At 44.9% G+C, this 262,614-nt stretch overlaps 5 protein-coding genes, 2 long non-coding RNA genes and 1 pseudogene across 18 annotated transcripts; 4 read left to right on the top strand and 4 right to left on the bottom strand.

The window, feature by feature from the left end:
* Positions 1-20,806: 20,806 nt before the first annotated feature.
* LOC139075231 (uncharacterized) lies at positions 20,807-24,905 on the bottom strand. The gene is made up of 2 exons (XR_011525394.1): positions 24,581-24,905; positions 20,807-21,052 (listed from the first exon to the last, which is right to left on the bottom strand). It is a non-coding gene; the product is annotated as an uncharacterized lncRNA (long non-coding RNA).
* Positions 24,906-60,259: 35,354 nt separating this feature from the next.
* On the top strand, positions 60,260-114,367 carry RUFY1 (RUN and FYVE domain containing 1). 2 transcript variants are annotated; one of them, XM_070570080.1, is made up of 18 exons: positions 60,260-60,807; positions 68,281-68,454; positions 69,771-69,888; positions 74,720-74,821; positions 76,212-76,335; positions 86,141-86,202; positions 88,321-88,386; positions 90,491-90,560; positions 92,957-93,058; positions 94,487-94,603; positions 95,398-95,565; positions 102,714-102,811; positions 104,423-104,542; positions 105,170-105,299; positions 107,552-107,646; positions 110,675-110,723; positions 112,431-112,508; positions 113,758-114,367. In XM_070570080.1, the coding sequence occupies exons 1-18, from the start codon at positions 60,516-60,518 to the stop codon at positions 113,899-113,901; spliced, it is 2,109 nt and encodes a 702-aa protein (XP_070426181.1). In that variant the 5' UTR covers positions 60,260-60,515; the 3' UTR covers positions 113,902-114,367. The 2 variants fall into 2 exon arrangements, with proteins under 2 accessions (XP_070426181.1, XP_008527760.1); XM_008529538.2 differs by having other exon boundaries at positions 60,749-60,975.
* A 3,460-nt stretch (positions 114,368-117,827) lies between these two features.
* On the bottom strand, positions 117,828-127,410 carry HNRNPH1 (heterogeneous nuclear ribonucleoprotein H1). 9 transcript variants are annotated; one of them, XM_070570084.1, is made up of 14 exons: positions 126,775-127,410; positions 126,179-126,307; positions 124,657-124,812; positions 124,302-124,445; positions 122,654-122,792; positions 121,525-121,703; positions 121,369-121,440; positions 121,179-121,312; positions 120,878-121,013; positions 120,406-120,465; positions 120,224-120,313; positions 119,456-119,548; positions 118,936-118,985; positions 117,828-118,338 (listed from the first exon to the last, which is right to left on the bottom strand). In XM_070570084.1, the coding sequence occupies exons 2-13, from the start codon at positions 126,273-126,275 to the stop codon at positions 118,936-118,938; spliced, it is 1,350 nt and encodes a 449-aa protein (XP_070426185.1). In that variant the 5' UTR covers positions 126,276-126,307; positions 126,775-127,410; the 3' UTR covers positions 117,828-118,338. The 9 variants fall into 9 exon arrangements, with proteins under 9 accessions (XP_070426185.1, XP_070426186.1, XP_070426187.1 ...); XM_070570085.1 differs by having other exon boundaries at positions 120,254-120,313; XM_070570086.1 differs by lacking the exon at positions 120,224-120,313 and having other exon boundaries at positions 120,376-120,465.
* Positions 127,411-137,875: 10,465 nt separating this feature from the next.
* Positions 137,876-140,144, bottom strand: LOC139075232 (uncharacterized). The gene is made up of 3 exons (XR_011525395.1): positions 139,755-140,144; positions 139,461-139,651; positions 137,876-138,515 (listed from the first exon to the last, which is right to left on the bottom strand). It is a non-coding gene; the product is annotated as an uncharacterized lncRNA (long non-coding RNA).
* A 12,471-nt stretch (positions 140,145-152,615) lies between these two features.
* Positions 152,616-154,704, bottom strand: CBY3 (chibby family member 3). The gene is made up of 2 exons (XM_008529549.2): positions 154,628-154,704; positions 152,616-153,330 (listed from the first exon to the last, which is right to left on the bottom strand). The coding sequence occupies exons 1-2, from the start codon at positions 154,675-154,677 to the stop codon at positions 152,652-152,654; spliced, it is 729 nt and encodes a 242-aa protein (XP_008527771.2). The 5' UTR covers positions 154,678-154,704; the 3' UTR covers positions 152,616-152,651.
* Positions 154,705-157,610: 2,906 nt separating this feature from the next.
* LOC103557171 (large ribosomal subunit protein uL30-like) lies at positions 157,611-158,342 on the top strand (annotated as a pseudogene).
* Positions 158,343-162,498: 4,156 nt separating this feature from the next.
* On the top strand, positions 162,499-194,574 carry CANX (calnexin). Its single transcript, XM_008529547.2, has 15 exons — positions 162,499-162,772; positions 178,035-178,211; positions 178,497-178,570; positions 179,009-179,067; positions 179,542-179,683; positions 180,149-180,230; positions 180,712-180,904; positions 182,845-183,034; positions 185,834-185,947; positions 186,255-186,411; positions 187,702-187,917; positions 188,565-188,684; positions 189,913-190,042; positions 190,152-190,231; positions 192,211-194,574. Exons 2-15 carry the CDS (start codon positions 178,038-178,040, stop codon positions 192,262-192,264), a joined length of 1,785 nt encoding a protein of 594 aa, XP_008527769.1. The 5' UTR covers positions 162,499-162,772; positions 178,035-178,037; the 3' UTR covers positions 192,265-194,574.
* Positions 194,575-196,527: 1,953 nt separating this feature from the next.
* Positions 196,528-234,309, top strand: MAML1 (mastermind like transcriptional coactivator 1). Of its 3 annotated transcripts, XM_070570078.1 has the most exons (6): positions 196,836-196,973; positions 207,644-208,343; positions 222,347-223,762; positions 226,188-226,427; positions 228,390-228,486; positions 230,802-234,309. In XM_070570078.1, the coding sequence occupies exons 2-6, from the start codon at positions 208,263-208,265 to the stop codon at positions 231,779-231,781; spliced, it is 2,814 nt and encodes a 937-aa protein (XP_070426179.1). In that variant the 5' UTR covers positions 196,836-196,973; positions 207,644-208,262; the 3' UTR covers positions 231,782-234,309. The 3 variants fall into 3 exon arrangements, with proteins under 3 accessions (XP_070426178.1, XP_070426180.1, XP_070426179.1); XM_070570077.1 differs by lacking the exon at positions 207,644-208,343 and having other exon boundaries at positions 196,528-196,973; XM_070570079.1 differs by lacking the exons at positions 207,644-208,343; positions 226,188-226,427 and having other exon boundaries at positions 196,528-196,973.
* Positions 234,310-262,614: the final 28,305 nt, after the last annotated feature.

The following is a 262,614-nucleotide window of genomic DNA, read 5'->3' as shown; positions in this document are numbered from 1 at the left end:
CGTTTTGTTAGACTTACACCTAAGTATTTCTTTTTTCTTTAAGTGGTTATAAATGATGCTGAATTTTAATTTCAGTGTCCATGTGTTCACTGCTAGTATATAGAAATACAATTGACTTTGTATTCTGTAACTTTGCTGAACTCACTTATTAATTACAGGAGGTTTTTGTAGATTACTTGAGATTTTTCTGTGCAGACTCTACAAGTCATCCACAAATGGAAACAGTTTTCTTTCTTTCTTTCCAGTGGTATACCTTTTCTTGACTTATTGCGCTAGCTAGAACTTCTGGTCCTGTGTTGCATAGCAATGGTGAGAGCAGACTTCCTTGCCTTGTTTATGATCTTACAGGAAAAGTATCCAATCTTTCACCACTAAGTATGATGTTAGCTACAGATTTTTTTGTAGATGCTCTTTATCAAGTTGAAGAAGTTCTCCTCCATTCCGAGTTACCTGGGAGTTTTTATCATGAATAGATGTTGAAATTTATCGAGTTCAACTAAACATATACTTATGAAGTGCAACTAAACATACTTACTACACGATCTAGTAAGCTTTTCCTATATCAATTAATATGATCATGTGATTTTCTCTTCTTTAGCTATCAATACGGCAGGTTACATTGATTGATTTTTGAATGTTGAACCAGCCTTGCATCCCTGGAACAAACCCCACATGGTCATAGCATATAATGGTTTTTTATATATTGCTGAATTCTATTTGCTAATATTTTAAGAATTTTTTCAAATATCTTACAATTTTACAAGTCAGTTTTACTTAAATTAAGCTGAAAAAATGAAATTAGCAGGAAAAAATTTTTTTCATCTACATGCATGGGAGAGGTATCCATTACACCAATACACACGAAGGAGACATATATTAACCTGCAGTTGGGGGGCCGGATATCACTTGTTTTGCACTGTCTTTGTCTGGTTTTTGTACCAGGGTGATACTGGCTTCATTAAATGAGTTGGAAAGTGTTCTCTCTTCTTTTTTCTGGAAGAAATTGTGTAAAATTGGTATTAATTCTTCTTTAAATGTTTGATGGGATTCACCAGTAAAATCATCCGGCCCTGGAGATTCCTTTTGGGGGCGTTTTTAAATTCTGAATTCATAGTGAATGGGGCTATTTAAATTAACTATTTAATACTGGATGAGTTTTGGAATTTGTGTTTTTAAGGAATTGGCCTGTTTCATCTGCGTTATCAAATTTATAAATGTAGAGTTGTTCAGAGTATTCCCTTTTTATCCTTTTGATGTCTGTAGGATCTGTTTATTCCTGATATTAGTAATCTGTTTCTTCTCCCTTTTTTCTTTGTCAGCATTGCCATTCCTTTGTCAATTTTATTGATTATTTATTCATCAAAGAACTAGCTTTTTGTTTCATAGATTTTTCTCTATTGTTTCCATTTTCAATTTCATTAATTTCAGATCTTACCTTTATTATTTCCTTCCTTCTGCTTGCTTTAGATTTGTTTTTCTCTTGTTTCTCTCAATTGTTGAATAAGAACTTAAATTACTGATTTGAGACTTTCTCTTTTTTCAGATGTAAGCATTTCATGCTATAAATTTCCATTTCAGCACTGCTTTAACTACATCCCACAAACTTTGACGTTATATTTCATTTTCAGTGTATTTTTTTATTTCCCTTAAGATTTTCTCTTTGACCCATGGATTATTTAGAAGTATGTTGTTTGGTTTCTAAGTGTTCGGAGATCCTCATGTTATTTTTCTGGTTTGATTCCAGTATAGTTGGAGAACACAGTCTGTACGATTTCAGTTATTTCACATTTGTTGAAGTTTGTGTTGTGGCACAGGATGCAATCTGTCTCGGTATGTGATCTGTGGGTGCTTGAGAAAAATGCGTGTTGGGCTATTGTGGGTGGAATGTTGTATAAATGTCAATTAGGTCTTGTTGGTTGATGATGGTGCTGAATTTGTCTGTATCTTTGATGATTTTCTGTCTAATTATTCTATTAATTGTTGAAGAAGGGTGCTGAAGTCTCCAACTATAATTGTGGAGTTGTCTATTTCTTCCTTCATCTGTTTTCCTTTTTTTTTGAGGGAAAGTTCTTTTTACAGTAAACTGCCAACTATATTTATTTATTTATTTATTTTTCTTCTCCCCAAAGTCCCCCAGTACATAGTTGTATATTCTAGTTGTAGGTGCTTCTAGTTCTGCTATGTGGGACGCCGCCTCAGCATGGCCTGATGAGTGGTACTAGGTCTGCACCCAGGATCCAAACCCGTGAAACCCTGGGCTGCTGAAGTGAAGCACGCAAACTTAACCACTCGGCCACAGGGCCAGCCCCTGTTTTTCGATTTTTCTTACGCATATGTGCCAATTCTGTTGCTCTGTGCAGGCATATTTAGGATTGATATGTCTTCTTGACAGACTTGTCCTTTCATTTGGTGGATCAGCTCTTTTTATCATTATGTAATTTTCTTCTCTGTCCCTGGTAGTTTTCTTTTCTCTGAAGTCTACTTCATCTAATATAAATATAGCCACTCCTGCTTTCTTTTAATTAATGTTTGCATGGCATATCTTTTCCCATCATTGTATTTTGACCTACCTATATCTTTATAGTTTTGTAGTGAGTTTCTTGTAAACAGCATTTGGTTGGGTCGTGTTTTTAAATCTACTTTGCCAGTCTCCGTCTTGTAACTGGTGTATTTAGACCATTTATATTTAATGTAATTATTTACATATTAGGGCTGAAGTCTGCCGCTTTATTATTTTCTGTTTGTTCTCTTCATTATTCATTTCTCTATTTTCTTTTTCCTGCCTTACTGTGGGTTACTTGAACACTTTTTTAGAATTCTATTTTGATATATCTCTTGTGTTTTTGAATGTATGTCTTTGTATGGTCTTGCTAGTGGTTGCTGTAGATATTATATTACGCAGGCAAAACTTATCACAACCTAATGGTTTTGTCATTTTACCAGTTTGAGTGAAGTATAGAAAACTTACCTCCTTTAATGTCCCTTTACCCTTACTATTTATAATTGTTTTAAATATCATCTCTGGATACATTGAGAGACACATTAGACGTGTTATAATTTTTACTTCAACCATCAAATTTGGAAAACTCAAGAAGAGAAGGAAAATCTATTGTATTTATCTACGTTTTTGTTCTTTCCATTGTTCTTCTTTCCTGATGTTCCAGGATTCCATCTTTTGTCATTAACTTTCTGTTTAGGGAAATTCCTTTATCCATTCTATTAGAGTAGGTCTGCTGGCAACAAATTCTCCTAGTTTTCCTTCATCTGAGAATGTCTTGACTTTTCCTTCATTCCTGAAGCATATTTTCACTGGATATGGAATTCTGGGTTGACAATTATTTTCTTTCAGCTCTTGAAAAATATTGTTTCACTTTCTTCTAATCTCCCTGGTTTCTGGTAAGAAATATGCTATAATTGGAATCGTTTTTCCCCATAGGTAATACATTGTTTCTCTCCAGCTGCTCTCAAGATTTTGTTCTGTGTCTTTAGTTTTCAGATGTTTGACTATGATGTGTCTCAGCATGGATTTCTTTGGATTTATCCTGTTGAGAGTTCACTAAGTTTTTGAATCTAAGTTTATGGGGTTTTGGGCCAAATTTGGAGATTTTTCAGCCATTGTTTCTTCAAATACTTTTCAGTCTCACCTGCTTTCTCCTCTCCTTCTGGGACTCTGATGACACAAATGTTAGATCTTTTTTGGTAGTCCCACATGTCCCTGAAGCTCTGTTCTTTTTTTCTTTTCCAGTCTTGTTTCTCTCTGTTGTTTAAATTAGGTAATGTATATATCACTCTATCTTTAAGTTAACTGATTCTTTCCCCTGTCCTCTCCACTCTGCTGTTACACCCATCCATTGAGATTTTATTTTGTTATTGCATATTTTAGTCATAAATTTTCCACATAGTGCTTCTTTATATCTTCTACTTTTTTGCAGAGGCTTCCTATTTTTCATTTGTTTCAAGATATTCATAAATTACACATTGCAGCATTGTCATGAAGGCTGCTTTAAAATCCTTGTCAGATAGTTCTAACATAGGTGTCCTATAGGTGTTGGTGCCTGTTGATTGCCCTTCTCATTCACGTTGAGATCTTTCTGTTTCTTGGTATGATGCATGAGTTTCGATTGAAACCTGGACACTTTGGTGATTGTGCTATAAGACTCTGGATCTTATTTAAATCTTGTATTTTAGCAGGTCTCCTCTAACATCACTCCAGCAGGGGAGGGAGGTGCTGGAACATTAATGCCAGGTAGGGTAGAAGTGCAAATTCTCCACTCAGCCTCCACTGACACTCAGGTCAGGGAAAGAGGATCCCTGTTACTGCTGGGCAGGGATGGGAGTTCAGGCTCCTCACTAAGCCTCCATTGATACCACCTTGCCTGGTTGGGGAGGAGTGCCTCATTACTGCTCCCCATGTGGCCTCCACTGACAGCTTGAGGAGGTGGCCCAATGACCTCTGAGCAGTGGTTAAATTCCTGTCTCTCTCTTAGGCCTCCTCTGACTCCACCTGAACAGGGAGGCAAAAGGGTCCCTGTTACTGCTGAGCGGAGGTGGAAGTCCGTAGATTGGGGTACCTCATTACTGCCTGGCAAGAATGGAACTCTAGTCTCCCCACATGGCCTGTTCTGTATGGGAGTCAGGGTAGGGCCGCCATTTTTTCTGTGGTGTTTGGCTGGAGTAGAGTAGTTACTGTCTAAAAGCCTCTTTCTGTGGGCTTTAGGAGAGAATGCTTTTCCTTACCTTCTCCAGCTCCTAGGGGCTGCCCTCATTCCTTGGCTCTTAACTGTGCATCACTATGACCTCTGCTTCCATTGTCACATCTCCTTCTCTAACTCTCACCCTACTGCCTCCTTCTTATAAGGACCTTTGTGATTACATTGGGCCCTCCTGGATAATTCAGGATAATTTCATCTCAAGATCCTTATCCTAATCATATCTGCACAGTCCCTTTTGCCATGTAAAGTAACATATTCATAAGATACAGGGATTAAGATGTGGACCTTTTGGGAGGCCATTATTCTGCCTACCACAATGGGGGATCAATTACTCCTCCCATGAGAAAGAATTAATTTGCATGTTTACAGATAGAAATCATTTGCATTGCTATTTGTTACCTATAATTTACAAAATCATAAAATAGCACAAAGACAATGAAAGGAACAGCCCAGAAGGGAGTAATTCAGAGGTGGTGCTTAGTTTTCCATTACACTCCAAAGCAGTTTTCCATTGAAGACACCCAATAATCCTTTTGGTCCATGTCAAAGTCTTTCACAATTTTTCCTGATATCTCATGCTCTTTCTTCATTTCTAACCTCTATATGCCTTATTGTGCTTTCTGCTCTATTCTCTCTTCAGCTCCTTTTAATTTAGTGTTCATTTCTGAAATTATTTTATCTTTTCTTCTGTTTCTTTCCTTTCTTCTACCAGTCCCCAATATCCACCAACTATCTGCCCATCTCTTCCTCTCATCTGGCTATTTCTACCCTGAGGTCTTCAATTTCTGCTTTGTGATCTTTCTTCATAGCTGTAACTACTTCATCGAGGAGGGTTTATTTATTTATTTATTTATTTATTTATTTATTTATTTATTTATTTTTGAGGAAGATTAGCCCTGAGCTAACTACTGCCAATCCTCCTCTTTTTTTGCTGAGGAAGACTGGCCCTGAGCTAACATCCATGCCCATCTTCCTCTACTTTATACGTGGGATGCCTACCACAGCATGGCTTGCCAAGCGGTGCCATGTCCACACCCAGGATCCGAACCAGCGAACCCCGGGCCGCTGAGAAGTGGAACATGCGAACTTAACAGCTGCACCACCGGGCTGGCCCCTTTTATTATTATTAATACATGTTGGAAGGTTCATGTACAATTTTCCCCCACTTTTGGCAACATTTTTCTGATGTGTTTTCCTCACTTGCAGAAAAATTTTGTTGTTCCTTTTCAGGATTTTTCTTATGGAATTCCGTATGAATTTTCAGCTATATCTGTTATATTACTGATATTTGAGAGAGTTTTATTTTCTTGGACCAGCTATTAGTAAGGGAATCATGGGTGTTGGTGGTGTTGGGGGACATGCCTCCAGGGCTCCCTCCTCTAAGACTATGAAGAACAGTTTCTTTCCCCTATACCTCTGCAGAGCCAAGACATCAGTCTAGAAGGGCTCCTCCTACACTCACAAATATGTGGAAATTAAACAACACATTCCTATTTGACCAATGAGTCAAAGAAGGAATCGAACAGGAAATCAAAAAATACTTTGAGATGAATGAAAATGAAGATGCAACATACCAAAACTTATGGTATGCAGCTAAGGCAGGGCTTAGAGTGAAATTTATAGCTGTAAATGCCTATATTAAGAAAGAAGAAAGATCTCAAATCAATAACCTACCTAAGACACTGGAAAAAGAAGACAAACTAAACCCAAAGGAAGGTTCCTTTCCAAGCCCTGAGCCCCTCCAGTTCCCTCACCAGCAGCTAATACCCCCAAAGGATACTGCACTTGCCTTCCAAGGGATCCACTCTCTTCCCAAAGAGGGTCTTCCTGGGTTAACCACTTCTGGGCCCCCTCCGGGCCCATCCAAACTTCTCTCCATCCCCTGATTTTCAGTTTTGCTCACAGCAGCTCCTCCTCAGCATGGGGTCTTCTCTTTCTAGAACCTACCCATTTGACTCCTTCCCATGCCCCCTTCTCTGCCAGTCTTGCTGCCCCACTGTGACTTCCTGTGCAGATTCCACTGGCTTTAAGAGCTTTTGGCTACAGTTAAACGTAATTTGAGACTTGGAGCTTTCCTCGTCTCCTTGATTCACTGAAGGTGGAGTTTTCTTTTATTAATTGGGGATAGGAGTAGATTCAGGATCTTTGTTTCTCCATGTAGTTCTTAGGACCAGAAGTGGGAAGATCGAGAACTAAGCTGCTGCCAAGCCCCTGCTTGAGCCCCTCCAGGTGCCCCACAGAGCTTTATCACCAAGTAACTCAGTCTTGGCCATAATTTGTGTGAGTGGGTGCTGAGGGCTATCCAAGGCTACGGTGCTAATGGCACCTGGCCTGCACTAGTGGTGGCTTCCTCACCAAGAAGCAGAGGTCACTACCCTCTTGCATACTCAGTACCACATTGTTCCTGGGGTTGCTGATCCAGGGGGCAATGCTGCAGTTCAGTTCTGTTGCTAACCACCGGGGTTACACCAGGTCCACAGGTTAAAATACAGACCCCGACAAGCCTTCTCTCACTTCAGACACCAGCTGCAAGTTCAGGAGTCCCTAGGCCACCTGCACTTCTGACCATCTGGTGACAAATTTGGGGGCTCCCTTGGCCCCCTTGGGATCAGTAATTCACTAGAATAACTCACAGAACTCAAGAAAGTACTAGACTTCCAGTTTTATTATAAAGGATACAATTCAGGACTAGCCAAATGAGGAGACACTTAGGGCAAGGTCTGGGAGAGACCCAAATGCAGAGCTTCTCTGCCCTTGCCCTTGGAATCAGGACACATCGCCCTCCTGGCACACCAAGGTGTGCACTAACTAGGGAGCCCCCTTGAGCCTCAGTGTCCAGAGTTTTCCTTAGGGCCTCGTTACGTAGGCATGATTGATTGAACCATCAGCCATGTGATTAAACTCATTCTCCAGCCCCTCTCCGTCCCCAGAGGTCAGGAGGTGGGGCTGATATCCCACGACTCCAAGTCCCAACCCTCTATACATGTGGTTGGTCTTCCTGGTACAATCAGTGCCCATCTCAAGTCACCTCATTAGCATAAACTCTGGTGTGATCCAAAGGCTGCCATGAGCAACAAAGGCACTCTGTCACTCGAAAAATTCTAAGGGTCTAGAAGCTTCATCTCAGGAAGCCAAGATAAAAACCAGACAAATGCCTTATTACAGAACATAAGCACTTTTGAATTAGTGTACCCAAGACAGTGGGAGGTTGAAACCTGTCATCAGAGCAGCCGAGGGGACCAAGAAAGAAGGCCTGGGAAAGAGAGCACAGCAGACAGGAGGACCATCTCCATGAGGAGCTACATAAAGAGCTGCCCGAGGGCTTGTTCCCCTGGCCTCAGAAGACAAGCCAGAAATATGCAATTCCAGGTCCAGGAGACAGGCTGCTCATAAGGGGAAATATTCTTGCCATTTGAAGTGCTCTGGCAGAGCGGTGAAGGTCATCCCTGCAAGTGCCCTGGGCTCCCATGTGATGGGGGCTCTGAAAGAAAGACCCTGCTCCAAGGAAGGGACCAGGGGACCTCGAAGGGTCACTGCAACTCCCAGGAGCCCAACACAGTGCCCAGACTTCAACATGCCCGCAGGAGACATTTAGTCCTGCTGTGCTGACTGTCCTTCCAGGGTCTGGAGTGATGGGGAGCCCACCGTTGTGTACAACAGGATCAGCACAGAATTGAGTAGTAGACACTGTCTGCAGAAGCCCCTCTGGGAAGGTCTCACTAGCCGTCTTTGCTCCTCACACCTCCTCTCAGCCTGGGCTGGATCTCCTCCTCTCTTCTCCCACAATGCCAGCCCCTTATTCTCAGATTCCCGTACACAATCCCATGTGAGACTCCAGAACAACCTCCGCTCCCCCAGAGACTCACTGAGGTGAACCCTAAGCAAAGCGCAAGGACCTCGGCCTCTACTCGCGGCAGCACAGAATAGAAGCTTTGGCCCTTCCGTCCTCAACACCCCCTGGGTCTGCTCTCAGCAGGGCCCCTACTTCACAGCAGGGAGGGGTGGCGAGGTGTTTTCTCCCCTTTACCAGCCAGAACAGGGGCAGAGAACGCCGTCCTCCCAGCAGCCCCACAGTCTGTCCCTCTGCTGCTCACTCAGCCTGGCTTCTTGCTCTCTCCCAGTCCCCTGGCTCTGCCTCCTACCCAAAAGCTAAAGACCCCGAGAGCCCGTTTCCTGTCCAGGTCCCTCTCCCATCTGTGGGTGGAGACACAGAAACTCTTCACTGTGGTTTCCTCTGGGGGGAAGTTCCAGGAGTTTGGGATAACAAGAACACACTCTTTACTCATCTTTTATTTCTGGAATATTTCATGATCCCATGGTTTGCTATCTGTGATAGCTAGGGTTTGTTGTTGGGTTTTTTTTTGTTTGTTTGTTTTTTTGGTGAGGAAGATTAGCCCTGAGCTAACATCTGTGCCAGTCTTCCTCTACTTTGTATGTGAGATGCCGCCACAGCAGGGCTGATGAGTGGAGTAAGTCCACACCCAGGATCCGAACCCGCGAACCCCAGGCCACTGAAACAGGACTTTAACCATTTGGCCACAGGGCCAGCCCATGTGACGGCTAGGTTTATGTGTCAGCACGGCTAGGCCACAGTCCCCAGTTATTCAGTCTGACACTGATCTGGATGTCACTGTGAAGTCACCTTGCAGATGCAATTCACCACGACAATCAGTTGACTTTAAGTAAAGGAGGTTACCCTCGATAATCTGAGTGGGCCTCAGCCAATTGGATGAAAGGCCTTACAGCAAAACTGAGGCTCTCTGAGGAAGAAGGAATCCTGCCTGCAGACTGTGTCAGCTCCTCCTAAGGGTTCCAGCCTGTCCTTCCTCACAGCACGCCCTTCAGACCTCAGACTTGCCCAGGCAGACCTACACTCACATATGCCCTGCAGTAAAGAACTCTCTCTGTCTCTTTCTCTGTATAACATAGACGCTTGTTCTGTTTCTCTGGTAGAGCCTTGACTAATACACTATCTAACACAATTAACTAAACTCAAGCTCACCATCTCCCTCCCTCTGCCACCACCATTGCATCTACGCAGGTGCTCACCCCCGCCCCGCCCCGGTCCTCACCCTGGGGCCTGCACTGCCTGCCTTGCCACTGCCCGAGCCAGCAGCCCAGAGCTCTGACCTGGCTCCTCCCTCTCTCTCCTCCTACACCCAGGCAGCCAGCCCATCCCAGGGGTCTGTCGAATCTGCTCCCAGGCCTCCACCTTGCACCCCCGCCTCTTCTCCCTCTAGCTTCAGCAGTAACCAGTCCAGCGGACTCCTTGTCCCCATTGCAGCCTCGTCCTCCCCATTCCACCCCCAGCCCTGTGATCCCTGAGAAACCCATCTGCTCTGTTTCAAGGCCTCTCCCCTGCAAAGCATGGAGCCCACATCCCCAGGCTAGCGGGCTCTATCCATCTCTCACCAACCTCTCACTCCAGCCACTGTCCCCCTCAGCTTTGTGCCTGGAATGGGCCTCCCTCTCTCACCTCTGCAACTCTTCTTCAACTTTCCTCCCCTCAACCACTTCATCTGTGAAGCCCCGGTCGTCAGGCCTCCAGCTGTCGCCTCGCTGGCAGCTTGCTTCCTGGAATCGCCAGCTAACCCAGCCCCTGGGGGTGAAGGTTCAGTCTGTCTTCAACCTGTTCCTACTTCAGAGCTGAAAAATGTCCTAAGTGCTCAAAAAGTAATTGCTGAAGGAGTCATCGAATGGACTGCTTTATCCGCTCTTCCCTTCTCTCCTCCTTTTTCTGGTCATAACATGGAATCAAAGAAATGCATGTAATTAGTCTGCAGGTTTACCAAAGGGAATTTCATTGTCTCTCTTCATGGCTTAACTGCAGATGGTTAGGACAAAGAATATTTTGCCCCTTAATAAAAGTAAATAAATCTGCTTTGACTCATATATGGGCTTAAACTGAGTTTTATTTTTTGTTGCCCAGTGGCTCTTGATACTAAAATATGTTCTACTCTGTTTGTTGAGCCTTCACTGTGTCCAAGAACACGTGGCTTCAGGGCCACTGCCTCAGGGTCTTAAGCCATTGGGAAGAGCTATTTCGGCCCCATGTCCCTGCCATCCGCACCGTCATGACTACTGGATGGAATCCACCGGAGCACCTCCATCTCCGGAGCCAGAGTCCTTGTCCCTGACCCCGAGCCTCTGTCTCCGCCCTGCTGGGGATTCTTCTCAGCATTAACTCCTTAGATAAGGCCCTGGTCCATCAGAACTCATCCCAAGGGCAGAGCCCAAGCCTGGCAGCCTTGCTGGGCAGAGCCCACAGGGTCCCACACCTGCCGCGTGGGCCGGTCCTGACACCACTGGGCTGCAAGCACAGCAGCCACAGCCTGCTGACACGGACGCCGGGAGCACCTGCTGAGAAAGCGCGGGTAAACTTGGCCCTGACTGCCATCCTTCTCCATTTGAGATCCTTCGCTTCCCTCACATGACGGGACTCCTATAATCCTGTGATAATGCATCCTCACTGGAGAACGATGGACAATTATTAAACTGACATGACTGTGCTGTGGCAAGTAACTACAACGAGCACAGTCTTCTGGAGTTAATTAAATGAAGAGATCAGATGTAACAAAGTTGGGCAGACCCTGAATTCTCACAGCCGGGCGCCAATGACATCCGTGAAGAGATCTTGTGGCCCTCGCCCAGCCTCTTCCGCGGCGGTGGAGGCGTCCTGCAGGGCCCGTGCAGGGGGCTCGGCCACCAGAACGGCCTCCCCTCCCAGGGCTGGCCTGCTTCAGAGACCCGCCCTGCTGCCCCCGGTGGTTTCCAGCCCTGCATTTTGAATGCCTCCCTTCAATGGCTTAGAGATGAAGTCGCAGTTTACATAAGCTCAGAACGTTAAGGTTCTCTCACACAGAGACCAGACTTATAAAGGGAGTAGCAAAAGTCATTCTAAGCCTCCAGGAATGAAGAGGAGCGAAGGGGACAGCTGCCAACAACAAAGCAGGTGAGCCAGTGCCCAGCAAGCGAGCGAGCTATCAAGCCACCTGGCTGCCTGCTCCGCCGGCCTCCGCGCGCACTGCCATGGAAACCGCACACAGCATCACGGCTCCTCACACCCGCAAGGAGCCAGGCGACAGGGTTTGGCAGGGCCACTTGGTGGATAGAAAACAGCTGAGCGAAACCTCAAGAGGCTGGCCTTCTGTTCTCGGGTCTGACACCCACTCTTCACGGTGTCTGGGGCAAGACATTGCCCCATAAGGACTGCCTGTCCGTCGAAGGTGGGAAATAAAATCACAAGATTAGAAAATAAGAACCTTGCTTCAAAGGCTCTCTGAACTTGAAGTGGCTCATGGTGTTCCATTGCTGTGCATCAAATGACAATGATGAGGACCGCCCTTGGGGAGCCAAGAGGGAAAGTGGCCTCTCACTCCTTCCAATCAGAAAGCATGATAGAGAAACTACCCCTGCTGGCTAAGGAGTTCTCCCCTGCAACCCCTCTATGTGATATATCAGACAACTGCTAAATAGCAATATTACACACTTACTACCATGGCAAGCCACAGCAGGTACATGTAAGAATTAAAAGTGACGATCTCTAGTCTCTTTCCCATCCTGAGGTCACTGGAAGTAAAATCTGCCCTAACGTGGCTCCAACCATCTCCCCCTCGGCTCTGAAGGCTTCAGTGGCTGTCCACTGCCTGCAGGAAACTCCACAGCTCTTGGCGTACAGCAGCCCAAACCCTCCACAGCCTGCCCCTGATCTTTCCTCCTACTGCTCAGCAGCTTGAACCGGCCCCCCCGCCACTGTGTGCTCCACATCACCCCTTAAACATGCTGGGTTCCCTTCAATGATTCCTCATCTGGCGCTGACAAAGCAAGAACTAGATAACATATGGTCTGCTGATGGTCAGCCGCACTCGTTCTGATAGAATCGGGGATAACCCCTGAGAACAAATACAGCCCTGCGAGGAAGGGTGAAGCATTATTGGTACCAGAAGACAAGAAAGGATTAGAAATCCTCTCACCCAGGAGAAAGAGGAGCTTAAGATGTGGCTGGGAGAGGGCTAGACTCTTTAACCCCTGTAAAGGGACAGCTGGCAAAACCCAGACAGTACCCTTTGCTGCACTGATCTCACTTCTGGAAGTCAATTCCACAAACAGCCCTGCATGCATACAAGTAGCAGACATATAAGATTATTCATTGGGACATTCCTTGTCATGGCAAAAGCTTGGGAACATCCCAAGTGGCCCTCAGTAGGGGGCCAGTTAATGTATTGTGATACATCTGCATAGGGGACCACTAAGAGCCGTGAAAGGCAATGAGGGAGATCGCTATGGATGGTGTGAAAAGATCTCCAGGATATATCGGTAAGGATATTGCAATGCCATCCTTTCTAGGAAGGGAAAATTAAAATGCATATCCATATATAATTGTATAAGGAAACACTAGAAGTATAAAGAAGAATCTAATAGAAATGGTTATCTAGAGGGTGATAGAAGAGGAAGAGAGAGTGGATGGGGACAATTTTTCATGTCGTTTTGATCTTTGAACCCTGTAATGTATCTCCCATTTGAAAATTAAACATAATTTTTTTTAAAGGATTATATCTACACAAACATAAAATATTTTTACATTCAGTAACCACAAAAACATGCAAAGCTGGGCTCCACATGCTGGATGACCCATGGAATCTACATATTTTGGCTTTTCTTCCTTGAGGGAAAGCATTTGTCTTTTGTCTCTAGGACCAAGCACATAGTAGGCACTCGACAAATATCTATTGATTAGATGGCTGCTGTTTTGTGGAAACTGACAGTCGCAGATAAAATGCCAAATCAGGCGCCAGTGCCCAAGGTCGGGACTGCTCACTCTATTTAATGAGAATCACCATAGTGATGAGAGACAAGTGAGAGAAACGGCCCCGCGCTTGCTACCAGCAGCAGCCTGAGGCCGCCGGGCCCTCTGAGGCAGAGCCAGGACCATGTCCGAACGAGGGGCTCACCACTGTCTACAACTTTATATTTTGGGGGGATCTTATTGCAAAGTTTTATTCATTTTAACAGCAATGCTGAAAATGTTTAAATATGCATTATCTCTTAAAATGTGTAGCTAAAATATAGGAGATTTGGTTTTCTTGCCATTTTTCCTTTGCCGATTAAAAAAAACAGGAAATGAAATCTGGTTTATATATAATTTGTCACACATGTAATATATCCAACTTTGTAAGCACTCCAAGTTTTCATTAACTCTGCTGAAATATATTTACATTAAGCAATCTCTCAGCCCTAATGTCGTTAGTTTTAAACTTCCAAACTTAGTCGTTTTGCTAAAAATGCAGAGCAGAGCCAGATGGAGGACCAAGCACCCCCATTTGACCTCCCTCCTAACCAAAATTCCATAAATGACAGAAAAGTCTTGTTTAATTAGAAGAAGCAAAAAGGGGAAAGAAAAGGAAAGGAAAACGAAATCCATAATAGTACAAGAAAATGAGAAAGATCACCATCATTTGACCACATCATTTGCCCCCAAGCTAAATCTGAGAGTGTGAATACTTGCTCCAAAGAAGCAAGACAGTACACCCAGTGACTACTGACCCCCCCAGGAAGGAACGCCTAACCCTCTGAATAATACAGCCTGCCCCACCCCAAGAATCATCAAAGGCAGGTATGATAAATAGAAGAAGCGAGCTAAAAGGAATTCTTAGGTACAAAGATGGGCAGATGACCTAGAATCTCTAAACATTTGAGAAAAACCAACAGCATGATGAAAAGACGCCAAACGTAACACAGGAGACCTACAACCAAAGGAAATCAATAGAGAAAAATAAGGACATTACAACAATTATAATTTCTGTCTTCAGAGAGATAATAGAGGCTATTTCATCCATAAAAATTAATTGCAAATGGCAAAAACTGAAGGTTAACTTCAAAAATTCAATAGATGGGGTGAATACCAAACTAAACACAGCTAAGGGGAAATTAGTGACATGGAAGCTCAAACCAAGGAATTATCCTAAAGCTTAGTGTAAAAGGACGAGGAAATAGAAAACGTGGGTTAGAAGTCATGAGATGTGAAAGGTAGACCTAGAAATTCTGATATCTGCCTAATAGGAGTTCCAAAAGAAGAGAAAGATAAAATGGGAGTGAAGAAGTACTCAAAAAAATCCTGGGACGGTGGGGGAGGATTCTGGAGCTGAAGAAAGACACCAGCCTGCAGACTGAAAGTGTTCATTGAATACTAATGGGAGTGAATGAAAAGTAAAATAGAATTTCAAAGATCTAGACATATTGTGGTAAAATGTTGGAATACCAAGGATGAAAGGAAAATCCCACTAGCTTTCAAAGAGAGAAAACCAGTTATGACAGTAGAACGAAAATCAGCTTGACACCCAACATCTCCATCACCAGCACTGCATGCTGGGAGAGAGAACAATTTCTCTAATGCTCGGAAGGAAAAGTCACTTTACCTGGAATCCAACACCCAGCCAAACTGGCCTGCACGTGGGATGCAAAATAAAGACATTTTCAAGCATGTGCAGGTTCATACCACCTATAAGCTTCCCCCAAAAGAATCCAAGAAAGTGGAAGATAGAACAATAAGTGATGGAGGGGGAAATGAAGTAAAAACTTAGAGTTGATGCATTAGGTTAAAAAAAAGTTAAATTTCAATCTGGAATGAAAATCTCAAATGAACCTAGTGTGGTGGGGGAATGGTTGCAGGGTTAATGGAGCAGCAGCGAGGGAAAGAGGAGAGATCACACTCGAAATGCACACATTATTGTCCAACTGCAAGAGCAGATCTTTTTCATGAAGAATCCGGTTAGAACTGCCACACTTCCGAAAATAACTTAATTTGGAATTTTAAAAAAAATGTACTGATTCACTAAATAATTGGACTAGTTAATCAGTTTTTCTTTTTTAGATTAATGAAAGTATTTATAAATTTTGTGTTTTGAACTCACTCAAGGACAGAGGTAAGGTGGGGAGCACATCTAAGAGATCCGTTTAAATTATTACGTATGGTTTTCAGCGCTCTTTCTGCTGCAGAAAATCAGATCATGCTCCAGGGGAGTTTCCTGGGGTGGGAGAGAGATCACATATAATCGGGAACTGTACAGGAAGAGCTGTATCCTGACAGGTTCTCTTAAAAAGAGAGCTGAGTTGCTCAAATATGAAAGACAAGAATTTCTTAAAGATTGGCACCTGAGCTAACAACTGTCACCAGTCTTTTTTTCCTGTTTTTTCTCCCCAAATCCCCCCAATACATAGTTGTATATCTTAGTTTCAGGTCCTTCTAGTTGTGGCATGTGGGACGCCGCCTCAATGTGGCCTGACGAGCGGTGCCATGTCCGCGCCCAGGATCCAAACGCAAAACCCTGGGCCGCCGCAGCGGAGCGCACAAACTTAACCACTCCTCCACAGGGCTGGCCCCTGACAAGAATTGCTAATATATCAACATATTAAGTTAAACAGAAATCTCTTTTTCATCCTCTCAAATTCAACAAAGAAACTTCTTTTACACAAGAAATAATAAACGCTGGTGAGAGTGTGAAGAAAAGGGAACCCTTGTGCACTGTTGGTGGGAATGTGAATTGGTGCAGCCACTGTGGAAATCAGTTTGGAGCTTCCTCAAAAAATTAAAAATAGAACTACCATATGATCCAGCAATCCCACTTCTGGGTATTTATCCAAAGAAAACGAAAACACTAACTTGAAAAGACATCTGCAGCCCACGTTCACTGCAGCGTTATTCACAGTAGCCAAGACGTGGAAGCAACCCAAGTGCCCACCGATGGAGGAAAAGACAAAGAAGTGTGGAGTGTGTGTGTGTATACAATGGAGTATTATTCGGTCATAAAAAAGGAATGAAATATTGCCATTTGTGACAACATGGATGGACCTTGAGGACATTATGCTAAGTGAAATGAGTCAGACAGAGAAAGACAAATAACATACCATCTCATTTATATGTAGAATCTAAAAAATAATTTTTAAAAAACAAGCTCATAGAAACAACAAAGAACAGATTGGTGGTTTCCAGAAGTGGGGAGTCGGGGTAGGGGGGCGAGAGAAATGCGAGAAGGGGGTCAAAAAGTAGAAACTTCCAGTTATAAAACAAATAAGTCCTGTTGATGTTGTGTACAGCATAGTGACTACGGTTAATAATACCATATTGTGTATTTGAAAGTTGCTAAGAGAGTAAATCTTAAAAGTTCTCATCACAAGAAAAAAAATTTGTAACTATGTCTGGTGATGGATGTTAGCTAGACTTATTGTGGTGATCATTTCACAATATATACAAATACTGAATCATTATGTTGTACACCTGGAACTAATATAATGCTATATGTCAATTGTGTCTCAATTTAAGAGAAAGAAGAAACATCTTTTAAGTTACAACAATAGAAAGCAAAAGGAGCAAAACAAAAGGAGTGGTAGACTGAATTACCGGCCCCAATCTTCCCCCTTCCCTGACCTCACACGCTTGCCAAAGCCTCATGGTGGGTAGGATGCACTTCTCGCCCCTGGACTCGGCCAATGGGCTGTTAGCAGATACGACACAGGCAAAAACTTGAAACGGGTTATAGTCAGCTGTGCCGTCTCCCCAGCCCCTGCCCTCACCCAGAGACAAGCATGTCCCCGCCAGTCCCCAGAAGAGGACAAGAGACACACGAAGCACAGCTGCCTGGCCCACCTGCAGGATGAAGCAGAGCCACACCAGCCAACCCGCAAAATCAAGAGTAGGAAATAAATGATTGTGAGTGCATGCCGTTGACCCCCGGGGCTGGTTTGTTACACAGCATAACTGTGGCAGTAGCTAACTGATCCCAGGTGGGCGGCCCGGGTCCCTGCAGCAGCTGCGAGGAGCAATTGCTGAGTCACCACCCAGCAGTGCGGCTTCTCTCACTGTAGATGGGAGGCTTTGCTCTGGTAAAAAGTCACTGCTTTCCAGGAACGATGTGGTGGCGTGGGCACTCTCGTGGGCTGCTGGTAGGAGAGTGAATGGGTGCATTTCGGAGAGCAAGATTCTTCAAAATGCTCGCATCTGCAGACCCAGTCATTTCACTTGGGAATATTGATCCTAAAGGAGTAATCCTAAATAGAGAAAAAAGCTCTATGCACAGTGGTAACGTGGTTTACAGCAGGAAGCAGCACGCCCTGTTCACTCTCTCCTCTAACGTTTTCACACGCATTTTTCTTATTCAACACTGGCAGCACCTGGCAAGGTTTTGCAGAGGCCCAGAGAGAGTAAATCACCTTCTCTTCAAGCCCTGACCTCTGGTTCCAGGGCCCAGGGTCCTAACCTGAGTGCTATATTGCCTGAAACAGCCAAAAGAAGGGATGTGATGCCCTCACATGCTGGAAAGCTATGCAGCCATTGAAAAACAAAGTACACAAACATTTTTTAAATACTTTGAAAGCAGATTGTGATATAAGGCTGCACAGAAAAAAGAAGAACACAAATTAACCGCCTAAAATCCTTCTCAGAATAGGGCAGAGTATAAACACACTAATAAGTAAAAATAAAATACGTGCATATGAAATCAAACACGTGCAAATTAAAACTACGAGCTATTACTACACACCCAGTAAGATGCTCACATTAAAAGACTGACGACAAGTGTTTGCTCGGGTCAGAGCAGCTGGAGCTCTCGTACAGTGACAGTGGGAAGGTAAACTGATACAAGGTTGTAAAAGTTGTCTGGCAGTTTCTTACAAGGTTAACATTCTCCTGCCTTATGATCCAACAATTCTACCCCCAGGTATTGACCCAAGAGAAATGAAAACACGTGTCCACACAAATCCTTGCACAAGAACCTTGATTGCAATTTTATTTGTAACAGAAAAAATTGAAAACAACAAATGCTCAACAAGAAAATGGATAAAGTGTGGTGTACTCATACAACGGAATACTACTCAACAATTAAAACCGAATGTGGGGCCAGCCCAGTGGTGCAGTGGTTAAGTTCATATGTTCTGCTTCGGTGGCCCGGGAGTCGCAGGTTCAGATCCCAGTGCGGACATGGCACTGCTTGTCAAGTCATGTTGTGGCAGGGGCCCCACATATAAAGTGGAGGAAGACAGGCACAGGTGTTAGCTCAGGGCCAGTCTTCCTCAGCAAAAAGAGGAGGATTGGCAGCAGACGTTAGCTCAAGGCTAATCTTCCTCAAAAAAAAAAGAAAAAAAGAATGGTTTGGGCGCTGGCCCGGTGGTGCAGCACTTGGGTTCGAGCACTCCACTTCGGTGGCCCAGGGTTCGCCTGTTGGGATCCCAGGCACAGCCTTGCCCAGTGCTTATCAAGCCATGCTGTGGCAGGCATCCCACATATAACGTTGAGGAAGATGGGCACAGATGTTAGCTCAGGGCCAGTCTTCCTCAGCAAAAAAGATTGGCTGTGGATATTAGTTCAGGGTTAATCTTCCTCCAAAAAAAAAGAAAAAAAAAGGAATGATTTACTGATATATGCAAAAACAAGGAAGAATCTCAAAATCAGTGTTTTGAACTAAAAGAGTCAGATCCAAAAGAGTACATACTTCATGATATGTTAATATGAAATTCAAAACGAGAAAGGAAAAAAGCCTAATCTTTTGGAATAGAAATCAGAATAGTGGTCACTTGGAGAGCAGAGGTGGGGGGAGGTGGATAGACTGGAAAAAGACAGAAGAGAATTTTCTAGGGTAATGACAATGTTCTATACTTTGATCGTGGTGTTGGCTACACAGATACATAAATATTTGTCAAAAATCACTGATGTGTACATTTAAGATCTGTGCGCTTGCCGAACTACACCTCAATCTTTTAAATATGTATGCGCTGAGCCGGATATGGTGCTCAGCTGAAGCCGAGGGGCAGAGAGGCCCATCTGTGGAGTTGGACAGCCCCCAAGACCCAGCAGGCTCTGGGCAGACCAAGCTCAGTGCTCTCGTGGAGAGTCTGGAACGCTTTTCATGGGGCTCGGGGTCTAGCCACATCTCTAGATGTTCTGAGGGCCCAGCCAGACCATGGGAAAGGACTTCAATGGGGCTCACAATCCCACTGAAAGCTGTCTGCCGGATGGCAGGCATGGCAGGGAAGGAGGCAGAGGAAGACAGATGAGCAGAGGGGACAGAGCCTGTGCGGTGAACAGAAGCGGCAGGAGGCTGGCCCTGAACCCACCTGGGCAGCCCGCCTAGGCCACCGGGCCCTGGGGAGGCAGGTTAGTGCTTCCTTCCCTGGCCACTCTGCTCAAGGACCCCCACATCCACCCTTGCTCACCAGGGGTCTTCTGTAACTCCGCAGTCCCTCTGAGAGTTGCACATGGACCAGGCAGGCGTTTCTCAGCTCTCCCATAGGATAGAGACCCACTGGGAGGTCTGGGTCACAGAGACAGAGGTGTCTCATCCTGCCCCAGCTGCTAAGGAAGTGGACACCACAGGGACCCACCTAGAGGGCAGAGCGAACAGAGGTCAGGGGAGCCGGAACAGGGCGCCGCAAGGCCATGGCCGCCTGGCAGGGGATGGAGGCGCCCTCCACACCCCAGGGGGACAAGGAGAGACCGAGACTGGAGGGCTGAGGGCTGCTTCACGGCAGGAGGGAGCACCTGTGGACGCAGCTTAGCCAGACCTCACAAGGTGACAACCTAAAAGTGACTGGGGTCACGCAAGTAAGACCCCTTGAAGGCCCTAGAAATACGGAAGGAGACAGGTGGCCCCAGGGGCTGCAGCGTGGGCAGGTGGAGGCACGAGCCCCAGAGCCACCAAGCTCACATGTCCACATCAGTCAGCCAGCCTTCGCACCACTGGCAGGTGCAACCTGGGACACTGAGCTTCCATTCCAAACACATGAACTGGGGAGAAATACGTACAGAAACACAACGGGGAGAAAAACACGGCAAATGTCAGTAGCGATTGTTTCTAGTCTCTGGGCAGGCACATTATAAGTGATTTTCCTCTTCTCTGTACATGTTGGTTCTTTATAAACTTATAATAAAAGAAAAACCTTGAAATGCGTCTATGGACAGGTAATTACATGTACAACAGTGGTTGTCAAACATTTTTGCCTCAGAATAACTTTATACTGTTAAAAAATTATTGCAGCCTCTCTAAAGAACTTTTGTTTGTGAAAGTTCTATCTATCGATTTTAACTGTTAGAAATTAAAACTGACTTTTAAATATATAAATTTATTTATTTAAAAATAGCAATAATAAATCCATTCCATGTTAATATAAATAACATTTTTATGAAAAACAATGATGTCTTCTAAATACTTAGGAGAGTGGTTTTGTTTCTTCATTTGCAAATGTCTTTAACGTCTGACTTAGCAGAAGACCCCATGATTCTCAGATCTGCTGTGGCTTCAGTCTGTTGCAATGTCACACATCGTGTCATCTCTGGAAAATTCCACTGTATACTGAGAGTGAAAAAAGGCAAATGAAATCTTAGTATTATTATGAAAATAGTTTTGGCCACACTTTGAGAACTATAATACAGAATATAATCACAGCTATATAAAAATAGAGGAGTAAAAATTTCTGAAAAAAAGTGTCATGATGCCACTTAGTGGTACCTCTAATTATTGCAATTCCTGGTCATCAAATGTGTGTGTCTGTGTGTCTGTGTGTCTCTGTGAGTGCACAGGCATAGGTAGAGTGTGTGTGCAAGTATGTGCGGTGTGTGCGAACATGGTGTGTGTGGTGTGGTATGTGCGTATGTGTGTGTTCACATGGGTCGTGTGTGATGTGGTGTGTGTACATGTGATGCATTGTGTCTGTGGCCGGGATGGGTGTGGCATGTGTGCCTGTGTTGCTTGTATGTGGTGTTGTTTGCATGTGGTATGTGTGATGCGTGTGTGTGCATGTGTTGCGTTGTAGGTAGTGTGTGTGCATGTGTTGTATGTCTGAGTGTGTATATGTGTGTGGTATGTGTGTACATACAGTGTGTTGTGTATGTGTTACGTGTGTATGTGTCTGGGTGTGTGCATGCCCATATGTGGGGTGTGTTTAGGACTTGTACACAGAGAATGGAATTATCTCACCACCTTCTGCGTGTGCCTGGCCCCATGCTAGGGGCTTGACTGTCAAGAAAACGTCTGTTAAACTGCCCAGCCCAGCGCCAGTTGGCGAAAGTCCTCAAGAGCCATGAATTTCTCTCCGCCAGCCTCGTGAGTCAGGCGCAACCTCCACTTGACAAGGCCGACTCTTGGAGGTGAAGTGTCTTGTTCAAGGTTTCACAACTAGTAAGTGGTGGATCTAGGATTCAGACCTCGGTCTTCTCATCGATGAGGAATTTAATCACCTCGTTCTAATGATTACCTCTAAGATATAAAAATCATCTAAATGGTATGATCAAAAATGTGCAAAAAAGCAAATAAATTTCTGAATAAAAATAATATGACAGCATCATCTGTGCATTCTCTCTCTCCGCCAGCCTGTCCGTCAGCATGTGTGCACGTATTTCAGCTACGTGCATAGTTGGGAAGACACTAACGGGCACCTGCAGGCACCGGCTCCATGGCAGGCACTGGGCGAGATACTCTCACATTCAGTTATAGAATTAACAATTTATAAAATTAACAAGTACAAATTCTCAGACTCAAAAGTCACGTGTGCAAAATGTAACTATTTTTTCTAATTTGATTTTAATTTCTGATTCCAGTTTCTGTAAACATAATCTAGGCCAAGGAAAACTCAGACACTTTGGTCCTCGTCTGTGGTCACTCAGACATTTCAGGCAGGTTCATCCCACCCTCTCCTCTCCCCTTTTCCTCAGGGGCAGCCCCAGCCTCAGGGAGATTGACGCCCAGTCCCAGTTCCCCAGCATCCTCCCAGCCAGAATGATGGGCTGGCACCTGTGCCCACCAGCATCCTCTGAAGCCATCACCCCCAGCCATGACCACCTCCCGGGAAGGGAGGCACTCTGCATGCTTTTGCCACAGCTGTGGGTGCCCCTGAGTTTCGCCACTTCTCTCTCAAGAGACCCAGGGTGTGCAGTTGTGTTCCTTGCCCCCCGGCCCCTACGACCAGCCTGCTTTCCAGCCCACAGCCCTTCTCAGACACGCACACAGCCTAGCCCAGGGTGCCTCCCCCACCAGTGGACTCATCTCCCGGTTCCCATCAACCTGCATCTTCCCCCTCTCAGTTCTTCATGTGAAAAAATGTTTAGATGAAGTCCTTCAGGATTTGTCTCTTGACAGCCAAAGCAAATCAAAAATATCTTGATTTTCCAATGATTCTTTCCTCCTCTGTGAGTTCCTAAAATCCACTTAAAAACTTAGCTGGCGTTTGTGTTCTCTCTGAGTCTGAGATCTGAGAGTCTGCCCTTCGCTGGGCCTGGGGGGAGCCCTGAGAAAGTCCACAGTGAGGTAAGAACAGGAACTAACAGGCACAGCCCTGTCTGGGTACCAATTCAACCCAAAAGGTATACATGGAGAACCCTGGCGAACAGAGAGCCAGGGCCCACCATTGTCTTCCCCCTGCCAGAGAGAAGGAATGACTCACTTCAGTGCCTAGTGCCAGCTTCCCAGGACAGCCAGCATGGGTCTAGAGGGGCCCCAGTCTCTACCATGAGAAGGAAAGGAAAGGCCACAGGTGATATAAGCAGCATCCCTCAACAGAATCCCTGGGTAGCCAGTAAGTATGCACATTCCTGGGCCCCATCCCCAGAGACTTGATTGGAGGATGTGTCTGCGTGAAGCCTGAGAATGTGCATTCCCAGCAAGCTCCCAGGTGATGCCAATGCCACTGGTCCAGGACCACACTAAGCAGCGCTGGTGTGAGGACCCAGTGGCTTGAGGGAGGGGGACTGAGGCCAGTCATCAGAGCAGGTGGCTCCTGGAGAGGCAGACTTCCCAGAGAGAAGAAAAGATAGCACTGAGAGAAACAACTATAATAAGAACCCTTAAGGAGACAGACATAGAGATAGAGATGGAGATAGAGAGAGATTTGGAATATATTCCAAAATCTTTTTTGTTTTTTCTTATCATTTCTTTGCAATATCTTCCTAACTCTCCTTAAGTGTTCTCATTACAGTTGTTTTTAAATTTTTATTATAGTTTTTAACTTATTTTTTACTTATTTGTATTTTTATATATTTGATAGTTATATTGTTTTCAATTATTTTTATTACAGTTATTTATTTTATACACACATACATTATATATATACACAGATATTCAGATTATAAAATTCAGTAGAAGCAGTGAAAAACAAAATGAATACTGTTGGCAACACAATTCATGATCCAAAAGATCAAAAGGAGGGCTAACATTTTCAGAATTTTCATCACCCGCTTGCACACACTCTGAACTGCTGCCGCTCTCACTGCCTTGTGCTCTCTTGATGAAACCACATCGGACTCAGTCCAACTCTCCAGCAGAAGGTGGCTGGGAAAGTCACAAGCCACAGGGTCTCAATTCAGTCCCTGAGTGAGAACCTCGAGAGGCAATTTGTCCTGCCCAGGCCATACGGCACTTCCCTCGTCGTCCACTCCCCAGCTCTCCTGAAGACTGTTTCACACTTTCGCCTCTGTCCCCCAGCCCCACCGAATCTGCCCCACCTTCTCCCCCTCCCACTTGCTCCCTGAGCTGGGCCGTCCAGGCTGCCATCCGCAGCCAGTCCCCCCTCTTCTGTTCAGGGCAGTGCTCCAACAGCACTCCTCCTCTCCTGCATTACCAGTTTTCCCTCTGCTAGGTCAACTTCAACAGCATGCAAAAATGCCCTCTCTCCCAGCTGAAAAACCAAGCAGAAACACCCATGTCTTGAACGTATCTCTCCTGCCAGCATCTGCCTCATTTCTTGTCTATACTTGTCTCTAATTCCTCTCCATCCATGGTCTCTTTAACTCACTTCAACCAGGCTTTTGCACACGGTTCTTGTCAAGGTTACAGATCATTTCCACCTAAATCCCATGGCCAGTCTTCCATCATCATCTTACTGCCCACCTTGATTACTCCCTTCGCATAACATTTTCCTCCCGGGGCTCCAGGATACCAGCTCCTGGTCCTTCTTCTTCTCCCTAAACATTTCTTTTCGGTCTCCTTTGCGGGCTCCGCCTCTTCTCCATGACCTTCTTTTCCCCTTTATCTACCCTGGCTTTCTTGGTGACTTCACTCATCTCTATCTCCTCCCAACCCTTCCCGGCAAGTGGAGACTGTTGATGACTGGCTCTAATCCATAGGCTCCGAGCAGCAGAGATGGGTCACTTCCCAGCACAGCCCAGCACATGACTCTCCAGCTGTCTCTTCTCCTGCTGCAGCTATTTGAAGAAATCCTCATGTTGACATGTGGGAACAAAAAACCAAAGCAGCCCGATTGCTGAGTCACGCTGTGAAAGACAGATGTCCTGGAAATGAGCCCAGACCTGCATCAGGCTTCACATGATTGAGCAACAAACTTCTGTGTGTCTAGCCACTGGGGTTCGGGAGCTCTCTGTTACCGAGGCAGGAGCCTAGCATAGCCTAACCAATACAGTTACCTCATCCAGTCTCATAGCTTTAAATACTGTCTGTATGCCCATAACTCCCAAACTTAAAGATCCAGCCAAATTTTCTCCTGGACTCCAGACTCAAATATCCAACTGCCTACATTACCACTTGGGACATTAGACATCTCAATCTTAACATATCCAAAACTGAATTCTTGATTTTACCTCCATAGCACTTCTCATTTGAGCTGGTGGCAGCTCCAGATCCAGATAGTCACCATTTCTCACCAGCCTCCACTGTACTGCCCCAATCCCCGCCACTGTCCCCTATTACCCAGTGTTCCGCCAGAGGCCCAGCTGGGCTAGGGGGCAGGACATGGTGCCGAGAGACCAAGGAAATGACCCAGAGACTGTGAACAAGACATACAGGTTTACTGGGCCTTACTTACAGGGAGAGTGTCCAGCAGCAGCCGGCTGGACGCAAGTGTGCACACCCCTGCCCCCTAAGAGAAGCTTGCTTAAGCAGGCAGAGGAACAAAGGCTGCATGCTTGCCAAAGGGCTGTCCTTGGTACGACCAGCGTTTCCAGGAACAGTAGCTCCCATGGAGGGGCTCTGTGTCCCTGTAAGACACGATGTTCTTCTCATGGGATAGGGGAGGGTCCCGGCTGGCCAGGCCCAGATCTTTACAAACCCCAGAAGGGAGCCCAAGGACCCAGGGGTGCAATGGGCCTAGTGGTTTCTGCCGGTCAAGCAAGGCCAGGCCCTACAGCCAGATTGCTGCAGCACCTCCTGTCAGGTCTCCTGCTCCTCCCTTTACATCTATTCCCATACGGTCTATTCCTAACAGGTTTGCCTCCGAGACCCTTGTACAACCTAAGTCAGATCACATCGCTCTTCTGTCTCAAAACCCTACAATGGCTTCCCATTTTAGGCAGAGTAAAGCTGAAGTGTTCACTGTGGCCTACAAGATCCTACAGATCTTGTACAGACCCTAGATCTGTTACCCCTCAGAACCCCCAAACCCACTCTGCACCAGTCTCACCAGCTTCCTTGCTCTTCACCCAACATGCCAGGCATACGCCCTTCACACGGCCTTTGTACCAGCTGCTTCCTGCAGTGTTCCTCCCCCGGTTCCACAGGGCTCGCTCCTCACCTTGTTTCCTTTTTTGTTGTTGTTTTCTAACGGAGGGAAGCTTTGTTATTCATGGGCGTGGATTTCTTGGGTTTTTTTTAAAGATTGGCACCTCAGTTAACATCTGTTGCCAATCTTCTTTTTTTTTTCCTCTTCTTCTTCTTCCTAAAGCCCCCCAGGACGTAGTTGTATATTCCAGTCGTAGATCTTTCTGGCTATGCTATGTGGGACGCCACCTCAGTGTGGCCTGACAAGCAGTGCTAGGTCCGCGCCCAGGATCCGAACCGGCAAAATCCTGGACCACCAAAGCAGAGCTCGAGAACTTAACCACTGGCCATGGGGCCGGCCCCTCACCTTGTTTTCTTAAACCTCACCTTCTCAAGAGGCCTACCCTGAACACTTGCAGACAGTCCCATCTCCCTACTCCCGATCGCCGTGGCCCTATCCTACCTGCCGCCTTCTTCCTTAGTACACATCATCTTCAAATACATTACAAAATCTACTTCTTTTCTTTCTTTTCTTTTTTATTGTGGCCCAGGAGAAAGTCTATTTTTGTGAATGTTCCATGTATGCTATAAAAGAGTGTGTATTATAAAGTTTTTGGTTAATGAAGTTCTCTATAAGTCGATTAGGTAGTTTGTTAATCTTCTGTTGAAATCTGTTTCTTTACTGATTTTTCCCCTTGTTTGTTCCTATCAGGTATTTGATAGTGATGTCTTAAAATTTTTCACTTTTTTTATAGACATTACTACTACTTGTCATTCTGTCCATTTTTGCTTTATTACTGCCATCTCATGCTATTAGGTTGTATCTTCCTGATGAATTGAACCACCTTAATTCTATTTTGAATTTACTCTATTTCCGATTGTACTTTCTTTCTTTAAAGTCTCCTTTGAGGGCCGGCCCAGTGGCACAGCAGTTAAGTGCGCACGTCCCACTTCTCGGCGGCCTGGGGTTCACCCCTTTGGATCCCGGGTGTGGACATGGCACCGCTTGGCACGCCATGCTGTGGTAGGCATCCCACATATAAAGTAGAGAAAGATGAGCATGGATGTTAGCTCAGAGCCAGCCTTCCTCAGCAAAAAAGAGGAGGACTGGTAGTAGTTAGCTCAGGGCTAATCTTCCTCAAAAAAAATAAAGTCTCCTTTGATATTAATATATTTCCTCAATTTTCTTTGGATTAGGGTTTGCATGCACTATCGTTTTAATCCTTTTACTCTCAGCCTTTCTGAATCCATGTGTTTTAGTTAAGACTCTTGTAATTACATAGATTTTTAAACTCCAATTAGAAAGTGTTTATCTTTTAATTAGAACATTTAATGTACTTATAGTTAATGTAAATATTGATACATTTGCATTTCACTATTTCTAAAACTTAGAACTCTTTTTTTTTTTTTGGTAAGGAAGATTCACTCTGAGCTAACATCTGTTGCCAATCCTCCTCTTTTTTTGCTTGAGGAAGATTAGCCCTGAGCTAACATCTGTGCCAATCTTCCTTTATTTTGTACGAGGGTCACCGCCACAGCACGGCTGATGAGTGGTATAGGTCTGCGCCTGGGATCCAAACCCACAAAAGCAGGCTACTGAAGCAGAATATATCAGACTTAACCACTATGCCATGAGGTCTGCCCCTAAAACTCTTTTTTTTTAACTGAAAAAGGGATTTATCTTTAAAGAAAGCACCAGAAGGACCAATCAGCATGCAGTGAATTATTAAACGTTGCCTAGTTTGTTCATCAGAATCTGCTTCTTTGTTTATCGTCTCCCCCACTAAGAGGGGAGTTCCATGAAGGAGGGTTCTTCATGTTGTTCACTGATGTAACCCAAGTGCCCAAATTGGGGCACAGAAGAAGTGTTCAAAAATGTTTGCTGAATAAAAACATAAATAAATAGCTCCCCAAATACAATAAAAGATAAAGATACCATTCATGAAAAGAAAGGCAACGTGGAGAACAAACAACAAAGAACAGGAGCCCCACAACTAAAGAAAGGAACGGTAGAGAAAAGTAACGATACGAGATGCAATGCACGAAAACTTCCCACATCTGAAAAAAGACGCGAATCTTCTGATTGAAAACGCCGGGTTAAGTACAGGCAGAGCTAGTTTTAAAGTCATAAATATACACATTGCCTGTGAAATTTTGAACTACGATGATCAAAAGAAAATCTTATGAGCTTCCAGAAAGAAAGAACAGGATGACGAACAAGAGCCAGGAAGAGGACACTTGCAACATATTTCTCAGAAAGTCCAGCAAAAATATACCCGTTCCAGGGAAATTATTCAACGATATTCTCATCAACATGAAAATTAGATCAGAACAATGACCTCAGGAGAGGAGAAGAGAAAGTGTATGAGAAACACTGGTGAAGGGTGGATCTAATAACAATGTAATCTGCTTTGTGAAATTGTCATACCAAATTTCCTATTAGCAACTGGGTACCGTCTGGGAGGAGGAAGGGGGAGTCAATGTTAAATGGGTATAGGTTTATGTTGAGGAAGATAACAAAGTCTGGGGTATAGACAGTGGTGATGAGTACACAACATTGTGACTGTATTTAATACCACTGAATTCTACACTTAAAAATGGTTCAAATGATCAATATTTTATTAGGTATATTTTACCACAATAAAAGCACATTGCTAGAAAAAGAGTTGATGAAGACAGGTGCACACTCACCAGAATTAGGGCATCATTCCCCACCCATCCCTCCATCGCCAGGGCTGGAGGATTTCAACCTACCGAAACTGCCTCTTCCTGTTGCTACTGTTCAGTGCAGGGGTTTGAAGGTACAGCGAGCTGAGGAGGAGCCTGGGGATGGCAGCAAACAGGGATGACCACTAGTGGTTCTGTGGCGCCGTGAGCGCCATCCTCAGGCCCAACCCCTCTCACTCCTTCCTCACCAGGGGAGGACCTCATCTTCGGCCAGCCCTTCCCCAATGCACAAGGTCAGCTTAAGCATCCGATACCCTCGAAGCAGCTAGACATCCAAGGAGTACAGCCACCTCAAAAGAAAGATACCTTTCCACAGAGAGAGATGGCTAACATATCTCATCTCAGCAGGGTGTTAGAGCGGACAGACAGAGACTCTAAAGCAGCATGCATCGTATGCTTAAGGAGATCAGGGACTATATTAGCAACAGGAAGTGAGGACAAAAAGGTAATTTAAAAGTGGAAATATTAGGTATCAAAAACATAATAGCAGAAATTAAGATCACAATAGATGATGTAAATAATAGGAGAGGTAGAACTGATGAGAGAAACAAAGAGAGAGAATAGCAGATTGAGGAACTCTCCCAAAGGAATCAGGAAAGGGTAACGAGTTAGGAAATATTAAAAGGAACAGAAAGACATTTAGAGGATAGAAGTGGAAGTGTCAATATTGAGATGATAACAGTCCCATGAAGAAAAATGAAAAAGGAGCAGAAGAAATTCCAGAAGACAGAAATGGAGATAAATTTCCCAGAAACAAAGTAGGATAGAAGGTCTTGGATTGAGAAACTAACCAGGTGCCACAGAGGAGACATAAAGAAAACACCACATGTAGATACAGTACAGTGAAATTTAAGCAGATCAAAGACAGAGAGAAAATTCTAAGAGCTTCCCCTCAAAAAAGAGCAGTTCACCGTGGGGGCCTCTGCAGTGTGGCAGTGGGGTACGCTCCAGGGGGTTGAGAAGAGTGCACGGACCAGGACTGTGCTGACAGTGTATGTGGTCCAGAGGGGGGTGAGGCTTATCAGCGGCAGAAGACTTGTGTTTTACAAATAGCCATAAAAAGGATCAGCCCCACCTTCCAAAGCCTGAAACAACTGAGTGCCTCCATGCCAAGGGCTAGCCCCACTCAGCTTCACTCCTAAGAGAACTGACATCAGCCTTGTTGGCCTCAGGCCTATCACAACTGTACGCCCCTGAGCCTAGCAACCAGCTACACTGGGTACCAACCCAATTAAGAGGACAATTGCAATAAGACTGTGCTAATAGGTGGGACCAAGATGGTGGAGTGAGTGGTCTTCTTTGTCGCTCCCCCATCGAATCTACAACTAATTGGACATTTACCAATTAACAAAGGGTATCCAGATAGCATCTCAAGACACCTAAGAGTTTCATGCTACTATACATCAGAAGGCAGACAGACTTCCCCCTGGGAGGAGGTGGAAATAGGTGAAAACTCTCCTACCCCCAACCCCCGACCCCCGGACAGCCTAGCTCCTGCAGGAGGCTCTCTTCCAGCAGATTCCCCCATAGCATAGCCACTCACCAAGGGCGGAAGTGTGCACTCACCAGCGGAGCAACGGTGAAAACAGGTGACAACAGCCCTACTCAAGCCCCCCACGATTACACCTAAGCCCAGGGGGAATCCCCAGGGTCCCGCACCCACCGGCAGGGAAGGCCTCTGCTCGCCATTAGCAGGGAGGCCTCGCCCAGAATCCAGAACAAAGGGAAGCTCCCAGCGGGTGGATTCCCCAGCACGGCACCAGACCACAAGCTGCTGCTGGGCCCACGGTCTCCGGCGCAGGGGGTGCCCAGACTTCCAGTGGACGTGCTTCAGGACTGGGTGGAGCTCCAACACCCGGCTCTGCAGCCCGGGGGGATGCTCCAGGGTCCCACAACCCCCAGCATGGAGGGCCTCTGTTCGCCATTGGCAGGGAGGCCCTGCCCAGCATTCGGAACACCAGGAAGCTCCCTAGAGCAGAATTCCCCACAAGGCAGCAGCTTACAAGCCACCACCAGGCCCACAGACTCTGGCCGTGTCCCAGATGAGGCAAGGGGCTCCCAGAGATTCTGTAAGAGTGGAGTGGGGCAGAGTGGAGCTCCAGTGAAATGGCTACGTAGCCCAGGGGGGAACTCCAGGTTCCTACAGCAGCCTCAGCGAAAGCCTCTGCACGGCACTAGTGGAGAGGTCCCAACTGGCAATCGCAGGGTGGGAAGGCCCTGGGGCAAAAGCAGCACAGCTAGGTGAGCTAACAACAGACTGCAGAAGATACCCATAGCTCTGCTGGGACCTATAGTGGACAAGTGTGATCTTGTGGGCTCTGTTAGGGATAAAGCGGCGATTATAGGTGATCCTGCTCCTGGCTGCTGGGAAAGCCCACAACACGACTGCAGACCACAAGGAGGGAGCGTGTCTAAGTGGGCTGCAACAGTAGGCACCAGCAGCCTGAGGCCCCCTTGCGATTGCCCCCACAACTGACGAGGGACCCCACAGGACCACTGTGACTACGAGGAGGGGTCCAGGTCCAGTCAGTAACAGCTGACAGGGTTCCTGGTTGGTGCAGTCTAAACAGCTGCCCCCCACCCACACCAGTCACAACAAGTGGAAGCAGCGACTAAACTCTATCTCTATGCAGAGGCACAAATCCACATCATCAAGCAGTATGAAAAAATATATTAAATCTCCAGAACAGAAGGAAAATGATAAGCACCCAGAAAACAATCCCAAAGACAATGAAGTCTATAACCTAAATGACAATGATTTCAAAACTGCCATTATTAAAAAACTCAACGAGCTAAAAGAGAATTCAGAAGACAACTCAATGAGTTCAGGAGCTATGTCACAAAAGAGCTTGACACTATAAAGAAGAGTCAATTGGAAATGCTGGAGATGAAGAACACAATGGAGGAGATTAAGAAAAATCTGGACTCTCTGAACAGTAGGATCGATAATATGGAGGGCAGAATTAGCAATTTGGAGGATAGGAATATAGAAATGCTGCAGACAGAGGAGGAGAGAGAACTAAGACTAAAAAGAAATGAAGAAACTCTCTGAGAATTATCTGACTCAATTAGGAGATGCAACATGAGGATTATAGGTATACCAGAGGGAGAAGAGAAGGAGAAGGGGGCAGAAGGCCTGTTCAAAGAAATAATAGCTGAGAACTTTCCAAACTTGGGAAGAGAGATGGAACTTCATGTGACAGAAGACAATAGATCTCCAAACTTTATTAATGCAAGAAGACCAACCCCAAGGCATATAGTAGTGAAACTAGCAAAAGTCAACAACAAAGAGAAAATACTAAGGGCAGCCAGGCAGAAGAAAATAACTTACAAAGGAAACCCCATAAGGCTATCAGCAGATTTCTCAGGAGAGACCTTACAGGCTAGAAGAGATTGGAATGAAATATTCAAAACTCTGAAGGACAAAAACCTGCAGCCAAGAATACTCTACCCAGCGAAAATATCTTTCAAATATGATAGAGAAATAAAAACTTTCCCAGATAAACAAAAGTTAAGGGAGTTCATCGCCACAAAACCTCCTCTTCAAGAAATGCTCAGGAAGAACCTCATTCCTGAAAAATCAAAAAAAGGAAAGGGGTTACAAAATCCAGAACAAAGGAGATAAGCAGAAGGACAATAACACAAAGTAACAGCTCTCCATCAGGACAAAATGCAAAAGAACCAGAAAACAAGTGATAAAATGGCAACAGTAGGCCCCCAGGTTTCAATAATCACTCTAAACGTGAATGGATTGAACTCTCCAATCAAAAGGCACAGAGTGGCAGGATGGATCAAAGAACAAGATCCAACAATATGCTGCCTCCAGGAAACACACCTCAGCCCCAAAGACAAACACAGACTCAAAGTGAAGGGATTTAAGACAATACTCCAAGCCAATAATGAACAAAAGAAAGCAGGTGTTGCCATACTTATATCAGACAAAGTAGACTTCAAAGCAAAACAGATAAAGAAAGACAAAGAGGGGCAGTATATAGTGATAAAAGGGATGCTCCACCAAGATGACATAACAGTTATAAATATATACGCATCTAACACAGGAGCACCAAAATTCGTAAAGAAACTATTAACAAAACTAAAAGGAGACATCAACAGCAATACAATAATAGTAGGGGACCACAACACCCCATTGACACCAATGGACAGATCATCCAGACAGAAAATCAGCAAGAAAATTACAGAATTAAATGAAAAATTAGATCAGATGGACCTAATAGATATATATAGGACACTTCATCCAAAAACAGCAGGTTACACATTCTTTTCAAGCATGCATGGAACATTCTCAAGGATAGACCATATCTTGGGAAACAAAGCAAGCATCAATAAGTTCAAGAGGGTTGAAATAATATCAAGCATCTTTTCTGATCACAATGCTATGAAACTAGAAATCAACTACAAGAATAAAGCTGGGAAAGGGCCAAAAATGTGGAGACTAAACAACATGCTACTGAACAAACAATGGATTATTGAAGAAATTAAAGAAGAAATCAAATATTATCTGGAGACAAATGAAAATGAAAACACGTCATACCAAATGATTTGGGACGCAGCAAAGGCAGTCCTAAGAGGGAAATTCATTGCAATACAGGCTCACCTCAATAAGCAAGAAAAATCTTACATAAACAACCTCAAACAACACCTAATGGAATTAGAAAAAGAAGAAAAAGCAAAGCCCAAAGTCAGTAGAAGGAGGGAAATAATAAAAATTAGAGCAGAAATAAATGATATTGAAACAAAAAAGACAGCAGAAAGGATCAATGAAACAAAGAGTTGGTTCTTGAAAAAAATTAACAAAATCGACAAACTCTTAGCCAGACTCACTGAAAAAAAAAGAGAGAAGTCTCAAATAAATAAAATTAGAAACGAGAGAGGAGAAATCACAACAGATACCAAAGAAATACAAAGGATCATAAGAGAATACTATGAAAAACTATATGCCAACAAATTGAACAACCTAGAAGAAATGGATAAATTCCTAGACTCATACAACCTACCCAAACTGAGTCAGGAAGAAATAGAGAATCTGAATAGACCAATCACAAGTAAAGAAATAGAAACAGTAATCAAAAACCTCCCCAAAAATAAGAGTCCAGGACCAGACAGCTTCTTTGGAGAATTCTACCAAACATTCAAAGAAGATTTAATACCTATCCTTCTCAAACTATTCCAGAAAATAGAGGAAGATGGAGCACTCCCTAATATATTCTATGAAGCCAACATCACCTTGATCCCCAAACCTGACAAGGACAACACAAAGAAGGAAAACTACAGGCCAATATCACTGATGAACATAGATGCAAAAAACCTCAACAAAATTTTGGCAAACCGAATACAGCAATATATCAAAAAGATTATACACCATGATCAAGTGGGATTTATACCAGGGACACAGGGATGGTTCAACATCCGCAAGTCAATCAACGTGATTCACTACATTAACAAAATGAGAAACAAAAACCACATGATCATCTCAATAGATGCAGAGAAAGCATTCGACAAGATCCAACATCCATTTATGATAAAAACCCTCAATAAAATAGGTATAGAAGGAAAGTACCTCAACATAATAAAGGCCATATATGACAAACCCACAGCCAACATCATACTCAATGGACAAAAACTGAAACCCATCCCTCTCAGAACAGGAACAAGACAAGGGTGCCCACTTTCACCACTCTTATTCAACATGGTACTGGAGGTTTTGGCCAGAGCAATTCCGCAGGAAAAAGAAATAAAAGGAATCCAAATAGGCAACAAAGAAGTAAAACTCTCGCTGTTTGCAGATGACATGATCTTATATATAGAAAACCCCAAAGAATCCATAGAAAAACTATGAGAAACAATCAACAACTACAGCAAAGTTGCAGGGTATAAAATCAACATACATAAATCAGTAGCATTTCTATATGCTAACAATGAACTAACAGAAAGAGAACTCAAGAACTCAATCCATTCACGATCGCAACAAAAAGAATAGAATACCTTGGGATAAATTTAACCAAGTAAGTGAAAGATCTATACAACGAAAACTACAAGACCTTCTTGAAAGAAATCAACGATGACATAAAGAGATGGAAAGACATTCATGCACATGGATTGGAGAATAAACATAGTTAAAATGTCCACACTACCTAAAGCAATCTACAGATTCAATGCTATCCCAATCAGAATTCCAATGTCATTCTTTACAGAAATCGAACAAAGAATCCTAAAATTCATATGGGGCAACAAAAGACCCCAAATTGCTAAAGCAAGCCTGAGAAAGAAGAACAAAGCTGGTGGCATCACAATCCCTGACTTCAAAACATACTACAAAGCTACAGTAATCAAAACAGCATGGTACTGGTACAAAAACAGGTGCACGGATCAATGGAACAGAATTGAAAGCCCAGAAATAAAACCACACATCTATGGACACCTAATCTTTGACAAAGGAGCTGAGGGCCTACAATGGAGGAAAGAAAGTCTCTTCAACAAATGGTGCTGGGAAAACTGGACAGCCACATGTAAAAGAATGAAAATCAACTATTCTTTTTCACCATTTACTAAAATAAACTCAAAATGGATCAAAGACCTACAGATTAGGCCTGAACAATAAGTTTTCTACAAGAGAATATCGGCAGTACACTCTTTGACATCAGCTTCAAAAGCATCTTTTCGGACACCATAACCCCTCACATGAGGGAAACAATAGAAAGAATAAACAAATGGGACTTCATCAGACTAAAGAGCTTCTTCAAGGCAAGGGAAAACAGGATTGAAACAAAAAAACAGCCCACTAATTGGGAAAAAATATTCACAAGTTATTTATCTGACAAAGGGTTAATCTCCATAATATACAAAGAACTCACACAACTCAACAATAAAAAATCAAACAACCTAATTACAAAATGGGCAGGGGACATGAACAGACATTTCTCCAAAGAAGATATACGGATGGCCAATAGACACATGAAAAGATGCTCGTCATCACTAATCATCAGGGAAATGCAAATCAAAACTACACTAAGATATCACCTTACACCTGTTAGAATGGCAAAAATATCCAAAACCAAGAGTGACAAATGTTGGAGAGGTTGTGGAGAAAAGGGAACCCTCATACACTGTTGGTGGGAATGCAAACTGGTGCAGCCACTATGGAAAACAGTATGGAGATTCCTCAAAAAGTTAAGAATAGAAATACCTTATGACCCAGCCATCCCACTACTGGGTATCTATCCCAAGAACCTGAAATCAGCAATTCCAAAAGTTCCATGCACCCCTATGTTCATCGCAGCATTATTCACAGTAGCCAAGTCATGGAACCAACCTAAGTGCCCAGCAACTGATGATTGGATAAAGAAGATGTGGTATATATATACAATGGAATACTACTCAGCCATAAAAAAGGACAAAGTCGTCCCATTGACAACAACATGGATAGACCTTGAGGATATTATGTTGAGTGAAATAAGCCAGACAGAGAAAGACAAACTCTGTATGACTCCACTCATAGGTGGTAGTTAACATATGGACAAAGAGAACTGATTGGTGGTTGCCAGGGGAAAGGGAGGTGGGGGGAGGGCACTAGGGGTGAAGTGGTGCACCTACAACATGACTAATAATGATGTACAACTGTAATTTCACAAGGATGTTAACTTTCATAACCTTAATTAAAAAAAAAAGAGCAGTTCACCTACTACTGAATAGGAATCAGATTGACATCAGACTTTTCAGTGGCAACGCTGAACAACATAGAACAAGCAAGTAAAATTTGCAATGTGGGGCCGGCCCAGTGGTGCAGCAGTTAAGTGCGCACATTCCACTTCGGCAGCCCGGGGTTTGCCGGTTCAGATCCCAGGTGCGGACATGGCACTTCCTGGCACGCCATGCTGTGGTAGGCATCCTACATATAAAGTAGAGGAAGATGGGCACGGATGTTAGCTCAGGGCCAGTCTTCCTCAGCAAAAAGAGTAGGATTGGCGGCAGATGTTAGCTCAGGGCTAATCTTCCTCAAAAAAAGAAAAAGAAAATTTTTTTCAATGTACTGAAATAAGAGAAGCTTAAACCTAGGCTTTCATATCCACCCAAGTTTTCATTTAAATATGAGAAGCTAATTTTTAAAAAATCATCCCAGGCACACAGCTCCTCAGATTTTTCTCACACAATGACTCCCATAGAAAACAATTTTGATTTCCTAACTATGACTCAAAACCCGGCAGCAATAAAGGCTAAGATTTATATTTGATTACATGAAAAGTACAAATTGTACGACAAAACCACCACAAAGTTAAAAGATAATTGAGAAAAATATTAGTAATTTATAATACAAAGGATTATTCTGCTTAATATATGAAGAACTTCTAAATATTGAAAAGAAAAAATATCAGCAACCCAATAGAGAAATGGACAAAAGAAATAAAGAAACATCACAGAAAAAGAAATGGAAATGTCATTCCAATCTATGAAAACGCTCAACATAGCTTATAATAAGAGGACTGAAAGTTAAAACTACATCAAAATATAATTTCTCACCCATTATAGTAACAAAAATCTAAAATCTTGACCATACACCCTATTGGCAAGGTTATGGGGAAAGTGTCACTCTCATGTACTATGGGCAGGAATGCAACCTGGCACAACCCAATGGAGCAGAAATTGACAATATCCAGCAAAGTCACATACACATTTACCCTAAAGCAAAACAATACATCCACATATACATATATGCTCTGAAACTTAGATTCTCGAATTATGGAAAGACACAACTGGAAGAATTTCTAGGAGAAATAATAAGTTTATAAGGCTGTCATACCTTCTCAGAAACTGGTAGAATTGTAAGAAGTAATAGCTAAATCAATAATTTTAACACACCTCTCTCAGAAACCAATAAACCAAGCAAATAAAGAATAAGCAGAGATGTGAAAGCCCTGCAAAATACGAAATATATGCATATGTCTATATATATATATATATATGTGTGTGTGTGTATATATCCACAATAAACAGAGAATCATATTATTTCCAGGCACACTCAGAACACTTACAGGAATTAAACATATATTTCACCTTAAAGGAAGCTTTAATAATTCCGAAAAATCGATATCATATTGACCATGTTCTCCAGTCATAATGGATATGGGAAGAGACAAAGGGAGGGAAGAAGAGAGGGAAAAAAAGAAAGGGAAAAAGAAAGTAAGATTAGAAAGTAAATAATGTATTACTAAATGACTCTTCGTAGAAAGCAAATTAAGATGTATTGAAAACTGAACCATAGAGATATAAAATGCATGGGACTCAACTAACACGAGCTTGAAGGAAAAGTGTACCTCTAAATACATTTATTGGGAAGCAAGAAATGTCCAAAATAAATGAGAGAAGCATTCAACTCAAAAAGCTGGAACAGGAACAGCAGACCAAATCCAAAGAAATGAGAAGGGGGCTATAATAAAGATAATTGTAGATAAAAAGATAACAGAAAAGATTAGTAAAGGTGACAGATACTTATAAATTACAAAATGCTAATAATTTTTAAACCTAAACAAAATGGATAAATTCACAGACAAAATTTTAAATACCAAAATTGCCCAAGAGGGAAAGATCACTTGAACGGCTTAACAATTATTTTCTTAATTGAAATGGTAATCAAAGACCTCCGCCACCCAAGACTAGACCAAAAATACCCGCTGGCTTGGGCCCAGATAGTTCACGGGCGAGCCTTTCCAAACTTGCAAGGAAGAACTGGTTCTTCTCCACACTAGTTGCACAATCCAATCCAGTAGACACCCGCCACTTGTGGCTCTGAGGCCTTAAAACGTGGCTAGCATGACTGGGGAACGGAATATTTTATTTTATTTCATTTTAATTAATTTTCAGTTTAATTGAACAACTGATAATTCCATTATCAGAAAACTTTTTTAAAGTTGTTAAGTTCAGCATTTATTAAACTTATCAAGTTGTGGAATCTTTTTAATTTTTTTTTTTTTTAGGAAGATTAGCCCTGAGCTAACATCTGCCGCCAATCCTCCTCTTTTTGCTGAGGAAGACTGGTCCTGAGCTAACATCCATGCCCATCTTCCTCTACTTTATATGTGGGACGCCTACCACAGCATGGCTTGCCAAACGGTGCCATGTCCACACCCGGGATCCGAACCAGCGAACCCCGGGCTGCCGAAGCAGAATGTGCGCACTTAACTGCTGCACCACTGGGCCGGCCCCTCTTTTTAATTTTTTTTAAAATGTAGATGAAGTAAATTAAAATCCATTGCTTTTGATGCACAGTTCTGTGAGTTCTGATAAATGCAGAGAGCCGCGTAACCAACACCACAGTTGGGATACAAAACAGTTCTTTCGCCCCAAAAGTGTCCCTCGTACTTCTCCTTTTTAGGTAAACTCTTCCTCCATCCCTCACTCCTGGCAAACACTGATCTATTCTCTGTCCTCACAGTTTTGCCTTTTCCAGGATGTCCTATAAGTAGAATTATGGTATGTATCCTATGTATGCACCTATGATGAGGTCTCGGTGAGTCGAGAGTCGAAAGAAAGATTTCTTGGACTCTCAAGGTCTGGTGGTAGTACTCCTTTATTCAGAGACTAGCATGGAGTAGCATGGGGACAGGACCCATGGGCAGTGAAGAGCTGCAATGTGTTGAGGGTTAGAGCTAAATTTATAAGGCATAGGTATGTGAGTTATTCCTTTACAAAGGAAAGATCATGAAAAAAATCGTTAAAACGGTATTAGTGCAGGTGGGGTCTGGTTATCAGGTGGTCCTATAACTTTGGATAGGAATCAGGTCAGATCAGGTCAGGACGCCCTCTGCTTCCCAGAGGGTGATACAGATCGGCATGCAGGGCAGGACGCCTTGGGCTTCTCTCCCTGGGGCAGCCTAGATACTCATCACCTATTTGAAAACTTACAAATGTTTGAAACAATTCAGGTATGTGAATCTACTTTTTTAACTGTACATTTATAAAATCTAAACACAGATCATATATTTCTTATTAAATATACAAATTAATTACATTTATTCACACTAGCATAAACCAACACAAAATTACCTTAAATAAGATACCATTCACAATGGCAAATATATACGTATACATAAAAGTTCTTTATAAATTAACTTAACCAATATGTACAAGATGCCTATGAAGAAAATTTAAACACTTTTAAAGGACATAAAAGGTCATCTGAAGAAACAGAGAAACACTCCAACCTCTCCCTCATGTTAATCTACAAATTTAATGCAATTCCATTATAATGCCAACTGAATTTATTATGGACCTTGATAAACTCACTCTGAAATATTCCGATCCTAGTAATGGCAGACTAGTTTATTCAAACAGAGCTTCTCACCAGGAAAAACTAAAATGCAGTTCCAAATGTCTCTTAGGTCTTCTTAAAAACAATTAGCAGATCCTGGTTCCAAGTCAAATGGAGCCACCTTAGTCCACTCTGTCTCTCCCACCGAATGCAGCTAAAAACTCTGGACACGATCCTTGGAGCAGTTCTCTGAGGGTTTGAGAAAGACGTGATAGTAGAGGGATCGGGGAAGAAACCAGAACTCAAAGTACACACTATCTGTTGGTTGAGTTGCCTGGGGTCTTTTCCTCCCTTATCTCCTGGTCTGGATTCAAAGGTAGCACAAATCCAGGAACTGCCTACTGGGCACCAACAAAAATTGCTCCAAGAGAAGCCCTCCCTTTCTTGTCTGAGAAGCAAGAGGGAAGTCCCTAAGGGACAGAGAGAATGGGGAAGATCCCCTGGGTTTGTCTGCTTGTTTGTTTTGCTCTCATGACCCTGGCCCCAGCCAAGCTCAGTCCTGAAGCTGCAGCCCTGTGCGTTTTTATTCCTCTCTCTCCTCCCACCGCTTCATCACAAAGGCAGACCTCTTCAGAGAAAGTGTGCAGAGAAGGGAGACCACAGTCCTGGCTTTCCAGCCAGAGGACAAGAAAGGCGGTTCCCGGGACGTTGAGAGTGTGGAAGAGATTGTGAAGAGGGAGGAGCTTAGAAAGAGATCCCACAACGTTGTGATGAATTCCTGGGCTCACCTCCAAGGTGCACGTGTGTGGATCTGACCCTAAACAGAATACCAAGCGCTTTGAGAACTGAATGACATGTTAGCCCACTGACCAGGACTCAGCTCAGCTCTGAAAACTGAAACTCTGTTGGACCCAGAGCCCACAAAGGGCGAGTTGGAACTTATAGCCTAAACCTAACCAAAGGAATTGCCTGCTAAGAAAAGAAATTTCTCCATAAGATTTAAACAGTATCCAGAGTCTCATAAAATATTATATTCAAAATATCCAGAATACAATCCAAAATTGTTTAATATACAAAGAACAAGGAAATTGTGAGCAATTTTCAAATGAAAAGGCAATTAACACACCAACCTCATGATGACACAGATGTTGGAATTATCACATTTTAAAGCAGTTATTATAACCATGCTCTAAGAAGCAAGGGCAAGCATTCTTGAAACAAACAGTAGATAGACGATCTCAGCAAATAAACAGAAGTTTTTAGAAAAGAAAGCAAGCGAAAATTTTAGAAGTGAAAAATACAATCACTGAAATGAAAGTTTACTGGATGAGCTCAAGAGCAGACTGTGGATGAATGTGGAAAGAGCCAGTAAACTTAAAAATAGACGAGCAGACATTATCCAATCTGAAGAGCAGAAACTTAAAAAGATTGATAAAGACTACCAGAGCCTCAGAGACACTACTGTGAGACAATAGGTAACCATCTGACGCCCATGCCATTGGAATGGAAGGAGGAGAGGAGAGGGGTGCGCTGTTAAAGAGTATTTGAAGAGATAATGGCTGAAAACTTCCCAAAGTTGGTCAAAGACATAAATCTACTGATTCAAGAACCTCAGTGAACCCTAAGCAGGATAAACTCAAAGAAATCCATGCCTAGAATGTCATAATCAAACTGCTGAAAAGCAAAGATGAAGAAAACACTTTAAAGTGGCCACAAAAAAAGACACATTACCTAAAGAGGAACAATTATCCAAATGACTGGAATTTCTCACAGCAAGTTTATTTGCAAAAACTAGAAACAACCCAAGTGTCCATCAGCAAGGTGAATGGATGAACAAATTTTGGTGCCTCCATACAATGGAACACTGCTCAGCGATAAAAAGGAAGCAACTATTGATGCGTGCAGTAACATAGATAAATCTCAAAATTGCTGTGCTGACTGAAAAAGCCAGACATAAAAAAGTATGTAGTGCATGATTTCCACTTATATAAAATTCTAGAAAATGCAAACTATCTGTAGTGACAGAAAACAGATCAGGCATTGCCTGGGGAGGGAGGAGGTGCAGGAGGGGCTGGGGGGAGGGGTTATAATGAGGCATGGGGAAACTTTAGGGGGTGATGGATACATTCACTATCTTGATCACAGTGACAATTTCACACATATTTGCATATTTCAAAGCTTTTATTGTACAATGAAACATAAACAGTCTATTATATGTCAATTATACCTCAATAAAGCTGCTGTTTTAGACATATGGATGAATCTCAAAAATATGCTGAGTGAAAGAAGCCAGACATTAAAGAATACATGCTGTATGGTTTCATTTACATAAACTTTTAGAACACAAAAAACTAATCTATACTAAGAAGCAGCGGGAGGAGGAGCAGGAAGAGGAGGAAGGGGAGGAGGAGGGGAGAATGGCTGCTGCTCCTGGAGTGTGGGGCCAGGGATGGACCGGGAAGGGGCCTGAAAGTGGTGATAAACCCTTAGGAGGGGTTTGGGTTATGTGAGCATATTCACTTGTTAAAACTTATAGAATGAAACTCTATATTGGTGCAATTCACTATATGCTAAAGTGTTTACAGGTGAAGTGTGCTGACGTCAACAACTTACTTTAAAATACACTTTTAGGGGCCAGCCAGTGGTTAAATTCCCATGCTCCCCTTAGGCGGCCCGGTGTTCACAGGTTCAGACGCCAGGCACAGACCTACACACTGCTTATCAAGCCATGCTGTAGCATGCATCCCATATATAAAATAGAGGAAGGTGGGCACAGATGTTAGCTCAGGGCCAATCTTCCTCAGCAAAAAGAGGATTGGCGGCAGATGTTAGCTCTGGGCTAATCTTCCTCACCAAAAAGAAACCTTTTAAACAGATGAATCAATGGATCAATAAAGGGAAGTATGGATAAATGTACAGACATGTGATAAAGCAATACAGCCAAATGTGAATTCTATTGGCGATGATTTTTTGGATCTGACATCAAAAGCAAAAATAAACAAGCGAGACTACATCAAACTAAAAACCTTCTGGATAGCAAAGGAAACCATCAACAAAACGAAAAGACAACCCAAATATTGGGAGAGGATATTTGCAAATTATATACCTAATAAGGGGTTAATATCCAAACTACGTAAGGAACTCATACAACTCAGTAGCAAAAAAAGAAAAAAAATCTGATTTAAAAATGAACAGAGGATCTGAATAGACATTTTTCCAAAGAAGACATACAGATGGACAATAGGCACATAAAAAGATGCTCAACATCACTAATCATCAGGGAGATGCAAACCAAAACCACAATGAGATATTGCCTCACACCAATTAGAACGGCTATTATCAAAAAGACAAGAAATAACAAGTGTTGGCAAGGATGTGGAGAAAAGGGAACCCTCAAACACTGCTGGTGGGAGTGCAAATCGAAAACTGTGAACCCCAGGCCCCCGAAGCAGAGCACGTGAACTTAACCACTACACCACTGGATCAGCCTCTCTCATCACTTTTTTTAAATTTCACGAAAATTTTGTAACTATGTGTGGTGATAGATGTTAACTAGATTTATTGTGGTGATCATTTCGTAATATATACAAATATCTAATCATTACATTGTACACTTGAAACTAATATAATGTGATATGTCAACTGTATCTCAACAAAAAATAAATAAAAATACACAAAATAAAAATAATTTTTAAAAATATGAATTCTGAGGGCTAGCCAGGTGGCATAGTGGTTGACTTGGCGCATTCCACTTTGGTGTCCTGGGCTTGATAGATTCCGATCCTGGGCACAGACCAAGCACCGCTCATCAAGCCATGCTGTGGCAGCATCCCGAGTAAAATAGAGGAAGATTGGCACAGGTGTTAGCTCAGGGCCAATCTTCCTCACACACACACACACAAAAAGAATTCTAGAATCTAGGTGGTTATAAGGGTGTTCACTCTTAAATTCTTTCAACTTTTCTGTATGCTTGAAATTTTTCATTAAAAAAATGTTGGAGGGATGCACTCTAAACAAACTATTTGTGCATCTCATGCCACACGTCTATAAGTAAATGTAAAGGAACCGTAAATGGGGAAGGGATGAATCGGGGTGGGGGGGACAGACAAAAAGTGGAACTTTTGCTTTTCCATGTTTTGTCTTTTTACAGTGAGAATATATACATGTAACCATGTGTAATTCCTTTAAGAAAAAATTAATCACATGAGCCTCCCACAAACTCACGCTCCAGACATTCTTCTTCCTCAGAAGAGCAAACCCAGGGCCAGAGGGAGGCAGTGTCCCTCCAAGGTTCCCGTGACGCATTGGGAGATCAGGAAGAAGAGCCCATTTCTGTGCGCCTGCAGGTGAAGAGGCCTTGATGGAAAGGCCTCGGTGAGTTCATTTCATCTTCCCCGGCCCAGCTCCTTCACAGGACACTGGAGTTAACATTTAACACCAGCATTCCTTCACTCCCACTCACGTGCAGGAGATATACTCGGCCAGGCTCTCCTCTCTGGGTCCACACATCCCACCACCTCCTGGCCCGCTCCATCTGGATGTCCACACTGAGTACTCCTCTCCCCACTCCTCACCACACATCCACTCACCCAGTCAGAAAGCTGAGCATGTCCTTCATTTCTCCCTCCCCCTCACCCCCATGTCTCACCAACAACCAAGTCCTCTCAACTCTCCTTCTCAAACATCTCTGACATTAGGCCTCTTTTTGTAATCCCCACTGTTTCTGCCTCAATTCAGGCCTTTTCATATCTCACCTGGGTGACTTCAAGTGGTTTCCCCAGTGGCCTATCTGTCTTTGAGCTCACACGGCCTTGAACCACACCACCAGCCACCATGTTTTCATTTCTAGAGCACCATTCTGAACAGATCACTCCCTACTTTACGAGCTTCATTGTCCCTGCTGTGTACAGGATAAAGCCCAGACTTCTCAGAGTCTCACTTGACACCCTTCACGGTCTGCACTCAGGGCTCCAGATCCACCTTTCCATCAGGCAAAGCCTACACCCCATTTTTCACAAGAGCTGAGAGCTCTTTCAGGCTTCTGTGCTTAGTTCTGGCTGCTTCCTCTGCCCACTGTGCCCTCTGCCCACACCCAGCTCCACCACACAGGTGAGCAACTGCTCCTCTTTCAAGGCTCAGGCTGTGTTAACTTCTCTGTGAACCCTTCTCAGCACCTCCCCACCACCACCTGAGAGGATTGACCATGGGCTCCTTTGCGTGTGAGGAGATACTGTGCTCTGCCACCCCTTCCAGCTGAGCCCCTCATGGCACTCCTCGTTTGTGTCTGCCCCACAGAGATGCCCCATCAGTCCTGGTCACCTCCAGTTCTGGTTCTTCTAGGCACCCGGTGGGCTTGCATTTCCCACCTCCCAACCCCACCTTGAAGTTAGGCATGGCCATGTATCCACTCTGGTGGATGAAATGTGAACAGAAGAGCATGGGCCACTTCTGTGAGGAAACCTTTAGGAGGAGGTCACTTTCCTCTCTGTTCTCTTCCTCTACAGCAGTGATAAAGGAAGTTCCAGAGGATGGATGCTTGGCCAGCTGGGACTCTAAGGGAAAGAAATGGGGAGCAACTCTGCCAGCCAAGGTGGCTGTGCAGTGTGAGCATGAAATAAACTTTGTTGTTTCAAGTCACCAACATATGGGGGTAGTTTGTTCTGAGCACCGGGGATACAGCAGTGAACTAGAGGACCAGCTTCCCTCTGAGCTACATTCCAGTGAGGGGAGGCAACAATACCCAATAAAACCCCAAGAGGAAAACATCAGGAAATGATAAGAACCATGAAGGAAGTAAAACTGAGTGAAGTGACAGAGAGGTACTGAAGCTGGGAGAGGTGTGTATTTCAGAGTGGTTAGGGATGGTCTCTCTGAAAGTTGAATTGAGCTTGGATATGAAGGACAATGATAAAAAGTCGGTCAGGCTAAGACTGGGAGAAAATCATTCCAAGCAGAGAGGAAAAAGCATATGCAAAGAATAATCTTGGTGTGTTTAAGGAACAGAAAAAAATCTTGTGGGACTTAACAAACCCACATATAATGATGTGAAATGGGGTCAGAAAGATTGGCAGGGATTGGATCAATAGGGCCTTGCAGGCTGTGATGGCTCCATGGATGGGAGAATGGATATGGATAGATGGAAAGATGGATGGATGGGAGGATGGACAGATGGATGGATGGATGGATGGATGGATGACTAGATGGGAGGATGGATGGACAGAAGAATGGATATGGATGAACTGAAAGATGAATAAGGATAAATATATGCATAGGGGTGGTTGGGAGAATGGATGGGTGATTGGATGGGTGGGTGGATGGGAGCATGATGGATGGACAAGAGAATGGATATGGATGAATTGTAAGATTGATAAAGATAAATAGAGGGATAGGGATGGATGGGGGAATGGATATGGATGGACTGAAGGATGGATGAATGTGGGGGGGATAGGTGGCTGGCTGGCTGGCTCGCTGGCTGGCTAGATAGATGGAAACTATGAAATCTTGGATGGTTAGAGACCTAAATCCATTTCAGACCACTAGATGGAGCCAAACATTGATATTTGTTAGATAGTTATGTCTGTCTTTTGGCAAAAATTTATAAGTCTTCATGATATTCCTCAATGAGAAGTAGACAAGCCTTCAACTCAAAGAAGAGAGGAGATTCTCAACTAGTGAGGCTATTGGGCTGTTAGCTGTGTAGAGATACTGATGCTCTTGGCCCAGGGGTGACCCCATAAAGTGTGGGAAAGTCAGACTCTCCAAGTGTTACCTCTGTCCATTTACAATGTGTGTTATACAACAGTGTGTTATATATATGGTGTGTTATACAACAAACATTATCAAGTGCTAGGTAGGTCATAATGTGAAAACAAGTAGGAGACACAGCCTTAGAGAATGAGAATCTCTGGTTCTCATAAAGGAATAAAAAGAACAAAAAGTTTGAGAATACTGGGTCAGGAAACGACCTGGAGGAGCCACCACCCTGGAAAAGTAAACATCCATCCTGGACTTTCCATTTTAAACATAATTTGCATATGGAATTAAATTTTATCATTCATTCCTTTAAAACATTTAATGAGCACCCAACCTGTGTCTGCTCTCCCATACAGAAGTGGGTAATATTGTCAGGTTGTCCATTTTCTCAAGGAGCTCTCAAAATAGAGAGGAGCCAGACAGGCAAACCAAGGACTATCATACAGCAGGATACACATTGTGGCCAAATGGCACACAAAATGAAGCTCAGCCTCATAGGGACATCATTTAGGAATACTTGCTGTAAGTAAGAGATTTACAGTGGCTTAAACAGTTATTTGTCTTCAGTATTCCCTCATGCTTGTCACATTATGATGGCAAAATGGCTGCCCTAGTTCCAGGCGTCACATCTACATTCAAGGCAGGAAGAAAGGGTAAGGAATATGACTCATTTATTAGAAAAGCCTCCCCAGAAGCTCCAACACCCTCTAAAAAATTAAAATTAATACCTCACCAAAGAGATTGAAACCATAAAAAAATAAATTCTGGATATGGAGAACACAATTAATGAGATAAAAAATAATCTAGAGGGGCCAGCCCCATGGCCTGGTGGTTAAGTTTGGCAGCCTGGGTTCAGTTCCCAGGAGCAGAACCACACCACTGATGGCAGCCATGCTGTGGTAGCAACCCACATACAAAGAAGAGAAATATTAACACAGGCGTTCACTCAGGGCGAACTTCCTCAGCAAAATACTACTAATAATAATCTATAAACCATAAAAAATAGAGCTGATGTCATGGAGGACAGAATTAGTGAGTTACAGGATAGAAATATAGAAATGCTTCAGGTAGAGGAGGAAAGAGAATGAAGTTTTTTTAAATGAAGAAATTCTTCCAGAAACATCTGACTCAATTAGGAAAAGCAGCATAAGGATAATAGGTATTCCAGAGGGAGAGGAGAGGGATAAAGGAACAGAGAGCTTGTTCAAAGAAATAATAGCTGAAAATTTCCCAAACCTGGGGGAAGAACTGGACTTACAATAGCCAAATGGACAACTGGAAGCTGATAGAACTCCTAATTATATCAATGCAAAAAAGACCTTCTCCAAGACACATAATATTAAAACTGGCAAAAGTTAATGACAAAGAAAAAATATTAAAGGTAGCAAGGCAGAAGAAAGTAACCTACAAAGGAACTCCTATCAGGCTTTCAGCAAATTTCTCAGGAGAAACATTACAGGCAAGGAGAGAATGGAATGATATATTCAAAATATGGAAATATAAAAAATTTCAGCAACGAATAATCTATCCAGCAAAACTATCCTTCAGATATGATGGAGAAATAAATGCTTTCTGAGATAAACAAAATCTGAGGGAGTTCATTGCCAGTAGACTTCCTTTACAAGAAATGATGAAGGAAGCCCTCCTACCTATAACAAAAAGACAAAGGTTTACAAAATTTTGAGCAAGGAGATAAATAGACAGAAAAAATCAGAAAATTGCAGCTCTCTATCAGAACAGGTTAGTAAACAATTATAACATAAAAGATTAAGAGAAGGAAAGCATCAGAAATAATTATAAACACTTCAAGTTAGTCACAAACTTACAACACAAAAAAGAATAATTTGTGACAACAACAATTCAGAAGGGGAAGAGGAAAGAGATGGAACCTGCTCAGGCTAATGGAGTTAAAAGGCTATCAGAAAATGGACTATCTCATCTATGAGATCTTTTATACAAACTTCATGGTAAACACTAAGCAAAAAAATCACAGCAGAGTCACAAATCAGAAATAAAGAGAAAACTGAGAAAATCATACAGAAAACCACCAAAGTGGAATGGCAGTTAGAAATACAAGGGAAAAGAAACAATGGAAATACAGAACAACTGGAAAACAAGAGATAAAGTGGCAGTATTAATCTTTCATATCTCAATAATCATTCTAAATGTAAATGGATTAAATTCTCCAGTCAAAAGACACAGAGTGGGGGCTGGCCCTGTGGCCTAGCAGTTAAATTTGGCATGCTCTCCATCAGTTTCCTAGGTTCACAGGTTTGGATCCCAAACAGAGACCTACACCACTCATCAGGCAAACTGTGGCAGTGACTCACATACAAAATAGAGGAAGATTGGCACAGATGTTAGCTCAGGGAGAATCTTCCTCAGCAGAAAAAAATAGAAAGACACAGAGTGGCTGGATGGATTAAAAAACAAGACCCAACAATATGCTACCTCCAGGAAACACACCTCAGCTCTAAAGACAAACATAGGCTCAGAGTGAAGGGATGGAAGACAATACTCCAAGAAAATGGCAAGCAAAAGAAATCAGGCGTTGCCATACTTACATCAGACAAAGCAGACTTCAAGATAAAAAAGAAAAACAGGGGCAGTAGAAAATGATAAAACGGACATAACACTTATGAATATATATGCACCCAACATAGGAGCACCAAAGTATATAAATCAACTACTAACAGACCTAAAGGGAGAAACTGACAGCAACACAATAATAGTAGGGGACCTCAACATTCCACTTACACCATGGATAGATCATCCAGACAGAAAGTCAACAAGGAAACAGTGGCCTTAAATGAAATGCTAGACCAGATGGACTTAATAGATATATATATAGAAATTCCATCCAAAAAGAGCAGAATACACATTCTTCTCAAGTGCACATGGTACACTATCAAAGTTAGACCATATGTTGGGAAACAAGGCAAGCCTCAGTAAATTTAAGATTGAAATCATATCAACTATTTTTTCCAACCACAATGCTATGAAACTAGAAATTAACTACAAGAAAAAAGCTGGGAAATGCACAAATATGTGGAGATTAAACAACATGCAAGTGAACAACCATTGGATCAATGAAGAAATCAAAGGAGAAATCAAAAAATACCTGGAGACAAATGAAAAGGAAAACACAACATACCAATTCTTATGGGATGCAGCAAAAGCAGTCATAAGAGGGAAAGGTATAGCAATACACGTCTACCTCAACAAACAAGAGAAACCTCAAATATAGAATCTTAATTTATACCTAACAGAAGTAGAAAAAGAAGAAGAAACGAAGTCCAAAGTCAGCAGAAAGAGGGAAATAATAAAAATTAGAGCAGAAGTAAATGAAATAGAGAGTTAAAAAAAAATAATAGAAAGGATCAATGAAACTAAGTGCTGGTTCTTTGAGAAGATAAACAAAATTGACAAACCCTTAGCCAGACTCACTAGGAAAAAAAGAAAGAAGGCTCAAATGAATGAAATTAGAAATTAAAGAGGAGAAATTACAATGGATACCACAGAAATACAAAAGATTATAAAAACTATATGCCAATAAATTGGATAAACTAGAAGAAATGGATAAATTCTTAGACTCGTACAACCTCCCAAAACTGAATCAAAAAGAAACAGAGAATCTAAATGGATCAAACACAAGTAAAGAGATAGAAACAGCAATCAAAAACCTTCCAAAAAACAAAAGTTCAGGACCAGATGGCTTCTCTTGAGAATTCTACCAAACATTCAAAGAAGAGTTAATACCCATCCTTCTCAAACTATTCCAAAAAATTGAAAATAACAGAAAGCTTCCTAACTCATTCTATGAGGCCAACTTTACCCGGACACCAAAACCTGACAAGGACAACACAAAGAAGGAAAATTACAGGCCCATATCACTGATGAACATAGATGCAAAAGTCCTCAAGAAAATACTGGCAAATCAAATATAGCAATACATTAAAAGGATCATACATCATGACCAAGTTGAGTTTACACCAGGAATGCAGGGATGGTTCAACATCCCCAAATCAATGTGATACACCACATTAACAAAATGAGGAATAAAAATGACATGATCATCTCAATAGATCCAGAGAAAGTATTTGACAAGATCCAACACCCATTTATGATAAAAACCCTCAATAAAACAGGCATAGAAGGGAAGCACCTCAACATAGTAGGCCATATATGACAAACCCACAGCTAACATCATACTCAATGGGGAAAAACTGAAAGTCATTCCTCTGACAACAGGAACAAGACCACTACTATTCAACGTAGTACTGGAGGTTTTGGCCAGAGCAATTAGGCAAAAAAAAGGAATAAAAGGAATCCAAATAGGCAATGAAGAAGTAAAACTCTCACTGTTTGCAGACGACATGATTCTGTACATAGAAAACCCTAAAGAACCCACCAGAAAACTATTAGAAATAATCAACTACTACAGCAAAGTTGCAGGATACAAAATCAACCTACAAAAATCATTTGCATTTCTATACACTAATAACGAAGTAGCAGAAAGAGAAATCAAGAATACAATCCCATTTATAATAGCAACAAAAAGAATAAAATATCTAGGAATGAATTTAGCCAAGAAGGTGAAAGACCTATACACTGAAAACTATAAGACATTATTGAAAGAAATCAAAGAAGATGTAAAGAAATGGAAAGATATTCCATGCTCATGGATTGGAAGAATAAACATAGTTAAAATGTTATATTACCTAAAGCAATCTACAGATTCAATGCAATCCCAGTCAGAATCCCAATGACATTTTTCATGGAAATAGAACAAAGAATCCTAAAATTTATATGGAACAAAAGACCCCGAATAGCCAAAGCCATCCTGAGAAAAAAAGAACAAAGCTGGAGGCATCACAATCTCTGACTTCAAAATATACTTCAAAGCTATAGTAATCAAAACAGCATGGTACTGGCACAAAAACAAGACATACAGATCAATGGAACAGAACTGAAAGCCCAGAAATAAAACCACACATCTATGGACAGCCAATCTTTGACAAAGGAGCTAAGAACAAACAATGGAGAAGGGAAAAGTGTCTTTAATAAATGATGTTGGGAAAACTGGACAGCCACATGCAAAAGAATAAAAATTCTTACACAAAAATCACCATACACAATAATTAATTCAAAATGGATTAAAGACTTGAATGTAAGACTTGAAACTATAAAACTCCTAGAAGAAAATATAGGCAGTACACTCTTCAACAATGGTCTTAGCACCATCTTAGCACCATGTCTGTTCAGGCAAGGGAAACAAAAGAAAAAATAAACAAATGGGACTACATCAGACTAAAGAGCTTCTGCAAGGCAAAGGAAACCAGGAACAAAACGAAAGACAACCTACCAACTGGGAGAAAATATTTGCAAATCATATATCCCACAAGTGGTTAATTTCCAAAATATATAAAGAACTCATATAACTTAACAACAAAAAAACAAACAACCTGATCGAAAAATGGGCAGAGGATATGAACAGATGTTTTTCCAAAGAAGATATACAGATGGCCAACAGACGCATGAAAAGATGTTCAACACCACTAATTATTAGGGAAATATAAATCAAAACTACCATGAGATATCACCTTACACCTGTCAGAATGGCTATAATTAACAAGACAAAAAATAACAAATGCTGGAGAGGATGGGAGAAAAGGGAACCCGCCTACACTGCCGGTGGGATTGCAAACCGGTGCAGCCACTATGGACAACAGTATGGAGATTCCTCAAAACATTAAAAATAGAAATACCATACAATCCAGCTATCCCACTAAGTATTTATCCAAAGAACATGAAAGAGATTTATGCACTCCCATGTTCATTGCAGCATTATTCACAATAGCCAAGATGTGGAAGTGACCCGAGTGCCTATCAACAGATGAATGGATAAAGAAGATGTGGTATATACATACAATGGAATACTACTCAGCCATAAAAAAAGACACAATCATCCCATTCGCAACAACATGGATGGACCTTAAAGGTATTATGTTAAGTGAAATAAGCCAGACAGAGAAAGACAAACACCGTACGATTTCACTCATATGTGGAAGATAAACAAACACAAGGATGAAGAGAACAGATCAGTGGTTACCAGAGGAGAAGGGGGTCGGGAAGTGGGTGAAAGGGGTAAAGGAGCAAATATGTGTGGTGACGGGTAAAAACTAGACTATTGGTGGTGAGCACGATGTAGTCTATACAGAAATTGATATATGATAATGTACAGCTGAAATTACACAATGTTATAAACCATTATGACCTCAATAAAAATTTTTAAGCATCTTAATAAAAGTATGTTTCAATGTTCAGTGTACTGAAGTTGGTAACATTACCATGGTGATGTAAAAAAAAATCCCAATTCTCAAGAAATATATCCTAAAGTATGTAAAGGTAAAGAGTCATGATTTGTGTAATTTAGCCTCAAAAAGTCCAGGGGGAAAATGTATATATATATAAATACAGATATAGAGCCAACACATACAAATGATAAAGCACACAGAGTGAAACGTTAACTACAAGCAAATCTGGGTCAAGGGTACACAGTCGTACTTTGTGTTGTTTTTATTCTTTGCAACTTTTCTGTAAGATTAAAATTCTTTCTAAATAAAAGGTTTTTTAAAATATTAGGGTCTGGAATTTCCTTTGAAATACGTCAAAAAATAAGATGGATTAATGGATGGATACAGGGATGAATACATAGAATAGACACAGTAAATGTTATACTCTATGTTTGAAATTTTTTTATAATAAAATGTTAAGGACAGGGGGAAAACTAGGCCCATTTGTATGACCTGTTATGGAAAAATGTTACCAAATCAGAAAGCCCTTTGTTTGAGAAGCCACTGGCAGGGGCTGTAAAGCCCACCTTCCCGGCCCTGCTGTCTTGCGGTATTTCCCCAAAAGCATGAGTTGGGCTGCTCTCAAGATTATCTCCTCCAACCCATGGCCACTGTGAGGTCGCTAGCAGGGAAAGGACAGGTCACTCAGCTGACATATGAGGGTTTACATCTGTAAATCAATTACGCAAATTATCAGGTTAACGTTTTTGCAAGTGAGCTATTTTTGAATTAATACAAGATTGTTTTCATAAAATTACTGTGTGACATAATAATAAAGATATATTTGGTCTCTGCTCCTGGTTCCCAGTAGAGAGCTTCTAAAACCTTTGTAATTTCCTGAGTGATAGGGGAGATCCAGCATCTTGTGTTATTTCCAATAAGCCCCTTTCAACAGAGGGGAGAGGAGCTGGAGATTGAGTTCAATTACCAACGGCCAGTGATGGAATCAGTCGTGCCCACACACTGGAAGCTCCATAAAACCCTAAACAACAGGGTTCAGAGAGCTTCTTGGCTGGTGAACACTGAGGTGCTGGGACGGCAGTGCACCCGCGGAGGACACGGAAGCTCTGCGCCCCTCCCCACAGACGTTGCCCTGTGCGTGTCTTTCATTTGGCAGTTCCCGAGTTGTGTCCTTTATAATAAACAGTAATAGTAAGTAACGAGCTTTCCTAAGTTTTGTAAGCCCCCCTTGCAAATTACCTAATGAGAGGAGAGGGCTGTGGGAACCCCCAACTGATATAGCCACTTGATCAGAAGTACCAGAGGCCCAGACTAGCGACTGGCCTCTGAAGAGGAGGGGACGGTCTCGGGGGACTGAGCCCTTATCCTGTGGGGTGTGCACTACCTCTGGGCAGTTAGTGTCAGAAGTGTTGTGAGTAGGGAAACTGAGTTCTCCTTTTGGCTAGTTACCGTTTAAACTGCCATACATTGTTGCCACGTCAGCAATAGCACCTACATCCCGTTCAGTTATAGCAAGGACAACCAACTCTAAAGTTCTAAGCTCAAAATAGAGGGCATCTTCATTATCGGAGGATATTTCACCCAAGTCCTTGCAGTTACAAGGCTTGTTAGAGAGCTACAGTCTTCATAATGTGAAAAGGTTCGCTAATGAATTAACCATTTACTCAAAGCTCACTGCCTGCTGGACTCTGAAGCACCTTGCACATGTCCTGCGCCACTGGCTGGCCAGGCTCTGGCCGGTTGTCAGCTGTCTGCAGTGCAAATCAATTGTACAGGGAAACTGTGAATCTTGCACACGATGCAAAATTTCACGGAGTAAACAAAAGTCTTGCTCAAGTCCCACCCAGTTCCCACACACAGCCACTGACACATGAGGTCAGCAGAAAAGAAAATCAATGTTGGTGATCCAATAGGAGCTTCAAAATAGAATGGTTGAAAAAAAATAAATTTAAAACTTGCATTGAATGTGAAGAGTGAGCTTAGATAGGCTCAAAATATAGAGTAAAAGTACCATAAAATGGCTCGGTTTTTCCTATGTTACATCCCATGAAGTTATCCAGAAGGATGGAGGGCATGGTGAATGCGCTAATTCCTCCACCACTTTGGGCCAATTAACTGCAATACTAGCTACATGCAAAGAGACACAAATAAAATGAAAATGCAGGCACAGAAAAAAGGATATGATTTTGTCTATCAAAGATTTAAAGAAGCCTTGAGAAAAAAGATGAAGCCTAAATATTTTTGAACACTCTTTCTGACTTAACCATGAGTCAGGTGTGAAATGAATGATGCTATATCTCGATATCATGTAACCTTTCAGAAAAATTGTGTAAAAATCAGCACTTGTTCATTCTTTATTCATTCTAAAAACTAGCATGTGGCTACAAAGACATTCTAAATTTTGTTAAATAGAAGATAAAATAAATTTATGTTCATAATTTTTGTTATTATTCAAAATAAAATTTCAATCAAGTGTTTCATGGAGATTTTTCCCTCTTTATGAAACATTAGCTCCTGTTTCACACAGATGCACTTTTTTATATATCTTTTTAATGATTGTGAAAAATCAGACATTCAGAAAAGTAGGGAGAATATATAACAACTCTCCTATATTCATCACCTAGATTTCAAAACTGTCAAGCTCTTGCCATATTTGCATCAAATATCTTCTTGTGCTGAAGTATTTTAAAGTACCTTACAGACATCATGCCATGTTACCACTTATCATTCCAACACAGCCCCAAAAAACAAAGGCATTTTTCTACATACCCACAAACCATTATCACACTGAACAAAATTAATAATTCCATAATATTATCTAACATCCAGTCCCAGCAGGCAGTTCTGGCCTCCCTAGGGTGGCCTCTCGGGCCAGGTGCCAGGGGTGCTGCCCCTCTGGGAGGGTCTCAGTGTTTCCTGCAGGAGCTGCTTCACTTCCTCCTTTCTTTCCTGTATTTCCTGTAACCTCGAAGTTAGATCTAAAGCTGTGTTGTCCAATGCAGTTGTTACTGGCCACAGAGAGCTATTTTAATTTGAATTAATTTAATTAAAGTAAAAATTTCATTTCTCAGTCACATGAGCTATGTTGCAAGTGCTCAGAGGCCACCTGTGGCTCATGGTCACCTTATAGGACAACGCATGTCTAGAACATTTCCGTCACCTCGGAGGGTTCTATTGGACAATGCTGCTCTAAAGTCTTGATTTGTTTGTAGGCAAACATTTTTGGCAGAAGACTTCATAGCCAATGATGGTGCTTCATACTGCATCGTTCAGAAAAGTGATTTGACTTCAATTAGCTGTTCCTGGCACCAGGGTACCAATGATGTCCAGATAGTGAGGATCTCCTAGATTATAAAATGCCAACCGAGATGAAAAATGTGTACACGTGAGATAAAATTAGTTCAGCCCCAGGTGCTCTCAGCTGATGGGCCAACTCAGAATCCAGTGAAGCCATGAGGATCCATCTCTGGACACTGGCTCAGGCAAGTCATTGAACCTGGGGTGCTGCATTAGTCAGTTTCTAGTCCACACCAAGGAGAAAATGAGCAATCTGCAACTGCAGCACGTGGGCAAGACAAATCCTCCTGCGATGGGGAAGCCATGGGAAATCTGTAAGCAGGAAGGTGAAGGGACCAGCCCTGGGTCTTGGGAAGCGCTCGGGCTGAGCTGTCTAGAACAGAACGGAGGAAGCAAAGCCCCAGCATGCACGGAGACATCCTGGAGAGTGACTACAAAACCCAGTGAGAGTCCATGCGGGCGGCGGCACGGGGAATAGAAGGAAAGGGCCAGATTTGAGAGACGGGGTCTAAGAAATGTTATGAGAATCTTCCAAAAGGCTAGAAAGAAAAGTGGGAGAGACAAAAAATGGGCAGAGGGCAGAATCATACTCAGGAGGCAGCAGACAGGTGAAACTCCAGGCATAAGAAACAGGTCTGAGCAGAGAGGAGAAAAGGTCAGGGACAAACCACACAGAGGGCAGGGGTGAGGAATGGCCACACGTTGGGGGGGGAGGGACTTTTTAATTACTATAGAACATTTCAAGCATGTGGAAAATTATAGAAAACAACATAACAAATACGTTAGTGTGTCTTCTAAATGTTTCTATTTGTACTTCAAATAATCACACACATCCTGTTCACCAAAACCTCTCTTACCAAGATTTCTCCAGAGTTGATCTCATATAAAGTAACAACCGAAAGAACTTAGAATTGCCATGTTTGCTGCTAGGAGAACTAAGATAATTATGCGCAAACTCAATTGCCTACCCTGTCAGGAATACATATTTTATTTATTTATTTATTTAATTTATTTAGAATGGTTATATAGGTCTCATTGATTTTTTTTTTCTGGGGAAGGTTCACCCTGAGCTAACATCTGTTGCCAATCTCCTTCTCTTTTTTTCCCCTCCCCAAAGCCCCAGTACATAGTTGTGTATTCTAGTTAGAAGTCCTTCTAGTTCTTCTGTGTGAGCCATCACCACAGCACAACTACTGACAGACGAGTGGTGTGGTTCTGTGCCTGGAAACCGAATCTGGGCCGCCCAAGCAGAGCATGCCGAACTTTAACCACTAGGCCATCAGGGCTGGCTCAGTAATGCATGTTTTACAATGCCCCGTTTACTACTCTGAAATGAAATTCATAGATAATAAATCTACCAACACGCAAAACTTCAAAAAGTTAATATAACGTCCTAACTGTAATATAAAAATGAGAAATAAATCTATAACAAGTATTCCAATACAACTAGCAGGCAGTGTCTTAATGTCTTAAATACCAAAAGCAGCCTTGCTGTGGGTGATGTGATTTTTTGAAATGGTTACTAGCTCTTAGGTTCTGAACAAATCAATTCAATTGTATTCTGGGAAAACTCAGGGTTCACTTATGTAGTCATAATACTGCTCACCAATATCCCCAGTTCTCCTTTTCCCAGACAGTAGTAGGATTGGACTTGCTAAGTCCCTTGAAGTTGGAGGTGGCATGTGACTTGCTTTGGCCAATGAAAATGTGTGTAAGTGAAATTTGTCACTTCAGGGTTGAGGCTTTTAGTGTTGATGCAAAACTCTGCTGGCAGTGATGGCACCTCCCTTAGCGCAGCGTGACGAGAAACAAACTTTTGTTGCGTTAAGCCACTGAGATTTGAGGGTTACTGCAGCAGATGACACAAAAAAAGGAGTTAGTGTTTTCATGCCAAACGGAATTAGGTTCCAGGCTCTGATCATTATAACCAGGCTTTTCACCTACACGAACAGCCGGTGGCATTGGGAAGTCCTGAAGGATACTGGACAATTGTTTGTTATGCCAGATTACCTAACACCCCTGTCCACCCCACTCCGTAAAGACAACTAGCACCCTTTCAATCATTGTGACACACAAATTCCCCAGGCACTCCCCACCCTACTCTCCCCACAGAAAATAAGTGGGGGGCATAGTGGTTAAGTTTGTGTGCTTTGTTTTGGCAGCCCAGGGTTCACAAGTTCGGAACCCAGGTATGGACCTACACAGTGCTTATCAAACCATGCTGTGGCAGGCATCCCACATATAAAATAGAGGAATATGGGTACAGATATTAGCTCAGAGCCACTTTTCCTCAGCAAAAAGAGGAGGATTAGCGGTGGATGTTAGCTCAGAGCTAATCTTCCTCAAAAAAAAAGAAAAGAAAAGAAAACAACTGACCTTTAGTTAAGACGGGTTAGGGGCTGGCCTGGTGGCACAGCAGTTAAGTTCCCACGTTCCGCTTCTCAGCCGCCTGGGGTTCGGCGGTTCAGATCCCAGGTGCGGACATGGCACCACTTGGCACGCCATGCTGTGGTAGGCGTCCCACATATAGAGGAAGATGGGCACGGATGTTAGCTCAGGGCCAGGCTTCCTCAGCAAAAAAGAGGACTGGCAGTAGTTAGCTCAGGGCTAATCTTCCTCAAAAAAAAAAAAAAAAAGAGGGGTTAGTCCACCCCTCTCCTAAGATGCCAGAAGTCAGGCTTCTAAAGGGGCAGCCATCAGGAAATATACTCTGACTTGCCAAAGCTTCCAATGTTTCAAGAGAGGGCCAAAATCCAGATTTTTGTGTGACATCTGTTGATGTCTAAATATTTGCAACAACTTAAAAATCTTTTTAATTTAAATGCTCTGAGAGTCACACAAAATAGTTCTCCTAGTATGATGAGGCCCACATCCGGCACTTTGCAAACAAAGTGTCAAATTGTCACTAAGTGTCCCAAGGAACTCAAGACTGGGTTCTCGAATATTTAACTGTTTAAGAGATGCAATCACCAACCACCTTCAACCAGACCAACCCTAACAAAGGGAGCTAGGCCTATGACCTTTGCCTCATTTTTAATGCTAAGATCTCTCCAGGAGGAGCTTAGGCCTTATTGCCATCACCTGCAGTGGGTGTGGAAGCATGTTTTCCAACTGAGCCTGCACAAGAGGAACTCCGGGTGCCATCACTTGGAAAAGAGTCCGTGTGCCCTCCTATTTGCTGCAAATAAGCTCTACTTTGTGGGACAACTACTTCTGGTCCAGAGTCTGAGTTTAACTCACCAGGAGGCGAACCCACTTTGGGTTGGGAAACAAAAAGTTAGCGAAATGTGAGTTTCCATTTGGCCAAAGTCCCTTCTTTTCCAAGTGAGGAAACGGACTGAATGATTTTGTACAAGTGGATGGCGTCTTGCCCAAGCTGTGCAGTTGGATAACAGAGAGTCATCACAATTGCTAAAGGCTGCACGTACTACTGAGAGCAAGATCCCATCTCACACTGGGCCTTGGAATCCCAGTCCACCAGTGTGCTCTTTCCTGCCAAGCCATCGCATTTCCTTATTTAATTTTAAAAAGTCCTTCTTTCCTGACTCGCCTGTCCCAGACTTTCCTTACGGGCCCTTTTAGGGCTTGCTCTGAAGCCTACTGCAGAAAAATGACGAAGTAGAAAAAGTAAAATATGAAATGAAAGTTAAAAAGAGGAAACAGGGTCAAAACGACGGCTGTGGCCCGGGGCTGTGCTCCCGGCGGCCCGCGCGCGACTCCAAGGGAGAACGCCCAAGAGTAACTCCGCGCAAACCGGTCCTCCCGCCTGCTGGAAGCTTGGGTGCCTCTCATGTTAGGACCGTACTTTCCTGAACCTCTTTAAGTTGAAAGAAAGGCAAGCAGGGCTGGGAAGAGGAAGAACGTTGCCAACGGGGCAAAAAAAGAGCGACAAAGGAGCCAAAGCACCCTCCCGCGTGCCGCCCGCGCCCGCCCGCGCCGAGTCCGCCGCCTGCCGGAGCCACGTGACGCGGCCAAGATGGCCGACGGGGAAGACGGCTGCCCGGCGGGGCGGGAGCGGGGGCCGGAGCCGGGGCCGGGGCCGGAGCCGGGAGAAGAGTTCGAGATCGTAGACCGGAGCCAGCTGCCCGGCCCGGGAGAGCTGCGGAGCGCGGCGAGGCCGCGAGCGGCGGCGGACGGCTGGTCCGCGCCCATCCTGACCCTGGCGCGCAGGGCCACCGGCACCCTGTCGGCGAGCTGCGGGAGCGCGCTGCGCGCGGCCGCGGGGCTGGGCGGTGCGGACGGCGGCGCCGACGGCGCGGCGCGCGCAGGTAGGCTCGCCGGGCGCGCGCGTGCTACCCGCGGGACCGCGGCCGTTCGCGGCGGCCGGGGCTGGCCACGGCGGTTAGCCGGCTCGGCCTGTTAGACGAGCTGTTGACCAGCCTGTCGCCTGGCCCGACGACTCGCCTGTTTTCTTCATGCTGTGCAGTCAGGCCGAGGTACAGACGCGGGGGCGGGGGGCCTGAGATCGGGGCGGCGCCGTACCTACCCCTCCCTTCTGTGTTCCCCAGACAGCGTCCTCACTCCCATTGGTGGGCTGTAGACTAAGGAAATTTACTAGTGTAAGCTTCGGTAGTCAGTGTTCATTTTAAAAGTACATAGGAAATGATCCAGTATTGGTTGCTTTAAGGGTCAAAATGCCAGCCCAGCTCACACCCCCGGGTGTTAGCGCCTCCCGACCCCCCGCGGAGTCGAAGCGCCAAGGCGGCAGTCGGCAGGTGCGGGTTCCAGGCGAGCTGTACCAGCAACTCGCTCTGTGATGTAGACAAGTCAACCACATTTCCCAGCCTGTAAAATAGGATTCTTTCACCCGGTTTTCACCCGATGACCTCTTACAGTCCTTTTCAAGAATAGAGTTTCAGCCTGTCAGTAAGGAGAATGGTAACATTAACTGATTATGATATTGAATGTTGCTTAGAAAGCCCTATAAAGCCAGATATTTAGAGCTGTGCTAACCAATACAGTAGCACTACCCATATGTGATGCTTAAATGTTAAAATTAAATTAAAAATTCAGTTGTATCTTCATAGTGCTGTGGGGTAGAGCTGACTAAAGACTAGCGCTAAGAAGCATGATTATGTGCCTTTGAGGTTTCTTGATTCCCTCCTATCCACTGGTAAATTTGCTGTAGAAGTCATCACTGAGGCCAGAATAGTGAATTGTGAGAATTACAGTGGTTAAGAAAGATTAATGAGTAGAGAAGTTTAAAAGCTGACTTGTGAGATTCTGGAAATGGAAAGTAGGACTAGGAGGTAATGAGGAATCCTGTTCAACCCAGGAATCTGGTTCCAACCAGCTCACCACCTTTGCACATGTCAGTGGGTGTTAGACGGTAGACCCAACCAACGGAAGTCAGTCTGAGAGGGAAGGCATGGGGTCTTCTGGAGGCCTCTTAGATACTTCATGGCACACAGCAAGCAAATTATAAATGTTAGCTGTTGACTGATAAATAAAATGTGCCAGTGCCTAGAAAAGTGCCTAACACAGAATAACATTTGTTGAACAAATGCACAGTTGAAAATCACTTGTTTTCCATTTATAGTAGTGCTATAAGTAATAGCCAACACTGATATTGCACTTACTAGGTGCCAGGTATTAGTCTTAGATCTGTACATACATTGATTCACTTCATCCTCCTAATAATCCTAGATGACAGCAAGGCTGGCTTCATGGTATGCAATTCATGCAGGCTTTGAGCAGTGTGGTCACCCAGGGCCAGGCACTCAGAAGTGGTCCACACTTGAAATTCTTACTAATTTTATCTTTGAATTTATGTTTTGTAAGTGAAGTTCAGTGGAACAAAGGAGCATGCGTGAGGGCCTTGGAGCTGGGCTCATGTGTGGTTCCACCTTCCGCTACCCCCCTGGGACAAGTTCTCAGGCAGCATGGCCCACTCAGACTGCCCTGGGGCTTCTTCCCACCCCTCCCTGACCCTACTCCATGACTACTCCTGGTCCTGGGAGAGTTGAGGTCACGCCCTCTGAATCTCAGGGCAGGGCAAGGTGTCTGCCATCTTACCCCAGGGCTGGCACTGCCACAGCACGTTAGGCAGGCAGCTGGGCAGGGGCCTCTTGTCCACCCAGCCAGATACTACCTCCTTGCAGGAAGTTGTAACCCCTTAGGACTGTGGGAAGAGGAGATTGACTTGTGAGCCGGCCCCATGTGATAGGTTTTGTTATTATCCCCATCTTATAAAGACGGAAACTGAATTAAAGAGAAGTAACTTGACCAAGTTACTTAGAAGTAACTGAGCTAGGACTTGAACCAAGACAGTATTCCCCTCGAGCCCACGCAGTTAGTCACAACACTTCAACGCCTCGATGCCTTTAAATAACTTTATAAGCAAAATGCCGTAATATATACCATATGGATTTTTTAATTAGTCAATTTAAAGAAAATATTAAGTAAGTCACTGCCACTCAGATCTGGCAAAAATTGTGAACATGGCTTACTAAGGGCTGAAATGTCGAGAACTGCTGGGATGAGCTGTGTGGCTAGTCCCCAAAGGTAACCAGAATTTGAAGCCAGCAGGTGGGACAGGAGTGGGGGTGGGGGTGGGAAAGGTTCTGCAGAAGCTTCAGAAAAGCAGGTTAGGAGAAGGAGCAGCCACCACTTCAGCCAGGGCCAGGCCCAGGCTGCCTCATTTCGTCTCTCTTCCATTATGTGCTTACACAAGCAGTGAGGAGGGAGACTTTTCAGAGGGAGCACTGAGAGGCAGAGATGGAAGGTGAGCAGCACTCTCGCCAGGTAAAATGTGTTTGGTAACAGAGGTTTAAGGAAAATGCTGTGGAAGGTTGTGTAATGCTTTGATACTTATTTTCGTTATCCTGTGTGGGGTCTGGTAGCACAGCATGCCACAGTGTTTGCGTTCTCTGTGGTTGTCTGGTTTGGTTTGTTGTTGTTTTAGATTGGCACCTGGGCTAACATCTGTTGCCAATCTGCTGTTGTTGTTGTTGTTTCTTCTCCCCAAAGCCCTCAGTACCTAGTTGTAGGTCTTTCTAGCTCTGCTGTGTGGGACGCTGCCTCAGCATGGCCTGATGAGCGGTGCTAGGTCCGCGCCCAGGATCCAAACTGGTGAAACCCTGGGCCACTGAAGCGGAGCGTGGGACCGTAACCACTCGGCCATGGGGCCGGCCCCTTATTGTTGTTTTAAGAAATAAATGCACATGGTAAACAAAGAAATCAAAGCCATACAAAAGGACATTCAATGTAGAGGAAGTCCTCCTTCCCAGAACCTGTCCCCAGTCCTACTGGATCTCTCAGACTGTCTGGGCATGGAGCACGTGCTCACATGTCACCAGTTTCACACAAACCACAGGACAGACACTCGGTTCTCCATCCTGCTTTCTAGAGTGAGGCCTCCTCCTGAAGGATGGATAACGTGTTCAGAATGAACATCTCGCATGTCGGGACTCCCTCACTGCAATTTTCTAACTATTGAGCTATCTATTTGCCATGGGGTAGGTGGTGTATGTATTACGCCGTTCTCTGTTCTCTTCCATGGCAAATTTTATTTTCCATGTGTCAAAACGCTCCTGCACAAGTGGTGCAGCACCTTCCAAAATGAAGCACAATAACTTTTCCACTCCACATTGCTGAGCTCCTTAAGTCAGCCATTGAGATGATAAGTGAAAATTCCTGAAAATTAGCAAAGTGTCAGAATGGTTTTCTTCCTTGTCAGTACAGGATAACACCACACTATATGATAAGATCTTTCAAGATACCAGAGGGCTACTCAAAACTAAAACTCAAGTTTATAAAGAGTCTAGTCACTTCTGTATAATTCAGAACCTAACAAGAAAATCTGTGCGGCCCCCTGCCCCTCCTCAGTACTTATTCTCTGTACCGAAGGTTACAACAAACTGGCAGCCCTTTGAGCTGTTGGTGGCTGGTGGTTGCATTTTTTTAATCCTGTACATTATAAAAGCATTTTTTTTTAATTTTTTAGCCAATTAGCAGTTTTTACATAAAAATGCAGAGCTCCGGCTTCTCCTGAAAACCCCGACCTGGCAGTGTTGACCAGATTCCCCCACAAGAGGGTTTCACTCAGCAGGGTTCCTCCCGTGCAGTCGCTGCGTACTCCCTCCAGCTCATCCCGTACAGCCTCACTCATTCATGTTCCAGGTCCGGCACTGTGTGACAGTCAAGGTCAAGATCTCTGATCAGACCATTTATTTGGCAACTCGATAAGAGTACAACTTTGTGCCATTCTGTGTGTTGAACTATTATTAATGAAGGTGAGAGATGTGAATAGCTTGCCCAAGGCCGTAAAGCTAGTAAAATTGAGATGGACTGGCATAAAGATCCTCCCAGCTCGAATTTTCCATAACTCTCTAAATTGAGCATGCATGGGAATAGGTGACTAATGGAGCAAGGGTGTGGCCGCAGGACACTGCCACAAACAGTGGTGGGAGCCACTGCCACCCAGCTCTGATCTCCTAAAAACTAGTTTTCACAGTTTTGCTCATATGACACCCTAAAAGAATCTTCAACTTTTAAAATTGACATATAAAATTCTTCATCATAATTTTAAAGTTGAGAATACATTTTCTGGTCTATTGTAAATATTGACTTGTTAAAATAAAACGTACATCATTCTTTTAAGTGTAGCAAGTGGTATATAAATACCTTAATGATTTGATAAGCACTACTATCCATCTTAAAAATAAATAACGTTATTTAATATTTGAAAATTTTACATTTTTCCCTTTTATTCCTTGAACTTGAATTTCCATTCCACCCCATATGTTTTAAAATTTCTTATTGGTCATCCTATCATGTCTCAGCAAAAAGTATGTAAATAAATTAAAATTTAATAAATTTTTCTTTTTTTTTTAAAGATTGGCACCTGAGCTAACAACCGTTGCCAATCTTTTTTTTTTCTGCTTTATCTCCCCAAACCCCCCCATACGTAGTTGTATATCTTAGTTGTGGGTCCTTTCCAGCTGTGGCATGTGGGACACCGCCTCAACGTGACCTGACGAGCAGTGCCATGTCCGCGCCCAGGATCAGGATCCGAACCCTGGGCCGCCCCCGCGGAGAGCACAAACTTAACCACTCGGCCCCGGGGCCGGCCCCTAATAAATTTTTCTTGTGACTAAAGCTCTAAGTGTATAGAAATTTTTTCTTTTGAAATGAATTACCATTAAAATCATTAGTAGTGCTAAGTTGATAAAAGGAATATAATTTTTATAAATAATTATACATAAATTTTTCTTGGAGTTGCTTCTCTTAATGAGCTGAATCGTAGGTGAATATATATGATTTATGATAAAATGTGATAGGACTCAGCATCAATTTTATTCCTATTTTTTGGTTTTTTATAGATGGGATCCCTGAGAAACCTGGTTCATATAAATAAATAGAAATGGACAGTTTTGTTATAGTAATATTGCTGAAGTCTTTGAACTCCAAGTTATATGCCCCAAATCACACCGATCTAATATCAAAAATTATATTTTTGTTCAAAGCAGATGAAAATCACCTGACTAGCAAAAGGATGCAACCTAGTCCTATTAATTCCTCAACCTCTGGGAAGCTCCCCAAAAAGGCTTGACCAAGACTTATCAAATGATAATAATACTTGTAATTATTTCAGTTAGTCATCTTGTTTAACCCAGAACACTCAAAATGGTTGGAGACATCTAAATATTGCTTGTTTCATTACTCCTTTGCCAATACAATCTTTTTTGACAAAAAGACTTAGTTTACATGTACTTCAAATCCATTTCCATCAAAAACTTGGACTACAGTCTTGGCTCATTTAATTTACGGAAGCTCCATCAAGTTAATGGCACATCCTAGGGAGGAGTGTTGAGACTAGCTGAAAATAATTGCATATATGTATATTGCGGGGGCTGGGGGGAGTTTAACTTTCTAAATTCAGGATACCCAGCAGAGGGCTAGAAACCGCCCCCTCCCCAGGCCAGTCTCCTTAACTAAGCGCAGTAAAGCGGCGGGAGACGGGAGCGCTTCCTAGCTTTGGCGACTTGATCATCGTCTAAGGAGGCTCTGTCCCCCCGCGTGGCCTTGCTGCACCCCAGGCCCGTGCGTCCGGACGAAGGTCCGAGGGAGTTGTGAACTGCCCGTCCTCTGTGGAGCGGAGAGAGTGTCCGTGAAACTTGCGGATCTGGAAATCGATTTTCTGAAAACATCTGGGCCTGCCTCGCCCTGGGCAAGGCTTCCTGGGTGTGTATTCCGATTCACAGACCTCTAGCTGATAGACCTGGGCTCCGTGTCTTCTTTAAAGGTGAATTTACAAATTGCTTCTGTTGTTACTGAGACCAGTAACCAGAAACCCTGTTCAGGCTTTCTCCCTCTTGATGAGGTTTTGCAATTTTTATTTCCAATGCCAATCATCGATTTCATTCGAGTTTGCAAATTTATAAATATAATACATAGGGTTCTCTCCAAATTTAAAAATAATTATATCACCCCCATTCAAATGCTTTAATTAACCCATTTTTCTCTCTCCACAACCAAGATGAAATGTTTAGGCCGGTCTTTCTTTCCCAGCTGCACTCTTCTTGGGTTTTGCTGACAGAATTTAGAAGTTTTAGTCCCAGATAGTCTCAAATCTCAATAATATTTACTTAATACCTTTTATAATTTATAATAATAAATTCATAGTCAAGATATCATTATTTTCTATTTCGCTATGTCTGTGTGTGTACATGTATGTGCTGTCGGCCCTCCGTATCCGCCGGTTTCCCAAGATCCGGGCTTGGTTCAATCCCCGGATGTGAAACCCGCGGACGTGGGGGCTGGGGGGCCGCCTGTGTTCAGTGAACCACAGCGGTTCAAAGGAGGGGCTTGAGCATCTGCGGATTTTGTGTCCGCGGGGGTTCTGGAAGCAATCCCCCACGGACACTGCGGGATGACTGTATGCTCTTTTAATATTTGTACGTCCATATTAATTAATGCCCAGGAAATAAAACGGGTAAACAAAGGATTCATATTCCAGAATATACATGTCAAGACAAAGGCAAACAATCCAACATGAAAGTTCCAAGACTTAGCAGGCAGTTCGCAGAAGAACTCCTAGGGCACGACAGCTCGGACAGCCGCTCTCCTGGGCGGCCGCGCCCGGCCCTGCACCGCTCGTCTCCGGGGCGCCGGCTTCGTCTCAGGCCTCCGGCGCTGACCGCGGACGGACGTGCTTATTCTCCAGGCGACAAGACCAGTGGAACTGACGCGGAAGGCGGCCGAGGTCACGTATCCTAACGGCCTTCCGTACCAGGTGTGCAACTCGTACCTGCCCGCCACCTGTGGCCGAAGGACAGGCAGCGGCGAGGCCCGCCGGGGCCGCGCTGCACGCAAGAGCGGGCTCCGGCCGCCTGCCGCCCCGACGTGGGCGTGGCCTCGAGCGCGGCTCGCCCAATAGGGATGGCGGGGGCGGGGCGCTCCTCCGCGCCCTCTAGTCTGGGCGGAGCTTCCCGGCGTTTGCCCCCTTCCATTGGCCGAAAACAGAACACGAGGGCCGTCGCCCTAGCAACGCGCGCAGCTGCCCGAGAGGGGCCTCTCGAGCCTGACCACAGGCCCCGCCGTCCAGGTGTGGCCGAGACCTCAGGGGATTGGGGGCCGGGCGACTGCGAACGTCAGCGGTCCGGCCGCCGGCAAGTCCGCGCTGCGAGCGGCCCGCCTGGCTCTGCCGGCGCGGCCTCCCTCCCTTGCCCGGCGTCCACCTCCTCACCCCGGACTACGCTGAGTCCACTCACGCGGCTGTTCCTGCCTCTGCCCCGCAGCTTCCAAGTGCCAGATGATGGAGGAGCGGGCCAACCTGGTGCACATGATGAAGCTCAGCATCAAGGTCTTGCTGCAGTCGGCCCTGAGTCTGGGCCGCAGCCTGGACGCGGACCATGCCCCCTTGCAGCAGTTCTTTGTGGTGATGGAGCACTGTCTCAAACACGGGCTGAAAGGTGAGCCTGCGGGGCGCTCGGGCGCGCAAATGGGGCTGGCTGTTTGCTCGCCTTTATTCCTCAGTGCCAGACATTGTTCCGAGCGCTAGATAACAGCTGTACACAAACAAACGAGGGACCTGCCCACAACTGGCGACCCTCCAGGGCGGCGCCGTCCAACGGACTTGCCGTCTAAGCCACATGTGCGATGTTTAACGTGTCGGTAGCCACATTAGAAAAAGTAATAAACAGGTGAAATAATTTAATAATATATTTTATCGAACCCAGTATATCCAAAATAGTATTTTGACACATAATTAGTATTAAAAGCCTTATTAATGAGATATTTTACATTCTTTTTATACTGAGGCTTAAAAATTCACTGTGTTTTACACTCCCCATCTCAGTTGCACTAGCTACCTTTCAAGTGCTCAGTAGCACGTGTGGCTAGTGAGTGCCTCGGACAGCACAGTTCTAGAGGAGAAGGCAGACAGTAAACTCAGAAACAAACAAACATAATTACACAGTGCTACAAATTCCAGGAAGCAAAATGCGTTAAATGATAGAGAATCAAGGAAGAAGCTTTTCAGCTAGCGTGAGAGGGGAAGGTCTTTCTGGGGAGGTGAAATATGGGCTGAGACCTAAAGGAGAAGAAAGAGTCAGGCAGGCAAAGATCTGAGGCAAGAGCATTCCTAGCAAAAAAAAAAAAACAGGTGCAAAGGTCCTGAGTGGGACCAACCTTGGTTTGAGGAAAACACCAGGTACCTGAAAGGGAGGCGCTGAGGTCAGGGAAGTGGGGCAGCTGGACGGTGTAGGCCTTTATAGGTCAGGTGAGGAGCTGGATTTGATTCTGAGTGTATTTGGAGGATATTAAGCAAGGGAATAACGTGACCTGACTTACACTTTTAACAAAACTTCCAGTTGTGGAAAACAGATTGTAAAGTTGGGGCGGTGACAATATTAGGAGCAGGGAGACCCATCAGGAGATTATTGCAGCAGTTCAGATGAGGGGTGGTGGCTATGATTTGAAATCAAGCCTTGATTTGGGCATCAGGTAGGAGGGGAAAAGGGGAAGGATTTCATAGGTGATTATTAGAGGCACGTTTTTTATTTTATGGGTGATAATTACTTGGAGAAAGAGCATAGTAGGTATATCAGAGAAACCCTGTCACCAGAGGAAGGGAGAGCTAACCTGTGACTTGGCTTCTCCCGGTCCCAAGACTAAATCAAGAGGATTAAGCGGTGGAGCTCTGCTTTTGGCTTTTGGGGGAGACTGTGGGCCCCGAACACATTCTGCAACCTGTTCTTATGAATAACACTTCTGTTTTCCCTTTTAGTTAAGAAGAGTTTTATTGGCCAAAACAAATCTTTCTTTGGTCCTTTGGAGCTGGTGGAGAAACTCTGTCCAGAAGCAACAGATATAGCCACTAGTGTCAGAAATCTGCCAGAATTAAAGTGAGTGAGTAGTAGTTATATTGATTTGATGTTTAAAAAAACTCCTTTGTGGGGCCGGCCCAGTGGAGCAGTGGTTAAGTTTGCACGTTCCGCTTCTCAGCGGCCTGGGGTTCACCGGTTCGGATCCCGGGTGCGGACATGGCACCGCTTGGCAAGCCATGCTGTGGTAGGCATTCCACATATAAATTAGAGGAAGATGGGCACAGATGTTAGCTCAGGGCCAGGCTTCCTTGGCAAAAAGAGGAGGACTGGCAGTAGTTAGCTCAGGGCTAGTCTTCCTCAAAAAAAAACACAAAACTCCTTTGTACTTACCAATTTCTCAATTCCTTGCTGATAAAACATTTTCTAATTTAGAACAAACTGTAGCGTGAGCCACACTCAGACTTTCGTCCCAGCTCTGCTGCTCATAATTCACATGATCTGGAGCAAGATGTGCCCCTCTCTGAGCCTCAGTTTTCTTTAAAATGGGGCCAGTGATTCCTGCTTGCCACACAAGATCACCTAGTTTGAAAAGGTGTTGTCGTCACCCAAGGAGCATTTCTAGGAGGAAAAGGAGTCATTGTCCTGGAATCACTGCTTTGCCTAATCTGGACAGTTTTCTGCATACAGTGTGGACCAGATTTTAGATTCCTGGACAAGGGGCATTTGTGAATAGGCTGAGACTAACGAATCCTTTGTCATGTCTGGGTTCACCCTTGGGATCCCTGTGCATAGGCTCAGAATCAAAAACTGAACAAAACACAAACAAGGCGTCCTTATAGAATCTGGTATTTAGAAGGGGCCCTAGAGATCCCTGGGCTGATGAGAAAGAGCCACCTCAGTCTCCCACAGCGGGCTCAGCTATGCAGCTTCTGTTTCATGCATTTTCAGAACATAATAGTCACCACCATTTACGAAGGGCCTGCCTCATGCTAGACACAGTGCTAAGGACATTTCATCATCTCCCTTAATCCTCCACAACAAGCCTGTAAGAGAGCTGTAGGTGCCTCCACCTGCAGGTGTGGGAACTGAGACTTGAGGGTGGGGAAGTGATTTACCTCAGCAAGGAGGGCTGGAGCCAGGAACAGGGCACAGGTCTCTTGGACTCTGAGACCCTCCAAATCCTACTCCACTCCATTGCTGCCGAGCCCCATGCATTCCTCTCAAGATGGGACTGAAGTCTCTGTCCCTGCCCCTAGGCTCCCAGCCCTCTGGGCCTCTTCTGCTCGTGACAACCTTTCAGATCTTCACTTGGTGGCTCTCAGTAGCTGGTGCCACCCCCCGCCCCACCACATTTCTACAGTTTGTTCTCTGGGGGAGGGATGCCCATCCCCTTTGACTAGCTCACGCCCGCAAGAGTACAGCTCCTAGACCAAGTGTCCTAGTGTGTTCTTTTTTTTTTTAAGATTTTATTTTTCCTTTTTCTCCCCAAAGTCCCCCAGTACATAGTTGTATATTTTTAGTTGTGGGTCCTTCTAGTTGTGGCATGCAGGATGCCGCCGCAGCATGGCCTGATGAGCGGTGCCATGTCCGTGCCCAGGATCCAAACGAGCAAAACCCTGGGCCGCCGAAGCAGAGCGTGAGAACTTAGCCACTCGGCACGGGGCCGGCCCCCTCCCAGTGTGTTCTGACTGGAGTGGAGCAGGGCTGTCCCTCCCCCTTTCCGATGATGCACGGGAGGCATTTTTGAAGTCTTGTTATGCTAACTCAGAGCTCACTGTCTCCTATGCCCACTACCTCTGTTTCCTCATTACCCCTGTGGATACTTAACAAGTGACAAGCTTAAACGGCAAAACCCTCCCTGTCCGCAGGAAGGGAAGTACCTGTGGCTCCCTCTCTGGGCGCCTTGCGAGGAGCGGCTTCACCAGCCAGCTGGGAGAAGACTGCTGCTTTGCTCCATAAAGAGCTGCAGTATTTTTACTGTTTCATTAAATAGTAACCAAGGTTCTAAAATGTCGACAGTATTTTGGAAGTTATGACCCGTGTTTTTTGGGGGAAGAGAATGGTTTACTCTAAGGTATTTTGAAAGTCACAGGATGAATTTTGCATCCTGAGAATCTCGCTAGAGTTTAATTCTCTTGTCTAAGTGAGATAAAAAATATCTTTTACAATATGGCCTATCACCCAAAATTTCTCATTGTTTTCATGTCCTGGTTTGTCATTGAACATACCTCTTCAACGAGGTATACCCATCCTACATATTAGCACTTAGAGATGAGGCTTCTCTCTCTTCTTTGAAAATTAAAAATAATCTTTAATTCTTATTACCTAATTTTTAATTAGAAAATAAAAAACAAGCAAAAAAATGCTTCCATTAGTCCACTACTCAGGAAGAATCCCTACAATTAATATCTTGGTCAGTATCCTTCCAGATCTTTCGATGCTACCCCAGACTCCTCGGCTCTCCGTAACAGAAATCAAGGAGCGGCCCCACCACAGCCTCAGGCTCTCTGGGGCTCACGCTGAGCACAGGGACACTGCACAGGACACGCGTCTCTCTGGCTGCTCCCCAAAGGGGTCGTCCTGCGCCTTTGACGGGGGAGGGGAGCTGCCCGGCGTCTCCAGTCCCCTCGGAGGCGTTGCGCTTCCCTCCCCCTGGTGGTGTCCCCCTCGCAGGTCCCCACCGGGCGGTGGTCCCTGCACCTGCCCAGCAGGTCCAGCGGGGCGGGGTTGCGCGCTCACTGCGCCGCCCCAGGAAGGCCGGAGAGGGGTCCCCCGAGGCTTGTGCGCATGCGGGAGTCGGCTGCTCCTGGCGGGAGCTGTGCTGTTGGAAGGCTGTTTGTCTGGGCTGCAGGAGTGGCAGGGCGGGGAGGTGCCGGCCTGGTGGTCAAGGGGCGGGGGCTGAGTCCCGTGCCTGTTCTGGCTCCCTTTCAATGCATAGACAAATAGGTAAGATTCTATTTTTGTTCTCACTCCCCCATGGCATCATATTGCACTCACCTTGTGAAGGGCGGTTTGACAGATGCACCAAAATCACCAATGCTTCTACCCTCTGACCCAGCAATCCCACTTCTAGTCCTTTTGCCCTAGAGTACTAACGCGTGAAAATGACACATGTACAGAATTATCTATTGCAGCATTATTTGTAACAGCAGAAGATTAGAAACAGCCTGGGTAGCAGCCAGCTAAATAAAATATGATGCAGTCCAATAATGAAACACTTTAAAGCTGTAAAAAACAAATGAGAAATACCCTGTATATAGAAAGATAATCAAGAATACGTACTCGGTGAAATAAACAAGTTGGAGAACAGCATGTATAACTTGTTAATTTTTTTGTAAAAGGGGCAGAAAAATAAGAATTTATATTTGTACTTGTTTTCACATGCATAAAAATGTTTTGGAAGTGAACCTAAACTATGAACAGTGTATTAATGTATGGGGAGAGGGAACAGGGAAAAGATTATTAAACCATACATAATGTTTTGTAGGCTTTTTTCCATTTAATATTAGATTTTAAGCCTCTTTCCATATCAAATATTCATCCGTGACATCATTTTTTTTTTTTTTTTTTTTTTTTTTTATTAATGTTATGATAGATTACAACCTTGTGAGATTTCCGTGACATCATTTTTGAAGTGGTCACATAGGTTTTGTGGTTGTCTGCAAATTCTCATTATCCAGACAGTGCAGTGGTGACCGCCCCCAAACATGCATCCTAAAATTATTTCCTTAGGAATATTACTAGACGTAAAATTGCCTGCTGGAGAGTTCTTCCAGTTTACACTCCCACCGAGTTGCACGTGTCAGTGTCCTTGTTTCACCTCATTGCCAACATTAAATATCTTTTTCCTACTTTATTTCGTGTCCTTTTTACTCTGTAACATCATTTATTGGGGGGAGGGGGCATGTTCCAAAGCCTTGGTGAAGTGCGGTTAACCCTCCTGGACCCAGCCCTGGAACCCCCAGGGCCCAGCGAGGCCTGCAGCCCTGGGCTCCCTCTGAGGCCGATGAGGCGGCAGTGCCTCCGGGCTGTCCGGGAGGGTGCAGGTGACTGCTCTGCCTAGAACCGTCTTTTTCCGTAAACAGTGTTGGGTCTACAGCTGGGAGGCTTTTTTCCCCTCCCCAAAGCTCCACTACCTAGCTGTATATTCTAGTTGTAAGCCCTTCCAGTTCTTCTCTGAGCTGCGGCTCCAGCAGGCTGCCCACAGACGAGGGTGAGGTTGGGCGACTGGAGCGGCCCCGGCCGCCGCAGCGCAGCGCGCCTGACTTTACCTACTAGGCTGTCAGGATTGGCTCTTTTATTCACTTCTGATTTTCACAGCAGGCCTTTTCAAAATTGACCTGTGAGATCGGTTGCACGACAATGTAAATGTACTTAACACTACTGACCTGTACGCTTAAAAAGGTAAATTTTATGTGCATTTTACCACAATTAAAAATAAAATTACACTTTTGAGCTAATGCCTTAGAAATCTTGTGAGACTTCAACACTTTAACAAGCACTATGTTCTGTATATTAGTCTTTTGAAAGAATGTGTATCCATTATACAAATCTAATCTGATATATACTGGCTCCCTGTGAAATTTTATGAGTATATGCAAAGTTTTGTCTAATTGTATTTGTTCCAGAAATCAGATTTTTGTGGCTTAAGATTTTTTTCCTTTTTTTGTGGGGAAAAGAAACTCATGCGCATGATACAGAATTGAAACAACCCAAAGGAAGGCAGTGAGCTGTTTTCTCAGCCTTCCCAGGCGGGGGCACCCCTCCCACTCCGAAAGCAGCTGTTCTTAGCGCACTCTGCAGTCACAAGCATGCGTGTGTGTGAGCCTGTGTATCTCTTTGGCTAAATCGAGTTTTTTTCTTTGTTATTTGTTGTTACACCATCAGTTTGCTTCTGTTTGAATTCTAGGACGGCTGCAGGAAGAGGCCGAGCTTGGCTTTATCTTGCTCTTATGCAAAAGAAACTGGCAGACTATCTGAAGGTGCTGATAGACAGTAAACATCTCTTAAGGTATTTTGTCACTTGTCTTTGCTTGTCTTTTGCTTTGTAAATAGTTAGAACACACTTCTGTAGATGATTTTGAGTTAAAACAAGAGTGTGTGATGTACACAGCTGTTAGTCAAATTATTACTAATCGTAAATATTCTGTGGCTTGGTTTTAAAACAGCAGCATTTCATTTTTTGAGAATTGATATCTGCAAGTCATTTATGAATGAAGAGTCATATTACTTTTCATTTTGAAAAGTCGTCTTGAAGATAATTCTTCAAAAATGCCTATGATTAGGGACCTGACTGGCTACTCCATTAAGTTTCAGCACACTGGTGTTATTAGCTCGGATAATAACCAAAAAAATGACTTTAGAACTAGATACAGTGGCAATTTTAAAGTATAAAACCCTGCTTTGGACAAGAGAATATATGTGTGTTATCTATTTTAGGATTCCATATCCAGTTTGTAAAATTTTATATCTCTTAATAAAAACTAACTGGCCATCTCTGAAATTTATGACTGGTTCATTTTTGATATTTATAACAATATAGGCAAAAATAATCATTATAAAAGGCATTTTCTCTAGAATATGACAATTTATAAGGGAAGAATCTCTCTAGAGCCAGTTCTCTTGTCTAATAGAGAGAAAATGTCTTTTACGGTATGGCCTGTCATCCAGAATTTTTCATGTTTTCAAGTCATGGCTTATTGTTAAACATCTTTACATGATAAATGCTGATTTCAAATATTTCATGTACTCTGTACTTTGAATGCAGTTATACTGAGTAACTTTACAATACAGATTTTGTTCTAATGAGCTAATTCTTTAATAAGTTCTCGTGCACTCACACGCACATAATGGTAAATTAGCAAATCGTTGGTGATCAGAAGCAGTGATAGACAGAGGATGGAACCCTGCTGCAAACGGCTGAGGTGACTGGGAGACAAGGAAGTAACAGCAGCCAGGGTTATGTGGTTTATTCTTGGATGTGGAGGCTGTGCGGTTCCGCTTCCTATTGATATGAGTGTACTTCTACACAGCAGTAGTTCGCAGCAACACAGAAGGAGCCAGGGGACGGGAGGGGCCGAGTGATGGTCAGGAACACAGGAGCCAAGAGGAGATGAGAAAGACTAGGGTCCAGGGTCCAAACGGAAGAGTTCGCCTTAGACAGGAGTTGGGAGGAGCCCATACTAAGCCACAGGGAGAGAGGAGAGGCCAGAGAAGAAATAGCAGCACTTGAAGCAAGAGAGGGAAATGAAAGACAGGAGATTCACACGAGGGAGCTTCTGGCTCCTGGTGAGGTTGGAAGCCAGGCCATCAGCTGAGAGGTGAAAAGGCAGGGCAGGTGGGGGCGAAGGGGTGATAAAGGTATTTCTGAGCAGCTCCCCTGGCCTGTCAATCTCTTTCAGTGAGTTTTATGAGCCAGACGCATTAATGATGGAGGAAGAAGGGATGGTGATCGTTGGTCTGCTGGTGGGACTCAATGTTCTTGATGCCAATCTCTGCTTAAAAGGAGAAGACTTGGATTCTCAGGTAAAATGGGAATTTTGGCCCTAGATGGAATGCCTTCCTTAGGCCAGGGGTTTTACGTAAGATCTACAGACATGTGCTGAACCTAAGAAAGGGACAAATGGCAACGGGCCCTCTGATAGGGGGCTGTGCAAGGTGCCATGCTAGGCCAGAGGGAGAAGCAACCAGGGAAGGTCGCAAGGAAGGGTGAAGAAATAGCTTGGTCAAAAGGCACAGAGGCACACACAAAAAGCACAGTATGTTTGGGAACAGGAAACAGATCTCTGTGGCTGCAACACAGGGTCCTCGATGAGTAAGGTGAAAATAGAGGCTGGGCCCGGGTGTTAGGCCATCAATGCCATGCTAAAGGGTTCAGCTTTCGTCCCTGGAGCTTTGGGAAGCAATTGGAAGTTTTTCAGCAGTACACTGAGATGATCAGGCCTGGGTTTGAGAAAGATCAATCTAGCAACCATCCAGTAGCAACTCATCTACTTCTAACCATGAGTTGGAAATGGGCAAGAACTGAGACAGCAAAAACATTGAGCAGACAAGTCTAGAAGTCCCCAAAGGCTGGATGGGGTTGGGAAGATAGAGTTAGGACACATTTGGGAAGTCAGGTTGATAAAAGGAGATACAAACGAAAGTTGTCAGTAAGGCGCAAAGCGTCCTGTGGAGTGAGACAGCCCTCTAGGGGTAGCCTTTCCCCCTGCATGGGAGCCGGTGACCAGGGCTGAGGTCTAAACTCCTGGTGGCAGGATTGTAAATGTCTGAGGAGGACAGACCCCCTGACCCATCCTCACTTCCACCCCTCTCCATGGCACCTGTGGCTGTGGCTAGGCCGCTGCCAGGCCTTCTTCCCGCCATGTTTGGATCTGAAGAATCTAAAGCTTCCTCAATACTTCTGTGCCCAGGTCACCTTTTTTTTTTTTTTTTTTTTTGGTAACCTCTCCTCCCATTTTTTTTCAAAGTTTTGTTGTTTTTGCATGTTGAAAAATTTTCAAAAAGTACAGAGAAGGATTTTTAAAAAGAAACAAAATATCACACACAATCCCATTACTCAGAGACAGAGAATTCAGTGTCATGATTGGGTATGTATTCTTCCAGCACACGAATAAGGGGGGGCGGGGAGTGTATTTATTTTAGAGAGCAAGAGATTTGCAGATTTCTTTTTTATTTAACCAAAATATGATTATTCCAAGCACAGCATTTTGTAATTTTTTTAATTTAACAATATGTCCCATATAGCTCTCAATGTCAATAGAGATGTAAACCGCTTCAAATGCATACTGTTCCATGTGATGAATGATGAATGATGAACTTTATTTAATCAACACTTATGAACTTAGGTTGTTTCTCTCTGATAAGAGCAATATTATAGACGTCCTCATACCTCTTTGTACTCTTGTCTGTTCATTTCCCTAGGATAAATTTGGGGCTAGCAGTGTCAAAGTATACACATTCTACATGAGTGTTGTGATGATATGATGAGCGTTCTTGGCCTTTTTCAATCTGATAAACAAAACAGCTCTTCATCTCAAATGTACATTCTCAGGAACTTAAGAGGGGGCAAGGATTTTTTTCATGTTTTAATTTGCCATTGGTCGTTCAGCTTTTGTGATTATCTGTTCACATCCTTTGCCCATTTTTCTGAGTTTTCCATCTTTTTCCACTCCTTTATTATAAATTAAGGTTATTAACCATTTGTCAGAATATTTTGTTATTTTCTTTTCTACTTCCTCAGAGCTAGTTTTCCCTGTAGATTTTTTCTTTTTTTTTTGAGTCAAATTTAATGGACTTTTTCCTTAGGCCTTCTAAGGTGGTATGCTTAGAAGGTCCTTCCCTATCTAAAAATTGACGTCATTTTTAAAATTAAATGTGTATTCTTTACATTTAAATAATCTACCTGTCATTTGTTTTGACATAGTGTGAAGTGGAAATCTAGGTTTCTTTTATAAGTAGTAAACCGGTTTTTTCAATATCACATATTAAATATATTATTTTCCTACTAATTTGAAGCTCCACCTTCATCCTGTGTGCAGTATCCATAGCGCACCGAGGCTCAGACCTGGACTCTGGCTAGTGCCTGGGTCTCTGTGCTCCTTCACCAGCAGCACGGGCCTTTAGTTACTGGAGCCTCAGGGTGTGCTTTTACGCTCTGGTGCTTCACCTCCTACCTGCCTACTTTAGTACACGCCTTTTTCAAATATGGTTAAGGCCGTCCATTCTGCCAGGTGAACTTGAACATCGTTTTGTCAAATTCCAAAATAATAGCTCGATTGGGATTTTTATTAAACAATAGAGGTGGTTGAGCCCTGGTCTCTTTCATCTTCAACACGATGCCTCTCGTACGTCTCCATGAAGTGTGAGTGCTTGCTGTTGATGTCTCGGGGATCCTCTTTCTCTTGTGTTGCAAGTGCTGTTCTAATCTACTTTACTTTGCGTTTTCATTAAAAATGAATGTTGAATGCTATCAAATACCTTTTTTGGCATCTGTTGAAATGTTGTACCCATTCTTAATACATAACTATTATTGAATTAATGCATGGGTTTCCTATAGGGATATTATACCTGCATTCCTAAATAAGCCCCACTTGATCATCGTGCATTATTCCTCTAGTTGACTCCTAGGTTTAATGTATCTGTGGGTTATTTGGAATTTTCGTGTTTCATTTATTAGTGACACTCTTCTGAATTTTCCTTTTGTACACTGTCTGTCACTTTTCAGTGGGAGGATTGTATTAACCTCATAAAATAAGCTGGGTGATGTTCTTCCTTTTCCTGTTTTCTATAGCAGTTTATTAGAACAAAAATTATTTTTTCTCTGAAGGTTTCTTAGAACTCACTGGTATGAAGGCTTCAGCTTTATGGGGTTTTTTGTTTTTTAATTTTTTACTGAGGTCATAATAGTTTAGAACATGGTGAAATTTCCGTTGTACGTTATTATTTGTCAGTCACCATATCAATGTTCCCCTTTACCCCTTTAGCCCACCCCCTACCCCCCTTCCCCTCTGGTAACCACTAAACAGTTCTCTTTGTCCATTTGTTAGTTTATCTTCCACATATGAGTGAAATCATACAGTGTTTGTCTTTCTCTGTCTGGCTTATTTCTCTTAACATAATACTCTCAAGGTCCATCCATATTGTTGCAAATGGGACGATTTTGTCTGTTTTTATGGCTGAGTAGTATTCCCTTGTATATATACATACCACATCTTCTGTATCCATTCATCAATCAGTGGGCACTTGGGTTGCTTCCAGGTCTTGGCTATTGTGACTAGTGCTGCAATGAACATAGGGGTGCGTAAGTCTCTTTGAATTGTTGATTTCAAGCTCTTTGGGTAGATACCCCGTAATAGGATAGCTGGGTCATATAACATTTCTATTTTTAATTTTTTGAGAAATCTCCCTACTGTTTTCCATAGTGGCTGTACCAGTTTGCGTTCCCACCAGCAGGGTATGGGTGGTCCCTTTTCTCCACATCCTCTCCAACATTTGTTATTTTTTGTCTTGGTGATTATAGCCGTTCTAACAGGTGTAAGGTGGTATCTTAGTGTAGTTTTGATTTGCATTTCCCTGATGATGAGTGATGTTGAACATCCTTCCATGTGCGTGTTGGCCATCTGTATATCTTCTTTGTAAAAATGTCTGTTCATATCCTCTGCCCATGTTTTGATCAGGTTGTTTGGTTTTTTGTTATTCAGTTGTGTGAGTTCCTTATATATATGGAGATTAACGCCTTGTCAGATATATGATTTGCAAATACTTTCTCCCAGCTGGTGGGTTGTCTTTTTGTTTTGATCCTAGGTTCTTATGCCTTGCAGAAGCTCTTTAGTCTGATGAAGCACCACTTGTTTCTTTTTTCTTTTGTTTCCCTTACCTAAGTAGACATGGTCTTTGAAAAGATCCTTCTAAGACCAATGTCAAAGAGTGTACTGCCTATATTTTATTCTAGGAGTTTTATGGTTTCAGGTCTTACCATCAAGTCTTTGATCCACTTTGAGTTAGTTTTTGTGTATGGCGAAAGATAATGTTTTAATTTCATTCTTTTGTGTGTGGCTATCCAGTTTTCTTAACACCGTTTTTTTTCTTTTTTCTTTTGGTGAGGAAGATTGGCCCCGAGCTAACATCTTTTGCCAATCTTCTGCTTTTTGCTTGAGGAACATTATCACTGAGCTAACATCTGTGCCAATCTTCATCTATTTTATATGGGATTCCACCACAGCATGGCTTGACAAGTGATGCTAGTTCCACGCCTGGGATCCAAACCTGCAAACCCCAGGCCTCCGAAGCAGAGTGCATGAACTTATCCACTATGCCACCAGGCTGGCCCCCCAACACCATTTATTGAAGAGACTTCCCTTTCTCCATTGTATGTTCTTTGCTCCTTTGTCGAAGATGAGCTCTCCGTAGATGTGTGGTTTTATTTCTGGGCTTTCAGTTGTGTTCCATTGACCTGTGTGCCTATTTTTGTACCAGAACCATGCTATTTTGATCGCTATGGCTTTGTAGTATGTTGTGAAGTCAGGGATTGTGATGCCTCCAGCTTTGTTCTTTTTTCTCAGGATTGCTTTAGCTATTCGGGGTCTTTTTTGGCCCCATGTGAATTGTAGGATTCTTTTTTTTTTTTTTAAACAAGTTCTTTTTTTTTTTTTAATTTTATTTTTTTCCTTTTTCTCCCCAAAGCCCCTGGGTACATAGTTGTATATTCTTAGTTGTGAGTCCTTCCGGTTGTGGCATGTGGGATGCTGCCTCAGTGTAGCTCGATGAGCAGTGCCATGTCCACGCCCAGGATTCGAACTGACGAAACACTGAGCCGCCTGCAGGGGAGCACGCGAACTTAACCACTCGGCCACGGGGCCAGCCCCTGAGTTGTAGGATTCTTTATTCTATTTCTGTGAGGAATGTCGTTGGGATTCTGATTGGGATTGCTTTGAATCTGTAGATTGCTTTGGGTAGTATGGACATTTTAACTGTTTGTTCTTCCAATTCATGTGCATGGAATCTCTTTCCATCTCTTTATGTCGTCATCAATTTCTTTCAATAATGTCTTATAGTTTTCATTGTATAGGTCTTTCACCTCTTTGGTTAAATTTATTCCTAGATATTTTATTCTTTTCGTTGTGATTGTAAATGGGATTGTGTTCTTGAGTTCTCTTTCTGTTAGTTCGTTATTAGAGTATAGAAATGCAACTGATTTTTGTAAGATGACTTTATACCCTGCAACTTTGTCATAGTTATTAATTATTTCTAATAGTTTTCCAATGGATTCTTTAGGGTTTTCCATATATAAAATCATATTGTCTGCAAACAGCAAGAATTTCACTACTTCCTTTCCAATCTGGATTCCTTTTATTCCTTTCCCTTGCCCAACTGCTGTGGCCAAAACCTCCAGTACTATGTTAAGTAAGAATGGTGATAATGGGCATCCTTGTCTTGTTCCTGTTCTCAGAGGGATGGCTTTCAGTTTTCCCCCATAGATTATGATGTTGGCTGTGAGTTTGTCATATATGGCCTTTATTATGTTGAGGCACTTTTATTCTACACCCATTTTATTGAGAGTTTTTATCATAAATGGCTGTTGGGTCTTGTCAAATGCTTTCTCTGTGTCTATTGAGATGATCATGTGGTTTTTATTCCTCATTTTGTTAATGTGGTGTATCATGTTGATTGATTTGTGGATGTTGAACCATCCTTGTCTCTGGAATGAATCCCTCTTGATCATGGTTTATGATCTTTTTAATGTGTTGCTGTATTTGATTTACCAATATTCTGTTGAGGATTTTGGCATCTTTGCTCATCAGCGATATTAGCCTGTAATTTTCCTTCTTTGTGTTGTCCTTCTCAGGCTTTGGTATCAGGGTAATTTGGCCTCATAGAATGTGTTAGGAATTGTTAGATCTTCCTCAACGTTTTGCAATAGTTTGAGAAGGATAGGTATTAAATCTTTGGAGGTTTGGTAGAATTCTCAAGAGAAGCCATCTGGTCCTGGACTTTTAGTTTTTGGGAGGTTTTTCATTACTGTTTCAATCTCTTTATTTGTGATTCATCTATTCAGATTCTCTATTTCTTCTTGATTCAGTCTTGGGAGGTTGTATGAGTCTAAGAATTTATCCATTTCTTCTAGGTTGTCCAATTTGTTGACATACAGTTGTGGTATCTGTTGTAACTTCTCCTTTTTCATTTCTAATTTTATTCATTTGAGCCTTCTCTCTTTTTTTCTTAGTGAGTCTGGCTGAGGGTGTGTCAATTTTGCTTATCTTCTCAAAGAACCAGCTCGGTTTCATTGATCCTTTCTACTGTCTTTTTTATTTCAATTTCATTTATTTCTGCTCTAATTTTTATTGTTTCCCTCCTTCTGCTGACTTTGGGCTTTGTTTGTTCTTCTTTTTCGAATTGTTAGATGTCATTTAAGATTGCTTATTTGAGATTTTTCTTGTTTGTTAAGATGAGCCTGTGTTGCGATGAATTTCCCTCTTAGGACCGCTTTTGCTGCATCCCATATGAGTTGGTATGGTGTATTTTTGTTTTCATTTATTTCACAGGTATTTTTTTATCTCTCCTTTAATTTCTTCAGTGATCCATTGTTTGTTCAGTAGGATGTTATTTAGTCTCCACATCTTTGTCCTTTTCCCAGCTTTTTTCTTGTGGTTGATGTCTAGTTTCATCGCATTATGGTCAGAAAAGATGCTTGATATGATTTCAATCTTCTTAAATTTATTGAGGCTTGCCTTGTTTCCCAACATATGGTCTATCCTTGAGAATGTTCCATGCTCACTTGAGTAGAATATGTATCCTGCTGATTTTGGGTGGAGTGTTCCATATATGTCTGTAGTCCATCTGGTCTAGGTTTAAGGGCACTATTTCCTTGTTGACTTTCTGTCTGGATGATCTATCCATTGATGAAAGTGGGGTGTTGAGGTCCCATACTGTTATTGTGTTGTTGTTAATATCTCCCTTTAGGTTTGTTAATAGTTGCTTTATGTACTTTGGTGCTCCTGTGTTAGGTGCATATATATTTATGAGTGTTATGTCTTCTTGGTGGAGCATCCCTTTTATCATTATATACTGCCCCTCTTTGTCTCTCGTTACCTGTTTTGTCTCGAAGTCTACTTTGATATAAATATGGCAATACCTGCTTTCTTTTGTTTGCTGTTAGCTTGGAGATCATCTTCCATCCCTTCACTCTGAGCCTGTGTTTGTCTCTGGAGCTGAGCTGTGTTTCCTGGAGGCAGCATATTCTTGGGTCTTGTTTTTTAATCCATCCAGCCACTGTGTGTCTTTTGACTGAAGAATTCAATCCGTTTAGGTTTGGGGTGATTATTGATATATGAGAACTTAATGCTTAATGTTCTTTTGCATTCCCTTTGTTTCTCATCCCATGTATTTCGGACTGCCAATTCAGTTAGGTAGTTTGCTGTGATGGTTTTCTTAGTTTTCTCTTTATTTATCATTTGTGTCTCTCTTCTGATTATTTGTTTAGTGGTTACCATTAGGTTTGTATAAAAAATCTTGTAGGTGAGATAGTCCATTTTCTGATGGCCTTTTATTCCCTTAGACTAAGCTGATTCCATCCCTTTCCTCTTCCCTAAGTTGTTATTGTCACAACTTATTTCATCTTGTGTTGTGAGTTTGTGGTTAAAATGACAAGATTATATTTATCTTTGGTGTTTTCCTTCCCTTTATCTTTAATGTTATAATTGTTTGCTAACCTGTTTTGTTAGCTGAAATTTTCTGATTTTGTTTACCTATTTATCTCCTTGTTCAAGGCTTTGTAGCCCCTTTCTTTTTCTTTTCAGGTATGAGGACCTTCTTGAGCATTTCTTGTGGGGGGGCAGTTCTTGTGGCAGTGAACCCCCTTAGCTTTTGTTTATCTGAGAAAAGTTTTATTTCTCCATCATATCTGAAGAATATTTGAGGATATCTGAAGGATATTTTTGCTGGATAGAGTATCCTTGGTTGAAAGTTTTTGAATTTCAGAATTTTGAATATATCATTCCATTCACTCCTAGCCTGTAAGGTTTCTGCTGAGAAATTTACTGAAAGCCTGATAGGGTTTCCTTTGTATGTTATTTTCTTTTGCCTTGCCGCCCTTAGTATTTTTTCTTTGTCATTGACTTTTGCCAGCTTTACTCATATATGCCTTGGAGAAGGTCTTTTTCATTGATATAGCTAGGATATCTGTTGGCTTCTTTCACTTGTATTTCCAGCTTCTTCCCCAGGTTTGGGAAGTTCTCAGCTATTATTTCTTTGAACAAACTTTCTGCTCCATTCTCCTTTCTTCTCCCTCTGGAATACCTGTAATCGTTATGTTGCGTTTTCTAAGTCAGTTGGATGTTTCTCAGAGAATTTCTTTCTTTTTTCTTCTTCTTCTTAGTTCCCTCTCCTCCATCAGAAGCCTTTCTGTATTTCTGTCCTCCAGACTGCTGATTTGCTCCTCCATGATATCAGCTCTATTGTTCAAATAGTCCAGATTCTTTATCTCATCTGTTGTGTTTTTCATCTCCAGCATTTCTGATTAGTTCTTCTTTATAGTTTCAATGTCTTTGGTGAAGGAGTTCTTGATTTCATTGAACTGTCTGTCTTGTAACTCATTGAGGTTTGTTATGATACCTATTTTGAATTCTCTGTCATTTATATTATAACTTTTCATGCCTTCAGGATTGATATCTGGGTGCTTATCATTTTCCTTCTGATCTGGAGAATTAATATATTTTTTCATACTGCTTGATGGTGTGAATTTGTGCCTCCACATAGTGATAGTATCTGTCACAGCTTCTACCTGCTGCCGCTGGGTGGGTGTCAGGACCTATGTATTCTGAGCCTGCCGTGATCTGCAGCTCACTCACACCTGCTGCTTTTCTAACGTATGTGTGGGCACTCTGACTGACCAGCTGGGCTGGAGCATCAGGTGGAGGAGGGGTGCTTTCTTTCACCTGTGCCATCCCAGGGGTCTTCTCGCTCTGCCCTCACTAGCTGCTCTCCTGGGGTGCTAGCTTGATGAAGACACCCTTGCAATAGCTTAGTCACCTCTGTTTGGGGCTTTACCACTGGCTGTGACGGAACTCGGAGAGCAAAGGTGTTCCCCGGAGGGCTGCCCCTACCCCCTTTCCTCTCAGAGCTGCCCACAGTCCAGGGGTTGCTGCCATTCAGGAGGGTGAGGAGATCTCCTTACCTCCTTCCACTCCCTCCATGGGGCCCAGCACCTCCACCTTCAGACATATGGCTGTGTGGGTCTCTCAGACATCTTTTGTGTCATGTGAATGTCCTCTCTTGGTGTAGGAATGTCCTCTTCATTATATCTTTATATTATATATTATATCGGGAGGCATGGAAAGACGCCAGCTGGAGATCAGGCACCCTCCAGATGCTTGCCCGCCCCCCTCCTTAGGGAACAGCAGAGAAAGCCATCAGCACACAAGGGGGAAACACCATCAGCCAGGTGCCAATACCCCCGAGGTGGCAGATGAAGCACTGCAGTCAAGAGACCCAGGTCTCCTTTTTCTTTATTACTTTGTCCCTGAGGAACTTTGCTGCTCTTTGTCAACAACTTGATTATTGAATATATACAGAAAACTAATCTTAACTGGGTGGTAAAATTTCAGAGTGTTCCCTTAAATTCTGATTTTAAGTAAGTTTTTCTTCTAGAAAGTGGTAGGGTTATTTTTCTCTTGGTTGGTTTGTTCAATTTTGCAGAGCTGGTTAGCCTGACTAAATGTTTGTAGGAAAGAGACAGGAATGTAATAAATACCCTGAATTTTAAAGATTGTAAGGCTGTGGAAAGCAGGAAAAGTTATTTTTTATTTAAACCTGTGCGTTTTATGTCCATCAGGTTGGAGTGATCGATTTTTCCCTCTACCTTAAGGATGTGCAAGATCTTGATGGTGGCAAAGAGTAAGTACGCTGCTGTTCTTCATGCTTTTAATGAAATTCTGGCAAAGAATGCTACTTTTGTTTTTTCTTTGTTTGAAATTTCAGTTTTTATTTAGCTGTTATTAATTACAAATGTAACACATTAATATTCCCATTGCTTCGTGAATTAAGCTCTACAGAGCACAGAGTTCAAGTGAAATCCCCCACTTACACTGTCCCCTCATCCCCGTCTTGGTCCTACTCCCACCCCTCCCTCAGAGGAAGCTATTCATGCCTCCACCCAGCCTTTTTTAATGCCTGGCAGGTATGTATTTGCTAGGAGTGTAACTGGCTTTACGGTCTGTTTGAACGTAAGTGGGATGGTATCGTTATACACAGAAGCTGCCCTTGGACTTGATCTTTGATTGTAGTGTGTCTTGGATGTCCTTTCATGCCACGTGTAGCACTCCCTCATCCTTGTGAACGAGAGCAATTTTTTAAAAGAAGTTGTCCTAGAAATAAAAAAGAAAAGAAAAAAAGCAAACAGTGTGTTTTACATGCTACTGTTTGTGTTATGATAAAAAAGACTATACATCCCTATTTAGCTGTTGTTCTTGCATACGCAGGGCCCACTTCTAGAGCAGCACGGAGACCGGAACAGTGGCTGTCTGGGGGAAGAGGACAGAAGGCAGGCTCAGGGGGACGTGTTATGTAAACCCTTGGGTCGTGTTTGAATATTTTACAGCATGCGTCTGTTACCTGCCTTTGAAATGTCTTCCGGACAGGAACTCCTCTGGTCTCAGTGTCCTGGCAGTGCACTTTACCAAGGAGGGGATCAGCAGAACCCCATTAATGCTTCATGTGCCCTAAGTACAAGGATTACACCCACTTGAAACTTAAACAAAAAATATATACGTATATATTTTTTTTAATAGCTTCCCTTTTCTTTTTATTCTCTTTTTTTTCTTTTTTTATTTCCTGGGAAAGATTCAGCCTGAGCTATCATCTGTTGCCAATCTTCCTCTCTTTTTTTTTCTCCCCAAAGCCCCAGTACATAGTTGTATATTGTAGTTGTAGGTCCTTCTAATTCTTGTGTATGAGCCATCACCACAGCACATCTGCTGACAGGTAGTGTGTTCTGTGACTGGGAACTGAACCCAGGCTGCTGAAGTGCGGCATGCCTGACTTTAACCACTAGGCCATAAGGGCTCGCTCCAAAATAGATTTTTAATGTCAAGAAAAACTGGAAATCAACCGATTATCCACCATTCAGGGAATAAGTGAATGAATTATGGAATATCCAAGGTATTCCACACTGTGGCATATTATGCAGACACAAAAAAGAACAAATTTGACCTTCTGGTATGGTAGACTTGGAGGATTCCCACAAGGTGTTGAGTGAGAAAAGTATGGTACTGAGGAGTATACATATCCCGTTTTCTAAACCAGAACAATCCCTGACAGATATCTTACATTGTAACTGTATGTACCACATATACTGTAGACAGATAGATACTGTGACTATATGCACAGAGGCTGCTCAACAGGCCGTCAGTATGGCTTCCTGGGAGGGCCGTGGAAAGGGCAGAACAGGTCAGAGAACATGACTGCAGTGAAGAACAGATCCAGCCTCTGCGGCAGGAACCCGTGTGGAGTGACCCACTTAGGTACAGATGTTCCTCGATGTGTAAAGAAATGGGCGCCTAAGTTTAAAATGTTAAAGACTTTTTTTCACCCAGACTGATCAGCTTTGTGTTCTGAAAAGTCTCGGCTCTCGTTATCTGAGCCAGCCTCCTTACCTTCAGTGTAACAACGGCTGCTTCATCTGCTGCCTGGAGGCTATTGGCACCTGGCTGTTGGTGTTTCCCCCTTGTGTGCTGATGGCTTTCTCTCCCTTCCCTCAGGAGGGGGCCGGGGGCAGACATCTGGAGGGAGCCTGCTCTCCAGCTGGCGTCTTTCCATGCCTCCTGCGGCCCTGGCTGCTCTCTCCCCAACCAGCCTTGCTCCTCTGTTCACTCAGGGCCATGCAGACCTAAGGTCGTCTCTTGGTTTCCTAATCACATTGGTTCTCATCCAAGGTGATTGGAAGGTTAGGGGACAGTGACGAAGTGTTAACCCTGAGTAAAAAGAATTTCTCTCTTTTTGTGTTCTTTTTAAAAGGCACGAGAGAATTACTGATGTCCTTGATCAAAAAAATTACGTGGAAGAACTTAACCGGCACTTGAGGTAGGACCCCCTCCTTTTTCCAGTGTCACAGTTCATTCTCAGCATCCCCAATATTTGTTTCATGGAACTTTTTTGAGTTGCCGTATATTTATGATTAACTTTTTTCCAAACCAAGAAAAAAAATTATCATGCAATGCTCATGTGTACAGACTGGAGAAGTATGATTTCTTGATAAAGAGCTTTCGGAGTCTTCGGCTCTTTGTTTTGTGCAGTTATACAGTTCCGAGAGCCAATAGACGACTCTCCAGCCCTCGCTCCTCGGCCTCATGGGTGGAAATCACTGCCACGGAGGGGCACCATTGCTGCTGGGAGTCAGCACACGCCCCTGAAGGGTGTTGGGGCAGGAGAAAAGGGCTGAAAACCACTGGCTAGACCTTCGAGAGCAGGTCACTAGCATAGCAGCGTCTTTGTCTTGTTTTCCATCTCAGTTGGAAGGCTGCTGCGTGTTCATGACTCGCTAGTCGGTGAGGTGTGGGTGGGGAGTGGGCGGAGATGCTCAGTCTGGTGTGCTTGGGAGACGTTATTCTCTGCCGGAACCCCTTTTAGAGAGGGGTGGGGCACATCAGCAGTGCTGGCCCCAAAAGCCAGTGACAGAGGCGCAGGGCTGGCACGTTCCTCAGAGCGGGCCTGGAGCACGCTGCTCAGAGCTCTGCCCGGGAGCGGTGCTGGCTCTTGCCAGGGGAGAGGGTTTCTTAATTGATTCCTAGTTTGTTGAGACTTTTTATAAGGAGTAGATGTTGAATTTTATCAAATGCCTTTTAGCAGCTGTTAAAGTAGTCATTACTTTTATCTCTTAATCTGTTAATGTGATGTATTTTATTAATGGATTTCTTCATACTGAACCATTCCTATGGCACAGGAATAAACGTAGTTTTAATAATTTAATCGTTCTCTTAACATGTAACCTGACCTGTAATTGCTCTGCAGTTTTTCCCTCTGGCATCACATGCGCGTTGTACAGCTTCACAGAATGAATTAGGGAGCTTTACCTTGTTTCTGTGCCTGGGAACACCCAGTTCGTGAGCATTATTCGCTCCTGGAAAATTTGAAGCTCAAAGCCTGTGTGGAGGCAATACTTCATCAGCTTTCAGTTTTTTCTTGGTGGTTAGTTCATCTAGGTCTTCTCCTATGAGTATATGTCTTTTTTGGAATTTCATTGATATTTTCTAAGTTAGATGGTTGGTATAGAATTGAAAATTGTATACTCTTAAAACTCTTCATTCCCTCCCTCTCTTTTGTTTGGTTCTCTTTTTCATTTTGTGTCATTGTATTTTATTTTCTCCCACCCAGTGCTTGCACCTTGACTCATTAGCCTTGCCGGGTTTGTTTCTTTGTCCTCCTCACTGGCAAAGGCACCAGCTTTTGGCAATAGGGCCCACTGCCCAGAGGGACAGGCCCTGGAGCTGGACCACCTGGCTCGGATCCTGGCTCCTCCTCTAGGGCTGTGACCTTGAGTGAGTCTTTTAGAGCAAAGTTATGGTTCCCTCGTCTGTGACACGGGTTAACAGTAAGATTTACCTCCCAGAATTGCGGGATTACGTGAGTTGATGCGTTTAAAATGCTTGAACAAATCGGGCCTGGCACGTCGCCCAAAAAGAGAGTTCCTACGGTTACTGTTGTGGTGGTTATTATTTTTCATCATCTTCATTAGCTTTTTACATATTTTTCAGTATGAAAGTAGTACATATTTCTTAAAAAATATTTGAAAAATGAGGCAAAGTATTAAAAAGATTTTAAAATCATCTTTGATCCTACTACCCCAAAGTTCCAATATCTTGCTCTGAATATTACTTTAGATGCATGACTCCCAACACGTTTTGCTTCCCATCTATTGTGTTGTGCAAAAAACTATTTTCTTTCCAGTTGGCTAAAAAAGAAGTGGGTAGCATATTTTGGAGAGAAAACGTTGAAAACTTTCTATAAATGACACACACACACGCGCACACGCACCCATGTTTAGAATCCTCATCTCTGAGTTTATTGGAGTCCCTTTGACCCTCCATGTCATACAGGAAATCTAGGAATCTCTATTCTCATTGTTTGTAGGTAGGAAAAACAGTCAGCTTTTATAAGTTCACGTTTATTTAATATTTATTTTCTATAGCTGCACAGTTGGGGATCTTCAAACCAAGATAGATGGCTTGGAAAAGACTAATTCAAAGCTTCAAGAAGAGGTTTGTAACTTACTGAAATTCTTAACATAGAGTGAGCCAAGGTTCCGAGCGGTGGTGTGGTCGGCGTGTCCGACCGGAGCTGCTCGCTGGTAGGAATGGGAATTGCTAACTTGGGTGGAGCTGCAGGCGAGCCGGGTGCTCTCGGAGCTCTGCATCCTCGGCGTGTCTGTGTTCCGCCCTGTCCGGGTCTGCCGTGAGCCAGTGCAGCTGATCTGGAGCCAGTCCTAGGCAACTTAGTTTTTATCTCCTCGCAGTAATCCAGTAGAAGACGAGCCCTCCCTAGAGCCCCAGCCCCTGTGGGAAGGTGCTGCTCTCCTCTTTCCCACCTCCCCTATGGTGTAGTGTGTCCCCCCTGCCGGGAAGGCACAAGCTCTGTGACGAGGTAAAAGTCCCCTAGCCTACCCCTTCTGTGTTTCAGCCTCTCAGGAGTGTGGAACAGTCTCCCCACAGTGTGGTCTTTCTCTGCTTTCTCACTAGGAAGAGAGAGGATGAAAGGACAGGAAGAAGGAGGGCTGAGGCTGAGGAAGACAGCTTGCTGCCAGCTGCCCGGCAGTCTCCTTGGTGGACACATCTTGTCTCCTGTTAGCAGGAGGGGGGTTTCTCAGCCCTTCTGAGGCTTTCCACAGGTAGTGGTCCCTGGCTGCTCTCACTGGGAAGGAAGAGGGCTGTGAGTGGGGCGGAGAGTGCACCCCCTCATGGTGTGCAGGCAGGTTACAGCCGAAAGGAGAGTCACAGAGCACGCCTTTGTAATGAAGGACCCACTTTAAGGCTCACTTTACACCGACTGCTGTCTCCTAAGGGGCCAGCCCTTAACAGCGTTCAGGAGAGGAGCTCAGATTTGTGTGAGGAGCAGGAGATCCAGAGGCGGCATTCGTAGGTGGCATCACAGGGAGCTCGCGTTCACCTGGGGTGGGTGGGCCTTTGGCCTCAGTTTAGGGAAGTAGGTCTTTGAGCCTCACTGTTCTCCTCTCCAAATTGGATGATAATCCATGCTTGACAGTATTGTTGTAAAGATGAAATTAGGTTAATGTCATAGCAGCGTGCCTAACAGCACATGGTGTGTGAAGGCGTTGAGGCATCAGTTGGCTTTACAACAAGCAGGCTCAGTCTGTTCTCCCAGATGAGGCGGGATGCTTTGAGTGAAGGTCTAAGTTAGCTGTTGAAACTGAACAGCTGGGTTATTTTTTCTTCAAAGGCCAATGATTGTAATAGAAATGAGCTATGGAGAAAAGTATCTCTGTCCCCAGAGCGTGCCCTCCACGTCTTCAGAGAGTGGAATGGGGTTAGCTGGTGGCTTTCGCCTGCTGCTTCCCTTGTAGCTCCTAGCAACACCTTTAGAGCCTTGAAGTTTCTTATCTGGGCACAGGAGTTATGTGTAGAAACCCCAGTCCTGCTTCTGAGTCTGAATGGACTTAGATGCTGTTGACCAAGAGGAGGTGAGGAGGTCAGTGTTCAAGGCCCCCCACGAGTGAAGGATGCCAAGAGCACAGCCACGTGCCAAACACACGTCTCCTTCTTTCTCCTCTCTCTGCGGGCTGTGTGCAGAGGCGGCATCCGGAGGGCCGGGTGCTGGGTGTACCCTGCCTTGCTTCTCCCACAGCCTCTCCTTGGAGGTCCATGACGGCATCCTGCTTCTGTACACTTTTCCCTAAACTACAGTAACTCGTTCAAGGAGAGGAAATGTCTTCCTCAGACATGTTGTTAATGACATGGTTGTGATTCCTCCTCAAAAATTCTTTAACTCTCCCTCTCATGATAAAATATCCTTTTGCTCATTGGCTATAAAACCTGAAAAGAATGAAGAACCAGGAAAAAAGCCCATAATCCCTTGGCTAAGTCACAGCTATTTTTATCATTTGGTATATGTAGTCCCCATCTTTTCTTAAACATTTTTAACATAGTTGAGTTTTTTTTAATTAGAGGTGAGAACGTACTATATAACCTGCTTTATTTCCCTATTGGTATTATATCATAATTGTGTTCTCGAGTCATTGAAAGCTTTTGTAAACATTGTAATAACTAAATATTTATGTTTTATGCTTCCTCTGTAATTTATTAAACCATTTCTCTAATATTGGAGATTCAGGCTGTTTCTAGTATTTTGTGTCCAAAAATCTTTGCCCACATTATGTATCATGCTATCATTTTTTTAAAAGAAGAACATTTGGGGAGGGCAGAAATGGCTAGGGATGGGCAGGAGAGAGATTTTACTATATACATTTTTATATCTCTGGAATTTTGAACCATGTGAATATATTACCTATTCAAAACAAGGACATAAAATATCAAATATGTGAAAATACGTTATCAATTGTGAAGATGCCAAATGTTAGATTTTAGTTTGAACAGTAAGATTCATTTTGAAGTTAAGAAATATAAAAATCTTTCTTAATCAGCTTTCAGCTGCAACAGACCGGATTTGTTCACTTCAAGAAGAGCAGCAGCAGTTAAGAGAGCAAAATGAATTGATTCGTCAAAGAAGTGAAAAGAGCGTAGAGGTGAGAAACTGACTTCGCAGCTGCACGGCCTGGTTCTGACTCACACATGTCCATCACAAGTCTCAAGCTCGTGGTTTAATAGTGACCCAGTCCTCAGAAGGTGCCTCCAGCCACCGTGCCCTCCCGTGTCACTCGCAGGCCTGCTGGACCCCTTTGGGGGTTCCCGGGCCCACTGCTCCCTCGCCTGTGAGCCTTCGCACATGAAAGTTCCTATTCGTTCTTCGACCTCTGCTCATATGCCACGTCCTCTGTGATGCCTCCCTGACACCATCGGTGGGCCTGGGCCCTCCTTCTCCCACATTCCCATAGCTCTTTGCACCTCCCTCCTTTGTAGAATCCGCTTGCTGTTTCGTAGAATTGATGGCTTGCAGCTTTCTTACCTGACGACTTGAGGGGAGAGACCATGGCTGATTCATCTGGAGATTCACCTCGTGCTAAAAGTGTGCTTGATAAATGCTGAATCATGGATTGAGTGGGGGCCTATCCCACTAAGGACAATTGTTCTGTTTTAAAGAAAATTGAATATACATTATTGGGTTTTTTTCTTCTTCTTCTGTCTGAAGCCCCCCAGTACATAGTTGTATATTGTAGTTGTGGGTCCTTCTGGTTGTGCTGTGTTGGATACCACCTCAGCACGGCTTAGATGAGCAGTGCCATGTCCATGCCCAGGATTCAAATCAGCGAAGCCCTGGGCTGCTGAAGCAGAGCCTGCGAACCTAACCACTCGGCCACGGGGCTGGCCCCTAAATTATTTTCTGAAGCTAACTTTTCTTTTAAAAAATGTATTGGCGGGCCGGCCCGGTGGCACAGCGGTTAAGTTTGCACGTTCTGCTTCTCAGCGGCCTTGGGTTCGCCAGTTCAGATCCCGGGTGCGGACATGGCACTGCTTGGCATGCCATGCTGTGGGAGGCGTCCCACATATAAAGTAGAGGAAGATGGGCATGATGTTAGCTCAGGGCCAGGCTTCCTCAGCAAAAAGAGGAGGACTGGCAGTAGTTAGCTCAGGGCTAATCTTCCTCAAAAAAAAAAAAAATATTGGCTTGCTCTCATCCTTCAAGTTCAAAGATAGTTCAGAATATCTTTAAAAATTTTTTTTTTCCTGCTTTATCGCCCCAAACCCTCTCTGTACATAGTTGTATATCTTAGTTGCAGGTCCTTCTAGTTGTGGGATGCCGCCTCAACGTGGCCTGACGAGCGGTGCCATGTCCGCGCCCAGGATCCAAACCCTGGGCCGCCGCAGCGGAGCATGCGAACTTAACCACTCGGCCATGGAGCTGGCCCCCTATCTTTAAAATTTTAACCTTTCTCTATTCTTAAAAAATAGAAATTATGCTACATTTTTAAAAAACTATGGTATATTTTAAAATCATTTCAGTTAGCTTACTTTCATAAGCAAACCATTCCTCTTTGCATTCTTGTTTGATACAGATAACAAAACAGGATACCAAAGTCGAGCTGGAAACTTACAAGCAAACCCGGCAGGGTCTGGATGAAATGTACAGCGACGTGTGGAAGCAGCTGAAGGAGGAGAGGAGAGTCCGTGCGGTGAGCGCGCCTCAGTGTCCTTAGAAGGATTCTCGTAGCCCTCCACGTTATTTCTGTTAGCACTTTTCACACGCATGCTGAAACTAGGAAACTGCTGACACTCATGGAAAGTTAGAAATTGTCCCTTTTTTAAAAAAAAAAGGCTGTTTTTACCATGCAGTTCTGCATTGTCACTTATATTTTTTTCCAGTTTTATAAACCTCTCCCAGGGGTTGCTGTGAGCCTAGACTCATGGTTTCTTTGACAATACAGCTCCGTCAGTCACAGCCTCTGGTTGGTTTATTTCTGCCCAAGCCACACATCAGTGACTGGTGTTTTTATTAAGGACAGTCCTGTGCCTGCCTCATCTCTTTGCATGAATGTGGGGACGTGTGTCCTGAGTTATCCAGCACAGAACCATTTCAGAATGGTTGCACCTTTGTTGCCGTAAACTAGCAAGTCATTCTAGCAATTCTGACGTTGGAAAACATTACATCTCCTCTAGCATTCGAGACAGACTTTCTTTCAGACCATGCGTTCTGATCTTAGGGTTTGAGGAACGTGGTTGCCAGCACTGTAGGCTCACATTGTCACCTATCAGCTTTCTGTTGACTTGATGCAGAGCCACTTTTCGTTGTAAAATAAGGAAAGGAGAAAAATTTAATCTAGTTATGCCCCAGACAGACTTCTCTCAATCTCCCTAATGTATTCTGACCTTCAGTTTATATTTTAGGCATTGCCCAAGACAGAACCGCAGCTAACTACGTTTCTGTGATCTACTTTAATAATATTTTCCTTGTTAATATCTTTTTAAGGAACTAGAAAAAGAACTGGAGTTACAAGTTGGTATGAAAACCGAAATGGAAATTGCAATGAAGTTACTAGAAAAGGACACCCACGAGAAGCAGGACACTCTAGTCGCCCTCCGCCAGCAGCTGGAAGAAGTCAAAGCGATTAATTTACAGATGTTTCACAAAGTTCAGGTGGGCATTGGCTTTGTGTTCAGATCACAGCCTGGTTTTCTGCAGCTTGGCTACAGAGGTAGAGCTTGTCACATGCTGCGTTTTGGTCCAGTCCTTCTTCTGCAGAAGGGGCGAAGAGACACCTCTGTGTAGTCCTAGTATGTGTCAGACCTGGTCCTTGGCCCTAGTATGTGTCCTTGCATTTATTTTCTTTGAGACTCTCAGCAATCCCTGAGGAAAGTTTTTTAAATGGGGGGAAATGTAAGTGACAAGGTAGAACCGAGTGGCTAAATCACACATCCCTGGTGGCACAGCTAACACACAGAGCAGGGAGCCGAACCTTGTCCTTCGACTCCAAACCCCAGCTTGGTCTGCCGTGCCTCCACTGCTTCCTTGCTGTCTCTGTCCTTCTACTTCGGTGACTCGTTGTTTGCCCAGAGAAATGGAGACGTGGGTGAAGGGTATAAGCTGGTGCAGTGCTGTCTTTGCAGGCTTTGCCGTTACATTAATCTTGCTGAGTCTCAAGGCCACACAGCCTGCTGCCCGCCTCTCCTGTCACTTCGGAGTGGTCAAGGGGAGCTAGCCCAGAAAGAATCCATCATGCCAGAGTCTGAAAGATAGCGTCTAAAATTATAAAGCTTCCTTGCCCAGAAGGACGCCATTCTGTGTCCTCAAAACTTTTCTTTTTTTGAAGTTCTGTTTCCTATTTTATTGCCAAAACAGTCCCACTTCATTTTCCATAGATGCGGAAAATGCAGTAATATCTGTGTCAAGGATAATGTGAGGGCTAACAGTACTAATAAACTGCTATTTTCTCCCTTTTTAAATTGTTGTATAGTCACTATTATTATAATAGCAGCAATGAAGATCAAGTAAAGCAAAGAGAAAAGGAGGAAAATAGCTTCACTCTCCTAAAAAATTGTCTATTTTAATTTTTTCATAGTTTCTTCTGGTCTTGGTCAGTATAGACATAATATTAATGCATGTTAGGGAAACCTGCGGTAATAACTTAGCAGACCCTGAGATAGAGTGGCTTAAAAATGTGGAAGTTGTATTTCCGTTACACCATAGTCCCAAGGAGAGCCTTCAGACCAGCAGTTTTGCCCCCCACATTCATTCAGGGACCCTGGCTATGGCAAATCCAACTCTCAAGGCCACTCGACTTGTCACATTCTTGCCAGCGAAAGAAGGGAGAAAAGCAAAAGCCCAGAGCCAGGAGCAGCCAGACCTGGCCCTTGGCCCTGGTAGGTGTCCTGGCGTTTATTTCCTCTGAGCCTCCAAGCTGTCCTCTCAAGCAGCGAGAGAGAAGTTGTGCACATCGTTCCATTCACTTACACAGAAAGGGCTGGTCAGCATGGCCACGACTGGCTGCAAGGGGAGCCTGAGGCTGTCGTTTCTGGGCTACAACCAGCTGAAGGGGAGAAGGGTGTGGGTCAACGTAGTTGTCTCTACCACAGTAAGCCCCACAGAGCTACCCGGAAGTCCCATCCAGTCCCTGCATCCTCTCAGTCCGAAACCCCTGGGTGATGGGCAGCGCTCTCCATCGAGCCCACGTGGCCCTTGTTCAAACCAGATGACCTGCTGTCTTTCTCACCTTAACCCATCCCACCAGCATGAAATTGTAGAGCGGAAGCCAGATGGCCGCGGGGAAAACGCCTGCTTGGAAAGGGGGAACCAGGGCACCGGCCCGTGGCGGTCACTGCATCCTCGGGGCGGGAAGTGTGGAGGCTGCCCAGTGTGCAGGGGCTCCAGCTCTCAGCATGTCTGGCTGCCTTGCTTCTGCCTTCCGAAGAACTTCTCTGTCTGCTGACCTCTGTGGCCCGGGAAGGGTCCACCATCACCCATGGCGCTTTAGAGTGGGCTCTCAGGGTGGTGTGGGCACAGCCTTTGTGGCGAGCCTCTTGCTGTTATCGGTTTGCCTGCCTGGAGGTTGTGTTAGGAATCAGACAGTCACAGATATTTTTCAGGCCTGAGTTGTGGTTCCTTTGACAAGACAGTTCCCTCAGTCACAGCCTCTGGACTGTTCTTTTCCACTCACTGTGTGTGTCACTGACCAGTGAGTTTATTTACTAAACATCGTTCTTAATGCCTGCTTCATTTCTTTGCTCTATCAGTCTCTCTCATATTAATGGCCAGCCGTCTGAGACAGCGGTCACCATGTGAGGGAAGCACCCTAATGTGATCTTCGCTGCAGAATGTCCCGTGGCGTTCAGTGCCCACTCTTCCGTCTTCTCTCACTTATCTCAGGGTCCAGAACCAGTTGGGTTTTCTACCCCACAAGGCCCTACCTTTGGACTGTCATCCTGCCCACCTCACTGCAGGCCCCTTGCTTACAGCGCCCGTTCAGACAGCAGGCCCCACCGTGTGTACCGGCATGCTGGGGCCCTGGCACAGCTGGCGTGGATTTTGTTTTACGAGTTGGGCAAGTAACACTTTTACTAACTGATGGCCATAACTGACAAGGGTCACCAGCTTTCCAGCTTGTAACGTCTGCTTTGACAGTGCCAACCCCCTGACTGCTGAGTCAGTGCTGCACACGCTAGCTTTCCTGGGGCGGCTCCTTTCTGCATGGCCTTCCCTGGTCCTGCTGGAATTCTGCCAGCCTGTTGTCCCTTCATAGCCTTCTCCCCTCTGGGCTGCAGAGGCCGGAGGTAGAGTCCGCACCGTCCCTCAGGCAGGGGCCCATCGTGATAAGACGCCTCTCTGGTTCTGTTTCCTTTTCTCCTTGTATCCTCCATCCCGACTCTCATCCTCTCTCCTCTAGGCCAACATTCTACAGTGTTCCTCTTTGCATTTATATTTGTCACTCTAAGACACGTTGTATAGTATTGAGTACCTGAATTTTAGCTTCCGGAAGCGACGTGTACAGTGGGTCTCAGCGTGCTCCTCACTGCCCCCTTGGCACTGCGTTCCTCTGTGTACCTGTCTGGTTTTGGCTTCTGAGTGCAGTTGAGTGTTCTAGCCCGTCCGCCCCTCATTTTCCTGCCCATTCGCCCCATGATGGACCAGCAGTTTCCCTCCACTCCGCTAGTGCAAGCAGCACCAGCAGCGCGTGTCCACATCTCCCTCCGGGACCAGGGAGAGTCCCTCCCGCAGGCATGGTTGGCGTTCCCTGCAGTCAGACACTTCCTCTGTGTCCTTGGTTTGCACAAACCCAGCCGCGTTCCTTCCAGAAGGGCTGCACCAGCGCGCACCTCCAGCCGGTCTGGTGCTGCCTGTGCCCTTGGAGTGTGGGGTTGTTTCTCGGTCCGGCGAGTCTGAGCACCCTTTCATGTGTTGGTTAGCCATTACGTTTCCTCTTTGTGACTTGGCCGTTCGCCTTTTTTGTCCTTTTCTCTTTGACTTTCCTATCTTTTCCTTGTTGATTAGTAGTAATTCCATGTATAATCTAAATATTAGTCCCTTATTGGTTTACGTGTTGTAACTGTCTCCTCCCAGTCTATCATCTAGTATCCTTACGTCCTTATTTTTGATGTAATCAAGTGTGCTGACTTTTCACATTATGGTTTGCAGTTTGGGGGTTTGTTTAAGAAGTCCTTTCTCAAGCCTGGGTGTCAAAGATATTCTACACTACTTTTATAAAGCTTTCCATTTAGGTTGTTTACATATAGAGAGTTAATCTTTGTATGTGGCCTTACCAGGAATCGAGCTTTATTTTTCCCCATGTAGTAAGCCATTTAACAGCTAATCCATTCTTAGTTCGTTGACGTGCAGCCACCTTTATCACAGGCCAAGTTCTTGTATAAAATGGAGCTGTCTCTAGGTCTCTCTCTTTGATTGTCTGTTCGTTTTCATGGCCATAGCTCTGTGGTGCGTTTGAATGCCTGCTTGGTCGTGTGTTTGCTAGGGCTGCTGTGACAGAGTAGCACAGGCCGAGTGGCTGAGCAGGAATTTGCAGTTGCGCGGTTCTGGGGCCAGGAGTCCCAGATGAAGGTGTCTGCGAGGTCGGTTCTTTCTGAAGGCCGTGAGGGAGACCCCGTCCCTTCCTGCCCCCTAGCTTCGGTGGTTGCTGCCCGTCGTTGGGACTCCTTCACTTGGAGAAGTTATTACCCTGTCTCTGCCGTCATCTCCCCACGGCGTTCTCCCCGTGTGCGCGTCTGGTGCAAGTTCTCCCTTTTATAAGTCACCAGTTGTAGTGGATAGAGCCTGCTCCACTGTGACCTCGTCGTAATTGAGTAGGTCTGCAATGACCCTTGTTCCAAATAAGGTCACATTGTGTGGTCCTGGGAGTTAGGGCTCCAACTTACAGATTTGGGAGGGACATAACCCATGACGTAGGCCAAGCCTGCCTCCTTGCCCCTTTTTCCCCCTCTTCCTTTTTAAGATTGACTTATCTATTTATAAACTTATATTCTTGATAAAAATTTTATAATGTTTATAAATTTCTGTTTTAAAAATCCTGCTGAATTTCATAAATGGGGATTACATTGAATTTATAGATTAATTTGAGAAAAAATTGACCTCTGTAGTCTCTGAGGTCCTTGTATGTCGTCATTCTGTTCAAGAGCGTGGGGTAGCTCCTCGTTTATTTAGATACTCTTTTTTCTCTTTGTTGGTCCCTTTTACACCGTAAGGGTCTTGCCTCTTCTCTCAGCGAGTCCCTGGGTCTGTGCGGTTCTTGTGCGGCATGCCTGGCGCCCCATGGCCTGCCTGCTGGGGTGGGCACTGCTGCTGGAGACGCGTGGCTTTGCTTGCACGCTGCCCTGGTCTAACAGCCTCTCCCCACCCGCTCTCGTGGTTTGTCTCTTCCTCCTGGTGGGTCCAGATGTCGCTGACCACGCAGGCAGAGGAGGACAGTCAGTGTCTTCCCTCTCAGTTTTGGGCTTATTTCTTTTTGTTTCTTTGGCCAGAGCCTCCGAGACTGCATTAAACAATAGGAGAAATGGTGAGCAAACTTTGGTCCTGGTCTTAAAAGGAGCGCATCAAAAGTCTCTGCGTGAAGTGTAATGCTTGCTAGATGTCTGGTGCGTCATCTTTACTGGGTTCAGAAAGTTCCCTTCTGTTTCTTTTTGCTGAGAGGTTTGATCGTAAATGAGTGTTGAGCTTTTTATTAAATGCTTTTTTTTGTATTTTTGTCTATTGTGCTAATCGTGTTCTTTTTCTCCCTTATTTCTGTTGTGGTTTATATTGATAGATTTACATTCCTAGAATCCACTTGATTGGGATGTATTTATATTTAAAAATACTCCTGATTCAGTTAGCTAATATTTTATATCATATGTGTTTATATGTGAGATGGACCTCTAATTTTCTTTCCTTTTATTCACTTTATCTGGCTTCAGAATCAAGGTTGGACTGGCATTCTAAAAGAAGCTTTCCTGCTCTCTTTCTCTGGAATAACTCATGGGTGGCAAGTGTCTGCTCTCAGAAAGTTCTAAGAGCCCAGCCATGTCGTGTGGTCTGGCTGGGCTCTGGGGCAGGGTCACTTGGATGCCATTTCAGTGTGTTGAATGCTTACTGGCCTGTGTGTGTTTTCTATGTCTTCTCAGGCCAATTTTGGTATATTTTTATAGTATTTCCAAAAATGTATCTTAAAGTGTTTTAGCTCATAGTTGTTTATAATATTCCTTTACGCAATTTTTTAATCTTTTTCACTCAGCATTTTCTTTTTTGCATTTTCTGTCCTTTTTCCTTATTCAGTCTTGCCAGAGGTGTGTCTGTTTCAATAATCTTTTCAAAGAACCAGCTTTTTGTCTAATATTCTGTATTATTTATTGTTGTTGTTCCTTATTTCATTGATTTCTACCCTCCTTTTTTATTATGTTCTTTTTTATTTTTTGAGGTTTACTCTGTAGCTCATTTTCAGCTTTTGACATGCGTACTTAGCTCATCTGGTTTATCCTTTTTTATTTCATAAAAAATGTTATTTAAAGTTAAAAATTACCCACAAGTACTGCCTTAGCTGTGTCCCACCAATTTTGATAAAAGTATTTCATCTAAATAGCACATTTTTCACAGTTTAGCATCTCTGAAATTGAGATGCATCTTATAGTCAATGGCATGCCATATTTCAAGTAGCAGTTTCTTCTTTCTTAGTGGTATGTAAATTAGGGTGTGTGTTACACTTAGGGCCATCTTCAGTACAGTGAAATATTGCATAGTTTTTCATTGTTTTTTAGCTCTAAGTATTTCATAATTTCTCTTCTGGTTTATTTTGTGTAGCTCAGTAGTTTTTTAGTAAATGCGTTTGCAGATAGGAGATGTTTTAGATATTCTTTTCTTGTTAATGTCTCATTTTGTTACGTTAAGGTCAGAGCATACAGTCTGTATGTTATTTCTTAGGAATTTATTAAGACTTCCTTCCATCTTCAACCTCTCTGTGTCCCTTTTTTTTAAGAGTGTCTCTCTTAAACACACAGGAACATAGTGCTTTTTTGCTCCCTCCTGGTCGCTCGGCATCTGTCTTGATTAAAAGCTCGCCCTCAGGGGGCCAGCCCGGTGGCACAGCAGTTAAGTGCGCACGTTCTGCTTCAGCAGCCTGGGGTTCGCAGGTTCGCATCCCGGGTGCAGACATGGCACCGCTTGGCAAGCCATGCTGTGGTAGGCGTCCCACATATAAAGTAGAGGAAGATGGATGTTAGCTCAGGACCAGGCCTCCTCAGCAAAAAGAGGAGGATTGGCAGCAGATGTTAGCTCAGGGCTAATCTTCCTCAAAAAAAAAACCCAAAAAGCTTGGCCTCAGAAAGTCACCCAGGTGTGTGACCCCAGCTCCATCCCGCATTTGCCCGCTAACCTTCCCCCTGGGGCTTCCTCGGTCTGAGCCTCCCTCTCTTGCTCGGAGAAGTAGAGGCTAACCACACCCACCGTGAGAACCTGAGAACGCTGCAGGGTCTGATGAACTCCTGGATGTGGCTGGCACGTGAGACCAGCTCAGTCACATTGAGTCAGATCTGACTTTGACGTTCCTTTTCAGAAAGGAGCGTGGACCATTTGTGGAGGAAAACAAAAGCCTACCTTACCTCCCTCTTTGCCTTTCTTTCTGTGGGTGGAGCTGGGAGCCCTGGCCCCGTTTGTCCTCCAGGGCTCTGGGGAGGAGCAGCAACTGATGAAACGCTCTTGAAAGTGTTATAAAAGTACACGGTGAGCAAATAAACCCACTTGTAATCCAGGCCAGGCCCTGGGGCGAGGGAGAGGCCGAGTGTGACGACCCCTTTTCCTTGCTTTCGTAGAATGCAGAGAGCAGCTTACAGCAGAAGAGTGAAGCCATCATGTCTTTTGAAGAAAAAACCAATCAAGTAATGTCTAGCATGAAACAAATGGAAGAAAGGTAATCAGTTACCCCTGGCAGATATTCCTAGAAGGTGCTGGGCATTCTCTGGACCTGGGGACCTACTCAGAGTCTCTCTCAAAAGCACATATGACTTGGGATGACTGTCCTTCAGGTCCATAGTCTTGCCCAGCGAGGGGGCTGGATTCTCCAGCCTTGCCCAAACATGTAGTCACTTAGTGAGCCTTTGGGCTACTGCATCAGATTGTCCTCTCGGGGTCAGAACTAGCCAGTGAGATCCTTGTCACTGTCACATTTAAATGTCAGGTCAGTGAGTGAATCAGAATGGAGTCTAAAAGCAGACCCACACAAATACGGACAACCGATTTTCACAAAGGTGCAAAGGCAGGTCACCGGAGAAGGACAATCTCTTCAACAATGGTGCTGGGACAACTGGACGTCCGTGAGCAAATCTGTACTTCACATCTTCTACAGAAATCGACTCAAGATGGATCATAAATCTAAATGTAAAACTTAAAACTATAACACTTTTAGAAGAAAATGTAGGAGAAAATTTTCGTGACCTTGGGTTAGGCAAAGAGATTTTAGACATGACGTCAAAGCACTATCCATGGGAGAAAAACTTAATAAATTGGACTTTACCAAAATTTAAGACTTTTGTTGTGTGAAAGACACAGTTAAGAGAATAGAAAGACAATTTATAGATTGGGAGAAAATTTGCAAATCACATATCTGACGAAAGGGCCTGTGTCTAGACTGTGAGAACTCTCAAAACTCAACAAACGAAAAATCTAGTTTAAAGATAGGCAAAGCACTTGAAGAGACACTTCACCAGAGAGGACACGTGGATGGCAAACAAGCACATGACAAGATCTTCAGCATCGTTAGCCACTAGGGAAGTGTACATTAGAGTCCTGCTGAGATGCCGCTGCAGGCCTGTTAGAACAGCTCAGTCCTTCTTCAGTGACAGCAGCACGTGCTGGCGAGGCTACAGAGCCCCTGCAACTCCCGTGCAGCACCAGTGGGAATGCAAAAGGGTACAATCACTTTGGAAAACAGTTTCTTAAAAAGCTAAACAAACTCTTACCATGTGACCCAACAGTCCCACTCCTAGCTGTTTGCCCAAGAGAAATGAAAATAGGTTCACACACAAGTTGAGAGTGGCTCTGTTCGTAATTGCCGGAAACTGGAAGCGGTTCAGATGCCATTCACGGGGTGGATGGGTAAACGGGTAGCGATACAATGACCGTTGTACACAAAGAAACTGGGATTGACCTCAAAGATATACTGAGAGAAAGCGGCTGGTCTCAAAAGGTTCTGCGCAGTATACTTGCATTTGTATGACATTCGGGGTGGGGAGAGGGGGTGGCTGCCGAGGGCGGCACTGGAGTTTGCAGCATGGTGGAGTTGTTCTGTATCCTGAGAGCAGTGGCAGTTACACAGATGTATACATGTGCTAAACTCATGGAACTATACACACAAAGGAGTCAGTTGTACTATGTATTAATGTTAAAATGTTTTAAAAATAGAAATACATTTTTTAAATTTTAAAAAAAAGAAAAAATCCAAGCCAAGAAGAATATGAAAAACTCACAGCATAGATTGTGAGCATGGATCCTTTCCTTACAAAGACTTGGTTCGTTGGTCTAGGTTGCAGCTCGCAGAAAGGGCGAGGCAGCGGGCAGAGGAGCGGAGCCGTACGCTGCAGCAGGAGCTGGGTGCGAGATCGGGCGCGCTGCAGCAGCAGCTCTGCCGGCTGCAGGAGCAGTGGTAGGGAGCCTGCGGGCAGGCTGTGTGCTTGGGAAGGACTGGAAAGCCATCTCTGCACTGGGGGCAGATAGTGTCCCACTTCAGAGTGTCCCCCTGCAATGCTAGAATTAAGATGAGAGAAGAGATGTCTGTCTTCCTCTCTTCACAAATGAGAAAACTGGCTTCCGGGAGTTCCATAGTGTGCCCAGGGCCACTCAGCTGGGGAGGGGGATCAGGGTTCTGGCTGAGGCTCACGGCCTTCTCCCACCCCTAACCCCCCAGCATCCTCCATTGTCAGCTGGCCCTGGGTTGGAAAAAGCAGATGAATGTGGCACCCTCTTTGCCCTCGGGTCTCCATCTTAGTAGAGGAGTCTGCTGTGCGGCCCTAGGGGTTTATAGCTCTTCTCCTTTCTCTCTATGTGCACGACTGTCCAGCGTGCCTGCTTTCTCTTACACGGTCCTGGGCTTTCTTATGGAGGCGCAGGTGGCCCTGGGGGAGAGAAAGCCTTGTTTCCGGGCTTTGTTGAAGATGCTCACGTGGCAATTTTGAGTTCCTCATTACTTGTGCAGTGATTTTGGGTTGTGCTTGATGGATTTTCCATGAAAATCTCCCACTGAGACTAACTCAAGTTCATTTTGGGAAAACAGCTCGAGTCTAGAGAAGGAGTTGAAATCAGAAAAAGAGCAAAGACAAGCTCTTCAGCAAGAATTACAGCATGAGAAAGATACGTCCTCTCTACTGCGAGCGGAGCTTCAACAAGTAGAAGGATTAGAAAAGGTAAGGTGGACCGTCCTTGGAACAGAAAGAGCTTCTAGCATCTCCAGAAACTCCTGCTAAAATGCCTTCCAGCGGGCGAGTGGACTCCACACAGACTCACTTCCTCAGAGCGAGGCCCCGCGCGCTGGTCCGCTCCAGGGTCTGGGCTGCTGTTCCCACGCCTCGGAGCTGCTGCTCTAGAAGGAAAAGGCCAAGAGAAGGCGTAAGCCAGTGAGCAAACAGACTCAGTGATGAGGGCTGCGAAGAAAGTAAGACAGGAAGCTGTCCCTGCAGTGGGGCGGGGGTGGTCTTAGAAGAGGGTGACGGTGAAGCAGAGACTTGAATGACAAGCAAGGGAGAGCCAGGCAGAGATTCGGGTGAAGCACCTCTCAGGCAGAGACAGCAGGAGGCGTGAGTGGCTATCGTCATGAACGGGCAGAGAGAAGGGCGGCGTGACTAAGGTGTGGCCAGCAGAGGAAGGAGGGTCTGAGCTGAGGCCTCAGGTGGGCGGAGAGCCCACCTCAAGCCCACCAAGGTGTGCGAAGGAATTTGGATTTATTCCGAGCACAGTAGGAAGCTGTTGTAGAGACAGGATCCGTTGCGTTTTAAGACCCTCGCCAGCTGCTGTGTGGAGAATTGTGGTAGGGTTGCAGGAGAGGAAACTGAGAGGAACCAGCCAACATTTTGCACACCTTCACTCCAGATGTGGGTCGGCCACTCTGCTCAGGGTCAGGTATCCTGGTTCCCAAGAACCGCCTGGCTCTGGGTCATCTCTGGGAAGCATGCTGAACCAGAGTCCTGAATCTCCTCCAGCCTAGGCCTGAGTTGAGTCCATCCCTAGAGTCCTCAGTCTTTGACCTTAAGGTGTGGCCTGCAGCCTGTGGCGAGTCTTCAGAGAGCAAAAGAAGCAGGGGCCAGCATGGCGTCTTGGTCTGGTTGTAGAGCCAGACCTTCTGGGGAACTCAGGTAGTCTCCAGTTTTTCCCCTGCTGTAAAATCACCAGAGGTCTCCCCAGAAGACAGGAGGGTCCTGGCAGTTCTGGTTGGAGCAGCCTGGGAAGCTAAGGAGGGTGTCTCAGGCCTCTGTCGCTTCTCCCTATGGTGCCAGGCTCAGGGGAGTGCCACGAGTGGCCTTCCTACACCACTACTTCGTTGGGGGAGGCTCCTTGGGCTGGAGCAGCATCCAGACCTGAATTTTGTTGTGAACACAGTGATGGGTACTGCTGTGCAATTTGAATGAGCTGAGAAAGGCCCTTTTGATTTCTGTTGGAAAGTGCCTAGGGTCCCTTGGAGAGCCCACGAGGCCTGGGGTGGGGTTCACTGGGGAAGGGAGAGGAGAGGTTCCTCAGGAGCTGCTCTGGCTCCCAGAGGGGAGGAGAGGAAATGGAGAGCAGAAGAGGACATCTAGAAAGTTCTGCCTCATCATGGAACATGCCCCTGTTACTCCACTTCAAAATGCTTTAGTCTAAGATTTGAATTATGCCCCCCCTCCCCTGCCCCCCAAGAACGACATGTCTGCCATCACCAGTAAGCCTCAGGGTGCCCTCGTGAACCTGCGTTAACGAGTTCTGGGGCAGAGGGTCTAGGGGCAGCTGGGGGTACTGCCCCACTCAGGCCTCAGCCTGCTGCTGCCCATGGTCAGCCCTGAAGCCCTGAGTTCCTTTTCTGCGTCTTTGTCTTGGCCCTCACCAGCCTGAGTCCTCAGGATGTGCCGGCCCCAGATTGCGAACCGTCGTCAGCACCATTGTCCCCTAGTGCGCTTCGCTCCCCATGCGCACGGCTTCTCGCTCCTGGGAGCCCCCAGAAGATCGGGCCATGCTCGGACCGCTAATGAGATCCCAGCTCTTGGCCTTCATCAGCTGTGCTCGTTCATTCTCAGGAAATTTTGACTAGCCCTTTCCAAAAAAGTTTATTCAAACTAGCCTTTGCTGATGCAAATCTGTCTTTTAATGGAAACTCAGATAGGCAAAGCCTCATTTGCCCTGTGAGGGTCTGTTTTAAACGTGCCTGATGAACGTAGCTGCCTCCTGCCGCCTGACACTGTCCCCTCTGCAGAGCCGCTCTGGTGGCACTCGTCCTTCCAGTTGCCCACTCTGGAGAAGTGAGCCAGTGAGAAGTAATCCGTGAAGTAACCTGTCTTGAATGAGGTTACTACAGCAAAACTGCTTTTTGCTCTTGAGAAGCGTTCTGACCTTGTCACTGTGATTACTAAACCTTAAAACAAAAGAGACTTCCAATTCTGTGTCAAGTGTCTGGTTTGTTCATTCATTTTAGGAGCTGCGGGAGCTCCAGGACGAGAAGGCCGAGTTACAGAAGGTTTGTGACGAGCAGGAACAAGCCCTCCAGGAAATGGGACTGCATCTCAGCCAGTAAGAACCCTGTCCCTCTAGTCTGTGCCTGCGTGAGGGCCACCGGCCCCCTCCCCATGGAGTCACACCAGCCTGCCCGGTGCATTACTCGAGCCCCACACCTATGTCCTGTCGTTAGAGGGAGGGCCAATCAAGGAGGCCTGCCGGGTGTTCAAGGGTGACCCCTAAGAAGTCAGGCCTTGGGGACATAGTGGTGATTTGAGTCAGCTCATTAAGAATATCATTTTCTAGGGGCCGGCCCCGTGGCCGAGGAGTTAAGTTCGCGCACTCTGCTTTGGCGGCCCAGGGTTTCACCAGTTGGGATCCTGGGCACGGACATGGCACCACTCATCAGGCCACACTGAGGTAGCATCCCACATAGCACAGCCAGAAGCACTCGCAACTAGAGTATACCACTATGTACTGGGGGCGCTTTGGGGAGAAGAAGAAGGAAAAAAATAAAGAAGATTGGCAACAGATGTTAGCTCAGGTGCCAATCTTTGAAAAAAGGAAAAAAAAGACTGTTGTTTTCTAGTGACCAGAACCCTGGTGTTCACTAACTCAGTATCCAGGTCTCAGGAACCAGATGGGTGATGAGAGGGTCGCTTGTTCGGCCCGCGCAGACCCGAGGGAGCACTGTGGCTTGAGGACTTAAGCCTGCCATGAACAAGCGCAGTAGTCACCTCCCTTTCTTATGACTGGACACACATCCGCCAGAGGCGCTCGGTCTGTCTCCACTGGTGATGCTACAGGCACAAAGACCCTGGTAGTTCTGCCTCCCCTTGAACTTGAAAGCTCCCTTCCTAGTGTCCCAGTCCTGCCGGCTGCTCTGGACAACCCGATCAGTCACACTGCATATCGTGGACCTTGTCCGTTTGTGTGGTGATTGCATTTGTAAACCCAGTGGGTAGCTGCTGCTCCTTATGAGTCAGGACTCTTGGTTGCAAGTGGCAGAAATCCAGCTCAAACTGGCTTAAGCAGAAAAAGCCATCAGGAATCGGTCTCCACCTCCCACCTCTGCTGTCCTGTCTGTCGCTTACCTCACAGCTGGGTTTGGCCCCTACCAGGCAGAATGGCGCCCAGCAGGGCTGTCCGTCACAGCAACGAAAGTTCCTCTCGCCATCCCTCCCACCGAGCCCCTAGGTCGCCTGCTGCTCCCACCTGACTCCTGTGCCAGTGCTGACACCCACGCAGTGACCAAAGAGATGAGGGCTCTCGTGACCAAGACAGCCTGGGCTCAGGCCCAGCACTGAGTCCACTGTGACTGGAAAGGCCCAGAGATGGGGACCAATGTCTGAATGAACTAGAAACACACAAAATAAAGTAGTACACAGATGTGTACAACCTTAGGATTTTTCTCTCGGTCTGGAAAGTCATAAGGTCTACAGCAATGTTCTGGGCCGGCCCACAAAAGTATTAAGAAAAATAAGAAAGGAAAATGTTACGACTCCGGTAGGAATGTGGTCTTTTTCAGTAGTTTGAGGTGAAGAGGCACCATCCTCTCCAACTCACCGTATCCTTCTAGACCGGCTCAGGGCTACTGATCCAGCACCTCCCGCCCTGAGACCTGCCTGCCCCCTCCCGGGCTGAGTGCCCTGTGCTACTGCCCCACCCTGAGGGGAGTGCCTTGAGGGTGGGCAGGCCAGGTGTCCGCCCACAGCACAGGCCGGCTCTGGGGTGTCCCGTGAGACTGATGAGAAGCAGGTGTGCAGGCTGGTGTCTTGGGTTTGCAGTGGTGTTCAGAGAGAGGTCTGATGGGGGCCCGTGCATATCCTGCCCCCTTCTCAGCTAGCCAGCACCGTTTTTTTTCCTGCCCATCTTCACGTTGGACAGACAGTAAGCAGAGTCAGAGAACACCCTCCTGGTGGGCCACAGGCCTCAGAAACATGGGTGGGCTCTGAACTGGAAAGTGCACCCCTGCACATGGCAGCTTCCCAGTGCTACTGCCCAATCCCATGGTGACATGCGACATGCCATGTGCAGGGCTACCGAAGGAATGGCCTTTGTGCTTTCTCCCCTCCTCCCTTCTCCTTGCAAGCCCACACCAGAGGACAGAGAAGACAAGCCTGTCCTCAGACCCTCCCCTAGCCACAGACACAGCTGCCCAGTTTGTCTTGGGGACATCTGGCTGCTTCCCGACTACACCTCCCAGGCAAGTTCTTATATGTTCGGGCTGCCATCCTGACCTCAGTTCCCCAGGTCTCCCTACCCCAGCAGCCTCTGGGCCTGTCAGTCTGCGGGCCTGTTCCTGCAGCCCGGTGCGGCTGGGAGGGAGCTGCCTGTGGTCGGTACTGGGGGCCCCAGGGATGTTTCTAAAGGCCATGGTGCTCGGTTTCCTAATCGTGCCCAGGAAGTCTGGCCTGTGTCTCTGAGCCGTGCCACTTTGACACTTACATTAGGCTGATCCAATGACACTTTAGACTGATCTCAGCTTTTATGAAAGGGCTTGGACCATTCCCCCCCAGGTTACAAATACATAGTGTTTCATCGCACCTGGTTTAATTCTGCCAGTTGAGACCGTGTTCCGTCTTGTCTTTATGTGGACAACTAAGGAATCATTCTTAACACTCACAAGAATGGAGCAAGAGCAAGGACCATGCCCTCTGCGCCTGACCCTTCTAGATGGAGCAGGCAGCAGGACTGGGGCCATGGGGGAGCCCAGACCTGAGAGCGGAGCAGCCCCCCGCCTCGAGCACCTGTCACGTGCAGGAAGAGTCGCCCAGAGAAGCCAGAAGCCTGGGCGTCTGTGAGAGAATTCTCCGTTTGTAAATGATTGCACCTATTTCCAGGTCTTTTTGAACCCTTGCATCAGCATTTCTTGGATAGATTCAGTCCAGTCAGCCTCAGACCGGGGCAGACGTGAGCCAGGGCGATGCAGTGAATCTGGGATTATAAAAGGGTGGAAAGCAAGCGTTTGAGAATGACTCACGTTACTGTACTCCTCTCTCAGTCCTGGCACCCTCACAGAGCCCCAGGTGCTGTGGGCTTGCTTGCTTTAGAGTTGGAGAGCCTCTCTCACTGCTATGAATGATTTTTTTTTCTTTTTAAGGTCAAAGCTGAAGATGGAAGACATCAAAGAAGTCAATAAGGCCCTGAAGGTACTGGATTACTAATGTTATTAGCCTAAGCATCACTCCGGGTCGCTCTCAGCTCGTGCTAATGCGCCGCGCGCTCTTGGGTTTCCTCACAGCAGCGGGTGAGAGTGTGCGGTTGAGCAGTGGTTGTTAGCACTGATCTTCAGATAAAATGCTGCTTAGAGCCACGTGACTTGGTCAAGACAACACTCACAAGTGGCAGGGCCCAAGCTGGAACCTAGGTCTTCTGATTCTGGTCCCTCTGCCATCAGCTATAGTTTGACAGTAGGCCTGGATCACAGAGGCCCTAATGAAGGAAGCGAAAGGTGACAGAAAGAGATCCAGGGATTTTTTTTTTTTTAATAGTGAGACTGAGACCTTTCCTGCCACGCACCTGCACTATTGTAGTGCTCTCTGTGCCATTTCTGGGGACTACTTAAGCCCTGAGCTGGACCAAGTTTCTGGACCATTTTGGAGACCAGAATGACACACACCATGTAAGGAGCGGGAGCAGGTGGACCAGGTGATCCGGGGCAGGAGCCAGACTGGCCTGCTGGGGTGGGGAGAGTGGTGAGGAGGATGCACCTGCTCCAGGCCTCCCACGGCAGCTCAGAGCAGAAGTGACGGGCCCTCTGTGACAGAGCTTCCACCCTGTGGCCTCCGTTCTGCTGCAGAAGCAGCCGCTTCCACAAGGCACCTCCAGCGTGTGCTGGGGCCTCCGGCTTCCCAAGTGCACCACAGGGCGGAGACAGCAAACTGTCACAGCAACTGACAGCAGCCCAGATTCGTGGGTAACATCAATTTATTTTGTCCTCCTGGTAGACTGAAAGCTTCTTGGATGTAATTGCTGTGAGCTGCTTACCTTGATATCCCCTGTACTGCATGGAAGTGTTTGCACAAAATAATGGCAGCTGACGGCACCAGAGGGAGGACACGAATTCTAAGATGAGACTCTGGAGCCGCCGGGAGCTATTGGAGGCCAGGCTGAGAGCCCTGGGTGGGGCTGCGGCTCCCAATTAGATCAGTCTGTGTCATCGGGGAAGTGAGGGCCGTGCAGCGGATGCTGCGGAGCCAGAAAAGTCCATCAGCCCTGTGAGCCCTTTGAACACCTCAGTCGTGAGACTGAGTGAACCACATAGCCTAGCTTCCCACAGAAAGACCTCTGGAAAGGCACCTTTCAAAGCCTCGGTGGCCTTCTCTGCAGAAGAGACATCTGCTTCCCCGCCCGGCTCTGGGCACTAGGGCTTTGGCATGTGTGGAGAGGGGCTTCCTGTCTCCACGCAGGGACCACTGTCAGATTGCTCTAGTCTGGCTGATAGGGTTGGCCCTTCTCCCTCCTGCCAGGTCAGCAGGCACTTTGGATAGTGTCTGGGCCAGGGCTGGGGTTGCCAGCACTAGCTCCTGACTCTGGTTACCTCAGCCAAAGGGCATCTATTGAAGGGCAGTGGACAAGTCCAAGGCTAACGGGCTGGAGAGTCTACCCTGAGGCCCAGGGGCAGACTGCAGAGGCGGGGAAGCAAGAGGCAGAGGGCAGGCCCTGTCTGCAGCCTGCAAGCTCCAGCTGCGGTTGAGGGTGGGGACAGTCCTGTGGGGCCACATCTAGGGGAGAAGAGACAGTCCCTCCAAAGGAAACCAGCTACTATTAGGAAAAGGACAGTGGATGCTGGGCAGCCAGGACAGCTAAAGGTCCATCGGGAGCCAAGCCATGCAATGGGATTCTTTCCTCCTCAGGGCCACACTTGGCTGAAAGATGACGAAGCCACGCACTGTAAGCAGTGTGAAAAGGAGTTCTCCATTTCCCGGAGAAAGGTATGTGGGGTGGCCCTCCCCCCACTCGCCCATGGGCTGAGTCGGTGCTCCCCTCCTCTGCTTCTGGGAAGGGCACGTGGTCTGCTGGCCCATGCAGACAGCCTCCCAGCCTGCCCTCTTTCTGGGGACCCTAGCCCGTCAGTCACAAGCCTTGTCCCCACCACAGTCCCTTCAACAATGGACACATTTATTTGGGAGTTGGGGCCGCTTGTGTGCAGAACTGGTCTGGGGGAGTGTATTTCTGAAAGGTCTGTAAGCAAGAGGACCACATTCTGGTTAAGTTAAGCAAAAGCAGACTCTCTGGGGAACCTGTGGGCAGCAGGTCTCAGCACAGCTGTCCAGGTGGCACCAAGAGCTCACTGGCAATCAGGGCAGGGCGCTTGCCTCTGGTGAATCTTCCTCCACAGCCTGCCTTCAGGTTTTGGAAACAGGTCCTGGGCCCAGCCCTTGGTCCAGGATTGACACGGCCTTAATTGATTAGTTGGGCAGGACAGGGACAAGGTTAGCTCCCAAGAAAACTGGAAGCCGCCAACACCATCCCATCCACTACTGGTGGCTATGTGTTCTCATCTGCCTGCCTCAGTTAGCAGCCTCTCTGTGAGAAAGAGAAAGCAAAACTCCCCAATTCTAGTCAAGGTCTTGCAACAGGTCCAGAGCTAGAAACAGCTCTCCTGAGGCTGTCTTGGAGGTCACGCTTGTCCACAAGGCCTGCTAGAGGCTGGGGCTCCACTGGCTGTCCCCACACCTGAATGACCCAGTTCAAGGTCATTGTCCGGCCTGAGAGGAGTGGGCCTGTTGGCGGAAGTGACGGACAGAGCCAGGAGGAGCAGAGGCTCCACAGGTCCATCTTGGCATGTGCCCCAGGTTCTTGGCAGCCCTGTTTACAAAGCAAGACTCCTCGCCTCAGGAGGAGCCAGCTAAGGAGACCTTGAGTCAGCACCCCGGGACTGGGCGATCACAGGGAGTGGCCTGGGCTCTTTATGGAGTGTGGCCCACCAAGCCCCTGAGTTAGCTGAGTCCAGCAACACATATTTTAAAGAAAAAGAACCTTACTCACGCAAGTGCACACCTCCACCAGCACCCCGTGATTTCACAGTAACATCGTGGAGAAACTCTCGTCTAGAAGAATCCCTTCCAGCCTGCTACATGCCTCTGGGGGAGGGATTCTAAAGTATTAAGCAAACCTTTAAAGCTGAAAAAACAGAGTGGGTGTGCAGAGCCACAGCGTGTCCTCTTTTCTGTCCTCTAGCACCACTGCCGCAACTGTGGCCACATCTTCTGCAACACATGCTCCAGTAACGAGCTGGCCCTGCCCTCCTACCCCAGGCCTGTGCGCGTGTGCGACGGCTGCCACACCCTGCTCCTGCAGCGCTGCTCCTCCACGGGCTCCTGAGTGCACCAGCAGAGCCGCCTCTGGACCAGCGGCCGCGCCGTCCTCAGGGTGTGGGCAGCCTTGGAACAGTGCCAAACTCTGTGGGTCTCAGGGGATGCAAGCGTTTCCCAAGAGAATCAAAGGAGAGTAAGACCCTCTCCCAGCTGCTGGCACTGCAAACACAGCGTGCCCGACTGGAAGCTGCGCCACTTTCCTCTCCGAATTGTACGGAATGAACTCCTGGGGATTGACACCCTTCCTTCTCACTGGGCTACTGGTTTCGGTTCAGGTGTAACTTCAGGATTTTGCTGTCATTTTTCACTTTTCAAAGAATTAACCTACTTTGCAGCAGTTGCACTAGTGTAGTGAGTAATCGGCTCCTGTCTTCCCCCCCAGTGTACCTTCCCTGCTTCAGTCAAGAGATTTGCCATTTCACACCCTTGTGAATATCTGCCATTAGCCCTGCAATAAAATCATTTCTTTTTCACTCTGGTGCAGAAAATGAAGGTCGTGTCAGTTCCAAAGGAGTCTGCCTGTGAGCAACTCCCACGTCGGGACTGAAGGCCCCACGTGCAGCGGGGCGGTGCATTTGAGGTGAGGGCCGTGAGTTGCTGCGTTCTGAAGTACAGGCTGCATTCTGCCCAAGTGAGCCAAGGACAAGTTGGGCCCTGAAGTCCATCAGCAGGCACAGAGATGACCTTGAGGCTGTCACTAAGCACTTAATTGCTCCTTTCTATAATAGGGAGTCGATATAAATGATCACGATGCAGGTGATGGGGAGCAGGTACAGTGGGTCACTCCTGGAGACACCTGTGAGGAAGCAACTGCCCAGCAGTCTGAATTTCAAAAGCAGTGCTAGGATGGGTGCTGTTGGTGGCCTGTGAAAACTGGCTCAGAGCCTTCCTCTGGAGCCCCCCTGAGCGCATGCTCGCCCCCTGCCCCAGACAGGAGTCAATGAATGGCCTCGAATGTTCAGGTTAAGAACTGTAACAAGCACTGTAATGCTGTTCAGACAAGTCGGTCTGTCCCTCTGCAGGTCCTCAGCCTTCTCCAGCCTCAGTGGACGCACACCTCCGGCCAGTCCTCTGGTCTGTCTGAGTCCTCCAGCCCTGCTGGAGACCTGCCCTTTCCCTGCTGAAGGTGCCCCCACAGGCTGGCTCAGGTTCCACACCTGCTGCTCCGTCTAGCACATCATGTTATGGTTGGAAAACCAGGAATCTGCAGCCTGCCTCCAAAACCATGTGCCCTGCTTCAAAGTCACGTTCCTTCCAAACTGCAGGTTTTCAAACCTTATTATTGAGGAAGCACAGGGCAGGGGCCAGCCTCAAGGCCAAGTTGTTGGGTAGGCACACTCGGCTTTGGCGTCCCACGTAGCAGAGCTGGAAGGACCTACAACTAGGATACACAACTATTTACTGGGGGGCTTTGAGAAGGAGGGGATAAGAAAAGATTGGCAACAGATGTTAACTCAAGTCCCAGGTCTTTAAAAAGAAGCCCACCCCCTGCCATTCCCTCTCTTAACCTGAGTAGCTTTTTCCAAAAAGCTTACGTACTGCTGCACTACCCCCAAACTGGTGCAGCATCAGATAGTCCTTTGTTTTCAGTGCACAGTTTGGACTCCAACCTGCTGGGGAGCCTTAGCTCTCATCTGTACAAACAAGGAAGCAGGGTACTACCTCCGTGCTCCAAGAATGCTCTCACCCACCACTGCGCCACTCGGTGCTCTTCCTTTAGCACATCCGTTTCCTTCTCCCAACCTCACCCACCCACCCTGCACGCACCAACTTCAACAAGCATTATTCACAAAGGATCCGTGTGCCAGGTGCCAACATTTATCATGGCAGACAGACCTTTTCTGCTCAGACATCAAACATGCACCTGAACTTTGGAACCCTGTCTCTGGTCTGGGCAGTGAGGGACAGATGGCCTAAGGCAGTGCCTCTCAAGCTTGAGCGCAAAGGTTGATACCTGGGGGCAGGGGTGAGGAGCCTCAAGTTACAATGCAGACTCCAACTCGGGCGGTTCTGGTCATTCCCAAGTTCCCAGGTGATGGTGATGGCCCATGAGCACAAGGCTCCAAAGAACCAAAACGGTTCTAGGACTCACTTTTCAAAAACCACATTCTGGATTAGCTTAGTTGTAAACCTCACTTCCTAAATTCCTAGTTCTAGTCCCTTCTCTTCCTCCAACAGGTCATGTTTTTCAACAAAGATGTTCCTTATGTAAAAAACTGAAGGACCCAGGGAAGGAATCCTCCTTGAGCCTTCCCGATGCCAAGTATGTTGATTCCATAGACATGGAGTAACTCAGCCAAGATCAGGGACAGTACTGTTGACAATGGTGCCTCTCCTGAAAATTGTCTAAACCTGCAGACAAGCTGCATGGTGCACTCTGAGTGGAAGACTTCCATATCCCCAGCCCAACTGCAGACCTCTCCACCGTGTGTGTGGAGCAGCACGAGCCGCCCGAGCCAGATGTGCACCCAGGCCTCAGAGCATGCAGGGCAGGAGGGTCGGCAGGCCTTCATGCACATCTTCCCACAATGCTGCCACCTAGTGGTAGAAACGGCTGTGGCTCTCAGCTGTGTTTCAGAGTCCACTCCCCATACCTCAGCTAGGATGAAACCTTCACTCTCCGTGAGTAAAAACTGTACATACACCTGGCTTCAAACAGCACAAGCCTGTATCTGCAGCTCTAATTCTAAATTCTAATCTCAATACAGCTAACTTTGAGTCTAGAAGGATGATGAACGAGTGGCAGTTACACTGCAGTCTAGCTACTGAAGGGAATTCTGGAACACCACCTTTAAGAACTGCTTAATGCAACAATTTGCAAGTATTTTCTAGCAAAGGTCATTTGAATTCTAATCTACCAAAACAGAAATTGATTTCAATTACTGACTTAAACCAGTCATTTTTGCTCTCAGAAATACTTGGTATTTAGCTTGTTAAGGGAATCAATTGGTGTTTTTTTTTTTTAAGATCAGTCCTGAGCTAACTGCTGCCAAACCTCTTTTTGCTGAGGAAGACTGGCCCTGAGCTAACACCCATGCCCATCTTCCTCTACTTTCTATGTGGGACGCCTACCACAGCATGGCTTGCCAAGTGGTGCCATGTCTGCACCCAGGATCCAAACTGGCAAATCCTGGGCCACCTAAGCGGAATGTACGCGCTTCACCACTGCGCCACCGGGCCAGCCCCTCAATTTTGCTCTTAAATGGACTTGATCTTTAGGCATGAGGAAAAAATATAAAGACTGAAACCTCAATCTGAAAGCCATCTGTGAGCTAGCTAGCTCCTCTAAGACACCCCATATAAGGAAAACTCAAATGATGCCATCACTGGGAAGGGCAGCTCCCAGTCAGTTACCCTTGGCCTCTGGCACTTCTCAGCCGTGCCCGAAGGCTGTGGACATGCAGAGAGCATGCAGTGAGGGCACTTCGACCTTAGCAAGTCAAAGGCCATTCACATCAGGTCCTGTGCAGCCAGACCAACACAGAGCCCCTCCACAAGGGCCCCAAAGCTACAGTTACCTTCAGTTGCACTGGAGGGAAGAGAAGTCTGAAGATATCTACACAACAGCCTCAACTGCCGAGCCTCTCTGCCACAGCCAGAGACGTGGGCCACTGTCACCTATGCCCCAGGCAGGAAGAGAGCACCAAGAAACAGTCCACATGACACTGAAGCATAGACAAGACAAAGTGCAATTTTTTAAAGGAAGATTTATTTGACAAGTTTCACTTAGCGCAATACACCTAAAAGGAAATCACAATACAATGAATTTTAAATCAAGGCCTCAGAATTTCATACAAACACCAAGACCAAAAATCCTAAGTATTGGTGTTGCATCTCAAATTTTCCCCATTAACAAAAAAAAAAAGCTTAAACTTACGTGCCTCAGAGGTTATTAAATGAAACTAGAATTAACAAACATGCCAAATGTTTCACTTTTCATTTTAGACATAGCTCCTATATTGAGTTTTACAAAAAAGCATGTCTTTCAACATGCATCCAAACAGTGTTCAATGTAATGTGGTATAAGAGCAACATTTAACATAATTCAACTGCTTTAACCTAAATACACTTACTGCTTAAGGACAACCTACAAGAGAACTAACTTGAGAAAAGCTGAAAATCGTTTTAACAGTTACAGTTACTCAACCTAGTTGTTACATCCTAGATGAATGAATGTGCTCGAAAGTACTCAACCTTAAGTCTTTTAAAACAATCCTGATTTCCACTTAGAGTAAGCATAAATCACAAGCTTGTACTGCAAAACTGTTAAACTTAAGTTTTTTTTCTTTATAAAATGTTGACCAAGAGTCAGTGATCAGGATCAATTACATTCCCCATCCACCACTCATACTGGACATGCTAGACATCCCTCCCATTCCGTTCACTCCCACAGACGCACGGCTTCCACTACTGTAGTAGCTGCTGTTCACTGCTCCTTGGCTGCCTGCAAAGAGATCGATTGGACAAGTCAGGAGAAGCTATCAGGTTGTCAGTCAAACGAAATATAGCATTCCAAGAAAAAGTTTAAAAAGTATACGAGTACAAATGGCTGCTGTCCAAGTGGCGAGAAGCATGTTTGGGAAAGGGGACTCCCGACTCCAAACAAGTCTCAATTAACCCCTTTTCTCTGCAGTACCAACTTGCCAGACTCTTGTGCTACCATTTAATTGGATGCTTGAAGATCAACATGGAAAATTAAGTTTAAAGGAAAACTAGTGTTTTTCAAAAATTGCAAAATTACTTCATGTTGTTTTTAAAGCTAAACAAGGCATTTTAAAAAAAATTTACCATCAACATTCACAGTGTGTCCATCGAATGGCATATATGAATAGGGAGCACAGGGGCAGTCTCTTGCTTTTCCTATTCATGGCGGGCAGGAAGTGAGACAACAAAGTTGGACTAAAGGCAACTCACTGTGCCCAAAATGGCAGCCTCCATGGAGTTAAGTCAGAGCCATCGACTGCTATAGAGATAGTGTTATTACAACATATCAGTATTTGCTATTGGGAATTTAAGTTATATTTTTTGAGAAAATATTTACCTATGCAATGTTTGATTGAAAATCACTGGAGTTTTCCTGTAAAACTTGGTCTGCAAAAGGATTTTGTAGGGTAAGACTATAATACCAAAATCACCATTCTTTTAGACCAATTGAAAAAAAGTTAATAAATAAAATCATCCTAGGTTAACTGTCTAATAAATACGGTTCTGAACCCAACCACCATTCTACTATGTAAAATTCTCCCTCCATCTAAAATGGAATCATTGCTAACCAAAAGACAGAAAAAGTGAACTACTTTATTTATTGTTGTTTTAATAAATGGAGGCAGATGTTTTCTGGCTCGACATTATTCCAAGCTGCAGTAATGACTATTTTTAATTTACAGAACACTTCCCCCTCCCAATGACTGGTTCTGAAAATTAAGCTATTAAGAACAGTAACATTAGGATCAAAAGCATACATTTAATAACCCATTTTCAACAAAAAAGAGCCTGCATATTCCCCCAACTAAAGAAACCTGCCTAAAACTTATTCTAAGTATATAAAAATACACACTTACCATATCCACTCATGCTGCTCTGGCCGCCATAGCCACCTCCATAACCACCACTCAGCTGCTGGCTGGCTGGGCCACCGTAACTGGACTGGTTTGCTGTTAAGTTAAGAGAACATTAGAACCTTGTTCTTTATGTAATGTGGTACCTGCTGGTACCGGGCTTGTAATTCTAAATCTGATTTTCCAGTCTTGATCTTACATTACTATAACCCTCTGCCTCCTTCTGCCTATTATCTATGACCACACTAACCTTTCTATCCATCATTTGAGCTAATCAAACATTTTATAAACCAAAAGGCCAACAGTATACACATCAGCAGGACTAAATCCACATGATTCCACAAGTAGAGGCATTTTGCTAAGACCCTATGAAAACTGCTTAACTGGATTTAGTGGGAGGTTCCCTCCCCCATAATTTGATATATTAAGGTTATGTCAATACACAGGTATCACTCAACACCTAATTATGCCCAAAACTTAAGGTTATTTTGATCCTGTGATTTGGGTATATCAATTTTAGATTTATACATCATACTTCAAGACAATTCAACTAGTTTCCTTCTGTAGTCCCCTCCCCCAAAAGTACTTAAAAGCTATTCTAAGCAGTTTTATATAACTCAAGAATTTAAGTAAGCCAGACACAAAATTCAAATCAAAACTTCTTTGCCTAACTTAATTATACTAAGCTCATTAAATATAAATTAACTTAACTAATATAATCGACTTATAGATATAAATGTTTTGGTTTTTAAAAAAACTAACGATATTTACACAAGCCCATGCCTCCCATCATTTGGCTACCATAAGCACCACCGCTTGCTCCTGCTGTAGAATTCAAGAAGAGTTCTACATATCTGTGTTCTGAAATGAGAGAAAAGGTATACAAGGTTAGCTTAAAAAAAAGACACTAAAGTGATATTTACACAAACCCATGCCTCCTAGCATTTGGCTACCGTAAGCACCACCGCTTGCTCCTGCTGTAGAATTCAAGAAGAGTTCTACATATCTGTGTTCTGAAATGAGAAAAAAAAAGTTTGAAAATGTATGTTGGTGAAAGAAAACAAGATAAGCACTTAAACAAGTAGATCCATGAACTTCAAATACTTTTGGTAAAAAAAATTATAGCTACTTCTCAAGTGATTTACCTTAACTATCCAAGCTTCAAAAACCAGCCTTTTGTTTTAAACATTCACCTAAATTGCTTTAAGTTTGTCAATTAAGACATACTTCAAGTCAGCGTTCATAGAACAAATCCCTTTCAGTCATACTAATTTTAAAAATCATAAACTTTTAAAACACATCCCAAAGAACTAACGTACTATCAGGGAACAAATTTCTCACACATTCTTACTATTCCTCTATCATAAACGTCAGTCACACGACCACCTGTTGACAGAGCCTCCCAGATACTGAAATCACACTTACGCATATTGGCTTTGTCTTTCGACATAGCTGCCACGGCATCTTCGTGAGTTGCAAACTCAACATCTGCTTCACCAGTTACTCTGCCATCAGGACCGATTTCAATATGTACTCTCACAGGGTTGAGCGGTGAAAAGAACTAAATATAAACACAACATATTTCTGAGAATCAAGTCAAATATCTATTGTTACAAAAAACAAATAAAACCTCTAACATGCTATGCTTTTTCACCTACGTAGGCTGAACACCGAGTTGTTACTGCTATACTGAAACAGATGACTTGTGAATTTATCTTGCACTTACATTATAAATATCATTCTCAGTGGCTCTGTAAGGTAAGCCCCGCATGTGTACACAGTGTCCTGTTGTGCTCTGGAAAGTAGAACCACCATCCCCGTATCTGTGATCAGACATTCCTGAAAAACAATAATTGAGGTCTAGATGGACAAGAGTGTAAATATCCTTCACTTGAGAAATTTAATTCTTACCTTACCTCTTCCAAATCTATCTGACCCAAATCCATAGCCATCATTATAGCCATTATAATCATCATAGCCTCCATAACCTGAAAGACAGAAAGTACAATCCATCAAACAAAGCCAGGTACAGAAACAACAGACCTGATGACCCCTACGTATTCTTTACGTACCTCCACCATAAGCACCACGCCTCATTCTTTCAAAGCCAGCTCCCCTGCCAATGCTGTTGTACCCTCTGCCAGCCCCAGGTCTGTCATAAGGACCTGGCCGCTGCATGGCCATAAGCTTTCGTGGTGGATCATAGTGAGTTCTAACTTCAGCTCGACTGCTCTTAAAGATTTCGATATACCTAAAGCATTGTTCACGAGGGAAGGGGATGGGGAGGGGAGAGAAAACATTAGTTCATTTCATACAGGTATTTAGTTACACAAGAAAACAATGTAGTCATAGCCATGAAACTGACTAATATTTAAAGCCAGATTTTTTATATTTGCATAGGCAATGACCAGAAAATCACTCAATTTTAAGATTATTTAATGTAAACTTCATAGGAAAAAAACTCACTCCTCTGAGGCAGAGCGCCCAACCTTAGGGGTAGAGAGGAGTACTTAAAATTATTTTCAGGAGGGAAAGAATTCCACTCAACTTTCAACATTTCATGTCTTAAATCCATTGGCAGCATGTATAGCAAGTGGGCTAAAATGCCAGCCTCCACCAACAGTCTAGCCCACACTACACATTTCCTTTCGCCAATAAACACCCCAGCCTATGCTTTTAGTAAGAATCAGCATAGGCAAGCGCATGCTTCAATGAAAAATAGTCACAAGCAAAGAGAATAACACCTTTTGTGACAATTTCTTGAAAGCTATGCTTATTAATACATATGCAGAATATTTATACAGCAAGAAAAAGTTTGTTGCATTTCAACTTTAAAAACAAGATCAGAAAGTATCACATTTTCTTATGGTAATATTAATTTACTAGGTGGGTGTTATTACAGCTAAAGCCAGGTTTGCATTAACATTTTTTTAAAGCCATAGTCTCTCAACTCCATTGACTGGGGTTAATTAGGAATCGTACAAAATTGTAAAGTCGACCAAATTAACGGGGGACAATTTTAAAATTTCATCTGAATACACTATGGGACTGTGACATAGGAAAAGTTTGAGAATTGTTGGCAAAACATCAATGAATGGGGACTAGGTCATAGATTAATTTCTTCCTTCTAAGCAGAGAGAATATGGATTTAATTGTTTACCATAAGAAAAGTGACAAATCCAACCAACCATCCATCCCCACCTGTGCCCTATTCTTTCCTTGTGTTTCTTTAGAGCCTTTTCAGCTATTTCCTGTGAAGCAAACTGCACGAAGGCCTCCCCCGTACTCCTCCCCTGGAAGTCCACCGGCAATGTTATCCCATTTGGCACGATTTCCAACCCTTCAACCCAAGGACAAATAACCCCAGTAGGGGGGCAATATTAACATCACAAGCCCAGAAATGATTCTTCTTATAGCTTTAAATAAACCAGAATTTTAACTTTAGGTGAACGGTATGCTTTCAACAAGTACTCTTTAAATATGCATTGCAGTAATATGAAGTTCCATTATTACAAATCACAACGCAATTCTTAACACACCCCATGTCACAGTATACAAGAAAAAACTCGATGAACACAGGATGCATTAAGAATTCAACAATTAAGAATACGTATCTATGCAACTTAATGTAGAAAATTATACAAGAATTTAATAGTTTCAAGCATTAAGTAAAACAGTTTTATGAAATTTAAGACACACCTTTTACCTCATTTTATATTTCAATGTTTTAAGTTAGTGGAACTTCAAAAAGTTTAAAACAAATTTACACGTTCAAACATTTTATATACAAATTGAAACATTGCTCAAGTCATATCATTGACAAACATACAATCTAAACTTTCAACAAAAAACTGATCTACACAACACAATCATGCACTCTTATGCTCTAACAGTAGTATGATTCACTTCTGGAAATTCCGTCTATGAAAAATCCTTTCCGTGGATACATTCCCAAGCTTACAAAAAGGGCTTAAAGCACTCTCCTAGAAGATATGAAATTATGTTCATATTTAACGTTGACAGATAGCATTCAATTCTCACCAATTTAGACAAAAACAAAACAGACTTGATTTCAAAAATTCTGGCAAAATATTAGGACTTGAGACACATCTAATAGTCAAGATTTTCATACATACTACAGTAAACCATGAAAGGATTTCTTGTTCTTAACTCCAGTTTATCACATCATGATTAAGTAATAGTACTTAAAATATACAATATAACATTTCTGCTAAACATGCAATTTTTATCAGCTCTTCAGCATAAAAACATTCAAATACTTTAGGCCCAGAACAATTTCAAAACACTTTCTGTATTTCAGATACTAAGACTACATTCAACCTACTCTTACATTAGATTGACTTTCATTAAGTTTATAATTCCCTGGCTAAACCAGTTGCTGCCATAACGGGGTTTTTTTGCATAAAGAGAATTAGACCATTAGAGACAATTCTGGTGCCACGACCCAGTGTGTCTTACAACAGACACCTGCCAGAAATCACAACCTAACTTACGCTAATCTAATGTGAAGGGATCTTACCTTTAACTTGCAGTACACTTTGCTGAACAGCATTGTGAGGAAAAGTAGTTAAGCTGTTGAGGACAATCCTCAAAGATCTACTCTGAACTATAATACTAAATATAAGCAAAGTTAGCATTTTGGAAGTACTTTATTTCCACCTTTAAGATGGGCTTAAATTATTTGAAGGTCTCCAGGAAGAAGAAAATATTAAGTCATCTGCACATACTCACAACCTGTTTAAATGTCTAAGCTGCTAAACTTTATTTAATCACATGTTGCCAGAAGCTAGCCAGAACTCGCTGCTCAGCAACAAACAGGACTACATACCTGAGAAGAACTGAACAATTTCCTCCTTGCTACATCCAAAGGGGAGTCCTCTAAGCCGTACAAAGCCATCATTGGCCGTGTCAGGACTATTTGGACCAGTATGCTTCAACACCCAATCCATTTCAACGTTGTTTGACTTGAATACTGAAAGAGGTGCTTAGAATTAGTCAACTTTGGAAAGTCAGAGATCAAAGTTCAGATTTCCTGGGTCTTTAGATAATCTAGGAAGAGCTGCCATAAACTCCCTTAGAGGACCATTTCCATGCGGTCAAATACCTAAAATTCAGAAGGGGTAAGATACATCTCTATGTGTTTAATGTTTTATTTACTGTTACTAGGGCAACATAAATCAAACCTTCAACATATCTGTGTCCCATAGTTTCTCTGTCTTTTTTCAGGGCCAATTTGACTTCATCTTCTGATTCAAGTTCAACAAAAGCCTCGCCACTGGGTCTGCCTTCTCTGGTGTAGATGAAACGAATACCTTGAGCCCCATTTTGAATTTTGCAGTCTGGAAAGAAAACAACCGTTAATACAGAATTTAAAACTTAAAACCACCTCTGGGCGATACAGATGAAACGCCTGCTCATGCCCCCACTACAAAGGAGATCATTTGTGAAGCCTAGAATGACCAAGACTTTTACCAACTTTGAGGATGCTTCCTGTTCACTAACTAGGCAGTTAGCCTCTCCCAATGAAACTTTTATTCCCTAGATGGTATAGTCCCAATCTGATCAAACCTTTTTAATCCCTAGATGATACATTCCCAATCAAAAAAATCCAGTATTCTAAGCAGTCTCTTAGCAAAGTTACGTCTTAAGTCCTCACTACCCAAGTGTCTCCATTAAACATTTGTACCTTCTCAGCAAATTAAGTCTGGACTTTGTGATTTTGTGGCATTTCCTCAATATACCGAGTTTCAGGTCTTCGTCTGGGGCATTTGACCGTTTTACCTTACTAGCAGCAACATTACAGTTTGTTTCGAATCCAAATCGCAGGGGCAACACTCACCTGAAACGGGGTCAGTGTTACCAAGCTAAAAGGCTCCAAGTTGCACAGCTGAGCTGAACCCGGGCCGCCCAGCGGAGGGGCTCCCGGCGCACTGGGTTCCCGCTTACAGGTCGCGTCCTGGCACCAACGCTACACTCAGGCAGAAGGCAACACTACCGTGTCCTTCCAAAGCCTGTGCATTTCTTGCAAACACCCTCACCAGCCTAGTCTCACGCTAATGAGAACGAGAACGCTTCGGCAGAGGTTATTCAGGAAACCTTCCCACCGGGTAAAAGCTACACAGGCAAACTTCCCTGGGCTTCAGTGTCCTCAAACGCAAAGTGAGCCAGACCAAGAACTAGAGGAGCAAGAACTCTTCAATTACCCAATCTCGATTAGGAAATTGTCTGAAATTAAGAAGTGACATTTTAACTTTCCGAAGCACAACGCCCCTTGTCGAGAACGTACTTTCAAAATTGGAAACTCGCAATTACAACTCGCAAGACTCTTCAAAACGTCACTGTTACTCGCCCAGCCTCTGCGTAGTTTCCTTTAGACCGAGGAAGAAATCTCACTCACCCTTTTCGAAAAACCTTCACAGCAGAACTAGCGCCTGAAGGCAGCGAGCGTGCAGGCCGGCCGGCGAGGCCGCACTCCCCGGGGCGGCGGCGGGGGCGCTCACGACGCGCACTGCGCAACCGCGGCCGGCGGGAGCGGCCGACCCCGCCTGGGGCCGCCAGGGGGCGCCCCGCCCGCCGCCCGCCGCCCGCCGCCACCTCCCGCCCGCCCGCCATCTCCCGCCGCCACCGCCACCTCCCGCCGCCGCCGCCGCCGCCACCTCCCACCTCCCGCCGCCCGCTGCCGCCCCGTCCTCCGCGCCAACTCACCAGAAAAAAATCGCTGCACTTCGTCGGCCGAGCAGGACCAGGGCAAGCCCCGGACCTTCACCACGAAGCCCTCTCCGCCTTCGGTGCCCAACATCATCGTCTCCGCGGGGGTGCTGGCGTCCGAGCGGACTGCAAGGCGGGGCGACGCTCAGGCCGCGGAACGTCCCACCAACGGCCTCGGCCCGCGGCACCGGCCGCACCGGCGTCTCCGAAGAGCCGGTCCGGCGCGCACGCCCCAACCCCGGCGACTGCGACCCCCACCACCTCCCCGCCGGCCGCCGGCCCCCGAGGCCTCTGTGGGCACCAAGTACCAGCGCCCCGAGCCGAGGGGGCCCCGGCCGGGCGCCAGCGTGGAGGCGAGGAAATGGCGGCGGCCGCTTCCGCTCCGCCTCCTCCGACATCTCACACAATAGAGGCGGCGGGGCCTGCAGGCCTCGGCCGCCCTGCGCGCCTCGGCGAGCCACTCCCGGCTCCCAGCGGCGGCCCGCGCCTCGCCCAAACCCCCAGGTTCTACAGAGGTCTGGGCGCACGCACTGCTACCGAAAACGGCGTCCTCGGAGACGACTGGCGGCGAATACGGCGCAAGAAACACTCACCTAAACACAGGACTCCGGCGTGGCTGAGAAGAAATGGCCAGCGAGCGCCTGCGCAACCTAAATAAGGCCCTTTGAACAAGCTCTGCGCACGCGCAGCCAGGGGCCCGCCCCGCCCCCTTGCGTCACACAGACCTAGAGCGCACGCGTAATTTCATGAGCGGGCCCAGCTCCAGCCAGTATTATTACGCGCATGCGTCTTGAGTTCAGCCCCGCCAACCTTAAACGCGCCGGGTCTTTTTGCGCCTGCGCCCTTGTCGCAATTATTGAACTTCGAGCCTCAGCGATTTAGACAGTACTTTAGATTCATGCGCATGCGTCTTCCTTCAAACCGCTCTCACGTTCCCCGCCACAGTGGGGAGGGGAATGGCGGCAGTCGGTTTCCTGTAGGGACGGCCTGACAGTCCCGGCCTGAGGAGGCCGTCCTCCTGCCACTACCCACAGTCTATTATCAGCGCTCCCGGCCGACCTGACGGACAGGCTCCCCGCCCTTGCACCGTCTGTCTCCCCTTTCTCCCTAGAGCCCGCCGGCAACCGCCGGGCCTCCCCTGCGGCCGCGGGCCCGGAGCGCGTCCAGGCGTGTGTGCTCCGCTCCCCTTACCTGCCGCCGGCCGGCCCGGGCCCGCCCCGCGCGGGGTCGGCGCGCCCTGACTCCGTCCCACACCCGCCTCCGCCCCTGTGGCCCCGCTGCCCGCCCCGGGGTCGCGGCCCCGACACAGCGCGGCGCGCGCCGCCCTTTCCGGCTTCGCTCTCCAGGGCCGAGTAGGCACCGTTACAGCCCTTTCCCGGGCGGAGATGCTGAAAGGTGACCCACGGGCGCCCCGCGTGCGCGGATTGCACGAGACCGCGACGTTCGCGATGTCCAGCAGGACCGCGGGAGACCGGGACGATGCCCCTGGCCTCCCGGGCCTCCGCTTCTCTGACCCGGCTGCCCTCGCCACCGCAGGCCTGGGGGACGGAGGCAGTAGACGAGTTAACCGTCAGGCAGTGCCGTTAGTGAAGGCCTCCGAGCGCCGCCGCGGGAAGATGCGCACGAGGCGCGTTCCCTCCCAAGCGCAAAGTCTGGAGGCCAAAGCCAGTTTTGACAGGTTTGAGAAAACTAGAGAAGACATCAGTGAAACAATGGGGAGGGTGATCCAAGATAGGATCCCACGGGTAGGCAGGGCCGGATCTTGAAATTATCTGGAACGGCCGTTGAGGCCTTGGCGAGGGTGGTAACTCCAAGCGCCCGGGAGGGCGTGGCAGGTCTTCGGCAGGGACAGAGAAGCTGTCTGTAAAGGAAAACAGTCGCTGGGAGCGAGCGGGACCCAGATGGCAGGGTGAATGACGCCGCCTGCGCTCAGCCGCAGAGGGAGCTAGAGGAGATGGAAGGCGTTTCGACTGATGCCGCCGAAATGTGGGACTTCCAAGTCCTCCAGACAGGGGGTGTATCTCTGGGTAATTCCAAAGCAAGGAGAACACCTTTTGCTTTTGGATACTCTTTCCAGGACATCACAGAAACACCTCCAGGCGTGTCTTCTTAACAGGCTTACAGCGTTTGAGACTTCTCATCTTATTAAAATGACCAACAACGCTAGTTTTTGATTAGATGAAGGGAAAACCCTGAGCCCCTTTGTAGTGCATAAAAAAACATATTTTTTACCCTTTTTAACAAGGCCACGTTTCTGAAGTGCTTATTTTTCCCAATTTTTTTCTAAAGTTTTCTGGGGTTTTCTTTCATAATAAGAGTAAATGTCACACATAGTCATCATAGAAAGATTAGGTCATTTCCTTAGCATAGATTTCTAGAAGTAAAATTATTCAATGGAAGGTCTGCGTATTTTTAGGGCTACTAGCAATAAAAGGTTATAGCACTTGACAAGCCTCTCTGTGGGGTGTGAGGATTCCATATCCCCTTGTTTTGCCGACACTGAAAATGTCCTTTCTTCTAATCTGCTAATTTAGTACTGAGAAAACCCATATCTCTAATTTGCATGTTTGTTACTAGCAAGGTAGAATAAATTTTATACACTTATACCCAATTCCCTCTTAAATAAACTGTCAGTTTGACTTCTTTCTCCAGTGATCTTTGGTTTTTATTGAAGCTATTAACCCTTGGCCATAGTTGCCCCAAAAGTTTTTCTGTTCACTTACCTTTTAATCATTATTGTTGTTATTGTTTTGTTATGTTTAGACATACAGAAGTTTTCCATTTTGATGAAGCCATGGATACTTTGAGTTTGTCTTTAAGCTCAGAAAACCCTTCCCTATACAGAGATGAAGCACATATTTATTCATTATCTTTTTTATCTATTCTAAAACACGTTTTCTCACAGTTTAACTCTTCTAAAATAGCGATATCTGGGGCCAGCCCAGCAGCGCAACGGTTAGGTTAGCATGTTCCACTTCGGCGGCCCGGGGTTGGCCGGTTTGGATCCCAGGTGTGGACATGGCACCACTTGGCAAGCCATGCTGTGGCACGTGTCCCACATATAAAGTAGAGGAAGATGGGCATGGATGTGAGCTCAGGGCCAGTCTTCCTCAGCAAAAAAGAGGATTGGCAGCAGATGTTGTTAGCTCAGGGCTAATCGTCCTCAAAAATATAAAAAAGTGATATGCTGGGGCTGGGCCCATGGCTGAGTGGTTGAGTTCTGATGCTCCGCTTTGGTAGCCCAGGGTTTTGCTTTGGATCCCAGGCACAGACATGGCATGGCTGATCAGGCCATACTGAGGCAGCGTCCCAGATAGCAGAACTAGAAGGACCTACAACTAGAATGTACAACTATGTTCTGGTGGGCTTTGAGGAGAAGAAGAAAAAAAGAAGATTTGCCACAGATGTTAGCTCAGGGCCAATCTTTAAAGAAAAAAATAGTGATATGTCTTAAAAATCAATGGCATGTCATAATTTAATTGGCAGCATTTTTTTTGGTGTTAAATAATGGTGTGTCTTAAAATTGATGACATCTTAGACTTGATGGAAACTGGTATATTCTACTTTTTTATTTAATTTTTGTGATGACACATTAAAGCCATTAAAATTATGTTTTTATCGACCTTTTGTGTGTGTGTGTGTGTGAGGAAGATTGGCCCTGAGCTAATATCTCTTGCCAATCTTCCTGTTTTTTGCTTGAGGAAGATGGTCCCTGAGCTAACATCCGTGCATCTTCCTCTACTTTGTATATGGGATGCAGCCATAGCCTGGCTTGATGAGTTGTGTGTATGTCCAGGCCCAGGATCTGAACTTGTGAACCCCAGGCCACTGAAGCAGAGCGTACAAACTTGACCACTATATCACCAGGCCAACCCCCATGTTTTCACAGATTTTTTTAATGGTGTGAAGAAACGTTTGTGATATAATGGTATGTGGGGAAAAAAACAGAATACAGAATTAATGAGTTGTACATCAACCATGTAAAACTATGTCAATATTATGTTAAAGCACTATAGCACCAGCACAGAAAGAAACAGCTCAACGGGACAAAATCTAGAAACAGGTCCAAGGAGTATTTGGGAAATCAGTATTCAATGAGGTGATTTTCATATGAGAATGAAAAGAATTTTCTAAAAATGGTGTTAAATCCAATGACTAGAAATTTGGGAAAAAATAGTATTCACACTGTACATCAAAATGAACTGAATAGATTAGAAAGATTTAAACTTAAAAGTATATAAAGCTAAAAGTACTAACTAAAATGTGTGTACATATGTGTTTATAAATTTTTGAGATGAGGAAGGCATTTCTAAGTATGAAATCAAAGACATAACCACGAAGGGAAAGACTGGTACATTTACGTCATAAAAATAAGTTTTAAAATTCTGTATAGAATAAGAGAATTGAAAGACATTGAGAAAAAATTTGCAACACATATGAAACACAAAGAATGTGTGTATGCGCACAGCGTGTGAAATATCTACACACATAAATATATACATATGTACATATATACACATGAAATGCTTACTCTGTCCCAGTGTATTACATACAGTATCTCATCTAATCTCCAAAATAACCCAATGAGAGATATGTACTATTATTATCCCCATTTTACAAATAGGCAAACTGTAGCTTAAAGAGAAATTAGAGAAATTTGCTCCTGCTGCACAGCTGGTAAACAGCGGGATGGGGATTGAGCAACTAGTCAGCTAGGAATCCCAGACCATAAAGCCTCAGAGGAACAGAATTTACAAAAGAGGAAATGCAAATGATCAATATACATGAACAGTGTCTCCCTGGGGCTGGCCGGGTGGTGTAATGGTTAAGTTCCCCCACTCCACTTCAAGCGGCCCGTGTTCACAGGTTCAGATTCCAAGCACAGACCTAGCACGGCTCATCAAACCAGGCTCTGGTGGCATCCCACATAAAACAGAGGAAGCTCGGCACAGATGTTAGCTCAGCAACAATCTTCCGCAAGCAAAAGAAAAGAAGATTGGCAACAGATGTTAGCTCAGGGCCAATCTTCCTCACACACACACAAAAGTATCTCCTTGGTGGTAACCAAAGAAATACAAATTAAATAAAATAATGCAATGCCTTTTGTCACTAATTTTCAAATTAATGACTGTTAAAAATAATCAATGCAGCTGGAAAGGATGCAGGCAGGTGCCATGGGCGTACATTGTGGTTGGAATGTAAATTGGTATACTCTCTCTGCAGGCCTATTTGCAATACATATTCAAAGTCTTAAAAATGTACATCCCCTTTGATCCATACATGCCACTTCCAGTTTTGCACAGATTTACATTACAACAATATCCGTTGCTGCATGAAATAGGGAAATTTCCGAAAACAACTTAAATGTCTAATGATGAAGTGAATAAATCGTGGTGCATCTTTATCATGCATTCTCACTTAAGGCAATATCACCCCCCATGGGGGCAAAAATTTGTTCTTGAGTGTGGCAGCACTGAATACATCTTAGCTATTATAGTGGTTTGTAGCCCTTCAAAGGACCACAGGACATAAAAAGATATACTGAATATCTATGCTGTTAAAATTTCATGGCTGGGGGAGATTAGGGAAAAATTGTCTAAAAATGCTCCTTTGGGTGGCGATCATGGAACAAAAAATTGAAAAGAACTGATCTATATAATTGATTACTCAGCAGTTATTAAAAATGTTGACACAGAAGTATATTTTTTACTGGAAAGATGTTTACAATATTTCTTGAGCGAAAAAAAGCAACTTATGAAACAATAACATGGTATGGCTCAGTTTTCTGACATATATATAATTACACACATGCATAGAAAAATTGTACGTATCTGGAAAAGATATACTCCAAAATGTTTACAGGGACTTTACGTTTGGGTGGTGAGATCATGGGTGATTTTTTTTTTTTTTTGGCTTCCTGATATTTTCAATTGTTTTCGTGGTGAATACTCATCACCTGCTTATATAAAACTTTACAATTAGATATAAAGCTTTACAATTATCTTAGCAGTAAAGATTGAGAACCTCAAGACAGCTGTTTCCCCCCATCCTCCTGGCACCGCAGCCCCAGCCCCCTCCGGAACTGCTCGGTTTTTTGTTTATTTGTTCTTGGTTTTTGTGGGGGGTTTTTGGAGGAAGATTAGTCCTGAGATAACTGCTGCCAATCCTCCTCTTCTCTTTTCGCTGAGGAAGACGGGCCTGAGCTAACATCGTGCCCATCTTCCTCTACTTTATACGTGGGACGCCTACCACAGCATGGCTTGACAAGCGGTGCCACGTCCGCACCCAGATCCGAACCTGCGAACCCGGGCCGCCAAAGCGGAACGTGTGAACTTAACCGCGGCGCCACCGGGCCGGGGCCGGAACCTGGAACTGCTCTTTTGAAGCTGGAGACAGAAAGGGAGCCACGGTGGCTCGCGGTAGTGCCCGGGTATGGGGTCCCAGGCGCCGCGCCCCGTGCAGCGCGGCCGTGCCTTCCGCCTGCGTGATCGCGGTGGTGTTAAATAAGCGCGCTCCGCGGACGCCTCGGGCGGGCTCCGGAGCCTCGGAAACGAGGGCGCCCGTCCCCCGCCCGCGCGGAGGCGGAGCAGCGGGCCCGCCGGCCGCGACCTGGACGCGCCGCTAACGCGCCCTCTGCGGTCCGCCCCGCGCATCTCCCTTAGGCCGAGCGGAACAATCGTTGGTTCTGAACCCTCGCGGTATTGGCCCCGGCATCCCAGCGCTTCCTCCGGGTCACTCACTGTGGTTGACTGCTTGAGCCATGTATTCAGAATGTAGTGGTGTCCAATGTCATTCCTTACATTAAAAAAAAAATGGTAAAATGTACGTAACATAAAAGTTATCACTTTAAGTGTACAGTTCACTGGTATTAAGTACATTCACAATGTTGTGCAAGCATCACCACCCTCCTCTCCAGAACTTTTTCGTCTTCTCCAACTGGAATTCTGCCCCTGGTAAACACTAACTCCCCAGCCCCCTCTCCAGCCCTCGGGAACCTCTATTCTACTTTCCGTCTCTAGGAATTTGCCTATTCTACGTTTCCGGTATAAGTGGAACCATACAATATTTGTACTTTTGTGAATGATTCATTTCGCTTAACACAACGTTTTCAAGGTCTATTCATGTAGTAGCACATGTCAGAATTTCCTTCCAGGGGCCGGCCTGGTGGTCTAGTGGTTAAGTCCTCTGCCCCACCTCAACAGCCTGGGGTTCGTGGGTTCAGATCCCAGGCGCGGACCTACACACCTCTCATCAAGCCAGGCTATGGTGGCGTGCCACATACAAAATAGAGGAAGACCGGCACAGATGTTAGCTCAGGGCCAATCTTCCTCATCAAAAAAACTCAGAATTTCCATTTTAAAGCTGAGTGATATTCTGTGTGCATATACTACGTTTTGTTTACCCATCCGTTGATGGACATTTGGGTTGGTTCCACCTTTTAGCTGCTGTGAAGAATGCTGCTTTAAACTTTGATGTACAAGTATCTATTTGAATCCCTGCTTTCCATCCTTTCAGGTATATATCCAAGAGTGGAATTGCTGGATCCTGTGGTAATTCTGTGCTTCACTTTTTGAAGCACTACCCAACTGTTTTCCACAGAAGCCGAACCATTTTACATTCCCACCCGCAATGCACGAGGCTTTCAATTTCTCCACATCCTCACCAACGTTTGTTATTTTCTGGGTTTTTAGATAGTAGCCATCCTATTGAGTGTGAAGTGGTATCTCACTGTGGTTTTGATTTGCATTTCCCTAATGATTAGTGATTTGAGGATTTTTTCATGTGCTAATTGGCCATTTGTATATCTCCTTTGGAGAAATATCTATTCAAGTCCTTTGTCCATTTTTGAATTGGGTTGTAGTTTTTGTTGTTGAGTTATAGGCGTTCTTTATATATTCTGGATATTAATCTCTTATCAGATTTATGATTTGCAAATATTTTCTCTCATTCTGTGAGTTGTTCCTTAAATTTTTGAGTCTTTGCAATTTCACTGTCCTTTTGGAAGTTTCCTTGACCCACTGCTGACTAGCTTCTTGCATATGCATTCGTTTCACACATTCATTCACTCAACAGATGTTCTAGTGCATTCCCTGTGCTATGCTCTGGGCTGAGCACTACAGGGATGATCACGGGAGAACAGCCCCCTGCTCTGGAGGAGCTTGCAGTCTAGAGGAAGAGGGGAACAAAAGCAAATAAGTATGCAAGTCAGTCCGTGGCTATAAGTTTGGGCAAGTGCTGTGCAGGATAGCAAGAATCCCTGATGTAATTTGGGGATTGGAGAAAGTTGCTAAGAAAGTGCTTAACCTGGAATTTGACAAGTGTTGGGGCAGAGTGCCTTGGTGGAGGGAGTCTGGCTTTGAGGGCAGATGGGCCAGAGGGTTTGGCTCTTGCTGCAGGAACCACTGAAGGCTCAAGCTGTCCAGTGACATGACCCAATTCACATCCTTCAAAGATTGTTCTTGCTGCTGTGCCAAGAATCGTTTGATAAAGAGTCCCCCTTTGTCCCCCTCCAGCACTCACCGCATCCTGCCTCGCACACACAGGCACTGCTCTGGACCCCGCTCCATCACCCCTCTGTCATCTGATGAGTGCCATTGATCTCCCTGGCTGTACTCTTGTCCTTTACCTGGTCACTCTCATCACAGAGTGATTTTTTTCCTGCTAACAGCTCTACTAAGATATAGTTCACATATCATACAATTTCTTTTGTATATTCACAGAGTTGTGCAACCATCACTACATACATAAGTTTAGAACATTTTCACCGCCCACAAAAAGAAACCCTATACCGGGCCAGCCCGGTGGCACAGCAGTTAAGTGCACACGTTCCACTTCAGTGGCCCAGGGTTCGCCAGTTTGGATCCCGGGTGTGGACATGGCACCACTTAGCACGCGATGCTGTGGTAGGCGTCCCACGTATAAAGTAGAGGAAGATGGGCACGGATGTTAGCTCAGGGCCAGTCTTCCTCAGCGAAAAGAGGAGGATTGGCAGATGTTAGCTCAGGGCTAATCTTCCTCAAAAAAATAAAAAATAAAAATAAATTTAAAAAAAGAAACCCTATAACCATTATCAGTCCAGAGTGATCTTTCAACACCGCAAATCAGATGGCGTAACTCCCCTGCTTTACGTCCTTCAGTGGCTCTCACCAACTTCAAATTAAGTCATCTCTTGGCTATGGTCTACAAGGTCCTGCATGATGTCGCTTCTCCATACCTCCTCGTCTTCTCATTACCTTCCTCTCATTGTCCACCCCCTTCTCTACACTCCAGTCACACTGACCTCCTGGCTGCTCTTTTCCACCCACAGACCTTTGCAAATGATGTTTCCTCGGCCTGGAGCACTCTCCCCAATAGCTCATCATCACCAGCTCCTTCTTCGGGTCTCTCTCTATTAAGCTCCTCTGTTCATTTCCTTCATAGTGTTTCTACACTCCGTGATTATCTTGTTTATTTATGTGATTACTTTTTATTGCCTGTTCCCCACACTAGAATGTCGGTTAAATGGCTATCACCAGCACTGAACGGAGTGCCTGGCTTGCAGGAGGCATCAACAAGTGCGGGCCAGATAAGAGAAGTAAGGGAGAGAGGGACAAGGTCATATGAAGGTCAGTGGCTTGAAGTGGATGAAGTGCCTGGAGTAGACGAAGATGGGGAGAGCTGGAGGCAGGCAGAAGAGACGGGCGTGTCAGTAGATCCAGTCTGAACAGCAGAAACAGGAAACCAATACAGGATTTATTCCAGGAAATAAAAATGATGTTTCATTTTCCCAGAAATTAAGAAAAATCATGTGATTATATCCTCAAAAAGGCACTTGATAGAATTCTCTATTTATTGCTAATAAAATTATAAGTTAAATAGGAATCGAAGGAAAATACTTAAATAGGATGAAGACGATTTACCAAAACCCAAAAGGATAAAGCAAACTAAATAGGATATCAAAGTTGTTTCCACTAAAATCCAGATCGAGACAGGGATAGGCACTACAGTTTAAGATTGGTTTGGAAGGTCTAGCTAGACAATGCAATTAGAACGGGTTTACATTATTTTAAAGTTCAATTGGAGAATAAATGCCTGAGTAGATCCCGGAATATTGTGAATAGAAAAATGGGGGCGGAGACTGACCAAGACACAGACAAGCAGAATTTAAAAATAGCAGTAGAGGGGCCGGCTGGATGGTGCAGAGGTTAAGTGCGCGGTTCCGCTTCAGCGACCTGGGGTTCACCGGTTTGGATCCCAGGTGCGGACATGGCACCATTTGGCAAGCCATGCTGTGGCAGGCATCCCACATATAAAGTAGAGAAAGATGGGCACGGATGTTAGCTCAAGGCCAGTCTTCCTCAGCAAAAAGAGGAGGATTGGCAGCAGATGTTAGCTCAGGGCTAATCTTCCTCCAAAAAAAAAAAATGGCAGTAGATATATATGAGGGATTAATAATATATGGCTCAGACGGCATTTCTGCTGAGTGGAAAAAGAGATGATTTATTTGATGGATGGTGCTGATGTTATTGTCCATGCTTACAGGGAAAAACAAATGGTGGATTTTGCCCCTCAGCAGACATTTGGCAATGCCTGGTGACATTTTGGTTTTCACAACTAAGGGGTGCTATTGATATCTAGTGAGTAGAGGCTGGGAACGCTGCTAAACATCCTACAATGCACAGGACAGGTCCCACAACAAAGAATTACCTGGCCCCAAATGTCAATAGCGCCGTGGTTGAGAAATCATGCTCTAAAATAACTCAAAACACCAGACTACCTTTCTACTGTGTTAAAGATTTCACCATAAACATCTAAATATAAAACAATTAAGGGGCCGGCCCAGTGGCACAGTGGTTAAGTGCACACATTCTGCTTCGGTGGTGGCCTGGGTTAGCAGGTTCGGATTCTAGGTGCGGACATGGCACCGCATGGCAAGCCATGCTGTGGGAGGTGTCCCATGTATAAAGTAGAGGAAGATGGGCACGGATGTTAGCTCAGGGCCAGTCTTCCTCAGCGAAAAGAGGAGGACTGGCAGCAATTAGCTCAGGGCTAATCTTCCTCAATAAAATAAAATAAAACAATTAAGATAATAGAAGAAAAAACAAAAAAATGCATAACTTTGGGGTGGAAAAAACCTCCCTATGTAAGTCTGGAAACCAAGAAGACAAAAAGAAAAATACGTATTTGACTACATACAAATTTTAAGTTTTCCCAGAAAAAGATACAATAAGAAACATAAGCAAATGATAGACTGAGACCAACTTTATAAAATATGTGAAAAACAAAAGGTCAGAGCCCTAAGGTGCGGGGGGGTGGCCTGGTGGTGCAGCGGTTAAGTGCACACATTCCACTTCGGTGGCCCAGGGTTCACCAGTTTGGATCCCTGGTGCGGACATGGCCCCACCTTGGCAAGCCATGCTGTGGTAGGCATCCCACGTATAAAGTAGAGGAAGATGGGCATGGATGTTAGCTCAGGGCCAGTCTTCCTCAGCAAAGAGAGGAGGATTGGCAGCTGATGTTAGCTCAGAGCTAATCTTCCTAAAAAAAAAAAAAAAAACCCTAAGGTGCAATGGTACTAACGATTTTAATAGACCAGTAAGAAGCCAGGACGTGTGAATGGCCTGAAGCTTATGAATAGTAGTTCTGTTACTGGACACAAATATAGGTTCTTCACCCACCACACAAGAGGAGCCAAATAAAACCTGAACACCAGGCTTACGGCAAGGAAAGGTTTTTATTTCAGGCGATGTCAGCCGGGAGACAAGAGTGAGCCCTCAAATTTCTCTCATCTCCCCAAAAGATGGGAGGCAAGGGGTTTTAAAGCTTGCAAGGAATGTGGCTGCTTGTAGGAAAAGGGCTGGTGAGCTAAGGGAATCCACAGGTGGGTGTCCTTGTCTGCCTCCGTGGAGGGAGGATTCTGGCGCCAGACAGCCAAAGAGTAAGCAGTAAAGGGGATGAGTGCTTTCGGTTTTAACCCCACATGTGCTGGATTAACACACGGGGACCAATATCAGGGCCAGTGTCAGTTCAACATCTCAAGTAGTCAGGGAAATGCAGACGAAAGCATTGAAGAATGATTCATGTCCACAGTCCCTATCCTCAACCCAAAATTCGCAAAGTTCTGAAGACCAGAAAGATGTCTGGGCTTTGCTAGGTTTGAGGCTATTTCATTCAGCAGCAAGACTCAACGTGGACTAATCCACAGGTATTTGCAGTCTTGACTCGTCTTGCTTGATAAGAATATTTTTTACATTCTGCTGCAGAACCATTAATTAATGTGTTTCATCAGGAGGTGCTGCCTTGGAGTCTGATGGGGGTGTCATATAACGTCCTAAAATCCAGGAAATTCTGCATTCTGAAACATAAGTAAAGATTTTGAATGAGAGCTTATAGATCTGTAGTCTCTAGGGCTGTCAAGGATGCAGAGGCAGAGAAGCACGAATTGACTGATTTTCAAATATGAAAACAACTTAGTATCTCTGGGATAAATCCTACTCAGCCATGATGTGTTATCTTTTTACGTAATGTTGGATTTGATTTGCTGGTGATTTGTAAGGATGTTTAGGTCTATATTCACGAGGGCTATGGTCTGCAATTTTTTAAAATTTTTTTCTGCTTTTTTTTTGGTCCCCAAATCCCCCCTGTACATAGCTGTATATTTTAGTTGTAGGTCCCTCTAGTTGTGGCATATGGGATGCTGCCCCAGCGTGGCCCATGAGCAGTGCCATGTCCACACCCAGAATCCGAACCAGCAAAACCCTGGGCTGCTGAAGCAGACCACGCGAACTTAACCACTTAGCCATGGGATCGGCCCCTGCAATTTTCTTTTTGCAATACCTTCCCAGGTTTCTGTCCTTGGTAATGCTGGCCTCAGCAAAGAAAGTATCAGTGTTCCTCCCGCCTCTATTCTCTGCAAGTGTTTGTATGAGATTGACATTTATTGGCCTGGTGGCGTAGTGGTTATGTTCCCGCGCTCCACTTCAGCAGCCCTGGGTTCACAGGTTCGGTTCCTGGGCATGGTCCTAGCACCACTCGTCAGTCATGCTGTGGTGGTGTCCCACATAAAAAATGGAGGAAGACTGGCACAGATGTTAGCTCAGAAACAATCTTCCTCATGTAAAAAAAAAAAGAGAAAGATTGACAACAGATGTTATCTCAGGCCAATCTTCCTCACCAAAAAAAAAAAACAAAACAAAACAAGATAGGCATTTATTTCTGCTTGATAAAATTGACCAGTGAAATCAGTGGGCTTGGATTTTTCTTTTGGGGAAGGTTTGGATAACAAATTCAATTTCTTTACCTGTGTTTCTTTTTAACAAGAAGGCCCATGGTAAGTACTTCCACATCTGTCTCCATGGTCAAATCTCGGTCATGTGCTCAGCCCCAGCCAACCGCAGGCAGGCAGATGGCTCTGTCATGATTGGCTTAGAGAAGTCAGGATTTACCCCTGAACCAGGGCATCTCCTCCGATGGTGGAACCCAAACAGAGTTCTGTTGGCACAGAAGTGGGAAATAAGGATTATGCAGGCAGCCCAGTGGCTGCTATGGAATGAGAAGGGGAAAAGGAAGAAAATTTGAAAGACTGAGGAATTACCCAAAAGACTAAGTTACATCCAGAGAGACCGTCACCATTACAGAGCAAGTGTGCTCTGTTCCCTTCAGGAGGAATGGGGCTCAGAGCAGGACCAGCTTGGATTCGAGGACACTTGACCTGCCATCCATCGTTCAGGAATGAATTCTGGACTCTCGGGGCTCACAGTCTCAAGGGAAATAATCGGCCTAGCTGCCTGTGTGCTAGTTCGCTTCTACCCTGTTTGGTTTCAGAAAGAATTTAGGATGCACTCGTCAACGTGGGCCAGGCTGTGCTGCAATAACCACCGAAACCTCAGCGGCTTAACACAACAACGTTGATTTTTCACTGCTCATCCCACACACCCATCTTCAGTCAAGGGGCTCTGCTCCATCTCGCCTCCCTCGAACGCTTAGGCTGATGGAGCCTCCACCATCTGGAACCACCACTATGGCCCTTAGAGGCCTCTGCCCAAAAGTGACACATATGCTTCTGCCAACAGTTCATTAACCAGATAAGTCACATGGCCAAAGCTTTCCTCAGGAGGCCGGAGGTGAAAGCTCCCCATGGGCCTGAAAGGAGAGGAATGAGATGTGTCAGTGAACAATTGGAATGACCACCCTCGGCGGCGTGTCTCCTCTCACAGGAAAGACACAGCACCTGTTTGGCAGCACAGCTTAATCTCATGGAGCCTTTGAATGACTGAGCTCAGTCAAAACCCGCCCAATCAAGCAATCAGTCAGGAGACATGTGGGTCCCCAGAGAGCCTGGCCTGTCAGTAACACCCACGCTGCACTAAAGTCCTTGTGTGCCTCACCTTCCACACCCTTCCCCCTGGGTTCTTCCCATTCAGGGCTGAGTCTGTCAACTGATAAGACCTAGTGTTTTGGTCCTGGACTTTGACAAATAATTATTTTAGAGTTGAGTTATTGCTGAGTCAAGAGTCTGGGCTAGTCTAAAAGATAAAGGGAAGCCCGTAGTCAGGCCCAAGGGCAGAGCAAAGTCACTTGGAGTGGTGTGGGAGGGAGTGTTTGGGGGTACCTTCCAGCTGAGCGGAAGGAATCACTTTTGGGAGGGACATTCACAAGCTGGGTTATGGGGGAGAGGGGGAGGAAATGCAAGTTCAGGCAGTTAGGTTCAATGACTATCTCAGGGCCAGACCCCATTGCTGGGTGCTTCACCATCTCTGCCTCGTTGGGGCCTCTCAGAAATCCCAAACTCCCAAGAACCAGGTTCAGAGATGTGCACAGTCAGAGAGTGGGCAGAGTGGAACTAGACTACAGGCCATGTCCAAACCCAGTGCCCCTTCCACCATGCCAGCCAGTCAGAGGGCCAAGGGCACCTGGTCGAAAGGAACACTAGGAGTTGCAAGCTCCAGCGGGGAAGTTGGGCCTGCACTCCAGGGCTGCAGCAGAGTTCTGTGCACCTGCACCTGTGCAAAATCTACCCAGGATGGTCTCCTAGAGGGGCTGGAATAAAAAGTGAGTGGGAGCAAGAGGGTCTGAAGAGGTGCACATGACCTCAGAACCCCATCTAAGAAAGGGACCTAAAGGAAACAGAGGACCCTAAGGAAACCACCCATACTATTACTGTTACCGCCAAAAGGGATCCTTTACTTGCTGCAAAGACAAGCCAACTGTCAAGAGGCAAGGTGGTAGGAGAGAAAGGGTCTTTTTATTACAGCTTGCTAGCAAGGGGGAAGATGGTGGACTAGCGTCCTAAAGAACCATCTTAAAACTAAAACATTTTGAAGCAGTTATAGGGCAAATGGGCTGAAAAGGGGGTCTCAGAATGTTGACCATCTGGTGTTGTAGTCCTTGAGATGCCAGATCATCCCTTTCTCTTGTCACGAGTGACAGATACCAGTGGAGGGCTCTTTTCCGGAGGTTGTCACACCCCTGGGAAAACTTAAAGAACAAAGTTATTGCCTTATCACAATAGGAAGGTCTACGTATAAGCCAAGGCTACGAAAATAGCAGAGCACGCATATTTCTCACAAGCAGCACAAGAACTGGAAGCATGGTCTCAAAGAGATACTTGTACGCCCATGTCCATAGCAGCAGTATTCACAATAGCCAAAGCATGGAAGCAACTGATGTGTCCATTGACAAATGAATGGATAAACAAAATGTGGTGTAGCCATACAATGGAATATTATTCAGCCCTAAAAAAGGGGGTCTGGAAATTCTAACACATGCTACAACATAGATGAACCTTGAGGATATTATGCTAAGAGAAATCAGCTGGTCACAAAAGGACAAATACTGTATGATTCCACTTATATGAGGTACTTAGTCAAATTCATAGAAACAGAAAGTAGAACGGTGGTTACTAGGGGCTGAAGGGAGGGAGAAATGGGAAGTTGTTGTTTACTGGATACAGAATTTCAGTTTTGCAAGATGGTTCTTGCAAACCAAATTCTGGTTTTTTATTACCAAGTTCCAGAAAAGTGTTCGGGAGGTAGAAGGTGGTGATGGCTGCACAACAGTGTGAGTGTACTTAATGCCACTGAACCGGACACTTAAAAATGGTTAAGATGGTAAATTTTATGTGTATTTCATCACAACTTTTTTTTTTTGAGGAAGATTAGCCCTGAGCTAACATCTGCTGCCAATCCTCCTCTTTTTGCTGAGGAAGACTGGCCCTGAGCTAACATCTGTGCCCATCTTCCTCTACTTTATATGTAGGACGCCTGCCACAGCATGGCTTGCCAAGCGGAGCCATGTCCGCACCTGGGATCCAAACCGGTGAACCCCAGGCCGCTGAATTGGAACGTGTGCACTTAACTGCTGCGCCACCTGGCCGCCCTCTCTAATTTCTAATTAAATCTCTTTAATGGTTAAAAGGAAAATTCAAGCTTCCTTTTTTTCTCTCCTTTTGAAAAAAATTTATTACAGAAAATATCAACCATATACAAAACTAGAGAGAATACTCTAAGGAACCCTCATGTACCCATCACCCACCTTCTATAATTAACAACTTATGACCAAACCTTTTTCATCTATACTCCCACCCACTACCCCCACCCACATCCTAGAATATTTGGAAGCAAATTTCCAGACATCTTGAAGCCGGGTACCTGAGAGTTACTGTACATATTCAATAAGAACATGATTACCTTTTGAGCTTATTCCCAACACAGACATAGTTGAAGACAAGTTAATCTTGTCAATTTGCTGTTTTCTTGTTTTACCTGAGAGGTAACTCAAGGGTCACAAGGATTTATGAGCTTGTTTTATAGAAGGAAAAGAGCACCTTCAAGGAAGTTATGATCACCAGATGACCAGCCCCCAGTATTGCCCAAGGGCTTATCTGGATTGAAAGACACACAGATTATCCCTTTGTTTCTCTGAAACTCCTCCTGCCAAGCCCTCGGCTCTATAAAACTCTCTGCTTTCTTCTGTTGTTAAGGCAGATTTGAGAGAACCTAGCCTCCTGCCTTCTCGTTTTGGCCAATTGAATAAACCTTCATCCATCTCCAAGCAGCCTGTCTCACTGATGGGCTTACTGTGCAGGGGCACACAAACTTGAGATTAAGAGGTTGGTATCAATCTTATCATTTTATCTGTAAATATTCACACTTTCTAAAAGATGAGGACTAAAAAATAATAACCTTGTATAACATGCTCAAATATTCAGTCCATTTTCATCTTTCCTTGACTGTCTTGTGCTGTCTTTCTTGGTAGTACGTGTTATATTTTAGTTTGTTTGTTTGAAAATCAGGAGCCAAATAATGTCCACATACTGTGACCGGTTGATACATCTCTTAAGTCTCTTCACAGATCTGCTCAAGTCTTGAGGCTCCAGGGCCCACTCCCCCATCTGTCTTTCACTTCTCAGGCCACACCCAAGCCATTGACTGGCCTTGTACTTTCTCTCTGTGGAGTTGTGGGACGATGCTGGTGTAGCCCCAGGACACGGATCTCGAGAGTCCATGCCCAGCCCCAGCCCCAGCCCCTGTTGAGCGCACAGAGGCCCTGTGACCCCACTTCCCTTACTTCAATTCAGCAGTAGCTGATTAGAGCTAGGTTGGACACGGACCAGTTTCAAACGGATTGAATATTTGATGATACTACAGTATTGTTAAATTTTTGTAGGTGCAATATATTAGGAGGGGACAGAAAGCTGCAGACATGCTATTGGTGGTGGCTCCCAAGGGGGCAGGGGCCAAGGCTCCTGCTCTGTAGCTCCAGGGGCAGCCAAGGCCAGTCCCAGCCCTACGCCACTCCTGCTCCCAGGGTCCCATGAGACACCCCCTCCCTCCCGGTTGGCACTGTTCCCGGTGACCAAGCAGGCTCTGTGAGCCTTTGGTCCCTGCCCAGTCCCCTCTGGTTGCCATAGACTTCTATGGTAATCCTGTCCCACACGTGTGCAGGGGCACATGGGACACCGCGGACACAGGCTTCTGAGTGATTGAGTCCCCATGCTAGACATGGCTGAGAATCATCAGCAGGCAAGGCAGTACACAGACGGCCTCCCAGACTGATCAGGCGAGGGGGTCAGTCATAGCAGGAGTGGTCGCAGGAGCATGAGGTAAGAGAGGAGACATACATGTGCTGGAACTGACGGGACAGGCAGGGGCAAGGGTAAAGTGATGATGGGAGGTGTTCAGAGCTAAGTCAGATGGGGCTAGAAAAGTAGAAAATGGGGCAAGGCTGGGAACACTTTGCTCCTGGCTAGACATGGGGCAAGCAGGTGGTTTTCTGGAAAACACCCCCGGCCAGGTATGACTAGACAGCCGGGGTGCCCTACGAAAGGCAGGAGGGCACAACCCCCCATCCTAGCGAATGCAAAGACAATGCACTAGCCCTCGGGACACGTGATCATCACCTGCACCCGCTAGGCAGTCACAGCTGCTCTTCTCCCTTTATCCTACACGTGTTCTCACCAGCACTTCTGTCCCAGGATTTGCAGGCTGTTTCCCAGACAGACACTGTTTTTCAGATATAGTTTGCTTTTTCTCTTAATAGCTGTGCTGCTGTTTTTTTTTAAAGATTTTATTTTTCCTTTTTCTCCCAAAGCCCCCAGTACATAGTTGTGTATTTTTAGTTGTGGGTCCTTCTAGTTGTGGCATGTGGGATGCCACCTCAGCATGGCCTGACGAGTGGCGCCATGTCCGCACCCAGGATTTCAACCTGCGAAACCCTGGGCCCCACAGCGGAGCGCCTGAACTTGACCACTCAGCCCCGGGCCTGGCCCCACTGTGCTGCTTCTTACACTCCTCTAGCTAATATTCCATTCTGGACCCCAATCTCTACACGGTCACCACTGGCCATTTCTTCTTCATTTTTTTATTGCGGTAAAATACACACGACATAAAATTTACCATCTCAACCATTTTTAAGTGTACAGTTCAGTGGTATTAAACACATTCACACTGTTGTGCAGCCATTCCCATACATCTTTTCATCTTGTAAAACTGAAACCACTGACCATTTTTACTGGCCCATGTTACAGTCCCAGCTGCCAACCATCACCTGGGTGATGGGGTGGGTTGAGGAGCAGAGCACCCTGGCTTCAGGTAGAGGTCCTGTTCTCATCACTTACTGCTTGCTGAGCCTGCTTTCAGTTCCGGGTATGGGGTGAATGTGCTCCCCCAAATTCATATGTCAAAACCCTACCCCTCAATGTGATGCTGTTAGGAGGTGGGGCCTTTGGGAGGTGATGAGGATTAGATGAGGTCATGATGGGGAGCCCTCACGATGGGATTAGTGCCCTTATAGGAGTCACAAGAGAGCTTGCTTCCCCACTCTACTCTCTGCCATGAGGAGACCATGACAAGTTGGCCCTCACCTGACCATGCTGGGACCCAGCCTCCAGAACTGTAACAAATTTCTATTCATACGTAAGCTAGACAATCTATGGTATTTTGTTATAGTGGCTGGAAATAAGCACCCCAAAGGCCTGAACTTGCTCAGTCATTGTCCCTTCATTTCTCTGCATGCTGTGCCTCAGCATGCATGGTACTGCCCAGTCTCCTTGTTAGTATTTGTGGCTGGTACACATTCTCTGGCATGCAAAGAAATGCAGTTTTTAAAGGTTTTTCTATCACTCAATTTGTCAGTCAAACCTGCCGCTTCAGTGCAATGGTAGATGCTTCCCCACCATTTGGAGTTTTCTCTACCTACCTTTCCTAGGATGTGTCTAAATACTGACTTAATACTAAGGCTTTTATTTTTTTCTGAGGAAGATTCGGCCTGAGCTAACATCTGTGCCAATCTTCCCCTATTTTTTTAGTATGTGGGCCGCCAGCACAGCATGACTGCTAACAGAGCAGTGCAGGTCCACACCCAGGAACCGAACTTGAGCCGCGGAAGCAGAGTGCACCAAAGTTAACCACAAGGCCAGTGGGGCCGGCCTGTAAGGCATTTTAATAGCGAGATTGTCAGATCTCTGCTGCTTGTCTCTCCTCCTTGTTCCTTGACCCTTTCTACCACTTACCCTCTGCCTCCCTTGGCCACCCATTTATTTTCCCATTATCAAGACCATGGCCTATTCTCATCATTGCACAAGTCTCTGAGAAGCAAGGACCCCCTAGTTACCACTGTAGTCTTGCTGCAAAGTATGGTAAGAATGCCCTCCTGGCCTCTGATGGGTAAATATCACCATCTGGAATGGTTAAATGCCATCCCAGAATTCCATCATCCCCAATGACACTAGAAGCCCAGTTTCATGGCAGCATCTCCTGCTGTCAGCCCTGGACTACAAGTGACAGCCACCAACAGCTTCTCAGTGACGCATTGCTCCCTGTACTGCCTTAGCAAAGGGAGCATCCTCTGGGCAGCTCCCAGAGAACATGGTCAATGGCAGGTCTTCTGGTCTCACGTAATAAACCCATTCTAACATTCCCACTTCCCTGAGCCTTCAGACACCTTCTTTAAAACTCAGCCAAGGCAGTTCTGGCATTTCCACTTCATTGACTGTAGGCCACCATCGTGTCCAAGCTTGTGGAGTCATCCAGTAGTACATGAGGAAAATCTCTGGGTGCTCTGGGCAGGACTTTAAGTCTGGAATCATGGGAAATGATCCCATGTCAATCAACTCCCTACCCAGTCTTACATATCTCACTCCATCTGGTACTCTCAAGATCCACTCCCACGTGTGTTCCCCCTGGTCCTACTAGACGTGGGTTAAACATGGGTGATCAAGCTGTTTCCTCCTAGAGGAGGGGTTATGCTTCACTGTTGGGCTATGCTAAGAACCCATCCTAGTTATTGGTCTGGAGGCAATGACAATGAGAGGTGGACCTTGAGAAGGATTAGCATCTTTTATAAGACATTCACCTCAGGTGAGATCTTTGCATTGCCTCCAGGCAAAATGAGGCTGTTCTCTATCAAGGGGAAGGAGGCAGCTACTGCTGGTCAGGAGGATTCAAGGGTTCTGGGGCCCAAGGTTCTTAGGTATATCCACCTAAACATCCCCATGCCAGGCCTTGGGTCCCATTCCTTCCCTTTAAAAGCCCCACCTTTAGTATAAGAAAACTATGGAGGACATATGGGTCTTGTCTGCAGCTCTGCTGCCCTTAAGATGAAATTCCGGGCCTTGTTTTCAGCATGCTCTGCCTCCCGGCCACAGAAGTGAGCATGACTGTACATGCTGTCCTGGGAGACCTTCTGGCTTTCACCTCACGCCGAGTTGAGCAGACCAACCTGAATCTTTCATTCTTTCTTCAAAGCTTCTAAGGCAGTTTAGAAAAGCTAACAACCTCCATAATCCTTGTAATTACAGCTTCCTCCACATCTTTCAAGTGCCAAAGCTACTACATGAGCCAAGTTTTCTCTTCAACTTCTCTCTCCTTCCAATCTACCAAAGGTAAGAGTCTTATACTTGGACACTAAGGGTCATCACCACCCCCCACCAACAGTGGTGAGAGGTCTTGTTGCCTTCCGAAAGGTGGGTGGTCCAGTTCTAGATTTCTATCCCTATGGTCTGCCTTCTAATGCTACTTCCTACTACCTGCCTGAGCTTGAATCCCCATAAGAGCAGAGCATGAGTCTAGAACTTGGGTGTAGTTTATTTGATAGATGATTCCAGGGAAAGAGAGGCAGGAAGGGAGGAGAATGACACAGGATAGAAGGAAAATTCAACCAAGTGTGTTTTGGCTTCTGTCCCTTACTGGTGGAAGGGTGCCCCAGAAGGCATTAACTCTCCCGCACTCCCAGACTATGCCTGTGGGTTGAGAGAGCTCCTGAGGCATAGGAGAAAGCCCTGAAGCAGAAAAGCAGAGAAACCCACAGTGGATACTTGAAATGAGGCACTGACAGTGTACACATTAGCTGTGTCACCACAGCTGTGGCTAAAATCATAGGTGGGATGATCAGATGTAACCAAAAGTTCCAAAAGCATCTGGTGCCTCCTAGGGGACCAGAAACCTGCGACAATGCCACAAGCCAAACAACCTCTGCTCCCTGAGATTTAGGAGGCCCTCTCTTATTCACCTTCATTCTAGAAATATCTGGAGAGGGCCTAACAAGTGTTAAAAACATTTCTACACTGAGAAACAAGAGAGAACAGAATAAAAAGCCCTATGAAGTTCACAATCTAGAAGTGAGGAGACTGAAAATAAATAAAGCACATAGCAAGTCAAATGGTGACAGACGGTAGAAAACAAAGCAGGATAGGAGTAGAAGTTGTGCTGGTTTGGTTGGGGGTGCGGAAAAGGCATGCTCTGAAATAGTCCTGAGGGAAAACCTCACTGAAAGGTGACATTTAGCAGACAGCTGAAGGAAGTGAGAGTGAGTAAAATCAGCAAGACACTGAGAAGGAGCAACCGTGAGGTAGGAGGGAAATCAGAAGAGTGTGGTGCCCTAGAAGCCAAGAGAAGAAGGTATTTCGAGGAGGAGCAGGGGTCAATTGCATGGAATGCTGCTGATGGGCCAAGGTGAGGATGGAGAATTAGCTAAAGGCCTTAACAACATTGAAGGTGAATGGCATCCTTGACAAGAGCAGACGGGGTGGCGGGGGGGAGGGGCAGGACTGGGGGGGTGGGAGGACTGGGCGTGTGGCAGGGGTGAGAAAGCCACAGTTTAGGGAGATTAAGCACAAAGAAGGAGGGGAGGAATTGAAGACAATGAATCTAAGCAAATTTTTGGAGTTTGGTTATAAAGGGAAGTGGAGAAACGGGGCAGTAGCTGGAAGGCAATGTAGGGTCAAGAAAGGATTTTTTCCAAGATGGGAGACCTACCAGGGTCTCTGCTCCCATTTGTCTTCATCTGTCCCCTCGCTGTAGACAAATCTACAGCCTTTTTGACCTCCCTCCTCAAGCCCAAAAATATTTTTGCAAAGCTCTCTTCCCCACAGGGTTCTGAGCTGTAGGAGGTGAAAGCCACAAAGAGTCCTTTCTTCTTGTTTTTGCTCCCTCCCTGGGGCAATGAGCTCGCCTGCCTCAGTTAGGGGGTGAAATTCCAGAGCAGAAAGAACAGTCAGGTATCTCAAAATATCCTCCTGCCCCTTCATCCACTTGGACGCCCCTCCCTAAAGAGGAGGCCTCCTGCCTGCTACTGCTGGTCTGGCAGCGCAGACACTTTTCTCTAGAACTACTGTTTTCAAGTACTCTGGCCAAAGCAATATTTCCTAAACTTTCGGCTTTCTTGGATGATCTTTATGATTTTTGCTATTTCCCCATGCTGTATATAGTTTTTAATTCATGTTTTCACGTAAAGCACTTTCCTTTAAAAATTCTTTTTTTGTGGTGAAATTCAAGTTCACTTTTTTTTTCAGCAACCTTACATTTTTATTCAAAGTCAATTCTCATTTAAATTATGTGAAGATAACTTTTGCCTGTACATTTTGCTTTAAAATAATTGCTTTTTGTTATCAAGGTAATGCATGCTTATAAAATACAAAATTATAAAACTAGAAGTTGCCACAGCGCCTGCTTTTCACGCTGTTGACTTCTGTTAATCATTTGGGAGATACTCTGTAGATACTGTATCCTTCCCCAGGGTTACAAAGACAGAAGACATTCGCTTTCCAAATGTGCATTTACAACAAAGTTCACTATTTTAAAGTGTACAATACGGTGGCTTTTAGAACACTCACAACGTTGTACAACCATTACCACTATGGTTCCAAAACATTTTTCATCAACCCAAAAGAGAACCCTGCACCCTTTATGCAGTCCCCCCCCCCCCACCAGCTCCCCCCGTTCTCCCTCACTCTTGGGAGCCACCAATCTGGTTTCTGTCTCTACGGATTTGCCTATTCTGGGTATTTGACATAAACAGACCCATACAATATGTGTTTGTGTCTGGCTTAGTATGGTTTCACCATTAGTGCCTTCTTTTTTTTTTTTTCCAGTGTACTGTTTTGATTCCATTCTCATTTACTTTTCTGTATATTTTTTATTTTCTTTGTTATTTTAAAAGAGAATTTTATTTCACCATCCCAACTAACAAACAAATGGCAAGCAATAGGATATACTGGAGTATATGAGGAAGCCATTTGGTGTAAACCTAATTTGGCCTGACCTCATTTTTCTTTTCCTTTTTTTTTTTTTAAGATTGGCACCTGGGCTAACAACTGTTACCAATCTTCCTTTTTTTTTTTTCCAAAGATTGGCACCTGGGCTAACAACTGCTGCCAATCTTTTTTTTTTGTTTGTTTTATCTCCCTAAACCCCCCCTGCACACAGCTGTATATCTTAGTTGCATGTCCTTCTAGTTGTGGGATGCCGCCTCAATGTGGCCTGACGAGCAGTGCCATGTCCACGCCCAGGATCCGAACCCTGGGCCGCCGCAGTGGAGCACGCGAACTTAAGCACTCAGCCACGGAGCCGGCCCCAGTGACCTCATTTTTCTAAAAGGGCCTGATGTGGCCGCATTGTATATCTGCTTTAAGCATTTCCTATGTCCCAAAGAAAAGAACAAATGCCCTTACGATAAAGGTGCAACTTCCCCCACATCGGCATTTCCTTAAGGATAAGCATCTCTCCCTAGATTAGGAATTGATTGCTGTGCTCACCTGTGACCACCCAGCTTGAAACAACAGACCCGCCACCCTGCTGTGCCCACCGAGACAGCAAACCTACAAACTGCTGTGTCCATCAATCGCTGTGCTGACAGAGCAGTCTCATGACTATTGTAAAAGGGACATTTCAATCATATGTGACACATGCTCTTTGACGGTATACAACCACTCTGTACACCTCCACTTCTTTGGTGTCCTTCCTTCCTCGGGGACGGCAGGCCCCAGGCTAAGCTAGTCCTCAGATCTGGCTCAGAATAAACTCACCCCAATTTTCATTTATAGATTGGTTATGGATTATTTTTGTCGACAGAACTATTTTAAATATTTTTATTTAATCTATATAAATATATAGAATTATTAAAATACAAAAGAGTACTCAAAAAATGTTTTAAGCTTAGTGTCTAAAGACGTTTTGTGTTGTTTTGCTGATTTAATTTAAAAGGTCACTTTTTTTTTTTGAGGAAGACTAGCCCTGAGCTAACTACTGCCAATCCTCCTCTTTTTGCTGAGGAAGACTGGCCCTGAGCTAACATCCATGCCCATCGTCCTCTCCTCTTTTTGCTGAGGAAGACTGGCCCTGAGCGAACATCCATGCCCATCGTCCTCTACTTTATACGTGGGATGCCTACCACAGCATGGCTTATTGCCAAGCCGTGCCATGTCCACACCCGGGATCTGAACCAGCGAACCACGGGCCGCAGAGAAGTGCAACGGGCGAACTTAACCACTGCGCCACCGGGCTGGCCCTGACAATTTTTATACAAAGTAGTTTAGCAATCCCTAGTCTACTCCTGAAAGCAAGTTAGGCTGAGGCAGGCCACCCACTTCTCTCACAGGTTTCATATGGCCCTAAGGAAATGGGTCAGAGTCCCAGCGGTTTAAGTTTCTGTGGATGCTGAAATGGCCTGACTACATTCCACGGAAAAGGTTGCAGACTGCAAGGAGCAGTGTCAACACTTTCGTTGTGCAGCCACATCAGTCATAAGTACCACACGCTACCCACTGCACTTTATATACCTTGTGTGTACAGAGGGGAGAGGGGAGCCGGCTCCCCAAGTCCTAGGAGAAAACACCCGTCTAGAACGGATCTAGAAGATCCAAATCAGACGCCTAGAGAAGGAAAGGACTGAAGCTGACCAGGAGGTAGCAGCCACAATTCAGCTCAAGGCAACTACTGCTGGGCAGGATGAAGGTCCAGGGTGGCCAAGTCCTTCGGTTTCTCAAGACAACACAGAAAATCTGGGTTTTTGACGTGAAATCTCCAAATTCTTAAATGTTGGCAACTAATGCAGAATTTTAAAATAACGTGGGTCGAGCAAAGCCTATCTGTGCACAGCATTAGCCCCGGAGAGAGGTCCTTTGTACCCTTGGTCGGACAGACCCATCATTCTACACAGGAGAAAAGGAGGCCTGTAACGGAGAAGCGACTCGCCCAAAGCCGCACAACCAAGTAGGGGAGGCAGAGCCCAAAGTTTCACGAAAGCTTCTTTCCGGGAATAGTTTCGCGGCCGTAAATACACTTACCCTAGACACAGGCTGAAACCCTCGCGCGCGCGCCTGCGGCCGGGACACCCAAGTGCCAGGTCCCGGACCTCGCCCGCCCTGGTCGCCTCACCGCACCCTGCATCCCTGAGCCCCGGTTCCGCTGCCTCCCGGACTTCGCTCCCCGTCCTTTGGCCGAGGCCATCGCCCGCCACCGCCTGCCATCGCCGGCCCCCGGGCGCTGCCTGCTGCGAGCCGGGCACCACCCCCGCCCCGCCCCGCGCACACCTTCCCCCAGGGCCCTATCGCACCCTCTCGAGACGGGCTGCTAACTGAGTCACCCGTCCACACCGTGCCCCGAGCGACGGTCCCCGCGGCGCGCGGCCCCCCACGCCCGCCCGCGCCCCACAAACCCGCCGGGCCCCACACGCCGGCGAGGAGGGAGGCGCGCGCCGCGCGGGCTTTATTGCGTCACCGCGACTGCAGAGCGCGCGGCTCGAACATGAGCGCGCCGCCCGCGCCTTCGCGCCTGCGCATCTTTCTCTGCCAGGCGCGCGCCGCGGCCGCCGGGCTGGCCTCGGCGTCCAGCTTCTTCTCCAGCAGGTGCATGCGCGCCGTGGTCTCCGTCAGCATGTCCATGAGCAGCTCCTGCTGCAGCTTCAGGTAGTTGTTCTCCTCCAGCAGCACCTGGCCCTTGACCCGCTGCACCTGCGCCTTCCAGCCCGTGATGGTCGGCGAGGGCAGCGACGGCCGACCGGGCGGGCCCTCGGCCTTCCACCGGCCGCCGCGGAACACGAAGGCCTCGTCGCTGAGGCGCGTGCGCGGCGCGCCGTAGCTGAGGCCCAGCTCGGCCTGGCGCGTGCGGTGGTCCAGCAGGTAGAAGGTGGACATGGAGGAGATGCGGCGCAGCGGCGGGCGGCGAGGCGAGAAGCGCCGCGAGAAGTGGTCGGCCCAGAACTGCCGCAGCTGCTCCCACAGGCGGCTGGCGTGGCCCGAGACCGGGCACCTGAAGTCCTCCAGGGCGAGGACCAGGAGGGCCTCGAAGGCCGCGCGGATGCCCGGAACGGAGCCGCGAAGACGCGGGCGACCAGGGCTGTGCCCCTTTCTCGGGAGTCCCGGTTTCCTGAATGATGAAGGCGAACCAGGGGCACTGGGGAGCAAGAGTCCGGGTGAGCAGCCTGCTCAGTACAGGCTGCCCCCGCAAACCCCGAGGCCCAGCAAACTGGGCTTAGCGCTACGCTGCCGTTCAGAGCAAACCAGCAGCTGGCCAGTAAGGAGCCCATCCCTGCACACTCGTACTAGCGGCAGTCTCCACGAAACCACCTTCCCCAAAGACCACTGTGTGTCAGGCCGTGGGGACAGAGACACAGATGGAGGACCAGACCCCTGTCCTCTGAGCGCTAGGCGGCTGCTGGAGGGCTTATGGGCCCGAAGGAGAGAATGACAGCAGAAACAAATAAGTACTTAAAAGATGCACAGGCCTTTGCCACGTAGATTTGGGATGGATAATGGAGAGCCCTAGGCAGAGTGAAGAGCCAGAGGAGGCTTGCATGTTCCAGATGTGAAGAGCAGCTTGGGTAGGGTTGATGAAGGGTACGGGACTGGGAATAGCAGAAGAGGAAACTGGAAAGGGGGACCAAGGCACTATGTGAGGGCACTGTACAGACAGGCTTAGAAGTTTAGACTTCATTCTGCGGGTAAGAGGGCACTGCTGAAGGACTGCAAAGCAAGGGCTAAATCTGTATTCTTAAAAGTATGTGGTGGGATGTCTAGCATGTCCAACAGCGTTACTGCCCTCATCATTCAGTTATTTTACAACCTTGAACTGGCACCTGCTCTGTGCCACTGCCTGATCTGGGCAGGGAGTCCCAGCACAGCCCGTGCCTGCCCTCAAGATGATCCTGGTCCAGCTGGGGAGCCCGATGGGTGTGTAATCACAGTCCAGTGTGCTCAGTGACATCCTGGGGGCATGTGCCATGGGCTAGGACCTATGCTTAGGGCTTGAGGTAATGGGTTGTGCAGACTAGACATGACTTTTGTCTCAAGTAGACTACATCCTCAAGGAAGCTAAAGTCCAGGTAACGGTCACGTCTTATTCTTCCCTCCACCCCCCCACCCCTGTAAGTGCTGATTCTATTTTGTGAGAAAGAGGACAATATGCTCTCTTTTAAATTCCTCTTTTCCTCATGGAGGGTGAAAAAGGAAAGAACTCTGGGGCAGAGTTCCCTTTGTCATGCCTTCATTAACTCCACACATACTTATTTCTCACACATAGCTGGGCAGATGCCGAGTGGTGCTATCCACTAGATCTGGCTCAGGGATGCATCTCTGGAAGCCCACAGAAGGCCCAAGAGATGCAACTAGGCCCACCCTTGAGGTTGCATCTTTCCAGAGGACCCTTCCCCAATAATCCTCACATGTTAATAATTCTCACAATAATACCTCACCTGGAGGATGTGTTGGAGGTGCCAAGCCGCTGTCCTAGGCCTGGCCCCATCTCTGAACCCCTCAGCTGCTGTCCACCATCTATGACTCACAATGCCTCCAGGCCAGATCAGTCCAGAACAGAAGGGGTACTGAAAGCCAGGCTATAAAACAGACCCTGGGCTCTCCTCTGTATTCCCTCAGCACACTTACTGAGCACCTGCTGTGCTCCAGGCACTGTTCTACAGAAGTGACAAAGATGTTCCTTCATCAAGCTCTCATTCTTGGGGGGAGGGGGTCATAGGCAGAGCCTGGGGTAGGAATTCGTTCCAGGGCCATGAACCTGATAGTTCTTCATGAAGCCGACCTAGGTTGTCGTGGGTCAGGTTCCCTGGAAGCAGAGCCTGGGGCGAGAATTCTAGTTTGCGTGATTTATTGAGGAAGTGCTCTCTGGAGAAGGGAGCGAGGGAAGCAGGGCAGGACAGGGCAAAAAGCTAAAGCTAAGCAAGAGTGTGGCCTCGAGTGGAGACCAGCTGTGGCCCGATCCCACGGGGAGCTGCAGAAATTGCACCAGAGTTAGGCCTCCTTATCGCAAGGGAGCCAGTCTTTTGTACGCCCCGCCCCCCTCCATTTCAGTCAATCATCAGCAGGGGCAACAGTGAGCTAGCCAGCATGTAAGGCACCTGTGGGATGGGTGCACCCCCAGTGAAAGGAATCTATGGGGTACCAACAGTGTAGAGGAGGGAGGAAGAGACAAGATAATAAAAATGAAAGGAAATAACCAAATGGATAAGAGTTTCTGATTGTGATACGTGCAATGAAGAAAATAAAGAAATACAGAATGTGACTTTTGGACAGAAGGCTAGGAACCAAATTCAACATGGTGCTCAGTGAAGGCACTTGACATTCCTGTTAAGACCTGAATGATGAGGAGCCCCCAGCTACATCAAGACAGGCTAGAGGCAGAAAGGGGCTGGGCTTGTCTGAAGGACAAGCGCGATGTGTTGAGGCATTGAAAGGAAGTTGGCCCTACTGGGGCCAGCCCCATGGCCAAGTGGTTAAGTTCGCGCACTCCACTTCGGTGGCCCAGGGTTCACCAGTTCAGATCCTGAGCACAGACCTAGCACCACTCATCAAGCCATGCAGAGCTGGAAGGACCTACAACTAGAATACACAACTATGTTTTGGGGAGCTCTGGGAAAAAGAAGAAGAAGAAAAAAGGGAAGATTGGTAACAGATGTTAGCTCAGGGCCAGTCTTTAAAAAAGAAGTCAGCCCTACCTACCAAGCACGCCCAGTCAATTGCCATCACCTCTACTTGGCTTTCCTGACCCCAAAGGCCTCTTGTAGGGGCCACCTAGTTAATCCAATCTCCTGATGGCCCTACAAAGGGTCACCCAGCTCCAGGGGAGCTCACAACATGGGGCAGAGCTAGGTGGTAGTGTCACCTCTTGGGAAACTTTTTTAACAGTTTTATTGAGTTATAATTGACATAATACGGGCCAGCCCAGTGGCACAGTGGTTAAGCTCGAACGTTCCGCTTTGGTGGCCCAGGGTTCGCTGGTTTGGATCCCACTGCCGACCTACACACCACTCATCAAGCCATGCTGTGGGAGGCGTCCCACATATAAAGTAGAGGAAGATTGGCACAGATGTTAGCTCAGGGCCAGTCTTCCTCAAAAAAAAAATAATAATAAATAAAAATAGTTTTATTGAGTTATAGTTGACATAATAAACTACATATATTTATAATTTGATATGCTTTGATAATTTGATGTATCTCCAAAATGAAGATAATGAAAGTTTCTGTTACCTTCAGAAATTTCCTCTGCTCCCTCCACTATATGGATTAGTTTGCATTTTCTAGAATCTTGTATAAATGGAATTATTTAGTATGTCCTCTTTTTTTTCACTGGCTTCTTACAGCAAAGTTATTTTATTTTGAGATTCATTCCTTTTTATTGATAAGTAGTATTCCATTGTATGGAAATGCCACAGTTTGTCTTTCCATCCACCTGTTGATGGGAATTTGCATTGTTTCCAAGGTTGGGGGCTGTTACAAATACGGCTGCTAGGAACATCTGTGTATAAGTCTTTCTGTGGACACATGCTTCGATTTCTCTTGGATAAATGCCTAGGAGTGGAATGACTGGGTCATATAGTAGGTATGTGTTTACCTTTTTATGAAGGCACCAGACGTTTTCCAAAATGGTTGTACCGGATCCCTACCAGCAGGGAGAGTTGCTGTTCCTCCACATCCTGGCCAACACTTAGTGTGGTAAACCTTCTTAATTTTAGTCATTCTAGTGGGTGTGTCTAAATCGTGGTTCTGATTTTCCTTTCTCTAATGGCTAGTGATGTTGAGCATCTTTTCATATGCTTAGTTGTTAATGCTCTTTGATGAAGTTGTTTGTCTTTTGCCCATTTTTTTTTTTACTGAATTGTTTGTCTTATTGAGTATAAGGAGTTCTTTAATGCTAGATAAAAGTCCTTTGTTGGATATGTTTTGCAGATATTTTCTCCTAGTCCGTGGCTTGCCTATTAAAGCAAAATTTTTAATTTTGATAAAGTCCAATTTATCGTTTTTTTCTTGTTCATGCTTTTTGTGTCATATTTAAGGACACTTTGCCAAATTAGAAGTTTTATGGTTTTAGCTTTACATTTTGAGTTAATTTTTGTTTATAGTGTGAGGTAGGAGTCAATATTTTTTTCATATGTATGTCAGGTTGACCCAGTGCCACTTATAGAAAAGACAATCCCTTCCCAATATTGCAGTTCTGTCTTTGTTGTTCATCATGTGACTGTGCATGTGGGACTGCTTGTGGGCTCTCTGTTCTCTTTTATTGGTCTCTGTATTCTTGCGCCAATACCGTATTTCTTCATTATCGTAGCTTACAGTAAGTCTTCATATCTGGTAGTGTAAATCTTCCAATAATATTCTTTTAAGATTTCTTTGGTTTTCTAGGTCCTTGGACTTTCCATATAATTTCAATTCCATATCATTAAATTTCCATCCTAATTTTGGAAATAGAAGGTCAGTTTCCACAAATAAGCTCTCATGCTCACCGTTGAAAGCCCTCTCTTCTTCTGCTCGGGTCAGCCCCTCGCTTCAAAAGGCAAGGAGGAAGTTTGTCTATGAGAAAACCTCAGCACTGTCACAAGGAATATAGGCAGATGGATCAAACTGAGATTTGAATGGTGAGGATGGCAAGAGCAGTGGGCAACTTCTACGTGCCTGTGGACCCAAATGGGCATTCTCATCAGGATCTCAGGTAGTAGTGGAGTAAGCACAAAGATCTGAAAATCGTTGCAGCTTCTTCTTTGCTAGATCTTCAATGGCACCTTTCTTAAGCTCAATAAGGCTTCCATTAACATGCTGAGGATGGTAGAACCACGTATCACAGGGGGTCCCCAAAGGTGAGGTCAGAAAATGAATGGACCTCCAAGCACAGTTATGGCAAAATCAACAAGCAGCGAATCGCCCTGACAGATGACACTTTGACTGCTCCATCCTTTGGTAAATTTGGCATCATCTGCATGGAGGATCTGATTCTCGAGATCTCTACTGTTGGAAAACACTTCAAAGAAGCGAACAACTTCCTGCGGCCCTTCAAACTATCTTCTTCACGAGGCGAAATGAAGAAAAAGACCACCATTTTGTAGAAGGTGGAGATGGTGGCAACAGGGAGACCAGATCCACAGCCTCATTAGAAGGATGAACTGAAATGTCTACCACAATTATTTTTGTAATCTGGTCAGTTAATAAACGGCGACTGCTTTCAAAATGGAAAAAAAAAAAAAGATCTTCCGGGGGAGTATCCTCAGCTTCCTCCCTTGAAGAACGTTATACTTTACCTGAAAACCCCTAGCAGGACCCTTAGCAGGATCTCCAGTCCTGCTCTGCCTTGGTTCCAGACCCAGGATCCCAGGATCAGCCAATCTGGAATTTCCTCTTTTTTGGGGACTCCACACCTCACCTCCAATCACCCAGGCTCATACTCTGAGTGTTGGCTTTGGTTCCTCTCTTTCCCTAGCCCCCTGAATCCATTCTTCAGCATCAACATTTAATGCTTTTGTTTCTATACAAGCTGCTAGTCCCTAATCCTGCCCTGGAATCAACTGTAAGAAGTGGTCTCCTCACCGGCCTCCTAGCTGCTGGGCTCTCTTTCAGACCTCCCTGGAATATGTTAATACAATGTTTCCTAAACATCTCAATCATGACCCAAATCTAAAGTATAAACTATTTCCCTACGAACTCTTTGGTTAGGCCCTCAAGGCCTGCTCTTAGCCCAACTCTGGAACATCTCTTTCATGGACACCTTTCTCCAGCCAAAACACTCTTGTATGTGGTGTCTCCAAACACGCAATACACACTTTCCTGCCTTTGTGTACATTGTTCCCTTATCTAAAGAAGCCTTCCTTCAGGTCTCCACCTCTAGAAATCCTGCATATCCTACTAGGTCCAGCTCAAGTTTTACCTCTTTCCCCGTCCATTGGAAATGACAGCAGTTCCTCCCAGCTCAAAACCCATTACATTTTCTTCACGACCACCACCTTTTAGCATTTACCTCTGCTGGAGGAGCCCTTCTGCTTACATACACACTTTCTGTAACTGCATTTCAAGCTCATTGTCTGGAACATGTGGCATTCAGAATATTATTCTGCCTTGAATATCCACTTCCCCAGGTAAAAGGAAAGCAAAATTTTCTCACACAAATTTGGGGGCTGAGAGTTGGAGAATACTAAACTCGTGTAAACACCAACCTCTGACCTCTCTTTTCCCTTTCCAGATGGCAGGAGGGAATAAAACTGGCTCCTAGGATAGGTGATACACCTACTGATTCTAGTTTTTTCCACCCTAGGATTCAGCCTTTGGGTAACCAAACAAATGGGAGACAGAGACGACCTAAAAAGGTCTAGAAAAACTGTAGACCACTTCCATTTTCTGAGGTTCCAAGCATATTGAAAACTGACGATGTGTTATGGCGCCAGGTTCGTTTTTGCCTGCTGCCCAGAAAGCTAAACACTGAGACGACGAGATTGCAGCAGAGAGAGGGTTTGATCACAAGGCAGCCATGTGAGGAAGCAAGAGAATGAATCTCAAAACTCCTTCCCCGAAAATAGGGACTGAGGGATATTTATGGGGTGGGGGCAAGGTGGTCTGAAATGTGGAGAGAAGTGATTGGAGGTGAGGAGCGGTGAGGTAGTCGATGATGTACGAAAGTGTAGTCAGACTCCATGGCTCTTCATAGGACCCAGGTTCACAAAATGGCAGTGTGAGCATGATCTGAGGGTAGAGTTTTTTAGCCTCTTGATGTCGAAAGTTCGCTTATCAGACATCTGCATGGGCCCAGTTGATGGGTTGGTGTTCTCAACTGGCCTGGAGTGGACAAGGAGTTCTAATTCCTGAAGAACAGCCCACACACCCATTACCAGGGTGACTCAGGCTCCAGGGAGATGTTATCTATAGGAGCCTAGTGGGAGTCAGATAGCATATTGCCTAAACAGCATATTTAACAATGGGCTGGTGAGTGGTTAAGTTTGCGTGCTCTGCTTTGGTGGCCCAGGGTTCACTGGTTCAGATCCTGGGCACGGACCTACGCACCGCTCATAAAGCCATGCTGTGGCAGCATTCCACATGGAGGAACTAGAAGGACTTGCAACTAGGATATCCAACTATGTACTGGGGCTTTGGGAAGGAAAAAAAGAAAAAGAGGAAGATTGGCAACAGATGTTAGCTCAGGGCCAATCTTCCTCACCAAAAAAAAAAAAAACAATGGGCTAGTGAACAACTAAAAGCTATAATCAGTAATTGCAAAAAGGAAAAAAAAAAAAACTTTAGTTAGTAGCTACTTAATCATCAATGGCTAACTGTTTGCTGGTTTCTTTTTTTTTTAAAGATTGGTACCTGAGCTAACATCTGTTGCCAATCTTCTTTTTTTCTTCTTCTTCTTCTTCTTCTCCCCAAAGCTCCCCAGCACGTAGTTGTATGTTCTAGTTGTGAGTGCCTCTGGTTGTGCTGTTTGCTGGTTTCAATCCTCCTATTCCTTGGTCATTCCTCATTCTTGAGGGATTCAGGGCAACGACTGATCTAGCTACTTCATGCTGAATTGAGGCACAGATCTGGGTTAGAGGAATGAAACTGTTTAGCATTCACTTGGAAATATTCTCTTGTTCCTCGCTTCAGGTTGACATTTTGCATTATTAGAATTTTGTACCTTGCTCAACAGTTTTGGAACAAAATCTAAAGTCACATTTATAATCAAGTATCGGACCAGAAGGACAACCCAAATTTTAACAGTCCCTGAAAAATAGACCTAATCTCAGTAGGGCCTCTATCTGATCTGCAGGTGGGGCAGACATCTGGTCTCAGTTCTTGATAGTCTTTGTTTTGCTGGATATGCATCAGAGACCAGAGCAACGCCCTATACCCTGATCTTTCAGTTGTCATTGATGATGGCTATCAGTATAGACTCTCTTCCCTGGGATGACTACATTCCTAAGGAACTCAAAAGAACAAAGTTATCAACTTATAGCAGCTGCAGGGGTCATAAAATCTACAGAGCATATCTGGGTTAATTAATCAGAAGTCATTCAAAGTTACAGTATAGGGGACTGGCCAGTTGGCATAGTGTTTAGGTTTGTGCACTCTGCTTCTGTGGCCTGGGGTTGACCAGTTCGGATCCTGGGCACTGACTTAGCACCACTGTCGAGCCATGCTGAGGAGGCATCCCACATAGAACCAGAAGGACCTACAAGTAAGATATACAGCTATGTATTGGGACTTTGGGGAGGAAAAAATATATATATATTGGCAATCTTCCTCACCAAGAACAAAAATAAAAAGCATACCTAAAATGGGGAGGGAACAACAACAACAAAGTTACAGTATGGTTTCTTTTCTAAAATATGAATTTCTGTATGCCAACCTTGTGTTGAGCTAGTATCAGACGTGCTAGAAGTGGGTTACAAAAATTGTGGTGTGTTTGAAATCCTCCTATTGCACCAGCGTTTTCCCCCAATCCTATCGTGTGTCTCTGTGCCCTTATGTTTAATCTAACTTCAGGAAACATCACAAATTGAAAGTTGAAATCACCCTGGATTATTGTATTCTATTTTGTTTTTGTTTTGAGGAAGATTAGCCCTGAGCTAACATCCACTGCCAATCCTCTTCTTTTTGCTGAGGAAGACTGGCCCTGAGCTAACATCCGTGCCCATCTTCCTCTATTTTGTGTGTGGGACGCCTGCCACAGCATGGCTTGAGAAGCGGTGCGTACAACCGCCCGCGGGACGGGACCGGTGAACCCAGGCCGCTGAAGCGGAGCGGCGAGCTCAACCGCTGCGCCACCCGCCGGCCCCTGTATAGTATTCCAGCCTGGATTTTATGTTGGGTAATGAGCCGGCTGCAGGCTCCTGGGCCCAGAGCGATGACTCTGCAGGAACGGTGGCGCCTTCTTGTACAGCGCCGTGTATGACTCCAGGCCGGCCCGGAGAGCCCCTGCGGCTCCCGTCAGGGCCCCGCACTCGCTGCATCGGGAAACTGGCCCTTTCCGATGGCCCACCGGACCTCCCACCGCTTCTGCCAGCTGCCATCTGCACCCTCAGCGAAGGGAATGGGATGCCCGTCCCGGGGCCTGGGTCCAGGCACCAGATGGGTCGCGACCACAGAGGCTGGGATGAAACGCCGGGCAGCGCGCCCACTAAGGCACCAGGGAACCCGGGCGCGGGAACGCCTACCGGGCGGGCGGTGCCCAGGGCGCGCGCGCCCGCAGTTCCCGATTGCGAGGCGGCCCGCCCCTTTCCTCCAGCCCAACCAAGAGCCACTTCCTGCCTCGCTCCCAGCCAATCACCACACTCCACGAAGAATAGCCCTAGGGGGCGTATGGGAAGGTGAGTAGAGCGAAGGCCGCGCCGACCAACCGGGTCTCGGAGCTTGCGCGGGGGGTTGGGACTTGGCGCTGGCCGTGGCTATTCAGGAGCGAGGGGCGGCCGCGGGGCCGGCCTTCGTGCGGTGGGGCTCGCGCGCGCGGCGGCGGCGGCAGCCGAGGCCTCTTGCATCTGCGGCACGTGACGGTCGGCCGCCTCTGCCGCTGTCTCTGCTGCAGCGCGGGGCTAGGTGTGCGGGCGGGAGGAGGCGCGGGCGCAGCCGGCTGTCCCGGGAAGCTCGAGGTGAGACGGGCGGCCCGCGCGGGTCCTCGGCCTGTGAGGACCCCTGGGGGCCTGGGGGCGCGGCGCCGCGGCCGAAGGGCCAGGGGGCCGGGCGTGGCCGGGGCCGACGGGTCGGACTAGGTTTCCAGGACCCAGGCGCCGGCGGAAGCGCCGGCCGTGATGGGGAGGCCCGAGCCTGGGCCGCTTCGGTTGGGGCGCGGGGCCCAGGCCGCGCGCCGGGGTCGGGAGGCGTGGCAGGTGCCCTGGAGCGTCTCTTGACCTCTGGGAAGGCTAACTTCGTCCCATGGCTTTGCTGCTCGGGCTTTCGTAGGCCTTTTGCTGGCTGCCTGGGAAGCCGCGAGGTGGGCTGGAGTGACCGGGTAGAGGCCTGGAGTGGGCTCGGGCCTAGTCGGTGCCCCTGAGAGTGGGGAAAGGTGATAGCTGACCGGGAGAGTATTTAGGACTGACGTTACAGGTTCAGTGTCTGAAAGTAAAACCGCAAAGCGAAGACCGGACCCTAGCGCCCGGAACAGTATGGAGAATGTACTAGAACGCGCCATGGTTGAAAAACTTGTCTTAACGTTTACACCTCATCGGGGGTGGGGAGTAATCCAGTCGGAAATTCACCGGACGTTAACAGCAGGAACGCACCCGAAAGCTCGCTGTGGGCGGGTCGTTTATAGTGGAGGAAACTGAGGCCCAGAGCTCGGATGTAACTGGCCCAAGGTCATGCGATTAATTTTATGATCACTTGGGGATTCTGGTGAGGGCCGGGCGGTTTCGGTGTGCTGGTGAAGGTGAAGGCCCTGCTTCCAGTCCTTCAGTAGGTCGTTTGTTGGTATGTGAACTTGAACAATTTGCTTAGACTTTGTGCCCCAGGCCTCCCCAAGTAACGGATATAGTAATACCTGACGGAGTTGTTAGAATTAAATTAAGATGTTTGTGAAATAGGACAGGGAAGTCTGATACATGTTAACTGCTCGATGAATAATGATTGTAATAAATAATTACAGTCTGAATACTGTTGGTCTCCTACACTGACAGCCTACTCTTTGAGTTGGTTAAGTCCTGTTTCCCAGGACCTGAAGTCTCATTTATGGTGATGGGAGGAAGAAACTGGACCTAGCGGATTAATTGCTGGGCATGACAAGTGAATGCTGGTTGAAGGAGGTTAAACTGAGCTGAACATTAAACGCTTGGGAGGACAAAGGTGAACCACAGTCAAGTCTCTTTATCTCTAATTTAGGAAATGAAACATTTTGTTTCGTTTTTAGGAGTAGAGTTTTTTTTTTTTTTTATTTTATTTATTTATTTTTTTTTTTCCTTTTTCTCCCCAACGCCCCCCGTACATAGTTGTGTATTCTTCGTTGTGGATTCTTCTAGTTGTGGCATGTGGGACGCTGCCTCAGCGTGGTTTGATGAGCAGTGCCATGTCCGCGCCCAGGATTCGAACCAACGAAACACTGGGCGCCTGCAGCGGAGCGCGCACTTAACCACTCGGCCACGGGCCAGCCCCAGGAGTAGAGTTTTTTTAAGGGAAGAATTATATTAATCTTTAAAGTCATTCTGTATTTCACTCTTTTTCCTGCAGTGTTTGTGGGTCATGAATAGAATCACTCCTGTGTTGTACATTTGCTGTAATTATATTTAGAGCAGAGGTAAAGAACTGTGTGGGAGTTCTCCTTTGCACCAGCGAGAGTGCACAAGCAAATAAGCCAGGTAACAGGATCGTGAGAAGGCCAGAGTGAGCTGTTTCTTGGAGTGAATGTATCGCACAACAGACACATTTTCTGACCTATCTGAAAATGGGTGTCAGCATCCCTTCCCACCTTACTATCTTAATTCAACAGTTAAACTATGTACTTTATCTTCAAGGACCATGAGGGGTAAACGTTTTGACAGAAGTCCTGCAGTTTTAGCAATCAAACTCTTTCATCCTTTCAGTTACAGGGTTCACTTTGCCCTCAGAGATAGCTGAAGGGAATGAAGTGGTAATTGGTGAGCATAAATGCACACTCAACAGACTTGAATTCCAGGCCCAGCATGGTAACCAGCTTGTGAACCACCTTGGTTTCCACATCTTTAAAATGGAAATGAGCGGCTGCCCTGTGGGCGAGTGGGAGTGGTTAAGTTGCGTGCTCCCCTTCAGCGGCTGCCACTGGTTCGGATCCTGGGCCCAGACCGGGCACCGCTCATCAAGCCACGCTGAAGCGGTGTCCCACATGCCACAACTATAAGGACCCACAACTAAAAATATACAACCGTGTACCAGGGGGCTTTGGGGAGAAAAAGGAAAAATAAAATCTTAAAATAAAATGGAAATGAGAAGTGTGCTGGATGTTTTGCCATTAGGGGGACTATTGAGATGGACAAATAACTGCTTTGAATAGTGTAATGAACTGTGCAAATAGAAGAATTGGCAGCTCATAACAACTCCTAGGAAATTATAAAAGTGCCTGAAGATAGTTGTAGACTCTATAGCTTGCTGTAGAACTTTGTGAGGAAAGTACTGATGAATGCTTTAATTGTAACAGATGTACTTTTAAATTAAGCTTAACTGTGAGCTGTGAAAATTATTTGGAGAATTTTGTTTTTTAAAGAATTTTGAGAATCTTCAGCAATACGGTTTTTTTCTTTTTCTTTTTAAAATTTTTTTAGTGAGGAAGATTGGCCCTGAGCTACCATCTGTACCAATCTTCCTCTATTTTGTATGTAGGACACGGTGTCGGCATGGCCTGATGAGTGGTGCTAGGTCCCTGCCCAGAATCCAAACCTGTGAACCCTGGGCCGCTGAAGCGTAGCGCATGAACTTAACCACTACGCCACCAGGCTGGCCCCTTTAGTAATATGTTTTGAGTGTTAACATTTTAAACCTACTTAGTTTTTAGCAAAAAAGAAAGTGCTGTGGAAAAATGAATTCTAATGTTCCTGTCGGTGAGAAACAAAATTAAAAACTGTAGACAAGGCAGTATAGATCTATTTTTAAATGGATGAGCTTTTATAATAAATACCACTTTGAATTTTACGTACTTTTTTCCCCCCCTTAAGTGGAGATTCCCCACTAGATGCACATCTAGCAAAATCAGAAAAATTCTTTTTCTTTGGAATCAGATCATATTAACTGGTTCCTTTCCAGTCTAAAACGTAAAATTTCTGATTTGCCTTAAAACTCAGTTTTAGAACCATTGAAACTTAAATGATGTGACTGGGCACTACTTAGTAATGGTAGAAATCGCTGCTCATGTTGAGCGTGTGCTGTAAGCCAGACACTGTCATAAGCACTTTACGTGCATTTTGTTTATGCACCAATTCTAACAAGTATATAGTGTTGTTGTTCTCATTTTAGAGGTGAAGAAACTGAGGCCCAGAAGTTAGTGATTCACCCAATATGCCAAGTGTTAAGTAGCTGACAAGAGATTGTGACTTTTGGGTTCCTGCTCATAAACACTACTATATGCTTAACTATGACCTTGGACAGTTAATGTAACTTCTCTTAGCCTTAGTTTCCTCATGTGTCAGGTGGAGATGATAGACCCTCCTGGGGTTTTTGTGAGGACTAAATTAGACAACCTACGGTATCTAAAACCCACGAGACTTAAAATTTTAAAAGGGCATATTAATAGAAGAGTGGATAGCCTATGTGAAAGAAAGACTGCCTCATTTTTTATTGCACACTGCCTTTAAAAAAATCTTTTCTTTCTTTTTTTTAAATTTTAAGCAACCGGGAACATTAGCTAGGTCATTTCTTCTGTTCCTCTTGCCAATTTCTTGTGGATTAAAAGAATTAGAGTAAAATTTCCTAACTGCTTTTAAGAGACAAAGTCCCACAAAGAAAAAGCCCAGAACCAAATGGCTTCACTGGTGAATTCTTCCAAATATTTAGGGAGGAATTAAGACCAATCCTTTACAAATTCTTCCGAAGAATAGAAGAGGGGAGAACACTTCCCAACTTATTCTCTGAGGCTAATATTACCCTGATACCAAAACCAGACAAAGACTATACAAAAAAAGAAAACCGTAGACCAATATCTCTTATGAAAATAGATGCAAAAATACTCAAAATGCTAGCAAACAGAATCGAGCAACATATAAAAGGATTATACATCATGACCAACTGGAATTTATTTCAGGAATATAAGGTTGGTTCAGCGTACAATAACGAATGTAATATATCACAGTAATGAAGGACAAAACCCGCATGATCATCTCAATAGACGCAGAAGCAGCATCTGGCAAAATGCATCACCCTTTCACGATAGAAGCACCCAACTAACTAGGAACAGAAAGGAACTTCCTCACCCTGATCAAGAGACAGAGAATCCCTTTCCTGGGATTTCTGTTCGTCTTTCTAATTTCTCATGGATTAGAGGTATTAGAGTTGAAATTTCCTAACTTCTTTTAAGAGACAAAGTCCCACAAAGAAAAGCCCAGAACCAAAAGGCTTCACTGGTGAGTTCTACCAAATATTTAGAGAAGAATTAGCACCAATCCTTCACACACCTTTCCGAAAGATAAGTGGGGAGAACCCTGCCCAGCCCATACCATGAGGCCAGTTTGCCCTGATACTAGAAGCAGACAGACTTCACAAGAAAAGAAAAGCAGAGAACAATGTCTCTTATGAAATTAGATGGCAAGAATAGACTTAACTTGAAAAGATAAAATATAAAAATTTAAATTTAACAAAACTAATTTGAGCCTCCTTTTGTTTTAAAGATCTTTTTTCTGAGTGGACCCTTACTGAAGATAAAGTTTCTGCCTTTGAGATGTGACAGATTTAATCTTTCTTTACTGTTTGCCCATTCCTAAGGTTGATCTAAATAGTTGTCTGGATTTGCTAAAATTTGATGCAGAGTGTATCTGTTTCTGTTATATAGAACATTTTGTGTTCATTTGAAGTCTCATGTACGTTATTAAACATGTATATTAAAATAATATGGACTGTGGTTTTTGGGGGGTTTTTTTGGTGAGGAAGATTGTCACTGAGCAAACATCTGTGCCAGTCTTCCTCTATTTTTTTGTATGTGGGATTCTGCCACAGCGTAGCTTGACGAGCAGTATGGAGGTCCCTGCTGGGATGTGAACCCCAGGCCGCCCAAGTGGAGCGCAAGAACTTAACTGCTAAGCCACCAGGCTGGCCCCTGGACTGTCTTTTTTTAGACTGTGTTCTGAGAACAGAATTATTATTAACCAAAAATAAATTCAGTTTAGGAGAATTCGTAAAAGTAGTTGATGACAGCAGAAAACAAATCACAGGTAAACATGGACGTTTCCGTATCCAAATGCTAAAATTGTTTATATACCATTGTAGAGAAGAGTTAAAGGAGAAATCGTGTAATGCAATTGGAGCAAAGCGGGTTTTTCTTGTTATGTAAAATCATTCAGCCTTGTTGAAATATGTTGGAGGAGTAGGCAGGCATATTAGTCCTTTCGATTCAGTATGAGAATTGAAAATGTATTCACTGTGGTTTTACTTAGGTATCAAAGCGCAAACCGTTTGCATATACCTGTGAAATACTGGACTCTGATAGACTTTGTAGTATCTTGTTATGTTTTCACAGCAAGCCTTTGAGCCAGTAGCATTATTGCCCCCATCTGTAGAATAGGGAAAGAAGACTCTCGATCCAATAAGCTGAGCAGGGCCACAGAGAGGAGCGGGAGTCTGCAACCCAGGTTATACCACCACACACACTGCACTGCCTTTTGTATTAGGAATTAATTTTCTGAGTCATCAGTTTTAAAATAGGAAATTTCTATCTCTGGAATTCAAGATAAATTCACTCTTAAAAGTGAAAAGAGTTGGGGCCCTCCCCGTGGCTGAGTGGTTAGGTTTGTGTGCTCCGCTTCGGGAGCCCGGGGTTTCACTGTTTTGGATCCTAGACGCAGACAGGGCACTGCTCGTCAAGCCATGCTGGGGCCGCGTCCCACATAGCACAACCAGAGACGCTCACAGCTAGAATACACAACTACGTACCAGGGGGCTTTGGGGAGGAGAAGAAGGAAAAAAAAGAAGGTTGGGGAAAAAAAGTTAAAAGAGTAGTTTCAAATATTAAAAGTGAGTAGATTAGGTACTCTCGAAGAATTTTTCTAACCCTGAGATTTTGAGAGCTGGGCTTTTTGCTCTGGCCTTGGGAAATAAGCCAGAAATCACTTATATTATAAACGTGCATGTGTTTTGCTCCTGTTTTCTTGCCTTTGTGTACATCACGTGATCCCAGAGGGTAGAGATTCTCTGACTTGGATATAGGTGGATAATTATATTTGATTACCAAAAACAAAACTCTTATAATTGGGAGGAAGGGAGGAAGACTTGAACCATATCAAGTTCAGATTTCTAATATAGCTCAGAGGGGCTGGCCTCCTGGCCGAGTGGTTCAGTTTGAGCGCTCCACTGCAGGAGGCCCAGTGTTTCGTGGGTTTGAATCCTGGGTGCGGACATGGCACTGCTCATCAAACCATGCTGAGGCAGTGTCCCACGTGCCACAACTAGAAGGACCCACAAGGAAGAATATACAACTATGTACTGGAGGGCTTTGGGGAGAAAAAGGAAAAAAAATAAAATAAAATCTTTAGTATTGCTCAAATTTCTGAGTCTTCTTCCTTTGTAGTTTTGTGCTTTAGAGGACCAGGTCAATTTAAAGTTGGTTTCTAGACAACTTTGATCAAGTTTAAAGAATCATCTTTACTGATTCTGTAATATGTGTTTTTTTTGTTTTTTGGAGGGGTTTTTTTTTTTGGTGAGGAAGATTGGTCCTGGGCTAACACCTGTTTCCAGTCTTCTTCTTTTTGCTTGAGGAGGACTGGCCCTGAGCTAACATCTGTGCCAGTCTTCCTCTACTTTATATGTGGGCTGCTGCCACAGCGTGGCTTGGTGTGAGGTGTGTAGATCTGCGCCCAGCTTCCAAACCCGTGAACCCCAGGCTGCCGAAGTGTAGCACACAAACCTAACCACTACGCCCCTGGGCTGGCCCAGTAATACATCTTTTAACAAAAGCTGTTAATTTTGAAATAGAGACCTGCAAGAAGTTGCAAAAATAGAGAGGTCCCTTGTGCCCATCACCCAGCTTCCCTCAATGGTGCCGTCTTACATAACTGATAGTACAATATCAAAACCAGGAAGTTGACATTGGTACAGTCTGCTCATCTTACTCAGGTTTCACCAGGTTTTACATGCCCTTGTGTGTATATAGCTCTATGCAGTTTTATCTGTCCGTAATTTGTTTTTGAAATTTTTGCTTTTTTGGCATTGTTTTTTATAGAAGGAAGGTACTATCATGGATCATAAGTAGTACTAACAAAACGTGTGCATTTTTTTGCCAGTTAGATAACAAAAGTTATAATATTATGAGTTTATTGTGATATTAACCAAAAAACTTAATTTGTAGAACTGATACTACAGTATATTCATAAACTCTGAAAACATGGGCAAATATTCCACTGTCATCAAGGTCACCTTTAGGGGCTGGCACAGTGGTTAAGTTCGCATGTTCTGCCTCAGCTGCCTGGGGTTCGCTGGTTCAGATCCCAGGTGTGGACCTATGCACCACTTGTCAAGCCATGTTGTGGTAGGCATCCCGTGTATAAGGTAGAGGAAGATGGGCATGATGTTAGCTCAGGGCCAGTCTTCCTCAGCAAAAAAAACAAACAAACAAACAAACAAAAAACCCCACAAGATTGGTGGCAGATGTTAGCTCAGGGATAATCTTTCTCAAAAAAAAAAAAAAAAGGTCACCTTTAATCTATGGAAATTTTTTGTTTCCAGACTTAATGGACACCCTGTATAGATTGAGCTCCTGAAGGTCAAAGACCAATTTTTTTTTTTAATGCTTAATATCTAGTTGGCACTCATGGAATTGAATGCTGTCAGCAAATGTTCATGGAGTATCTGGTATGTGCCAGACTCTGCTGGGGATCCATATGCATTTTCCCTGTCAACTCCTTTGTGACAGAATTTCCCGAGTCCAAGCTTATAACTGTCAAAAGACAGTCTAGAACTCTGCTACCCCACTTTTATCAAAAGCCCAGTTGAGATTTATTGATGAGTATTTGAGGAATGTGCATTTTGTTCATTTCTCTAGAACCTAGGTATTGTAAGTTTCATTTTTAGATCAAGTCCTGGATCAACAGAAATCATTGCTCGGACTATATTGTGTTGGCCCCCATAGTATTGGTTTTATCCAGTTAGTCTTTGCTTATGTTAAGGGATATCATAAGACAAAGCCACACAAAACTCATATTTTCATATAACTTAGTATTTTTGAGAAAAATTTTCCATTTCAGTAGACTCATAACTGTTAAAAGATTTTCATCCTTTGGTTTTGATTTTTCATGGCTGGCTCTCCTGAAGGCCCATGCCTGTGGTAATTTGTAAGTTGGCCAAGACAGGAATTTAAATGTGCCCACTGAGACAGCTGTGTAGCACTGAGTAGCTTGTTATGCGTTATACATCCACCCAGCTTTTGCACCCTGGCTCAGAGCGGCTCTGCTGTAGAGTTTAGGTAACAGTCTTGCAGTAATAAAAATTCTGAGAGGGAAGGAGAAAATGTCTCCGAAAAACCAGAAGATGGAGTGCTCTGAGGTGATGGCTTTCAAGCAGAAAGTAAAAGTATGAGGGACACTGCTGTCATGGCATCGGGAGTGTGAGAAAGCTTCCCCGCCGGAGCTGATGTATCTTAGCATGAGCTGTGACGTCACAAGTGTGGTAAATGTGTCTCTACTGCGGGAAACTGTTACTTGGTTTAAAGATAGTTTCTTCATTCCCTTTTATTCTTGAGCATTCCAAATCTAGGTACCACTTGCTCTGTGGCTTTGGGGATGGTGGGGGGAGGTGTGCTGCTCTTTGTTTTCTAAAATCAGGATTGCTTTGTGGTGGAGCTACTGTTACAGATTCCCTGTAGATAGTCTTAGAAACAGTGGTGACAACAGAGAAGTCTGCTCTGCCTAGGAGTCTGTAAGTGTAGAGACAAAGGAGGGCTTAAAAGGGAGGAAAAAAGTGTGACATTCTCTTACACATTAAAATATGTGAAAAATCATTTTGTGTCTTTACAACAAAAGCTATAGAATTACGAAGTAGGGTGCACTGTATTGGGAGACAGAAAGTTTGGCTTCTCATCTGATTCTGCCAACAACTGATATTTGGCAAGTCAATCTCTGTACTTCAGTTTCTTCTCAAAAAGGAGAGTTCGACTAGATTCCTATAGTGTATTTCAGCCCCAGGATTTTTTTGAAGGAGTGGTGAGATCAACATTTGAGGCATTGTAGTGAAACATCTTTTTTTAAAAAAATAATAAATTAATTTTTAGAACAGTTTTAAATTTACAGGAGAATTGTGGGAATAGTACAGAGTTTTCCCATGTAACCCACACTCAGTTTCCCCTATTAACAACTTACTAGTATGGTATGTGTATTATAATTTAATGAACCAACATTGATACGTAATTATTAACTAAAGTTCATATTTAATTTGGCTTTCCTGTGTCTTACCCACTGTCCTCTTTCTGTTCCAGGACTCTACAATGCATTGAGTCATCACGTCTCCTTAGGCTTCTCTTAGCTGTGACAGTTTCTTAGACTTGCTTTGTTTCTGGTGACCTTGACATTTTTGAGGACTGCTGGTCAGGTTATCTTGTAGAATGTTCCTCTGTTGGGATTTGTTTAATGTTTTTCTCGTGAGTAGACTGGGAATAGGAATTTTGGGGAGGAAGACCACAGAGGTTAAAGATCTGTTTTTATCACTTTGTATTGGGGCTAAATGCTACCAACATGACCTGTCGCCGTTGACGTTGACCTTGATCACCTGACTGAGGTAGTGTTTGCCTTTTGTCCACATGAAGTTCCCCTGTTTTTCCCGCTTTCCATCCTGTCTGACCTCTCTGGAAAGAAGTTGCTGCGGGCAGCCCACATGTAAGGAGTGGACGTTTGTTGTAATCTTGGGGTGTAAGCCAGTACCACTTACTTGATTGCTCCTGTTGTTCCAGCTTCGGCCGTTGCTCTTTCTCGTGTTCCTTAGATAGACCCCTCCATCGTTGTGGGTGTGTTGTTTCTGTTTCTGGTTTTTTTTGGACGCTTCTTTCCTTTTTGACCTTACAAGATTCTCCAGGCTTGTCTTGTGTATTTCCTGCCCTAATCCTACAGTCAGCTGTTTGTCTAAGGAGCCCTGTTTCCTTTTATTGGAGATAGTATTAGAAACCAAGATCTTAGTACAAGGAGTATTTATTGCCACTAGGGTGTAGTTTGTTTTAGGCCTTCTCAGCTGACAAAGCAAGGAAACTTATGCATATATACTAACTGGTATATATGTACGTATCTATAAATACTTCTATATATAACCCTCTGTATGTTACACCAAGCATGAGTTTATACTGATGTCTCCAGCTCTCTCCCATTAACGTGTGGATTATTCTAGTCTCTTTACTTTGCTTACCTGTAAATTCCCACACCTAACAGTGAAAGTGGCTTCCACCATCCACTTAATTGTCAGTTCCAATATACATGTATGGCAGTATCAGAATTGTTGACCTGTACACCCATGTGAAACAACTTACCAACTAAAACAGTGCTTTGATACAGTCTAGTTTTACAGACTCCACTCATTTCCAAAGTTACTTGAGTCAGCATCTTTTCCCTCCACCCCTTTCAGTGAGGTTATTTCATATATTTGTAGTACAGTGAGATTGTTTTCTCTCATCCTGCATGCCATCCTTGGATCACTCGATCTTCTAAATGATTTTTAAAATTTTCATACATTAAGATTTACTCATGCTATAAAGTTTTATAAGTTTTGACAAATGCACAGTGTCATGTATCCATAATTATAGCATTATACAGAAAAGTTTCACTGCCTAAACAATTCCCTGTGCTTATTCAACCTGATCCCCTTCCCAAAACCTTTGGCAACCACTGGTGTTTTTACTGTATCTAGAGTTTTGCCTTTTCAGAATGTCATATAGTTGGAATTGTACAGCATGTCGCCTTTCAGACTGGCTTTTTTCACTTAGCAGTATGCATTTAAGATTCATCTAAGTCTTTTTGTGGCTTGATAGCTCATCTTTGAATTGCTGAATAATATTCCATTGTATTGGTATACTACAGTTTATCATTCACTTATTGAATATTTTGGTTTCTTCAAGTTTTGGGTGATTGTGGATAAAGCTGCTATAAACATTTGCCTGCAGGTTTTTGTGCACTTGTAAGCTTTTGGATCAGTTGGGTGAGTACCTAGGAGCACAGTCGCCGAATCTCATGGGAAGACTACGGTTAGCTTTGTAAGAAGTTGCCAAACTATCTTCCAAAGTGACTGTACTGTTTTGCGCTTTCATCAGCAATGAAATGAGAGTTCCTGTGTTGCTTCACATCCTTGTCATTTTTTGGCTCTTAGCCATTCTAATAGGTGTCTGATGGTATCTCATTCTTTAATTTGCAGTTACCTAATGGCAGATGATGTTGAGCATCTTTTCATGTGCTTATTTTCCATCTGAATATCTTCTTTGGTGAGGTATCTGTTCAGATCTTTTGCCCATTTTTCACTTGGGTAGTTTGTTTTCTAATTGTTGAGTTTGAGTTCTTTGTATATTTTGGAAACCCCTCTGTTATCAGATATGTATTTTGCAAATATTTTCCCCTAGTAGGATTTGTCTTTTAATTCTTTTGAGTCTCTTTCACAGAGTTGACGTTTTTAATTTGAATAAAGTTCATCTTTCTTTCATGTATCTTGCTTTTGATGTATGCAAAACTCATTGTCAAACCAAGATCACCTAAATTTTCTACTGTGTTTTCTTCTAGAAAGCATAATAGTGCAATGTCCTTTTTATATACCCACTGAATAGGTGCTACCTTTTGGACTTCAGTTGATATAAGGAATGTGAGTAGCAGGACTGAAATGAGGGGACATTTTGTTTCTTGGTAATGTTGGATTTTCATTAACGAAGCAGAGAATTAAGATCATCTTAAAATACATTGTCTTGAATTGTTTGTGTGAACAGGTCTCTGCCAAAATTTGGAACATTTAAGCTAGCTTAACAGTGGCCCTTATAACTAGATGTATTTACTGTAGCATTTTCTTGGGAGTATTGGCAAATTATGGTTGTTAAAATAGCATATGTAGGGGCCGGCCCGGTGGCGCAGCGGTTAAGTGTGCACTTTCCACTTCGGTGGCCCAGGATTCACTGGTTCAGATCCCAGGTGCCGATGTGGCACCACTTGGCAAGCCATGCTGTGGCAGGCGTCCCACATATAAAGTAGAGGAAGATGGGTATGGCTGTTAGCTCAGGGCCAGTCTTCCTCAGCAAAAAGAGGAGGATTGGCAGTAGATATTAGCTCAGGGCTAATCTTGCTCAAAACCAACCAAACAAAAAAAACAGCATAAGTAAAGCTAGCAGTGGCTAAGGCTCATACATGCACACCTATGAGAATTGATTTCTCCTGGTTTGGCAATAGTGGTTTCTCACAGCTTTAACAACCCTCTGGATAACGTGAAAGTGACAGATGAGTGCCTGTGCACTTCTTGTACCTGAAAAACCAGATTCTGCAACTAGGGGTGTAGGGGAATTGGTGGTAGGAGAGAAGGGCATTTCCTGGAGACTTCCTGTATTGTTCCTGACAGGGCCAGTACCCTTCTGCTGCCTGAAGACTTCTTCCTGTCCCTGGGCCATTCTCCCTCCCCCACGTGGATGCCTTCTTTCTCCCAGGTCCTTGGTCCACCAGCCTGGCTGGCTGCTCTGCCGTTGTACCCTCCCTCACTAAACCACGTTCTGGATCACTCCCTTTAGTGCTCTTCCAGACCATTTTCCTGTCCCGTCTCTGTCACACCTCTTCAGTATTCAACTACATAGTAACATTTTGTCTAGTGTAATAGAAATATAGGACTTGGATTCTTTGAATCTCACTTAGTGGTTGTGATAATGAGTAGATTATTATACTTTCACTAAGTCTTTGTTCCTAATGTATAAAGTAAATGAAAGTAATGTCTCATGGGAGGTTTACAGGGAACAATGTATGTGAAAGTGCTTTATAAACTGGAAAACAAGCAAAAATGGATTATTCATAAACCCGAATCAGTGGTTTTCAAAGTGAGGTTGCTGAGCCAGCAGTTTGAGCATTCCCTGGAACTTGTTGGGAAGGTGAGGTCTGGGCCTGGGGCCCAGCCCCGACCTACTAATCAGAAACTCGGGATGAGGCCCAGCCGTGTTGTAACAAGCCCCCTGGGTGACGCTCAAGCCTGCTCAGGTTTAAGAAGCACTGCCCTACAACATCATACCTAAAACACCTAAGGACGATTGCATTAGTCTGCTCGGGCTGCCGTGATAGAATACCGCAGACTGGGTGGCTTAAACAACAGAATTTATTTCCTCACCGTTCTGGAGGCTGGAAGTCCGAGATCAAGGTGCCAGCGTGGTTGGTTTCTGGTGAGGACTCCTTGGCTTGCAGAGGGCCGCTGTCTCGCTGGGTGCTCACATGGACTTTCCTGTGTGCATGAGCACTCCTGGCGGCTCTTGGTCTTCTTGTGTGCACACCGCACTACTACTCTTATGCTCTCTTTTAACCTTAATTACTTCCTTGAAGGTCCTATCTCCAAATATAGTCAAATTGGGAGTTAGGGCGTCAATGGATAAATTTGGGTGGGAACACAGTTCAGTCCATAACAACAGTAAATCAACAAATTTAAAATTATTGAGGAAAAAAGTTGGTCCTACATTTTTTAAAGGTAAGTGTGGAGTTAGCTTCCTGGACCCCATCTTCCTGATTAGCTTTTCCTTGAGCAACAGTGTGTCCCAGCATCAGTACTTAGTCCTAATTAATCCATTGGTTTTGTGCTTTACCACATTTTATTTTACTTTTAAGAAGTTCTTTCTTTCCTGGTTTTTTTTTTGGACTTTGCAAGAGAAAGAAAGGTCTGCCTTGTAAACAAGAGACCGAGAAAATTAAGCTGTTTTCTTTTTATTGTTTAATCTTTTTTTATTATTATTATTGTGGTAAAAACACATATCGTAAGATTTACCATCTTAGCCATTATTAAGTGTATGGTTCAGTGGCATGAAGCACATTCAACTGTTGTGCAGCCATTACCACCATCCATCTTCAGAACTCTCTTCATTTTGCAGAATTGCAACTCTTTTTGTGTTTGTGTGAGGAAGATTGTCCCTGAACTAACGTCCGTGCCAGTCTGCCTCTATTTTGTACATGGGACACCGCCACGGTGTGGCTTGATGAGCAGTGTGTAGGTCTGCGCCCAGAATCTGAACCCGCGAACCCCGGGCTGCTGAGGCAGAGTGTATAAACTTCACCGCTGTGCCACCAGGCCAGCCCAGAATTGCAACTATACTAAGTCCTACCAAATCCTTTTGTGCATCCAGGTGGCTCAGTTTTTATATCTTTAGATCTGTGGTGCTTGGAAAGAGGACCCACTACTACCCCTGACAGTCTAAGACAGTACACAAGGCACTTAAGTGTTTAGAAAATAGGAGATAAAAGTGGCTAGTTCTTGCTTTCATATTTTCCTTGTTGAGTCTTAAATCGCTAATTTAAAACCACATCTACACTTGATCTTTGAACAACAGCGTTAGGATCTATGTTAAGTCTTTAGTGTGAGGCTAGTTAGCCCTGCTCTCATCATCCATTGTGGTGTTGTAGTCAGTACTCATTGTAACATGAATAACGTGCAGGGGCTTTTGTGCATCGTCCAGCTCTTTACAAACGCAGGAGGTTAGTCTGAAATTGTATTGAACACCTAGACCTAGGTCTCTGTAGCCAGCATGATATTCTATGTGGGGACAATTGTTTATGTTTGAGTTTTAGTTTAAAATTTTCTTTAAATTGAATCCTTTAACTACCTGATTTTAGGAAAACTGCTTAATCTCTCTGGGTTCACTTTTTTAATCTGTAAAAATAAATATTCACAATAAAGTTCTCTTTAGCTCTAATTTTAAAGTCTTATTTTTTCTTTTCCTTTTTTCGCTCTGGTGAGGAAGATTGGCCCTGAGCTAACATCTGTTGCTAGTTTTCCTCTTTTTGCTGAGTAAGATGGGCCCTGAGCTGACATCTGTACCAGTCTTTCTCTATTTTTTGTATGTGGGACGCCACCACAGCATAGCTTGATGAGGGGTATGTAGGTCTGCACCTAGGAACCGAACCCGTGAACCCCGGGCCACTGAAGCAGAGTGCAAAAACTTAACCACTATGCCACTGGGCTGACCCCAAAGCCTTAATTTTAATCAAGAGGAGTTAGTTGCCTTTACAGAACTTTTTAAAGAAGGCTATATGTTTAACTTACTTTACTCTTTCCATGTAGATCATGGAAGGGAGGCGGTTGCTGTGTGTGTTACTGGTCCTTGGAACTGCTGTTGTTGAGGCTCATGATGGACATGACGATGATGTGATTGACATTGAGGATGACCTCGATGATGTCATTGAAGAGGTAGAAGACGCAAAACCGAAACCAGAGACCAGCACTCCTCCGTCTCCAAAGGTTTGATGTGGTCTTTGAATCTATTTGTTTTACCTCTTGAGATAATCAAAGGATGAAGGTAAATTTACATCCTTTCCAAAGGGAAGGCATAGTTTGCTAAAATAGTCATTGGTCTTTGTTGCAACCTTTGTTATATCTTGCCAAAGATAAATTATGTGAATTGAATTTGGGGGCCAGCTGTGAAAGTTGTGTGATAATTGACAGAAACCCAGGAGAATAAATCCTACTAAGAAAGGAATGTTGCTGAAAGTCTCAATTCTTAATTCATTTTTGTATTTAACACAGGTCACCTACAAAGCTCCAGTTCCAACAGGGGAAGTCTATTTTGCTGATTCCTTTGACAGAGGAACTCTGTCAGGGTAAGTATTTCTTAGGGGAAAAAATCTTAGAGGCAAACATCATGTAAACAATATGGAATAGTGGATTCCTTTTTGTATAGCATTTTATATAGTGAAATACTATTTTATATCCCCAGTGTTCATGCCCATTTAGGAAAACAGTCTTTTAGACATGTGCTTCTGCTTCCGTTTCTCTCTTCTCCACCCTGTATTTTGTTCTTTGAGAAAAATTTTTTCTCTTGAGTAGACTATTTCATGGATTTAGTACTTTTTCTTACAGGTTTGTGAATTGAGGACGATATATTATTGCTACTTGTGTGACAGATTTAAAAGTTGAAAGAGTGATTAAGTAGGCTAAGAACAGCTGGATAGATCCTGCGTTTATTTGTATTTACATTGTTTCTTTTCACAGGCCAGCTATCATTTGAATCTTAATTTTAGGGTTTGTCTTAATTACAGGTGGATTTTATCCAAAGCCAAGAAAGATGATACTGATGATGAAATTGCCAAATATGATGGTGAGAGTTCCATTTGATTTAGATGTAATAGCAGATTGAGGTTTGACATGTTGTTTCCATGGTACCTCTTAAGACTAGTTTAAAAAGGAGCATGTATACATTTTAAGATTTTTCCTTGGATGTTTTGCTATCTTTGTATGTTCCATTATATTTTATAGGGTTAAACCTGTTTAGTATTTGTTTTATACCATACAGTGGAAAGATAATTTATCACCTGTGTGCTACATGTTGGAAATGGAAGGTCTTTTCTAGGCATTGGTAAAATGAATATGCTACAAGTTTTTAAAAACCTTATCCTAATATTTGTGAAATATGTGTGTGTGATATTATTAGGCCATCTTTTTTAGGTAAATGGAACATGTTAGAAATTTGTCAGTATGACAGACTTGCACAACTTGGAGTTTTGTTTGTTACCATTTAAAGGACCTTCAAAGGTATAGTTCAGGAATGGAACTTTATTTTGTTGTTTTGCAGGAAAATGGGAGGTAGATGAAATGAAGGAAACAAAGCTTCCAGGCGATAAAGGACTGGTATTGATGTCTCGGGCCAAGCATCATGCCATCTCAGCTAAACTGAACAAGCCCTTCCTGTTTGATACCAAGCCTCTCATTGTTCAGTGAGTGAAAACGCTTGCTTGATAGAAGCTTTTTACAAAGGGTGATTTCAGAAGACGTTATATTGTAAAACTATTACTCTATATAAAAAAAGTTATGAGAATTATTAGATGTTACAATAGGGATTTTGGAGTGCATTTAAGCTTCCTGTGATCTAACATTTTTTTCCTGTTCCATAAATTATTTTGGAACAAATTGGCTATTTTTCTTCCTGATAGCAAATGATCTTCTGGATTTTGCAAAAAGTGTTTACTGAGAATCTCTGTTAAGGTTTTATTTTATTTTACTTACTTATTTTTGTGGTCTTGTGTAACCATTTAAAAGCAATAGAAGATGGAATCTTTCTTAACTGTGAACATGTGACCTGTGATAAAACATGTGACCAAGATGGGGGAAAGGGGAAATAAATTAAGAAATGTGATCTTTCAGAATGCCATATGGTTTTCTGCTTTTCTCTCTGAAATTAGGTATGAGGTTAATTTCCAGAATGGAATAGAATGTGGTGGTGCCTATGTGAAACTGCTTTCTAAAACCCCAGAACTCAACCTGGTAGGTGCTTCCTATTTTTTTTTCTGGCCACCCACAGTTATCTTTTAAGAATCTCAGAGAAAAGGAAAGAAAACTTCGTAAGACCTGTGAAAATAAAGGCCTCTTCTGCTGTTGAAATAGTTTGGAGGATTGGGAATATTGAGTTTGACACTTCTATGCTTTTTGTTTGAAATGTGAATTTCAAAGCTTTCTTATCCCTGATTTCTGTTCTGTGGAATTTTTAGTTTTAGCACACTTATTTCTTTTATCTAGATGTGTGCATTACTTTGTTTTTGTAAGCACTTTCATATATTCTCATGTAAAATTCCCTGGTAATTTCTGGTTATTTCCACTGGTATCTGTACAAACCTCATAAATGAATCAGCTTTTCCTTTAAAGTGACACTAATTTATTTGGGATTTAATAAGAGGAAATACCACCCTTTGAAAGCTTGCTTTTGAACACTTTGAGTTACTTAAGATAATCCATTTTGTTTCTTAAGGATCAGTTCCACGACAAGACCCCTTATACGATTATGTTTGGTCCGGATAAATGTGGAGAGGACTATAAATTGCACTTCATCTTCCGCCACAAAAACCCAAAAACGGGGACATATGAAGAAAAGCACGCTAAGAGGCCAGATGCAGATCTGAAGACCTATTTTACTGATAAGAAAACGCATCTTTATACATTAAGTAAGAAAAAACATTAATTTGGGGGTTTTATGACACTATACGTCCGTCATCCATTTAAGTTAAAGACCGCATGTCTGGAGAAGACCCAAGCCTGCAATAAGAGTCTCTGTTGACTTACTATCTTAGTGGTGAAATGAACTTAATTTCTCAGCACTAAAAGAAGCTTCTCTTCCATAAGTTGAATTGAGAACTGGGGTTTGAGACAATTTTAAGAATAAGCTTTTATTTCCTATAAAGAGCTTCTTTGTTGATCCCCTTCATTTCCTCCCTTTGTCTATTTTCTCGTTGATGAAGTGTTAAATAATAGGACATACAATGGAAATATATACGATCTTATCAAATTATCTTTTGGTTGCACTTTGGATGCTCCAACAGTTGGGCAGTTGAGTTCGATCATTTGGACATTGGAATGGGTTTTTTATTTTAATGAAGCTTTTCCTGCTGGTTTGAAATCACATATAGATATGCCTCTTTTCCTAAAGAATACAATAACCTTTTTTCTTTATAACAAAATTAACACATATTCAGTATAGAAATTCAAAAGATAGAAATAAGCAAAAAGAAGACATTTAAAATTATCTGAAATATCAACATTGTGATATGTATTTGGCCATATGTGAATAAACATGTGTATGTGTATAAAGATGCAATTTTTTTAAATTTTTATTTTTTATTAAGATTATGATAGTTAACAACCTGGTGAAATTACAGTTGTACATCATTATTAGTCATGTTGTAGGTACACCACTTCACTCCTAGTGCCCTCCCCCCGTCCCCCCTTTCCCCTGGTAACCACTGGTCAGTTCTCTTTGTCCATATGTTAACTACCACCTATGAGTGGAGTCATACAGAGTTTGTCTTTCTCTGTCTGGCTTATTTCACTCAACATAATACCCTCAAGGTCTATCCATATTGTTGTGAATGGGACGACTTTGTCCTTTTTTATGGCTGAGTAGTATTCCATTGTATATATATACCATATCTTCTTTATCCAATCATCACTTGCTGGGCACTTAGGTTGGTTCCATGACTTGGCTATTGTGAATAATGCTGCGATGAACGTAGGGGTGCATGGGACTTTTGGAATTGCTGATTCCAGGTTCTTAGGATAGATACCCAGTAGTGGGATGGCTGGGTCATAAGGTATTTCTATTTTTAACTTTTTGAGGAATCTCCATACTGTTTTCCATAGTGGCTGCACCAGTTTGCATTCCCACCAACAGAAGACACGTAATTTTTAAGTAAAACTTATATGCTTTATTTCCCGTGCCTTCTTAACTTCACACAAGTGTGAGAATCTTTCTGTAGGTGTCTGTGTCGTTGACAGTGTCGCTGGTCTTTGTTGTCACTGAGGATGGCAGTATGGCACTCTTGTCCTGTCTGGTGTTCTGGATGTGCTGTCACCTAGTCAGTTGCCCATGAGACATTTATGTGTGGGATCTAGGCTTTAGCATAAGTCGCACTTATACTTTTACGGATTTCAAATTGTGTTTTCATTTTCCATTGGATTCCAAAAGTGGAACATAGATGGTGGTAATACCAGCTAAAAAATGAGGAAATGGGCCTTTTATACTGGAGGGGTGGTTATAATAAATAAATTTATTTGCCTATTGGCTGGTTTGTAACTGTTTGTGTCAGACCACTAGTGCATTAGTTTATGTCCCTTTGGTTTTTAATGTCTGTAAATGAAATATTTTGGTGTTTTAAGTTTTATCTGTCCTTTGTTTTAATTCCTAAAAACCTGAGGAACTAATAGTTATGATTTATAAATAAGGAAAGGAGGGTTAACTTGCCTAAGGCCCTGAGACCATGTTCTGACTCTGAGGCCGAGGTCTTTACTCCGTGCTTCTGCTCTCTGTTAGAAAGGTGATCTTCTGTGCTTTGGTGAAGAGAATGAGTGGTTAATTAACTTTTTCAAATTGCATTTGATTTTTTTTCAGTCTTGAATCCAGATAATAGTTTTGAAATATTAGTGGACCAGTCTGTTGTCAACAGTGGAAATTTGCTAAACGACATGACTCCTCCTGTAAATCCTTCTCCTGAAATTGAGGACCCAGAGGACCAGAAGCCTGAGGATTGGGATGAAAGACCAAAAATACCAGATCCCGATGCTATCAAACCAGATGACTGGTGAGTCCTTAGGACCTGCCTTTGAGTGCATTGGAGCATTTCGTATAGTCCATATGGCTTGAACAACTAAATGTTGGTTGAGATCTGATGATTTCAGTAATCTGTGATACAGTCTAAATGGTAGGAAAAATATGTAGACTACTGTAGCTGAAAAGGGGCTGTGGTGATCATCTGGATTGCCTCACACCATTCTACAAGCCACAGAATGGCGAAGCTGATGCTATAGTTTGCCTGTGGTAACATGATTGGTTGTGGCAGAACCTTGAGTCTCTTGGTCTTGCCTTTCCAATGCTTCTGTGAAGTCACATTTAAAGCTAGAGTCCTCAAATTTTAAATTTTAACTTGAAAAATAACTTTTTCTTAATTAAACAGTATTTGAGATGTCGGCTCTGTGCCAGGCAGTAGAATATAAAGCCACAAGGACACCAGCTGCCTACACAGTTGTGAGACAGGCAAATAAAGTTGGCATGTGCATGGTGAGTGGTCTCATGGTGGATGTTAGCTCAGTGACCAGAGCACGAGGTATAGCTAATCCAGGGATAGTTTCTTGGAGCAGGGCAAATGAAACTGAGATTTGAAAGTGGGGTGATAGTTAACTAAGTGGTGAAGATGGGAAGTGATATTCCTGGTTGAAGAATAGCATCATGTGCAAAAGTAGGGGAGCAGGAGTAAGCTTGACATGTATGAGGGAGATTGAGTAGACGTGGCCTTCCATAGAGGGTGCAAGCTGGGGAGTGATGAGAAATGAGAACAGGACGGGTTGGCCATGTTTGAACTCCAGTCAGCGACTTTTAGAAATGTCAGAAAGTGAACAAAGAGAAATAATAAAACTGACTTTTCCATTTGTAAAATTATCCTCTTAGGCTTAGCAATTAAATTCTAGCTTATGTTTTTCCTTAAAGTTAAGATAAATGTGTACCTGAACTTTCATGCCGCACTAGTGTAAATGCTGAGTTTATTTGTATATTTGATGAACGTTGGATGTGGACTCAGCGTAGTTCAGTATTGTATTCCTTAACTAGCTGTTTTATCTTGGGGCTTGAAGGTGAATGTTCAGCATAAAAGGGTCAGCTGAATGTTATACAAGTTTAAGTTCTCACACAACTAATTTAAAACTAGCATAGGTCAGAGAGTCAGCCCCGTGGTGTAGTGAAGTCGCGCTCCACTTTGGTGGTCCAGGTTTGCGGGTTTGGATCCCAGGCACACACCTGTGCCACTTGTTGGCCATGCTGTGTCAGTGACGCGCATATGAAAAATAGAGGAAGATTGGAACAGATGTTAGCTCAGGGTGAATCTTCCCCCACGCAAAAAGAGGAAGATTGGCAGTGGGTGTTAGCTCAGGGCAAATCTTCCTCAGAAAAAAAAAACAACAACAAACTAGCATAGTTCAAAAATAAGCATAATCCTGACCAAGGGTGAAAGATGGAGATGTCTTTGCTTACCTATTAAAGTGGGACTGTCCTGGGGCCGGTCCTGTGGCTGAGTGATTAAGTTCGCGTGCTCCGCTTTGGCGGCCTGGGGTTTCACCCGTTCGGATCCTGGGCATGGACATGGCACCACTCATCAAGCCATGCTAGGCGGTGTCCCACGTGCCACAACTAGAAGGACCCACAACTAAAAATATATACAACTATGTACTGGGGGGCTTTAGGGAGAAAAAGGAAAAAAATAAAATCTTTAAAGTGGCACTGTCTTACAGTAACTGCATAAAACTTTAAAATTAGGTACTTCTTGACGAACTTTTATTTTAGGAGTAGCTGTTTGAGTTATTCACATACTAAAATCCACCCTCTTGATGCCTACAATTCAGTGGTTTAGTATATTTACAGTATTGTGCAGCCATTACCACTGTCTAATTCTGGAACATTTTTATCACCTAAAAGGAAACCCAAACCCATTAAGCAGGTACTCCCTGTTTCTCCCTTCCACCAGCCCCTGACAACCACTAGTCTACTTTCTGTCTCTATGGATTTGCCCATTCTGGACATAGACTAATATACTGTGTGCCCTTTTGTGTCTGGCTTCTTTCACTTAGCATAATGTTATCAAGGTTTATCCATGTTGAAGTACGTTTTTCCTTTTTATGACTGAATAATATTCCATCGTGTGGATAATACCACATTTTATTTATCCATTCCTTAGTTGATTGACATTTAGATTGTTGCCCTTTTTTGGGTGTGGTTGTGAATAATGCTGCTATGAACATTCATGTACAGGTTTTTGGGTAGATAGACATTTTCATTTCTCTTGGCTGTTTACCTAGGAGTGGAATTGCTAGGTCATATGGTAATTCTACGTTTAACTTTTTGAGGAACTGCCAAACTGTTTTCTAAAGCTGCTTACCATTTTGCTTTCTACAAGCAACGTATGAGGGTTTCATTTGCTCCACATCCTTGCCAACACTTGTTTTTGTTAATAAGTCTGTTATAGCCATCCTAATGTATGCGAAGTGGTGTCTTATTCTGGTTTTGATTTGCATTTGCCTGAAGGCTGATGATGTTGAACGTCTTTCCATGTGCTTATTGGGCGTTTATATATCTTTGGAGAAATGTCTATTCAAATTCTTTGCTGGTTTTTCAATTGAGTTGTCTTTTTATTATTGGGTTGTGAGAGTTCTTTATTCTGGATACTAGACCTTTATCAGGTATATGATTCACAAATATTTTCTAGGAAGAATTATTTTGAGGTTAAGTAAGAACTAAATACTTGGAGATTGCCCTGTTTCACATTCTCACAGTTGGACCACATTGTGGTCTCTGGCCCAGGGTTGTCATAACTGGCTTTTTCTCTGTGTTTAAGGGATGAAGATGCCCCTGCTAAGATTCCAGATGAAGAAGCCACAAAGCCTGAGGGCTGGTTGGATGATGAACCTGAATATGTACCTGATCCAGATGCAGAGAAGCCAGAGGATTGGTAAGAGCTTCTGTTATCTTTTTAAATTACTTGCTTTTTTATTGAAGTAAAAGTTAATAGTTAAATACAGTCAAAGGCCCAAACTTAAGTGTAGAGCTTAACAAGTTTAATTACATTTTCGTCTCTCTCTCTTTCTGTTAATGCATCAGTCATGAAAAACCCTTGTTACTGGAAATACAGAAACAAGATAATGTTCTGCAGTATGACAGTATGAAAGCATTCCTGCAGGATTTCAAGGGAGCCCAGGGAAAGCTGTTCACAGTCCTGCACCACAGAACCCATTTGTAGTTTGTTTATATCTCTACAGGGATGAAGATATGGATGGAGAATGGGAGGCCCCTCAGATTGCCAATCCTAAATGTGAGTCGGCCCCTGGGTGTGGTGTCTGGCAGCGCCCTATGATTGACAACCCTAATTATAAGGGCAAATGGAAGCCTCCCATGATTGACAATCCTAACTACCAGGTTTGTGCCTCTTGATGGTTGAGTTGCTTCATTGATCTGTTTGTGTTCAGATAGAAGTTTTCCCTGTAGTGAGGCTGCCAGGTTGATCACTATATTCACACTATTGAATTAAAAACAAAGTAAACTTCATAAATTGAGCTTAATATGTTAAATATTGAGAAGATAAATCTAGAAACTGGAAAGAAGAGCTTTCATAATTGTTTTGTAACTTATGTTTAAAAACAAAAGAATAATGGGAAACTTGCAATTTGGGCACCCTGCTATCGTGTGGCAGGGTTGCTGCAGCCTCTGGATGCAAATTGGCAATTGTGTGATGGGTGGGTGGAGGGCTGTGATGGGAGTTGGCTCCCTGACCTCAGTATCTTCAACTGGAAAAAGACTGTGAGGCTCAAATGAGATGATAAGAATACAGGAGGTAATGTTATACAGCTTCAAGTTTACTATGGACGTGTAAACACTCAGATCCTGGTCTCTCTTCTGTTTCTGTCATGGTCAGATTATTTATAATCATTAATTTCCACTTTGTCTCACTTTAAAATGTAAAGTGTAGGTATGTGTCTATATGCATACACCATGTGTATACTTTCCTATTTATAAACTTTTTATTTTTTTTTGAGGAAGATCAGCCCTGAGCTAACATCTGTGCCCATCTTCCTCTACTTTACATGTGGGACGCCTCCCACAGCATGGCCTGACAAGCGGTGCCATGTCTGCACCCGGGATCCGAACCAGCGAACCCTAGCCAGCCGAAGCGGAATGTGCGCACTTAATCACTGTGCCACCGGGCTGGCCCCTATAAATGTATTTTTAATTGTGCGAACAATAAGATAAATTAAAAATTGCCCTTTAAGAAAAAGCTGCCCTTTGGCTGTTCTGTTGATGGCCATTTGGTGAATTGCCATTTTTGCTTTTTGAGTCCTTGCTGCAATAATCTTTGTACATGTACATAGCCTACTATACTAGGTGTATAGTAGGCTATACTATCTAGGTTTGTGTGAGTACACTCTATATGGTGCTCGCACAGTGACGAAATCACCTAACGATACGTTTCTTAGAACGTCCTCCATCGTTACGTGACGCATGGCTGTAGTTGGAATCCAGGCATCTTAGAGGCAGAGTGTGTGAAACATCAGTAGCATTTATTGTTTTCTTCCTGTTACTCAATTAAGTTTTACCTAGTCAGCACTTACCTTCATTGACCCTGCAGAACTCATCTTAATTCTTACTTAGGTTCACCATAAATTTGTGTTGATCATTATCTGAAATGACTTTTAAAATATTTTTCTCTAGGGAATCTGGAAACCCCGGAAAATAGCAAATCCAGATTTCTTTGAAGATCTGGAACCTTTCAAAATGACGCCTTTTAGTGCTATTGGTTTGGAACTGTGGTCCATGACCTCAGACATTTTTTTTGACAACTTTATTGTTTGTGGCGATCGAAGAGTAGTTGATGATTGGGCCAATGATGGATGGGGTCTGAAGAAAGCTGCTGATGGGGCTGCCGAGGTTTGTGGTTGCTTGTTTCTTGTGCATTTATATCTGTTATCGCAGTAACTAATTGCAACTTTTGTTAAAAACTATTTTTAGGGTTTGTCTTTCCCTTCTTTGGGAATATTGTCACAAAAAATGTGATCATATGCCTGCCAAAGACAAAGTATCAGGATTTTGAGCTTGACTTCATTAGTCTAATGCAGTAGCTTTAGAGTCTCTATTTGTGTTATGGGTAGGGTATTTTTTTTTTATTATTGTGTTGAATGTATTTAACAAAATTTGCCATTTAGGGTATATTTTAATGCACTCTTAAATATTGAATCTTGGTTTACCCAAAATACGGAATTTTCAAACAGCTGGTCATATGGCTGAGCTGCAAATTAGAGAACCAGAGACATTGAGATCAAGAAATTGTTCATTCACTGGTCCCTGAAGTTAAAGATGATTAAGAAGCAATCTTTCACATCTATTAAAGGGAAATCACCTTGATGATAGGCAAATTGGGGCTTTTCTCTTAGTTCATTTTTATGTTGTATGAACATCTCAGCTTGAACCCGTAGAAAAAGGAGGAGCCTGAGTAGTGCCGTGTAGTAATTGAACAGTGCAGCCTATATTTGTTGTCAAAAGCCAGAACCTGAAATCAGTCTTGTCTTGTTTTTCAGCCCGGTGTAGTGGGGCAGATGATTGAGGCAGCTGAGGAGCGCCCGTGGCTCTGGGTGGTCTACATTTTGACTGTAGCTCTGCCCGTGTTTCTTGTTATCCTCTTCTGCTGTTCTGGAAAGGTACGAGTTTTGTGGGGTTTTTTGAGTCACTTTTAGAAAGAACTGTTATGATGTTAAAAATAGCTGAAATATTTTGCTTGAGGTTTTCTTTGTAGCAGCTCAGTAATGGCTGGGCCACATTTGGTGTCAGCCTCTGAAACTTTATTCACTACTCTCAGTGGCCATTTATTGTGCCCAGATGGGAGCAGTTTCCACTAGTATTTAAGCCCACTGTATTAGTCTCCTTAATATTTGTCAGCAGCTTCTGGGGGCCGGGGCAGCAGGGGCTCTCAGATGTAAAAAGAGCCATCTGGGTACAAATCAGCATTTCCTGGCATAGCTGTTTCTAGTCATTTATAATTTGATCTTGGATTTCTCACTATCTGTTCCCCCTCCCCCAAATACATATAGGGGTAATACAGCCTTATTTTGGTTCTTCTTGTTTAGCCTTTATTATATACAATCAAAAAAAGAGAAATTTTATTCAGGATCTCTACTTCTACTAAATAAGAAATATGTGTTCACAATGTTTCTTAACCTGATCCTGAAGTCCCCTTTCTAACTTTATCCTCCGTGATTGTTCTGCGTGTCTGTGCCTCATTCACACAGACTATTTAGACCTGCACATTCCTGCCGGACCCCTTTGTTCTTACTGTCCCTTCTGCCTTGAACCACATAGACGCTCACTGAAGAGAAAGCTCTCAGGGAAGGAATTACATCTTACTTACTTCTTTATATCTACCCCAGTATATAGTACAGAATTTTCCTCCTAGGCATTCAATAATTAGCCAGCCCTGGTGGTCTAGTGGTTAACTTTTAGCATTGCCACCGCCAAGGCCTGGGTTTGTTTCCCAGTCAAGGAACCACACCACTGTCTATTACTTGTTGCACTGTGGTGGCTGTATGTTGCTGTGATGTGAAAGCTATGCCAGCAGTAGGGTCACCCATGGTGGACAAGTTCAGAAGTGCTTCCAGACTAAGACAGACTAGCAAGAAGAACCTGGCCACCCACTTCCAAAAAAATTGGGCATGAAAACCCTATGAATAGCAGTGCAGCATTGTCTGATATAGTGCCAGAAGGCTGAGAGGATGCTGCAGAAAGACCAGGTAGGGTTCTGCTCTGCTGTATACTCAGGGTCACTGGGAGTCGGAATTGACTTGATGGCACTAACAATAATTCAGTAATTACGTGATAATGTAATACATAAAAATGTGAACGAAGTTGTTGTGCTTTGGGGGAATATTTCAGAAGCAGTCCAGTCCTGTGGAGTACAAGAAGACTGATGCTCCTCAACCAGATGTAAAGGAAGAAGAAGAAGAAGACAAGGAAGAGGAAAAAGACAAGGGAGATGAGGAGGAGGAAGGGGAAGAGAAACTTGGTAAGAAATAACCCCAAAATATCTGCTTTAAGCCGAGACCCAAAGATGTTTTTTCAAACCCCTAGAAGTAAGTTCTTGCTCAGTTGCTTTTCTTTGACTTCTGTCTTAGAGGAGAAGCAAAAAAGTGATGCTGAAGAAGATGGTGGCATGATCAGTCAAGAGGAGGAAGACAGAAAACCTAAAGCAGAGGTAATAGAAAGGGGGAGTACATTTTGTATTTCAAGCAACTGAGTTGAAGGTACATTTAAGTAGAAGGAGTATTTTCGTAAGGTAATTTTCAACGGCTGTAGCTGTAAAAATTCTGGTAATGCCAATTTTGTAAAAGTGGAATTCTTAGCAATACAGGTCAACATTTGATAGTTTCACATTACATCTTAACCTTGGAAGTATTTTCATGTGCTGAAAATGGTTTTCTGGAATAAGCAGAAGGTTGTTGGGGAAAACTAACAAAATGCTTCCTAAGATGGCAACTTCAGATTATTTTACAGTTCTGTCTCATCATCTACCTCTCCTCACTCTGCCCTGCAAAAGCATTTCTTGCACAAATCACTGCATTCTAAAATTTTTGTCCCTGTTGCTCATGGATTCATTCATTCAACAAATATTTTGAGCTCCCATTACGTGCCAAGCATTATCAGTGAACAAGACAAAACTACCCTGCCTTTAGGGGAGTTTAAATTCTAGTAGGAGGAAACAGACAATAAGCAGTAGATGTTATAAGGAAGTAAATAGTGTGTTAGAAAGTGATGGGCCCGGGCGGGCCCTGTGGCTGAGTGGTTGAGTTCACACGCTCCGCTTCGGTGGTCCCACATGCCAGAACTAAAATATACAACTGTGTACTGGGGGGATTTGGGGAGAAAAAGCAGAAAAAAAAATTGGCAATAGTTGTTAGCTCAGGTGCCAATCTTAAAGAATGAATAATTAAAAAAAAAAGTGATGGGCCATGAAAAATAAAAGTAGGATAGGAAAAGCTATTAGAAGTGCTGGAAGAGGGGAGGGTTTGCAATGTCAAAGATGGTAGGCCTCATTGGAGAGGTGACATTTGAGCAAAGACTTGCACAAGATAAAGGACTTTGCCATGGACATGCCCATGGGAAGAGCATTCCTGGCAGAGAGAAGAGCTAGTCCAGGGCCTGAAGTGGTAGTCTACAGGGATGGTGTGGCAGTAGAGCAAGAGGGTGGAGGAAAGGAAGCAAGCAAGGCTCCAGATTAGGGAGGGCCTCCTGGGCTGTTATATGGCCTTGGCTTTTCCTCCTCGTGAAATGGGCAGGGGTTGCACGGGACTGGCCGCATCTGATTACTCTGACTGCTGTGTTTTCTACAGACCAGAGAGAATCAAGGAGACTAGTTAGGAGGCTGCTATAATAATGCAGGCAAGATGTGGTGGGCTTGAGCAGGGTGAGAGAGAGGAGGGTGGGAGAACTCAGTGGACTTCTGGATTTGGGGTTTCTGGTGGATTGGATATGAGGTGTGAGAGAAAGAGAATGGCTGGCACCTTTTTCACCACGGTTCCTTTTCCAAGCATTTCTCTATGTCATTCTGTTCCTTCCTGGAAAACTACCCAGTTTCCATTTCCAGCTATCACAACTCTGCCCTTCTATTGATGACAGTCAATGCTGTTTATATTTTCAATGGATATGTTCTGTCTCAACCAGAATGCAGAGTTCTTTCAGGTAGGAACCAGTCTCACATACTTCTTTATATTCCCCAAACTTGCTTACACAATAGGAAGCCGGTATGTAGAGCAGAAAGAGCACTGGGCTTGTAGTCTTGAGTGTTCTGTGAGACTCAACTTGGATAGTCCTCATGAATCCTAGCTTTGTCAGCCTCAAAATGGGGCTGCTGTGCCCACAGGCCAGTAGATTATTCAGGATTAAGCAAGACAACATGTGAAAGCATGGTGTCTGGTCCTTTTTAAAGAAAATGTTTATGGGTTAGATTGAGAATAGTGCATGTTTATGGAAAACAAAAAAGAATAAATTAGAACACACATAATCCCACTACCTCTGAGACAATCGTTGGTTTTGGTGCATTTTCTTCTAATCATTTTTCTTGTTTTTTTCTTCAGATGGCTTAGCCTCAGCCTGGCTGATCTTGAAAACTTGGTGAACTTTTACTTTTTCTTAATATGCTAATTATAGTAAATTTCTTGTTTATTCAACCAACAGGAGGATGAAATTTTGAACAGATCACCACGAAACAGAAAGCCAAGAAGAGAGTGAAACAATCTTAAGAACTTGATCTGTGATTTCCTCTTCCTCCCCTCTCCCTGCAAATGTGGTCCTAGGAGAGGACCTGGCACACCTTAGGTTGAAGCTCAGAAAACCTCCAGATGTCACCATCAACAGGTTCCAGTTGAACACTAGCCCCGTGTAATTTTAAACATCTAGCAGTAAATAATTCCAGTTGTGACATAAAGGACCCTGTTTTTGTAGAAAGAAAGCATTTAACATAATGGTTGTGAAATGTAACATGAGGCAACTAACATGTATTTTTTTGTTTTTGAACATCTTTGTTTTCTAAGATAGAGTGATAGAACTTTGCCAGCCTTTAAAATCTTGGCTTAATTTAATATATTAATTTATCCTTGCAGAACTACCACCACCTTTAGAAATGCTAGGGGGATGGATTGCAGTTTTTATAACCAGTTTTGTTTTTTAAGTTTGGTATTACAAAACATTCAAGTGTCTCTATCCCTTAAAATTGATAATCATGTTTAAAGTGCTGTCGCTTGTGGTTATAATCTTGTTTTGCTTGCTTCCATTACTCAGTTCCTCCTAAGGAAATTGAGAAGGATTGGATGGAACCCCAAATTTATTCAGAAGTTCTGTTGAAGTTGTATTAAAAATAGACATACGAAAAGAAAAAAATCTTTGCACTTGATGTTGGTTAGACTGTAAAGTGTGTGTGTTCTCTTGCCCTTGGAACAGCTCACTTCCCAGACAGCTTTGCAGTTAGAGGAGGAGGCACAATGTGGCACTCGAGCGTTCATACTTCACCCCCTGGGCGTCTCGGCTCTCTCCTTCTGGAGCAGGTGGCTTTGTAAGGAACGCTACAGGGGCCTGTGAGCCCTAGAGAGATGCACATGTTTGATCACTTCTTCCACTGTGTTGACACTGTTTTCCTTCCCTGTTTCCCCAAGTTCCCAGCTTTCTCCTCTGCTATGCATTTTCTTCACAGCGCAGCTTGCAGTCCGTTGCTGAAAATGATTATAAACTCTGCATAGTGTTAAGCTTTATTGTGATTACGTGTATGTTTCTTCTTCCTTTTTCAAGCAGACCCACACCTTTTCAGGGTCAAAGTACAGGATAGAATACTATCTTTCATTTTTCTCCATTTCTCTTACTCTGTGTAAAGACTTCAGAAGTCTAATCCAGAGGCAAGCCAATTCAGAATTGACTGTAATTGAACACAGGCTAAAAGTATTTATGGGAGCAGTGACATACAGCATGAGTTACCTGATTTTTATAGCTGCTAAACCTTTTAAGTCTTCATTTGCAGTTCATGTAACAGTTACGTCTGAAATTACATGATAAAGCAGTCCTGTTCAAAAAGAATTTCTCTTTTAGTATGTGGCTTGTAGAATTTTTAAAAAAGCGATCTTAGGTCTGTTTTTTCATGTGGAATGCAGATGGGTGCTATCACAGCCTCTCCCCCATCACTATAGTGTAATAATATCATTATTACACCACATTGAAATGTATTCAGAGATTAGATGTCGTTTTAGCTTTATTCTTTCTTCAGAGGTGTTTCAAATGTACCGATCATACTGTTCCTTGCACTGAGTATATAAACACTCCAGAGTGTTTATATTGGGGAGATGCTGGGGAGGAAGTATATTCGTAAAAGATGAAGGGTGTATCTGTTTATTTTGTTTATCTTCAATTTTTTACTGGTTCACTTAAATTCTTATGAGGGTAGGATGCATTTTTCTTGCTGTTCAGTGCTTTCTCCTTTTCATCTGTTGTTCTGTGGTCACAGTGACCTTAGCTCTGTAGCAGACTTTCCCAAATGTATTGAGTGCAAATAAACAGTTACTTAGCAAGACCTGAAAATACGTCTGCAGGTTTCTCCTTGAAGCAAATATGTGGGATCATTGCATGTCCAGAAATCTCTCTTCACTCTGCATTGCCCTTATTTCACACCTCACTCACAGTTTCTTCCAGCTGAGCTGTGTAATGACAAATATAAATCAGTAGAGTGTTCATTTGCCTTTCCAGGGTTATTTAGCAAAGTTGGTCCAAAAAAAGAGAAAAACCAAGTCTTTTCTTGATTTTCTTTTTCACTGTCTTTGTAGAAGGTGCAGCTCTGATTAAATGTCTTACACATTAGTGAACGACCAGCAGCAGTTTTCAGTTCTTTAAAAAGCACTTACATTATGATTTTACGTGCTGGTTATCTGTCCCATTGTTGTAAACTGCCCACTCTATCAGATGTTTTCCTCACTTCCTCTTATTCACAAAATACTCTCCACTTTTCTCAAATTGTCACATTGCTAAATGGTATTACATTAAAGCCCTGTGTTAAGTGTCTGCTTTTGACTCAACTTCTTCATGGTAACCGTCAATTGGCTTGTTTTACTGTTTCAAAAGTGGGTTAATCTTCCTTTAATTGGCTGCTACATGAGAGTTTGCTAATTGCAGAAGCTACAGTCCTCTCTTGGTAGCCACAGGACGGACGGACACACACACACACACGGACACACACCCTCTAATACCAAAATCCACAGATGCTCAAGTCAGTATCCCTGGATGCAGAAATCTCAGATAAGGAGGGCCCAACTGTATTATCAACGGTGGAATAATTACTTCATCTCAGCACCTGGATTTGATCCAATCAGTTCATTGCAGGTTTTGCCTCCTTTTCCTGCTGGATCAGTGTTCAGTAGTTTCTATTTTTTTAAAGGATAGCTCAAAAAGGGAGAAGTAATTTGTAGTAATTTGTATTCTTTAATATTTCTGGGAACCATTGAAGTTTTAAATTTTTATTAGAAAATAAAATCTTGTTCAGAATCAGACTCCATCTTTTACATATTTCTGGGATTTTTTGAAAATTAGCTGAAAACTAATTTTTCATATGTGCTATTAGGCTTTTGGATTGCCTGCTGAAGAGAAACATACAAAATGTAGTGCCCCTAGTTACTATTTTCTTTCCGATTGGAAAAGAAACTATTTAATGCTGGTGTAAAATTTATGTTTGAAGACTGGTAAAAAGCAGGACCACATTATGGCATTTATGAGCCCTAGACACATTTTGCCTTAGTGAGCCCCTTGTATTTTTTATTGCATTTGTATAAAAACAGTTTGAATAAGGACTCACTTTTTTCTTTTGATTTTAAAATAAACATTTTCTTGGGGCCTAGTTAAAAGTAAGAAATGTGAGAGCTGTTGATGGTGCCCCTCAGGTGCATCCTCCTGGCACCTGCCGTCTAACTTTTTAGCAGTTAGGGTGCCAGTACCTGTTCCTAGTATCTCTTGAGCCAAAACAGACTATCTAGTTTTAATACTTTTTCATTGCTCCTATATTGTCTCCTACAGTGTCCTACCCCCTTTATGGACTAGTTATAAATACTAGAGCTTAATTGTCGTTGGTTGGATTTTGTTGAGTGACTCAATTTTACCGAACAGACCGGTCACCATTTAAATGGGAAGCTTGCAGGGCAGGCTTCCTGTTTTTGACTGAAGCATCGTCCTTTGCGGTTCTAGTGCCCACTAATGGAGCTAGACTGTCCTTCACAGCTGCTTCCCTCACATCTGCTGGGATTTTTTTTAAAGTAGTAACTGAACTTCTGAAACGTGTTCAACTTTTATGTAAGTGGAAATAGTCCCAGTGATTCAGAATGGTGGAAGGGGAAACCTCTTCCAGTTCACTCATTCTGACCAATTAGGAGGCTGGGTGTAAGGAATGAGGTCGAAGAAAAACAGCTGACATCGAAAAGCGCGGCTACTTTTGAGCTTATCAAAGCCGAGTTCACAAAGGCTGCAGGAGGAGAAGACGGTGAAGCGCTGTCGTGCCAGGCGGGCGTCTGGGTCTGGCCGGTTCCACCGCGCCCACTGCCCGGCTTTCCTGGGACCCGGAAGGGCCTGCCCACGAGGGCGGCGCTTAGGCCCGGCTCTGCTCGGTCATCCTCGGCCCGCCGCCCAGGACTGAGGGCCGCCCAGGGCTTCCCTCCGCCCTGATCGCGAGGGTTCCTTTTAAACTCCGATCGGGAGCCCCCCGCGCCTCTTGCGTGCTCGACCCCGCCCCTCGGGCGGCCCGCTCTTCCTCCTCTGATTGGCCGCAGTCCCTGCTCGTCAGCCGTGACGCAGGGATCGCCGCCGGGGCCCCGCCCTCTTCCGAGAGCCCTGAAAACAATTTTAAGATGGCGGCGGCGGCGGCGCGGAAAACAATGGGGTCGGGGCGGCGGGGACAGGCCGCGGCCTGAGGTGGGCAGCGAGCGCCGGCCCGGGTTGGGCCGAGCGGGGCCGCAGGAAGACCCGCTGCGCGGCGCGCTAGCCCGCCCCGCACCCCGCGGGGCCATGGCGCGGCCGTGAGGCGGCCGGGCCGCCGGCGAGAGCGGAGCCCGCAGTGCCAGCCGGCCTGAGAGGCCCGCCCCGGGCCCGGCCCGTGCAGCCCGCGGCCCATGGTGCTGCCCACCTGCCCCATGGCGGAGTTCGCGCTGCCGCGGCACAGCGCGGTCATGGAGCGCCTCCGGCGGCGCATCGAGCTGTGCCGGCGCCACCACAGCACCTGCGAGGCCCGCTACGAGGCCGTGTCGCCCGAGCGCCTGGAGCTCGAGCGCCAGCACACCTTCGCCCTCCACCAGCGCTGCATCCAGGCCAAGGCCAAGCGCGCCGGCAAGCACCGGCAGCCGCCCGCCCCGGCCCCGGCGCCCGCCCCGGCCCCGCGCCTCGACGCCGCCGACGGCCCGGAGCACGGCCGCCCCGTCGCGGTGAGTAGGGCGCGGGCGCGGCCCTCGCGGAGACGGCCCCGGGCCTGTCAGCTGCGGGAAGCGCGCGGGGCGGGCGGCGCGGCTCCCGGACCGGCTTGCTCCGGGCGGCCGGCGTCGCGCCGCGGGTGGGCGCCCTGCCCTGCGGGCCGGCTCACGTGGGGGCGCGCGTCGCCTCCCGCGGCCCGGACCCAGCTGTGCTGAGGGGACGGTCCGGAGCCCTTGGACGGCTGCGTCCCAGGCGCCGAGGCTGTTGACAGCGCCCGCTGTGGCGTGCAAGCCTCCTTTCAGTGTCCGACGGTGTGAGCTTGTTGGTAAACACGCCCCGCGGCTTCGCGGCGGCCGTTCGGGAGCCGCGCCGCTCCGCGTTCCTCCTGAAGCAGGGAGGCGGCGGGGCTGGCGGCCCGTGGGGCGTCCGGGCGGCCCCGGCCGCCGCCTCCCGTTCGCGCTCCTCTCCTCCCAGTGGAGGAGCCGCTCGGCTGCTTGTCCCGCAGACTCTTACGGGACTCGGAAGGCAGGCGTGTGGCTGCGGCCGCGCCTGTGGACGGGAGGCCGCGCGGGCCCGGCTCCCTGCGGGCGGGCTCGGTGGTCAGTCGGAGGAAGCGGGCTGTCTGTCTCTTATTTTTAGCGCGGCCACACACTGCTTCAGGTCGTGTCTTGCCAGCTGGACCGTAAGCCCTGGGGACAGGGGCCTCGGCCGAGCCCCGCACGCGTCGGAGGGGCTGGGCGCGTGCCTGTGGAGTGAGCGAGGCTAAGCTCGGCAGTGCTGTCCTCGGTCCTCCGTCCTGCTGGGTGCCGCCTCACAGGGCCGGCCGGCTCCGCGTGGTGCGCCGCCGCTGCGAGCAGCCCTGGTTTTAAGGAGAGACTTGAAGAGTACTGGGCGGGCATTCCGATTTAAGTAAATACCGAAAGCTCATAGAAACCTTAGTTTTGCACGCGAATGGTTGCCTTGAACATCTCCTGGAAAGTATGTCGGTAGTGGTTCCGTTTGTTGACGGAGAGTGAGTTCAGGTCCTCGGTGCCATTCTCGGTCCCCACCCCCGGAGAGAAGCTGGGCTGCCGCTTGAGGCGAGGCTGCTGCCGAGGGCTGGAACTGGAGCCGGCTGGGCGGTCGCGCCCGCGGGTGTCAGAGCCTCGGGAGATGCGCCGGGCTGTGTCGATGTCTTGGCACCTTGAACCTTGACCCGTGCATTGCAGGCGTTTGAACTGTAGAGTGGAGGCGCTCTTCCGCCTCCCTGCTGGGGAGAGGGACCCTTCACTTCAGTCTCCGAGCGATTCCAGCTGAGCTCTTCCGCCCTGGAATAGACCTTGGAGTGGAAGATAAGTGTCACTAAGAAAACAGTGACATCGTGCGTTGTAGTGGCTCCCTTAGTTCGGAGAGGGAGAGAGTCCTTGCCCGGGTAGAATGGTGGCTTGGGGAGAGAGCAGAGCTTTGCGGAGGGATGGAGGAGAGAAGGTGCCTCTTAGTCATTGTTATTTTTCACAATTTTATGTATTGTTTCATCTAATTAATATTCCTTACATAAGGAATACTCTTAGTTATTTTTTTCCAAATGTGCTTTTTAGTACTTGGGCGTTTCACAGCCAGAGTTACCATCAGCAAACCATTTGCACTACCGAAAAGGGATCAAATTTACTAATAGAGTTCACCTTCAGGTTATGTTTTCCCTTCTTAGGATGTCCCACCACACAAAGTCTTAACCACTATCTGCTTACTCTGTTGAAGATGGATCAGAAACAGTGCTTCAGACATTTTTTCTATTCTAGTTGTCAAGGAATGACCTTATTAGGTTTTCTTTTTATTTATTTATATTTTATTTTTTTGAGGAAGATTAGCCCTGAGCTAACTGCTGCCAGTCCTCCTCTTTTTTGCTGAGGAAGACTGGCCCTGAGCTCACATCCGTGCCCATCTTCCTCTACTTTATATGTGGGATGCCTGCCACAGCATGGCTTGCCAAGCAGTGCCATGTCTGCACCCGGATCCGAACCTGCGAAACCTAGACCGCCAGAGCAGAACATGCGCACTTAACCACTGTGCCACCAGGCCAGCCCTTAGGTTTTCTTTATATTGTGTGTGCTCTTTAAAAACCAAGTTGTGGGGCCAGGCCTGTGGCACAGTGGTTAAGTTTGGGCGCTCTGCTTTGGCAACCTGGGGTTTGCTGGTTCAGATCCCAGACGCGGACATATGCACCGCTCATCAAGCCATGCTGTGGCGGGCGTCCCACATATAAAATAGAGAAAGATGGGCACAGATGTTAGCTTAGGGCTCATCTTCCTCAGGGATTGGCAGCAGATGTTAGCTCAGGGCTAATCTTCCTCAAAAAAAAAAAAAAAATCAAGTAGTAGTTTTCTAATGACAGGATTGACTTCCTTTTATTAGGAATGCTAGGTTATAGAGAATTATTTAATTACTTTATACAGACACTTATTCCGTAATGAAAATAGTCTTTGCAGTAGCTTGAACATTTTCTTTTGGTAAAATGCTGTAAAGGTTTCTGCTATGTCCCTTTATCCACCATTGTTACACTTTTGCTGCTTACTCTTTAAATAGTTGGTGATAGTTGACAAAGAAATTTGACAATTGCATGCCAACTACTCATGGAAGTTGCCTTGTCTGCTTAGTTAAGGTGTGCAAAATTTCTCTAACTTTTTATTTGTACATAGTTTAAAACTTAGGGAAAATCTACACAAATAGTACAAAAACATCTGCATGTCTTCCACTTAGATTACAGCCATTATCACCATTATGCCCCATTTGCTTTATCATTTGCATGTATACTCTGTCTGTCCTCTCTACATCTCTGTTTCTCTCTCTCAAACTTTTGTTCCCTGGGGGGCTGGCCCTGTGGCCGTGTGGTTAAGTTCGTGTGCTTTGCTTCAGCAGCCCGGGATTCACAGGTTCCGATCCTGGACGGGGACCTACACACCACCACTCATCAGGCCGTGCTGTGGCGGTGTCCCACGTAGAAGAACTAGAAGGACTTATAACTAGGATATACAACTATGTCCTGGGGCTTTGGGGAGAAGAAGGAGGAAAAAAACCCACTTTTTTTCCCTGAACCACCTGAGGATGCTGTACACCTCATGGCTTTCTACCCTCAGACACCCCAGTGTGTACCTTCTAAGAGTTAAGAAAGATGTGTAAAATTTTAATAATGATTTTGTAGACTGAACTTATGTAAAAATTATGAAAATAAGTTATTTCCAGGGAGTAGATATTTCTGAACATAAAGCAGACATTGTACTGTAATCACGTGGCATAGTTTTAGAGAAAAGATGACTAATGTGGCTTCAGCATTCCATTTTTCTCTGTAACATCCAGGACCTTGTCCTAGCACCCTCTTTCCTTCTTTATCTTCAGTGTCCCCTTTCCCACTGGGTCCTTCCCTGCAGCTCGAAAACATGAGCAGATAGTCGTCTTTCTTTTGTCTTTTCTCACCCTCAAAATAGTATTCCATCTTCTTCCTTCCCTTTGCCCTTTTTGCTGAACTTCCCATTTACTTGTTAGCCCATTGTAATCTGCCTTCTACTTCTTCTACTTTTCCGAAGTTGCCCCCTTAAAGGACACCAAAGACAGAATTGCCAAATTCAGTGGCTTCTTAGTCATCATTCTTTTTCACTTCCTCCTTAAGACTCCTCTCTTAGCTTCTACTTTTTTCTGATTTTCTTTCCAACTTTCTGGCTGTTTTTTCTTAGTCTCCTTCCTACTTTTCCTTAATTCATGCAGTAAATAAATTTGGGTGCCTGTTGTGGCCCAGAGCATATTTAGGCACTAGGGATACAGCAGGAAACAAAACAACTTAGAACTCGACTCTAATGGAGAAGAGATCAATAATTTTAAAATTAATTTTAAGTTATAGATGCCAAGAAAAAATTAAGAGTAATGCAATATTGTGTGATTTATGATAGTAGCTTTAGATAAGATCCTGTCTTAATTTGGGCTTCAGTGACAGGAGGTCATCAGTCAGCTGAGAGTCTCAGAAAAGAGCATTCCAGTTAAGAGAGAATCACCATCAAAGTGTCTGAGGCAGGAACGCCCTGCACTTGCATGCAGAGCAGAAAGGAGGTCAGTGTGGCCAGAGAAGTCCGGTGGGTAGGCAGCTGGTGTGAGAGGTCGGTGAGCAGAGATCAGATCAAACAGAGTGGGAAGCAAGAGCCAGATTTTAAGCAGAAATGAGATGTGATCTAACTTATTTTTTAAAAGGTCATTCTGGTGCTAGCTGGAGGATGTCTGGGGTTGGTGTGTGCAAGAGTGGATGCAGTTCAGGCTTTTGCAGTGACCTAGGCTGGGGCTGGTGGTGGTAATGGAAGTGCAGAGAGGAGATTGGTTCTGAACAGCTCCTGAGACAGAGGGGACAGAGCTTGGTGACGGACTAGGTGGATTTGATGAGAGGTGAGAGAAAGGGGGAGAGTTGAGGGGAATTCCGAGTTTTTTGGCTTGAGAAACTTTTTTTGGATCCTTTTTAAATACTAGTGTTCCCCAGGCAACTACATCCTCTACTTTTTTTACTCAATCTTCTTTTCCAATATCATTGATTCTTTCACGGCTTCATCTATCACCTGTAATAACAAGGTTGTTCAGACCTCCGGATCTCTCTTCCAGTGTTCACCTCCAACTGTCTGCTCGACATTTCCACTTTGATTCCCCACATGTCCAAAATAGACTCTCCCTTTTTCCTGCCATTATTATTTTCCTTAGGAGTATTTTCCCTAGTCCAGTCATCCAAAGTAGAATCCTGGGAATTACCCAGGCTTTTCCTCCACTTCTAGCTTTCAGTTGGTCATTTGTTCAAGCAACATTGAGCCCCCTCCTAGGAGCCAGAAATTTTGCTGGTACCCAGAGCTGTCACGAAGCCTGATGGGGAGCACGTGGTAACCGGTGATTGCAGAGCCATGTTGAAGGCTGCAAAACCTGTGGGAATATTGGGGGCAGGAATGCCTCTTGAGTGAAGTTAGAAAAGCGTCAAAGACTTGATTTTTAAAATGGATCTCAATATTTTGCCAGATGCTTTTTCCAAAGGATGTTCCATGGCACACTAATCTCATGGGCTATTAAGAGAGGTCTAGAATTGAACAAATTCTGGAGATACTGGGATAAACAAATTTAAAGTTTCCTTTATTCAGGACATTTCCAAACCTTTAATATGCTAATATGCATGGGGACTTGAGCTCTTATCAGGGGGTATCTAATAGGACTTTGATCCCTTTGGGAAACTAAGCAAAAGCCAAAATTATGGCAGTGAGTGGTTCTTTGAATTTGGGACTTAAAGTGCCAGAGGCTGGAAGATAAAGCTGGAAGGGTAGGAGTCATATCGTGAAAAGCCTTGTATTTGACACTGAGTGTTTGGGCTGAATAATTTTGAAACATTGTGAACCCCCTCATGCATTTTTAGGTTGATATCTAAAACTTTCATCCTAAGTTTTTAAGCTTATCAAAAATTATAATACATTTATTGTGTCAATCAATTGTATACTAAATTACCGTAACTCAATTTAAGTGAAATCTATGAAATAAGAAATTTATGTAACATAGAACCTTATACGTGCTACATATATTTAATATGAATGAATTGTTTTAAAAAGGAAAAGGGCAAGAAATGCTATTTATAGTTTCAGGGGATGTAACTTTCAGAGAATTGTAAATACTAACATTTGAAAACAAGGTTACATCGGGGCCAGCCCCATGGCCGAGTGGTTAAGTTCGCTCGCTCCGCTGCAGGCGGCCCAGTGTTTCGTTGGTTTGAATCCTGGGCGCAGACATGGCACTACTCATCAAACCATGTTGAGGCAGCGTCCCACATGCCACAACTAGAAGGACCCACAACGAAGAATATACAACTATGTACTGGGGGGCTTTGAGGAAAAAAATAAAAAAGTCTTTAAATAAATAAATAAATAAAAACAAGGTTACGTCACTTTTTAAAATGTAGCCAGTGGACTCTGAGTACCTTAGTGATACGCTTTCATCAACCATGTAAAGAATGCTTTTCTTTAACAGAAATTTTAAATCATTCTTTTTTCTCCTGGAACTTGTATTTCTTTTACACTTGCCTCACACAGTTTTATTCTAACATAATGTATGCTTTTTTTTAAGACCTTTTGTTTGATCACTCTAGCATGTTTCTCTGCAACAAAAAAGGTATAAAAATTGAAGTTAAAAATTTTTCAATTTACTTTGACCATAAAGCTCTACGTATATTTTTGCTTTTTTTTAAGGTGATTTCTGCAAAAGAAGAATATATGTAGCATTTGTAAGGTTGTGTGTGTTATGTAGATTTATTTCACTAAGTTGAGTTGTAGTAATTTAATACACAGCAAAAAACAAATACATTATAAATTTTTATAAATAATTTTAGGCAAAAAAGTAGTTTATTAGAAATAACTCCCTTAATCAGACACATAAGGCTTCCCCCTCCTCAATTTGTTCATGTAACCATGGGTGAATATTGTTTACAAAATGAGAGTTCTCAATTCTATTCCTTTTTTTTTTTCTTGTAAGATTGGCACCTGAGCTTTTTTTCTTCTTCTTCTCCCCAAAGCTACCCTGTACATAGTTATATATTCTAATTGTGGGTCCTTCTAGTTCTGCTTTGTGGGTCGCTGCCTCAGCATGGCTTGGTGAGTGGTGCTAGGTCCGTATCCATGATCCAAACCAGCGAAACCCTGGGCCACCGAAGCGCAGTGTTCAAACTTAACCACTTGGCCATGGGGCCAGCCCCATCTATTCCTATGTTTTGTTTTTATAAATTTAAGCCCCAGAAGTATTTGTTCACATAAATATAAAAGAGAGGAAGACATTTATAGCAATGTTGTTTAATTTTCTTGAAATTTGATTGTATGCCAAAAATCGCCTCGTAACGTGTCATCAAAAATTAGTTTACTAATTAGCTTACAACTTGCTTAGGTACTCCTTCAATTTTATTGAAAGCAAAGAATTAGAAACCATTTGACTTACCAAAGAGTCTAGTCATTACTCATTCACTTTCTCATTTACTGAGAAATATAACAAAAAGGCTTTACCAAGTCTTATCAGTTGGTTATTGATTATACCTATTTTTCTTTCACTTAGAGGTACTTTGTTTAAGCTAATATACTCAAAGTTGGTTGTGAAAATCAAAATACTGTTCCTTTCAATACACCTTTGCCCATACAGTATTTTTGATAATATATTTAAAGCATATAGAAGTATTTTTTTCATCAAAACTAGAACTGTGACTGTAGCTTGTTTAATATATGGAAAATGTCTACCATGTAACCTAATTGGCAAAACCTGTCTTCATTGTCAAATGAATCAGCCAAATCAGACTCAGCTCTGTGTCAGAAAAAGTTTGACTTCGTTTTTCAAATATACGTATTAATATACATCCCCACGACTACCATCTCACTTCTGAATTCTGAGGGAGAGAGTTAAAGAGCATGGACCCTTGTCATGAGTTTTGTTGCCTGCACTAAATACGGTGCATTGCCTTCATGTTTCTTACCCATGTTCTCTGCGTTCTTGTGAAGTGTTCCTTCAAAGAGCTGTACGTTGTTTGATTAGTTGATGGTGGAAGAGTAATGTCTTTGAGTGAAAAATATCACAACTCCTGCTGCCCACTCTCTGGTATATCTGAATTCAAAGCATCCCACTTCACAGGCCAAACTTTGGCCAAGTAAGTGCTCAAGGCTATCAGGTCTGTGGAGAACTTTTGAGCAGAACAGCAGAAGAAACTATAGCACACGGTGAACATTTGGAGCAGCATGTCACTGTGTGTAGTCTGGTACCACGGGAATGAAGGCCATGTGCGATACTCCAAGATCCCAAAAATACTTTGAATGCAGTTCTTTGAAAATGGCCTAATTTCTCTTGGTGTCTTTACATGTATCCTTCACCAGTCTTGTAATGTCAGACACTTCCTCACCATTCAGAACTCTGCTCCTATGTCATCTCCTCCAGAACCCTTTCCCTAAGTTCCTCCTCAGGCTGGACTAGGTGCTCAGCCTCTGCCAGAACAACTGCAGTGAACTGTAATTAGTGTATTTGTTGTTCTCCATTAGACTATGAGCAACTGAGAGCAAGACTAAGAGTCTAGCACTATACCTGCTCCATATTTGGCCATCAGCAAGCATCTGTTGAATGAATGTTAATGATATTGTAGAAGGAGCTCTGAATTGGGAGTCAGAGCTATATATTTTTAGGCTGAGATCTTTTCAGAAGTGGAGTTGGTAGACAGTAGGCCCTGATTTGCACTCCCATGTTCATTGCAGCATTGTTCACAATAGCCAAGAGGTGGAAGTAGCCTCAGTGTCAGCAGATGAATGGATGAAGAAAATGTGGTATATACATACAATGAAATATTATTCAGTCTTAAAAAGGAAGGAAATTCTGTCGTATACTAAATGAACCTTGGGGACATTACGCAAATGAAAAATTCTGGAGATCTGTTGTACAACCATGTGCATATAGTTAACACTATTGTACTGAACTCTTAAAAACGGTTACGTTGGTAAATTTTATGATATGGGTTTTGGCAACAATTTTTTAAAAAATTACAAAAATTGTAATTTTACAAACCACATGCCCTGAAAATTTTCTAGCAGTTTTAAGGGCTGCTTAATAAAGGCATATCAGTGAAATTGGAGAGACGAGAGTCACTTTTAAAATCAATCAAAGAAAGATGTGATAGATTTTCTGCCTAAATATAAAACATGGAAAAAATTTATATGCATATATGTCTATTGCTATATAGTATCTGATTTGCTGTATAGTTATGAATAAATTCAGTTAATCTAAACAAAAACAAAAAAAGACAGTAGGCCCTATGTTTCAGGGAAGGAGGGTGCTACTAATGAGGGGAAAGAAGATAGTGCAAGATTTGCATGCAGAAGGGATGAAGCTAGTTATGGGTCAGGAGTCAAAAGCAGTGACAATTTGGGCCTAAAGTAATTGTGTGACTTTAGGCATGGCAGTTCTCTCTCTCTGCTCCAACTTCCTCATCTTGAGAAGGTGTTAAGGAAAAAAAAATCTAAGAGACCAAAGATTGTAAACTAAGTGGAAAAATTTTACCTACAAGCAGAGAACCCAATCTAGCACAGTCTAGGCTTTGAGGGGAGTGGGTCAGGGGAGGAAAAATAGGGTGATTCTTTTAAAGTCAGAGGACCACAAACTGTCTCTTCCCTTACTGGGAAAGCAAAGTCTCTCAGTGTTGCTGATTCGCTGATGATATTAGGACCTTTCCATTAAGGAAGCCCTGGGCTGGCTAGAGGTGGTCTACTGTGTAATGGGGCAGCCGTCTTGAGAGTCTGCCTTCAGTTGCTTCTGCTATTTATATATGATGTGCCTGTCTTGGGATCATGGCATGCAGTCAGGTCTGCTTTGGTGTAAGTAGCCTGGCTGGTCAGATCAAAAGAAAATTTTAAAAGGACCAGACTCTTTAAATATCTTATCATTTAGTCCTTGCAGCAGTCTTATATGGTAGATATTACTGTGTCCAATTTTACATATAAGGAAAACTAAGACTCATAAGTTAACCTGCCAAGGTTGCCAGCTCAGTGATAGAACCAGAATCCAAACCAAAGTCCAGTACCAATGCTCCTTATTTGTCCACTGTGTGTTTAGCTTCTGCAGATAAGATCATACATGGGAAAGAACTTTATAAAAATTAGAAGTTTATTTAGAGATAAATTACTGGTTAATATGTTACTTAGTATAGAACAGTGATTTTCAGCCAAAGACACTCTCTGTGGCAGAGGGTCAAATATATTAGAATTACTTGGGGGCACTTTTTAATTATATATCTGCTTGCCTACTGATGCCCTCTGTCCTTCACCTGTCCCCTGTCTTTTATCCCTTATTGCTGCTAAAATGAGTCTCTGTTATTAATGGGAGTATGTCATATCCCTTAGTTATGTGGGGATAGGTTAAACGTTTGGTCTCAGTTCTTCACTCTTAAGGTCATATTATAAACCCACACCCTTGCCATAGCTTCATAGCAAGCAGAGTATACTTCCCCAACCCCTGGTTTGGGGCTTGGACATATGACTTGCTTTGACAAATCAGATGTTAATGAGAGAGATAAAAGGATATATTGTAATTATGGAAAAAGAATTTTAAAAAATTCAGAAAGCAAAAAATGGAAATATTTTTAAAATATGAAATATGTGTGTGAACTGTACATATGAAATATGAATAATTTTCCCAAAAAGTAAAGGAAAAAGATGAAATGGATGGAAAATAGGAGAGGAAATTAGAGGACCAGTGTAGGAGATCCAACATCTGAATAATAGAAATTATAGGAAGAGAGAAAACAGGATAGGAAATGATTAATAATTTGAGAACTGAAGGGCATGAGTTGCTAGATTAAAAGGGCACACTGTGTGCCTAGCACTGAAGAAGGAAATAGACCCACACCAATCATAAAATTTCTGAACACTGGGTTTAAAGAAAAGATTCTACAAGCTTCCAGGATGGGGAGGGTACTAGGTCTCGTATCAAGAATCAGAATTGGTTTGCATTTCATGGCTGCAACATAGGAAGCAAGAAGACCATAGTACAATGCCTTCACAATTCTGAAGGAAAATGATTACTAACCTAGAATTCTATACCTAGGCAAAGTATACAAGAATAAGTATAGAATAATCATTTTCAGAGATTAAAGATTTAAAAAATTTAACTGTCACATACCCTTTCTCAGGAAGCTACTGCAAGATGTACTCCACCAAATTGAAAGAATAAATCAAGAAAGAGTAAGACATGAGATACAGAAAACAGGAGACCCAACAGAGAAAAAAATAACAACGAATCCCTTGGTGAAATGATGATGAAAAGCGATCCCCAGATGGCAGCTCTGCACCAGACCTGGAGGGCAGCTGAGCCACACTGCAGCAGTGGGACCCAAGAGATGGACTGTCATCACTAAGACCCCACTTCCATCGGGCCATCTTCTTACCCCGAGGACGGAAGGCCCAGGAGAGCTTGGCCCAGAGTCTCATCAGCCCTTGGCTTGTCTTGGCCATGGCTGAGGAGGGTCTCTCCCTCGTGCTCTGCTGAGGGCACGCACATCACTCGCAGAAGTTCTCAGCTTTTCCCTGAGGGCTGCAGGGAGGCCACGGTGGGCTCAGAAGCGGAAAGTGCAGAGCAGCCCGCTCCCTCTGACTGCACTGCTGCTGCGTGTCCAGTGCCTGGTGTGCACCTCCGTCTTGCCGGGCGCCTGACTGCAGAGAGCCCTGTGTTTCCCAAGACTCGCTCGTGACCTTGCTCACGACCTCCCCAGAAGGGGCCTTGTCAACTCCCAGAGAAGCAGAAGGCAGACCATGACCAGGAGACTGTTCCGCTCACCTCCACCTGGAGCCTCCGTCCCCTGGGGGCAGTGCTGCCCTCTCCTTGCAAGGCTGGTGGGTGCTTGCCCTCCATTTTCAAGACTAGGCGGTGTATTGCCTGGGGATAGATTACATGAAGGTGATAGAACTAGAAAGAAAAGCAATTGACACAAAATCAGGATGTTAGGTATCTCTTGGGGGAGTTGAAGAAGGGGTAGGCAGAGGCTTCTAAGGAGAGCTTCTCAGACTTAATGTGCAGATGAATCACCTGGAGATCCTGTTAAAAATCTGAGGCAAAGGAGGCGGAGGCTGAGATTCAGCATTTTTTAACCTTCCAGATGATGCCGATTCCATTGGTCCTGGGACCACACTTTGTCAGGGGTCTAAAGTGCTGGTACTGTTGTTTCTTTTTTTTTTTTTTTTTTTAAAGATTTTATTTTTTTCCTTTTTCTCCCCAAACTCCCCCAGTACATAGTTGTATATTCTTCATTGTGGGTCCTTCTAGTTGTGGCATGTGGGACGCTGCCTCAGTGTGATTTGATGAGCAGTACCATGTCCGCACCCAGGATTCGAACCAACGAAACACTGGGCCGCCTGTACCGGAGCGAGTGAACTTAACCACTCGGCCACAGGGCCAGCCCCAAGTGCTGTTGTTTCTTAACTTGAATAGTTAGTACGTGGTGTTCATTATATTATTACTCCTTGCAATGTTATGTATGCATATGCATATGATACCTTTCACAACAAAGAAAATTATAATTGCAAAGGCAATATATAAGAAGGATGTGTTGAGCAATAAGCCTGGAGACAAACATGTCAAATCATAAAAGCCTTACATACTGTATTAGGGTTCTCCAGAGAAACAGAACCATTAGGAGATATAGAGAGAAAAAGATTGATTGATTGATTATAGTGAATTGGCTCACGTGATTTTGGAAGCCAGTAAGTCCCCAAATCTGCACTTGGCAAGCTGGAGACCCAGGAGAGTCAATCATGCGATTCCAGTCTGAATGTCGGCAGGCCTGAGACCCCCCTCACAGAGACGACGTTTCAGTTTTAGTCCAAAGGCGGGAAAATACTGATGTGTCAGCTGACGGCAGTCAGGCAGGAGGAGTTCCCTCTTACTCAGCCTTTTTGTTCTGTTCAGGACCCCAGCTGACTGGTTGAGGCTCACCCAAATCTGGGAGGGCACTCTGCTTTACTCATTGTACCAATTCAAATGTTAATTTCACCCAGAAAGCACCATCACAGACAACACCCAGAATAATGTTTGACTAAATAAATACTGGGCACCCCATAGCCCAGTCAAGTGGATGCATAAAACAACCATTGCGTATACCATAGCAAGGAGCTTGCACTTGATTCTTTCTGTGTACTGTCGAGAGCCAGTTAAAGGATTTAAATAATGGTGAACCATGAGTAAATTTGTACCTTAGGTCATCTTTGCAGTGATGTGAAGAATGGATTGGGGGTGAACATAGGTGGTAGAGAAGGGCTGGCAGCAGGGAGACCAGTTAAAATGCTATTTTATTGATCTAGGCAAGAAATGATGAGCTAGAAAGTGGCAGTGTGGCAATAGAGGTGACAGCCAGATTCCAGAGATACTGACATGGTAAAATGAACAGGATGTGGTGACTGATTGCAAGTTTGGGAAGGGGTATGAGGAGTTAGGGATGAATAAGGAGTTTCTGATTTTTGAAATTCGTTTTCCTGATTCCAGATCACAAGGGATCAGGAGAGCCCCTGTCAGGCTGGGGGTTGCTGAGAAGTTGCATTTAGCCATATGAGGCTCGTGGGTGACCTGTGTTGAGGCAGCTGCAGAGGAGTAGCGGGGTCATCAGGTGTGGAGCTAATCCACAGCTCCAAATCTTCAGAAGTCTTGAGCCACAGCCCCTTTGGAGCCTTGCCTAAGGGTCACTGTTAATGTTGCACTGATCCATTTATAGTTTACCCCTCAGGTTGTCCATTTCACCTCAAGGGAATACAACCTTTCTGCACTTTTGTCCTTAGCGTTTTGTTTTGTTTTGTTTTGTCCTAAGCGTTTTTATTAGAGAAACTTCAGAATCCGTGTTATAAGTTGGGATCTGTGGTACAATTTGAGCATATGCATTCAGCCTGCATAAGTCGTTCTGTGGAGAGTTATGAACGTCTGTGTGTTCTGTGTGCTCTACCAGCCTTTCGTATGGCAGGCAGCGAGCTGTGATGTGTGCAGCTCACGCCCCCAGTGCGCTCTGCTGCTCCTTCAAGGATGGTAAGATGCAAGCAACTATCACTCCCGTCTTCACTCCACACATTCCCACACTGACATTGCTTCTCAGCGACTGATCTGTTCCTCTGGGCTCCCCTTACTCTCTCCAAGCCTTAGTGTCCTTCCTTATGAAATGGTAATAACCACACCTGCTTTGCAGAGTTGCTCTGCCAACACAGACTAAGTGCTTAATAAATGGTAGCTCTCATTGATTTAGGAGATCTCTTTTTAAGCATTTGTTTATTTTGTTGTTGTTTTCGATCTCCTGATTACCTCTACCGGGTATGAGCTTTTGCCAGAAGACCTGGCCAACCATGTGGTGTTCTCCTGGTTTGGCAAATTAGCCAGTCCCAACCAACAGGCAGAATTTAGGGTCTGTTTACTGAACAGTGATGACAAGTCATGTCCCATTCTTGTGCTGAAAAGGCAGAGGTGAATGAGGGAGTGACCCTGCCCTTAGAGCTGACAGAGACAGACACGGAGCTCCACCTTCAGCACACATCCAGAACTGGTCACTTCTCACCACCTCTGCCACTACCACCCGGGTCTAAGCCATTGTTTCTTTTACCTGGATTATTACCTCCTAATTGGTCTCCTTGTTTGCCCTAGCCCTCCTGTGGTCTACTCTCTGCCCAGCAGCCAAAATGATCTTGTTCCCTTGCTGGGATACCACTATGCGTTTTCCATCTCAGCTGAGGGAAAAGCCGGCCCTTAACCAAGGCCGTCAGGCCCTTTTCAGTCTGGCGCTGCTCTCTTTCTTGCCCTCTCTTGCTTTCAGCTTTCGCTCTCTCCCCTCCCCCTGTGTCCCCTCTTGTCACCTTCTCTTCAGGCTCCCACCATCACCACTTAGGCACTCTCCCACTCAGCCTCTGCACTGCTTTTCCCTCGGTCCGGAACCTCTTCTGGGGATGTTGGTACAGCTTACTCTCATCTCCTGCAGACTTTGGCTCAGACTTCTCACACTCCACAAGCCCTTTGCTGAGTGCCTTTTTAAAAACTCCCCACAAACTCCCTTTCTGTGCTTAATTTCTTGGGAGCAAAAGCCAACTAGAACATAGACTCCGGGAGAGCAAGCGTTGCTTTTGTTCCCTGCTGTATCTCTAGGGCCCACACAGTGGCCGGCTCCAGGAGGCTCAGTAGATCCTTACTGAATACATTGAGTGAGGTAGTGAGAAGGCTCTTGGGAGGAAAAGAGAGGAGGGCCAAGGTTGATTACTTTCAGGCAGGGAAGCTGCCAGTGGAGAGGCGCAGAGGGGCCTGATGTGTTGAAGTTCAGCCTCCTGACACAGGAGGGCAGGCTGTGAGGAGCCTTGTATGCAGTAAGGAGCTTGCTGCTAGAACCAGGGGGCAGGTTCAGGGATGCCTACTTTTTTCTTAGTGCTGTCCCAAAAACTCACATTCAAAGCTAGTTTCTAGAGCTGCACTGGCTAGTACGGTAGCCACCAGCCATGGAAGGCTGTTAAGTGCTTGAAATGTGCCTAGTTGAAGTTAAATTATGCCAAAAGTGTGAAACACACACTGGATTTTGAAATCTTAGTACCAAAAAAGAATACAAAATCTCTCTCTTTAAAATATTAATTACATTTGAAATGGTAATATATTGTGTTACATAAAATATATTACTAAAATTAGCTTCACCTGTTTCTTTTTTCTTTTTTTTTGAGGAAGATTAGCCCTGAGCTAACATCTGCTGCCAATCCTCCTCATTTTTGCTGAGGAAGACTGGCCCTGAGCTAACATCCGTGCCCATATTCCTCCACTTTATATGTGGGACGCCTACCACAGCATGGCTTGCCAAGCGGTGCCGCGTCTACACCTGGTATCTGAACCAGTGAACCCTGGGCCACCGAAGCAGAATGTGTGCACTTAACCGCTGCGCCACCAAGCCAGCCCCAGAAGAACTTTTGTAAAGACACCATGGGGGCAAACAATCAGCCAACTATAAGCAAATGACTAAGCATCTCAGACAAATAAATGGCAAAGGAGAAAAAGGGAGAGGGAACTGTTACATATTGAAAGAATCTTAAGAGCACACCAAGCAAATGCATTGTATTGGATCCTGACTTGAATAAACGAACCGTTAACATTTTTTTTTTTTGGAGGAAGATTAGCCCTGAGCTAACATCCGTGCCAATCTTCCTTTACTTTATATGTGGGACGCCTACCACAGCATGGCTTGATAAGCGGTGTGTCGATCCACACCCGGGATCCAAACTGGCAAACCCTGGGCCACTGAAGTGGAACGTGCACACCTAACCGCTGTGCCACTGGGCCAGCCCCTGTTAACAACAATCTGATTTTTTTTTACCACCAGGGCTGGCTTGATTTTTTTTTTTAAACATTCAATAATGGTGTTGTTATTTTCTTAAAGAGCTTTTTTTTTTTTTTTAAGATTTTATTTTTTCCTTTTTCTCCCCAAAGCCCCCCGGTACATAGTTGTATATTCTTCGTTGTGGGTCCTTCTAGTTGTGGCATGTGAGACGCTGCCTCAGCGTGGTCTGATGAGCAGTGCCATGTCCGCGCCCAGGATTCGAACCAACGAAACACTGGGCCGCCTGTAGCAGAGCGCGCGAACCTAACCACTCGGCCACGGGGCCAGCCCCTTAAAGAGCTTTTATATTTCAGAGATCCATGCTGAAGTATTTAAGGAGAATGGTGTGATTCCTAGGTGAGCCCAGTGGGCGTGGGTCAGGCGTGAGTAAGTCAAGATGGGCCGTGTATTATTTCATTTGGGCAGTGGGTATGTGGGGGATCATTATACTGTCTTTCTACTTTAGTGTATGTTTGAAATTTTCAGTAATAAAGGGGCTATTTTGTTTGTTTGCAAAAGGTATTGATGAGAGGGAAATCTGAACACTGATGGGATATAGGTTAATAATAAAGAATTTAAAATTTTTTAATTGTGGTAAAATATAAAATTTACCATCTTAATGACTTTAAGTATACAGTTCTGTGGCATGAAGTATATTCACATTTGTTGTGCAGCCATCACCACCATCCATCTCCAGAATGTTTTTCATCTTGCAAAACTGACACTCTATACCCTAACACTAACTCCATTAAACACTAACTCTCTATCACCCCTTCCCCCAGTCCCTGGCAGCCACCATTCTACTTTCTGTCTCTCTGAATCTGACTATTCTAGGTACCTCATGTAAGTGGACTCATACAGTATTTTTCCTTTTGTGACTGGCTTATTTCACTTGACATAATGTCCCCAAGGTTCGTCTATATCATAGCACGTGTCCAAATTTCCTTCCTTTTTAAGGGTGAATAATATTCTCTTGTATGTATGTATCGCATTTTGTTTATCCATTCATCCACTGATGGAAACTTGAGTTGCTTCTACCTTGCGGCTATTGTGGATAGTGCTGCTATGAACATGGGTGTACAAATATCTGTTCGAGTCCTTGCTCTCAGTTCTTTTGGAAATGGAATTCTTTTAGAAATGAAATTCTGGATAATACGGTAAATCTACTTTTTGATTTTTTGAGGAATCACCATACTGTTTCCATAGCAGCTGTACCGTTTTACATTCCCACCAATAGTGCACAAGGGTGCACTGTTTCTCTACATCCTTGCCAACACTTGTTACTTTCTGGTTTTCTGATAGTAGCCGTCCTCATGGGTTTGAGGTAGTGATAATAAAGAATTCTTAATGTTTTAGGTGTGATGATGATATTGTGATATTATACAAACATGCATATATTTTTAAGAGTTCTTACTTTTTAGAGCTATATACTGAAGTGTTTGTGGATCAAATGATATTTTATGCTAGGATTGTTTTTTAAATAATCCATGTTTTGGGGAGGGGAGGATAGAGAGAGAGAAGTGAAACAAAATGGCCAAATGCTAGTAGTTGTTTAAGTTGGGTGATGGGCATATGGGGGTTCCTTATACTGTTCTCTCTAGTGTTGTGTATTTTTTGAAATTTTCCACTGAATCACACTTTGGGGCCCTCACAGTCCATGCCCCGCCTCTCTCTCAGCACTCTGTCTTGTGCCCCTTACACTTCAGCAACATGAAACTTTTCTTCTGCTTGCCTCCCTCTATCCAGTCCCACTGGATACTCATTTGTGTGTCCTTGCCTTCATCTCTCAGCCTTAAATGCCTTCCCCCTTCTCTTGGATGACTTCTCTGCTCCTTTATTACCTAACACAGGTGTCCCCTTCTCCAGGAAGTCAGCCCTGCCATCCCCACCCTGTCCTACCCTCCCTTCTCTTTCCTCCCATAATATTCTGGCCTGCCTCCATAGCTTCTCCATCACATCTCAGGGCGTGGAGCTGGAACTGTATCTTATTTATCTTTCTATCCCTAGTGCCTATTGCCCTACCTAGAATTTGGTAAAAATCTGGTGAATATCTGAATTGACCATCATTTTGTGCACAGCCTCTATAGGGCAGTATCTGGCACATAGTAGGATCTCGGTGAATGACTACTGTATGGACCCTGAGGGCATCTCCCTGCACAGGGCAATAATTGATTTTAGAAGGGTAGAATATGGACCTTTACAGCTGAGTAGAACTTTGGTCATCTTACCCAGCATCTCCATTTTATAGGTCAAGAAAGCAGATCCTAGAAGGATTGTGTCTTAACTAAGGTTACAGAGCCAGTTAGCAATAGCCTGCTGGGGCTGGCCCAGTGGTGTAGCGGTTAAATTTGCGCACTCTGCTTCAGCGACCCCGAGTTGGCTGGTTTGGATCCCTGGCACAGACCTACACACCACTTATCAAGTCATGCTGTGGCATGCATCCCACATACAAAATAGAGGAAGATGGGCACGGACATTAGCTCAGGGCTAATCTTCCTCAAAAAAAATATACATAAATAAATAAACAATCAATAATCTGCTGTGTTTTCATTTGTGCCACACAACCTTCTGACCCTCATGGGGCTTCCCAATTTGGTTTTTCTATCACAAAGAGAATGTATGGACTGTTCTGCCAACAAGAACCAATCTATTAGCAATTTTGTTTCTCAGTATAGAGTATAAATTTTAACTTTCTGCTTTATAATCATGCAGGAAGAGATTACATTGTGTTAAATATATAGCCTTACTTTCTTAAATAGCTTTTTTTTTTAAAGCTTTTAAAAAGCTTTCTGTCAAAAAAAGTGATAGTCATATGCTGAAATGACATAGAACTATTCACACACACAGGGGTAGAAGAACTATCCATATCTTCTTCCTGCTTTTAAGGCGTGCTTTTAATTATGTAAGAAACACCATTGGGGGAAACTGGGTGAGGGGTGCTCTCTTTGCAACTTCCTATGAATCTATAATTCTTTGAAAATAAAAAGTTAAAAAAGGTGATGGTAAACTGTCTAGGCACCAAACTATAAACTTTTCTGGAAAAGGCTTTTTTCAGAACTATTTTTGTTATGTCCTTGATGGTGGATTCAGTGGCAAGGAGTGGTGCTCATAGATCTCTTTGGTGTTCACATGCTTCTGAATGAGTGATGACACCAAACTGTTAAGACAAGTAATGTCATAAAGTGGAAATCTTTAGTAGCAGATTATAGAAGCTTCTGTGATATTTTTTCTTTTTCTTCAAATATTTTACAAAGAATCGTCTGTGGCCATGGTGTGTGGATTTCCTCGTGGCACAGCCTGTTTTTCTGGTAACGACACCTTGATGGAGCTCTTTGTGTGTGGCCTCAGGGAGGTGCTCCTTTTCTCTGGTTTGAAACTGACTCACTCCTTGCTGCTGGTGCTTCATCCACGAGCATACAAACTCCTTTTTCAGCAGTGGGATTAATTCGAGCCCTTCTCAGTCTGGCAGGGGAGGGCCAGGGCTGGAGGGATCTGCAGCAGATCTTTCCCAAGACCTTGGAATGCTCAAGCCTCAGGAAACCTTGTGTCACCGTCTGACTTCCATCTGCTGGAGAACAGGAACAATGATTCTCCTCCTCAGGGTGCTTTCAAAGGTCGAGTGAGCTTCTGAAATAACATGCATAGTGAGTGCAGGTGCTGAGTGGTCTGTGAGGCACAGCAAGGCAGGAATGACTTGTCCTTGTAGCGTTTGCCTCAGATTTGTGCCTTATCAAAGTTGCTGCTTGATGTGGATTTCGTGGATTTTTCCTCAAATCATTGAAACCTTGAATGTTGCATGAAAATAGGTCCACTTTACCCAAAGGAGGTCTTTTTCAATAATGATCAGGGCTCCTTAGGGTCCTCTTGAGTATACATACAGGGTGCCAGAAGAGCTCATGGGGAAAGGAAAAGCAAGCATCGTATTAGGTTGAAATTGCCAATATTTAACCATTGTTACCTAAGTTATAATTTTGTATGTTTCAGCCTGTACTTTTGAGGAGTTCCAGTGAGCCATGCCACTAGAAAGCAGCATGGGTGTGGTTGCAAGTTAGTGGGGCATTAAACCCATGCCAGAGCCTGCAGGATGGTGGGGCCAAGCCCAGGATTATTAAGACCTGAGGGCAACAAGCTGCCATTGAAGAGCATTTGCCCTTCAGCAGAGTCACTGGGACCATAGACATGAGTTGGGGTTGCAACAAGACTAGCTTCAGATGCTGTTAAAATAATTCAAGCAAGAGAAATTGGTGTTAATGAATGGAGAGAAGTGTATGGATTCAAGAAGTGCTAAGGAGGTGGACTCAGTAGTGCTAGGGTGCTGATTGGATGAGGGGAGTCAAGAAGGAGGAGCAATAGCCACTCTCTAGATTGTGGTTTATGTGACTGGGGACGTAGTAGTGACATTCTCTGAGACAAGAACTGAGGAAAGGGAAACGTGACTGGGGAGAAGTTGCTTCAGGTTTGGACAGAGTTAGTCTGAGTTGTCTGTGTTATACCCTAGTAGAGCGCACCAGCTAGGTAGTTGGACAAACAGGAGTCTGGAGCTCTGTAGACGTGGGTGGGTTAGAGATAGCACATTCATTCACATTTTTTTTTTTTTTTTTTTTTGAGGAAGTATAGCCCTGAGCCAACATCTGCCACTCCTTCTCTTTTTGCTGAGGAAGACTGGCCCTCAGCTAACATCCGTGCCCATCTTCCTCTACTTTATATGTGGGATGCCTACCACAGCATGGTGTGCCAAGCGGTGCCATGTCCACATCTGGGGTCTGAACTGGTGAACTCCGGGCCGCTGAAGTGGAACGTGCACACTTAACTGCTGTGCCACCGGGCCAGCCCCTTCACAAATATTTATTAAGTGCTAGGCACTGTTCTAGGTACTGGGGTCTTTGCTTTTCATTCTGATGAGGGGAGCTGACCCATTCAAATGAGTGCCTCCATGGGGGAATTAACAAGGAAATAGGATAGAGAGTGACTGTGGTGGAGGAGTAGGTGATCAGAGAATGACTGTAGAAATAAAGGACCTGAATTATGAGATGAGCCACCTCTGGGAAGATGGCAGGGAGAAGTGTTCTGGGCAAGGAGAAGAGCAAGTGCAAAGGCCCTGAGTCAGGGATGAGCAGGCACATTTGAGGAACTGTGAGGTTGCAGTGACTCAAGCATGGTGCACAATAGAGAGGGCCGGTGAGAGGAGGTTAGAGGCGGGCAGGAGGTGATAGATCAGCACTTGGTCCCTGGGCACTTGGGTTTATTCTGAGTGCGATGTTCAACCATGGGAATTTGAGACAGGCGAATGGATGAGATCACTTGGAGTGTGTATAGAGTGAAAAGAGGAGAGAACTCTGATATTTTTATTTGAAGAGAAGATCTACCTCAAAGGACTGAAAAGAAACAACCAGAAAAGTAGAAGAGAAAGCAAGATAATGTGGTAAAGAAATATGAAGAAAGAGAACTTTAAAGATGAAGGGAATTATTAAGTGGCAGATGATGGAGGGAGAAGGAAAAGGAAAGACTGAAAATGTGGACTATATTTGGCAGCATGAAGATCATTGCCAGCCTCAAAGAAAGCAGTCCTCCTAAATCTTCCTTTCTTTTACCCCCACATCCAACATCCTGTCAGTTTCCAGAAGGATGGAAGCCATATTGCAGTGGACCAAGATGCTAGCTGTTGGGGAGGCAGGGGTATTGTTTGATAGGAGGATGACTGAAGAGGGAGGAGGAGGAAAAAGCGAATGCCCAGTGAGAAGGGGCAGGAAGCACAGGTGGCCGCCCCAGGTGGCTGCTAGTGTGTAAGGAGCACTGATGAGAGAGCCATCCCTGTGTCTCAGCCGCATCTGTTAACTCAGAGTAGAAGAGTATAGGTGTTATAATTTTGGAGTGTTGGACTACAAAGCACACTGGAATTTCAGTGGTGGTGATGCAGGCTCAGCGAGCCGAGGAGTCGAAAGAAAGATTTCTTGGACTCTCAAGGTCTGGTAGTAGTACTCCTTTATTCAGAGAATAGCATGGTAGCATGGGGACAGGACCCATGGGCAGTCAGAGCTGCAAACATGGGTTGAGGGTAGGGCTAAAGTTAAGGCATAGGTATATGAATTATCTCTTTACAAGACAAAGGACAGATTATGTAAAAAAGTCATTAAAATGTAGGAGGTGGGGTCTGGTTATTGGGTGGTCCTGTAACTTTACATAAGAGTCAGATCAGAACAGGCCAGAACCTCCTGTGTTTCTGGAGGATGATACAGATCGGATGTAGGGCAGGACGCCTTGGGCTTCTCTCCCTGGGGCGGCCTTGATCCTCATCAGTGGGTGATGTAAGAGGGAGGAAGTAGAGACTAGGTGAGGGACTGTCCAGTTAGACTAGTGCATCAAGCAGGGGACAAGATGCTGATTTGGTGTCCACAAAGTGTGGCAACTCCAGCTTGACTGAGAGCAGCGTTGCCATCCTGGGGCCCCTCTCCCAGAGTGGAAGATGGCAGGTGACACAGGCTATGGTAGGAGTCAGGCCTGCAGAATGCATTGGTGGAAGATAGTGAGCATGCAAGGCCTTCAGCTTACCATCAGGCATGTGGTATTCTTCAGCAAAACCCCCTTGCAGAGGAAGTGAGCACCAGATCATGTTATCCTGCAACTGGATCCTACTGGAACCCCGTGTACCACAAGACCATTTGGTAGTTAAAATAGGAACCTCTGAGCTGAGCGCCCAGAAGTACCAGATATGCTGGAGAGCAAGCACACATATTTATACATGGCAGCCAGCCTTATATGCTTTATAGCTCCTACTGTGTTTGTCCTTCTATAATTTATAATCTGTTCAGGCCATTTTTCCATCTCTTTTGTAAATTCCTGGGGATTAGGCTCCCTGGTTTACTCATCTTTGCCTTCTTCTCCAGTGCCCTGTATATATCAGGCACTCCTGCAAATGCTCAAGGCTTAAAAATCTGCCAGAGCCACCACACTCTGCACTCGAAGCCCCCGCCTACACCATTCCAGTTACATTTTGTGAGCAGTTGAGAAAATGGCCTGGTGTTTCCTTTGGCTAGAAGCAGTTGGTATTGCAAAAGTGGGTTGTTACTTCGGAACTTGTCTGCAGCTGTTTGCATGTGGATATTGAAAGAGGGAGTGATAGCCTTTCTAATTGTTTGGGCAAAGAAGGATTCTGTTTCTAATCTGGGACACCCAGCTGACTCATCAAGTGCCTTGACCTCTTAGGTTTCCATCTTCCCCTTAGGAAAATGGAAAACTGAGCTCCCGAGCTTATAGACAGCCCGAACCTGACACTGAGGAACAAATGATTTTCCAAAAAGAATTTAAATAATAGAATGAATTAAAATCCTAGAAAAATTAGCAACTAATTTTGATTTCCTTCAGACTGAGTAAATGAGTACAAATTACCTTTCCCAAAGGAAACTTCAAACAATGGATCCATCTATCGTGTCCATTTTAGGAGCGTGGTTCCCTTCCCACCTCTGACCCCTAGGTGGCAGCAAGAAGCAGAAGAACCTACTTGAAAGTACAGCAGATGTCCTGTTAGAGGGCCCTGTTCTTGAGTTGGGTCCTAGGACTGTGTTTTTGTTCACACTTCTGCCCTGCACTTCTGTTTCCCGAATGTTCCTAGTTTTTCTGAGCTAATTTAGGTACCAAGATATGGATTTTTAAAATTGTTGTCTCAGCCAGGATTTATAGAGCACTGTGTAGTCGGCTTTAACAGTTAAGGAAGTCTTGAAGTGGAGGAACAAAAGGAATGAGAGCATCAGAATTGGGACTCAGGGGCCGGCCCCATGGCAGAGTGATTAAGTTCCCGTGCTCTGCTGCAGTGGCCCATGGTTTCACCAGTTTGGATCCTGCATGCAGACATGGCACTGCTTGTCAGGCCATGCTGAGGCAGCGTCCCACATAGCCCAGCCAGAAGGATCCACAACTAGAATCTACAACTGTGTACTGGGGGCTTTGGGGAGAAGAAGAAACAAAAAGAAGATTGGCGGCAGATGTTAGCTCAGGGCCAATCTTTAAAAAATAAATAAACAAATAAAATGTCTTAAAAAAATAAAAAAGAATTGGGACTCAGAGACTGAGAAAACTGCCCTCCTTGTTTTCTTGTTTGTTGAGCATTTGGGTCTAGCTAAAAGCTAGTGCCGTGGAGCCCAGGGAGAAGTCCTCCTGCACTCAGGCTCCTCTGGCTGGTGTGGGGGCTCACTGTGGCCCTTCTCTGCAGCCGGAGAACTGCGTGCAGAGTGCTGCCTGCTGCTCTCTGACTCCTCTGAAATTGGTGTGAAGAACATGAAGGGTGTTGTCACTTTGTAAATAGCTCAACTTTGCAAATAGCATAGATGCTTAGGATCACTGGCAGGGAGGGATGGAATTGGGATTGGGGGTGAAGGACAAAAATGTAATGAAAGTGAACATAGGAAAGGAGCAGCACCAGTTTAGAGGCTGTGAGTGGAGGAGTTCTGTCCTGACAGCTGACCACAGATTGGCGAAAGAGTGGAAGGAGACCACCTCCTCTCCTCCCACCCCCACTCCTGCCCCTGCACTCTCAGGAGGGTGCTCGGGTTGGCAGGGAGGAGAGTGGGACAAAAGCCAAAAGGCAGGGGCTGGCCTGGTGGCACAGCGGTTAAGTGCGCACGTTCACTTCAGCAGCCCGGGGTTCGCCAGTTCGGATCCCGGGTGCAGACGTGGCACTGCTTGGCAAGCCATGCTGTGGTAGGTGTCCCACATATAAAGTAGAGGAAGATGGGCACAGATGTTAGCTCAGGGCCAGTCTTCCTCAGCAAAAAGAGGAGGATTGGCAGCAGTTACCTAAGGGCTAATCTTCCTCAAAAAAAAAGCCAAAAGGCAGAGCCTGCAGGTATGGAGGCCTAGGAGCAGTCCAGCCTGGAGAGAAGTGGTGGAGCTAGGCAAGGGATCCTAGAAAGGCTGAGAAGGGCATGAAAACTGTAACAAGATGGAGGCCTGGGGCTGTGGTCAGCCGCACCAACGTCTGAGAAAGGGGCTGTACTGGCCAGGGCTCTTTCAGCTGAAAGCAAGAAAAATCCAAGTTAAACTGGCCTACACACAGGAAGGAATTTATTGGTTCCCATAAGTGAAAAGTCCAGGGGAATGGCTGGTCTTGAGTATAACTAGATCCAGGACTCCAACGCTACCCTCAAGAAGGTATATGTCTCCTCTGGCTCTTTCTCACTGGCTCCATTCTTGGGTACACCCTCAGACTAGATGACTATGGCCAGCACCAGGCTCGTATCCTGCAAAGAGAGAGGACTGTACAAGTCCAGGGAATGATGCATTGGCTGCAGCTGGGTTGCTTTCCCACAGCTGAGCTAGTCATCCTGACTCAGGCGAGGTGACAGAACCTGGGGGAGGGAGAGGCAACCCCAGAGGGGAAGTGGGGGTATGTTCTCAGAAGTGAGGAGTGTAAACTGGGCAAGCAAAATCATCAGGAGAAGGCCCATGGTTTAAGTCACTGTTAGAAGCAGAGGGGCCTCATATATGACATTGTGTACTTAAGTAACTCTTTTCCATGTTTTTCAGCATCTCCACGATACAGTGAAGAGAAATCTCGATAGCGCCACTTCCCCTCAGAACGGCGATCAACAGAATGGCTATGGAGATCTCTTTCCTGGGCACAAGAAGACCCGCCGGGAGACCCCTCTGGGAGTAGCTGTCTCTTCTAATGGCCTGCCTCCAGCCTCCCCTCTTGGTCAGCCTGACAAGCCTGGTGCAGAGGCCCTCCAGGCCAGCGGGAAGCACTCACTGGGACTGGACTCCATCAACAAGAAGTGTCTAGCAGACTCAAGCCTCCACCTGAACGGAGGCAGCAACCCCGGAGACTCCTTTCCTCTGAGCCTGAATAAAGAACTGAAGCAGGAGCCAGTCGATGACCTGCCTTGCATGATCGCAGGGGCCGGAGGCTCCATATCTCAAAGCAACCTCATGCCTGATCTCAACCTTAACGAGCAGGAGTGGAAGGAGCTCATTGAGGAGCTGAACAGGTCAGTGCCCGATGAAGACATGAAGGATCTGTTTAATGAGGACTTTGAAGAAAAGAAGGACCCAGAGTCTTCTGGTTCTGCCACACAGACCCCGTTGGCACAGGACATTAATATTAAGACAGAATTCTCTCCAGCAGCCTTTGAGCAAGAACAGTTAGGCTCTCCACAAGGGAGGGCTGGGTCTGCAGGACAGACCTTTATGGGGCCTTCGTCTGGCCCTGTGAGCACAGATTCACCCAGCCTAGGGGCCTCTCAGCCTCTTTTCCACGCCTCTGGTCAGCCCGGGCCAGACAATCCCAGTCCTAACCTAATGCCAGCATCAGCCCAGGCCCAGAATGCGCAAAGAGCCCTCTCCAGTGTGGTATTACCTAGCCAGGGCCCAGGAGGGGCCTCAGAGCTATCCTCTGCCCACCAGCTCCAGCAGATCGCTGCCAAGCAGAAGCGTGAGCAGATGATCCAGAACCCACAGCAGGCTGCCCCAGCAGCAGCCCCAGGCCAGATGTCCACGTGGCAGCAGACAGGCCCCTCCCACAGTCCCTTAAATGTCCCTTATCCTATGGAGAAGCCTGCCAGCCCTCCTGGCTATAAGCAAGACTTCACCAACTCCAAACTGCTCATGATGCCCAGTGTGAACAAGAGCTCCCCTCGGCCCGGAGGCCCCTACCTCCAGCCCAGCCATGTGAACCTGCTGAGTCACCAGCCACCAAGTAACTTGAATCAGAACGCTGTGACTAATCAAGGCTCAGTGCTGGATTATGGCAATACCAAACCCCTTTCTCATTACAAAGCAGACTGTGGGCAAAGTGGCCCTGGGTCTGGCCAGAGCAAGACGGCCCTGATGGCTTATCTTCCCCAGCAGCTGCCCCATCTGAGCAGCGAGCAGAACTCCTTGTTTTTGATGAAACCAAAGCCGCCGGGAAACATGCCCTTCCGATCACTGGTTCCGCCTAGCCAGGTGAGCATGTGGCTTTACTCTCTGTTCCTGGAATCCATCTGGTTACCAACTCCCAGGTAGTTGAGGAACAGAGGGAGGGAAGGAGCAACTACCATCATCCTTTAACCCCCTTGAGAGTGAAAATTGGTCGAGCAAACCAGGGTTGATTCTTAATAAACAAAAATAGGGTAAAAGTCCTTAGTATAACTTGGTTTTAAGTATACACACATTTGAGGAATCAACTGCACTTAGTCTCATGTCTCTTTGATACTACACAGTTTAAATCATTTGTGGCTGTATTTTGCAGGTAAAGATCATATTTAATTTTCTTCTTAGAGGCTGTGCTTTTTTTTAACCATGATTCAGATCTCTATGTTCAAACTACCTTAAGTTTTAGAACGCTTATAACATTTTAGGTGAGTACTGCTTCCCAGCACATCTAAACTCTGTGATTCTTTAGTCATGACGCTCAAACCTAACAGAATCACGTGGCTCTGTAGGGTGGAGAATGGCCAAGTACCAGTTTTATCCTGATCATTATTGGCATTTCCACTCATGTTTAAATATGTTCTAAATTGCCTCCTCCCTGGAAGCCTTCTCTTGGCTGCAGCTTGTACAGTAAATAAACACGGACTTCCACAGAGATGAAGCACGCTTGCTTTCTCCCTCCACGCTGTCCTGGACTGTCTTCCACATCTGTGTATGCAGATCCATTGATACTTTTTAGCAGTTGTGTGACAGCAGTATGTAATGTGACAGAGTGTAGGCGTACTGCCTTGCTTCCTGTTTTTCACTACTGTAAGCCTGCAGTGAATACCTTTGTGTGTAGTTTGTGTATTTGTAGCACACTCTAAAATATTAAAAAATTTAAAAACTCAGTAGTGGTGATAGCATGAGGAAATTGACACGCTCATATACTGGTGGGGTGTCTAAATGGGTACATTGCTTTTGGAAAGTATTTTGGCATGATATATTTTTCATAAGCATCAACACATTATACCCCTGCAAGAAATAATCCAAAAAACGAAGAAAGTTATCTACAAGATATTCATTGCATGATTATTTCTTTTTTTTTAATAGTGTCATTTTATTTTATTATTTTTTTAATTTTTAATTTTTGTGTTTTTGTCTTTTGAGGAAGATTAGCCCTGAGCTAACTATTGCCAGTCCTCCTCTTTTTTCTGAGGAAGACTGGCCCTGAGCCAACATCTGTGCCCACCTTCCTCTACTTTATATGTAGGACGCCTACCACAGCATGGCTTTTGCCAAGCGGTACCATGTCCGCACCCGGGATCCAAACTGGCGAACCCCCGGCCGCCGAGAAGTGGAACGTGCGAACTCAACTGCTGCACCACCGGGCCGGCCCTGCATGATTATTTCTAATAGCCAAAAACCGGAAGCAATTTAAGCATCTCTGAACAGGAGAATGCATGTGTCAGTATTGATACTTCCACTTTCAGCAATTAAACTGCTGCACAGCCACTAACAGAGACCTTCAGGAAGGGCAGCACAGTGACAACTGCGATTTCAGTAGTGCTTTGCCCTTCACAGAGCACTCGTGTAGCCCATACGCTTCCATTGATTGGGGTGAAGAAATTACATCAGAATCTATCTGCACTGACATTAGAATCTTGTAAAGATTAGGTATACAAACAAATGAGGATTGGAGAAGAGCTCATAAAGTTGAACTTAAGTGATCATTGCTTTTTACCTTTTCCTGTTTTGAGTTAAATTTTCCCCTTTTTTAAAAATGTAAGTAATGGTGTTGGGATAATATTGTGGTAACCTTTGACATGACTGTCACTATTGGTCTATGTATTAATAGAGAATATTGGTTAAAGTTCTCATCAGTATGCAGTATTTTTTAAGCATGAATATCTGACAAAAGCCAAGCAGTCTCTTCCCAGGAAAATGCTCTACACACGTGGACAAACCATAGAAATGCTGTACACACGTCGACAAACTATACAATTTCAGGAGGTTCAGGGCCAGCCCCTCGGCAGGGATCCACGTTTTGCACCTGTGAAACTTAGTGTCTCCATCCACCAGAGCCCCTCAGAGCCTCCCTCCTCTGGGGGCCCATCTGCACTCACGCATTCCAGTAAGCAAGCATTTCTAAGCTACAGTTGCATACTAGAACTGTTGTGTGCAGATATACAAGTTTAAGTGTAAAATCATACCTTAACACTGGTGAATGATAGGAAGCAAAGCTAACCTGGAGCCAGTGACTGTTCATTGCTGGGCCTGGGCACTCTGGTGTTAGCTCTTTGGGTCTCCAGTCCAGCCCTGGAGGATGGTTGCACTGGAATCGTCTTCAGGGAAACCGAGGCTTTAAGAGAAAGCCTTGAGCCAGGCTCTCACTGGGCAGAGCTCATCTGCTCTAATCAGGGATTGTAGACTTCACTGTGTCCCACCTGACTTGAGACCCCCTTATCTCTGTTGACAGGAGCAGAACCCTCCCAATGTCCCTGTGCCAGCCCAGGCTGCCAGCGGTGGGGCGCAGCCGCCCACTGCGTCTGTGGCCAGTACTCACAGCAGCACCCCCTATCTCAGTAGCCAGCAGCAGGCAGCTGTAATGAAGCAGCATCAAATGCTTTTGGACCAGCAGAAACAGAGGGAGCAGCAACAAAAGCATTTGCAGCAACAGCAGTTCTTGCAAAGGCAGCAGCACCTTCTGGCAGAACAGGTAAAAAGAAAGGTGGAATAAAAGCCCTACCACCCTTACCTCTGCCTGCCTCCCAGGTCAGCACAGTGGCAGCATGTCCACTGTTCAAGTGCTTTGCCCTTTTAAACCCCTTTCCAAGAGTGTGGCATTTTTCAGACGGTGGTGGCCTGTGTCAGAAACAGCATTATGTCACTTAGGGGGGATTAATGGAGGCAGAATCTGTGGCTAAATGTATTGGGAACCTTTTTCCATGACCCTTCTTGGCCTCTACCAAAGCACTAAGCCAACTGGTCCGCTGGTTCCCTGCAGGGCCCAGCTTTGTTGTAAATATAGTTTGTTATTATTTTATTTATTTATTTTTTTTAAGATTTTATTTTTCCTTCCAAAGCCCCCCGGTACATAGTCGTGTATTTTTAGTTGTGGGTCCTTCTAGTTGTGGCATGTGGGATGCCGCCTCAGCATGGCCTGATGAGCACTGCCGTGTCCATGCCCAGGATTCGAACCGGTGAAACCCTGGGCCGCCTCAGCAGAGCACACAAACTTAACCATTCGGCCACGGGGCCGGCCCCAATATAGTTTATTATAAGCCAGAACGTGAAGCAGGGAAATGAAGATGTCCCTGAGGTCCTAGGATCCTAGAATCAGGACCAACAAGCCCCCTCCAAGTCCTGCAGTTTACCTAGTTGGTCATCAAGTGTAGCGTACAGGCACCAAGTACAAGAGTTCTCAGGATTTTAAATTACATCTTTAAGACAAGAGAAGAACTAGCTGCCCAGAGGATAAAGTTGATTGAGGATGACTTTAAAACCCACATCACTGCCTCAGTTCTGCCATTTTTTATTGGGGTATAATTCATATGACATACAATTCATCTATTTAAAGTGTACAATTCACTGGTTTTTAGTATATTCACAGACTTGTGCAACCATCACCACAGTCAACTTTAGACCATTTCATCACCTAAAAAGAAACCCTATACCCATTAAAAGTTTTTGCCCCATTCCAGGCCTAGGCAACCACTAATCTACTTTTTGTCTCTGTAGATTTGCCTGTTCTGGACATTTCGTATAAATGTATTCAAGGTTCAACCATGTAGCCTATATCAGTACTTCCCTCCTTTTTATGGCTGAGTAATATTCTGTTGTATGAGTATGCTGTGTTTTATTTATCCATTCACCTGTTGATAGACATTTGGGTTGTTTCCCCTTTTTGTCGACATAGGTTTTCAGTTTCATGAGTGTTCTGCCCAGGGATGGAATTGCTGGGTCGTATGGTAACTCTTATGTTTAACCTTTGGAGGAACTACCAGACTGTGTTCCAAAGTGGCTGCACTCTTTATGTTCCCACAGCAGTGTACGAGGATGCCAGTTTCTCCACGTCCTTGCCACATATAGTTGGCTTTTGTTTTTTGTTTTTTGTTACTTGTTTTTTTTTAGGAAGATTAGCCCTGAGCTAACTACTGCCAATCCTCCTCTTTTTGCCAAGGAAGACTGGCCCTGAGCTAACATCCGTGCCCATCTTCCTCTACTTCTATGTGGGATGCCTACCACAGCATGGTGTGCCAAGCGATGCCATGTCCTCACCCAGGATCTGAACTGATGAACCCTGGGCCACCGAAGCGGAATGTGCGCACTTAACTGCTGCGCCACCAGGCTGGCCCCATATAGTTGGCTTTTGATTCTAGGCATCCTGGTGGGTGTGGAGTGGTGTATCACTGTGGCTTTGATTTGCATTTCCCTGATCTGCCCTCCATTTCTTTAACCTGATAATACCACCTTTTTTTAAAATCATCGTTCCTTAGACCTGCCCCCTCCTTCTGTTTTATACTGTTTTTGTAAAATCCCCCAAATGAGATCACCAGCGTTATCTCCACAGGAGTCCTTCTGTGAGTAACAAAGTTAGGTAGTCCACTTTTCTCTGATTTAACTCTGTTTTTGTTTTATGTGCATCTTATTGTTTTGTTCTGTTGTTGGCATTTTCTAGGAGAAGCAGCAGTTCCAGCGCCATCTGACCCGCCCACCACCCCAGTACCAAGACCCGACACAGAGCACCTTCCCACAACAGGTCGGACAGTTCACAGGTGAGGGGCATCCGAGGCGATGGAGTAGGGGCAGGGGAGGCAGGCACCGACAGAGCAAAGGTCTGGTCCACTTGCGCTGAGTTCCTGCTGTCTGCCTAGCTTCACGCTAGGTGCTAAATGGATTTACTCACTCAAGTAAATTCAGTCTGCCTAAGGAGCCTGGCTTTCTAGTTACCCCGCAGGCCAGGAAACAGGGTCACTGAGGCAGACTGCTGTGGCTAAGCACTTTGACTGGGTCCCTGGCTATACATTCTTCTGAAGCAAAATCGTTTCTTTTTTTTTTTTTTTTGAGGAAGATTAGCCCTGAGCTAACTGCTGCCGATCCTCCTCTTTTTGCTGGGGAAGACTGGCCCTGAGCTAACATCCATGTCCATCTTCCTCTCCTTTATATGTGCGACGCCTACCACAGCATGGCTTTGCCAAGCGGTGCCATGTCCGCACCCAGGATCCAAACTGGCAAACCCTGGGCCGCCGAAGCAGAACGTGTGCACTTAACCGCTGCGCCACCGGGCCGGCCCCTGAAGCAAAATCATTTCTAGTTGGAGAATATCTTATCAATAGGAAACAGCTTCTGTAATTCTTAAGAAAGTTCTTTGCTTCTGCCGTTATCTGTCTCTTCAAAAAATGACCCTCTCCTATTTTCCAGATAAGGAGAGACAACGCACTGTGTGGCCTTACACTTCTTCCTGTTTGCTCACTTTGGTGTCACGAGTGGCAGCATCAGAAAAGGGCAGGAAGCACTTTGAGGTCTTAGCTGTCATGTCTCAGATATGCAAGGGAACCTGACTGCCGTTGCTCAGGCTGTCATTCCAGAAATACATAGATTTTAGTTGACAGGTGCAGTAAAATGTTGTCTGTACCTGCCTTCCTAGCTCTTCTTGGAATATCTTCAAAACGTTTCCTTTCTTGGTCAATGACTCTCACTATAAAGTGTCTCAGAGAAGCTGACTACAGCTGAGCATTCTGGAGGAGACTAGATGGAGTTTTATGTGTGTGCTGAGACTGTGGAGTCGAAATCTGCAGGCATCTCAGAAGCCTGGGTCTCAGCCAGCTCTTCTGCCTTCACCCCCCGTAATGTGGCTGTGGGCTGTCAGTGGGAGTGAAACAGACTATTTCAGCTCTCCTCTTTTCTTCAGCCCAGTTTTCAGTTAGGTGCTAGTAGAGAGAGAGAGAAGAGAAACAAAGCACTGAGCTGTGGCCAGCCCTGGGACAATCACTCTCCTACCCACAAAAGCTTGTCTCAGTGTTATCACTTGTGCATCTGTTGCTGAAGGCAGAGCCCCAGACAGCAGGTTCCCTGAGGACGGGACCTCTCTGTCCTCCCGTTCCCTGCTATCTCTCCAGCACAGCGCCTCGCACAGAGCAGGTGCTTGGGAAACATCTGCCAACGTCAGTCTAGACTTCTCCCTCCCACGACCACCTTGTTGTTCTGTGGTGTAAGGAATAGGAGCTCACATTCTCCCTCTCTTACCCCCTGTGCCACATTGGAGGAGCCCCTCACCTAAGTGATTTTAACAGCTCTGCCCAGCAGAGTCTAAACCACAATCCTGGTCCAGTGACCCTTTGGCCTTGCAGCTCTTTCCTTCACGTGGCAGCCGCAGCTCTTCTGGATCTGGCCAGGACTGTCTCTTCAGTCTTAGCTCTAACCAACTGGATGCTTTCCCCACACCCCAGCCACAGAGTCCCCACAGAGACTGCCTTCCGTAACTCTGTGCCTTTGCACGTTCTTTTCTCTGTTTAGAATACTGTTGCTCTAAACTATTAATTACTAAACTTCTACGCTTTTAAAACCCAATATATTTGTCATCATCTCTCTGAAGCCTTCTCCAAATCTTCCCAGGCATTAAACCTTCAGTCCCCTGCACTCCCACAGCCTGCTGTCCAGCCTTTGTTGGTGTAACCCTGTCACACCACATGGAGTCTGTGCTTCCCAAAGGCAGATCCTAGATTGGATCCGTCTTGGAGTCCCCAGTGCCCAGCACAGGACCTACCACAGAGCAGAAATGGGGTGGGCCTTTGAAAGGTGAACCGAGTCCTCTGGCTTGCCCTCCCCTTGGGCTTTGCCCCTTCCTCTCTGCCTGTCTTAATCCCCTCGTTGCTCCAGACAAGCCTCCATTTCACCCTGTGGGAAACCTGCTGCCCCTTGGCCCCCAGTGCGCTCTTCTTTGAGGTTCCATTGACCATGAGATATCTTGGGTTCTGATTTTGCCTCTCTTCCCTGTAGGGTAGCAGCTGCAGCTTGGGTCTTGAAGGTGTCTCCACAGTGGTGGTCAAGAAATGCCAGCTTGATTGACAGACTCTTCTCTGTCTTCTAGGGTCCTCTGCTGCCATGCCTGGCATGAACAACTTGGGTCCATCTAATTCCACCTGTCCTCGAGTGTTCCCTTCAGCCGGGAATCTGATGCCAATGGGCCCTGGGCACACTTCAGTTTCCTCTGTCCCCTCGAACTCAGGCCAGCAGGACCGAGGTGTGGCTCAGTTCGCTGGCTCCCAAAGCATGCCACAGAGCAGCCTCTATGGCATGGCCTCTGGCATAACCCAGATAGTTGCCCAGCCCCCGCCACAGGTCACCAACGGACATGCCCACATTCCACGGCAGGCCAGCGTGGGCCAGAACACCTCAGTTTCAGCTGCCTATGGGCAGAACTCTCTGGGGAGCTCTGGCCTCTCCCAACAGCACAATAAGGGAACCCTGAACTCTGGTTTAACTAAGCCACAGGTCCCAAGGGTGTCAGCGGCCATGGGAGGCCAGAATCCCTCATGGCAACATCAAGGAATGGCAAACCTGAGTGGCCAGACCCCAGGGAACAACACTGTAAGCCCCTTCACTGCAGCCTCCAGTTTCCACCTGCAGCAGGCCCACCTGAAAATGTCCAGCGCGCAATTCTCCCAGGCGATGCCCAGCAGGCCCATGGCCCCCATGAGCTCGGCAGCTGCAGCGGGATCCATGCTGCCCCCTGTGAGCGCACAGCAGAGGACCAGTGCCCCTGCCCCAGCACCTCCCCAGGGAGCTCCGCAGCAGGGCTTGCCAGGCCTGAGCCCAGCAGGGCCTGAGCTGGGAGCCTTCAGCCAGAGCTCCGCTCCACCGATGGGCGGCCGGGCAGGGCTGCACTGCACCCAGGCCTACCCCGTGCGGACCGCGGGCCAGGAGCTGCCCTTTGCCTACAGTGGGCAGCCAGGCAGCAGCGGGCTGGCCAGCATGGCTGGAGATGCCGACCTGATCGACTCCCTGCTGAAGAACAGGACTTCGGAAGAGTGGATGAATGATTTGGATGACCTTTTAGGGCCTCAGTAACAGCAGAATTTGTGGTGTTTTCAGTGTTTATACATCCTGTATTTTTGTTCTCAGATTCAAGAAAGAGCAAGTACTTTGGACCAAAAGCACAGGGCCCAGGGAGCTGGACGGGTAGAGCCAGAGCCCTGAGGCTGAGGCCCGGCCCTTGCCAGGACCTGCGGGGCCCGAGGCTCTGAGCCAGCAGTTGTGGTCTGTTGGGCTGGCCCCAGCCCCTCTGCTGGCATCAGTACCTGGTATTGGGACAGCAGGACAGGGTTCTACAGGTGGTTTTCTATCCAAGTGACCAAAACCAACAGTAACGACAGTGAAGCCCCACGATGTCAGGCTTGTAAAAGTCTGCTGTCATGTTGATCAGTCCAAGGTTTCTCCACGTGCCCTAGTGTTGGGGACAGGTTCTGTTGAAACTTTATATAGCAGAACTATTTGCAAATTGTAGCATAGAAAAAAATTTTTTTAAAAAGGTTTTAAAACAGATTAGGATAGGTGGTGGTTTAAATTGATCAAGTGGCATTGGGAACCTAGGGTTTCCTTTTGATTAAGAGCCTTTTTTATTCGTGCTCTTTGTCAGCTTTCAGGGGAAAATGAGGGTCACTGGAAAATCATTTGTGTAAGTGCAGGCTGTGACTGCATGTGCCAAAAAGGAACAGGATGCCGTGAGATAGCAGAGCGAGTGACAGATCTTTCCAGCAGCTCCTCCTCCTTCTAGAACGCTCTTCTTCCAGGTTGGCATTTACCAGGACCTGCCAAGGACCTCCCCAGGGCGTTGGTAGTGGGATCCTAGGCAACCCCCAGGCTAAATGCTGAAATGGCATATTTGGGATTCCTATGTGTTCTTTTGTTTGTAACTTCCCGCCATTTGCAGTTTCTCTGAAAACTTACATTTAACATGTTAGGAAGGTGGTCATTGTTGAGTTGCGCACAGATGTCTTTCCTTCACCCCATCATCAGTTCCCATGTCCTTTCTTCCTGCCTCTCCTCCTTTCTCCAGCCCAAATGGAAAACCTCTAAAGCAAAGATTTACTAGATTGGAGGGGAAAAGAGAGAGTCAGTGAAATTCCTAGGGGGCCCTGGCATTGTAGGGAAGAAGGTATCCCATCCCCAGAAAGGAAAGGTTTGGGGGAGGGAGAAAAGAGGTGGCCCCATTTGCAGGGAGTCTGCAGGCCTGGTCAGAGAACAGCCTTCCGCTCTGCTGTACTACTCCTTCCACTCCCATACCATATGACTTGCACTTTTTAAAGAGAATTGCTTTATAACACTAATACATCTTTTATAAAGATTCAAATGGATTTCTCTCTCAATTAGTGGAGTTGACTAAGCTGAGAGTCCACAAAGCAGGCGATTACCTGTGGGCTATTTGTGGAAAGCAAAGACGGAGAGAGCACTTCGGTATAATAAAAGCAAAATGGTAGCTCAGGGTGAGACCCTTTTAAACAGTGTTGGAGAGAAGATAGTACACTGAATAGAGTGGCTTATATGCAGAGTGGTCTCGGAGAAACCACAACCCCGCTTTGTTTTCCCTGGAGCCTCAAAATGGATAATTCAAGGAGTATCGTATGTAAAGAATTGAGCCAAGGAACATATTCACACAGCCAGCCTGAATGGCTTTGAGGGGGTGAAGGGTTGTACACACTTCGGTAATTATTTTGCACCAGTAGTGCCTTTCATGGGGGTACTTAGGCCCTCAGATCCTCTTCTCTAATAGCCATTTGCCACCACAGGTGGTGTTTGGGCCATTTCCCCTTTAAATACCCTCCCTGCCTTGCCCAAATGCTGAGTTTAGCTCTCAAAGAAGGGAATGAATCATTAAGCCAGTGAAGACTCCACCCTCTGAGTGAGTTCCCCAATCTGAAGGGGAAGGAGGGTGACTTCAGTAGGTTTTCTACCAAAAATAGTGGGCTGAAGGCTGGTGATGGGCACTTCCTCCTCTCCTGGTCTCCCTCTGGCTGCTGCTCACCTCTGTCCTGGGGTGCTGTGCCTCCCATCCCAGGGAGGACTGCCCTTGCCTTAGTCCTGAGGCTGCCTAGACAGCAGGCTGCTCACTTGCTGCAGTGTCAGAGCAATAAAATGTGATGCCTGGGGTCCCCCCAGGGAGCTGCCCGTGGCTTTATTCGCGAGTCTGGTTTTTGCGTGGGCAAGGGAGGAGGTGACTCGGCTTCAGCGCAGATCCCCATCTTCCAGGAACCATGACTCAAAAGGGTGCTCGGACTTTTGTTATACACATTCGCTTTGTGTAAATAAATGTTTACAATTTTCTATTAAAGATGGAATAAGCGTTAGAGCTTCTGACTGTATATTTTTTACTTTTATAGATTTTAAAACTATGATCCTTTATATATGTGTTTTGGGGGAGCTATGATAAGTTTTATGGCAAACAGTTGGTATTGTTAACTTTTTATTGTCATCAGAATACATAAAAATCCTATTAATCCCCTTATTCTTCTACTTCCCCTAACTCTGGTATACACCAAAAAGAAATCTTTACTTTCCTTGTTTTATCATCATAAAATAATAAAAATATTTTGCTAGTATGCAACTGCCCGTGTACTTGACTTCCCATGGCCATGCCAGCAGGTAGGAGCTGGACCTGGCCGTGACTGCTTTGTTTGGTGGTTGGCTTTCTTTTGTGATTTAGCTGCTTTCTTATTGCGTGGTGGTGGCGGCCGGGGATTTGATTTACCTCAGAGTAACTTCTGTTGTGTGACGACAGCTATGAAATGAGAACTGACGTTACTCAGGGCCACCAGCCTCTCCCCTCTCTGGGGCTCACCTGTGTCCTTGTGTCTGACGTGAGGGAAGTTGGACCAGGTAACTCAGGGGTACTTTAGGTCCCTAGCAGATCAAATGTTTTACTTAAAGCTCTTAGGGTTACCCTCAAAGCAGTTCTCCAGGTCATATTTCGTCTCCCTTTTATTGTGAAGAACATGGGCTCTGGCGCATGCACCCAGCCATTGCTGTCAGTGTCAAACTGTGAGGGGGCATGAGATGGTGGCAGAAGCCACTCCAAGGAGCCTGGAAAGCAGATCTCAGTGACGTCTCACCTTGGTGACCATGGGCTAGCAGTGGGTCAGACCTGGAGAAACCAGAGTGCCTGCAAGGGTGGGGAAGAGCAGCCTTCCAGGAGGCGAGGCCAGAACTGTCCTGTGATGGAATTAACTGTGGTTGTTCTAATGAAACCTAAATATAGCCTTGTATAGGAAGCGCAGGAAAGGAAAAACTCAAGACTCTGTGAAGTCTTGGCTGAAGGTGTGCAGAAGGGCTGGGGCGGGGTGGGGGACAGTTCACCCTCACCAGTGATCAAAGAAGCGCAAATTAGAACGAAAATGAGATGATTCTGCCCATCAGAGGAGTAAAGGGTAATCACCCTCTGCTGGCTGGAGTGGAGAGGCAGGCTCCTGTAGAACTTTGTGGGGAGAAATTTTAAAGACGGCGTCAAGCTCCTCAAAATGTTAATGCCATCTGTCCAGCCCAACAATTCCAACTCTGAGAAGCCGTCCTTGAAAATAATTCTGGGTGCAGAAGAAAGGTCATAGCACAGGTGTTCATAGTGGCACGGTGTGTGACTGCAGAAAACCAGGAGAATCTAAATAGCTGTCAAAGGGAGTGCATTAGGTAAATTGTGGTACTTCCATCTGATGAGATATGATACAGTTATTTTAAACATTTCTAAATATTTATGAAGTAACTTGGAATGATGGTTTTATTGGGCTTCGTGTTATCAGCCAATAGAAAAGAAATCTGGCTAATAAAACCCTAAAAATTCCCTGCTCCTAGCCTGTTCTTAAGGTTAGCAGGTAACTCCCAGATCAAAGGATGCACTAAACAGCCAGGCCTCAGGAGGGGCGAAAGCCAGGCAGTTCAGATCTCTGGAACTCGGTCACCACCCACATCTGTTGCAGGCCTCCAGCTGGGCTCTTGGGGCGATGGAGGCAGCTGACTCGGCAAATGTTTACGGAGCACGTGCCGTGGCCAGGCATTGCGCTAGGAGCCAGGGACTAGAGGAGCAGCATAGGAGGGCTCAGGCACTGTTCCTGGAGTCTGCAGTCTTGTGTAACATAATCATCATAGACAGGGCAAGATGATTTTGGAGTGTTAAGTGTCAGGGAGAAACTGAAACAGGGTGAGGAGATGGAAGGCGCTGGGGCTGAGGGGATAGAGGGGAACCCCAAGATGACTTTAGATATGATGCTGAGGGCAGGCCCCTCCAAGGAGACATTTAACTGAGGCTGAGTGCTAGAAAGGAGCCAGCCTCCCGTGGCCAAGTGGTTAAGTTTGCGCACTCTGCTTCAGCTGCCCAGAGTTTTGGCAGTTCGAATCCTGAGCGCAGACATGGCACCGCTCATCAGGCCACGCTGAGGCGGCGTCCCATGTATCACAACTAGAAGGACCCACAACTAAAATATATACAACTGTGTACTGGGGGGCTTTGGGGAGAAAAAAGGAAAAGTAAAATCTTTAAAAAAAAAAAGCCAGCCAGAGCTCAGGGGAAGAGCAGTTCACGGCCACAGGGACAGGAAAGGAAGTTCCCAAAAGGAAGAGGGGTGCTGTTAACAGGAGGAATGCTGAGCAGGCAAAATTAACAGATGCCAACGTGTGTGAAATTAAAAACACGAAGGATGTGCTGTTGCATATAGTGGGGGAGTGGCCCTTGCCCTGCTATGGGGTGCCTTGAGCGCAGCAGTGTCTGCAATATGGGCCTGCGCTACCCCGGGGCCTCTGCCAGGCCAGGCTAAAGAGACACCCAAGGTAAGACTGGATCCCATGTTCAACCCTGGGGTTGGACTGCCCCTATCATCATCAGCAGCAGCATTATCAATAAGGCAGCCTTAAGGCCAGCTGGCTGATGAGGGCCTGGAAGTGGCATTGTGGCTGTAAAGCTGTTGAAAGATGTAAAGTGGTGGTTGCCTGTGAACTTGGTCCAAGGCTAGTGGCTGAATTCAACTAAAAGTTCCAGACACCCCCCAGGCCAGCACAAGCAATGGTGGGCGATGTCTGGGAAACAGACCTGTCCTCCTGCACACAGGATAAATTTGCCTTACTGGACCTTTCCCCTTTTGTCTTCGAGCTGGTAATGCACCTGCCACTTTTCAGATTGACTGGGCTTATGTTTCAAAGGTAATTTGCTCTCTGAATGGTTGCAAGAGCTGGGCTGTAGACTCTAGTCAGTGCATGCAGACCATTTCATGAAAATTGGAAGAATAACTTAAGACCCTCAACCAAAGTGGAAACCAGCTTGACAAGGACAGAACTCATGGATCCACCTCATTATCAATGTCCTGGAATGCAGTCTCTGAGAGGGGAAACCTGCATGAGGAAAAGGAGATGCTATCTGCCACAGAAAGCAGGAGACATATGTCAGTGTCCCAAGGGGCATGGGGATGCAGGATTCCCTGCTCTGTCCTGTGTGGCCAAGTTGGAAGCCTTCCCCGCTGAGGTGACAGGCCCCGTGCAGCCGGCACGGGGGGAGCAGGGCGCATGTTAGGGCGTCACAGGCGTCCACGCAGAGGGCTCCTTTGTCCCTGTATCTGGAAAGCAGAACATTTCAAGTTTACAGAAGGAAAAGAATGATAGATTCTTAAGTCATGAAGGATCTAATTCCACTTGATGCAGCCGAGATGAGCGCTCACTGGACCCCCTTTGGATTTATCACTGACACCGTCAGCACCTCTCGTCTTGAATCGTACGGTAGCAGATTGCTTCTCTACTTTCCCAAGCACCCAGGTGCTTTTCTCCAACTCGGGGAGGAGCCCAACTACATAGTCACCTTCAAAGTCAAGAGCTGCAGACATTGCTGTCCCTCCTCCTGTCATGTCACCCTCAGAGCTGGAGACCTGAGGGAGTCTTAGCTCCAGAGTAGTAAAAAAGTCCAAATCTGCTTTATTGATTACATTCCCCCCACGCCATTTCTTCTTTTTGACACTGGCTTGTGCAGTAAAAGACGCTTTTCTGAAACTCTGCAGCTGCCTCTCGTTCCTTCCCTTGAGCCTGTCCTACCCCACCTGCTCCGTTATCCTCGCTCTCCATCCAACCTTCCCATGGAATCATAGCCACTCCGTGGCATTATGGGAAGACCAGAGCAAGAGAACAGCGCTCCCCTCGGGACGAGGGTGGGCCTGCTGCCCCTTCAGGGCCGAGAGACTCCTTCCCCCACACGCCAGGAAGTTGGCTGCTGCCAGCTCACAGCTGAGTCTTGCTGGGACTTGCCTGCAGTGGAAGGGAGCCGCCTTGCCCATGACTATGCCCCCTTCCCAGGGGCAGCCCACATCTGGAGACTGCTCAGTATGGGAGTACAAAGGCCCAGCCCCTTTCCGTAATTTGGGACATCTCCAAAGGGCCACCGCAGCTCCCCGGTGCCTGTGGGATGGTCTGATGCCTCATGTTGTAACCGCATCTCAGTTCAACTGTTCCGTGCCCAGTCCAGCCGCCCTTCCACACTCACAGGTGGCGTTCCTTGTGTGCTGACCCCCGCTGAAAGCTGCTTCTGGGGAAGCCAACCTAAGAGGGTTGGAGTGAGGAGTGCTCTCAGAGCCAGCTCTGCACTGGGAGCTGCCCAGCAACAGGAGCCCCATCGCTGGTGACCGTGGGGTGGGGAGAGCTGCTGGCCTGTTGTCGTTTAAAGCCTTTCAGCATAGCGATACTGGGATATGATACTGGAGAAGGGAATGCAATATCCTAGGCCTCCAAGAAGTTTAAAGGAAGGAGTAATTATAAGAACTATGGAACAAAAGACAAAAAAGTGTTGGTGGGGATGGAGACATGGAACCCTTGTGTACTATTGTGGGAAAGCAAATGGCGCAGCCGCTATGGGAAACAGTATGGGTGTCCCTCGAAAAGGTAAAAGTAGAACTACCATATGATCCAGCTATCCCACTTCTGGGTATTTACTTATTCAAAAGAATTGAAATCAGGAGCTATTAGCACTCCCATGTTCATTGCACTATTCACACTAGCCAAGATGTGGAAACAACCTAAATGTCCATCGACAGATAAATGGATAGATAAAATGTGGTATTTACATACAGTGGAATATTATTCAGTCTTAAAAAAGGAAATTCTGCAATATGCAACAACATGAATGAATTTTGAGAACACGTGAAGTGAAATAAGCCAGCCACAAAAAGACCAATACTGTATAATTCCACTTATATGAGGTCGAATTCAGAGAATCAAAGAGTGGAATGGTGGCTGCCAGGGGCTGGGGGCAGGGGAGATGGGGAGTAGCTAATCAAGTTTCAGTGAAGCAAAATGAGTAAGTTCTAGAGATCCACTGTACGACAAAGTCAAGAAGACTCTACTGTACACTGAAAAATTTAAGAGGGCAGATCTCATGTTGTCTTCTTACCACAATAAAATTTAAAATAAAATAAAACAATAAAAAAATTCTGGCTTCAGAGGGCTGTCCCTGGTGGCCATCCATGATGCATTGGAGAAAGACAGTGAAAAGCCAAGGATGAATATCACTGACTCCAGGCAGAATGTGAAATCAGAGGGCCTCCTTGGCAGCCTGTGAGAAGGCCAGACAAAGCGGCGGGGGTCAGGCCAGGACTTAGGTGTTCAGAACAAAGGTTGAACTTTGAACCCACCAAGTCTGCTACACGAAGGTCACTGTCCTGGTTACGAAGGAGTGGGACCCTGACACTCGAGATGGAGACATCTGATTGATGCCCTAGAAAGCCTTGAAAGCACAGGTCCGCCTGAAACCTCTGGGCTTGCAGATGCTGCCCGCTCCTCCCTCTTAAGGGCTGGTGCTTTCCTCTTGCTTGAAAATCACACACAGGCCTCCCACTCCCCTTGGGATCTGCCCCCCACCTCCCCTCCTGACCAATAATGAGGGTCATGTGATAACATAAGCCGGCTGGGGAAGTGCTGGGCCTGCCAGTAGAGGAAAGGGCCGATATGCTGAAGGCCCTGCAGGACCTTGCCAGGTAGCCCAGCAGGAGCCCGGGGTGTGTATGGGACCAAGGGGGCTGGGGGCGGGGGGTGGCGCTCTAAGAAGAAGTTGGTTCAGGGACAGCTTATCCATGTGGGGGCACCCTGCTTTAACACAGGACTTATTACCCTGGATGCAGCACCCCCAGGAAACAGTGCTCATATGCTGCCACTTGGCTCTCGGAGCTGCCCGTGCTAAGGGCAGTAGAAATGCAGGAGCTGCTGCAGCTGGCAGCAGAGGAAGGGGTCAAACGTTCAGTGAAGGGCATACCAGAACAGGCATACTCCGTATTTGTGACGGGCCACAAAACCTACTGACAAATGCGTCCTGCAAGAGGACTCAAAGCACATGCCGTTTACCAAAAAGAGAGGGTGCCTCGTAGAGGGGCACCACATGACTGAGAAACTGGGTGGCCGTTCCTCCAAGGCCCAGACTGACAGCAGAAGATGTTGTAATAGAACCAGGCTCCCTGAGAGCAATGGGGTTGGGAAGATCCCAAAGCAATAGGGCCAGGTGGCAGCATGGACCTTTCAGAAGCCTGGTGAGAGCAATTATCGAAATCAGCAGCCAGGTTGGAGGACCCAACCCATAGAGAGTAGGGAGCTATTAACAGATCCTGGTGTAGCCTGGGGCAAATAGCCGGGAGCTGACAAGGGATTGGCTTCCTTATACAACTGGAAGGAATCAACGCTGGATCGCTGACTGGATGGCTGAAGGAAGCTGCCCCAAGACGGTTACAGAACATCTCCCAGTTTCCAGACCTGAGGTAGTTCTCAGACTCAGAACCCCTAGACCAAAGAAGAGGCCGGATCCCATTAGGGAGCCCTCTCCAACATCACCATGAGCGATGCAGTAATGACTCTCCCGGTCCTGCCCAAAGAGACCTATGGCCGTTTACTCGGAGAGACATACCCTGGGCAGAGGAACACCTAGATTGTTTTAGGGCCCTCGGATAGGAGGTCAGAGCTGACACTGATAGCTGGGGTGCCAAGTGCCATCATGGCTCCCCGGTTAGGTTAGGGGAGTAAGAGCCAGAGTTCTGGCCCCGGCCCAGCTCACGGTGCGACCACTGGTCCACAGCCTTGCCTGGTCATTCCCTGACCCTGATGTTTAACCGTAATGGGTGCACTTGACCATTGCAGAGCCCTCCTTTTGGCCAAGTGGAAGCCTCTGAAACGGCTGCTCAACCAACAGACTAGATGAAAAGCATTGTTGCATTCTGGAGGGAAAGGCAGAAATTAGTGCCAGCCTAAAAGCCTGTGGGACGCAGGGGTGGTGGTCTCCTCCCATATGCCCATTTAGTCCCCAGTCTGGTCCCTACCAAGAGCAGATAGTCCCTGGTAGATAACTGTGAACTACTGCAAACACACTAGGTCGAGCCCAGCTTGCAGCTGCAATACACGTCAGCCGGCCTCTGCATGGCCCTCCACTGTGCTGGACAAAGAGGCCCAGCTATGGTGGCAGTGGTGGCGCTCTGCACAATCCCAGCAGCTCCACATCACTGCTGAATATCCACCCTGCCAGGGACAGAGACCAATGCCAAACCTCAGCGTCAGCCCATCCCTTGAGGAGACCAACTAGCCACTTGGTAACACACTGGTCCCTCCCACAATGGAAGGGGCAGTGATTCATCTTTTCTTTTCTTTTTTTTTTAAATCTTTTCATTTTGAAATAATTTCAGACTTACAAAAAGAAGTTGTAAATAGTACAAAGACCTCAAAAGCATTATGCTAAATTGTGACAGACACAAAAGACCTCATATCGTATGATTCCCTTTGTATGAATGTCCAGAAAAGGCAAAGTGATAGAGACAGAAAACAGACGAGTGGTGGCTCGGGGCTGGGGCTTAGTGGGGTGGGGAAGACATTCTAAAACCAGATTATGGCGATGCTTGCACAACTGAGTAAGTTTACTAAAAGTCATTGAATTGTACAGTTAAAGTGGGCAAATTTTATGGTATGTATATAAATTATACACCTCAATAAAGTTTTCAAAAATAGTACAAAGAATGCTTGTACACCCTTCACCTAGCTTCCTCATATGTTAACATCTTTTATAACAACAATGCAATTGAAACAAAGACTGTTAGCTACTCAACAGATCTTATTCAAATTTCCACAGTTGTCCCGTAAGGCCCTTTTTCTGCTCCAGGATCACACTGCTCTGAGTTGTCGAGCCTCCTTGGTCTCCGCCATGTGCGGCAGTTCCTTAGGCTTTGTCGTTTATGTCCTTGGCACCAGCCATTTACAGCTCCCAGAATGCACAGAGTGCAGGTGGAATCACTTTCTTCCTTTGTGGAAACTGCCTTCCCAGGTTATAATCCTCACCCTGGCTGGAGTAAACTCGCCTTCTGTCTCATCTATAGAATGGTTATTGATTATTTTACATCAAAATTTCCTATATATCATTTAATAAAGAATTATAGTAACTGGTTTTTATATTTTTGTATTTGAATCGAGTGAATGTATTAGATATCTAGAAAATTTTTTTTTCTTTTTAAGATTTTATTTTTTCCTCTTTCTCCCCAAAGCCCCCCGGTACATAGTTGTATATTCTTCGTTGTGGGTCCTTCTAGTTGTGGCATGTGGGATGCTGCCTCAGCGTGGTTTGATGAGCAGTGCCATGTCTGCCCCCAGGATTCGAACCAAGGAAACACTGGGCCGCCTGCAGCAGAGCACATGAACTTAACCACTCGGCCACGGGGCCAGCCCCATAGAAAATTAAATTTTATAAAATCATATTAAAAAATTACAACCACAGTATTCTTTGAAACTTCCTCTGTGATCACATAGTATTAGAATAACCCTAAATGCCCATGCTGGGGCCTGCCCAGTTGGCATAGTGGTTAAGTTCACACTCTCTGCTTCTGCGGCCCAGGGTTCACAGGTTCGAATCCTGGGTGTGGACCTAGCACCGCTCATCAGGCCATGCTGAGGTGGCGTCCCACATAAAATAGAGGGAGACTAGCACAGATGTTAGCTCAGGGCCAATCTTCCTCACACACACACAAAAAAAATAATAAAAAATAAAAATAAATGCCAATGCTGCAGGATTGTGAAGTAAACTCTAATACCCCCCACCATGGAGGCCCTGCAGCTGTAAGAAAGGATGAGGACAATCTCTATGAACTGGTAGGATGTGCTGTCCAGGATATTTTGCTAAGCAAAGTGCAAAAGAGTATGGTGGGGCTGGCCTGGTGGCGCAGTGGTTAAATGGACATGTTCTGCTTCTCGGCGGCCTGGGGTTTGCCGGTTTGGATCCTGGGTGTGGACATGGCACCGCTTGGCATGCCATGCTGTGGTAGGCGTCCCACATATAAAGTAGAGGAAGATGGGCATGGGTGTTAGCTCAGGGCTGATCTTCCTCAAACAAACAAAACAAAACAAAACAAAGAGCATGGCTAGTACCTGCCTTTTGTGTAAGGAAGAAGAGGAAATAAGAAAATCTGCGTGTGTCTGCTCATTTGTGCAAAAAGAAACACCGGGAAGATAAACCAGAAACAGAAAGGATAAGTTACTAGAGGTATGGGTGGGGAGGGAATGGAAGAATAGAAGGAATGGGATGGGGCAGACGCTTCTCTGAGCGGATCTTTGGAAGCATGCTGATGTTTTACATTCTCAAGAAAAGAGTAAATAAAATCAACAAGGATGAGAGGGGAAAACCCTAAAATTGAATATAAACAGAAACAAACAAACCAAACAGAATTTCAAGTGAATAACATTTGGACTACACACGGTCAGGCTGAAGACAAGAGGAATTCTAAACTAATACTCAACTCTAGTTTGTAGGTTTCTGGAGTCCTGCGTTAACCACAGAGACTCCTGTCTGGGCAAACAAGTAAAAACATCGCGGATAACGGGAGCTAGAGTTTTCACTGTTAAAGATAGTTGGAGTTATAAATATGGACAGGAGGAAGAATAGAATGAATCCTGCAGTTTTAGATTTAAAACAAAAATCTCAGTGCAAACTCATGGTTTTTAACATGGATAGAGATATATGTGAGAGTATGTATATAGCCCTCTCTCTATATGTATATGGATAAATACATACACACTATACATATATATATACACACGCACTCACACAAACGTGTATGTGTATACATACACATGTTTCCCAGTCTCTCCACGGAGCGAGCATAGAAGCAGTGACACCCTAGTGGCAGTAAGCGCACTTGGGCCCAGAGCTTGGTTTCTAAATACTGTTGTTCACTAAAACGAACAGGTCTTCTTGTCCTTGGTGGATTCCAGACCGGGATAAGGGAAGTACTTAGATGCACTCTGAGACTCTTGTTGTGAAAGAAAATCAGGAAATGCTCTAGGAAGACAGGGGCATGTCACAAAGATACAGGAGCCAGCGTGAAGGGGTACCCACTGCTAAATCGGGGATAATACGGACATCAAAATAAACAATAATGATAAAGAAATAGAACCCATTGAGCAAAATAAGGATTTATTTCTTTTTTTTTTTTTTTAACTTTTTTTCCCTTCTTCTCCCCAACACCCCCCAGTACATAGTTGTATATTTTAGTTGTGGGTCCTTCTAGTTGTGGCATGTGGGACGCCGCCTCAGCGTGGCCTGACGAGCTGCACTAGTCCACGCCCAGGATCCGAACGGGTGAAACCCTAGGCCACAAAGCAGAGCACGTGAACTTAACCATTCGGCCATAGGGCTGGCCCCAAGAATTTATTTTTAATTTAAGAATTTATGAATCCACAATGATCAAATAAGGAAATGAGTAGAGGAGAAGGGAAAGTTCTTTCTTACTAATAAATGTACAAAGAATGATGGAATCAGAAAATCACCGTTTGCAACCATCACTAATAATAAGTGATTCAGGCAAGAATCACCAATAGTTGTTAAAATTAGTGGGTGAAAGTTTGAGGAGTAACAGACTTTTTACATAATCTCAAAGTATAGCCCTACAAAGATACTTATGAATTTCAATGGGAGAAAGAGTTACCTTTGTCAAAGATAAACACAGCCGGACATTAGGTAAGGGAGGCAAAAATGGAGCAAGGAGTCCAGCAGAGGCAGGGAGTGAAAAATTACAAAAAGCAGGTGAGAGCATTGGTCACTGTCAAGGTGATCTGGCCGTTCTCTCTGCTAATGGGCACTTCCTGACGTTAGGCTTCTCCCCTCCCTCAGAGAGCGGGAGACAGAGGCCCTGGCCTCCCTGTGAAACCGGGGCTGCTTGCTTTAACTGTACTCGGTTGTCTGTTTGCAAAAGCAGTTAGACAATGCCCTCCTAAAGCCCGCCCTCCGGGGAGCATCTCCACCTGGGTGACACGGTAAAGGGTGGGGTGTTTGAGTCTTTCGGGAACTGAGGGTCGACTCCTTGTCCAGTTCAGGCTGGTTAAAGCCACGACTCGTCAACCGGGTCTGCACAGATGACCAACAGGTGACCCTTTGACGCCAAGGAGCTAAAAACTCTACCTGCAGATGGTGGTAACACTGCCGTTTTGTGAAGATGTGTCCTGTAAAGAGCCATGAAGCTTGACTATGCTTGCACAGATCGTCAGTTACTCACCTCTCCTCAGCCCCAATCATCTACCCCCACACTTCAGACCACTCTGCCCCTCATCCCATAAATATCCTTAATCCCCATTTTCCAGGAGGTGGATCTGAGATTGCTTATCCTGTCTCATCACATGGTTGCCTTGTAAATTAAACCCTTTCTCTCCTGCAGATTTGTCATCTTGGTGACTGGCATAATCGTGCAGGCAAAATGAACCCGGTTCAGTAACAGCTGATGATGACATTTCAAAAGAATGGCTTTCAGGTCCTTGGGAAGGACACTCCTGGGTTGTAGGAGATACACATACAGCTCAAAGGGACAGGAAGGACTTGCAATTGTAAGGTTTCTAAATGAATGCTCTAAGAATGGCAGGTCAGGAGCCTATCTTCAGTGTTGACTGGAACAAATGCTAAGTTATTTTGTCAGCCTTGAGCTTTTCCAGACTGGCACTCAGGGGGGCTGGGTCATCCCAGGGACGCGGCCTTAGGCTGCTAGAAGCCATGGCAGGGTTTGGGCAAAGGCTCTTCGTACAAGGGGTTCGGACAGAACTGGTATGCCGAGAGTTCTTGCAGTTCTCACTACGGTAGAGAAACCAGCAGATATCATGTTAAGAGCACAGTTAAAACATCACCAGTGCAGGACAGACTGACATCACGCGCTGCCTGACATGCCCTGAGAAGAATACAGCGCCACTCCTCTGACAATCCTGCCCAAGGCACATGATTGATTACAATCTGTGGAAACCTCAGATAAACCCCAATCGGGGCGGACTTCTGCAAAATAGGGCCTGTGTGGACACGGAAATGATGAGGATTATTTTGGGCTGGTTACTTTTGAAAACTGCAGACAGGAAAGAGGCTCTGAAAAGTGGAATTTACTTGCCCTTTGTTAAGAGACATTCGCGTTTGTAAGGGAGGTCTCCATCTGTGGGAGTGTCTCCCTCTCTGAACCAGGAAGAGCGGGGGATGACTTTATCTCTAGAAACTCTTAATGGGGAAGGCAAGGGCATCCTGACTTAATCCGATCTGACTCTTATCTAAAGTTATAGGACCACCCAATAACCAGACCCCACCTGCACTGATACCCTTTTAACAACTTTTTAACATATTCTTTCCTTTGACTTGTAAAGAGATAACTCACATCCCTATGCCTTAAATTTAGCCCTACCCTCAACCCATGTTTGCAGCAGCTCTGACTGCCCATGGGTCCTGTCCCCATGCTATTCCACACTATTCTCTGAACGAAAGAGCACTACTGCCAGACCTTGAGAGTCCAAGAAATCTTTCTTTTGACTCCTGGACTCACCGACCCCTCATCAGAAAGATCCATGAGCTCATGAACCCTTCCAGACTAAAGGGGACTGAAGACGCTTGACAATGGAACACAATGCACAATCCTGGAATTTCTTTTGCCATGAAGACAGTATTGGGACAATTGGCAACATCTGGTTAAGATCTGTCGATTAGACAATAGTATTGTCCTTTTAAAAATTGAGATATAATTGATACATAACATTCTATTAGTTTCAGATGTCCAACATAGTGGTTCGATATTTGTATATATTGATGACGATATTGACTTACTGTCAATTTCCTGATTTTGCTAATTGTACTGTAGCTAAGTAAGAGAATGTTCACACACAGAAGTATTGAGGAGCAAAGGGGCGTTTTGTCTGCAAATTACCCTTAAATGGCTCAGAAGGCTAGTGTGCGTGTGTGTCTGTGTCTGGCCACGTGTGGAGAGGGAGAAAAGAGGCAGATAATCAGATACAGTCACGAGTTGCTTAACGATGGACACATTCTGAGAAGTGCATCGTTAGGTGATTTTGTCGTTGTGTGACCATTATGGAGTGCACCTGCACAAACCTGGATGGTAAAGCCCACCGCACGCCTTGACTCTGTGGTATGAATCTTATGGTGATACCACCGTGGTGTATTCAGTCTGTTGTTGACTGAAACATTGTTACGTGGCGCATGACTTTACAGTAAAATGACAGACACCTAGGTGAAGGGTACACTGCAATTCTTTGCATTCTTCTTGCAAATTTTCTTTAAGTCTGAAATTTTGTTTAAAAAAAGTTTTGGGGAAAAAATGCAATCCCAGCCTGATACCATAAGCAAATTAATTCCAAATGGATTAAACACCTAAGTGTGAAATGCAAAGTTATCAAGCTTTTATAAGGTCACATAGGAGAATATTTTGATGATCTGATGATAGGAAAGAATTTCTTAAATAAGACAGGAAAAGAGCTAACCATAAGATAAAATGTGGGTAAACTTCTTAGAGTAAAATCAAGAGCTTGGGGGGCCGGCCCGTGGCTGAGTGATTGGGTTCGCACGCTCCACTTTGGTGGCCCGGGGTTTCACTGGTTTGGATCCTGGGTGTGGACACGTTACTGCTCATCAGGCCACTCTGAGGTGGCATCCCAGATGCCACAACCAGAAGGACCTACAACTAGAATACACAACTATGTACCAGGGGGCTTTGGGGAGAAGAAGGGAAAAAAGAAGATTGGCAACAGATATTAGCTCATGCGCCAATCTTTAAAAAAAAAGAGAGAGATCCGTGCATCAAAAACCACCCTAGGGCCCCTGAAGACACAGCCTCTGGTCTGGGCCAGTTTTGGCCGGTGGCTAAGGGAGAGGTGCTGGGGCCACAGTGGTGGGTGACTCAGATATCTACCTGTGCCCTGGACCCCACTCAGCTGATGCCAAGCATCCCTTCCCTGGTGTGACGGGCCACTGCTGTGACTTCTTGGGTCCCACAGAACCAGCTCATGTGACGGGCTGCTCTGGCCACATAGTCACTTGGTGCGCCAATGTCCCATGGTCCCATGGTGGAGTTTTGCTTTGTTTTTGGAATGATGTACATTCCCTGCTGGGAAGATGTAGCCTTGCTCTGGGCCCCCGAGCGTGTGCACTGTGACTCTTGCTGGGGCTTACCAGAGACATCTCGTGCTCCACCACAGACACTTCTGGCACCAGGGGGCCTGCTGGACCTTGTGAACCAAGCAGAAGTTTACTTGCCCTGCAGCCGGGTCCTGCTGCAAAGCCCTTTCCTTGCTCTGGGCCCTAATCATAGCTGGCAGCCTTCTGTGTCACCTGATAAATGTGTCACAGCAGGGTCCCCAAGTACTGCATCCAAAACCCAGAGAGGATCACCAAGTCTTGTGTTCCTTTCTTTGTGGTAGGAGCTACAAATTACAATAACCTGTATTTACTTCCAAGGGGATGGCTGACATGCCACCAACTAGTGACCTCACTGAGGGGACAAGTCACTGACCCTCTGGAGTGCCTGTGACTTACCAAAGCCTCTGATGTGCTTGGCGCTTGCTGCTCATCAGGTGAATTTACACGACATCATTAATATAGTGCACCAGTGTGACGTTGGGAGATGTCCAGAAGGTCAATGTTCCTCCAAATTATATTATGACAGAGAGAGGGACAATTAAAATAGTCCTGGGGCAAGACAGTAAATTTGTAATGTTGCCCATCCCGTGTGAATATGAACTGCTTCTAATCCTCTTTTCAGATGAGAATGGAAAAGAACATATTCAATGGCTGCCCGTCATCTACTCAAGTCTCTGTTAATCTGCTCAAATAACGGTACCACATCTAGCACAGAAGCTGCAGTTAGGGCCACTGCTGGGCTGCGTTTGCAGTAGTTCGCTGCTATCTGCCAGGACTTCCCTGCTTTTCCTGGGGCCATCCCAGTGAATACACTGGAGATGTGATGGGAACCACTGCCCTCCATCCTTTAAGGCTTTCAATGCGGTACTAATCTCTATCTCTCCTCCGGGATGCAATATTGCTCTTGAATGTTCTCTCTCGGTGAAGGGATACCAGTTTCAGGAGATTCCACTTGGCTTCTCCTATTCCAGTACCTCTCATCTATAAGTCCAGGAAGCAATGTGTGATTCTGCCTGTGTCAGGGGGTCCCCGAGACCAGCCTAGGTTCCATAATGCGCTAGGAGGAGTCCCAGCGCTCAGCACTAGCGGTACCCACAGTATGACTCCTGGTAGTCAGTAGTGGCTCTGATGTGTTATGTGAGAGGATGCAGAGCAAAGCCAGCAGAGGGGAAAGGCATGTGGGCTGAAGTCTGGGGAGACCAGGTTCAGGCTTCCAAGAGTCCTTCCCTGTGGGTCACACAGGACATGCTTAATTCTCCCCACAATGAGTTGTGACAATATGTGTGAAATGTTGCCATCTGAGGCAGCTCATTAGAGACTCAGCACCCAGGATTTTTACTGGGGGCTGGTCATGTAGGTACCCTCTGTCTGGCATGAACTAAAATTCCAGAATCCCCAAAGGAAAGCAGGTATTCAACCTAACCCCAAATAGACGAGGCACAGTGAGCCATTCTTAACAGTTAATGGTGGGAACCCTCTTGAAATCTCAGTTCCCAGACACCAGCCAAGGGCCAACTTGGCCAGCAGTTTGCAAGGACAGTAGTCTCAGGCTTGCTGTGGTAACTGTTTTTTGCACACTGCACCTGCCTGGTAGGATCATTCTAATGATACATCCAGGAACCAGAGAAATGACCCAGGGGACTTGGACTCAGTGGATCCACGTGAAATGGACCTGGGCTAGGACCCTATTTGGGAGGTCTGGAACCCACTTGGATGGTTACCCGACCCACTTGTCCCCTGCACTAAAAGGGGGGCCAGGATGGTACTTTGGGTCCCTGGGTGTCAGTACAACTCAGTTCTGTATCCCACAGTCTGCAAAGCTCTGAGTATTCCCTTCCCTGGTGCATGCCATCTCCTAGGCAACAAGGGATGCACTGGGGAGGGGCACACGAGCATCGCTCCAAAGTCCCCAGTGGCCCTCCTGTCATCTGGGATGGGGGATAGGAGATGCCATTACACACTGGGCACCTCGGAACAATGGAGATGATAAGTCAAAAATAATAGAGGCCAATATACGACAAACCCATAGCCAACATCATACTCAATGGGCAAAAACTGAACCCCATCCCCCTGAAAACAGGAACGAGACAAGGATGCCCTCTATCACCACTCTTATTTAACATAGTACTGGAGGTCCTGGCCAGAGCAATCAGGCAAGAAAAAGGAATAAAAGGAATCCAAATAGGGAGGGAAGAAGTGAAACTCTCGCTGTTTGCAGACGACATGATCTTATATATAGAAAACCCCAAAGAATCCATTGGAAAACTGTTAGAAGTAATCAACAACTACAGCAAAGTTGCGGGGTATAAAATCAATTTGCATAAATCAGTAGCATTTCTATACTCCAGTAATGAACCAACAGAAAAAGAACTCAAGAATACAATACCATTCACAATCGCAACAAAAAGAATAAAATACCTTGGGGTAAATTTAACTAAGGAAGTGAAGGACCTATATAATGAAAATTACAAGGCCTTTCTGAGAGAATTGGATAACAACGTAAGGAGATGGAAAGACATTCCATGTACATGGATTGGAAGAATAAACATAGTTAAAATGTCCATTCTACCTAAAGCAATCTACAGATTCAACGCCATCCCAATCAGAATCCCAATGACATTCTTTACAGAATTAGAACAAAGAATCCTAAAATTCATATGGCGCAACAAAAGACCCTGAATTTCTAAAGCAATCCTGAGAAAAAAGAACAAAATGGGAGGCATCACAATCCCTGACTTCAAAACATACTACAAAGCTACAGTCATCAAAACAGCATGGTACTGGTACAAAAACAGGTGCACAGATCAATGGAACAGAATTGAAAGCCCAGAAATAAAACCACACATCTATGGACAGCTTATCTTTGACAAAGGAGCTGAGGGCATACAATGGAGAAAAGAAAGTCTTTTCAACAAATGGTGCTGGAAAAACTGGAAAGCCACATGTAAAAGAATGAAAATTGACCATTCTTTTTCACCATTCACCAAAATAAACTCAAAATGGATTAAAGACCTAAAGGTGAGACCTGAAACCATAAGGCTTCTGGAAGAAAACGTAGGCAGTACACTCTTTGACATCAGTATTAAAAGGATCTTTTCGGACACCATGCCTTCTCAGAGAAGGGAAACAATAGAAAGAATAAACAAATGGGACTTCATCAGATTAAAGAGCTTTTTCAAGGCAAATGAAAACAGGATTGAAACAAAAAAACAACCCACTAACTGGGAAAAAATATTTGCAAGTCATATATCTGACAAAGGCTTAATATCCATAATATATAAAGAACTCTCGCAACTCAACCACAAAACATCAAACAACCCAATCAAAAAATGGGCTGGAGACATGAACAGACATTTCTCCAAAGAAGATATACTGATGGCCAATAGGCACATGAAAAGATGCTCATCATCGCTGATCATCAGGGAAATGCAAATCAAAACTACACTAAGATATCACCTTACACCCGTTAGAATGACAAAAATATCTAAAACTAATAGCAACGAATGTTGGAGAGGTTGCGGAGAAAAAGGAACCCTCATACACTGCTGGTGGGAATGCAAACTGGTGCAGCCACTATGGAAAACAGTATGGAGATTCCTCAAAAAACTAAAAATAGAACTACCATACGATCCAGCCATCCCACTACTGGGTATTTATCCAAAGAGCTTGAAGTCAGCAATCCCAAAAGTCCTGTGCACCCCAATGTTTATTGCAGCACTGTTTACAATAGCCAAGACGTGGAAGCAACCTAAGTGTCCAGCAACAGACGAATGGATAAAGAAGATGTGGTACATATATACAATGGAATACTACTCAGCTGCAAAACAGAACAAAATCATTCCATTTGCAATAACATGGATGGACCTTGAGGGAATTATGTTAAGTGAAATAAGCCAGCGAGAGAAAGATAATCTGTGTATGACTCCACTCATATGAGGAATTTATAATTATGGACCAAGAACAGTTTAGTGGATACCAGGGGAAAGGTGGGGTGGGGGGTGGGCACAAAGGGTGAAGTGGTGCACCTACAACATGACTGACAAACATTAATGTACAACTGAAATTTCACAAGATTGTAACCTATCAATAACTCAATAAAAAAAATAAATAAATAATAGAGGCCAAGTGGCAGCACAGGACTGTCAGAAGCCAGGTGTCAGTGAGTACCTTGATGGTCAGCAGATCACAATGGCGGGATCTAGAGGGATGGCTCATGGAATGTGGTGTTCGTAGGGACAAGAGAGATGAGCAGGCGACAAGGTAGATTGTTTAACAGATATAACAAAACGAGATTGCAAATGGATAAGCAGAGAGCCAAGTCAGCCGCCCCAGTGAAAACTGAGGACCTCTTGTCGTATTTCCAGCCCGAACCAGTTCTCAGACCCAGAACACTGACCGAAGTGGAGGCCAGGCCCCTGTAAAGCCGGCTCTGCTTCGGCCAGAGTCTCTCCCTTCCTTCTCTGAAGGATCAGGCCCATTTACTCAGCCCACGGCTTTCTTGTCAAGTTGCGAGAGTTCTTTATATATTCTTGATACAAGCCCTTTATCAAATGTATGTTTGCAAATATTTTCTCCAAGTCTATGGCTTATCTTTTTATTCTCCTGGTAGGATGTTCTGAGGAGCAAAAGTTTTAAATTTTGAAGAAGTCCAATTTATCTTTTCTTTTATGGATCATTGGTGTCCTATCTAAGAAATTTTTGCCTAACCCAAGGTCACAAAGACTTTCTCCTGTGTTTTCTTCTAGAAGTTTTCTAGTTTTAGGTTTTACATTAAGGTCTACAGTTCATCCTGAGGTGCTTTTTGGATGGGTGCGAGGTACGGATTCAAGTTCTTTTTTTTTTGGTATGTGGATGTCCATTGTCTTAGCATCACTTGCTGAGAAGCCTAGTCTTTCTCCACTACATTCTCCTTCATCTTTGTCACAAATTAATTGTCCGTATATGTGTGAGCTTATTTCTAGACTCTCTAAGATTCCACTGGTCTATTTGTCTAATTTTATGTCCTAGCCTGGCTGCTCTGATTACTGTGGCTTTACACCAAGTCTTGTGTGATAACTGTTGCTGTGCTAAGGGGTTTCATCCACTAAGTCATTTTCTATTTCCTTGCTGAGTGCACTTCCGGGTCCCCGCTTTGTAGGAGTAGCTACGGCTCAGGGGAGAGGGAAGCAGGAGAGACAGGAAGAGAAGGAGGAGGAGCAGAAGAAGCATCTGCGGAGGGAGCAGGAGGATAGGAGCCTCAGCAGGAGCAGGAGGGGAGGAGCGGCAGGAGGAGCAGGAGGAGGGCTAGGAGGCTCAGCAGGAGGAGGAGGGGAGGAGCGGCAGGAGGAGCAGGAGGAGGGCTAGGAGCCTCAGCAGGAGGAGGAGGACATTTCCAGTTGATGCATCAGCGTGAGGAGGAGAGTTAAGGAGTCCGACAGCAGAGTGGGATCACTCAGGCTCCTCAGCACCCAGCATGGAGCCTGGCATCTACAGGTGCCCAAGGAAGAGATTTGCCGGTCTGTCAGAAGCAGCTCTCTGCGGAAGACCTCTGTGTCTCCTGTTGTCACCCAGTACAAGTTAGAGCTTCAGCCAACAGAAGACTTACTGTCGTAGCTGATGTCAGAGTGATGGCTTTCACTGGTTCTCGACTCGTTCATCGAGCACCAGGCACCCACTAATTGCTGAGGGCACATAGCACTGAGCATAACACACACAGCCTAACTCTCGGGAGCTGCCAGGTAGTGGAAGTCCCTCAGCCCTGACTTCCAGTTCCTGTGACCTTGAGCGCAAACTTCCCACGTCTGATCCTCAGCTACTCCTGCAAAGCAGGGTCCCCGGGGCGCCTTAGCACGAGAACACTGTAGCTGTTACCGTTGTCTCCAGGGCTCCTCTATGATGGACCCATGTTCTGCATCCGTCTGGGCTTGCTTGCTTGCTTGCTGTTTGTTAATTGCGGTAACATTGGTTTATAACATTATATAAATTTCGGGTGTACATCATTATATTTCAATTTCTGTGTAGATTATATCGTGTTCACCACCCAAAGACTAATGACAATCCACCACCACACACATGTGCCTAATCACCCCTTTCGTCCTCCTCCCTTCTCTCTTCCCCTCTGGTAACCGCCAATCCAATCTCTGTCTCTATGTGACTGTTTGTTGTTGTTTTTATCTTCTACATATGAGTGAGATCATACACTATTTGACTTTCTCCCTCTGACTTATTTCACTCAGCATAACACCCTCAAGGTCCATCCATGCTGTCGCAAATTGCTGGATTTCATCATTTTTTATAGCTGAGTAGTATTCCATTGTATATAAATACCACATCTTCTTTATCCATTCGTCCCTTGATGGGCACCTAGGTTGCTTCCAAGTCTTGGCTATTGTGAATAATGCTGCAATGAACATAGGGGTGCATGCATAAAGATAAATGCATACTTGTATTTCCAAGTTCTTTGGATAAATACCCAGCAGTGGAATAGCTGAATCATGCAGTAGTTCTATTAATTTTTGAGGAATCTCCATACTGTTTTCCACAGTGGCTGCACCAGTGTGCACTCCCACCAGCAGTGAACAAGGGTTCCCTTCTCTCCACATCCTCTCCAACACTTGTTTCCTGTCTTGTTAATTATAGCCATTCTGACTGGAGTGAGGTGATACCTCATTGCAGTTTTGATTTGCATTTCCCTGATGGCTAATGATGTTGAGCATCTTTTCATATGCCTGTTGGCCATCCATATATCTTCTTTGGAAAAACGTCTGTTCAGATCTTTTGCCCATTTCTTAATTGAGTTGTTGGCTTTGTTGTTGAGCTGTATGAGTATCTGGGCTTTCTTGTGGTGTCCTCTGCCCCATCTACTTCCAACAGACAGCAAGTTCCAGCCAGAAGAACTTCGGGGAGGGGTGGGGCTTCTCACTGCCACCTCCGGAGGCAATGTGACATCTGGTTGCTCCACTATCAGACAAGCTGTTTGATGAGGGGTTCACATGGTGACAGCCTTGGCCCCTCCTTACTTAAGTTCCCTTTCAACCTGCCACCTGTTGGTTTTAGGAGCTGTTAATGATCCAGACCTATGATGTCATCACAGGCTCATTCCTACTTCATATATTATCTAGAATTCACCTGTAAAGAAATGATTTTCCCACATCTACTATTTGGTTGCCCTGATATACAGTTTGAACAAACAAAGCAGGATAGATGCTATATTGTGTGTGTGTATATATGTATTGAAATTTGTGTGCGTGTGTGTGAAGAAGATTCACCCTGAGCTAACATCTGTGTTAATCTTCCTCTCTTTTTTGTATGTGGTATGCCTCCACAGCGTGGCTATGAATGGAGTAGGTCTGCATTGGTGATCTGCACTGCAAACCCAGGCTGCTGAAGCAGAGTGTACAGAACTTTAACCACTCGGCCACGGGACCTGTCCCTGAAATTTTTTTATTTATTATGATGTTTTGACATCTTAAAAACCCTTTGTGGCTGGGGAGAGACTGCTCCTCCCCAGGGCCAGCCAATTCTTAGAGATAACTAGTTCTGCCTAGAGCCGGCATTTGCTATGCAAACTAACCAGGCCAGAGTCAGACCTCCTCCACCTGGCCATACAGCCCAGGAGGCAATATTCTTCTGTCTTAACCATCCAAGGCCAGGTGCCAGGCACCTAGGGACAGCCCCTATAGTTTCGAGCCCACCGAAATTATTCCAACTAGCCAATCCCAGCTGTCCACCGTGCCCTGCCTCACCTTTCCCGAGGAAACCCCAACAAGGGCTCTGACCTAGACCTCCTCCTGCTCCTGTTTTCTGTCCCCTGCCCACCCTGGTGTCCTTCCCATGTGGCCCCGTGAGGCATGCTGTGCCTCCTGTCTCTAGGGTCTGTGGGTATAATCAATTTGTTCTCTAAGCCTCTCCTGCGTCTCCTCTTGTGGCCGCACCTCACTGACCGTCTCATAACAGAACATAAAACAAATGCTTTCTTATTCCTTTTTATTTGTCAATTATCAAGAAGAATGATTTAGTCCTTTAGCAACTTCCAAAGGTGTCCATGAATTTGTAAGTATCATTACAAATGTTTAAATATTCATATATTTGATATGTCTCAATAAATTGCAGTCATTCTTCTTCTTTTTTTTTTTGAGGAACATTAGCCCTGAGTTAACATCTGTGCCCATTTTATATTCCTCTATTTTCTATGTGTGATGCCTGCCACAGCATGGCTTGATAAACAGTGCGTAGGTCTGCGCCTGGGATCTGAACTGGTGCACCCTGGGCCACCAAAGCGGAGCATGTGAACTTAACTGCTGTACCACTGGGTTGGCCCCACCATTATTCCTTTTTTTTTTTTTTGAGGAAGATTAGCCCTGAGCTAACTACTGCTTGTCCTCCTCTTTTTGCTGAGGAAGACTGGCCCTGAGCTAACATCCATGCCCATCTTCCTCCACTGTATACGTGGGACGCCTACCACAGCATGGCTTGGCAAGCAGTGCCATGTCCACACCCGGGATCCGAACTTGCGAACCCCGGGCCACCAAGAAGTGGAACGTGTGCACTTAACCGCTGCGCCACCTGGCTGGCCCCCCCACCATTATTCTTTATCCATGACAAATTATCCCTTCTCTTCTTTGTCTCCAACAACAACAAGGATGACAAGGCACAGGCCTTAAGCCTGGGGCAAATAAGAATATCTAGCTAGAATTTAATTACATTTTTTTTCTATTTATGACAAATAATATTGATTTCATTTTAATGGCAATGACATAAGGTTTGTTTTAAAGATTTAAACAACAGTATTAATAATCCTCAACAAATACTAACAAACCAAATCCAGCAACATATAAAAAGGATTACACACCATAACCATGTGGAAATTATACCAGGAGTGCAAGGTTGGTTTAACATTAAAAAATCAATTGATGTGGGCTGGCCCCCTGGCCGAGTGGTTAAGTTCGAGCGCTCCGCTGCAGGCGGCCCAGTGTTTCATTGGTTCAAATCCTGGGCGTGGACATGGCACTGCTCATCAAACCCCGTTGAGGCAGCGTCCCACATGCCACAACTAGAAGGACCCACAACAAAGAATATACAACTACATACCGGGGGGGCTTTGGGGAGAAAAAGGAAAAAAATAAAATCTTAAAAAAAAAAAATCAATTGATGTAATACTTTATGCTAATAGATTAAAGGGGATAAAAAGCATATGTCAATAGATGTACAAAAAGCGTTTAACAAAATCCAATACCCTTTCATGATAAAAACAGTCAATGGACTAGGACTACAAGGGAAATTCCTCTGATAAAAGACATCTACATAAAACCAGAGCTAACATCATACTTAATGGTGAAAAATTGAATGCTGTCCGCCTAAGATCGGGAACAAGATAAGGGCTTTTGCCACCTCAGGAGGTTTTAGTTAGGGCAATTAGGCAAGAAAATGAAAGGATGTGAAAGGAAGAAGTACCACTCTCTCTGTTGGCAGATGGCTGATCTTGTATCTAGAAAACATTAAGGAATCCATTAAAAAAACTAAGAGAACTAATAAGCAAGTTCAATAAGTTTGAAACATATAAGATCAACTCATAAAAATTGACTATATTTCTATATATATTTTGTGATGTACAATCGGAGAATGAAATTAAGAAAAGCACTCTGATTATGTAGTATCAAAAAGAATAAAATATTTAGGAATAAATGTAACAAAAGAAATGCAAAACATACTCTGCAAACTATAAAACATTGTTGAAAGAAATTAAAGACTATCTAAATAAATAGAAAGACTCGTCGTGTACACAGATCAGAATATTTAATATTGTTCAGATGGCAATACTCCTCAAATTAATATACAAAGTTAACACAATCTCTATCAAAATCCGAGCTGAATTCTTTACAAAAATTGATAAGGTGATCCTAGCATTCAAATAGAAATTCATGGAATCCAGAATAGCTCAAATAATCCAGAAAATGAAGAATAAATTTGGAGCAATCACACTTTCTCGTTTCAAAACTTACTAGAAATAAAAAATCTAAAAAAAAGAAAAAGCCACAACTAGAAGGACCCACAACTAAAAATACACAACTATGTACCAGGAGAAAAAGGAAAAATAAAAAATCTAAAAAAAACTTACTAGAAAGCTGCACTCAAAACTCTGATGAAAGAAATCTAAGAAGAACTCAGCAAATGGAGAGAGATTCCATGTTCATGGACAGGAAGACTCAATATTGCCAAGATGTCAGTTCTTCCCAACTGGATCTATAGACTCAACACAATCCTAGTGAAACTCCATGGAAAGTATTTCGTGGACATCAACAAACTGATTCTAAAGTTTACACAGAGAGGCAAAAGATTCAGAATAGCCAACTCAATATTGAAGGAGAACAAATTGGAGGGCTGACGCTATCTGACTTCAAGACTTACTATATAGCAACAGTCACAAAGACGGTGTGGTATTGGCGAAAGAATGGACTATTCGTCTCTCAGTGGAACAGAACAGAGTCTGGACATAGACCCACATAAATACTGTCAGCTGATTTTTGACAGAAGAGCAAAGGCAATATAATGGAGAAAAGATAGTCTTTTCAACAAATAATGATGGAACAAGTGGCCATCCACATGCAAAAAAGTGAATCTGGACACAGATTTTATTTACACTCTTCACAAAAATTAACTCAAAATGGATCATAGATCTAAATGTAAAATGTGAAACTATAAAACTCATAGAAGATGCCTTGGGTATGGTGATGACTTTTTTGTTTTTTAGGAAGATTAGCCCTGAGCTAACATCTGCTGCCAATCCTCCTCTTTTTGCTGAGGAAGACTGGCCCTGGGCTAACATCCGTGCCCATCTTCCTCTACTTTATAAGTGGGACGCCTGCCACAGCATGGCTTGCCAAACTGTGCCATGTCTGCACCTGGGGTCCGAAACAGTGAACCCGGGGCCACCGAAGCGGAACGTGCGAACTTAACTGCTGCACTACCTGGCTGGCCCTGGTGATGACTTTTTAGACACAACACCAAAGGCACAATTCGTAAAATAAACAATTGATAAGGTGGACTTCATTAAAATTAAAAATTTCTGGGGCCTGCCTGGTGGCAGAGAGGTTAAGATCATGCACTCCACTTTGGCAGCCTGGGGTTTGCCGGTTAGGATCCTGGACACAGACCTATGCAGTGCTTATTGAGCCAGGCTGTGGCAGGCATCCCACATATAAAGTAGAGGAAGATGGGCATGGATGTTGGCTCAGGGCCAGTCTTCCTCAGCAAAGGGAGGAGAATTGGCAGAGGATGTTAGCTCACAGCTAATCCTCCTCCTCAAAAAAAATTACTACTCTGCACAAGACGCTATCAAGGGAATGAGAAGACAAACCACAGACTTCGAAAAAAGTTTGCAAAAGACATATCTGATAATGGACTGTTATTGAAAATATACAAAGAACTCTTAAAACTCAACAATAAGAAAAAAAAACAATTTAAAAATAGACAATAAACCTGAACAGACACCTCACCAAAGAAGATATGTGGATGGAAAATAAGCACATGAAAAGATGCTCTGTATGATATGTCATTAGAGAAAAGCAAATTAAAACAATAATGAGGGGCCAGCCCCCTGGCCTACTGGTTAAGTTCGGCACACTCGGCTTTGGCGGCCACCCAGGTTTGGTTCCTGGGCGTGGACCTACACCACTTGTCAGCAGCCATGTTGTGGCAGTGACCCACACACGAAATAGAGGAAGACTGGCACAGATGTTAACTCAGGTCAAATCTTCCTCAGGAAAAAAAAAATGCCACTATATATCTACTGGAATGGCCGAATTCCAGAACACTGACAACACCAAATGCTGGTGAAGATGTGGAGTGACAGGAACTCTCATTCATTGCTGGTGGGAATGCAAAATGGTATAGGCACTTTGGAAAAGAAGTTGGTAGTCTCTTACAAAACTTACATACATAACTTACAAAGCTTACCATACAATCCAGCAATCACGCTCCTTGCTATTTACCCAAATGAGTTGAAAACTTATGTCCACACAAAAACCTGCACACAATGTTTGTAGTAGCTTTGTTCATTATTGCAAAAATTTGGGAGCAACCAAGATGTCCTTCAGTAGATGAATGGATCAATAAACTGTGGTACCTCCGGACAATGGCATGTTATTCAATGCTGTAAAGAAATGAGCTATCAAGCCATGAAAGGATGCGGAGGAAACTTAAATGCGTATCACTAAGTGAAAGAAGCCAGTCTGAAAAGGCTGCATTTTGTATGATTCCAACCATATGCCATTCTGAGACAGTAAAACGTTCAGTGGTTTCCAGGGGAAGGGTGGAGGGAGGGGAACCAGGCCAGCCGGGCCATCGTTCAGTCGCTCATTCATAGGTGTGTTTCTTTAAGCATCTACTACTTATGGGGCCAGGGGACCAGGCAGAGGACAGCCATCTCCTCCCAGACCCTTCTGGAAGGGTGGGGAGATAGAAACCTAACATGGAAAACAGAGAGGGACAACAGCTGCCAGGGAAGCGTGCTCAAGGGTCCTGGGGGTACATGGTGGACTCTAGGCACCTGAATGCCATCAGGCTGAAGAGGGCTGAGGTCAGAGCCAGCAATCTTCAAGGTGACTCCACAAGGTGGAGCATGGGCTGGGGACAGGGTGTGTTCAGTCAGGAGCAAGACCTGCCATCATCAGAGGTGTTGTTTCCTTGTGTAGAAAGTTAGGGTTGTGATTGGACGTGTGGATGCCATGTTCCTTCTGATGTGACGCACTGAGAAGGGCACATGACTTCTAGGGCATTTTTGCCAAAAATGAAGAACCTCGGTCTAATCACGTAAAACATCAGACAAACAAAATTGAGAGCCATTCTACAAAAGAACTACTGGTGTTCCTCAACAGTGACGAGATCATGAAAGGCGAAGACAGACTGAGCAAACATCCAATGGTCCCGAATGAAGGAGACTAAGGATACATGATCCTGGACCAGAAAAAGGACATTATGGGACAACTGTAGAAATTTGGATAAGGTCTGTAGATTAGTTAATAGTCTTGGATCAATGTTACTCTCCTGATTTTAATCATTATGCGTGATTGTATAACATACTAACATTTGCGGAAGATGGGTGAAGGGTACACAAGCATTCTTTGCACAATGTTTAAGAACAACTTTGCTGTGGCCGGGTGGTTAAGTTCGCATGCTCTGCTTCGGCCGCCCAGGGTTTTGCCGGTTCAAATCCTGAGCGCGGACACGGCACCGCTCATCAAGCCGTGCTGAGGCGGCATCCCACATGCCACAACTAGAGGGACCCACACCTAAAAATACACAACTATGTACCAGGGGTCTTTGGGGAGAAAAAGGAAAAAAATGAAACCTTTAAAATAAAAAAAAAGAAGGTTATTGAGGCATATAATTCATATATCATAAAATTTGCCCATTTTAAGTGTACAATTCAATAAGTTTTAGTAAATTTACGAAGTTGTGCAAATATCGCCATAACCTGGTTTTAGAACATTTTCATCACCCAGATAAGATCCTTCACCCTCCCAGCCCCAGGCACCACTGATCTGTTTTCTGTCTCTATCGATTTGCCTTCTCTGGACATTTCATACAAAGGGAATCATATATGTGGTCTTTTGTGTCTGGCACAACTTAGCATAATGTTTTCGAGGTCTTTGTACTATTTTAGTAGGACAACTGGTGAAATTTGAATAAGATCTGTAGTGCAGCTGACAGAATTGTATCCAATGTTAATTTCTTAATTTACATAATCGGATTATGGTTATACAAGATTTTAACATTAGAGGCAGCTGCGTGAAGAGTATATTGGAACTGTGTACTATTTTTGCAACTTGTTTTGGAAGTAAAATAATTTCAAAATATATATATATTTTAAATTCAAGCTTAGGCTCTGGGTTGTGCTGCTTATGATGTTCTATTGCACTAAAGTTGTGGTGTCTCTTCAACATAACAGTTCTGCTGGCCTTTCCACTCCCCAGAGCTCCTTGGCGAGCTCAGCTTCCAGAAGGCTCCTCAGGGCCATGTAGGAGCTGTAGCACAGAGGGTGTGGGTCCCACGTCACAGAGGCACATCCTGTAGGGGCTCAGGGAGGGGCTTTCTCACTGCCCTTGTGATGTTGGCACCTCAGGGCTGCACAGGAGGACAGGTGGGTGGCCTGTGCCTGGAGGACTGCAGGCTGGCCCTCTGTCAGCCTCAGCAGGCCCAGCCCCGGCAAGGACCTGAGAGGCCAGGCAAGCTCAGAGGGAGGCAGGTGCAGACCAAGGGGCCTGGGAGGCTCCGGGGGCTGAGACCCCAGTCCTCTCCGGGACATCTGCCCAGGGATTTCCTCAGAAGCTGCTGATGTTAGGCTCCAGCTTCCTGTCGCCAGGGCAGAAGGGGATAAGCTCAGAAGGGAGGGTGTCTAGGCCTTGGAGGAAATGAGAACCTGGCAGAGAGGAGGGCCTGAACACACTCGGAGCCCATGGACGAGCTCCGAGACACTTGCAAACTAGGGGCCCTGAGACAC

This window comes from Equus przewalskii, chromosome 13, assembly GCF_037783145.1.
Source record: "Equus przewalskii isolate Varuska chromosome 13, EquPr2, whole genome shotgun sequence".
Lineage (NCBI taxonomy): Eukaryota > Metazoa > Chordata > Mammalia > Perissodactyla > Equidae > Equus > Equus przewalskii.
This window is presented reverse-complemented; position numbering and strand designations above follow the sequence as displayed.

Excerpts from the sequence above, each read along its gene's own strand:
- CBY3 (XM_008529549.2), bottom strand. The coding sequence starts at position 154,677 with ATGGGGCCAGGCCTAGGACAGCGGCTTGGCACCTCCAACACATCCTCC. Across the intron at positions 153,331-154,627 it reads ACCTCCAACACATCCTCCAG|TGCCCCTGGTTCGCCTTCAT; the intron begins GTGAGGTATTAT and ends CTTGCTCCCCAG.
- CANX (XM_008529547.2), top strand. The coding sequence starts at position 178,038 with ATGGAAGGGAGGCGGTTGCTGTGTGTGTTACTGGTCCTTGGAACTGCT. Across the intron at positions 187,918-188,564 it reads CTGCTGATGGGGCTGCCGAG|CCCGGTGTAGTGGGGCAGAT; the intron begins GTTTGTGGTTGC and ends CTTGTTTTTCAG. Across the intron at positions 190,232-192,210 it reads ACAGAAAACCTAAAGCAGAG|GAGGATGAAATTTTGAACAG; the intron begins GTAATAGAAAGG and ends TTCAACCAACAG.
- MAML1 (XM_070570077.1), top strand. The coding sequence starts at position 196,665 with ATGGTGCTGCCCACCTGCCCCATGGCGGAGTTCGCGCTGCCGCGGCAC. Across the intron at positions 223,763-226,187 it reads CACTGGTTCCGCCTAGCCAG|GAGCAGAACCCTCCCAATGT; the intron begins GTGAGCATGTGG and ends CTCTGTTGACAG. Across the intron at positions 226,428-228,389 it reads AGCACCTTCTGGCAGAACAG|GAGAAGCAGCAGTTCCAGCG; the intron begins GTAAAAAGAAAG and ends GGCATTTTCTAG.
- HNRNPH1 (XM_070570081.1), bottom strand. The coding sequence starts at position 126,275 with ATGATGTTGGGCACCGAAGGCGGAGAGGGCTTCGTGGTGAAGGTCCGG. Across the intron at positions 119,549-120,223 it reads GATGGGAGGCATGGGCTTGT|CAAACCAGTCCAGTTACGGT; the intron begins GTAAATATCGTT and ends TTAACTTAACAG. Across the intron at positions 118,339-119,455 it reads GAGCAGCATGAGTGGATATG|GCAGCCAAGGAGCAGTGAAC; the intron begins GTAAGTGTGTAT and ends ATCTCTTTGCAG.
- RUFY1 (XM_070570080.1), top strand. The coding sequence starts at position 60,516 with ATGGCCGACGGGGAAGACGGCTGCCCGGCGGGGCGGGAGCGGGGGCCG. Across the intron at positions 68,455-69,770 it reads TCTCAAACACGGGCTGAAAG|TTAAGAAGAGTTTTATTGGC; the intron begins GTGAGCCTGCGG and ends TTTCCCTTTTAG. Across the intron at positions 94,604-95,397 it reads AGGAGAGGAGAGTCCGTGCG|GAACTAGAAAAAGAACTGGA; the intron begins GTGAGCGCGCCT and ends TATCTTTTTAAG.